The sequence below is a fragment of the Homo sapiens genome, chromosome 15 (assembly GCF_000001405.40).
Source record: "Homo sapiens chromosome 15, GRCh38.p14 Primary Assembly".
NCBI lineage: Eukaryota > Metazoa > Chordata > Mammalia > Primates > Hominidae > Homo > Homo sapiens.
This window is the reverse complement of record NC_000015.10, coordinates 69947624-70225445: the sequence shown is the minus strand read 5'-3', so window position 1 is coordinate 70225445 and position 277822 is coordinate 69947624. Positions and strand designations below refer to the sequence as shown.

The window sequence follows — 277822 nt, the reverse complement described above, 5'->3', positions numbered from 1 at the left end:
TTTAAAAGAATTACTGACTGAGGCAGGAAGGCAGGAATTATTTGTTTAAAAGGAAGAGGGGTGGACAAGAGATACCGGGGATAAAAATGAGAGGTTTAAGATCCAAAGCAGAACCATAGTAGGTGTCAGGGGAAGACAAGTTCAAAGTGGAGTTTAACAGGAGGCGAGGAAAAGGCAGGAACCAGAGAGCTGCATTTCATGCCTGAAAAGGAGGCATCACACCATTGCAGACCCTCGGGTGTGAGAGGGGCTGCGGGGCACTTGACTGTGGAATGGCTCAAAGTGTGGTCCCTAGAACAGTAGCACCAGGTGTTACCTGGGCTTTGCACTCCCTCCAGCTGCTGAGTCAGAATTCCAAGAGTGGGACCTGGCAATCTGTTCAATCAGCTCTCTGGGTGACCCTGCTGCTCACTAACATTTTGAATCACTGGTTTTGTGTCTCTACCACTGCAGGTTCCTGTCCTCTTGAGAGGATCCTGCAAGTGGCCATGGAATCCACCCTTGAACACCTTCAGTGTTGGGAAGCTCTCTCCTTTCCCTTTCCAAAGCATCCTTTCCTCCTGCTGAGTGATGTCTCAGAAGAAAGAGCTGAAACTGGGGGGCGAGGGGCAGGGAGAGAAGATGTCAGGGTGGGAAGCAGTTTAGCAGGATGGAAAGGACTTTCCTCAACAAGATTCTCTGTGGCTAGATTTGCTTGAATACAGGAAGACTAATACTCCAGTAAGAGAATTACTTATTTGAAATTAACTCTTGATTATAAACTAAAATTACAGAAGGTCTTAATTACCCTTGAAATAAGTTAGTACTGGGGATATCTCACTATTGGTGGTGGGTAGAATGGGGAGGTAAGGGGTATCTCTAAACATCAGAGTAGGACTAAACACTGCCTGTTTAGGCTCTAATTTATTTTTATATTCTCAGCTCTTGAAAATGACCTACATGTTTACTGAATACCCACAGTAGGCCAGACACTGTTCTATATATTAACTATACAAGGTTTTGAACAGGATAGAAACATTTTCTGCCCTCATAGAGCTTACTTGCTGGGAGAGAAGACAGACAATAAACCAGGGAACCAAGCTGTGATATAATTTCACATTGTCATATATGCAGTGGTTTAAAAAAGTAAATGTTAAAGCACTTTTCCAACAAGGTTTACCCTAACCACCCTATTTAAAATCACAACCCCGTCCAGCACCCGTGATCACCCCTCAGCTGCTGTAGTTTTTCCCATAGCACATGCCACTTTCTAGAATAGCATAATTTAGGTATTTATTATATTTATTGTCTGTCTCCTCCCACCAGAATGTACTCCAAGAAGGCCAGGAAAAGAAAGTGTGGGGTGCTAATAGTGGGGTCTGTCTTAGTCACTGAAGCATCCCAGGTTTGTAAAGAGTGCTGAATCTGTATTATTTGGTGGCTTCCAACCAGGGGCAATTTTGCCCCCCAGGGACATTTTGCAATGTCTGGAGTCATTTTTAATTGTCACAAGTAGGAGGAGGATGCTCCTAGCATCTAGTGAGTAGAGGCCAGGGATGCTGCTGAACATGCTACAATGCACAGGAGAGCCTCCCCATCCCCCCGACACAGAAGGATCCATCCAAAAAGTCACGTGTTGAGGTTGAGAAAGCCTGTAGTAGAGAGTCAATAAATATGTGTTGGGCGGGTGGATTTAATGAGAAGAGAACGCCTATGGAAGGGTCCTATTTCACAGAGGGTAGTCACAGATGCCTCTCTGAGAAAAGGGCATTGCTTGGAGAACTGAACAATATCATGGAGCAAGCCACGTGGAGGGCCAAAGAAAGAACTTTCCAGGCAGAGAGACCAGCAAAGGTGAAGGCCTAGCATCAGAAGCAAGCTCCAGAGCTTCAACATGCTGCGAGAAGGATGGTGTGACTGGGATGAAGGGGAGAGGTGCTGAGGCCTGAGGGGAGGCAGGAGGGGCAGGGGTCAGACTTCAGAAGCTCTGCAGACCAAGGGACACAGCCTGGGTGTTATTTTAAGCAAGGTTCAAAGTCATGTAGGGAAGTAATGCGAACTGATTTATCCTCCGGTCTCTGCTTGGGGGATAGAGTTTAGCGGGGAGCAAAGTGAAAGTAGCAAAACCAATTAAGATAGAACTGCAGTGGTTCTAGGAAGAAACGTGGGGCCTGCCTTAGGGTGGGAGCAGAAGAGGAGGGGTGAGAAATGGGCAGCTTGGAGGGTGTATTTGGAAGGTAGAGTCACAGAACTTGGTGATGGGTCAAGTGTGGAAAAGGGATGACTCTTAGGTTTGGAGATGAAAGAAAGAAAGGAGGAAGGAAGGGGGGGTAGGGTAGAGGGGGGGAAATTAATGATCCCAGGTTGTACAGTTAGGGACAACACAGACTAAATTCTAGATATCGTGGTTCAGCCTGATGTCATTTATGCATCAGCACATGATTCTTATGGACTAGCTATTTCCTTCCATCTCCCAAACATCAATATTGAGAACATTCTGTGTAGAGCCTCTAAAGGATACAGAGAAAATCTAACCCATCTCCAGGAACTTACATCCCAGAGAAGGAGACAGACACATAAACAGCTTGGACAAGAGACGACTGGTGAATGTTAGAACAGAGATTCAAACAATGTAAGGAAGCAGGAGCTGGAATCCTACTGGGAAACTATTCAGTAGTTTGACTTTGACGAATGGGTGGCATTTAAGGATATTAAATGGCCAAAAATTCCTGAACCAGGAATCACCTAACCCTGGAAATAGAGAAATTTCAAATTCTTGATGACCCTGGCAACATCTGAATGGGCTGTGTGGCAATGAATCAAATATCAAAAAAATCAAATATCTATACATTCCATATTTCTCACAGGATATCTGTAGTACCAGGGGAGAAAAAACCTAGCGCAGAGCAGGGACCCAGCAGATTATGTCTATAGCAATGACAAACATATTGATGTTTATGTTATCTATTTAATTGAAATGTCTATTATTTACTTTGTCTGGATGGGGATATCGATGATGGTGAACTGAGGGTGATAAAATTTGTGAGGATGCGGTTGAAGATATTGATCATACTGTAGACACAATATTGGTGATTCCCCATGGATGGTGAGATTAGTGATGGCCCTAATGATCCTGCTTTTTATAACATTGATTATGATGTTGGTGTGGACAGGTTGGTGGCAGTGACCATAATATTGCTATTGCTAGTGACAATGGTGGTATGAATAGTGATGTTGGTATTAGCCATGACTCTAAAGACAATGCTTTTGATGATATTGATGACATTGGTATGGGATATATTGATGACAGTAGCAATTACAATATTGCTAATGATTAATGATGGTATTTATATTGAAACAATATCAGTAATAGTGATATTGGTGATAAGGATTCTGATATTGGCAATGTCAACATTAGCAATGATATTGATTCTGGTGATGACATTGGGAGTGGTTTAAAAGCTGCTGCTGTGTGATTTGGCAACACCGATGGAGATGATAATGGTTATGCTGACACTGATGATAGCATTTGTGATAATGATACATAGCATGATGATTGAGAGCTTGTTTTGGCACCAAAGAGACTTGAGTTCAAATCCAAAGTCTGACATTTACTACTGTGTGACCTCAAAAATGCCAGCCACTTTGTACCTCCATTACTTCATCTATTAAATGAGGATATTATAATGGTGCCTATTTTCTAGGACTGATGTGAGGATTAAATCACATCCTGCATGTAAAGCCTGGAATACATAAAACAGTGAAATTAACATGATGATGATGGTGATGATGGTGAGATGCCCCTGGAGATAATGGCACTGATGACTTTTTTGATGATGCAGTTAAGATCATTTATTGGTGATATTATGTCAGCGATTGTGATAAAGCTATTGATAGTGAAGAGACCGATAATTTTGATTACAATTATGATCGATGGAATTGGCATGATGGAGTGTTAAAAGCACTCATCTTGGCATCAAACAGCAAGGGTTCAGTTTCCAACCATGCCTCTTCCATTCTGTGTAACCTTGGCCACATCACAGCTTGTGAAGGCTAGAAGGCCACTTGGAGCTCATCTCATCCACCCTCTTGTTTGACAAATGAGGCAATTCAGGTCCAGAGAGATGAGGTGACTTGCCCTGGTCCCTTCAGCTGATTAGCTCGGCAGGGCTGGAATGGGGCTCAGTCCCTTTCCCTCTTCAGCATATTTAGTCTCTCTGATTAGACTCCTTTGCTCTGTGTGTGTGTGTGTGTGTGTGTGTATGTGTTCATGCACACATGTGCATGTGTGTGTTCTTCTTAGCATCTGCTAGCAGAGCAACCAGTCCAATTTGCAAAGAACCATTTTGTGAGAAGTCAGGTCCTGGGTGTCCTCTTTTTTCCTCTCCCCAGATAAGCAGAGACCAAGGATTGCTACGGATTGGCTGTGGCTGACAAGGAGTTGAAATGGGTAATATTTGCCTAGTTTTTAATGTCTGGTGTCTATAGCTTGCACTTCCATCATTCTATTATATTGATGACAGGCAGGCCCAAGCCACAGAGAAGAAACAAATTACCTAATAAATCAAGGCCCCAGCATCTAAAGTGGACAGTGTTATTAGACTAGGGGAGAGAGGGATGCTAAGTGATAGGTAGGGCTGCCTGGGAAAATGGTCCAAGCAGGGACTCATCTGTCTATTTCTCCATAAATAATTACACACAACTGATATGCATCTGAGACAAAACATGATATGTTATTATTAACTAAACAGTGGGAGGGGGACCATGGCAGGAGGCAGGAGGGAGAGAGCACTGGGAAAACACACAGCAGCATTCATGATATCCCCCGCTATAGAATAGGCATGACCATAATAGCACTTACCTCATCGTGTTGTTGTGAGAATTAAATGAGTTAATGCTTGGAAAGCACTTAGAAGAGTGCCTGCTACAGGGCGAACACTACGCTGAGTGTGTATTAAATAGATGATCGTCTCCACTTTATGAATGGAGAGGCTGAGGCACAGAAGGAAAGCAATGAGTGCAAGGCAATAAAGAGCAAAAGTGAAACTGATGTTTGAATCCGTATCCAGTCAACTCTGAAATTCAAATTCTTTCCCCTTCCTAGGGGTAGGCAAACTTTGTCTTTAAAGAGCCAGACAGTAAATATTTTAGGTTTTAGGCTTCGTAGGCCACAGAACCTCTTGCAACTACAGTTGACCCTTGAACAACATGGATTTGAATTGTGCAGGTCCAAACGTGGGCCAAATATACAGTGTATGCAGAATGCAAAACCCTAGCGTAAGGGGGGCTGCCTTTTCATATATGCAGGTTCTGCAGGGCCCATGCAGAGCTTGAGTATTCACAGATTTTGGCCTCCACTGGGCTCCTGAAAACAATCCCTTGTGGACACGGTGTTGTAGCTTGAAAGCCACCATAGACCACCTGTAAAGGAATGGGCACAGCGGTACCCAACAACACTTTATTTATAAAAACCGGCAGCAGGCAGATTTGGCTATAGTTTGCTGACTAACCCCTGGCCTTCACTACTTGAACAACTCACCTAAGTGATCCCTCTTCAACAAGACCTCTTAAAATATCTGCACTCTGTACCATGGGGTGGGCATTTTTCTCTCCCTGCTCATTCCACACCCCTTGCAGACACCCTTCACAAAGGGCTTTGCCTTTGTTGGTCCCTGTGAGCGTCCTGTGGCTTGGGAGGGCAGGGGCGCCCCAGCCCACAGGGTGGAGCCTGGAGGAGGTGGTGCTCTTGGAGAGCAGTGTGCAAAGCCGGGAAGCAGCCACTGCACTGCCAAACCTCTGTGGGCTTTGCCTAGAAGCCCCATGATAATCCTTTGTGGGCTGTCAATAAGCAAGTTGAACCCCGTAATCACCCACCGCTTAGCTTCCTGGCTTTAATTTCTGTGGAGGCTGGAGAAAACAGTGGCTAAGGATTTTGCTTCCAGACAATAGCAGCAAACATTTTCCCCAAAGACATCTCAAAGCGGGGCTGGCACTACCTCATCTGGTTAAGCCTTTCAGCTCTCACACACACAGGCCGAGGGGCCAAGCTGAGCAAGAGTTGCACACACTGCCCCAGAAAGCTGCCTGCACGCTCCAAGACCAGGAACAAAAGCAGCCCTTGAGTGCTTCCAGAGCCTTCTCAGGAAGCCTTCTCAGTAAAAGGCTGGAGGCTCCCCCAGCTTCCTCCCACCCATAACCCACCCCTGACCTTTCTGACCCTCCATTCGGGGACAACACATAGGCCCCCTTGTGACTTCATCCTTTCTCTCGCACCGTGGCCCTCCTCCAGGACAATAATGAGGACCTATTAGGTTTCATTATTTGAGCTGATAATTGCCAGGCAGATAATTTAGTAGATACTTCAGCATAGCAAAATTGCCTTTGGTTTAGTCTCAGTGGCTCAGTGGGTTCCTGTTCTGTTAGGAAATCCCACTCTGATCTTTTTGCAGTAGAGAACTACTCTTGGGGGAGATCTACAAATTCTTTTCAATGCTTTAATAAAACAAAAAACAAAAACGCCAGCCAGCAATGAGGTATTGAACAATTGGTTTGGAATCAGAAAGCATAGGTATGAGCTTGAGCCTCACAACCTGCTAGCTGTGAGCCTTGGGCAAATAACTGGTTCTGTCTGAGTCTCTGTCCTTCATCTGTAGTGTGGTTGGAGTCTCAGCTCTGTCACAAGCTGTGTGGCCTTCAACAAGTCACTCTGCTTTTCTGGTCTTCTCATCCTTAAAGTGGGCTGACAATCCCTGCCTACCTACATACCTGCCTGCCATGATCCTGTAAGGATCGAAGTGAGAGATGGAGTGAGATGGCACTTGGAAACTTACAGGACAATGTGTCAGAACGGTGACTTATTATAGGGTGTGCAGATTTGGAGACTGGTCAGGAGTAGGGTCAAATATGGCTGTCTCACAAGTTCTATTGCTGTGAACACAATGGCCAAGTGTAGGCTTCCAAGATGGTAGGGTTGAGGTTGGAGAAAGATGTCTTGTCCCTTCTCTAGTGGCTCAGAACTACATGCATCTGAGCCTGCAAATGGGCCTTCAATCATGCCATAGAAGTCAGGGGCAAGTAAATGGTTTGCCAGGTCCCAGAGCCAGGAGTACTGGACAGGGAGTGAGGAAACTGGCATTCCCAAGCGATCTCTTTTGTGTCTTTAATACTCATTTATTCCTTCATCTCACAATACTTCCTGAGCATCCACAATTGGGGAAGGTCCTTGACCGAGTGCTTGGGAGACAGAGAAATAGCCCTGCTCTCTGCCCTCAGGTAGTCAAGTAGCCAATTATAACAAGTGTTGTTTGTACCATGAAAAAGTGTGCTCCAGGGGCAGTGGGGTCCAGGAGAGAGAGGAATTGTGTGGTGGGGATGGAGAGATGCCACAGGATCAATGGTACTTGGTCTCAGTGGCTGTGGGCACATCACTCCTGCTCCCCAGGCACCTGCCTCAGCATGCATCAGAAAGCAGGATTGCCCGTGTCAGCCCAGCCCACTTCCCCAGGGAGCTATGAGCAGCAATTGAAATAAAGTGGAGGTGGCCCAGGAAGTTAATGTGATAGACAGATGTAAGAAGTGGCATTATAAGCATGGCAACTACTAGGCTAATTGGACAAGTAGACCTACGTGTGGCTTCCAGATCTCCTGCCACCTGGGCACCATCCACACCCTTGTGCCAACCTGGGTCACTGAACACTCCAAAGCCCTGCCAGGCAGGGCCCATGCTCTGGGCATCTCCTCCCACCACGGTGTTCAGATTCTACAAATCTGGAACTTCAGCATTCAAACTAATTCTAGAATGGGATAAAAAACATTTAGGTCCCCTTGTTTTGTGGTTGGGGTAAGTGGCATCCCAGGAGGATAAAGGACTTGTCCAAGCTCATTCAACCAATCAGCGTCGGGGTGGACTTTCAAATCTAGATTTCCTTTCTCCTCCACTCGCTGCTCCCAGGGTCCCCTTCATCCTAAGCCATGCCTTCTGCCTCCTGCCTGTGATAAATTGAATTGTGTGTAATTGATAAATTATGCAAAAGGGCGCCTGGCAGTTTTCTGAAATGTTGTGTAGCTTCAAGGCAGCCCCTGGGGAGACAGCCTAATTTTATGGAAACCTCACACTCTGTCTGGCCTGTTTTGTGTAAGTCAGATTGATATAACAAGACTTTGGGGAGTTGACTTGATTTCTAATTTTATTCTCTAGGTGAGCTGAATGAGATATAACTGTAATGAGTGTGTTGTCTGGGGCGGACAGTATAACAGCAGTGGAGAAAAATGTCTTTTCATCTGCCTAATGGATTGTTTCCCCAGCTGGACTTCCCTGCTTCAGGATCCAGCCTTCCCCCTTTTTGGGGGAGGAGGCCATGTAGCAAGTGAAGGGAAGCACAGGGAGTGGAGGGGAAAAATCCAAGCCTTGCAGGAAGGAGGGACAGCAGGACTGAGCGACTCTGTCCTTTCTGCTAAGGCCACCCAGCCCAGCCCTGGCATAGCCCTTGGCAACTTGTTTTTCCCGAAGTCAAAGAGCACCACACTTTCTCCCTCAATTCTCTTTGACTAAGCTAAGTATTAGACCAAAACATTCATGAGTATTAATACTTAAAACTTTCCTGAGTATGAAGGCCCCACTGAAGATCGTGCCTCCATGGTTATCAGCCTACCTGGCACGCCATGGCATGAAGGGCAGGTTCCATTACCTTATAGAACCAGCGGGGCCTCTTCCAGCTCACAAGAGGACACGTGAGCCATGTGCAAAAGGGACCCATTCTGTTGGGCACTGACTATGTGCCAGATGTTGTAACCCTGACAACAACCCTAAGAGGTAGATTCGAATGTCCCCACTTCACAGGCGAGGAAACTGAGGCCCAGAAGGGTGAGATGACACAGGCTCACTTGCCTAAGCTTACAGAGCTCCTCGGTGACCCAGGCTAAGACTCGAACTTGAGTCTCTGTGACACTGAAGCATACTCTGTCTTCTGTTCCACACTGGCTCCCTTAGGAAGAGGGGCAGAGGGGCTGCTCACTGCAAAATGTCAATACTCAGCCTCTTCCTCAACCCGGCCCACTTGGCTTTCAGCTTAGCCATGGCCCTTCATTTTAGCCACGCCCCTCACACGTTCATTCTTAAAGATTTACTGAAACATCTTAATTCAATATAACCATAGATTCTAAAACGGCAGCCCCCCCCATTCTTCCCTCTCTCTCCATCCCCATGCCCTCTCCCTCTCTCCTATTCCCGACACTCCCACCACACACTCACACCCTGACCCCCTACCCTGACATCCTCCAGCCAGACACAGCCCAGACAGGCTGTGGCAGCCCTGGAGCCAGGAGCCCCAGACTGTGACCTGGGGGCTGCCACTGATTTTCACGGGCCCTCTCTGGGCCTGTTTCTTCAACTGGCAAACATGGACAAAGAAATGTCCTCCCACCTACTCCCTGGGGCTGTCTGAAAGCCTTGAGGTGATGAGTATGAAAACGCTGTAAAAGCCGGTAGTCTAATTACAATAGCAAGAATAATAATAGTGGCTCCCATGTATTAGATGCTAACTGTGGGCCTGACCTGGGCTGCACTGGATGCTCCTAGGCTTGTAATCTTGCCTCTTGGTGAGACTGTATCACCACTGCCCAAGTCCATTGTCACTCACACAACTTTCTGAGGCCTGAGTGTTTTGTTCCACACCCCCTACCACTCTGTGCCAATTGGAAGGTCAAGGAGGCCAACAAATAATACCCCTCTCTCCTTCCAAGTCTAGAACCTAGTTAAGAGAGAGTCCAGGAGGCAGACAATGGAGATGAAAATGTCAGCCTTATGTCCAAAGCTGGATCTGAGGTCCTGGCTTAGAGCAGGGGGGGATCAGTGGGTTTCCTGATTCTTCCTCCTGAATGAGCCTTAAGAAATTTCAGCCCCTTTCCCCACTGCCCAGGTAGTTCTGGCCCAGTTAACAGGATCTGATCACAAGGCCCACAAGAGGCCAGAAGGCCCCTCCTTGCAGGCAGGCAGGCAGGGCTGGAGGCCAGAGCCAGAAGGGGCAGGCTAGATGTGCGCATTTCCCCCCAAACTCTCCAGCTCCCCTAACCAGTCAGTGATTCGTCTCCAAGGAAACAATGGCCAGGCAATGGTGGCCTTAGGGTGACCAACCATCCCAGTTTGTCTGGAACTGTTTTCATTTTAGCAAGAAAAGTCCCACATTCCAGGAGATTCCTCAGTCCTGACCAAACCGGGAGAGCTGGTCACCCTAGGAGGTCCCTTAACATTTTGCAGATCCCTGTCCCCCTACCCCGGTGCCTGCCCCGCCCTTGCCCTGAACTGGATCTCATCAGGTTTTCTTGCCCAGAGGTTCCTGGCCTCTCCAAGTGGTCTAGGTAGCTGCTGGGACAGGCCACCCCTGGGCTTGGGCCTAGCTCTCCAGTGCTCCGTGCGGTGGCATCAGACAGGTCCCCAGAAACCTGGGCAATGCAGACCCTGCTCAGATCCCCAGGCCCTAGTCCTTCCCTGGGTACTACCCAGAAAACCCCTGGCCTGCAGGCTGGCCTGCTCACTGTGCCCCTGGAGCTCACAACATTCCTGCCCAGGAGCCTGTCTTCCTGCAACGGTGGGGGCAATAATTCTAATCCTCTTTGCCTGCACAGCACCCCTAGGGTGACACACCTCATCTCTTATGTGTCTCCTGACCACCCTGTGGCAGGACCAGGTTGGGAAGGGATCATCCTTCCCTCTGATCAGAGAGCAAATGTGGCCTGGCTATCATCCTCGGGGTCACAGCTAGTCAGGGCCTCAGCGAATCCTGTCCTCGTGACTTAAGGACAAAAAATGAGAGGCGAGAAAGGCAGCTTGGGAGACTGACATTTAGCGGGAGAAGCAGCCCTGACTTCTTATCTAAGCAAAGACATGAGTGGATGGCGCTGGCATGAGCCTCACTTCCCCTAGCAGTGAAACAGAGCCCTGTGCTACCTAAAGAGGCCTCCAGGTGTGCTGAAATTCTTTGCCCAGGACCTTGGCTTCACTTAGCAATGACCCTGGGTCCCTACTGGCTGTCCCTTGGGCTCTCCCAGCTCATGTGGCCTGACTTAGACCCCACATATGGGACCCACCATTCCAGGTCCTGGCTCAGCCCTTGGCTGGAAGCCAAGTTCCCGGTGTGTGAGGTCTCTGCTGTGTGAACTTTACAAGTCATGTACCGTATTAAGACATCTGAGGGCTCTAGAAGAATAAACCCACACCTTCTCTGGAAAAGGGATGATAAACCTAGAGGGTGTCAGTAACCTAGGAACTGCAGAGACAGGATTAGGGGAGCAACCGACATTTAGGAGCTGCTACCTGTTGGCCCTGAAATCAATTCCCGCTGCAGCCAGCCTGGGGCCAAGCTCTGGAGAAAGGGAGTCGGGAGGGGCCTAGAGTGGGGCCTTCAGCCAAAGTCATCCAACCACACCCATGACACACAGACTGTGTGTTAGGCCTCCATGGAGCAGGGAGGTTAACACAAGACACAGGGGACCTGGCCTCTATCCTCAGGAGATGTCTGGGAAGGATGGAAGGGCCCTGGGGCTGGAGCTTGCTATGGAAGCCCCTGTGTCCACAGCCTCTAAAGGGAGACTGAAGAAGCGGCAATCTCAGCTGACTCACGGCTGTCAGAGCTGAGGGGCAGTTCGTACCTGCTTCAGCCCGCCCAGTAGCCAACTCCAAGGAGGGAGGTGGGGACCTGGATGTGCAGTGGGGGATGCACAGGGACCTTCAACCCCACCCGGAAAGGGGAGGAAAAAAGCCGAGACAGGCTGGAGCAGATAAGGCTGAATGTGAATGCTCAGGGAATCTGGGTGGTAGGGTGGGGCTGCCAGTGATGTTCCTGGTTGTATTCTATTTACTTTCTCTGGATTTTACCATTTAAAACAGAATCTAGTTCAATGAGCAACAGGGGAACCAAGATGGGATGTGGCCGGGGGCTTTGGTCACACAGGGGCAAGCTGGTGCTTCATTCCAGACCTCTCTGACCCCAAGCCACGCACACCCCAGCACTTTGGCCTCTTCTTCTCTACAGCAGGGACCGTCACCCACCCTACAGACTCCAAGTCATTATGATGGTCTTTAAGGTGATGCCCACAGAATCACACCTTATGGACTGTCTCCTACCCTCTGTGTCAGCAAGAAAGCTTGCTTGAGCAAATATAAGATAGTGGGGCTTACGAAAACAGCAAGAATGAACAGCAGGTGCCTCACAGCTGAGAAACACCAGCCGGCCAGGGAGCCTGGTCTCCAGCAAGGGTCCTGCTCGTGTGTCAGCGCCTCCCGCACCTTGCCTGCAGGACCGACCCGGAGATGGATGCCTTTAGAAATCCTTTCTCCCGGGCCCCTCCCACCTCTTCTTTTACATTCGTTTGCATATTTGGCTCTTTGCACCTAGAATCCTCTGTTATCTCCAAAGTCAGAGAGCATCCATTGTCCTCGCCAAGGGAAATCCCCAGATCCACCTCCTCTCCCTCCCCTGGCTCAGGGCCCTTTCCTGTCACCCCTGTAATCTTCAGAATCCAAACTGTCTTTGCATATTTTGTGTCTTCCTCTCCAAATCTGACTGCTCCTGCCATCTAAGTCTAGCTCCCACCCCTGCAGCGCCATCCCTGAGCTCTCTGACATGCGGGTCTCCTGCCCATCCTCAACCTCAGTGGCCGTGGCTGAATCCTCCTGTAATCTCCCCTTAATCTGACCTTCATGGTACAGGCTCATCAGAGGAAACACGGCCCATCACACCAAGCAGGCATGACTAGGCCACTTCTTCAGATCCCTGGAGGACTCTGGAGGTGGGCAAGCTAATGGCTGCGTTTGCTGCCTCGTCCTCCTGACCCTCGGGAGTCAAGGTCAGGCCCAGCTGCCCTCAGAGCCCCTCTTGGCTTCCATGTCTGTGAAGAGCGGGGAGTGTTCTGGCACAGGAGGCCGGCTCGCACAGGCCTGGATGGAAAGGAAGCCCCTATGAGTCAAGGGGAAGTCCAGAGACCCACTTGAGTCAGGCGTCTGCTTGAAGAGTGCCCTAAGTGAGCGTCAAGTGGGGAAGCGTGTCCTCTGAACATCCGGACTGTTCCGTTCTGAGAGTGGGAAGGCTCTCGGCTGGGCTGGAAACGGATCATTAGGAGTCTGAGAGGAAGAAGTGGAAAGGCAGCATTTTTGGTGCTTTTCCCAGGAGCGTGGAGTGTCTGGCTTGGGCAGAGCCCAGGAAGATGTCAGGACCCACCCAGCCCACGTGCTGAATGTGGGGACTGGTCCCACTTCTCCATTTATGATGTGATATCCAAGAGAGACACAAAGAAAGCCTTCTCATAAAGCAACCCCTGAACACTTGGTGAGATCCAAGGTCATTTGGCACTTGATCAAGGGGTCATTTAAGCTTCAGCCTCCTCCTTCCTTTTCATGGCCACACAGGGTGCATGGGACAGTAAGTCACCCACCTGCAGCAGGGAGCGCAGGACTGGGACCGGGCTGGAGGGTGGCTCTGACCCAGGATTCCAGCAACCTCACCAGGTGAGATTGGCAACCCTCCCTCCTTCTCCCAGCCTCAGCATCCCTTGTATCAGTAAAAGACAAGGATTGGACTAGGAGGCTTCTAAAGGCTCTTGCAGTTCAGGAAGTGCAGAATTGGGCCCTGTACTTGCACAGGTTTGAAAATAAGTGCCTCACTTCTCTCACCTTAATCCTGGCCAGCGGTCCTATCTTTATTTGAAATTTTGATATTTTATTCATCACGGATTCCTTTTTGCTTTAATTTTGATTTTTTTTTAATTAATAGACAATTCTTTTAGAGCAGTTTCAAATTTACAGAAAAATTAAATGGGAAATACAGAGTTCCCATGCATCCAATTGAATGCATCCAATTCATGAATGTATTGTAATGTATGCATTGACACATTAGAATTGATATTGATTAATATCAATAGTATTGACTAGTATTGATACCTTAGTAGTAACCGAAGTTCACGGTTTACATTAGGGTTCATTCTTAGTGTTGTATATTCTGTGGGTTTGGTAAATTTATAATGATGCGCCTCTACCATGATAGCATCATGCAGAATAGTTCCTCTGCCCTCAAAATCCCCTGATCTCACTTATTCATCTCTTTCCCCTCTCCCCTGTTCCCAACCCCTGGCAACCACTGATCTTTTCACTGTCTCCACAGTTTTGCCTTTTCCAGAATGTCTTATCGTTGGAATCATACAGTCTGTAGACTTTTTGGATTGGCTTCTCTCACTTAGCAATGTGTATTTCAGGTTCCTCCAGGTCTTTCTGTGGCTTGGGAGCTCATTTTTTATGGCTGAATTATATTCCATTGTCTGGATGTACCACAGTTTATTCATCCTTCCACCTACTGAAGGACATCTTGGTTTCTTCTGATCCCTGTCTTTATTTGAAATTTTGATATTTTGTTTGCATTAATTGTGATGTTTTTAAAATTTTTCACTTAAATTTTATTTTTCTTGATCACTAAATTTTTCTGGTTCCTTGTAAGTTTTGTGCATGAGGCATGCTCTAATCCTGGCCCTGGTCTTACCTCTGTTTGCTCAATATTCAGAAGCGAGGGAAAGGCAGGTGATACCAAGCATGGAGCAGAATCCAAAAGACACAGCCCAGTACAGGTCTGGGCACCAGGGGGCTCTGAAGCACCTTTAGGGGAGTCCTTGGAAATACTGATGGGCCCCTTCTTCCCCATTACCTCTGCTGTCCCCTACATCCCTCACTGCTTCTAAGCTCCTCCCCTGTCCTCTCGGCTGGATATCCAATCTTGGATAGCAATGCCAAGCCCTGTCTTCCCAAGCAGCTGCTTCTGCCACGTCTCCCTCCTTAAGAATCCACACAGCCCCTCAGTGCCTTCTGCATCTGGTCCAAACTCCTTGGCATTGGAGGCCCGTGCTCAGCCTGCCATCCCCATAATTGGGTTTTCCACAGGCTTCGGCCACACCGGGAAGCTTTACTCGCTCTCCCCTGCCTCCCCTTCAGGCTTTTGTTCGTGCCATGTCCTCACCTTGGGACACCCTCTTCAAGAAATGACAAGGCATCATGGAGGGCTCAATCCTTTCTGAACCAGAGATCTTTCTTCAAATAAAACAGTTCTTGAAAACCTTACATATAAAACAAGTCCAAACAGATCTGTTCTGCCTGGAGCAGGTGGACTCCCTCTTCTTCCCTGAGGCACCACCCCCAGAGCATGGGTGAGTCTGAGAAGCGCTGATAGAGAAGGCCCAGTCTTCAGTGACAAATTGCCTGAGCCGGAGCCCTGGGCTTCCCCCACATGCCCTTTGTGGCACTCCAGCCACAAGATCAGGAGTCCTGCTGCACTGAAAGCCCTGGGTCTGGTGCATCTGTTCTCCTATTAGACCCAGAAACTTGTCTCATTGTCCCTCCTTCATCAGTCTATTTATTTACGCAACCAGCATTTACTGAGCACCTACTGATTCTGCTACCATTTATGGAGTGCCTACTATGAGCCAGGTACTATTCCAGGCACTGGGGATGCAGGAGTGAATGAAATAGACAAATCTCTGCCCTCCTTGAGCCGACAATGGAGTGAGGGGAGACAGGTAAGAAACAAAACAAATAAATACAGTACATGGAATAATTAGAAGATGGTGAGTGCTGTGGAGAAAAATAAAGCAGGGATGAGGCATCCCAATTTCAAGGCAGAGGTCAGGGAAGGCTCCCTGGGAAGATGACATTAGAACCAAGAGTTGAAAGCTGTAAGCACAAGCTGGGAAAGAGAACTCCAGGCTGCGGGTAGAGCGAGGATCCAGGAGCATGTCTGGCTCACTGGGGAAAAGCGAGGAGGCCCGCATGGTGGGGGCTGTATGAGCAAGAGGGATTCGGGGAGGAGGGGAAAGGAGGACACCACTCTGCCATGTAGGGCCTAGTAGGCATAGTAAGGTCCTTGGCTTTTTCCAAGTAATAATTAGAAGGTTTTAAGAAGAGAAATAGCAAGATACAACTTGGGTTTTTAAAAGAAGGTCCCGATCGAAAATTTCCCACTGCTCATCAGATCCTTTCTACCTTGCTCAGAGCCCCAGGAGACTGATGGATCTGAGACAATTACATCCCAGAGCAGATCCAGATTTTGGGAGGCTTAAAGTTTAGACAATTTGTGTGGCCTTGTTTTAAAGAAGAAAAAAAGAGGTTGGGTGTGGTGGCTCACACTTGTAATCCCAGCACTTTTGGAGGCTGAGGCAGGTGGATCGCTTGAGGCCGGGAGTTCAAGATCAGCCTGGGCAACATGGTGAAACCCTGTCTCTACAAAACAGACAAACAAACAAACAAACAAACAAACTAGCTGGGCATGGTGGCACATGCCTGTAGTCCCAGGTACCTGGATGGCTGAGGTGGGAGGATCGCTTGAGCCCAGGAAGTGGAGGTTGCAGTAAGCCAAGATCACGCCTCTGCACTCCAGGCTGGGCAATAGAGTGACACCCCATCTCCAAAAAAGAAAGAAAAAGAAAAAGAAAGAAAAAAGAAACAAAGAATACAAAATTACAAGTAAAAGACCTGCAAGTGGGCTGGGCATGGTGGCTCATGCCTGTAATCCCAGCACTTTGGGGGGCCGAGGCAGGTGGATCACCTGAGGTTGGGAGGTGGAGGTTGCAGTGAGCTGAGATTGTGCCATTGCACTCCAGCCTGGGCAACAAGAGTGAAACTCCAGCTCAAAAAAAGATAAAAAATAAAAAATTAAAAAATTAAAGCAAAACAAAACGAACAAACAAAAACCTGCAAGTGAGAGGCCTGCGGCTTAAGCTTCCTTAACGTCTTATTAAATTTGCTTTGACAATACTATTCAAGCTTCTTTGCCCTCTGGCTTCCAGCTGGGTTCAGCCAGGGGCAGCTGTGGCAGGAGATGGGAGGGCATGGGGAGGGAACAGTTGGGGTGCTTATTGTCTTGGTGGTGGCAGTGTCTCTCAACTGAAGGCACAGCTGCTGTGGGTGGCCCCTCTGACAGCTCCAGCTCTTGCTGGGTCCCAGTTGCCCCAGGAGCTTGACCATCCCTGGCTGGTTTCTTGGCTAATGGAGTCTTCTTTGAAACGCTCCTCTTCTGAGTGTTCCAGGACCCAACTTGTACACTTACTCTGGCTGCTCTGTTAAGATTGGGCAGCTGAGGTAGATCCAGGAGGCCACTGCAAGAACCCAGGGCAGAGAGCTGATGGTGCTGGCTTGCCTCAAGGTGGTAGCAACAGGAAAAGGATGATGCTAAGACTTTTGATCTGGATGCCTTCTCCTGCACCCTATACACCAGCGTAGAGTATCATGGAAACCCCATAAACTCATTGACCAGGACCCCACTGTTTCCTAACTCTCTGACTCAACCTTTCTAAGCCTCAGCTTCCCCATGGGTGAGTTGGAGATTGAAGAATACTTCCCTTGAAGAGCTCCTGAAAGCAGCCAACCCATCACAGGTACTCAATGGATGTTTTCCTTCAAGATCCTCCCAGTCAGTCTCTGCTTTCTCCAGAAGCTTCCCCTGATCGATCCAGCCACACAGAATGAGCAACTGCTTCCAAAGCTTCTGTTGCATCCACAATGAGAATCAAAACATTTCTGACTTGATGCTTTCTACCATTTTCTGTGATGTCAGCGTTTGGTCTCTCCAGTTTGATTTTAGACTTTGGCAGGCTGCAAACTCTGTCCTCTCCTGAACATCCCCTGGAGCGCAGGTACAGTGACATCGACCACAGCAGCAGCATTTACTGAGCCCATCACATGCCCGGAACTGTCCAACTTTATATACATTATATTTTTTAATGTTTTATCTTATTTTTAATTGACAAGTAGTAATTGTATATATTTATAAGGTACAATGTGATATTTGGATACATGTATATATTATGAAAGGATCAAATCAGGCTAATTAGCATATCCATCACCTCAAATTTTTATCATTACTTTGTGGTGGAAGAATTAAAATCCTTTCCTGTAGCTACATTGTAATGCAAGCCCATTATCTTGTCTAATCCTGACAACAATCCCAGAAAGTAGGCAGTAATAGCATCCTCACATAAACAAGAAAACTGAGGTGCACAGTGGTTAAGCAACCTGCCCAAGGTTACACCTCACAAGTGTGGATCAAGGATTCAAACCCAGATCCATCTGACTTCATAGCCAGCCCTTTTAATTACTGCACAATGCTTCCTTTTTATCCACATAAGCACTCAAGAAATATTTACTTATTGATTAATTGGTAGACTCTGCACATTAATACTTCCAAGACTGTCTCTTTGTATGTCAGTCTGTTTTCCCCAAATGCCAACTCTACTGAAAAATGTATTGATCATTCCCTATAATAATTTGTCATCTGGTGATTGGGGTTTACAAACTGCCAATTGCCCAGAAGGAGAATGGGAATTTGGGCTGTTCAAATAGCCTTTTTTTTTAGGAGTGGGAGTTTGTCAACCGCCTTTGTAGCACACGTCTGTTCCCCTGCTGCAGGGCATGCTGGGGGAAGGGACTATCCTGCCTGATGATGGGGGGTGATCTGGGGGCCGTGGGACCCTGGGCCTGGCTGCTGGACTCTTCCCCTCGCCTACTCCAGCCCCAGAGCCAGCTGGCTGAGACAGACATTGAGTGATATCTCAGGATAGATGCCTGTCAAGTGCTTCTCATGTTGTGACAGTAGGCAATTATGATTTATTTCACAAGAAATCAACAATAAACTTCAGCAAAGGAAAAAAAAAGATCAGAGAATTTAGGATGACAAAAGCGCTTGAAGGAATTTTGTTGATGGATTTTTAACTGGAAGATAGAGAAGGAAATATTTTAAAGGAAGAAATATACACATACATGGAGAATCCCTAAATCTGCACTATCCACCTCTCCCCATCTCTGACAGCCAAGGAATTTCTCTTCTTCTAAAGCCCTGATAAAAAATCTGACGTCCTTCAGGAAGTCCTCCAGATTTCTCAGCTGGATATGATGACTTGGTCCTCTGAGCCTTCTCTCTCCCTTTATCTACCCCTGTCTAAAGGCACATCCCTTCCCACCTTAGCTGGGAGCTTTTTGTGAGCTCATCCAGCCTATCTGCTCTTTCAGAGATGAGGCAATGAAATGGCCTATGTGTGGTGAGCACATGTCTATGTGCTGTTTTGTGCATGGTACAGTTCAATAAATAAAATATGTGTTCATGCACATGTGTGTCAGTATTGGTGTCCAGCATCCTCAGGGTAAAGCAGAGGTCAATCACCCACCTTACAGTAGGAATGAATTTGTCAACATGATTCCAGTGGGAGAAGAAGAAACAAATAACTCCCAGAGGCCTCTCTCTGTCCAGTTCTGCATCATTGGTTGAGAAACCTCACCCAGCAGGCTAGTCCCTCGCCCTGTCTACACCCCAACCTTCCCCATCCTTCCTCTCTGAAAATAATTACAAACAATTTCAAATTCTGCATGAAAAGTGTTTGTTTCTACCTAGATGTTTGACCTGACTATAAATAGAGTATAATTTTGTTTTAGACATTGAAATTAGAGAACCAAAAGCATTCTATTATGTTAGTAACCATAAGCAAGAAAGCCAGGGGGAGAAAGAGCTGTTGATAAGCGTGGGTTTGAGTCAAAGAGGCTGGGTTTCAAATTCCAGCCTTGCTATTTCTGAGCTGTATGAATGCAGGCAAGCCACTAGGTTTCCTGTTCTATAAATTGGGGATAGTGTCACCTGCCTCTGAGAACTGTTAGAGATTAAAGAGATGTTGCTTGTAAAGCCCTAGGCACAGTGTCTGCTTCATGGTAAGCCCTCAGCACAGAGAATCACACTCGTTGGGGCAGAAAGCTGGGGTCCATCCGAGGTCGCATTCCACATCTGACTTTGGGCCAGTCATTCCCTTCCTCTGGTCCTTGGTTTCTCTACTGATCAAACAGTTGGGAGGGATGGCTCTGTGTCTTTTCTGTGTCTAAATGTCTATGAGGAAATGTTTCTCTCACTTATTTAGACCCGGGAAATATGCAGCAGAGAGAGCAAGTGCATTGCGCAGAGGCAGGCGGCCCATGTTCAAGTCCTGACTTCATCGCTTCTAGCAGCGTGGTCTTGAGGAAATCACTTAACTTTTCTTAGCATTCGTTGCCTCATCTATAAATAAAGACAATCACAACTATGTAACCTTTATAAATTCAGGGCCCCATGTGGTCCAGTCCAATTCTGCAGCCAAAAATAATTGAGAAGGAATTCCATTTTTACTAGAAACTCTCAAATTATACACAATAACTTTCCCCCGCAAAATCGCTTTCTTCACTCCCCAATCCTCTTGCCATCTCCCCAGTTGCTCTGAAACATCTCACACAGTGTGATCATGAAGTGCTCCCCGCAGTGCCATGTGCACAGGACTCTTCTCCTCCCCTTCCCTACCCCTCCCTCCACTTTAGGAGAAGGTTGGAGGAGGTAAGCTCAGAGGGTATATTCAGAATTCTCTATTGGAAGAAGGTAGAGCAGCTTACTATGTGAATATTCCCAAGTAAATGAGGAAATCAGTTTCATCCTGTCACTCCTAAGCATCTGCAGGGAGGGTGAAATTAGATTATTTATATTAAGCAGTCAGCCCAGTGTCTGACACATAGGAAGTGCTTGAGATACAAGAGTCATCATTAATAGTTGTTGTGAACCTGCTAGTTCACTCAGACCCATTCCACACCGCCACCCTTCCCACCATCACTTCCCCCATCTGTCTATCTCTCTCTGTGCTAGCAGGTTCTCCAGAGAAACAGAACCAGTAGGATGTATAGAGATATACAAAATGAGATTTATGATGAGGGATCAGCTCATGTGACTAGGGAGGCTGAGTCCCTCAGTCTGCTGTCAGCAAGCTGGAGGCCAAGAAAAGCCAGTGAAGTAATTCAATCTCAGTCCAAAGGCCTAAGAAGGGAACCAGTGGGGTAAGTCCCAGTTTGAGTCCTAAGCCTGAGAATTGTGGGGCTGATGCTGTTGGTCCTAGACTGAGTCTGAGGGCCTGAGGACCCGGAGCACCGTTGTATGAGGGCAGGAGGAAAGGAATGTCCCAGAGAGCAAATTCGCCCCTCCTCTGCTTCTTGTTGTAAACAGGTTCTCAGAGGCCCTCATGATGCCCACTTGCATTGGTGAGGGCAATCATGTTTACTCAGTCTATGGATTCCAGTGCTAATCTCTTCCAGACACCCTCATAGACACACCCAGCAATCATGTTTTACCAGCTATCTGGGCATCTCTTGGTCTGGTCAAGTTGATACATAAAATCGACTGTGGCAACCTCCTTCCTGTCACTGAGCTCCATCCCGCTCACAAGTCATATCCCATGCTGTGCCTGGAATGTCCTCCAGCAGTTCCAACTCCTCCACCAGCCCTTCCTGTCTCCCAGGAAGGGAAGTGTTTCTGGTCCTGGCACACACATCCTTGGGTGTCTGAACATGTCCTTCTAGTAATGCCAAGCTGCCTCTCCCCTTCACAAAAGGCCCTCCCACTACTGTGGGCACATAAACAAACACGCTGGTTGGCTCATCAGTGTCGCAGGGGGCCCCGAGGTAGCTGCTGGTGATTCGGAGTGGATGAGTCCCCCCATCTCGGAGTGCAGCCCATAGGAAGACCAGGGCTGAGTCTCCATGGATCATCTGGTCCTAGTCGAGGAATGTGTGAGAAAGGAGCACCAGGCCTGGAGTGGGGCTCAGAGAGGAACACAAGAGAAGCCAAGGACCTTAGCATGCTGTGAGGAAGGCAGAGCCTCTGAGAAGCGGTGGCATTGTACAATGGGCACTGAAAAGCATAAGATTCACTGAGTATTGAGAGAACCATCTCAACCTCATTTAAGGCAAAAGAGTGAAGTTGAACTTTGTGCTTTCCATTTTGTCTATTTTCCCACCCCAGCTCAAGACCAGGCCTTCCTAGCGGCTCTCTTTCACCTTCTATCAAACTTTGACCTTAAAAACCTTCATGTCCCCACACGTGGCATAAATGACCAAGAATAGAGCATGATGTAAACCCACCTCCCATTCAAGGGCACATGAGTATCCTAACCAGGCCCAAAGCCTTACAAAATCAATGATGTGCTAATGGGGAAACGCCAAGCTTCACCTGCAGACAAGAGAAGTATTGGGGGTTGGGGCATGGAGAGGCCTTCTCAGACCCAGAAATTCCTCTTTGTAGGGAAGCCAACCAGTTCATGCTGCATAAAGCCAGGTCTTGTTGAGGATGTTAACATTGATGGCAAGTGGTTGAAAATAATGTTTAACAGGAGGAAATACTTTTAATCCCTTCTGGCAGGAAAATAAAACCCCAAAAATGCACTTTTTCAGCTGGGTCCATGGTCACTGTTGATGTCCACATGGGAAATTAGTGGTATGTGTGAAAATAACTAGCAGGCTTGGGGGACCTGACAACCCACATGTCACCAGTGAGATGAGGACATCCAGACCCCAAATGAGGCCATAGAAACAGCATCCATGGTGAGAGAGCAGAGAGCCCACTAAACTCTGGGATGCTCAGGGCCCACAGTGAAATGCCATCATGAGGAAGAACAGGGAGCCTGGCCAAGAAGTTCCAAATTCCTGTTACAGAAGGATTCATGGAAGGGCTCCAAGGAATCTGTCCAGGAGAAGAAAAGACTTGTGGCCTTTGATGAGCGATGAAGCTTGAGGAAGGAGGATAGAGAGTTCTGTTAAGGAGTTGACAGAGGTATGAGGTTTGAGTATTTGCAAAGCCCTCAAGCAGACTGACAGCTGGAAGTCACAGGGACACGTGTTTCAGTGAGGACACAGGTTTCCACAGGAAGAACTCTCTAACAGCCAGAGCTGCCCAGAACAGGAAGACTTACTGGATATCTACTTGGAGAGGGCAGACTAGCAGGAAGGGGAGCTCTGGGCATTGGACAGTTGGGTGAATGTATAGATGGGTAGGTGGAAGGATGGATGTACAGATGAACGGATGTATGAATGGATAGATAGACAAGCAGATGTATGTATGTATATATGGACAGTTGAACAAATGTATGGACACATGGATGAACAAGTATCAGTGAACGGGTGGATGGAGGGACACACAGGTAGATGTATGTAAGGATGGATGGATGATGAGCGGATGCCCTCAGAGCTGCCCTCCTATTCTGAGAATCCACAAATATCTCATAACTGGGGCAAGGAATACCCATTCTTTGGGATTTCACAGATCAGTAAAATATAGGGGACTGGCATAAAGTTACCAGCTTTTAACTCTGTCAAGTTAAGAACATCAGTGTAACAACCAGCATCTATTGAAAAAGATGAAACAGACTAGAATGGAATAAAGAGCAGTCTTTCCCAAGCAAGAATCATTGAAACCTCCCTTCTCTCTCTCCCTGTCTCTCTCTCCATTCACACCCACACACACATATATATACACACACACACGTATATATCTGTGACATTAATTTTACGTTAATATTATATATTATATTGTCTTCATTTTTCTTATTTAATAAACCCAGATTTGAGTGCATAATAATATATGCATTAGTGATTTATGCATACATTATTTGTGATTTTCAAATACATTTCCTGAGCCACAGACCATCATGTGTAAAAAGGGATGAATTTATACCAGTGGTCAAAAATGTCATGGCCTTGGAGACCAGGCAGACAACATAAGTAAAGCAGGTGGAGCATGGGGATTGTGGGGCAGTGAGGAGCAGTGGAAGCCACATTCACCTGACATCTTCAGTTCCACTCACTGTCACCACGCAGGACAGCAAACTGCACGTTGCTGGCTAGATTTTCAGATCTATCAGGAGAAGCTGGAAATATACATTTTATGGGGAATGTCTTGATTTCAAAATGTCTTCATTAATTTTTTTAAATTGCCCTGTGTGCAGGCCAACATTGTTTAGCCGAGCAAAACGCACACACACACACACACACACACACACCTGTGGGTCGGGTTTGGGCCGTGTGCCATGGCTTTGCATAGAGTTTGCAAACTCATAGCACCTGGGCCAAACCCAACCCGCAGGTGTGTGTGTGTGTGTTTGGAGTTGGGATGGGAAGGAGGATGGAGTTGGGATGGGAAGTCATGGGAAAAGGTACTAAAAAGAACAAGCAAAGAGCTTCTCTGGTTACTACTGGGGTGAGTGGGCACCAAAGAGGGCCACCAGATTCCTCCTGCTACTAATGGTTTCTCTGCAGTCTATTTCCAGAAGAGCTGTAATCGGGTTCCCAACAACCTATGATTTACATCCCGGCCGGTGTAAAAGATATTGTGCGGAGTCTTCCGAGTGTGCTCTGTGTGTTTGTATAAATCTCCCTACTCAAAATATCTCCCACAGTTGACTGACAGCCCATGTAATTTAGCAGAAGGCTAAAAATTAAAATCTTCGAGCCTGCTGAGGGAGTGAAAGAATACAGTAACACTACGGTGCCGCCCCCTCGCCCAGGCCCAGGCTCGGCAGATGCCAGGGCTGTTCATTTTGGAGACGGAACAAAATATTTGTATTTAGATTTATTAAGTCATTATTCCACCATTTGTTCCAATGCGCTTTATTAAAACCAGATCTCATCTCTGTTTTGAAAGTATTACCTGATTTACATAAGCCGATCCCAGCCCTAATTATGGCTTCCTTTGGTGTCTTTTCATTCCGGGGGAGGCTTGCTCTCCCCCTCCTGTTTTTTGTCGCCTGCCTTTATGGCCCATATGTCTGCCTTGAGATAGCAAGCATCTTCAGCCTATAAATAGACAGTTCAGAACAGCCCTGCTGCCAGTTATCTGTCCACACATCAACATTACCATAATTGCAACAGTGAATGTGTAATCTCTCTAATCACACGTTCCAGTCGGAAAACTGGATTGGGTTTCATAAATTGTATAATTTGAGGCTTTCCTGAGCTAACCACTGGGCGGGCAGCCTGCTGTGGGCTTGTCTGTGCCCCTCAGCCTGGCCAGGCCTGCCCAGGGCGGTGTGGTGGCACACAGCTGAGGCGGGCGCTTGGCTGTGGATAACGGCAGTGCCACCCTCTCTCCTAGGCGAGGCTGCCTGGGGAATATGAGAAGAACAACTTTTTGAGGACTATTGTGAGCCAGGCAGTTTGTACATGCTCTCCTCTTTTAATTTTCATTCTGTTAGCCTTTTGTGGAAAATGCCATAAATATTTCCATTATACAGAGGAAGACATGAAGGCTCAGAGAGGTTAAGTGAGGTTCCAAGGGTCACACAGCAAGTAGCTGCGACCCAAACTCAGGTCTGAGATGCCACATGCCACGCCCTTAACCACAGCTTTCATCTACAACATGGCACCGTTGAAGGCTTCAGTAGATTTAATTTTTTCGTTTCTCCAAAATAATTGCATTTCTGTCATTTTAGCCAATTCTCAAAACCAACCAAGAGGATGTCTTTGTAGATAACAAAATTGAGACTCAGAGAGGTCAAGTATGCTGTCCAGGGTCACACAGCTCATGAAAGTAGAACTTGGATTCAATCCAGGGCCGACTGCCACGCCTGTGTCTGCCCTTCCTGACGCCTCCACAGCCCGGGGGCTCTCTGGGGGTCCTTCTCTTGGTTTCAGAGCCTTCGTTTTCTTTGTCAGCCTCTCAGAAGGCTGCCGTAATTGCACTAGTGTCAGCGGGCAGAGCCCTGGGGGAAAGTGGGGAGGGGAGAGGGGCCGGCCTCTGCCAGCTTCAGCAGAACCCCTGAGACAGCTCTCCCTTAGCCCGGTAGGGACTCCAGAAAACCACCTCTGAGGACCATCGGGGAGCTGCTGGGGAAAGAGCTGCTGTTGTTTTGCATTACAAACTTCCTCGGGGCAATGTTATTCATGCTGAAGGTCCCCTGAGTGGCTGATGACACCCTCATAGATGGGCTGGTCCCCACAGACGAAGCTTCTGCTTCAGCTCTGCCCGGTAATTGCCAAGGCTTGCAAAATTTGAGAGTCTGTTAGCTGTTTTAAATTGAGTGCTAATCAGATGATGACGTTGTTACCAGGACAGTCTCTCAGGTCTCTCTTTCTCAGAAGGAACCATCTAATCCAACTCCCTTATTTTTTCCAGAGGAGGAAAATGACCCTGAGAAAAAGGAAGAGACTTGCCCAGGGTTGTAACTAACCCTGAGTTCTTTTTTGCAAGGGGTATTGGGCTGCACGTGTGCATGTACATACACACCTCTTCCCACTCTCATCTCTATATGAATTGACTGGGCCTCCTGGCTCCTTCCTCCCGGTTTTGAAGCACTCCCTGCCAGTGTTCTGGATGGGAGACTGGGGACCAGAGCTCCTCTCCTCTGCCCCATTCCCAGAGTGCCAGAAAACTTCATTCTCACATGGTTGTCACTGCTCCTGATCCACGAAGTGACCTGGGGCTTTACCGGGTATCACAGCCTGGTCTGGGCCATGGAGAAGGGGACAATCAGGGTACCCTTTCATTTCTCCCACACAAGGCCTCTGAGCCCCAAAGACAGTCCCAGAAACAACTGGGCTAAGTGGGGTGAGACCTCCCAACAGGAACTGCCCAGGGGATCCCATGGGAGCAAACTAGACCGGTGCTACTAAAAGTGTGGTCCACAGACCAATCAGCTGCATCGGCATCACCTGGGAACTAGTTTGAAATGCAAACTCACAGGCCCTACACCCAACCAACTGAATCATAATCCCTGGGGGAATATGGGGGAGACTCTGTTTCAATGGACCCCTTGGGGTTTTGGATGCACGCCTGGGTTTGAGAATGACAGTCTGGATCCAGCCCACCCCTGAATATCCTCCCCAGATGTGGAAGTCTTGAGGCTATGGATCCCAAAAGTGTGATGGCTTGGCCTAAAACAGAGGATGTCGGGAAAATAGAAAGCTCTGGTACCCTCCCTCTCAGCTGCACAGCCTCACCTCCCACACTCCTCACCGCAGTTTCCAGCTCCATGCACACAAGACCCCTCCCTGTTCCGCCATGCTCTGAGCCTAACCTGTTCCCACTGCCAGAAATGCCTGCCCCACCCCACCTCCTCCCCACCCTGATGGTTCAGCCCCAACTCATGTCTCATTTGCATCTAACCAGAGCTGCTCCTGGCCTTTTCCAACCAGAATTCCTTTCTCCCTCCTGAGAGCTTCAGTAGCACTTTAAAAATAATACTCCTCGAGCAAAACTCTATTGCCTGTGTTCTCTGAGCAGTGCATGGGTCTTCTCTGTACTCTTGAGTTCCTAGAGGCTCCACCACTTCTAACAATGCCTGGCCACAGTAGGTACGCAATGCGTGCATGTGTGTGTGTGTGTGTGCGTGTGTGTATTGAACTCCAATTGCACTGACCGCAGGGTCCCCAAGGATCAGGGTCTGTGGCAAACTATGTGTTTGTTCCAGACCCACAGCAGATGTCATCATTTCACAACCAGCAAGGGCGCCAGGCTCCCTTCACCTTTCCTCCCCGGGGCCCTTACAGGTTGACCTCAGGGTTATCTCTCAGGTCACGTCAGGGAGCCCTGGCTCACCTTTCCTCCGCTGGTTTCCCCTAACACACACCCATGCCAGCCTCTGGCCAACCCCACCCTGTTGAGACACGTCAGGCTGGGCCCAGTGCCTGAGGCACACCTGGGGGCAGCTGTGCTCAGTCCAGGAAGACGCCTGTGGTGTGACCTCCTGCATCACTCCTGACCCAGATCCGTAGAGCTTGTCCAGGGTGCTCACACAGCTCTCCTCTGGGCCCCACACAAAGTCTGCCCCTTCCAGGAAGCCTTCCTTGGTGCTCTGACCTAGGAAGCAGGAGATGTGGGTTCTCTCACACGCCCCTTTCCCACATCCCAGCAGGCTCATGCCCAGATCCTCCGTGCCTCAGGACTACAGAAGCTTCCTTAGTCACAAGCAGGGAGACTCACCTGCCTGAAGGCAGCAAGTTGGCCCCATGGGCTGCTAGCTCCACATCCAGAAACAAACTTTATGAAGTCGGATCTTATTCCGACTCCCACCTACCCCCACTGACCCCCACTTCTCTGAGTCCTGCTCACTGGCGGGAGTGGGGTGCTCACCTCATTTGCTCCCTGCTGCCTCAGGGAGCTTGCACGTGCTCTTCCCTCTGCCAGCAATCCCCTTTCCCTAAGCATTTCAAACACAGTACTGGGAACTAGTGGCGAGTGCAGCAGATGCAGGGACTTGGCTGGGAGTGGGATGGAGAAGGAGGACAATTGTGCGATGAAATGGCAGGACATGGGAAAATACAAAATAATAAACATCAAAAGTGCTGTCACTAATCTGCTGGGTGACTTTGAGTGAGTCCTTTTCCCATCCTGGGCCTGAGAGATAAAAGGCTTGAATTCCGTATTGCCACAGCATCATGCTCCAATCATGAGAAATAACTCAGTGATGCGTGTGTGGAGGGGGAGGGCCCGTGCATATGTGATAGAGAGAGAGAGGTGGGGGGGATTCCTCCAAGCACACATGGGCCCATTTAACCAGATTCTGCTTCACCTTCTTTTCTTTAATCCCCAGAGATGTGGCTTGCTCAGTGAACTGCCACTAAGTGCTCCCTAGGCACCCACTGGTGTCAGGTCCTCTGCTGGGGCCTACAGACGGGTCCCTTCCTTGAAGGGCTCATGCCTGACGATCATTAGCAAAGCCTTCCTGTGTCTAAAGGATCGCTTACTCCCTGTTTGCTCAGAGCTCAGGAGGCACAGCCTCACTAGAAGGTTTGGAAAGCACCCTGCGGTGGAAGGTACGTCACTGGCATGCAAATTGGGAGGCTTAGATGGCAGATAAAAGATTGGTTTGTGTCACAGGCAACGCCAGCCAGAGTGGTGTCTTGTTACGGTGTCTCTGGGCTGGACTCGGTGCCCCTGGAATGTGAACGAGATGCGCGGGGAGGTTTCCTGTTGATTCTTGTCCTGGCAGAGTGGTCCACTGGCTTAGCTGCTTCTCAAGTTGCACAACACCTGGGCCTCCCAGCGGGTGCTGCTGGTGCTGGAGGGGAGAGAAGCCTCCGCCTGCAGGGCCAGTGCCCTCCTCTGCCCACTGCCCGAGGTGAAAGGTGGATTCCAGGCCAGGCCCGGGTCGGGAGGTGACCCCAGCTCCTCCCCAGGAACTCTCCCTGGGAGGGGCCTGGTTGCTCTGAAGGGCACACGGCAGGGATGACACTGGCTAAGGGGGGAACAGTGGCAGGCCAGGGGAGGAGGGGGCCGGGCTGCTGTCCCTTCCTCAGGGGAAGGCTTGGAGCAGAGCCATTAGCCTGCCTGAATCCTATTATATGCAGGGCAACCTGTGAAGACCTTTCCCGTATTCCCTGTTGGCCTCACCATGTAACTGAGAGGAAAGGTGAGGACATGGGAGATGAAGTGACTTGCCCTGGGATTGTTTTTTTCCAAAGTTCAGGGATCTGACCTCTAATCCAATGTCCTGTCTGAAGGGCTGTTTGCCTGGTTGGAGCTCCCCAGAAGCCGGCAAGAGGCAAATATGCATCAGTTCAGCAGGGCGAGGGGCAGCCCGGGCTACCATGGCCCATTTAGAGGGCTCAGCTAACTTCAGGGTGTCCTGAGGCCACCAGCCTGGCTGGGAATACTCTCCTGCCTTCCTTCCAGCCTTCAGTGGGAGCTGCGTCCAGCTGGGCAGTGACTCAGCAGCCCTCATTCCCACGTGTGTGGGAGAGCAGGCCTCTCTCCCGGCTGTCGGCTTGGCTCCGTTGGCCTGTCTGGGGGTGCCCCAGCAGTCAGCCTGCCATCAGCAAGGCCCTGGGGCTCAGGCCAGGCTTCCCACAGCTCAATCACAGAGTTTGCTTTCTTTCCAGCCCTCCAGCCTTTCCCCCTGAGACTGGAGGGCCACTTCTAAGTTCCTCTGGCCACCTCAACCGTCCACTCAGCCAGGGAGCCAGGCTGTGGGTGACTTCCTCAGCACTGTCCCAGAAACCCTGTGCTGTCCTCAGAAGCAGCCCACCTCCCAGAGCAAATAGCTTGTTTGCCAGGCTCACGGGCCTCCCCGCCTGCTCAGAGTGCGTCCTGTGGTGCATGAAGAGAAGGAACTAGGCAAAACCCAGGCAAGAAAACGAGGGAGGGAAGTGGATCTTGGCTGGACCTTTAACAGGATGTATGGGAGGGTGAGCTACGGTGAGACTGTGCAGGTAGGGCACTAGCCCATCTGCTCACGACCAAGAAAAACATCACCCCACATGCCCTGGCTCCAACCCCAGGGATGGCGGGCTGGCGGCATTGGCATAGCTGTGGAAGCTTGAGCAAGGCTCGTAAATTCTCAGATCCCGTTTCACCATCTGTAAAATGGGCATGCTAATGCCTGTCAGCCAGGTTTGCTCTACACAACACATACAACCCTTTTTCTAAAGGGCTTGGTGGAAGGCCTGCTCCAACATGTTTCAGACATGGATATTGCTTTCCATCCTATGTGTGAGTCCAACAAGATTTGTGCAATCTTTTATTGGTCTCATTTCACGCTCATCATCCTGGGACCCTGTGGGAAAGGACCCATGAGGGACCTTGCAAATGCTGCCAGGCACTGCAAGTGCTGGCCACTGCTGCTGGTCCTCCCAGCAGCTCTCAGGGAAGCAGGGCAAGTGAGGAGCCTGGGTTGGAAACAAGAAATACTTTGCTGGCAGTCATTCCATAAGTTAAGACAACTACAGAAACTTTTATGGAGTACCAAGTATGTGTCAGTCACTGAGAGAGACACTTAGGGACACTGAGGTGCCTAAGACATGGTCCCTGCCAAAAACAGGCCTATGTGGCAGAGGAAGGAAGGAAAGAGGAGGGAACATGCAAACAACCTCCATCCCAGATAGGCGAAAAGTAGGCTGCGCATGAGGTATAGACACCTCGCCTGGGAAATCCCAATGCAGCGAGAAATCAGGGCTGCTCCAGGGGAACAGAAAAGGCTGCACGGAGAAGGAGCAGGAGTTTGCAGGGTGGAGAAGGGAGAGACAGGCCCCAGGGGCTCCAGTAGGGAGCACGTGCCTGGACTGACCAGGGGACGGGGTCTCTCCTAGAAGACCCAGATGTGCTGAGGCTCCTCCATGCCAGCACATTTGGCTCCACAGGTATTGCAAGACCCCCATGGGGTGTCGAGACACATCCTATGACCTAGATCTCTGCCTTCCAGGAACTGGTTGGGTGAGATGAGACTCATCCTGGGCATACGTAGAGAGCAATTTTTACCAGCATGTCTCCAACTGCAGGTGTGGCCTATGACATCTGATGTCACTTCCCTCCTCAGGTGGCCCTGCCAGCCCCTCTGCAAAAGGGGGCATAGGCACACAATTTTGCACATCGTTTCCAGGGGCTCAAGGATGTCCCTCACCAGCCCATCTCCTTTGAGGAACCCTCAATGTGATTCAACTCCGGGGTTTTGCAGATGAGGAAACTGAGGCAGAGAAAGAATGTGCCTTGCCGAAGGTGTGTGGTGAGTCAGGACGGAATAGGCCTAGACTTTTGGCTTCTGACCCAGAGTTCTCCCATTGGTGCCTGCTGCGGCCACCTCCTCAATCTGTGCCTCTGCCCAGCTGCAGTTTTCGGCATCCTGCCTCATGACAGAGGGGACAGCATGCACTTTCTATCCATCTCAGCCATAGCCTCTTCCCAACCTGTAGCTCCCCTCTTGGTGAAACTGCCTTTGCGCTTTCTTCCCACGTGCACGGTCCGGCTGGTTCTCTGCATCCTGGTGTCCCATCTCTGGGAAAGACTCCACCGTGCCCACACTCACTCAAGTTGCACAGGGACGTCTTTCTCCCCTTCTCCCCCTGCTCCCCCTCTATAGCCAACTCCTAGCTGGACTGGCCTCTCGCTCAAACCCAGTCCTTACTGTTTATCAACAGGAATCCAGGCCCTCTTCACCTCTTGCTGTGGCCATTATCACAGCCAGAAAAATATTTCTAAAGCACATGAACACGTCACTGTTCAGCTTAAAATCTTGCAGAGGTGCCCTGTGGCCTTGAAAATTAAGTTCAAGCCCTCGGTGTTGTCTACAAAGCCCCCCATGGCCAGCACAACCCTTCCTTCCCATGTGCCTGCATCCATTCTTGGCACCAGCTTGGCAAATGCTCCATGCCCCCAACCCCCTGAAGCCCATTTGCTCTGCTGCTCTTCCCATCCAGAGCAATAAGATGTGCATAGACCAGCTTCATACGTTTTAACCTTGAGGTTTGCTTGCATGCTTGTTTTTAAAATTCAGTTCCCTCTCGACGGCGATACTCTTAAAGGGGCCCATCCACTTTTCTACTTATGGGATTTTAAAAATCTATATGGAACACTTCATGAGTTTTGTCATCCTTGCACAGGGGCCATGCTAATCTTCTCTGTATTGTTCCAGTTTTTTAGTCTGTGTGCTGCTGATGCGAGCACTTTATGGTTTTAGAAGATAATCTTAGAAGCTTATGCACAAGATAATCATTTGTAAACACTCCCACAGTAGTTTTCTTACGTGGACTGACACAATTTTTTACATATAAGTACTTCTAGGGTCTGAAATTGAAGTCAGGACAAAGCGTAAATACAAGTGTCTATGACTAGCAACGTGTGCTGGCTCATTTGCTGATGAATAAATCGCTGAACCCAGAAGCTCAACCTAAACATTTAACAGGAACAAGGGCTGATCTTCAAAGTCCCAAACAGTTCAAAGTTGGAAGAGTAATTAAGAGCCATGGAGATGTGCTGTCAAACGGGCAGATGAGAGCCTGGGATGCCCCTTCCTCCCTGCCTGGGCTTGGCTTGATGGCAGAAGTCACAAATGCAGCCCAAAACGAACCGCATCCCCCTGGCTCTTAGAATTGGATCTTCAGCTTTCTAGAACAGCCCTTCCTGTGTTATGTCTGCAATGTGTAGAATCTGATAGGAAATTTGTTCCAAAGTTCAAAAACAACCGGACTTTGTAAATAGTTCCAAATAGAAGCCCTATTCATGCTGGGGAGGGAGTATGTGTGGGAGATGAGAAGGACCTTTACTCAGACAACCAGAGCGTTCCCGCTCCCAGCACCATGTCGGTGGACATGGGCCACTTCACTTCTCTGTCCCTGGTCTCCCTACCTGCATGATGCGGATTATAACAGTACTTACCTCCTTGGGCGGGAGAATGATAATTCGAGTAAAACACGGAGCATACAGTATGTGCTCAGTAAATATTAGTTGTGGAAGTTGCCAATAAGACCAACAGTGTGAGCAGAACAGCCATATATTTAATCAATATACATTAAAAATAATTTTTGGCAGAATGAGAATATCTGAGCTGTGCAAGCAAATGGTATGGGCCAGCATCTAGAACTGCAGCTCAGGAAGGAGAACTCAAGCAGAGCTGAAAAGCCTATGAGGAAGACAGATGGCAAGAGGAGTCGGCTGAATAGCGGCACCCAAAGACAGCAGGTCCTAATCCTGGAGCTGTAAATGTGACCTCATTTGGAGAAAAAAAAAAAAAAGTCTTTGCAGATGTGATTAAGTTAGAGAATCTGAGATGGGGAGATTATCCTGGATGATCAGGGTGTGTCCTAAATGCAATCACAAGTGTCCTTACAAGAGACGGGCAGAGGGAAATTTGACACACAGAAGAGAGACAGTGATGGGAATTGAGAAAGATCTGAAGATGCTGATATTGAAGATCGGAGTGATGAGGCCACAAGCCAAAGGATGCTAGCAGCTCCCAGAATCTGGAAGAAGTGAGAATAAATTTTCCTCTAAAGCCTCCAGAGGAAGCACAGCCCTGCCGGCTCCTTGATTTTAGCCCAGTGATGCTGATTTTTGACTTCTGTCCTCCAGAACTGTGAAATAAACCTCTGTTGTTTTAAGCCACCAAGTTTGGGGTGATTTGTTACAGCAGCCACAGGAAAACCAGCCAGTATAGTGGCTCGTGAGGCCCATTTTACTTTTGAGGAAATACAGACCCAGAGAGCAGCAGTGATTTGCACAGAGCCACACAGCACATTAGCCCCTTTGGCCGAGGCCAGACCAGGTTAACAGACCCTGAACCACTGCGCTCCTGCTTCCATCTGCCCCGCCTCCTCCTGGCCATGCTGGGACTGCTGGGAGGTCTTAGACCTGAGATGCCTCTAGTTTCCACAGTGGTGTGTAGTTGCCCCCAGGCGAATCTTGCTGGTGCCAAGCCCCAACCTGTGGCCACCATTGCCCTCAACCAGGATGCGCTCCCATTGCCTATGTCACAGGCTGGTTCTGTGGGAGTGAACTCTGGGAGGGAGTTTGGGGTCCCAGGGGTTTATTAAAGATCTGCACCAGTGAAAGAAAAGGAGAGAAGTTGGATTAAGCCAAAGGAGATTGAAGGCAAACTGCAATGCGGGTTTGACCAAGCCCCAGTCACCTAGCAGGGGGTCATCCTGTGTCTAGCTGAAGTAGCCAGGACTTTCCACTCGCATCCTGCTCAGTCGCCAGATGCAGGCTACCCCAGGGAGGGCATGACTTCAAAGGAGGTGGGTGTCTGCAGCTGAGGTAGACACCCTGAAGGAGCTGACAGCTGGGGCTGCCTGCCTGCTACACTCCCTGCAGATGGGCAGCAGGGCCTTCTCGGGAAGGAGCTCCGAGTGTGTGGACCTACAGCTACCACTGTGCTCTGCAAACAAGGCAGGCATCTTCCATCAGCAGTTCCTAAATGGCTGGCCTCCCAGTGCAGGCCCCACACTGCAGAGTGATCTCACACTCTCCGTAATTAAAGTGGGTTCTATGCTCACCTGGGAACTTGTTAGACATGCAGAATGGATATTGGGCCTTACGTTCCATTTTGAGAACGAAGCTCTAGACCCAGACATCAAGGCCAGCAGTGGTCTGTTTTGGTTGGGAATGATTTTTGTACCTTTTACAAAGAATATGTGACAGAAAGTGTACGGCCCACAAGGCCTAAAATATTTACCAGGTGACCCTTTACAGATAAACTTTGTTAACCCTACTCTAGAAACTGGGAGTTATCTATGCATCTCTGTCTCAGTTTCTTCCTGTCTCCCTCCTGGCCATTCCAAATGGAAATAAAAAAGCATCCCAAGGCAATGGTAGGCAGCCCAGGCTGCTGTTTGGAGCCATCGAGGGCATTGCAGGGACCTTCAGACCTTCTGCCCCCGTCCCGCCATCTCCACAGCTGTGCCACCGAATGCCCGGCAGCACGCCTGCACCGCCGCTCCTCCTTGGCTCTGTCGGGGCTTCTTGTCCCCAGCGTTCCCTTCTCCAATAGGCCTTTGCAGCTTTTTTTCCCCCAACATCCCTGACTCTCTTGTGAAATGCAAATTAGTTAGTATCTAATTACTCACTCGGTGCTGCATGTAGAGCCTTCTCTTGTTAGGGTCCGTCCAACATCTCTCTCATCAGCTGAGAACTCAGCCCATTAGGAAAAATTCCTGTTTGGGGGAAGCAGGCAGTTCCTCGCCCTCTCTCCCTCCCGGACTTGTCAACAACCACCTCAGCCATGGATTCCAGAAACACACCTGCCTGGGTGGGGTAGTTCCACCCACCACTCACTCCAATTACCAGAATCGCTTCTGGGAAGGAATTGTGCCAGGGCTGCACTGGGCTCGGGAATGAGACCCAGCCCCTGCCCTCCAGGGGGCTGCGTGTGTAACCAGGCATGAGCCAGCAGGACTGTGGCTGATGAAATGAGGAACACGGCCTAGGGCATGGTGCAAGCTTTCAACAGCGATGGGCTGAGTTTCAACCTAGGAGGTAGATGGCGGAGAGCTGGAGTCCATGCTAAGCCTTAGCATGCAACCTTTAAGTCATGGAGATGCAGCATGGTACAGGAGGAAGACTGCAGGGCTTCAATCTACCACCTCTCTGCAAGACTCTGGGCCTTGACCCCCCCTAAGCCTCAGTTTCCTTATCTGGGATCTGAAGATAATAGAGCCAGCATGAGGAAAATGGGCCTCTGAAGGTGAAGTGTCAGGCATGGGCTTGGCACCATATAGGTGCTGAGCACGTGTTAATCCCATTTCCTTGGCCTTTGTGTGGCCAGGGGTGGTCCATGACAGATGGAGGTGGAGTTGAATTTCTGTCCAGGGAGTAGCCCCCACCTTGGCTCCTGCCCCACCCTCCCATCTCCTCATAGCCCACAGTTGTTCTCATCAGCTCCATCCTATGCCAGCCAATCCTGGCAAAAGTTGAAAGGCCATTTGTCCACCTGCTACCTGGAAGAAGATCATGCTCCACATGCCTGAGCTCAGGAGGCTTAGCCATGAGAGCTGGACTCCTGCAATCTAGCATTCCAGGGCTCTCCCCACAGAAGCATGCCTCAAGCCCTAGCTTCACCGTGCCCTGGAGACCCTCTGGCCTCAGCAGTTGACCCATGTCTAGCCCGTCCCAGTCCCAATCCAGCCCTGCTACTCTCAACTCAGCTGGCTACAGGCAGCCTAGCCTCTCCACTGCTCTGGTTACTCCCATCCAGACTGAACCCTGCTTTCTGAAACCCCCATCTCTCTAGTGCTTATGGTTCATACGGAACCACCACGCTCTGAATTATCCATGGGCCATTTCTTGGAGAAATGTCATTTATCCATTTCTTGGGACAATGACATTGAAATTGGCTTTCCCAGGCCTACAACAAAGCCAGGTAATGGAGAAATGTCATTTATCCATTTCTTAGTCTGTGTAAGTATGAATGTGGTCTTGTCTCTCCAGCAGACTCTAAGTGCCTTGAAGGAAAAGACCACACCAGACACCCCAAGAAAGCAAGCACAGCACAGTGTTGGGACTGTGGCATGCTGAGCGGACACCTTGGCAGGTGGAATGGAAGACCTGACATTCACCATCGTATGGCTCACTGGTGCCAGATCAGCAAATGTATTTGGTGGAAACTGGAGAGGGTAGGAGGAGAGAAAGAATGAGGACTTATTGAGCACCTATGATGTGCTAAGCTCAGATGCTACTAAACCATTTCAAGCATGTGCTATCATTTAATGCTCACAACAGCCTTGTGAGGTAGAAATTGTTCTCCCCCATTTTACGGTGGGAACCTGGACCCAGAGGTATTTGGATGACTAACCCAAAGTCCTGTCACTACTGAGTGATAGAGCGCAGCTCGAACCCAGACCTCCAGTGTCATGCTCATTCTGATTGGCCAGGTTGCCCAGTGCTCTCTTCCCTCTCACCCCAGCCTGGGTTGGCAAACACAGGCCATTGGTTCCACCTGTTGCTCTGCTCTTGACCTCCAGTAACCTTTGCTCCCTCTTTCCTGGCCAGCATCTTGCTCCTGGCACTGAAAATCTGCACCCCTGGGGAGGCCCAGCCATCCTGCATCTGGAACACTGCTCAGACAACCCTGCCTGGGGTAACCAGTGACCATCCCTTGGGCTCTCGTCAACCAGCTGCTGCTGTGGTAGGCGTCTATGTTCAGTGATGTCAGAGCTAGAAGGCCCTTCGAGGCCCCCCAGGCCCAACCTCACCATTCTACTGATGGGGAAACTGAAGGTCAGAGAGGAAAGTGGCTTGCTCAGGCCTTCAACCAAGCCAGGTCCAGGAGCTAGGTGTCCTGACTCCCGGTCCAGCCCTCATCCTACCACCCCAGCTCAGTTTCACAAATGTGCAGAGAAGACAGAAGAGCCGGCTGTTCTTGGGGCCACACAGAGAGAATGCTTGCTCTCTGTTTCCTTCTGCTTGGTCTCCCCGAGACAGCTATGCAGCTAGAGTAGACCAGTATACTGGCACTGACAGGGCGAGAGTGTGGCAGGAGGAGGTTGGCAAGTCCCATAAATCTTCCTGGAAGAAAGGCCTTGAAGGTGAGTGAGACCTGGCTCAATGCATGAAGGAAGAGGCTTTCTGGGCTGAGGCAAGAGACAGGCTGAGGGGCAGGAGGCAAAGGCCTTGATGGACAGACAGAGGACCCCATGGATGGTATGAACATTCTGGCACAGAGTAGGGATCATGGCTTAGCTGCCCCTTGTTCTTTGCTCTGGGGAATGCCCCTAGTACACCCCGGGCCGTGAAGAACTAAGCCAGTGTTTCCCAAGATGGCTGTTGAGGCACAGCCCCACACCGGCAGGACAGCCCTGGGGGAGGGCAATATTCCCATATCTGGCTCAGCTCCTGCCCCAAGGGAGCTGCCCACACACGTGTCCTCCCCCACCATGTGAGTGGGACCCTGCTAGGAGGCAGCGTGCTGCTTGCCCGTGGCCCCTGGCTCTCCTCCTCCTCCTCTGACCGGGCCTTCTCTGTCTTCTGATGGAAAGACCTCCCTGCCCAGCAGTGTCTGGAGCTCTAGAAGTGTTCAACAAGCCTTAGCTCCGACGCCCAGGCTCTGCCCTAAAGGTTCCCCAGTGTTTAGTCCCTGATCACTCTTCCCTGCCAGCTCCCACAGAAAGCCCAGCCCCAGCAGCAGCTCTCACTCACTCACTCACTCATTCAGTAAGGTGGGGGCCCTCCTGCACTCCTTCCGAGTGCCGGCTGTGGAATCTGGGCAAGCATGCTGGTGGTGAATAGGATGGCCCTGCCCGTGAGGAGCTTGCAGTTGGTGGAACAGAGGAAACATGGATGTAATTTGCTGCAATACAGGCTAGAAAGTGAGGGCTATTGCAAAGTGCTTAAAGGATGGGGGAGATTGTTTTATCTGTGAGACCCGGGGGGCTTCTTAAAGAGGTGGCATCTGAGGACTAGTTAAGCTCCGCTTTACACGACGCTGCTCAGAGCTGCAAAAAAAGCATGATGCATTCGGACGACTTGGTTTGCTAGACTGCTGAGATCCTTGAGAAGCTGGAGATGAAATACGCGGGAACTTGCGGTGAAGGACCTTGGGGGCCAGGAGGGAGTCAGAGAAGGGTTCGAAGCAGGAAATGGTATGACCAGATTTTGGAAATAACCCTCTATGGCTACAGTGTCAAGAACTGGGGGGAGGAGGGTGCAAGGGCAGCTGCTGAAAGACCAGTGAGAAGGTGACCACATGGCCCAGCAGTGAGCAGATGGCCCAGGACAGGGAAGGTTGGATGCAGCTGAGATTTAGCAGGAGGAATCCACAAAATCAACATTTGGATGATGGGGTGGGGGCCAGAGGGGCATCTGTGATGGAAAGTCTGGGTTGAGGCCTGCACTCTGGATGGCTAAAAGTGCCATGACCCTACAGGGAGGCAATGGGCGCAGCTTGGCGAGTTCAGGACAGAGTCAGGACTGAAGACAGTGATTGAGTCATGAGGTGGGAGGGGAAGCAGATGGAGAAGAGGAGTGGCCAGAAAGCCCCTGGGGAGAGACAGCCGCAGGGGTGGAGCCAGGCTTCCCACCCAGCCTGCTCTCCCCTTCTCCCCACAGCCCAGGCCGCTGCCTCAGCCCTGGTTCCCCAGGCAACACCTTGCCCCTTCAGCCCCACTGGGGGTGGCATCCACTCCCCAGGGGAGCTCACAGACCAGTGCCACACCACTGAAGCCATGGCAGCCAGAGGCCTGGAGACCCTCATCCCCCACCTCGCCCCATTGCACTGGCCTCATCTGCCAGCACGCCCTCCCTGGGCACCAAACAGTCCATTCTCTCAGTCCACCCCTACTCCATAGCCACACTTAGCCATCCCTCTGCACTCAATCCACCAAGACTTTTCAAGAACAAGAAGTGCACCTCCATTATTGTATGAAGCTGCTGAGCTGCCAGGGCTTATTTGTGACTGCGCCATAGCCTGGCCTCTCCTGCCTAATGGAATCCCTGTGCAGAGCTGGCACCTCGCACCTTTGCCCATTCCAAGCTCTTCCCTTGTTCTCCACTTCCTCCTAACCTTCCAGGCCACTGCCACCCCTCCTGAGCCCATCCCTTCCAGCCACTCTCAAATTCCTGAACCCATCTCCACTCACTCGGACAATCACTTAAAATCAAGCCTAATACCCCTTTGTGTCTCTCAAAGCACCAGACACCCTGCTGGATGCAAGGGGACCGAACCAAGAGGCACTCCAGGTGACTAAGCCCCATGAAACCCCCACTCCGCTCACTGGGCCTTCCTCCCTGCTTCCTTCCTTCAGTCCATTTGGCCTCCAGGATCTAATCTGGGGGAGTAGGAGAAAGCCGTGAGGGAGAGACAGAAACTATTCCTGGTATTGTTCTAAGGCCACAGCCTGTGGTTGTGGAGGGAAGCGAGGGGGGCTGGGAGATGGGGAGGAGAGGTTAACAAGATTTAAAAAGCCATAATGAGACCGCAGCACAAACCCTGCAATTATGCTCCCAAATTTAATCAAAACAGCTTCCCGCACTGGGCCTGTAACATCTCTAACAGGCCCCATCAAGTTCTGCCTCCCAGCCCATCCCTTGAGAGAGCACAAGGCCCTGAGGTCTTTCTGCAGCACAGGGGCAGGGCCAGCCCCCAGCACAACCCACCCAGCCACCCCAGCTGACAGCAGGCTTATGGGACTTAACTTGGCTTAGATGCACCAGGTCTCCAGGAAGCTCTTCCTCCTCCCTCCTCCTCTCCTTCCCACCACCTTCCCCTCTGCTTCTCACCTCTGCAGCCCACTCCCCTTCATCCAGCCCTGCTCCACTGCCACCTCTCCAACTGAGACCCCTCCACAGCCCTGGCCATCATCTGTGTGCAGGCCCCAGACTCCTTCAGGGCTTCCCCAGGGTGGGGCCCTTTCTTAGACACCAAAAACATACCTGGCCTTGCCCAGATGCAGTGACCTTCTTGACAGCAGAGGGTATTTTTTCCTCTGCATGGTTTGGTTTTGGTCTCCCCTGGCATATGGTAGGTCAATACCTGTAGCAAGGACTGTTCATGCTCACTGTGTGACCACATGCTACCTTTCCCAGACTCTTGTGTGAAAGGGTTGAGACCACGTTGCTAGTTCAGGCCGATGGTCTGTAGCTTCCAGATTGAAGCTAGGAGCCAGCATGTCTTCTTCCTCTCTCTGGCCCTCTGTCCTGGTCATGTATTTCAATGAATGTACCTACAGAAGAAGAAAGCTACTGTGATGGTTAATTTTATGTGTCAACCTGAATGGATCACAGGATGCCCAGATATCAGGTGAAACATGATTTCTGGATGTGACTGTGAGGGTGTTTCTAGAAGAGATTCGCATATGAATTTGTCGACTGAGTGAAGTGCATCTGCCCTGCCTGATGTAGGTGGGTATCATCCAACCCACTGAAGGCCCGAATGGAACAAAGAGGTAGAGGAAAGGAGGACTCGCTCCGCTCTGCCTGACTGCTGAGCTGGGACACTGATCTCCTGCCCTTGACACTCCTAGTTCTCAGGCTTTCAAATGCAGACCGGAATCTATACTATCAGCTCTCTGGCTCTCAGGCCATTGAACTACACCACAGCTTTCCTGGGTCTCCAGCTTGTAGACAACAGATCAAGGGACTGCTCAGCCTCCATAATCATGTGAGCCAGTACCTGATAATAAATCTCTTTATAGATCCTATTTATATGTGTGTGTGTGCCACACACGCGTTTATACTATATATAATAGACAGATCCTATTGATTCTGTTTACCTGGTGTTCCCTAATACAGCTACCCAACCCACATTGGACCATCCATGAATGAGAAATCATCATTATAGGCCGATCGTGGTGGCTCACCCCTATAATTCCAGCACTTTGGGAGGCCAAGTCAGGTGGATAACTTGAGGTCAGGAGTTTGAGACCAGCCTGGCCAACATGGTGATGCCCCCGTCTCTACTAAAATACAAAGATTAGCCGGGTGTGGTGGCGGGCACCTGTAATCCCAGCTCCTTGAGAGGCTGAGGTAGGAGAATCGCTTGAACCCGGGAGGCAGAGGCTGCAGTGAGCCAAGATTATGCCACTGCATTGCAGCCTGGTGACAGAGAGAGACTCTATGAAAGAAAGAAAGAGAGAGAGAGAGAGACAGAAAGAAAGAAAGAAAGAAAGAAAGAAAGAAAGAAAGAAAGAAAGAAAGAAAGAAAGAAAGAGGAAGGAAGGAAGGAAGGAAGGAAGGAAGGAAGGAAGGAAGGAAGGAAGGAAGGAAGGAAGAAAGAAAGAAAGAAAGAAAAACATAATCATCATTATAGTGCTAAGCCACTGAGATGCCAGGGCTTATTATTCCTGCACCATAGCCCAACCTATCCTGACTAACACAAACCTGTCATTGAGAGACTAATGAAAATATTTTCAAGTCACTCCCCAGTCAAATGGAAGAGAGTAGAATGGCACATCTGGCCCTGAGTCAGGAAATTTGAGCTCTAGTTCTATTAATATCTCTGTCAACCGATTGCTGTGTAAATTGGGCAAGCCTCTTAGCCTCTCTGGACCTCAGTTTCCTCATCATCTGTCATGTGGTTGAGTCACATGAAATGATATTATTCATTAAGACAAGAAATACAGGAAGAGGTTCAGGTTTGTGGGGAAAGACCTGGGTTCCATTTGGTACCTGTTGAGTGTTTCATAGGCATACAGTAGGTTCTGGGGCAAAGAATAAAAACGGGGCTGGAGATATGGATTTGAGGTCATAGAGAAAGATGGTGGCTAAAGATGTTATGAATGAGGTAGCTGGCAGGGAGGACAATCAGGAAAATAAGGAAAGAGGGCTCTTTGAAAAGAAAAAAACGAAGAAGCTGAAGTCCAGAGACATGAAGTAACTGGCCCGAGATTACACGGTAGGCTGGTACCAGAGGTGGCGCCAGATCTGGAGCTTTAGCCCCAGACTCCAGGGCTCCATCCCTTGTCAGCACAGAGAAGCTGGGAGCCTGGGGATGGTAAGGCATATCCCAGTGAATGCTGGGATGCTGATCAACTGTGCGTCTTGGGTCACTTCTATGGGAATCGGCTTCCCTGTCTGTATAATAAGAATTTGGTTTTGATATAGTATGGGGCTTTGTGATTTATAAACTACCTGCATAATCATTATCTCATCTGGCTCTTAAAATTGCCCTTTGAGGAAGTCAGGGTACACAGGTAGATCAAGGCTCAGAGAGATAAAGTGTGCCCAGATCTCTTGACTATAGGTCAGGTCCCCTCACACTGAACTCCCTTTTCAAGGACCACGAACAGGGTCCCCCTCTGCCCAGACATTGCAGACAAAGGCCAATCCCTGCAAGAAGCACCATCCACCCACCCACCCCTTTCTCTCCCTTGTTTCGATTCACTCTCCCCAAGACCCTTTATTTCTATAAGTCACAAGTCATGGGTATCCCTTGCTCACTGGAAGTAACCACATTTCCTAGGATTTTGCTGATGGTTCTGGGACGATGGGAAGATGATTGGGGGCCACCTGGAGGGATAAGATGACCATGGAGTTTCTCAGCCTTGCTGGCAGGGGAAGGGGATGGCTCAAGGATGTTGGTTCATCATGAAGCAAAGCTTGAGAAAGGGTGGTCTGACCCCAGACAGGGATTTTAGAGTCTGCAATTTCTGGGTTCTAGAGGGGAAGATGGGTAACTGTTCTCTGAGGCAACATGAAGGATTTAAGGCATTTTGTCAACCAAAGGCCAAGCTTTTCTATAAGAGCCTATTCTGGGAACAACTCAAAGAAGATTCCAGTCCATTCCAACTCATCCCATCCACTCATCCAACAAATATTGATTGAAGGTATTTCCGCCTCTGCCCTCGAGGGCTGCCAGTAGAGCAGGGAGGAGACAAGAGGGAGAGCAGAATGCAGAATTTCCACCTAGAAGACCCAAAGTCAAAGCCTGATCAACCAGTTCCAGCTGTGTGGCCTTGGGCTAATTACTTGGCTTCTCTCAACCTCATCTGCAAAATAGAGCTAATAATACCACCCAACTCCCTATGTCCCAGGGTGGCTTTGAAAATCAAGAGATCTTCTTTGACAGAGTGATTTGTAGGGTGTTACGAAGAGGATAAATCAAGCACTTATTTCCTAAGGATAAAGGTAGGCAGCCACAAGTGCTGCTGGAGAGGCCCAGATAAGGGGTTATGAAGGCCCAGAGCAAGTGGACGAGGGGAAGGAGTTGGGACAAGGGAAGGACTGAAGAAAAGAGGTAAGCTATTGAAATTAAAGGATGGGCACAGTCTCAAAAGGCAGGAATGGCAGACAAAGGATATTTCAGCAGAGAACAGAGCAAGCCAAGATATAGAGGCCAGAAAGAAGAGAGCAGGTTCCAGAGACAGCACAAAAAAGCCATCAATATCTGCAGGGGGCCTGCGGGAGATAACATTGCAACTGTATTTAGAGGAGATGACAGAGTGGCTTGAACACTAGGCGGAGACATTTGGACTTTATTTGGCAGGTTGTGTGTGTGTGTGTGTGTGTGTGTGTGTGTGTGTGTGTGTGTGTGTGTGTGCGCAGCACGGTGGTTTTCACTGTGGACCCTGGACAACCAGCAGCATACCACTTAGGCACTTGGTAAAAATGCAGACTCCGGGCCCCGCCCCAGTCCTCCTGAAGCCGACACTCTGAGTGTGGGGCCCAGAAATCTGTGCTTATCAGGCCGTCCAAGAGATGCAAATGCCCTCCATGTGCGAGGCCCACCCTTGTAGCAGAGTCTGTCGGTGCCCTGCCCTGGCCCTTTGTCTTGCCAGCTTCCGTCTGCCACCGTCAGAATCCCTTCAGCTGGAACCTAACTGTGGCCACTGGAGTCTGCGCTCCCCAGGCATGAAAAGACTGGTAGTGCCAGGAATTAACAACCCTGGGGAGCAGCCCTCACCCAGTGATTGGCAAGAGCTCGTGAGTCATAGCCCAGCCCCCTGGCCCTCAAATGGCACGGCTCTGAGATCGAAGTTCTAGACTCTTTCCTGGGATTTCCCAGGAGGGTTGAGCCCTGGCACCCACAGTGGCCACTGGCTTGAGAATACCCCCGTCTGTACTGGGCACCCTCCCTCTCACTCTCACTTCTCTTCTCCCCACTGGTGTTTTCTGGGACATCTCTCAAACGAACTACTTGCCCTTGAGTCCTTGACTCCGCTTTTGGAAGAACCCAAACCAAGATCATTTGTATGTGGATGCACGTGTGTGCACGTGGAGAGGGTCAGCGTCAGGACGGGTAGAGGCGGGGAGTTGCTGACTTCCTGGCTGGGGAATGGCACTGGTAGACGAAGATTCTGGTCGCGGAGGCAGAGTGGTTTGGAGATCAAAGACAGGAGGAAAGAGCACTGTTGAGACGTTGGCAAGAACAAGGCAGGTACCTGAGGACTTGGCGAGGGAGGGCAGTGAGGAGAGGACCTCCTCCTAAAGCTAAACTGCCAAGCCTGGGCTATGACCCACTATAGGGTGTGAAAAAGCAAAGGGGGCCAAACCTCACACCAGCTCCTTATTATTATCCCATTTCTTGGACAAGGAAACTGAGGCTTGAGGATGAGGTGACTTGCCCTGGGCCAGGCCTCGGAGCTAGTCCAAGATCTGAGATCAGAACCGAAGCCTGCCTGGCCAGAGCCTGGTGTTTTCTTGCTGCCTTTGGTAATACAGGCTCCAGGCCAGTCAGTTCCCTGGAGCCACACTGCTCCTTACTGCTGCTTTGATTTTTGTACCTCTGAAGATTCGGGTGTTAACTCTGGACAGAAAGGGGCCAATTGTCATCCAGCAAGGGTCTCTCACACACCCACAAGCGTTTCCTCAGAACTCTAGCCCATCCCTCACGAGAAAAACCAAGTAGCGTCTGCAGCCAGGTGGCCCAGGTTTGCAATCTAGCTCTTCTGTGCCATGGCTGTAAATCCGGGCAATTTACTTAGCATCTTGGTGCCTTGATTTTCTCATCTTTAAAGCCAGGATAAAGATGTGTCTCCTGAAACTCTTAGGCAAGTCCGATTGTTGGTGTTGCTGTTGTTGGTCTTGCTCAGGTTGTTCATTATGCTGCCAAGTTTGGAAAACAAAGGGTCAAACAAAACTCCTGATTCTGTCACTTGTTTTTTATCACTCAACTCATAAAGTGGCAGAGCTGGGATTTCATCCTAGGATTGGCTGACACCACAGCCCCAGTGCTGAACTCAGCCCCCAGATGCTATGAGAGGGTAACATAATTAAATGCCAAAAACAATGGAAGAGTGTGGTTTGGCTCATTGCTTTTCTTTCAACATCTACCTGTTGGCACAGTCCCAGAGGGTGCAAGTTGAGGAATGCATTTCTATAAGTGCAGCCATTTTAGGGCCAGAGAAACAATGCCTTTGAGTAGAAATTAGGTCAAGGAATTTAGGTTCTGGTGCTGGCTCTACTGCTTACTCACCTCTGTGACCTTAGGCAGGTCCTTTTCTCCTTAGGGCCTCAGTTTCATCTTCTGTAAAATGGGTACACAAATCCCTTCCTTTTTCACAAGGTTGTGGGGAGACTTGATCAAGAAGCATTTCTTATTTGGCTCATGCCAGATGCTAGTGGGGAGAAAGATGTGTGGGAAATGGCCCCTGGCCGGGAAGCTTGTGGTTCTCCCATGGAGAAAGAGGTGTCAGAGGAGAGGGAAAAAAAGGAAAAGGAAAAAGGGGGAAAAGAGGAACAATGTTTATTGAGCACTTACTATGTGTTGGGTGCTGAGCTGAGGGCTTTACCCACATGTGATTTCCACAACTGCCTTGTGAGGTTGAGATATTATTCCTATTTTACAGAAGAGGAAAATGAGTCTGGGGAGGAGAAAGATAAGTTGTTGGTATTGGTGGAGCTGAGAATTAGATTCCAGTTGGTCTCCAAAACATGGGCCCTTTCTCCCATGCCACACTCCTTCTCCACTCAGTTCAACAGATGGGGGTGAACCCTTCTCGGAGGCCTAGGACCCTGGGGGAGGATGAAACCACTGCAAAATGGTGTGACAGGTATAAAAATATAAGCATTAGATGCCATGGTAACTTACAGAATCTCTCCAATGAGGCACAAAGTCTGCATAGGGGAAGAGATACTTGACCTGGGTTTTGAAGGATGAGTAGAAGTTTTTCAGACAAAGAAAATATGGTCCTTCAGAACAAGGGAAATTGTATGTCTAAGGCAAGCAGATGTTGAACTGTTTGCTCCTTGAAGAACTGCAAATGGCTCTCAATTACTGAGAGATGGCAAAGAGAAGTGGAGAAGACATATCTCACCAGCAATTCAGCAGCGGTGTGACTTTGAGCAAGTCACTTAACCTTTCTGAGCCTCAGTTTTCTATTTTATTAAACGAAGCTGGCAATGCCTAATTCATAAGGTCATTAGGTTTGGATGAGATAAATGTAGAAATACTTTACACATATTGCTCTTATTGAATTCTTATAACCCTAGGAGCTGAGCTGGATGCCAGTACTATCCCATTTTTTGTGGAGAATCAGAGAGGGAAAGAACTTGCCCAAGGGCACACAGCCAGAGATGGCAAGTCCAGGATTCAAACCCAGGCAGCCTCATTCCAGATCTTGCCTTCTTAACAATCTGTTATATTGACACAAAAATCCAAAGTAAAATACTAGCAAAGCAAAAGCAGCTTTAAATGAAAACATGAATAGGCCATGATCAGGTAATTTTTATTCCTGGAATGTGGACATGATTTAATATTAGAAAACCTGCTAATATAAGACATCATATCAATAAGTTAAATGAGAAACACCATACAATTATTTTTAAAAGAATAGAAAAGAGGCTGGACACGGTGGCTCATGCCTGTAATCCCAGGACTTTTAGAGGCCAAGGCGGGCATATCACTTGAGGCCAGGAGTTCAAAGCCAGCCTGGGCAACATGGTGAAACCCCATCTCTACTAAAAAATACAAAAGTTAGCCAGGTATGGTGGCGCACCCCTGTAGTCCCAGTTACTCAGGAGGCTGAGGCATGAGAATCATTTGAACCACGGAGGTGGAGGTTGCAGTGAGACAAGATAGCACCACTGCACTCCAGCCTGGGTGACAGACCAAGACTCTTTCTCAAAAAAAAAAACAAACAAAAAAAAACATAGAAAAGAAGATTCAATAAAATGTTACATAAAGAACTCATTTAAAAAACCTGTAAGTAAACTAGAAATAAGACACTTTCCTACCTTGATTAAAACAAAAACAGAAACCTTTCTCAAATCAGCCAACATACTACCTAGTGAGAAACCAGAAGTATTCCATCAAAATGTAAAAAAAATCAATAATATATATTAACTTAATAGGGATTATTACTCCCATTATTACTTAAATACTCCCATTATGTAACACTATTCTGTGGGCCTCAGCAAATATAATACAATTAGACATGAGAAGATATGAGGGATAGCAAACAGAAGGGAGGAGATACAATTGTCAGATAGCATACTTTTGCCTACCTAAAAAATTTCTCAAAACACAAACCCAAAAAACCTATTAGAATAATAATACTCAAATTCTACTAATACTAAATGCAAAATAAATATATATGTACAGTATACTTTTTAAAATTACTTTTTCCATGTACCAACAAGAACAAGTAAGAGCATAACATTTGGAAAAGAAGATACCATTGACAGTAGCCACAAATATTGTAAATGTGAATTACCTTAATAGTAAATGAGCAGGACAACATGGACAAATAATAAAACATTTCAGAGATATAAAGAAGACTTAAATAAATGGGTGATGCAACATATTCTCAGAGGAGAAGGCCTATTATAAGTCTTCTTTTTTTTTTTTTTTTTTTTTTGAGACACAGTCTCACTCTGTCGCCCAGGCTGAAGTGCAGTGGTGCGATCTTGGCTCATTGCAACCTCTGCCTCCCAGGTTCAAGCAATTCTCCTGCTTCAGCCTCCCAAGTAGCTGGGATTACAGGTGTGCGCCACCACACTTGGCTAATTTTTGTATTTTTAGTAGAGACGGGGTTTCATCATGTTGGCCAGGCTGGTCTTGAACTCCTGACCTCAGGTGATCCACCTGCCTCAGCCTCCCAAAATGCTGGGATTACAGACATGAGCCACCACACCCGGCCCATAAGTCTTCTTATAATAATTATTATAAGACTTCTAACTATTATAAGACATATTATAATATTATAATGATGTTCATTCTTCCCCAGATTAATGTATAAATGTAATGCAATTTTTTTAAACTATGGAAATCTAGGCCTTGATCAAGTTATTCTAAATTTCTAAATTATTCTAATTTTCATCTGGAAAAAATGAAGAGATGAAGGTAGCCAAGAAGATTTTGAGAATTAAGTGAAATGAGAGGAGACTGTCCCTGCAAAAAAATATTATAATACAAGGTTATAATCCTTATAGAAACCAGTATGGCTGCAGCGCAAAAATTATTAGATAAGTCAATGAAAGAGGAAAAAGAAAATTAGCCTAACAGCAGAGCTTAGGACATAAACATGCTAGGTACATATGTAGAGTCAGCAGATAATAAAATGGCAGCTCCTAGCAGCAAGGAAAGAAAAAAATTATGGATTAACTGGTAATAAGGCAATTGGTTAACAATTTAGAAAATGAAATAAGTTTAGATCTTCACGTCATACTTGATTCCAAAATAAATTACAGAGGATTAAAGAGCTAAACATAAAAAGCAAAGCCATAAAAATCTAGAAGAAAGCAAAGATAAATATTGGCTCTTAAAATGCAGTGAAACAAGCTCTAGAAGGATAAAAGACATGAAAGTAAGAAAGATAAAGAAAAATTAATACCTTTGACCAAAGAAAAATTGAAATATTTCAAATTCTCATAAACATAATAAAGTAAACTAAAAAGCCTCATTACAAACTTGAAAACATTTGTAATAAAAAGAAAGATTGATCTGAATATATAGAGTCAGTCAAATTGATAAGAAAACAACTAGAATGCCAATGGAAAAATCAACAAAATATACATGGAAAATTCACAAGATAAATGCAAATTAATGACCACAAAAACACAAACAAATAAAAATGTGCCATAAATAATTTTTAAGTCATTTTTAAACTATTAAGTTAGCAAAAACTTCAAAAAAGTAATATTACTCTATGTGGACACAGGTATAAACTAACAGCACCTTACATTAGAAAGCAATTTGGTGCTACATTTTAAGAACCCTGCCCCCAAAAAATCTTTTGACACAGTAAGTCTCCTTCTAGGAATCTAATCCAAGGAAATTGTCAGAATTGGGGGCAAAGATATATATATGTCACACAATGCTTGTCACAGATTTATAATAGCAAAATTTCAAAAACCACATAAATGTCCATTAACATGACACTGCAGGAGAATGGTTTAATTAATTATGATATAGTCACACATGGAATATTATATAGTCTTTTACAATAATGCTTGTGAAGAATATTTAAAGACATATAAAGAGGAAAGGCTGGCTGGGCACGGTGGTTCACGCCTGTAATCCCAGCACTTTAGGAGGCCGAGGCAGGTGGACCACTTGAGGTCAGGAGTTCGAGACCAGCCTAGCCAATATGGTGAAACCCCATCTCTACTAAAAATACAAAATTAGCAGGGCACGGTGGTGCCTGCCTGTAATTCCAGCTACTCAGGAGGCTGAGGCAGGAGAATCACTTGAACCTGGGAGGCAGAGGCTGCACTGAGCAGAGATCATGACACTGCACTCCAGCCTGGGTGACGGAGTGAGACACTGTCTCAAAAAAAAAAAAAGGAAAGGAAACAATAAAATATTTGGTGAAAAAATAAATTTTATAACAATAGCAATAAAATTTTCTAATATTTTGACAAAACAAATACTTCAAGGATCATGAAATTTTAAAATTATTGTTCTTATGTCTGTTTGTATTTTTTTAGATTTTTAACAATAAACACAGTCATTTATTTATTTAAAGCATTTAAGATTACAGCCGGGCATGGTGGCTCACACCTGTAACCCCAGCACTTTGGGAGGCCAAGGTGGAAGGATCACCCGAGGTCAGGAGTTTGAGACCAGCCTGGCCTACATGGCGAAACCCCATCTCTACTAAAAATACCAAAATTAGCCAGGCATGGTGGCAGGTGCTACTCGGGAGGCTGAGGCAGGAGAATCACTTGAACCGGGGAGGCGGAGGTTGCAGTGAGCCAAGATTGCGCCACTGCACTCCAGCCTGAGCGAGACTCTGTCTCCAAAAAAAAAAAAAAAAAAAAAGATTACACCAGGCCTGAAATGAAATCATGTGATAAGGGATAAGAAGGCACTTTGACAAGTCCAGAGTTCTCTACGGCTTGTGTTATTTTTACTAGAAACCCCCTGGTGACTTAACAAGTGTCTAGGAGAGACCCTCCTGAGTTGTCACTCACACACAGGCAATTCTGGCTTCAGGAGCACGCCACAGCACATGGATCGGAAACCACCTTGGCTGCTGAGAGGACAGCTGGCTTGACTTGGCTGTTCCTCAATGTCTTCCCTCTGCGTCTGCTCCAGGCTTGTTTGCTCTCTCTGTAGAGGCAACATCACTGCTGGTATCATTATCTTTTCAGGATGAAACAGAGTTCTCACACACACACGTACACACCCCTTCAGTGACCAGGCAGCTTCAGCCAGACTCCTGTATCTTTCATAAGACAGATAAACCTGGAGGTTCAAAGTCTTTCATTCGTTCCCCCTTGCTACCATCTAGTCAAGCTTTTGTCCTGCTCTGAATCTATGTGTCTCTACCTGGCTACATCCTTTGTTACCTGGTTGCTGCCTCTAATTTTCTAAGCTTGGGGAGGAGGAAAGAGGAGGAGGTAGACCAAGGTTGTAGTCAGGGTCTGCTACCAATTGAATGTATGGGTGACTGGGGGCAAGTTATTTCCCCTCTTGGATGCTCACAGTCCTCATCTGGAAAATTGACCAGTTGGATGAAACCATCTCTGAGGACCTCTCCAATACCCATGTGTTCACAGGTAAATTTCTCAGGGGAGGTAGAGATTTGGCTCTCCCTTGTAGGGAACAAGAGGTACATAAAGGTCCATGTCCAGGAGGTGGATTGCGGTGATGTTTGTGATATGGGGATGTGTAGGTGGCCTAGATGTTCCTCATGCAGAAAAGTTAAGGAGAATATGGTAAGTGCATATTCCAGAAGACTCTAGCAACTGGAAGCCAACACTAGATGTACATTGAAAAGATGAATAGCACTCCAGGACACAGCATTTCATGGAAAAGTAAGAAGCAATAAGATCAGTAGCCCCTATGCCAATGCATCTGACTGTGCTGGTGTGGAGAAAGAAAGCAGGGGCTTTGCCAATACACTTGGCATGGAAAGGGAGAGACCCTAGACTCACTGTGAACTCTTGTCTTACGAAATCCCTCCTTTGGCTCTCAGAAACAAGTTTGTTTATTTGTTCGCAAGCTCTTCTCCCAAAGACACAAATCTGATCAGAAGCTGTGCTCCATTCAACAGGAGAATCTGGGGTGACAATATAATACTGGCTAGAAATATTTTGAGTTGTTCTGTGAATCTCACATCGGGTACTTATTTCACTGGACTTCTCTGTTTCAGTTTGTCTTTGCTCCTAAAGGAGCTACTTGGAAAGGTGCTTCTTGTCCTTCCAGCTATACCTGCCTCCTACGCCCATCTTGATACTTACCCAGCATGCTCTCCCTTTCTCTCCCCAGAAATCCATCCTATTAGACCAATTCCCTAAGGAGGGAAAACATCTTGGGCCCTCCTGGGCGGAGGCCTTCAAGGTTCTCATCTGTTGAGACATGGACAAGATTTCTGAAGGGGAAAGGCAGAGAGGACTTAGAAGGAGATGGCAGGAGAGCACCAAAGGCAAACATGGCTGACTGCGCTGTAAGCCCAAGGGCAGCCCCAGGAACAGAAGGAAAAACCAGCCCTGCTGTCATGCCTGGCTTCCAAGACTCGGGGCTGCCATCTCATGTGTGTCTAATGTTAATGGGCTTAAAAGTGCCAGCCTTGCTCATGAGTTAATGTTCCCTTAAAAGCAGTTTGGACCAGGACAGCAAAAGCACTTCAAGAAGTCTCTGGGCAAGAAATCTCTGGGAGGGAAGAAAGAGGAAAAGGTTATTCAAATAATAGGTAGAGCCGTAGGGAGAAAAAATGATGACTTAAGAAAGGAGAGAACATTTGCATATTCCCAGAAGTAGAATGACTAGGTCAAAGGGGAGGAGAATCTGTAGAGTGCATCCTATCTATGGTGCAAGCGCTTTCTTAAAAGATGTAATAATTCCAAATGCTACCAGCAGGAGTTGGGTATACCAGTTTCACCACTACTATCTTGTCAGCTTTTGGTGGTGGTGTTCTCAATTTGTTTTTGCTCCTTTGGTAGACAAGCAGTCAGTCCTTCTTCCTCCATTTTTTCCATTCAGCAAGCTTTCACTGAACACCTACTAGGTCTTGAGTGCTTGATTTGTTATGGGAAGTACTGAGATGGCAAGACAGGGCCCCCTTTCTGAGCAAGTGCACACTTTGGCTAAGGAGGCCGAGGGAATGAATATGCCCAGGTAGGGGAGCAATGCACAGTCAGGACCAGAACAGGGAAGGGTGGAGCCCAGGCCCAGATATGGCCCAGGCCAGACTCTGCTCCCAGGCTCTCCTCCCTGGCTCAAGGGCTCCAAGGCTTGAGAGAGCTTGCAGGAGCACCTGCCACATCTGCAGGCTTGAGTTTCTTCAGGCTCCAGCTCACCCAGAGGCAGCCTGACAGTACCTTCTGCGAGAAAACCAGGGCCTCCCAAGTTCTGGAGACTCATTCCCAGCTGAAAGAGGGGGTGCAGAGAGCCATGGGCTGGGAGCCATGAAACTGAATTCTCCTCTTAGCTCTGCCACTGACAGTTGCTAGGTGGCCTTGGGCAAGCCTTCCTTCCCTTCTCTGAGCTTCAGTCTCTTACAGAGGGGGAAGGTGGAATGGGTAGAGAGGGTTATGCCTGCCTGCACACGTCTGGTTACTTGTGCCCTCCGCTTTGGGAAGAAAGCCTTCTCAAACACATCAGCCAGTAAACTACCATCCAGACAGTCCCAGATTCAAATGAATAGACTGTCTATCTCTTCACTGTAAACCAAGGGAGATTGTTTCCAGAGGAAAGATGTTCAAGGGGGCCTTTCTAAGAAGTATTGCCTGAGAAGAGCAAGCTGAAGACAGACAGACCTGTTTGTCGATGACTTACTACGTGCTAGTTGCTAGTTCCCTGTAGGGGACTCTTGCACGTGTTATCTTTAATCCCACCACAACCCTTGGAGAGAGCCATTCTTATCCACATCTTGCAGATAAGAAAACAGAGGCTCCGAGATTAAATAACTTGTCTGGGGCCCTGCAGGCAGAAAGTGGCAGATAAGATACACACACAGTTCATCTGACCCCAAAGCCGTGCTCTTTTCTAAGCCAAGAGACCAGGTCAGATGCTGAGCAGGCAGAATCCGGCCCACAAATGTGTGTTGTTTGGTCCAAGTGAGGCTTTAAAAATTGGAAATTTTTACAGGAATTCAGCTTCTGGATTAGAAAATTGGAAAATCTGGCAACACGGAGTTCTTGTTCCACATGGCAACAATAAGCTGGAGCTTCCGGAGGCTGAGACCTTTGGACAAGACTCTCTAGTCAGCCTCGGTCCACTCCAATTTTGCAACTGGCCCACCTCACTTTTTTCTTTTTTTTTCTTTTCTTTTTTTTTAGGGGGGGCTGGGGAGGACAGGGTCTCGCTCTGTCACCCAGGCTGAAGTGCAGTGGCACAATCATAGCTCACTGCAGCCTCTGCCTCCTGGGCCCAAGTGATTCTCCTGCCTCAGCCTCCTAAGTAGCTGGGACCACAAGTGTAGGTCACCATACTAGGGTCTCACTGTGGCTGGTCTCGAACTCCTGGGCTCAGACTCCGGGGCTCAAGTGATCCTCCAGCTTCAGACTCCCGAAGTGCTGGAATTACAGGTGGGAGCCACCACACAGACCCTCCCTTCCTCTTGTATATTACTACTTGCTGTACCCTCCAGGCAGTGCACCTGGAACCCCAGGCCTGAAGGAATAGTCTTGATCCTGCATCCAACCAAGGGGGTGGTGGTCAGCTGGAAAATGAAGCCCCTGAGGCCTCTGGCTCCAGCTCCCTGCACTTTCCTCTCCTTCTTCTCCTCGCCTCTCTCCCACTCCTCCCTCTTCTCTTCCTTCTCCTGCCCTCCCTTTTCTTCCTCTTTTCTCCCCTTCTCTCCATGCCTTTCCTCCTCCTCCCTAGCCTTTCTCCTAGCTCACAGACCATAGGTGCACTTTCTGTGCAGGTGCACACACACACACGCACACACACACAGTCATGCACATGCACCTCTTTCACTCCCTTTTACAGTGCGTGTCTGGTCTCTCCAGGGAGGCTGCAAACTCTCTGGCGGCAGGAGTATCTCTCACCTCTTGACACACACAGCCCCATCACAACAGGAACACACTGTCTCCCAGACGGTATGGAAAGCACTCATTGCCCCGGCCTCCAAACAGAAGCCCAGCTGGCTGGGGAGGGGACACAGGTGTTGGGAAGAGCTCAATTCTACCTGGCTGCCCTGAATCAACCCCCTCTCCATGCCAGAGCTCCCGGGGCACCCGCTTTGATGTATGAGGTGTCCAAGGGCCAGGCAGCACCCACCAAATGCCCCGGCTAGTCATCTTTTCCTGTTTACACCAAGAGGGCCTGGGATTTATTCACTGGGAAATCTCTGAGGAAACCATGAGCCAGGACCCTGTGTAAAAGTGCTGGGGCCCCTCAGCTGTGTACGTGCGAGCTGCAGCAGAGGCCAGGCACACTCGAACCTTCAATCCTTGGCAGATGATGATCTGAGACCATCAGGTCTAATATCAGGGAGGCCTGGGTTAGCAAAGCCATCTTCCTCACACACACAGGTCAGAGAGCACAGACCTCAGAATGGACCCACCTGTGATTCAGCCCAGAGCACTGCCATTTTGTCTGGGTGGCCTTGAGCCAGCCTCCAGTCTGTAAAATATTTTCTCCATCTGTAAAATGGGGTTTAGGAAGCTAATGGGTATGATTGTAAAGCACTATTTGGTGTAAAACCCCTACCACATTTCAGATCTTGGGGCCGGTGTGAGGGAATCTTGGGCTCTTCAAAGGGAAAAGGAAGGGGTTGGGTGGACATGGTGCCTCATGCCTGTAATCCCAGCAACTTGGGAGGCCGAGGCGGGAGGATCACTTGAGCCCAGGAGTTCCAGACCAGCCTGGATAACACAGGGAGATCCCATCTCTAATTAAAAAAAAAAAAAAGAAAAAGAAAGGAGTCAGGAGAGTTCTCAGGCCTGGGCATGCATTAGAATCACCTGTGGAGCTTTGCAGACACATAAATTCCCAGACCATATCCTTGGAGAGTTTGCCCATGAGGCCGCCTTAAAACAGGCCATGGGGATGGAAGGAATCATTTTTCCCTATTAAAATGTATGGAATGAGTTTTTCATTTAATAGATTTTCATTTAGCAGCAGTTTTCAAGAACAAATTCCAGTCATTAAGTGAAGAACTGGGTATAGACTTGCTGTGTGAGTCTGATCTCGGGGCAGAGTAGTAAACAAACCAGGATACACAATGATAAGGACCAGCCCTGAGTGGCCAGGAGCCTTATGCTGATTTTGCCATTTCAACCTTCTGAGGCACCAAAGAAACTCAGTGACTCACCCAAGGTTACCAGGTGGGCCAGTGTCAGAGCTAGGATTTGGACAGGACTCACTCTGGCTCCCAAACCACACACCTTTCCTCGTCCCTTCTGCCATTGCCTCCCTTCAGAGGGGCTCTTCCAACACTCGCATGTTGCCTGCCAGGGCCTGGCCTCTAAAAAGTATAGCCTGTGGGCTGTATTTTCAAGACTCATTCCTCTGGATTTGTTGGAAGAAGCCCTCGGAATTAATGACAACTGGGGACAAAATGAAAAGAAGTACGATTGTGTTATTTTCAACCAAAGAGTTGGCACATTCAAAGAGCACAGACCCAACCCGCAGATGAGCTGGTGAAGACCGCTCTGCTGGGTGAAGCCATTGGACTCTCTGGGCCTCAGTTTCTTTGGCCGTCCAGTGGGGATGGTAACATCCATCACACTCCAATAGAGTATGGACTATGAGATAATGTATGAGTAACTTCTGTATAAGCTGGAGAACAAACCATTGTGCAGGAAATCATTTTCCAGAAGATTCCAAAATGCCCAAAGATGACTTATCAAGTTACAAGTTTGTTTTCATATTTCAAATCTATGCCTTGATTGGCATTCAATTTGTGATTTGGTAGTAATGAAGTATATTGTCAATGACATAAACCTGTTTGGTTCGGCAAGTAAACTGGAACGATGGTCCTGAGCGGTGCTAGGTTTTGCTTGTTGGTGCTGCCTTTAGGGGCTTGCCTTTAGACATCAGAATCTTAAAGAGTGACTTCCAGGAAGAGGTGTAGCATCTACTTGGGTATATGGTTCTGATTTTTTTTTTTTTAAGACAAAGTTTTGCTCTTGTTGCCCAGACGGGAGTGCAATGGCGTGGTCTCAGCTCATTGCAACCTCTGCCTCCCAGGTTCAAGAGATTCTCTTGCCTCAGCCTCCCAAGTAGCTGGGATTACAAGCGCCCACCACCACACCTAGCTAATTTTTGTATTTTTAGGAGAGACGAGGTTTCACTATGTTGGCCAGGCTGGTCTCGAACTCCTGACCTCAGGTGATCCACCCACCTCGGCCTCCCAAAGTGTTGGGATTACAGGCATAAGCCACCGTGCCTGGCCTGGTTCTGATTTTAAATGTTAACTCGGTGTAGTGATATTAACTTTCCATGCGTTTCCTTTTCTCAAACATGTTTCCATAGTGTTCAAGGTGAAGGAGCACTAGCATGTATGAGGAGCAATAAAATATATTGCACATAAGACATCCTGATAGCAATCCATTATATCAACCTATTTTACCTAAATAATAAAAGTATTCTGAAAAAATTGGTTAATAGTAAATGGCTACATGGTGTTGTGTAACAAGTGTATTTTACATGAAATATTTAACATTATGAGGTGTATCAGATTTTAAGTAAGTTCGCCTAAGTGGTATTCCTTAGGACCTGTTACAAGGAATGCTTTTCTTTTATTTTTTTTTTATAGAGGAAATAAAACCCATTCATCAATCAACATGAAACAAACAATATTCTATAAGGACCTACACTGTGGATCAACTACAAACATAGGTTCAGGAGTGCTTGTATCCCATTCATTCTCCTAAATAGGTTAAATATTCCCCCTGCCCTAGACAGTCACTTAGTGAACCCTTCTCTCCCTGGCTGCCATGTGCAAATAGCCACTTTCCAAATGAGCCTCATAGACTAGACTATCTCATGGCCCCACTTCAAAGCTTCAAAAACAAAAAGCATTAATTACACATACCCTCTCCTGTATAAACCCTCTTCTGATGATCAACTAAAATATATATTCCAGGGAGGAAAGTGCCTTGGAATAAAATGCCCAATACAGGGGCCGTACATTGTCCATTTTCTAGCCTGTGCTCTGGGCATTGGTTTGTTCTTTGAAATCTCACTACTTTGGAAAAGTGCTTTTCCAGAGTCAGACTCACTAGATTCAGATGCTAACTCTGTCTCTCACTAGCTGTGTGACCTTGGACAAGTTGCTTAACTTCTCTGTGCCTCATTTCCTTCATTTGTAAAATATGAAAAATGGGCTGAGTTGATCCGAACTCCAATTTCATGGGCACTGGTGGGTCTAGGGCAGGGGTCAATAAACTTTTTCTGGAAAAGGCCAGATTATAAATTTTTCCAGCACCGATGGCCAGAGTTTGCCTTGAAGAGCACTGAAAGATGAGGCTGGGGGCAGGAGGGCTGTGCCCAGTCTGTGCTGTGCCCCTATTGCTGGCTCCTGTTAGGCTTTGGAGCCTTCTCCCCAGAGCGGAGCCACACAGCCCAGCTCCCCACTCGTGTGCCCCGGCCATGACCTCTTCCCCTCCGGTGAATTATATTCTACAGCTAGAATTGCCCCTGAGATCAGCTAGCGCATGCCCTTGTTTTTTAAGTGAGGAAACTATGGCCCAGAGAAGAGTAGAGATTTCCCCAAGGCCTCCCAGCCCATGGCCTGCCAGTGTCCCTGCCTGTGGCGCTAGGGAAGCCCCACCCTGGCCCTCTGTGGAATGCAAACTACAGAACTGTGGGCCCAGGCAGGACCATGGCTGGCCCAAACAAGGCCATTGTGAGAATTATAAAAAAGACCCCTTCCTCTGGAGATGTAAACGCCACGAGTGCCCACGGCATGCCAGCAGATTGTAGGGATTCAGCCCCCTTTTGGCTCCACAATAGTGTGCAACCTGCACGGCCGTACATGGAGGCCCTGGGCCCATGCCTTGTAGCAGGGATCGTTGCTAACCTTGGCAAACCTGAGACCACAGACCCATCTGGAGATGTCGGGAAATACTCAGCTTCAGGCTCTCATTGCCAGATAGGAGTACACTCCCCATGTACCAGAAATCTAGATTTTCAAGTGAAATTTGCAGTTTGTAAATGTTGGCAAGGGATTCCATTTTCTATTGTTTTATTTAAAAAAAAAAAAAAAAACCCATGCTAGTGGATCCTGTGCAGAGCACAAGGGGCGAGTCTGTGGGCTGACAGACTTGCCATCTGACTTACTCCAAACCTCTTGCAATACAGATGTGAGATGACAGGGAAGTGACTTGTCCAAGGTGACACCTGGAACCAGTGACAGCCTGTCCTCCAGCCTTCCCTAGTGCCTGTGACCCACACAGCACCTCTGTTTCACAAGTCAGCATGAATTGCATACACACCTCCCGGCCTGGCCCAGTCCCCAGCTGATATTTTTACCAAATGTCACAGCAGTTTGCAGGAAGGCCCAGGGTCTGGCTTGAGCCAGTAAATTATGATCGCTTGCCAGAGAGCTGTAAACAGGATTCTGATTAATGAATTCCTTAATGGCTGGGCCTGAGTGCAGACCTTGTCTGAGTGTCACCCCAGGCAGATACACGAGGAGGAATTGGCTGGGCAGTGGGAAGATTTGTGTCATGTCTTTGCCTCGGAAAGGGTGCTCCAAACCTGCTGGCCCTGAGCGCCTGAGTAACTACTCCTCCCTCTCTCCTAATTGTGGGCCTGCCGCATCTGAGTTCACGCCAGCCCGTGTGTGCAGAAGACCAGGGAAAGAGATGATTGAGCCTCGAGTGAAAATAGAATTGGCTGGCCTCCACTGTGATCTCAAGAAACTTGAAAATGCCCTGTCTGAATCCAAACAAAGAGCCGAGAAGCCTTTTTCCCCATGCTGGTGCTTTAAGGACCCCCTGCCTGAGGCCTGAGCCAGAGCAGAAAGCCCTGGAATCTCTACCTTTCTTAGTTGGGAATTGGAAACTCAGGCCACAGGAGCCAGACACACACTTGTCCAGACTCCCCAGGGATCTGGGAAGAATGGAAACATGGGAAAGTCACTGACCAGGAAACATCCTGCTGTGTGACCATGAGGCCAATCTCCTGACCAGTCCGGACCTTGCGTCCTCTTCTGTGACATGAAAGGCCTGGAGCACGTTGTTCACCCAGCACCTAGTACAGCCACAGGGGTGAGGTCAGAGCTAAGACCAGAGCAGGAATGGCAAGCAAACTGCGTGTGTGCCCCCGCCCCGCGACTGCACCCAGGGCAAACATCACCGATCGATCCTGGCCCTCCTTCCCACTGAGCTGGGGCCAGACCTCACAGCTTTTCTCACTGCAGAACTCAGGGCAGCACCACCAATCAATCACAGCCAGCAAGGGTGAGAAAATCGATCTGCCATCCCCAGACTGGAAGATTTGTCTTTTGTGCTCAGTCTAAGAGTGGCAGCTTGTGTGGCAGAAAGAACACTGGACGGGGAGTCGGGAGACCTAGCTAATTGTCAGGCTCTGCTGTCAGCTGGCCAGGGCACCAGGCCTCTCTGAATTCCTCAAAGTCCTTTTCTGCCCTGAGGTCATGGACGAGTAAGAGCAGGGTCTATTAATATAATCACAATGGGCGCTTATGTCTCAGGTACTGGGCAAAGCACTTCATGCCCTTTTCTCACTTAGTCGTCATAAAACTTGACAAGGGGGATTAGGATTGTCCCCATTTTGCAGAGAAGGAGATTGAGGTTCAGACAGGTTAAGTGAAAAGCTCAAGTTTACAACTAGCAAGTGTCCAAACTGAGAGTTAAACCCAGGCATCTTGTGGCAAATTAAATATGTCCACAATGTCTTTGAGGTTCCTTCCATCAAGAGGTGGGATCTGTTTCCCTCGTCCAGTCAATCTGGACTCACCATGACTAACAGGATGTGATGGAAAGGTACCAGCAAGTTCAGCAGCCTGGGCCCCAAAGGCCTGACAGCTTCTGCTCTTGCCCTTGGGATGCTGCCCCAAGGCTGCTTGTCTATCTTATTGGAGGGTGAGAGGACACTTGGAGGAGAACTGAGGCACTCCAGCATCAAACATGTGCATCAAGCCACGGTGGATTCCCCAGTCCAGCAGCCCTTCCAGCCCACCCTCCTGCTGAATGCAGCTGAGCGAATGAGCCCAGCAGAAAGCAGCAGAGGCACTGCCCAGACAACCTATAGAATTGTGAAAAATAAACCACTTAGTTTTTAGACTTACTTGTTATACAGCAATAGCTAACTGATACACAGTCCCACTCCAGAGCCACATACTGAATATTATGTGTGTGCTTCACAAGAGGCAATACCATGTAGTGGGCAAGAGAGTGTGGTCTTTGGAGCCAGGCAGCCTGGGTTAAAAGTGACTAAAATAGTGGCTGGCACTATGCTCACTAATGTTCTCCCTAAAGAATGGAAATTTCCAGGCTTACTGGGAGTCAGTGTTATTTACCCAGTGAGGGCTCCTGGGACCACAGCAAAGGTCCTGGCCATCTGCTGCCTCTTATGTCTTCACCTCAGGGAGAGAGACAGAGAGAGAGAGCGCGCGAGTGCAAGAGCGCACCGGAAGCCCCCAGGAGCCCCAAAAGGAACATCTGGGTGACCAACTCCTTTGGAGTTAGATCATGTGCAGACTTGCATGGTAGTCCAAGCAGATAGATACTGTTGGTTCCATGTTTCCCAGATGGGGAATCCAAGACCCAGAAAAATAACTAGCCCTGAGCCAGCCTCCTAATTCTTGGTCCAGAGCTTGTCCCTTTGTCTTAGTGCTGATGTAGTAACAGGGATCCCACCTGTCTGAGCCCATTCCTCAGCCTCAAGAGCATGGCAGAAGCAGACTCTGGGATTTCAGTTATCCACAACCAGCCTTCCTTGGTGTGTGGGTGGGGAAGATGGGGGCAGGATCAGCCCCTCTAAGGTCTCCTGCAACCAGAAACCCATAGTAACGAGGGTGGGCCAGACCCCAGTAGGATAGTAGAGCCCCTAGCTCGTCATCAGAAGGGGCCCCTTTGCCATCTCTTGGGTGTGCATTTTTCTCTCTCCTGGGTCCCTAGCTCTTGGTCGCCCAGCACCCACTCTCCTTCAATCTCTGTGAGGATAAGCCTCTCTTTTTCCTTTTTCAGTGAGGCTAAGAACCAGGCAGGGGAAACAAAACCTAAGACTTGCTGAACCCTCAGTGTGGGCCTGGTACAATGTAAACACTCTGCTTTAATTGACACAACAATGCCACCAGGGATGCCTTGTCACAAATGAGAAAACCAGGGCTCCAAGAGGCTAGGTGACTTGCCCAAGAAGATACATTTAGTAGGTGTCAGGGCTGCGATTTGAATCCAGAGCCACAGCCATTTCTCCCACACTGCCTGTTATCTCCCAGAGGAAGCAGAGAACCTGGCATGAAAACTCCAGTGTGGAAACAGCCAGTGGAAACTGCATTAATGAAAGGAGAGATTGAGCCAGGCCTGACCTCCGGGGCTGGTTCCTCAGCAACCTGAGCCCCGAGAGGAGCTGAGGAGAGACTTTCCCAGCATCCTCAGCAGCTGATTACCAGCTTCACTTTTTCCTTTTCCTCCTTAGATGTTTCCAGTGCTCCCATCAAGTGCTCCGAATCCAGCATATAGAGGAGTGCTGTACCTCAGAGCTGGCAGGACTGGGGTGGTGGGGGTGCTGAGAATGAACCTGCATGGTTCACTCACAGCCTATTGTCCTCCGGGCAGCTGCCTGGAAGCCCACTCCAGGAAGAGAAGGACCCCTGTCAGCTCCACATGTGGCTGAGGCTATGGTCCTCAATAGAATTAATAAATTGAGCACTACCGGGTGCTAGGCGCTGTGCCCTGATGTTCACATTCATGTCTCATATTGTCCCCGCAATAATCGCATGATACCTATCACTGATAATCCTCATGACATGTCCCCACTGTGCTAAATGCCGTCCATGTGTAGCCTCACTTCCCATGGTTCACATCAACCCCGTGAGAGAGTTCTCAGGAGTCCCCCACCCTCATAGTGTTGACCAAACCTCAGAAGGTGCAATGATGCCCCAAGGGGCTAAGTGATTTTCCCCCAGTTAGTAGGTGGCTACACAAGGTTTTAAATCCGGATCCATTTGACCCCCAAGCCAGTGCTCTTAAGCACCCTGCTCTGTGGGGTGTAGAGAAAACTAAAGCTTGGGGGGCAAGTGTGAGATCCCACTCTCCAGAGAGAAGGCCTGACCCATCCAGAGCTGCGTTGCTTCTGGTTGTGGCTTTCAGCCCAACCCAACCCCAGCAGGGCTGATCCATCTCTCAACCCACCCTCCCCAAAGGCATCTGAAACCAATCAGGGCCTGGGTCTCGGTCATTCTTCCAGCCTACTTGGTCTTTCATCCTCCCTCTTCTCTTATTCACGCCCTCTCTCCCACCATCACCACCACCACACACACACACACACACACACACACACACACTCTCACACACTCACACTCTCTCTCTCTCTCTCTCTCTGTCCCTCTCTCTCTTTCTCTCTCTCTCACACACACACACACACACTCTCTCTCTCTTTCTCAACATTCCTCTTCCTCACCCAGAAATAAAACAGGTATAGCATTGGGGTCAGGAGACTCAGGGCTCAATATTTTAGCTCCCCACTACTGTCTGTGTGACCCTGAGCAAGTCACTTGGTGCCCAGAGCTTTGGTTCCTAATCCTCAAAATGAAGCTAATGAGCCCTGTAGCCAGGCAGGGTAGGCCAGGAGAGGGGCTAGCTAGTCTTTGGGACAAGCCCGCATGGAGCCTGGTGCTCCACAGGGATCACTCTGCCTATTTTTCCTCCTTGCAGCCTCCCACATGGGAATTACTGGAGGCAGGGGTGCAGAGGGGTTCATTCAGAAGTGGAGACCTGGACTATGCCCGTCTTTTAAATGAAGAAGATGAGACTCGGAGAGGGGAAGTCACTTTCCTAAAAGCCCCAAGGCCAGTAAGAATTTGGACACACATTAGAATGAGCTCTGTGCAGGCACGAAGCCTGCTTTCATCCATTCATTCAGTTTGTGTTCCCTGAACACCTACTGTGTGCCAGACACCTTGCCCGGCAGAGGATTAGCAAGACGTTTCAAGGCACAGTCCCCCTGTCCCAGGTGACTGGGGAGGTGTCAAGGCCAGGTAAGATCATGGATAGGAAAGCACTTGCGAATGCCCAAGGACAGCGCGTGGCCACCTCTCCGCCCCCCACCTGCCTCGCTGCGTCGCTCAGGAGGGCTTTTCCTTGGCTGGATGGCCATGCCAGGAAGGAGGAGCCTGCAGGCTCAGAGGTTGCTGGCAGGCCCTATGGACCACCCTGCCACCAAGGAGCCTCTTCCTTCAAGCCCCCGTGATACCAGGTGTGAGATTCAGATTGCATTAGCAGGGGACCCTTGGGCTTGGTCCAGTTCGTCCTCAGCCTATACCCTCCCTCCTCCGAGAAGCACTGCCCCCTTTTCCCAGGTCTCTGGTTCTGCTGGAGCTGCTCTACAGAAACCCCACGCAGAGCCATAAACAGAACCGGGCCAGGGCAGGGGCACTGCCAAGAGGAAGCCCTGAGCAAGCGCCAGTGCTGTCAGCAAGAGGGGAGGTTATTTTTAGAGGCAGCCTGATGGGGTAGCCGTCTGTCCCACTGCACAGTGACACAGAGATGCCCTCGTGAGAAGGAGCTTTGCAGTCCAGCACTCTGCCTCCCCTGGCCTCCTCAGAGCCAAGGCAGAGTCTCCTCCAGGGAGTCTTCCCGGTACAACGTGCCAATGGCCCCTTATTCTCAATTTTGTGAGCAGAGAAGCAGAGAAGGGCAAGGAAGTGCACACAAACCCTCATATAATCTTCCCAGGAATCCTGAGAGGTGGGCATTATCCACCCTCATTTTACAGAGGGGAAAACTGACACTCAGAGAAGCTAAGTAACTTGCCCGAGATCACACAGCTTGTGAATGGCAAAGCTACAACTTGAACCCAGGTCAGTCTGAGGACAAACCTTGCCCTCTTTCGACTTCATGGTGGCTCTTAGAAATACACCCTCTTCCCAGTGTCTGGATGAGGACCTCATGGGGCTCTGGACTGGCTGCATCTCCTCCTTTATTCACCCCATGACCTTCAGGCCTGACCTTCCACTGAGTCATGCAGACTTCTGAGTGAGTCAGCCCTGGCACATGACTCTCACTGTAGGCAATGGGCATTTATTAAGCATCTTCTGTATACCAGGCACTAGGTTCTGTTAATCTCCCACAGACAAGTCATGAGGTGATGAGCAGGACAGCCCCCTTACCCTGGGGGCACTTAATATACTCCAACCTCTGGGCTCTGAGCTTTCCCTCTATTCTTCTACTTAGTCCTCAAGACGGCCCTGGTGGTAAATATTTATTATCTCTATTTTGCAGATAAGGAAAACAAGGGTTGGAGAGATTAACTCTCCTTTGCCCAGAGCTTTGAGATTATTTGGTTTAGGGCCCCTATTATATTTGCTTTAGCTATTTACACTTTTTCTTCCTTCATTCACTAGCTTGTTCTTATCAAATGCCTCCTAGTTGCAGTAATGCTGAGGGTCCTCAGGGGATCTTAGAGACCCCCACTCTGGTTCAATATCTTTGCCTTTATCTTACAGATTGTGGTAGACCCTGAGCAGGTAATTCATTTAACCTCTGTCCATTTTGCAGATGAGAAAGTCGAAGTCCAGAGAGGGACTGGAACTTCCTGTGTGTTGCACGGTGACAAAGACAGAATGAAGAGACTGCATCCTCCCTGATCCCCATCTGCTCCCAGTTTTACATAGAAGCCCTTGGCCCTGAGCCAGGGCAGTCCAGGACACAGTCACAGGGCACAGGGTGTCCCCTGAGCACCTGTGTACTTGACCTCACAGGAAGCCAGAGACTCTGGGCCAGCTTAGAGCCCAAGGAGAGGTTAAGAAACTCATGCATAGGAAAGAGAAATGCCTTCTGGAATGCACAGAAATCAAGCATTTCATGAGGAGCCACGGTCAGTGGGAGGCCCTGTGGGGGCCGGGGTAGGACGTGCGGTGTAGCAGGAGGAAGTGGGACTTCTTGGTGCCATAAGCAGGGTCCTGTCCCTCAGACTCTCTGTGGGGCCTTGGCTGAGGGGGCTGGGGCCCTTCATCTCTCTGGGCCCCATTTCCATCTGAGGCATGAGACAGGGGTGGTCAGGGGGTCCCTCAAGCTTCCACTTAGCTCCGTAAGGTGGTAGATAAGGGACACCAATGACAAAGCAGCCTGCATTGGAACCACAGGAAAAATGGTCAGAGGTCTGCAGCATCTGCAGGTGGGGGGCTGGGGGGGAGTGGAGAGGCTGCTTCAGCAAGGGGGGCGCTGCCTGGAGGAAGGCACTCTCACCCAAGCTCCCCTAGAAGGCTGCTGGGTGGGGGGAACAGGAGCCCTGACCCTGAGAGGCCAACAACCCTTCAGCTCAGCTGGCGAAGATGGCGGCTGCCGTGGAGAGGGTGCAGAGGGAAGCAGCTGCTGGAGGCAGATGCATCAGCTTCCTATAGCCACTTTAACAGGTTCCACAAACTGGGTGCCTTAAAACAACAGAAATTTATAGTTCATAAGTCTGGAGGCCAGAAGTCCAAACTCAAGGTGCTGACAGGACCACATTCCCTCCAGGGACTCTAGGGGAGAATCCATTTCCATGACTCTTCCAGCTTCTAGAGGCTCTGGGCATCCCTTGACTTGGGGCTGCATCGCTCCAATCTCTGCCTCCACAGTCCCACTGCCTCCTCTCCCATCTCTCTCAAATCTCCCTCTGTGTGTCCCTTATAAGGATACTTGTCACTGGATTTAGGGCCCACCTGGATAATCCAGGATGATCTCTTCAAGATCCTTAACTTAATCACATCTGCAAAGACTATTTTTCCAAGTAAGATAATATTCCCGTGCTGGGAATTAGGACATGGGCATATGTTTTTGGGGCCCGCCATTCAACACCCTAGAGCAGAATCTTGGGGAGCCCAGGGCCAGGGCTCCACACTCAGTGGCTCTTGGAGTCAGAGTCTTCTGGCAGCTCAGCTCAGCTGGGTGGGAAGTCCCAAGTGAGGGTCAGCCTGCTTCTCACTTGCTCGGCCCAGTCCGAGAGCAGAGACACTCTGGGAGGGAGTGGGGAGGGAGGGAGCCTTTCTGCAGAGGCGCCTCCAGCTCTGGGGAGGCACCAGCAGCCATCATCCAGCTCAGAGACAAATTAGCCAGCTAATTCAACTCCATCGACTGGAATGACCAAGCCTGGAGGGGACTTGGGGCAATCAAACTACTCCCTCTCACACCAAAGGACACGGAGGGGTCCCAGCACGGTGAACAGGGTGGGCGCCTAAGAGTTGGATTCCAGGCACAGTAGAAGGACATATGGTGGAACTTCCTAGTACAACTCAAACACACTCTGGTGGGTACCACCTTTTCTTCCCAGCCCAAGCACAGGCCCCCAGAGCCCAGGTTCAGCACATCTGTCCCAGTTTGGAGCACTTTATATCATTATCAGAGCCCTTGGCAAGCATGCCTTCAGATCTGGGGTCTTGAAAACATGCCAGTGAACACATAGGGCCCTCCTGCTCCAGACGACTGGAGGATGAGCTCTGGGCTGAGCAGCTAATTTACTGAGCACCATGGCCTGGCTCTAAAAGGGAGAGCATGGAGGGAAGAAAGGCAGGGGTCATTGTCTCCGCAGTCAGGGAGCAGCCGACTAGACAGAAATTGTGCACACAAAGAGATGTAACAGAGCACAGCCTGGAGGGCAGGGGGCACAGGACAGTGGTGTGGTAAGGAAGCATTCTGGGTATTTGGGGGACACCTGGAAGGAGGTTTGTGTAGAGAAATTAGCTTTGGATTGAGGCTGGAAGCTGGTGGTGTAGGGGCCCAGAAACCACCCACCTAGGCTTACAGCTTGTGAGTGACAATACTGGGCTGGATTTCAGGAAGATCAATACAGGGGCCACGTGTCAGATAGAATGGGGAGCAGGAGAGAACAGGGCAGAGAGGCTAGTTGGGAGGCTGTTGACCAGATCTCGAGAAAGATAATGGGAGCTTAAACAAGGGTGGTGGCTCTGGGGCTAGAGAGAAAAGGATGTAAGAGGAAGAGAAGGAAAAAGGACTTAGTGAATATCCACTCTGTGCCAGACACTCGGCATGATACCTCTCATCCAATCTTCTCAACCACCATTAAAATGGGACGACTGGCTTCCTAAGAAACATCATGTTAAAAAAAAATCACACAAAAAAACATTTGCAATAGAAAAAGGAGAGATTCTAGAATGAAAAAAAAAATGGACTCACAGTAAATTTATTTTCTCTATAGTAATCCAACAATTAAAATGCCTTATAGCCAAACTTGCATTTTGTGGCTGCAAGCTAAAAATAATCGAACAGCATGTTCCCCACATACAGGGTGCATGTGTCATCACCCACTGTGACTGTCATCACCAATAGCAGTCCAGTCATATGTCTCATGTTCTCTAATTAATCAGCCCTATCATTTCCAATTCAAGGTATGGAAGCACCCGTGTTTATGATCCTCGCTTTACAGCTGGGTAAACAGGCTCATGGATAGGAACGCTCTCAGGGTCACCAAGCTCAGGAGAGGCTGGGCAGAGACTTGGAAGCAGCCTTTCGGATGGGGGCTCTTTCCACTCCGCGCCCCGGGAAGAGGAATGGCTGAGACTTGGTGACTGATGCCCACAGACGGCTCGGGAGGAAGGGCCAGCGCAGGCAGGGCTCCGGGCCAGGGACTGAGGCCAGCCCGAGCCTCCCACACAGGCAGCCAAGGAAGGCAATCCCTCTCCGGCTTGGCTCGGCTGTCCTTCTTGCCACTGGGAGCCCTGATTGAGTGCGGCACTTTCAGAGCAGTGAAGGATGAAAATGGAAAAGGAGGAGAATGAGCAGACAGGGGAGGAGGGGGCATCTCGCCCAGAGGGAAGACAGCACCCTATTTAGGCCAGACCAAGGGCAGCTCTGCCCAGCTATCTCTGCACTACCTTTTAGCACTTTAATCAAATGCCTTACGAATGGGTTTGCCCGGATGTCAAAAATCCAATCGGATACATTTATTGGCCTGACAACCAATTTTCTGCTATGTATCATCAGGGACTGATGGTCCATTCTCAGCAGCAGGGCAGTTGGCGATAATGGAGCTGGGAGAGCCATTGTGTGCCCTCAATATTGTTTCAGGCTGTCAGTAGGGAAGGAAAGGAGCCTGGGCCCACAGGGCGGGCAGACAGACAGACAGAGGGACAGAGGGTGCCTTGAGCCTTTAATCCCTGCACAGTGGGACAAGTGCTGGAAGGAGGGGAGAGATCAGGGAAGCTGGCAGGCCATCCACAGTCCACACAACTTGGGGCACTGCCCTTTCCTAACCTGGGCTTCCTTGGGGTCCTCACCAGCCATGTCTGAAGAATGGGGGAGCAAGAACCCATCAGTACTGACGTGAAGACCACATGGATTCAGGCAGCATCTACTTAGCCTCCTCAGCCTGCAGGGCACCGAGCTAGACAGCTGATGAGGTGACTCCAGGCCTTGGGGAGCTTCCAGGAGAGTAAGAGAGATCAAATTAGAGGGCTGGAGGAAACTGCAACCCCTCTCCCCTTGCCTGCCTTTCCAACTGGCCCTGAGGAGCCCTAGGAGTCTCCAGGAGCACTGCCCCCTCAGAGTTGCCCAAAACCCGAAGACTCCGTCCCCAGCCTCCACTTCAACCACCGCAGCATCACTTACATCTTTTATGCTTTTTCTATGTTGGGCTTCTGGGTAAGATCGCCTTCGATAGAAGAGCTATCAAAGATAGAGGACAAAGGATTGTCCTCTAAAAAGAAAAGTATAAAAAGCACTGACAGAGTCCAATCCTCTCATTTTATCAACAGGGAAACTGAGCCCCAGGGCAGCGATGGGACTCCAAGGCAGCCTGGGGGAGGACACACCCAGTGAGCCTTGAAGGACAACCAGTATCTCCCCCACTTCAAGAGACAATGAGAGGGGGGTGGAAACACGACATTGCCCATGCCTGTCCCACCTGGCGGCCTTTGCTCAGGGTCCTGTCACCTGGAGGGTCCCGGCCACCTGTTCCCTGGGCCTCATTTGCTCACTTTCTCCTGCTTTGACAGGCTCATGCCTCCTCCTCCACAAAGCCACCCCATTCAGAATGAATGGTCTGCCCCCCTTGTTCTTGAAACAGATTATTTGTGGGGCAGTTTAGCTCTTCTATCATTTTGCCCAGCTCTGTGGCCATATTGGTGGTGCCAGTGCCTTCCAGCCCAAGCTGCCAGAAACACATCTATATTTGAACAAAGGCGGGTGTATTACCCATTGCAACAGGGAGAACACGCGCCACAGGGAATGGCGAGGCAGCTCAGTGAGAGAGTGCTGGAAATGAGTTACAGGATCTGGGCTAGTGTGAGGTGCTCCAGGGAGCAGAGCTTGGTTCTGGAGGGAGTGCTATCAGGAAGAAAGTGGTGGGGAGTAATTCTGTGTCTGGGGATCTTATCTAGAAGGAGGGAAGCAGAGAGCACAGCTGAAGCTGTAATTGGTAAAGAAGCAGTAGTCCCTGATGTTCGCCAGGACAGGGGGGTGTTTGGTGATCTTTGTGGTTTGGACAGTGTTCTTGTTTTTGTCTGTGTTCAGACACAATTACGGAGTGGTCTTGTTTTCGTCTTGCTTGTGGCCTTGTCTGATGTTTATATTCTGGGAAATTGTTTATGTTCAATAAGAGATTACCGCAGCCAGGCTGGGAATGCCAGGGCAGCTCCGGCTCTCAGGGGCTGTCTGTCCTCCAGGGCAGGGGCTGAGCCCAGAGCCCAGAGCCCGGCACAGAGCAGGCGCTTTAGCAGTTGTGTTCCACATAGTCCAAGAGGCTGGGGTGTGCAGGGCGGGTTTGAGGAATCAGTATGGCTGAACCAAGGGCATGGCAGTGAGGCGTGCAGCTGGAGGTCAGGAGCAGGCCTCGAATGCCAACTAACACACGCTATAACCGAGGTGACTGCACTCTGGAAGGTATAAAGTACGGGTGGATGGTGAGGATTAGTCTTATCTCCAGCTCCTTCCTCCCTGGACATTGGCCGGGAGGCTCACAAGCTGTTCAGCAATCTTGCCAGCCTCAAGAGACAGGAAGAGAGAGAAAGCAGAGCTCAGCAGAAGCCGGAGAAGCCCAGCCTGGGTGGGCGGGCCAGCGAGGAATGCTATTTATCCCGAGGATGCCCCTGACCTTTCCCCGCACAACAGGGACAGACGCGCGGAGCCTGGCTGCATCCTTCTCCTTTAAAACAAGAAATGGAAGCATTACTCACCAAGCCCGGACATTTATCATGGTCTGGGGACATTAATTTGACAGTGTGTCATTTTCCATTTGGTTTGGGCCCGGTGGAGGCTGCCCTCGAAACACCTTCAATTAAATGCAGCTAATAACACAGAGCTATTTTGAGCAAGGAGGGCCCTCTGCCTCCCCCCCGAGCTCTGATGTGCGTGTGTTGTTGGGGGAGGGGGCTGCTGCAGGGAGGTTGCCGTTCATCATGATCCCAGCGCCGGGATCCTTTCCCACAAATCTAGGCCTTGCCCCAGTCATAGGCAGGTGAATCGCACACAGGACGGAGAGGATGGGGAGAGTGGCCACCGCATCCCCTGGGATGAGAAGATTTCAGTCAGCGGCCTGGCTGTGTTGCAGCCCTTCCCCTAAGAGGAAGGAAGCCACGGTTCTTGCCTAGCAGAGAGAAAGCACAGATTTTGGAGTCCAGCAGACTTGGAGGTGGATCTCAGCTATTCTGCTTCCTGCTGTGTGGCTTCAGGCAAGTCCCATAGCCTTCCTGAGCCTCAGCTTCTCACCTGTAAAATGGAAGCAAGAGTTCCTCTTTCATGGAGTGGTATGAGGAGTCACAACATTTTATGAGCTCAAATAAAATAATACATGCATGAAGCTTGTTAATTCATTAGTGGTAATTCAAAATCCTCTTTTATATTTTCCAAATTCAAAATTTGGGGAAAGACTATTAAGTGCCCAACACTGGAACTCAGAAAGTGACAGAGTGCTTCAGGAAAGCACACAGCCTCCAGAGTTAGAAACATCTGGATTTCAATCACAGCCCAGCTGTCAACTAGCCGTGTGATTTGGGGCAATTTATTTAACCTCCATGTGCCTCGGTTTCCTCATCTATAAGATGGTGTTAACCATGCCAACCCTCCCTGGAACTGTTGAGAAGATGAAACAATATGGCATGTATAGTACCAGCAGATAGTAGACGCTCAGTTCCTGTTAGCTCACTTGTTGTTTTTTGCCCAAGTCCTGAGTCTAGAAAATAAGCACAGACGGTGGTGGTTCCTACATTTCACATGTGTGCTAAGCATTGGATATGAATGTTCCTAGTTTAATCTTAAAAATGCCATAAGGTAGGTGCTAGTAGTAGATTGAGCCATATGAACTGTGTTGCTGTTGTAGGTCAAAAATGGTTGACTACTAGCAATTTCATATGTTCCATCTAACATCTTCCATTTTACTGATGAGGCACCTGGGGCTGGGGATGTTGATGTGCTCACATCGGGTACTTGGACCAGTAGTGGAGCTGAGATGGCTCCTGGCAGTAGACACTGGAGCCTCTTGGCTTCAGGCTTGATGTGGAGGGACAGCAGGCCCACGAGAAGCCCCCAGACCGTAGGGAATAAAGGACAACCACCACGGGTCCTGCTTTCACAGGTTGGTCCCCTGTTCCCCTGAATAGATTCAAACCTGTTGGCACCAGAAACACTTGGTCAGACTCAGTTAAAAGTCTGGAAGGACTAAATGTAAGGGTCAAAGTGAAGTGTTTTTTTTGTTGTTGTTGTTTTTTTTTGGTGGTTGGTTGGTTGGTTGGTTGGTTTATTTATTTATTTATTTAGAGACTGAATCTCACTCTGTTGCCCAGGCTGGAGTGCAGTGGCTGTATTATAGCTCACTGAAGCCTCATCTTCCTCCTGCCTTAGCCTCCCAAGTAGCTGGGACTACAGGCACATGCAACCACACCTGGCTAATTTTTTAAATTTTTTTGTAGAGATGGGAGTCTCCTTGTGTTGCCCAGGCTGGTCTCTATCTCCTGGGCCCAAGTGATCCTCCCGCCTCAGCCTCCCAAAATGCTGGGACTATAGGTGTGAGACACTGCAGCTGACCCAAAGTGAGATTTTGTAAGTGGAGGAGCCCAGTGGACAGTTAGGGCTGTGCACAGCAACCTCAGAGAGCTACCAGTCTCTCTGGGGGCCCTGAGACCTACCCTTTGAGCTGTAAAGCCTAGCCGGCCTCACAGGAGCCTGCCTTCCACACAGGAAGGCCACCCTCCCCACAGGAAAGGCTCTGACAGCCACAAACGCCAAGAACCACAATTCACTGCATGACCAGCTGCCAACAGACTCCCTGCAAAGTGTGATATTGATTCAGCTGCTACTGCTGCAGTTCCTCCAGAGCACTGTGCTGGGGAAAGGCCCACAGTGCACCTTGTGCCACCACTGAGATCGTGTTTATCATGAACAAGATGCTGACAAATGCCAGGCATGATTCAGGCAGGCCTGATTCAGAGGGAAGTATCTTAGTCTGTGTAGCACCAAGAGCTTTGGGCTCTCTTTAAGGCCTTGCCACTGGCTTGCTCTGTGGCTGTGGACTGAGTCTCTCTAGGCTCCGTCTCCTCATCTGTAAAATGGGGCCCTGAATGAATGACCTCACCAGGTTTTCCAGCACTGAAGGTCTACGAATCTTACAAGCTGATTTCAGAAGGCGACTATCTCAGTCCGTTCTGTGCTGCTACGACAGAGTACTCGGTAATTTACAATCAACAGAAATGTATTTGGCTCACAGTGCTGGAGGCTAGAAGTCCAAGATTAAGGGACTGCATCTGGTGAGGGTCTTCTTGCTGCATCATAACATGATGGAGGGCATCACATGGTGACAGCATGCACTAGAGAAGGCCAGACTTAATGTTATAACAAACTCCCACGATAATGACACTTTATACTCCCACAATAATGACACTATCTATTCATGAGGGCATAGTCCTTATGACCTAATCACCTCTTAAAGGTCTTAGCTCTCAGTACTGTTGCACTGGGGATGAAGTTTTCAACACACAAACTTTGGGGAACACATTCAAATCATAACAGTGACGTTACTGGTATATTCAGACACCTTTGTTCCTGAAGTGAGGAGGCGAAGTAGTAAAATTATCCTGTTTACAGTTACTGACCTTCCAGACTGGTTTCACCTCATGCTTTTTCAAATAACTTTTAAAAAATTATTTCTCTTTTCCCTGCACTTCCCCTACCACCCACAGAAGTAAGACTAAGAAAGAGAAAAAAGGAATTCACATTTCTTTCTTCCCTCATCCACATTGTTTTTTTTAAGCTGGTCAAGATAAGAATGTGGGCATTTCTCAGCAGGAATGGATGCCATTATCAACTTACACAGATTCACCAGAACTTGGTGCTGGGGCAAACTGCAGGAGACCTGAAGCTAAACAAGATATATACAGCCACAGAAGACCAGGCCAGGCAGTTACAACAGTCTACTCCTTTCTCTTGCCTACGGGTAAAATGGGTACACACATTCTAGAAAGCAGTTTGGCAACATTTATCAAAATATGTTTAAAAGGTTCACAACCTTTGGATACGGGAATATATCCCAAGAAAACAATACCAAATACAGAAAGAGCCATATGCATAAAGGTGTTCATTATGTGAAAAATTAAAGCAAATTAAATGTCTATCAATAAGGGATTGGGTAAGTAAACCATCCCACATCTTCTTAATGGATTGTAAAATACTATACAGCAATTTAAAAAGAAATCCGTAAAACTTCCATAATATGGATATGGACATATATATGAACTTTCAGCCTCCAGTACTGTGAGCCAAGTAAATTTCTGTTGATTACAAATTATCAAGTCTCAGGTATTCTGTTACAGCAGCACAAAACAGACTGAGAAATCACCCTCTGAAATCTGCTTGTAAGATTCATATATATGAATATATAAATATATGTAATTATATTATATTATTATATATTATAAATATGTAATTATATTATATATTATAAGTATATAATTATATATTACATATTTATAATATATTATAAATAATACATAAATATACAACATATATTAATATATAAATATTGTATATTATATATATGAGGGAAAAATAAGAATTTCAATCCAGTTAAATATGATGGATTAAATATACCTTGACCTTCTCTCACTGGCAACATTTTATTAAATTGACAGTAAATGGGGAGACATATATGAAATGCCAAGTCCAAAGTGGTTTGTGACATCAGGAGATAAGAGATTTCAACAAATACCTGGGCTCTGGGAAGCAGAGGGATGAGTGGTAATGACTCAGCACAGTGGAGAAAGTTACAAACTTCAGCACTTGCGGAAGGCAGACCAGTGAGAAGCACATTGATTTATCTTAAAGGATTCCTGAGAGATTCAGAGCTTGAATGCTCCAAGTCTGCAAAAATCCATGGCGATGTGCAGAGTGGAAGGCACTGCAGTTAATTTAAAGTCTACATTCAGAGGAGTTAGGGACCCAGGGTACCCTCCCCATGTCCACCACATCCACATGGTGTCAGACTTCAACTAGAACTTGAGAAATAGAAGACAATGGAAACATGAATGCAGAGAGGAACCCTATTTTGAACACAGAGCCTGATCATAAATCAAGTATGATGGTGGAATAAGTATATTTCAAACACGCAAAAAAATTGACCTCCCTTGCACCTTTCCTTAGGAAATTACCATAGGATGTGCTTCAGCCAAACAAGAAAAGAAACCAATAAATAGGAATACATGGGATACAGGAAAATGGGGATCTCACCCAAGAAACTGGCTGGATTTTAGAGATAACCAGAGAGCAGCCGGTCCAAATAAGGGGTGAAGTGGGAAGGCATGGAGGTGAAATTTGTATATTATCCAGCATGTTGTTTCAAACTTTTGGAAAACAATATTGATAGGCATTTGATACTTCTTTTGGAGGACAGAGAATTGAGCAAACAAAAAAGCAAAGTGATGTACAAATGGAGGAATGTACCTGACTTGGGTCATGGGGGAATAATATTTTCACAGCCATAATAATGTAAACACAGCCCCAAACTATGATATAACATAGTAAGATAATCAAAGGAGAAATGGAGGAGAGAGCTTATAAAGTAGCTAAATCCTCAATTACCAGAACATGAAGTCAATAGATAATGGGGGGAAAAGCAGCATAGCAAATTATTTAGAAGTATATGAAGATAAATAATAGAAGCAATGCCTAAGGGAGTTGAAATTGTTTCCTCTCAGGAGTGGTGAGAGAATGAGAAGCCCTGGGGTGGGAGACAGCCGCTTTGCACCGGAAGCCTCTTTTGTGTTTTTTGATTTCTTAGAACTATGTCCATGTATCACTTTGGAAAAAGTAAAAATTAATTTTTCAAAATTGTTTCCCCATTTTAATCACAACTGTCAGCTCCATGCCTGGGTCTTAAAGCCAAATTAACCCAGTCCCATATCATGTTCCAGTGCAGCTACTAAAAGCAAGCAGCAAGACTTGCTACCTCGGTAATTTCAAGCAGTTTCTGAAGCTATGGCTCCCTATTGCTCCCAACCTGATTCTCTCACTTTTCTATCCGTTGCCCTGACCCCTAACTCCATACAGGACGCTGAGTTTCTGCCTCTCACTTTCTGTGGTTCCAAAAATGCTCCTGGTTTGCTGGACTCTGCACTTGAATTAAAGTTTTCCCTCCATTTTCTCCCTTGGTTCCCATTGCCCTGGATGAGGCCTTCCTACCCCAACCCCAGGCTCCCGACAGCCATATTTCCACCAGGTGACCCCGCCCACTGGCCACAGCTGATTGGAGCAAGGATGAAAACCTGACCCAGGCAGAGCCAATCCAGTTGTCCCTTTGGGAGATTCCTAATTGAGGCCGAGAGACAGCCAGACAGCTGGACTGCTTTTTTAGCTAGGGAAAAATGTAAATGCAGGAGCTGTGGGCTGGAAGATTTCCAACTTTCTGGGCATGAAGGGCAGACAGTCAGTCTGGAGAGAGAGAAGGGCTCAGACAAGTGCAGGGGGAGGGGGAAGGAGCAGATTTAGAGACCATGTATTTTTAAATAGAGAAGCCAGAGAGAAGCTTGGTCCTCAAATGGCCCTTCCTAAGGCCTGAGTTCTTTTTTTTTTTTTTTGAGATGGAGTCTGGCTGCGTCGCCCAGGCTGGAGTGCAGTGGCATGATCTCCGCTCAATGCAACCTCCTCCTACTGGGTTCAGGCGATTCTCCTGCCTCAGCCTCCTGAGTAGCTGGGATCACAGGCAACAGCCACCACACCCGGCTAATTTTTGTATTTTAGTAGAGACGGGTTTCACAGTGTTGGCCAGGCTGGTCTCGAACTCCTGACCTCAGGTGATCTGCCCCCCTTGGCCTCCCAAAGTGCTGGGATTACAGGCGAGAGCCACTGCGCCTGGCCGAGGCTTGAGTTCTTCAAGCTCCTCTGATTCCTTAAGAGAAAGCCCCCTTTTCTGATTATGCTTGCTTGAGTTGGTTTCTGTCACTTGCAACCAGAAGAATCTCAAGTAAAAACCAACCCTGCCCATCTCCTTAGACTCTGAATGGGGAGGGTGTGAGAAGTAGAGATTTGACTTTTTTGAGACCGCAGAGACTTTTCCCCTCCCCCGGCAGCCCCCAGTTTCCTTTGTGTAGAGTGCTCCCCTCACAGCATGCAGTCTCAATTTATAGAAAGCAAACGTCTGTGTTTCACTGGGAAGGATGGAGGGGGGCCCAAAGGCTCCTTTTGCTGGAACCTTCCACCCACTGCCCTTCTTCAGCCAGGGGGTACACACATAACCAATGACACATTCTCTTGGGACCCTGAATCTTGAGCAGAAGCAAGGGAGAAGGTAGGGCTGGCGTTCGTTCGGTTCCCCAGGAATGACCAGCTAGGGAGATGGACAGAGTTTCTGCTCCTGAGAGACTCTTGAGCCACCGCTTCCTGTCAGTTTACAGCTCGGTTTTTATCCTTCTCTCCATCTTGTGACCTCCCCCAAATTCTCCCACCAAGTTCCCTTTTATGTTGGTTGCGCTTGCCCATTTTGCTTTCTGTTGCTCACAGCCCCCAAACCCTAACCAGCCCGGGGAGGAGGGACCAAGAAGAGATCAGGCAGCTATGTGTGGAGCTCCTACAGCTCCAGCAGTTTCCAAGATCTCAGAGGCCACGCCTCATGTTTGGGAACAACTGGAGATGGTGCTCTCATGTTCAGCAGCAGGGTGCAAGGGAGACTTGTTTGGGTTGGCAGGCAATGGAGGCTTTGGAAGTAGAGGAACAAAATGACTAGCAGTGCCTGATCACTGGATGAGCAGACTCCCAGAGTGGTGGACTGAATTTTTAAAACAGGGCTGGAGACAGGCACAGTGGCTCACTCCTGTAATCCCAGCACTTTGGGAGGCCAAGGTGAGCAGATTGCTTGAGCCCAGGAGTTCAAGACAAGCCCGGGCAACATGGCAAAACTTCATCTCTACAAAACATACGAAAGAATTAGCCAGGTGTGGCGGTGTGCACCTGTAGTCCTAGCTACTTGGGAGGCTGAGGTAGGAGAATTACTTGATCCCTGGTGGTTGAGGTTGCAGTGAACCGATATCACACCACTGCACTCTAGCCTGGGCAATAGAGTGAGACCCCATCTCAAAAAAAGGGCAGGGCTGGAGATCTGGTAGGGCCTGGAGTTAGATGTAGATGTTTACTGTACTGTGTGGTTGTGACCCTGTTTTTACCACCAAACTGCTCTGCATGGGAAGCACCGATTATATAGCTAGGGAGTTGGCTGGAGGAAGATTATATAGTGAAAAAAGACTGGTGGGAAATAAGTAGTCTTTGTTTTCCTCCTTTTTGTTCTGAGAATTCCCTCTCCTCTTTTCCTGTCCCATGTTATTAAGTGACACCCCACCCCATACCCTCTATACCTGCTCAGGTAACACATGTTAACAGCTTATTATGTGTCTTTCCATGTTTATATGCAGATTTGTATAATCCTGTACAGACCTGTGTCAACATACATGTATATGCATACAAACGCAAAGGCAGGTCATTTCTGTTATTGTTTTATAAAAAGTGAATCATGTTACACACCTTTTTCTGCATCTATCTTTTCCCTTTCAACATATCTCCTCATATGGTTTGTGTCCCCTCCAAATCTCATGTTGAAATGTGGCTCCCAGTGTTGTAAGGGGGCCTAGTGGGAGGTGTCTGGGTCATGGAGGCAGATTCCTCATGAATGGCTTGGTGCTGTCCTCATGGTGATGAGTGAGTTCTCACTCTATGAGTTCACATGAGATCTGGTTGCTTAAAGGAGCCTGGCACCTCCTCCTCTCTCTCTTGCTCCCTCTTTTACCATGTGATGTGCCTTTCACCTTCCACCATTAGTATAAGCTTCTTTGTGTGAAGGTCCTTGCATGAAGCAGATGCCAGCTCTATGCTTCCTGAACAGTCTGCAGAACTGTGAGCCAAGGTAAACCTCTTTTCTTTGTAAATTAACCAGTCTCAGGTACTCCTTTATAGCAACACAAAATAGACTAATGTACCTCCCTACCCCCAGTCAAATAGTATAGTGCTAATTCATTCTTTTTAATGGCTATATAATAGTCCATGTTTTATGTACCCTCATTTATTCAGCCTTTCTCTGGGATGGGCATTCACTGTGTTCCCTGTGTGTGTGCACATGCATGAACGCCACTCAAATAACGCTGCAATAAACATCTTTGTACTTACATTTTTACCTAACGGAGCTTTTATTTCTGTGGGCTAGATTCCCAGGAGTTAGACTGCTGAGTTGAAGAGTATATACTTTTTTTATTTTAATAGATGTTGCCAGATTGCTTCCAGTAAAAGTTATACCACTTTGCATTTCCCCCAAAATATAAGAAGGCACACTTTCCCCACATCCCTCAAGACTGGCAGGGAATATTTCAACATATTAACAGCGGTAGTATTTGGATACTGGGACAATGGATGTTTTTCTCCCCTTCGTTTTATTCTAATTTCATTTCCCAATGTTTTCCCCTTTAAAAGGAGGAAAGGTGCAATCGTTTGTTTTAACCAGTCCCACCCCTACACATGCTGATCCTCAGACAAAGGATTCTCTAAGCTGCAGGCCCTGGGGCTCACTGTGCAGCCCCTCCCTGGGCACCAGCTGCCCCTGGCCCCCTTGTGGACCTGTCATCTCATCCCAGCAAGGAGGGGACCCCAGAGGCCTTCACACAATGTCTGCGTATCATATGTTTTCTAAAGCTGATTCACCGAGGTTACTTGCATGGAAGTGCTGCTCTGGTAGAAAAACTTCTAGACCCAGAAACAGACTAATCTGAGGTTGAAGCTTCGACTTTGCCAAGTCACTTAATGTCTCTGAACCTCAGCTTCTTTTTCTGTAAAATGGGGATAACAAAGCAACTACATCAAAAGATTAAGAGCAAAGTGGTTAATAGTTACAAACGCTTGGGGAAGAGGGAAGTATCTGGTAGGTAGTATAGGATCTATGCTGTTTTCTTGTTACATAAATAATGTCTGCCTCATTATGTCACTGTGAGGTCACGTGCACCGAGGTGCTTTCCTCAGCACCCGCTGAGAAGCTGCAAATGTGTAGTATCGCCATCGAGTCAAGTGCTTGTTGGGCTTAGTGCTCTCCTCTGAGCTCCCTTAGCCCTGCGCCTACAGCTGTCCCCGTTCTCAGAGGACACTGCAGTTGTGTCTGGTTTTGTGCTCTTCTCTCTGCTCTTCTGATGACTGGACTGGCTTCGGGAGCTGCTCTCAGAAAGACCCTGCACTTGGTTTCATGCTCTGCTGTCACCATCTTGAAATTCTTGAACATACGCCCCAAATATGATATCATGTAGCTATTCCCACCTCGCGCAATGCCCGACATGAAGTGAGCCCCCAGTAAATGTGTTAAAATGAAGCCATGCAAATAGTAAAGAAAACTTTGCTTCTGCCTTCTACGTGCTCACAGGATAGTTGGGAAGATAGCTATAGAAACTCTGAAGTGCACTAAAACCTCCACACAGTACATGGTGCAGCATTGCAAGCCCTGGCTTGGAATCAGACAAAGCTGGACGTAGAGTCCAGCATGTAATGCTGAACAAATTACTTGACTTCTAGGTACCTCAGTTTCCTCAGGTGCAATCTAGAGCTAAGACTACCAACTTGGTCAATCTGGAAGGTCAGTTCTGAGGTTTCCACTGCAGGCTTTGGGGTGGAGTATGGGGAGGCCCCATCCTGCTGAGCTGGGTTTGGAGCTGGGTTTGGGCAATGGCAGTTCCTGCGTCTAAGGTTCATAAAAGGCCCCCTTTTCCAGATCTCTTGGATCTTCCAATCTATTCCTCATTTAGCCTTACTAGGGGTGCTTACCTGCGGACTCTGATGTGGGTTCCTGCCCACTGAAATGGGTTTTCCTTGGCTACAAAGGTATAGCCTTTTCTGCACACAAGAGTCTAATATAGGGAGGTCACTTGATGTCACAGACAGGGCCTTAGAGTGAAGAGAGGGCAGCATTAGCAAATCCACAGCTCCAGGAAGTCCCCTGATATGACACCTCTCCTAGTCTTCCCCCTCCTTATGTTCTGGGACCACACCCCTCCCCAGCTTCCCAGGCCAGGCCTTTCCCACTACTTCACTCCCCTTCCTGCTGACCTCTCTCCATCATGGCTCCCGAGGCATGGGCACCGGCGGGAGGGGTGGAGGTGACAGCACAGGATCAACAGCTGCCAGCCTAAGTTGAGTCCAGCAGAAAGCAGAGGGGTCCCCAAGTGGTTTCCAACATGTCAAACATCCTACTGAGAACCCCCCATAGATTAGACTTAGCTCTCACCGCAGGCTTACGGAACTCCACGGTCTGAGCTGTCGGCAAAACCTAATTCATTTGGCAGACTCAGTCTTTCACATTAGGGGGTTTATGGTGGTTAAAGATAATGAAGGGACTCATGGCAATAAATAGTTTGGAGTAGGGTGGCCTGAACAACCTTGCTAAGAAATAAGGATTCAGGCCGGGCGCGGTGGCTCATGCTTGTGATCCCAGCACTTTGGGAGGCCAAGGTGGGCGGATCACGAGATCAGGAGATTGAGACCATCCTGGCTAACACGGTGAAACCTCGTCTCTACTAGAAACACAAAAAATTAGCCGGGCGTAGTGGCAGGCGCCTGTAATCCCAGCTACTCGGAGACGCTGAGGCAGGAGAATGGCGTGAACCCTGGAGGCAGAGCTTGCAGTGAGCCGAGATCGCGTCACTGCACTCCAGCCTGGGAGACAGAGAGAGACTCCATCTCAAAAAAAAAAAAAAAGAAATAAGGATTCAGTTGTGACTTCTGTCTTGGGTCCCTCCAATCTCCATTCCCACCCCCACAATTATCACCTTCCTGCCTTCCTTTGGTGACCTCTTCCCCCTTGAATCACGCCCTAGGCAGGCACTCATCTGTTCTCAGGGCCATCTTCATAGGCTCTTCCCTGCAGGAGAGAAAGCATTTTGTGCAAGCTCCACCTAAAAGTTATGCGGGCTTTCCAGCCTGTTCCTCCCACCTCCTTCCTGCCCCTGAATCTTCCCGCAGGGTCACCCTGAGGACAAGCAGTTTACTAACTCGAGGGAGAGCAGGGAACTCACATTCTGGGTATCAATGAAATTTATGAGTCATGGATATCACAGGACCCTGTTTTCGTTTGACTTCATTCGCCGCTTCCTTTCTTCGTATTAATTTCTCCCAACAGCCCACTTATCTTCCCTCTTGGAGCCCTGCCCGCCATCGCTTTCCCTGATACATGGTATCTCTAACAGGCTAAAGCACTCAGCGATGCCATTGCTTGAGAGTCGGCTTGCTCAAGCACTCACAAGTTACACTCTGTGGCTAATCAAATGTCAAAACAATCTCCCCCGCGATTTGGAGGAGCTTGGTGACAGGAAGACATTGGCCACTGAGCCATCAGAACAGGCCACGTTTGCTTGGTGGCAGGCAGTGAGACCGGTTTCTGCCGCGTTACATTCCGGGTGGCCGCTTTCCCTGAGAAGCAGCTGCTCTGCAGTTAGTGGGGTTTGGGGTTTGGAATTTGTTTCTTCTTTTCTTTTGAAGGCAGAGAGATACTCCATGCCAAGGGTCAGCAGGGTGGGGGGTGGCGGCGGGGAGGTGGTTGAATTTTTTTCTATGACAAAATGTTGTCAGGTCTCTGAATCATAGCAGCCACAGCGGTGGTTAAAGAGAAGAGATCGCATCTAGGAGCTGGTCTCAGTTCTGCCACAGAGAACACTGGACGAGTCACAGCCACTCTGAACTTCTGTTTCCTCTTCTGGAATATGAGGAAATTGGGTTAAATGGTCCCTGTGGTTCAAGAACCAGAAGATGATTCAACTTGACACCATACCTTACAATTTAAACACTTCTGTGCTTGTTATTTCATTTGATGTTCACAGTAAGCCCATAAGTGAACAGGAGAGGGATTATTATCTCTATTTTATAGCAGTGAAATGACTTGTGGTGGTTATACATCCTGCCCATGACAGAGCTTAGCCTGGGTCATGGGCTGGTGTCCTTCTCCTAGCCCAGGCTTGTCTCAACTCCTCATGCTCACAGGGTAGATTCCTTGAGCCGAACCACCTCCACCTTCAGCGCCACGCGGGAGCTTTTGTTCAAGCCAGAATTCAGGGATCATCCTGTCCACTTCATTTTCTGCTGAAAAAATTGAGCTCCATAGAGGGAAGCAAAAGGGCCTCCCCCGGCTCACACCGCAAAGCGTCCCATTCTCCTGATGTGGAACCACTCCACTCTTCTCGTGGGTCCCATGGGAGTGAAAATGCCTGCATCTTGGGCCTGGGCTAAGGATGGATCTGTCAAAAACAGTGACACTGATAAGTTTTGGGTGCATTTGAGACACCACCACTGTGTCATCATTACCCACACTGCTGTCATGAGGTCTTGAGAAATTGTCACCGGGGTCCTCTTGGGGTCTGATGTGCTAAGAGAGGTCAGGACAGGCTAATCTGTGTCTGCTCCATGCCCCCTCCACATCTACCTGAGCCTTTGAGAGTGCCTAGCTCATTCTCCCTGCTCCTTAAAATCCTCCAAGTTCCACAGCCCCACCTAGACCTCAGAGTGAGTGGTTCACTTTGCGGCACTCAGGCCCACTCAGTGACCACAACAAACACAGCTTGCAGGGTCTGGCTGGCCACAGGTGCTGTCCCTTCTGCCCACCTGGCAAATGCTATCTCTTCTCTCCAGATTTAGCTTGCTGGCCCCCTCTTCCATAGGGCCCCTGAAGAGGCAAGTGCTTCCTTTTCCCACTCCCACGACTGTGCAGAAAGCCTCTGACAAAGCACTTTCACTTTCACATGGTGGCCACTGGTCTCCGAGGCTGTTCTCCTTTTAACTGGCAGCTCAGTGAAGACAGGGGTTGTACTTTGTTTCTCTCAGTATCTTCAGCGCCTAGACCCTGATGGGGCTCAGTGACCTTAGAGGGAGAGGGGATGAGCTTTACATGCTGATCAGGAGCACAGGCCTTGGCAGCAGGCTGGCCTGCACTGAAATCCAGTTCTGCCATTAACCTACATGTCATCCAAACCTCTCTGAGCCTCAGTTTTCAAATCTACAAAATGGGAAGATTGGTACTGCCGGCCTCATCAGGATGAATGGGAAAAACCATGGAAAGAGCTTAGCATATCACAGGCAGTAACCGGGAACTATTGTCATTATCATTGGGGAATTCCCCAAAAGGTTCCTCTGTGAGCTCACAAGAAAGCCCCTGGGTCTCCACGCCGTCTGCAGGAAGCACCCCGGGGATTGGCAGCCCTTCCCTGCCCTGCCTTCTTCTCCAGCTGCAGTCGGAAAACCCCTTTCTCAGGATGCCCCAGACAGGGCCAAGCTGCTTTCCTTCCCCTTGTTGACACAGGGAAGACCTGGCTGCCTGGAGCCTTGACTGGGCCTCCCACTCTTTGAAGTGCAAACACCGAGCTGTGTATTTTGGGCCCCTCTGAAGGGCCGTTTCTGGTGAAATACCAGGTTTTGAAATACTTCACTCCTTGTTTGCATTCGGAAGCCCATACATGCTCAGGTCTCTCAAGGCCTGTATTCAGAGAGGCTGGAGGTAATGTGGGCGAAAGAATCAGACTCTAGTGGGGGAACACAGTGGCCCTCTGCTCTTGGGCTGGGCCTACAGGAGCCACTGGAGGTGGAAGAGGGAGCTCCCTCTCACAGAGTCCACCTCTGGCTGGGAAGAGCAGACGAAGGCATGCAGAGGTATGTCCAGGTGAGCCCAGGGCACAGAGAGCTGGGACCAAAGGCTGGTGTGAAGAGTCATCTCCTGAAGACCTAGCTACAGAAATACTGGAACTCAGTGCTTCTTCCAGCCCCTCCTCTGCTCTGGCACCCACCCCCACCTCTCCACCCAGGGAGTATGTAAACTTCTCGTCCTGCCAAGAGCTGGGCAGGGAGGAATGACATTTATTTGAGCCTCACTGATCTCATAGGAGCTGTCTTAGCCCAACAGCAGAGGTAGAGGAAGTCAGAAGGGGAGGCAGGGTTGACTTGATAGAGATCTCCGTGGGTTTCTAGGAGGGTTTGGTCTGGTCTCTAGGAGGATGAGCCTCCACGTCCTGGGTGATCATTTGGGCCAGGTATTTTACACACCCTCTTTACTTTAAGCCTCATGAGGTGGGTGGTCCCATCCCCATTTCACAGATGAAGAAATCGATGCTATAATGGAACAGACTGGACTCCTTACCCAAAGGCCAGGACTGTGGTAGAAGCTCTTTGAGGAAAGGGTCCTGGTAAGGCTTGTCTTTCCCTCTCAGAGCTTGGTCCACTGACCTTCCTTGTCTACAAAAGCTCTTAAGAAGTGTTTGCTGAAAGGAAGCAGGGCAGGGCTTACAGAGGAGGGAGCATGGGGGAAGCTGACACAAAAGCATCAAGGTGAGGATGTTCGGGACCAGTTCAGAGGCTCCTGAGAAGCCGCATTTGGCCAGAGAGGGAAGAGATGGGGGAGGTAAGGACAGAGCAGCAGCAGGAGCTGACTTTAGAGGGGACTGCATCCTCCTTATACATCATGGGGTGACCAACCAGGGGCGATCTCCAAAATAGACAGCCAGCAAATAATGATGAAGCTCCGTCAGCGTGCCCGGTGCCTCAGGATCCCTCAAGGAGCATACAAAAGGCTGAGAAGTGAGCTGATTTATTTACACAGCCATCTCGTGGGTCCTATGCAGTGAAGACAAATTGCCAAAGATGATGCACTAGGCTCACATGCATTTCTCACAGAAAGGGCCATCTTTCAGGCCTTTACTTGGAGCCTATTTACTCTTAGTTTGCACATAGTCCCAGCAAGATGAGTGACCCAGATTCCCAGTGCCAGGCAGATTCAAATCAGAGGTAGAGGAGCAGCAGGCGGAGGTGGGGTTGACTTAGAGAGTTCCTCATGGGTTTGGAGGAGGATTTGATCTGGGAGGACAAGCCACCACCTCCAGGGTGATCACTTGGGCTAGGTGTTTTACATGCCCTGTTTAAGCCTTGCGCAGTGGGTGGTGCCATCCCCATTTCACAGATGAAGAAATTGATGCTAGAACAGGCTGGGCAGATGCCAGAATGGCATGGCAGGGTTAGAGAAAGGTATGTAGGCAACAAGGGGAAGGTGCTGCTGGAAGCCAACTGTGAAGAAGGGAACAGGAAAACCAAAGCAAGTTGGAGAAGAATGCTCCAAACAGAGAGCCAGCTAGGGCTGTCCTACCTAGGAGGACATTGGGATGAAACGGGCTGGACACCGTGACTCTGCTGCTGTCTAGCTAAGTGAAGTGGGCAAGTTCCTGCCACTCTGAAGCTCAGCTTTCCCATCTGAAAAGCAGGGTTAAAACCACCAGATAGTGGCAGGAATTGAAGATGAGGCAGGTGGGCCACCAGCCGAGGATCTGACTCAGGAGCAGTCACTTGCACGATGGTTGCTGAGACGATGTTACTTTTTATTACTGGGGGAAACTCAATGCACCCTAGAGCAGCAGTTCTCAGATATGTCTACATATTGGAATCATCTGGGAAGCTTTCATAAATACCTATACCTGGTTCTGCCTTCTGGAGATTCTAAACGAAATGACCTAAGGTTGGCAGGGGCATCCGGACTTTTTTTTTAAAGTTCTTCAAAAGATTTGAACACGCAGCTAAGGTGGGCTGAGAACCACCACCCTAGAAGAAACTGTGACCCATCCAACCCAGAAGCAGATGTTGAGGGTCCCATCATAGTTGCTGGGAAGGGGCCAAACCTCTTCTGGGTACCCAGGGTCTGAAAGCAGAGGAACATACTTTAGAAAGCCTTCTGTCAAACTGGTTAATTTCTTTTAAGCTTTGGCTCTTAAGGGACTGAAGTTCAATTATCTGGAAAACTCACTTATGTGGAACTCCTCACTCCCTAATGGCACTGGCTAAATGAGGTGTTACGATTCTATAGATTCTCAAATTACAGTCTTTGTGATTCTTCACCCAGAAAAGAAATTATCCAGAGGCTCACACCCTGCCTGCCCTGCCTCCTTAGGCAGCTGGGCCATGGTTAAAGCTTGTCTTCGGGAAGGGCTCCCCGGCACTGTGGGAAGATTTTGGCTTCATGCTCCAGCCAGCCTAAGTGACATGCCCGCTCCCATATTGGCTGAGCTCTGCAGGGCTATTAGTCCATTTCCACATGAAACAGCGAGCCCATAACAACATGCTGACACTGGGACAGTCACCCTCATCACCCATCCTGCAGAGCACAGCCCCACGTGAGTAGTTTGAGTGTTTTTTTTTTTTTTTTTAAATAAAGAATAAAAAGAAGCCAGGTGTGGTGGCTTACACCTGTATTCCCAACACTTTGGGAGGCTGAGGCGAGCAGATCACTTGAGGTCAGGAGTTTGAGACCAGCCTGGCCAACATGGTGAAACCCCGTCTCTACTAAAAATACAAAAAATTAGCTGAGCATGGTGGGTGGTGCCTGTAATCCCAACTACTGGGGAGGCCGAGGCAGGAGAATCACTTCAACTCAGAAGGTAGAGGTTGCAGTGAGCCAAGATCGCACCACTGTACTCCAGCCTGGGTGACAGAGCAAGACCCTGTCTCAAAAAGAAAAAAAAAATTTGTTTCATTTGTTTTGTTAGCCATTTTTTTTAACCACGGGAGTGGGAAGAAGAAAACAAAAGGCACTTTGATTATTAAAAATTTCTATTTTGTCTGGGCACAGTGGCTCAGGCCTATAATCCCAGCACTTTGGGAGGCTGAAGCAGGAAGATCACTTGAAGCCAGGAGTTTGAGATCAGCCTAGGCAACATAGTGAGACCCCATCTCTACAAAATAAACAAAAATTAAAATTAGCCAAGCATAGTGGCATGTGTCTGTAGTCCCAGCTACTCTGGAGGCTGAGGTAGGAGCATTGCTTAAGCCTGGGAGATAGAGGCTGCTGTGAGTCATGATCGCACCACTGCACTCCAGCCTGTGTGACAGAGCAAAACCCTGTCTCAAAAAAAAAAAAAAAAAAAAAGTATCTCATTTTGTTCTTAAGGACCCCACACAAGCAAAACTCAGAGATGGAACATTTATCAATGAGTTTTCATGGCCCAAATAAGAGAAAGAGAAGAGAAAGAAGGGGCCATGTCCCAGGAGCCCTTGCAACTGTCATCATTAGCTCTGTCCTTGTTTGTGTTTTTATTGCCTGTCTTCCCCCTGTAAAAGAAGCCATAGGACAGAAGAGGCCTTGGCCCTTTTGTTTACTGCTCTGCCTCCCAGGCCCACAACATTGCCTTGCCAATAGTAAGGATGCAATAAACATTTGTAGAGTAAAAATGATTTTGAACTCAGTTTTGAATCAAAGTTCTAGGACATACTATTTACCTGCTGTCTGAATCTGCTAGGGTTGCCATAATAAAGTACCACAAACTGAGTTGCTTCAATAACAGAAATGTATTCTCTCGAAGTTCTGGAGGCCAGAAGTCTTCACATGGTGGCCACTGGTCTCAGAGGCTGTTTTCCTTTTAACCAGCAGCTCAGTGAAGACAGGAGCTGTATTTTGCTTCTCTCAGTATCTTTAGTGCCTGGACCCTGGTGGGGCTCAGTGACCTTGGAGGGAGAGGGGACGAGCTTTACGTGCTGATCAGGAGCACAGGCCTTGGCACCAGGCTGGCCTGCACTGAAATCCAGCTCTACCATTTACTAACGTCATCCAAACCTCTCTGAGCCTCAGTTTTCAAATATACAAAATGGGGACATTGGTACCACAGACTTCATCAGAGGTCTGAGATCAAGATGTCAGCAGGGTTGGTTCCTTCTGAAGCTGAGAAGGAGAACCTGTTTCTTGCCTCTGCCCTCACTTCTGGGGGTTTGCGGGCAATCTTTGGCATTTGTTGCCTTGTAGAAGCATCACCTCAATCTCTGCCATTGTCTTCACATGATGTTCTCCCTCTGTGTCTAGGTCCACCTTTCTCCTTTTTTATAAGGGCACCAGCACATACATTTAGGATTCACTCTAAGGACCTCATTTTAACTTGATTACCTCTGAAAAGACACTGTATCTGAAAAAGGTCACATGTTAAGATACTGAGGGTTAGGGCTCCAACGCTTGAATGTTTAGAGGACAAAGCTCAACCCATCATACCTGCTGATTAGTTTATTCATTAGGCTGGGCACAGTGGCTCACACCTATAATCCCAGCACTTTGGGAGGCCGAGGTGGGAGGATCACTTGAGCCTGGGTGGTCGAAGCTGCAGTGAGCTATGATCACACCACTGCACTCCAGCCTGGGTGGCAGAGTGAGACCCTGTCTCAAAAAAAAAAAAAAAAGACATAAACAATTATTAATTAATTAAATTTAAATCTACTCTTATCACAACATGTAGCAGGCATCCCTTATCTGCTAACTGATCAATTAAACACTGGGAGATTATAAAGATGATCAAAAAAGGTCCCTACCTCCACAGAGCATAGAGAAGAGAGGCAGAAACAGAACTAGAGGGCTGACTGAGATCATCCAAAGAGGACTGGCCCATAATAGACCGTGCACAACAGGAGCAAGGCTCCAGCATGGGCGTAATTAATTCTGTGGATGGGGTCAAGGAGTCTTCACGGAAGAGATATGATATGGTTTGGCTATGTCTCCACCCACATCTCATCTTGAATTGTAGCTCCCATAATTCCCATGTGTTGCAGGAGGACCTGGTGGAAGATAATTGAATCATGGGGCAGTTTCCCCCATACTGTTCTCATGATAGTGAATAAGTCCACAAGAGTTCTGATGGTTTTATAAGGGGAAACCCCTTTCACTTGGCTCTTATTCTCTCTCTTGTCTGCTGCCGTGTAAGATGTGCCTTTCGCCTTCCACCATGATTGTGAAGCCTCCCCAGCCACGTGGAACTGTGAGTCCATTAAGCCTCTTTTTTCTTTATAAATCACCCAGCCTCGGTATGTCTTTATCAGCAGCTTGAAAACAGACTAATACAAGCTGCCACTTGAGCTGGGCATTTGCAGGATAAAGAGGGTGTCCATGGGTGGAGAAGGGAGAAAGGCCAGTGGACAGTGGGAACAAAGGGGATAGGCAGGATGGTGCCGGGCCTTGTAAGGGAGCACTGAGCAGTTCAGTGAGGCTGGGATGTGATCAACATGAAGCCAGGAGGCAAGAGAGACACTGTGGAGTCCCACATGTGTATTCCCTGCAGGCCAAGGGAAGCCAAGGCATGTGGTTGTGGGGAGGAGTGATTTAGTAAGGTCGCTAGTAGTGCAGGGAGCTGGAGTCCAGAAGATGACTTCCAAAAAGCCCAGGCTAGAGCTGCTGGGGTAGCTGGAGTAGGAATGGAAAGAGCCATGAACTCCAGACTTCTCCAGGGGTAAGCCAGGGCAAGTGGTGAGAAAGGAAGAGGTACAAGGAATGGACAAGAGGCTGAGTTAGGTGGTGAATGTGTTGAGTTGAGGCGTCTGGGGTGTCCCAGGTGGATATGGCAAGGCAGGAAGAATTCAGGCGAGAGAACAGGGCTGGACATGGAGATTTGAAAAGACAAATCTCTAGGACATTACACATTATGGGAGATGAGGACATTATCGGAGACATTATAGGAGGACATTAAGGGAGATGAGGCCACCTGGGGAGAATGGCGAGCGCTTAGGAAAGGGCTGAGGACAGGGCCCGGGGCCTCAGAGATAGTGAGCCTCAATGGTGGCTACACATGGCTTCATCTGGAGAGCTCTGAAGTCATACAGTGAACCAAGGACCATTCCTGGGGAATCTGATTTGTCTGGGATGGGAAGAAAGAACCAGCATTGGAATTTTTAAAATCAGCAGTTCTCATAGTTAGCTGCACATTGGAATTACCTGGAGAGCCTCAAAAACTTCTGCTGCCTGATGCCACACCCCGAGATCCTGATCTAACTGCTCTGAGGTAAGACCTGGGAGTCAGGAGTTTTATTTATTTATTTAGCAACAGAGTCTCACTCCGTTGCCCAGGCTGGAGTGCAGTGGCTTTATCTTAGTTCACTGCAGCCTCAAATGCCCAGGCTCATCACCACACCCAGCTTTTTAAAAATTTTTATAAAGACAAGGTCTTGGGACTCCAGTTGGTCTCCAGGCTTAAGCGATCCTCCCACCTTGGCCTCCCAAAGTACTGGAATTCCAGGCACGAGCCACCGCGTTTAGCCAATATGGGCAGCTTTAAATGCTCCCTATGGGAGCCAAACACATAGTCAGGACTGAGAATGCTGCTCTGCAGGGCAGGTGGTGGAGTGATTCATGGAGAAGCAAAGGGCAGATGGTGAGAAGGAGAACCAGGAGATCCTCGCAGCCTAAGAAGGCCAGGAAAGGGGATAAGTACTGTGAGGACATCAGAAGGGGGTGGCACTAAGAGGTCACCGGGCAGTGATGTGCTAGAGCCAGCTCCCACCTCTCCAAGAAAGCTGCTCCTCTGCATCTCTTCCCAACTCTGTGTTCAGTAGGTTCACTTGAGTAGCTTAGGATCAGCCATGATGAGATGATGAGTACCACAAAAAATTGGCAAATGCTACCAATCAGGATACAAGTCAGTCTTTTCTCCCAGAGAGCCCGTTGTTAAACATTTACCAGCACACCACTGTCTTTGGGCTTGAACGCCAGCTGGGCAGAGTTTGCAGGGCTGGGACAAGCTGTGTGGAAGCAAGCCAGGTTGTAGAGGCTTCCATTAGGAACTGAAAAGAGAGTCACAGGCTGGGGACGAGAAATTTCCATCTGAGGTCAGACTTTTAATCCATGTGTCTTCTATTCCGGGATGGGCTCCATCCCGAGGGTTCCAGATTTCCTGGCTGGAAATATGTCTTCCATACCCCCGAGCCTTTGCCCTCCCTCCATGTGAGCAGCTTTACAGCCTCCAGCCCCTGCTGCCCACAGCAAACGAGAGCTGCAAACACTGATTGGCCCTCACTCTGCACAGGCCCTGGAGGGACCCCAGAAGCTGTAAAACCTGGTCCCAGCCTTCAAAGCCTCCACTCACTGAACACTGAAGGCAAAAAGTTAAATGACCATGGAAGAGAGGAGTGAGAGGTTAAGTCAGAAATGAGAGACTGTCGCAGCCCAGAATTGTCAAATGGATGTGCCAACAACACATGCTGCAAACGTCGGCAGCCCTGAAGAAGAGGTGGTCTTCACTGAGGGGCAGTTAGCATTGGCAAGTGGGCAGAATGAAGGCAGTTAGCATTGGCAGGTGTCAGCTGCTGAGTTGTCTATGGCCATCTCATAAGGGGAGGACTGGGGTCTGCATTATTTTATTCCCACAAAGACAAAGACAAAGACATTTCTTTTTATGTTGAGACAGGGTCTCACTCCGTTGCCCAGGCTGGAGTGCAGTGACACAATCACAGCTCACTGCAACTTCAACCTCCTGGGCTCAAGTGATCCTTTTGCCTCAGCCTCCCAAGCAGCTGGGACTACAGGTGTGCACCACCACACCTGATTGATTGATTGATTGGTTGATTGAGATGGGGTCTCACTCCATGGCCCAGGCTGGTCTCAAACTCCTGGCTTCAAGCAATCCTCCAGCCTTGGCCTCCCAGAGTATTGGGATCACAGAGCTATTGCACCCAGCACTCCCAAAGCCGTTTCTATGTGGTTTATACTTATTGTCCAGGCCTTTTTTGCATTTCCCAAGAGCCCCTGCTCTAAGCACCTGCAAGATCCTCTGGGATGCGCTGGATGCTCTGGTTGTAGCAGAGAGCCAGCCTCCTTGGAGTCCCTGATGAACCCTGCCTAGTCCTTCCCAAGCCTCTCCTCCTCCCTACCTCCCACACACGTTCCGCTTTAATCAGCAATCCTCTCTCCTTTCAAACTCCTGGCTGGGCAATGGTAGATGAGCTCATCTGGTCAGTTCCAGCTGGCTTCCACACCAATACATTTGAAGTGCTAGCACAGGCGAAATGAAGATTGGTGCTATGTTTAGGGGAGGCATTAATAAACCAGGATGGGTCCAGGAGCCAGTGATCAAGCTATACCCCAAAAGCCAAGTCACAGGGGGAGGCCCAGGGACCAGGCATCATTTGGTCTGGTGAGAGTCTGACCCGAAGAGCTTACTTTGGAAGCTGGCAGAGCCACTACGTGGATGTGGAATTCATCTTTTGTATAGCCATGGAAGGCTGAATTTCACCAAAGAGAGGAGTATCCATAAAGCAGAAACAGCCCAGTTCCAGAGCTGTCCAGCCTGCTGCCTGCAGAGGCCTCTAAAGTTGGCAAAAAGCAAAGGCCAGCCTAATCCCCATCGGCTGGACACTAGTCAGAGAGGGCCACCTTTAAAATTACCACTGCTAACACACAGGGCAGTGCCCCCAAGACCCCAGGCCACTCCACCCTCAGCAACTAATAGGGGCCAAAGTTCCTAGGAGGGGCGTCAAAGGTAGCATTCTCTCTCTGTTTACATCCGCTAATGCTAGAACCTGATGCACTTCTTCCCCTCTCCTGGCCCTGAGACACAAGACGTCTCTGAAGCATGGTCCCAGAAAAGGCCATGCCAAAATGTAAATGATCAATAACAGTGAGATCAGCATCGAGGCTGGGAAGAAATATGACTCTGGACCAATGCCTTAAGCTACAGAGAAAAACTTCCTAGGTATAATACCAGGCAAGGCCAAGCTGCACATGGGGACTAGCCATTACGGAGCTCGATGCCAAGTCCTGTACTGAGGGCTGGACCTCTTCTATCTCATTGGATATTCCTTCTCAGAGGGCCACTGCATATTCCTCACAAACCTACCTGGAGGCAGGGGTCAGGCCGGCCATGGAGGTGGGAAAGCAAATCTTTTAAAAGATACCTTTCCGTACTCTCTCCTCCATGAAATAGCATTTTACATTATTAAATAGAATACCACACTGGAGCAGATCTTGCAGAAAGATAAAATAGAGAGTGGACTCAGCCCTATCACAGAAGGATCAAGGACTGCAGAAGGATCAGGGGCCCCTGTAGGTTCCATCTTCTCCGATGTTTGTTTTTCAGATTGTTAAATACTTAACAGAGGGAGAGACAAAAAGCCAGTGTTCCAAGCCATTGCTGATTAAGTATCAATCAGAAATTAAGACAGAACAAGTCTGAAATTGTAATGATCCTTTTTAAGGACAGGCCTTTGTACACCTGATATATATATTTGTAATATACATATATATGTATATATTTATAAATCTGCCTGGCAGGAAGCTAAGCAACTAAAGCATGTGCTTAAATAGAGGTCACCTGGCGACCCTGGCACTCAGATGGGTATCACACTTCTTGTCTTACAGGTGAGAAACTGGTGCTCTCAGAGAGCGTATGAGTGGCCCAATGTCACACTACCTCTGGGTGTGTGCATGTGGAGCCAGGATTTGATCCTGGGCAGATCAAACCCCAAGTGGTAAGTGCCACTCCTTCCCTCCTACTGTCACACCTCCCCAGTGCAGGCAGAGGAGTTACATGCAACATGCAAATGTCTTCCCTTCTCCTAGTTGGCAGGGACCTGGGCTTTCCTTGTCAGCGCGGTGGTGGGTTCTGGGTCAGACACTGCAACTCACACTTACTGAGCATTTCCTATGTTCAAAGTTCTAACTTCCATGTGTCATGTTATTTAATCATCACAGCCACCAGGTGCAGTCGATCACATGCTGACCCCCCACTTTACTGATGAGAAAACTGAGACCTAGAGAGGTTGAGTAACCTGTCCAAGACACCTGGATGATAAGCCGGACCCAGCCAACAAGCCCAGCCAGCTTGATGCCAGAATCCTCTTACCTGACCTCTGTGCCTGCCATCCCAGCTGCTAGAGTGGAGAGCCGGCCTTTCCTCGCTGCAGGATGGACCCTAGGCCTCTCTCTGGGTTTCCAGATCCTGCTCTGAAGAGCCGGCCTTTCCTCGCTGCAGGATGGACCCTAGGCGTCTCTCTGGGTTTCCAGATCCTGCTCTGGAGAGCCGGCCTTTCCTCGCTGCAGGATGGACCCTAGGCGTCTCTCTGGGTTTCCAGATCCTGCTCTGGAGAGCCGGCCTTTCCTCGCTGCAGGATGGACCCTAGGCGTCTCTCTGGGTTTCCAGATCCTGCTCTGGAGAGCCGGCCTTTCCTCGCTGCAGGATGGACCCTAGGCCTCTCTCTGGGTTTCCAGATCCTGCTCTGGAGAGCCGGCCTTTCCTCGCTGCAGGATGGACCCTAGGCGTCTCTCTGGGTTTCCAGATCCTGCTCTGAAGATGAGGAGATGACATTTAGCACCAGCCTTCTCTAACTGGCTCTAAGAGGAATCGGTGTTCCCTGGTGGTTCAGGAGTCAAAAGGGCCAACTGTAGCTTTATTCCTCTTTCAAAGGAAATAAAGCAGAGGTCCTATTTGGGGATAGGCCCTATGCCTGAGTTACTTTGGCACTTAATTGCTATTATTTAATTGCTGTATTGGGGAGCACAAAGTGATCTACTGCAAAGTTATTAGCAAATTCTAGTTTTAAGGAAATAATTACTGAATTCTCCCTCCCTGGGTTGAGTAATTCCTTCCAAGATGCTCAGCGACATTAAGCATTTTCACTAGGGCCACTAGCAGCTCTGTAATATGCAAATAAAGTAACTCTGTAATTACCAATAAAATGCTTACTGAAGTGACAAATTTTTACTCAGCAGCGAGTTGGGGGAAAAAATGGCATCATTTGTTTTTTAAGGATCCTTTAACCTTGTTAGTTGGCATTCATTTCCGTGCTGTTTTATGGTCATTTAAAAGGACAACGGAGCCAGTACGCCTGCCTTGATGGGGAGAAGCCCTCCTGGGAGCTCCCTCTTCCAACCAGCCTTGCCCATTGTGTGGAGGCTCGGATGGGCCGATCTGGGTGCTGGGGAATTGTAAGCACATGGCAGACCTGCCCTGAGGGTCTCTGTGTATGCTGGGAGTTTGGCTTTCAACTGGGTTCAGGGCTGATCTTTCCAGGTGGACAGATACAGAGTGACCTCTCAGCCAGAAGCAGCTGCCAGAGCGATCCTTCTGAAAGCCCAAGGATGGCTGTGTTGCCCCCTGTTTAAACTCTCCCTTGTGCTTTAGGGATAACAGCATCAAGTCCTGTCATTTCAGGCTCTCAAGGCCTTTCACAGCCAGCCAGCCAGTCAGGGCACTGGACACAATAAGGCACAATAAGGGCTCAAGCTACCTCTTCGCCAAGGTCATCCATGCCTCCCCATGCAAGCTTGATTTCTCTATCTGTAAAATTGTGTATCGGTCAGCATAGACTGGATTATGCAGCAGTAACAAGCAAGTCCAAAAAACTCAGTGGCATAAAACAATCAAAATGTATTTCTTGCTCATGCTACATGTTCATCATGGGTTAGTAGGAGTTTCTGCTCATCCTACTCACTTAGCAAAAAGAAGGCTGATGTAGCCATTATGGCAAACATTGCTGGCCTGTCACCATTCTGGAAGGAACATGAAACATTATCCAATCTGGAACGATGTGTTACTTCATTTCACAAGGCATTGGCCAGAACTATTCACATGGCTCCACCTCACCAACCACAAAGGGGTCAGGAAGTGAAATTCTACGTTGTACTCAGAAGAAAGAGAATCAGAAGTATAGGATGACAGCACTAATGACCACCATAAATGGGGATTTTTTTTTTTGAGACAGGATCTCACTCTGTCACTCAGGGCAGAGTGCAGTGGTATGATCACAGCTCACTGCAGCCTCTGTCTCTTGGACTCAAGCAATCCTCCTGCCTCAGCCTCCAGAGCAGCTGGGACTGCAGACACACATCACCATGCCCAGCTAATTTTTTTTTATTTTTTAGGAGAGATGGGGTCTCTTTATGTTGCCCAGGCTGTTCTCAAACTCCTGGGCTCAAGTGATCCTCCCACTTGTGTCTCTCAAAGTGCTGGGATTACAGGTGTGAATCACCACACCCAGCCCACAAATGGGGATTTTTAAAATTGTCTAAGAATGATCTTCTAAGGGTTGTTGTGAGAGCTGAGTGTGATCACACTTGTAGAGAGCTTAGCACGATGCCTGGCACATGGTAAGTGCTGAGCCAATACTACATAGTAATAGGTGCTCCATATCTTCTACATGCTTATTGGCTCTCTCTCTCTCTCTGGATCACTATAAATTGTGGTGATCAGAGAAAGCTTTCAAAGAAAAGTTAACATTGAACAAAGTCTGGATGACGCTGCAATATCAGGAGATGACTCTCTGAAAGGAGGAAGGGCGTGAGCAAAGGCAGTGAGGTCAGACAGTAGGATGCACAGGGACAGCTCTGGGAGATGAGCTTCACTGGCATAGAGTTTTTCAGAATAGTCCAGCATTCAATAGATAAATCTCAAAGAATGAGAAAAGTGGTCTTTATTCTGAAGCTTGAGTTGGCAGAAACAATTCACAAATCAGGAAAATTCCTTTGATGTGCCCTGCATTTAATTCTTGGCTCAGAAAAATGCCTCTGGAAAATAAGGTTGGCATTAGATCATCTTAACCCTTGATCTAAAACCCAGATCCCAGCTGAGAAGCTAGGCCTCCTGACTCCAAGTCCAGAGGCCACTCCACAGCCCTAGGAAAATCCCCGTGCAGTGGCTGACCTGGTTTTTTCTCCTTGTTGCCAAAGGCTCCATTTCTGGGTGACCACAGTTGCCCCTGGGGATAAGTCTTCTCTCCTATTTGCATTGGTAACTGCTCAAAGTCCCACCAAGACCTTGGCAACGTGCCACCCACATCGTCTCACACTGGCCCAATTGTTTGTGGCAAATGCCTCCCTTTTGAACTCTAGACCTTCTGGAGGAAACGGTTTCAATAGGAATAACTCCCAGCTCTCCCCAGTCTTGCCATCTGGACGTCTGGAATGGATCTTCCAGGATACATGGCTCTTTTGAAGGAAACGAATTCAATTGGTAATTGTGTTCCCATTTAATATGCCTAAGGAGTGGTCCTGTACTCTTGCTAGTACATTTTTTTTCATTCAACAAACACTTATTGATCTCCTACTGCAAATTAGACACTGGGCTGGGTGTGGGGGTGGGGAGGTGGAGAGAGTGGACGCTTTTTACAAAATGCCTTTGACCCAATAGAATAAGAAACACAATAGAGATAGGCACCAAAATCTATGGGAGCCCAGCAAAAGGGACAGTAAATTGTACCTGGCAAGTCCAGAAGGCTCAGAAAGGAGACTGGGCCACCAGGCACTGAAGAGAATGACCCTGCAGAAATTTAGGGGGGTCCTACACTTATTCCAAAGAGGAGGCTCACAGTAGTCCTGGACAAGTTTAGGATGCACACAATGAAACATGAATCCACTGAACAGACATTTTAATATGGGACCTGCTGCTTCTCAGGCACAGAGCTGGATGACTGAGGTCTCCCGAAAGGAATGAGGCATAGCCCCTGCCCTCAAATTGCTTACTGTTTGGTTATGCAGGTTAAGGTCTGAGCACTGATTATTCTACCTCACAGCCCAACCGCAGCATTCACATTGCCTTAGAAACCCTACTAAAGTTCTTCCAAGTGGATATAGCAAAATATTCTCAGGAACCAGGGGGGCCCAGGGCAGGCTTGCTGGAGGAGGTGGCAGAACCGGGCTCTGGAGAGATGGAGTGGTGGAGAGCAGGGAGGCAGGGGCAGTGGCACACACAGGCAGGTGACCACAGAGCCAAGTCACAGGCACAGCCACACACACACGTGTCCCAACAGGAAGGAAGGTCTGTCTGAAATAACGGGGGCAAAGCTGGGGTGGTGGGGTGAAGAGATATGGTATGGGCCTGAGGTCACCAATGTCATCACCACCTTTTGCTTGGCCTTTTGTTTGGTTCTTTCTCTGGATCCCACCTTTCAGCAGGCTTTTTCTTCCGAATAGACCACTTCTATTAAGCAATGATCTGTGTGTTTTCCCACAGAATAACCAGTGTTGGCTCAGTTATTATTATTCTAGCCAAAAAGAAAAAGAACACTTTCTGAACATTTCACTCTGGAGCTCCAGACTCTTCCATGGCTCCCCGTTACCCTCAGAATAAAGCCCAGCATGTGAGGCCGTTGACCACCTAGCCCCTCAGCTCTCTGCTAGGCCTTGCTGAAGTACTTGTGATTCTCCAGACCTGCATATGTGCCCCTCTCCACATGGAAGCTTCTCTTCCCAACCTCAGTATCTTCTCTTCTCTCTGGGCTCAAACCTTAATGCTTCCTCCAGGCAGTGTTGCTGACCCACGGATACAGTCTCATTGCTGAGCTCTGATCACTCTGTGTGGTCATGGTTCATTTGCTTGTCTGTCTCCCTCAGGGGGCTGTAAACACCCGGCAGGTGGGGACTCGCATCCAACCTCCAGTGGCCAGCACTGTGGGATATAGAAAAACTCAATAAAGTTTGAGTAGTGAGCAAGTGAGCACATGAGTGAATGTGAAGTGTCATTTCTGGTTGACCGTGGAGTCACATCACAGAAGAAGGTAGCAGGCATTCACCAAGCTTCAGAAAGGCGTGGAAAGAACCTATAGATTACACATGAAACCATCCTCACAGCTGCCAGACCACAGATGCCTGGCACAGGCACTGGGGAGACAGTGGGGATTTTGCACATGGGAGGGACAAGCCTTTTCCAGCCATATCTCGTTAGATAATTTGCCCAAATCACACTTGTTGTGAGAAGCGGGGTTGAGATGCCCCAAGTCTCTTGGGCTTGGGGGCTCCTGCTCTCTGCAGTGCCCCAAGAGATGCTGGCTGCTGAGGGAAGGAGGAATCTCCCCAGGCAGAGGTTACCTTGTGCCCCTCTGGAGTTTGCCCACCCTGGGGCTCTACCCTAGAATGCTCCCCTAGCACCCTCTCCCCATGCCATCCCTTAACCAGCTAGCTCCTCCCACCCTTCAGCAAATACACCCTGCCTCAGGGATCTGTTCATATCTGGTTAGCCCTTATGCACCCCCTGTCCCAGTCAAGAGGGCTGGGCAGATGGTGGAAGCACCAGCCAGGTGGTACTCACTTCTCTCATGGGTGCTTTTCCCATCCTCTCTCTCTCTCTCTCTCAATATTTCTACCTTCTGGGCACAGACAGGAGGCAGGATCAGTATTTCTGATTCCTCATGAGATGAGGTCCTTCTGATCCCTCCCACGTTCTAAACCCCCATCCCTTACATTGTCACCACCAACAGCAAGTATTAATTGTGCACCTATGGTGTGCCAGCCACTGGGGACCCAGACACACCCCAAACTCAGTCCCTGCTTTTGACGGGTTTGAAGAGACAACATGAAGGATGAAACTGTCATTAAATAACTTGCACAGGAGTCCCAAGTAGGATGGGGGGCAAAGGGGTCCCTGGTACTGAAATTTAGAGGGTACCAAAATGTAAAAAATGACATTTATTATTTATTTATTATTTTATTGATTTTGAGATGGAGTCTCACTCTGTCACCCAGACTGAAGTACAGTAGTGCAATCTCGGCTCACTGCAACCTCTGCCTTCCGAGTTCAAGAGATTCTCATGCCTCAGCCTCCCAAGCAGCTGGTAGCTGGGATTATAGGTGTGTGCCATGACACCCAGCTAATTTTTGTGGGTTTCTTTTTTTTTTTTTTTTTTTTTTTTGTAGAGACAGAGTTTCACCATGTTGGCCAGGCTGGTCTCAAACTCCAGGCTAGTCTCGAATTCCTGACTTCAAGTGATCCTCCCGTCTCGGCCTCCCAAATTGCTGGGACTACAGGTGTGAGCCACCACACCTGGCTAGGAATGACTTTTAAACATTGAACACATTTCTCAGCCCTCCTTTTTAACTCCCATGCCAGTCTATGGAGAGGACTGGGTAGGTGACCAGTTGGCTGGAGGCAACCTCCCTCCCATTCCATGTGGCCATGGACCCAAGGGTGCAACTCGTGCTTGGTGTCCCAGGCACCTACATTGTTGGCTTTGGCTACCACTGAGCTCAACAGTGAGCTGCTTGGTGTGCATATACAGCTCATCACAGAACCAAACTCGATCATCCTGAGAGGCAGGGAGGATCTCCCTGCTTTAGCTTGAGTGTTTGTCCAAGTGAGTGGAGCAGCAGAGATTTGTTTCCAGGTCTGAGAGACCCTGAAGCCAGGGCTGTGGCATCCACTGTCTAGTTTTGACCCTCACAGTGGTCCAGCTGGGGAGGCTGAGCAGATGGACATATTCTCACCTGGCAACTCATCGATGGGGTTCTCCACTGTTAAAAATAGACAATATCACCATTTTCAGGGGATGTCAAAGGCTTGCAAAGACAGACATCCATCCCTCGTTGACCAGCCATGCAACATCATGGATAGTGGTTGCTTTGTGGGCAAAACCCCTGGCCTTGGGGCTAAGGATAAGGAGGGGCAAAGGAAGAAGGAGAGTCCCTATTTTCCTCTCCGTCCCCATCTTGCCTCTCCATACTTCTAATCCTCCCCCACTCCAACCCACCACTAGCCACACTCATTCATTCATTCATCCATTCACTCCTAGTGAGCACCACTCTGTGCCAGATACTTACCTAGCTCAATCCTCAACATCAAGGAGCACTTTGTTATTACCTCCATTCCACAGAAAAGAAAACGGAGGCTTAGAGGTTAATTATCATCCAAGGTCGTGCAATTAGCAGGGGATGGGATTCCAACTTAGGGTCCAATTGTGAAGTTCTTTGAGCCATATTCCCACAGGAGGGCTCCCATCTGCTCCTGCCCTCAGTTATTCAGCCGTCCTAACAGGAAAGGAGCCTGGGAGCTAGGTGAGCTAGGTGTCCGTTAGGAGAAGTTTCCAGAATGCAGGGCTCCTCTTTTTCCTCCTCAGGCTTTTGCCAGCCCCACATCCCTGAGGCAAGTCCCTCGGCCTCCCTTGGGTTCCCCTTTCCTGGACCAAGAACACTTACTGGAGCATGCCAGAGAGGACTAATTAACAGTCTGCAGAGGGCTTGGAAGGTGAAAAGCAGCCTTCAAGTGGCAGCCTATTATCCCTAAGCTTCACATATGAAATAATGAAATTCCAGGTTCCAAATGGAGAGGAAAAAGTCCTTAACAAGGTGATAAAGGGAGGCAGCTAAGGGCCAGGTAGAGGGGAGGGTGGTGAGTTCATTCTCACCTTTCCCATGCAGGCCCCAATAGGCCCTGGGCTAAAAGTGTGGGGTCTGGGTCAGCCGCTGCTCCAGGCAACAACCTGCATCCTGGAGGAAGGAGAGCCAGCTTCCCACAGGATCCAGAGGCAGGTGGTAAAGTTGGAAGGGGCAGTTCTAGGAAGGAGGAGCCCTGGGTTCTAGTCCCCACACTGTCACTGACCTGATTCCTGACCCTGGAGGGCTCCTGCCCTCTCTGGACTCTGTTGACCCAAGAATTGACCCACGGAGTTCCAGCCCCACCCCCAAATATGGATGTCCCTTGAGGATGGGGGCTTGGCTTCGCTCCCACTGTGTTCCTGGCATGAAGTACCAAGCCCAGTACCAAGCAAGGGATCAGTAACTTTGCTGATGAGCAGCTGACTCTGGTGCTGATAGTCTGGAGTTCTAGGACTCTAAGTGTTCATTCTGTCCTAGAGTAACACAGCAGAGAAGGAACAGTCCTCCCTGTGTCCTCAGGGAGTTTCCTGACTGGCTGGGCAGCAGAGAATAACACACACACACACACACACACACACACACACACACACACGCACGCACCCCATTAATGGGTTCCCTGGGGGCAGGGATCAGTCCCACTCACTGCTGGGCCTCCAGGGCCTGCCAAAGGGGCAAAGTCACACTCAGACATAAACTCTTGGTTTTAGCAATCCAATAAACAGTCATGAAACTAAGTGAGGAAAGTTATTAGATTGAAGGGATTTGAGGGAAAGTCCCATCAAAAAGTAAAACTTGATCCCACCTCCACTTCTTGGATGAGTTACTTAATCTCTCTGGCCTCAGTTTTTTCACCTATAAAATAGAAACCATGAGAGGACCTACCTCACCAGGCTGTTCTAAAGTTAAATGAGTTAATTCCTGTACAAGCTGAGAACAGCATCTGATACAGTATCTAATAAAGTCAGTTATTATTACTTTTATTATTATTATGTACTTGGTTATCATTATTTTCATTCATCAATTATTATTCTCTTCACCTCTTTGCTGCCACCTGGAGTTCCTGGAACCCCTTCACGGCGTACAGCAGGGAGACAGGGAGGGCAGATGCCATTTGCACAGCCATTGGGACTAATAAGCCCCAGCACCCCAACACACATGGCTGGGGTCCACATCTCCCACCTGGCATCACATTTGATCCTTACAACAGGCTTGAAATCCAGAGAGGCGGGTACCGTTATACCCAGCTGCAGATGAGAATGCCGAGACACAGAGCAAGGCAGCTGTCTCCGGTGACCCAACTGGGCAGGGCAGAGCACAGATTTGCACATGGATGAGCAATCATTTGTGTAGCCAAGAAACGCCCCTTCAACAGCAATTGGCCAGGCCCCAAGGATGTAAGAGTGGGGAAGACAAACATGTTCCCTGGCCTTCTAAAGCCAACGTTCCAGTAAATAGACAAGCTAGAGAAAGATAAATGAATACATATCACAACTTGTGGTCAGGGCTGTGAAAGAAATTAACAAGGTTCTATGATCCCAAGTAAAGATGAAATTGTTCCAAGAAGACTTCTTTAAGGAGGTTTAAGCTGAGCCCTGAAAGATGAGAGGTGAAAGGAAGCTGTTGCTTCTGGCTGCCTCACCACTAATTCTCACTAAGCTGTAAATGACCAGCTGCAGGTCTGCGCCTGGAAGCAAGGTTTGTAAATGGGAGGGAAGAGGAATCTGAGGGCAGTGTGAAGGCCCTCAGGGAGGAAAAGAAAAATGGTGCTAGAGAAGGAGAGGGCTTGGAAAGGCAGAGGAGCCTTGCGGAGGTTGCAACTTCCAAGGACTTTGCTGAAAACAGAAAGCCAAGTTTAGAGGTCCAGGGAGATCCTCCCATTGCTGAAGAGGAAGGATAAGTGCCTGAGTCCTCCCAGAGACAGGCAGCGATTTGAAGCTATCAAGGCAGAAAATGAAAATCATCTGTTCCTGGGAGGAGGGATGCAGGAAGAAGACATCATTCTTAACTGGAGCAGACGGAGAGAGCGCTACACTGCAGGTCCCCCGAGAAGGGTGTCTACCGCTCCTTCCCTTCTCACAACTGTCATGCTTTAGCCTGCCCCATGCACCTCCCCACAGCCTTGCAGAGTCCCTGCTACGTGCCCCACACTCTACTCAGCTCTGAGGAGAGAGGAGAGACATAGGCCTGTAACAGCACGTGTAAGCAGGCCCGGGGGAGCAGAGAGGGCCTCTCTAAGGAAGCCCCACCTGAACTGAGGTATAGAAAGGGAGGGAAGTGGCCTGGTGTGGTGGCTCATGTCTGTAATCCCAGTACCCTGGGAGGCTGAGGCAGGAGGATTGCTTGAGGTCAGGAGTTTGAGACCAGCCTGGGTGACATAGCAAGACCCCACCTCTGGAAAAATATTGTAAAAATGAGCTGGGTGTGGTGGCATGCACGTGTGGTCCTAGCTATTTGGGAGGCTGAGGCAGGATTGCTTGAGCCCAGGTGATTGAGGCTTCAGTGAGCCATGATTGCATCACTGTGCTCTAGCCTGGGCAGCAGAGCGAGACCCTGTCTCTAAAAAAATAATAATAATTTTTTTAAGAGGGAAGGAAGTGTGTGTCTGGCAAAGGTCAGCATGCACAGTGACCTGCTGGTAAATTTCTAATAATTGGCTCTAGGGTGGGCGGTGGAGGGGTCAGCAGATTGGTAGCATTTGGCATTGTATGGTGTAAACACTCTCATGGTGGCATGATGTCACTGAACGCAGACAATCAAAGGTCAGTGGGAGCCGGCTCAAGCCCATTGCTGGGTGCTACTGGGGCAGCAGGCCTGGGGAGGGTTGGTGCAGCTCTGAAACTGGAGCCCAGCATGGGGCACCAGCGGAGGCTGCTGAAGTCACCTGGGACCCTGTGGGCCTTGGAGGGAGTGTGGGCTTTAGCCAACAAGGGGCATGTGTTGATTGTGACCACAGGTCTCTGTTTCATCACCCTGTTTCCCTCAGAGCTCTGCAAGGCTACACCCTGGGCCCAGAGTTCCTGCTGTTAATAACAAGGAGAGACTTAATCAATGAGGTCCTCTCAGGAGCAGTTGCTGGCTTTTCATCTGATGACAGGGCAGCAGGCTCAGTGTAGCCATGGATGGGGCCCCAGGGAGTGTCTCCACCTCCCTCTTAACGGCAGGCCACATGCAAGCTGTTTGTCCACCATCCCTTCCTGCCTGAGGGGGTCAACTGGGTGGCTGAGCTGGGGGCAGGGGAGTGGGCTTGGAATGGAAAAGTCCAGACCCAACTTGCACCTGCTCCAAGGCCTGGCCCTCAGCACTCTTAGACCATGAGGCCTCTCCCCATTCTCTCCTTAGAGAAGCCTGGAGCAAGGCCAAGGGCACCAGGCAATGAGAGATTGGGGCCCAGGAGGATCAGCCTGGAAGTGGGGTGGGGGGTTGGAGAGTGCAGGACGATTGTTGGGCCTGGGCCTGGAGTTCAGGGGACTTTTATTATCCCCCACTACACTTCCACCTGGGCCTGGCACTGCACACCTTGGCCATCCTGGTCCTCCCAGGTCCAACCCTCACAGGCCTCCTTGGGGGATGGGGAAGGGGTTTCCAACAAGGGGGAAGGCCACAGGAGAGACCTCTGCCCTGGGAGTTCAGAGGCTCAATCCAGCTGAACCACTCACAGCTGGGAGACTGGGGCACTGTCCCCTACACCCTAATTCTCATCAGAACTGCAAAGGGGCTAGGCAGCAATCTTTAAAGTCTTTACTTCAGACCCACTGAGATTCCAAGAAAGTCAGGCCCCACTGAAAAAGTCCTCCAACTGGGGCGGTTTCATGAGGGAATCTTCTATAAAAGTGAGGGTCACAGATTGGAGACTGAGAAAACAGGATCTCTAAGACCTTCCCCTCTCCAAGATTCTGAATCCATGAGCTTCATCTGTGCTTGGTCTCCTGGATATGTTTCTTTCTGTGTGTCAACTCTGAGCTAATTTTAAAAAATTGTTTTAATAGGCTTTATTTCTTAGAGCAGTTTTAGGTTCACAGCAAAATTGAATGGACAATACAGAGATTTCACATACACCCCTTGCCCCCACATTTATACAACCTCCTCATTAACAACATCCCTCACCAGAGAGTTCATTTGTTACAATCGATGAGCCTACATTGATGTGTCATTGTCACCCAAAGTCCATGGTTTACATTAAGGCTCACTGTTGTTGTACGTGCTGTGGGTTTTGGTAAATGTGTAATGACATGCATCCACCATCTCAGCATCAGAGTAGTTTCGCTGCCCTAAAAATCCTCTGTGCTCAGCCTGGGCAGCATAGCAAGACCTCATCTGTATAAAAAGTTTTTAAAAATTAACTAGGTGTGGTGGTGCACACCTGTTGTCCCAGCTATTTCAGAGCCTGAGGCAGGAGGATCACTTGAGCCCAGGAATTTGAGGCTGCAGTAAGCTATGATTGCATCATTGCACTCCAGCCTGGACAACAGAGCGAGACCTTTCTCTGAAATTAAATAAATCCTCTGTGCTCCACTTATTCACCCATCTTTCTCCCCTAATTTCTGGCAACCACTGATCTTTTTACCCTCTCTATAGTTTTGCCTTTTCCAAAATATCATATCACTGGAATCCTAGTCTGTAGCCTTTTCAGATTGGCTTCTTTCACTTAACAGAATGCATTAAGATTCTTCCTCACCTTCTCATGGCTTGATGTCTCATTTCTTTTTTTTTTTTTTTAATTTTTTTTTTTCTTTTTTTGTAGAGACAGGGTCTCACTGTGTTTCCCAGGCTGGTCTTGAACTCCTGGCCTCAAGTTATCTTCCTGCCTCGGCCTCCCAGAGTGCTAGGATTATAGGTGTGAGCCACTGCACCTGGCTTCTCATTTCTTTTTATCACTGAATGATGTTCCATTCCCTGGATATAACACAGTTTATTCATTCATCTACTGAAGGACATATTGGTTGCTTCCAAGTTTTGGCAATTAAGAAAAAAACACTGCTATAAACATCCATGTGCAGATTTTTTTGTGTGGACATACGTTTTCAACTCCTTTGGGTAAATACCAAGGAGTGAGACTGCTGGGTCATATGATAAGAGTACTTTTGGTTTTGTTTAAAACTGTCTTCCAAAGTGGCTGTCCCATTTTGCATTCCCACCATCAGTGCATGAGAGTGCACACATACTCCGCATCCTCCCCAGGATTTGGTGGTATCAGTGTTTTGGATTTTGGCCCTTCTAATAGGTGTGGGGTGGTATCTCATCACTGTTTTAGTTTGGAATCCTCTAATGACATATGATGTTGAGCATCATTTCACGTGCTTATTTGCCATCTATATACCTTCTTTGGTGAGGTCTCTGTTCAGATCTTTTGCCCATTTTGAAATCAGGTCGTTTGTTTTCCAATTGTTAAGTTTTAAGAGTTCTTTGTATATTTTGATTAACAGTCCTTTATCAGATATGTGTTTTGCAAATATTTTCTCTCAGTCTGTGGCTTGTCTTCTTATTCTTTTGATAAATTAAATTTTTTACTATCAAGACACTCACGATACATACATCATGTTGATAACACAGATCGCAATAAAAGAAAAATATTCTTGATTATATTCCTCCAAGGATGATGATAATAATGATGATAGTAATGACTGTTCTCATCTTTGAAACCCTCACTATGTTCTGGGCCCTTGGCAATTGTCTCATGTGACCCCACCACAGAACCTTGTGTGGTAGGTATTACTATCCTCATTTTGCAGATGCTACAAAGGAGGCTCAAATAAATTAAGTGGCGAGACCAAGATTTCATGCTAGTGAGCAGCGGGGCCAGTATTCAAACTGAGCACTGTCAGCCCCATGGTCCTTGCTCTGAATGCTACAGTTTCAGCCTGTGCCATTTTCGTCTTCCACCTCCCATAGTTGGAGACTTCAGTATACAGTTCATGTCTCTCCCGCCCCCAGAACTTCTTTGATTCTTACTATCTTATTTCAACTTCAGGATCTTCCTAGAAGATGGACATTCTTAAAGAAGAACTAATTGAGACTCTAAGAGGTTAAATGACTTACTTACAGTCACACAGCCAGCCAGCGGGTGACTTCAGCTAAGCTGCTTTCCCAAGCCACATCCCAAGCTCCTAGACCCCACAGTCCAACTTTTCCCACTACTTTGACCCAGAAAAATTGTCCCTGGATTGCTGCTGTCATTCCTGTCCTGCTTCCCCCCTCCCCCATACTCTCTCCCATCATTTTTCTGTGCCTACTGGAGGAAACATTCTAAACTGCCAAGCCAATCAGGGCTCTCCCTGGTGCCAGTCATCCTGCCTTCCATCAATCCTCAAGAGGAAACAGCAACTCCCTGGGATGGCACGCCAGGCCACAGCACCCTACCTAACTCTTTTGCCTCTGCAGCCACAGCCCCCACCCTCCACATGCCCTTCTTGGCTGAGCCAAACCCCCTGCATCTGCTCTTCCTTGAACCTCCAGGGCTCTGCCCACATTACTTCTCGGGCTGGCATGCTTTCTCCTCCTGCTCTCCACCTGAGCCAGCCTCCTCACCCACCATGGCATGAAAAGGAGCTCTCTTTCGCCAAGCACTGACTCTCATCACTGGCAGTGCCAAGTACTTTATTTGCATTTTATTTAAATCACATAATAATTTGGTGGCAGGCGTCATTAGCCCCATTTTACAGAGGAGTAAGCTGAGGTTTAAGAGGTGTTAAGTAACTTGGCTAAGGCTACATGGTGGATAAGTGGCAGAGGTGGAACTTGAAACTTTGTCTGTCTAACTTTACATACAAGGGTCTTGACTTCATTAGTGACCCCCATGCTCCCAAGCCCTCCCCACCCCCTACCCCAGATTGCTCCCATAACACCTATGCATTTCTCCGTGATTACACTTCATGACGCTCTTTTTTTTAAAGGACTTTAAAAAAAATCAGTTTTAGGTTTACAGAAAAATCAAGCAGAAAGTAGAATTCCCCAACACCCTTTCACTTCACCCCCAGTTTCCCCCGTTACTAACATCTTGCATTAGCATAGTACATTTACTATAATTGATGAACCCATAGTGATACATGATTAGGTGAAGTCCACAGTTTACATTAGGGTTCACTCTTGATATTGTACATTCTTTGGATTTTGACAAATGTATAAAGTGTCACACAAAGTAGTTGCTCTGTCCTGAAACTCTCCAGTGGTCCACCTATTCATCCCTCCCTTCCCTTTAACCCTTGACAGCCTCTGATCCTTTTCCTGTGTCCATAGTTTTGCCTTTCCCAGAATGTCATCTAGCTGGAATCATACAGCCTTTTCACACTGGCTTCTTTCACTTAGTAATATGCATTTAAAGTCTCTCCCTGTAATTTCATGACTTAATAGCTCATATCTTTCTTTTATCCCTGAATAACATTCCATTGTCTGGATGTACCACAGTTGGTTCATTCATTTACCCATTGAAGGGCATCTTGGTTGTTTTCAAGTTTGGGCAATTACAAAGCTGCTGTAAATGTCCCTGTGCAGGTTTTTGTGTGGATATAAGTTTTTAACTCATTTGGATAAATACCAAAGAGCACAACTGCTACAGCAGCAACATCCTCTCTTACACAACACCACCCATCCTCTCCGGACCCCAGCCAAAGAACTCTCGGAAGCAGAGAATGTGTCTTGTCCTTCTCCATCTCCAAGACTTACATATCATGGGTCCTCAATAAATATCTGCTGAAACGAAAAATGCAAACAGACAATCATATACCTCGGATTTTCCAGGACATTTTAAATTTCATATTATTTTATTCTTTGCAACAAAAATGATTTAATATAAGCATAACCAAATAAAAATGAAAAATGCCTATGTAAGGCTTTCTATATTAAAACATTTCACGAACAGTTTTTTTTTAATGCATCCTTTGCTAGATACTGACTCTTGCCTTGGGATTCCAAATATGCAGTTGCCAGAGGGATGGTGAGAGGGACCTAGGCTGGGCATCAGACCTCGGTCACGTCCCTTGCCCACATGGGGCCATCATGTCCTCCTATGACACAAACACAGGCTGTTCTAGGAATCCCTGTCAGATGAGCCTCCCCATCCCACCTACCACTCTCCAGGGAAGGCAGGGGATTAGAAGGGGAGAAGGCCAGGTCTCTGTTAGCTGAGGTCCCACTCACAGAATGGGGCCCCAGGCCCCAGCAACAGGAAGGAAGAGGTAGGAGTACCCTTAAGCCCTTTCACTGAGAATAACAGTCATGTTCATTTTAACACATTGATCATGAGAACATTCATGTTCTTGATGGATTGATTTAATTATTATACAGCTCATTGATTTAGGGACTGTTATCTACATCACTGATCTCCAAGACTTTTGGCACCAGGGACCAGTTTCATGGGAGATAATTTTTCCACGGACGGGATGGCGATGGTTTTGGAATGAAACTGTTCCACCTCGAATCATCAGGCATTAGATTCTCATAAGGAGCACACAACCTAGAGCCCTCGAATACACAGTTCACAATAGGATTCACACTTCTACGAGAATCTAATGCTGCCGCTGATCTGACGGAAGGCAGAGCTCAGGCAATAATGCTTGCTCATCTCCTGCTGGGTCTCCCTGTTCCTAACAGGCCCATGGCCAGATACTGGTCCACAGCCCGGGGGTTCGGGACCCCTGATCCACATTCATAGATTCAGTTCCACCCACAAATATTTATTGAGTGCATACCACAGGCAAAGGCTCTGTTTTAGGGCTGCAGCAGTGAACAAGACAGACAGAGTCTCTGGCTGCCTCATGGAGATGGCATTCCCCACTGCAGGAGACAGACAGTGAGCAATCACGGGTTGTTAAAAGGTGAAAGTGCTAACAAAGAAACAAAAAGTAGAGCAGGGAGTAGGGTGAGCAGTGGTGGAGGTGGAATGGGACTGACTCCAGTATGGTAGGCCATGTTCAAAAGGTGAGGTTCTTAGCAAGATGTGAAAGAAGAGGGAGAGAAAGTTAGCCAAGAAAACCTTGCAGGCAGAAGGATCAACCAGTGTGAAGGCCAGAGGCGGGGCTGGATCTGGCACAGAGGAGGGGGTGAGTGGAGTGAGCGAGGCAGAGGGGCAGAGGACAATGGGGACAGGTCCTCTCCATGATCTGTTTGTGGCCCACCAGGCCACTGAAGGACTTGGGCTTTTCTTGGCTAGAAATGGGAAGACAGGGCAGGGTTTGGAGCAGAGGACTGACATGATCATCCTGACTCCTCAGTTGAGCGCAGACTACACGGAGGGGTGGAAGGGTGAAAACACAGAGGCATGTTAGGGGCTGCAAGAGTCTGCCAGCAGAGGCAATACTGTGGCTGGGACCTGCTGGTAGCAGCAGAGTGGGTGACAAGAGGTGGGACTGGGGATCTGGTTGGACAGTAGAGCCGTCATGATTCCCTGATGAGACTGGTGTCCACTTTAAAGGTCTAGGGGGGAAGCCCTTACCTAAGCCCTGTACTTGGGCAGCCCTGCGCATGGCCCATGGGAAATGGGAGATTCCAGACCTGCTTCTTTGCCAGGTAGGCTGCTGATGCTGGGGCCACCCAGAGACGGAAAGCACCTGGTACAACTCCCCTTCTCCGGAGTGCATGGGCCCCAATCCCAGTTCCTCTTGGCCTTACTGTCAATGGCACAATGATGGTAGCTTCCTATTGCACTCCCCAGAAGCTGACCTCCCAGTCACCCGGCCCCAGCATTCCAGTTAAAGAGGAAGCAGACAGGGCCGGAAGTCGAACTCGTGCCCCAGCATCCTCATACCCAGCCAGGAGCTGGGGCCTCAGGAGGGTTGGTGGGGAGAGCAGGGGAAGGGGTTCCTCTCAGCACGATTGAAATAATGTGTGTCTAGCCATTGAGCTAGGTGGTGTTTGCATGTAAGGTCAGAATGCCAGCCTCTCCTGGAAACAGCACTGGCCTTTGACTCGAAGATCTACGCAATCGAGTCCTGTTCTGCAGTTATTAGCTACCTGATGATGAGTACATCAGGAAACCATTCGGGTCTCTATTGCATCATCCTTAAAATGGGGACAATGGTGGCCATCAGATAAATGCAAATCAAAACCACAATGAGATATCATCTCACACCAGTTAGAATGGCAATCATTAAAAAGTCAGGAAACAACAGGTGCTGGAGAGGATGTGGAGAAATAGGAACACTTTTACACTGTTGGTGGGACTGTAAACTAGTTCAACCATTGTGGGAGTCAGTGTGGCGATTCCTCAGGGATCTAGAACTAGAAATACCATTTGACCCAGCCATCCCATTACTGGGTATATACCCAAAGGACTATAAATCATGCTGCTATAAAGACACATGCACACGTATGTTTATTGCGGCACTATTCACAGTTGCAAAGACTTGGAACCAACCCAAATGTCCAACAATGATAGACTGGATTAAGAAAATGGCACATATACACCATGGAATACTATGCAGCCATAAAAAATGATGAGTTCATGTCCTTTGTAGGGACATGGATGAAATTGGAAATCATCATTCTCAGTAAACTATCGCAAGAACAAAAAACCAAACACCGCATATTCTCACTCATAGGTGGGAATTGAACAATGAGAACACATGGACACAGGAAGGGGAACATCACACTCTGGGGACTGTTGTGGGGTGGGGAGGGAGGGGGAGGGAGAGCATTGGGAGATATACCTAATGCTAGATGACGAGTTAGTGGGTGCAGCGCACCAGCATGTCACATGTATACATATGTAACTAACCTGCACATTGTGCACATGTACCCTAAAACTTAAAGTATAATAATAAAAAATAATAATAAATAAATAAATAAATAAATGGGGACAATGGTGTCTATCCAAGAGAGCTGTAAGGGAGCAGAGATGTGAAACCACTTCACAAACTGGAAAATGCTGCACGAAGGTCAGATGAATGCTCACAGCCTGGGGGAGAGACCACATGTGCCCAGCTAAACGTGGAGCAGGACAGCCTGGGATGGGGGCGTCAGACACAAGTAAAGATACCATGCTAGCCTAGAGAGGGAGGTGACTCATTCTGACTAAGGGGGTACAGACAGCAAAGGTTTCACAGAAGAAAAAAGGATCTTGAAGAATGGATGGGTTCAAATAGAGAAGAAACGATATTCCAGGTAGAGGGAGCAGCATGGGCAAAGGTCTGAGGTGTGAAAGTGCACAGTATATGTCCGCAGGGAGCGATGGAATGATTCTGAGCAGGGGAATGGCAGAACCCAATTTGCTTAGAGGTCACCCTGGTTCCTAGGGAGGGATGGAGTGGAATTGCTAGGGCTGGCTGAGCAATACTGAGGCTTCAGCCAGCTGCACTCTCCAGAGGAGAGGGGAGCCCGCCCAGGTTCCCCCCGCAGTCTGGATCTGCGTGGGGGAAAGGCAGATGGAAGTGGAAAGCTAGTGAGGGTGGGAGCCTGAGCCAGGCTGAGCCAGCTGGCTGCCCCCTCCCCCTCCCCCCAAGCCTCCCTCTGCCCCAGCCCACCCCCAGCCCCTGGGAGCCTGAAGACCTGTTTGTTTTCCTTGTAAAGAGGGGAGCCCTGCCCTTTGTGAGATTTCTGCTTGGGAAGGAGCGAAATGTCTGCTTGTGCTGCTGCCTGGATTTCCAGCTATTGACAGAGACTCTGACAATGAAAGCAAAGGCCAAGAGAGGCAGAGACAAGGCGGCTGATTAAAATGTTCTTCCAGGGGGTAGTTCAGCCCTGCCCAGGGAAGGCTGGCTGGAAAACCCGTACTGGAGTCCTTTCCTCCAGAGCTGTAGGCCCAGTTCATGGTGGGGCTGTGAAAATAGTTGAGGAGTTTCTGCACCCCACCCCAATCCAGCTGATCCAGCTCCCAAATCCACTGCTGTTGTTCCACTCCTCCCTTAATAACCAGGGTCACTCATAGGACCAGAATTTGAGGCTCAGTGTTCTGTTTCTAAAATGAGGGCAATGATAGTGCCCATTTGGTGGGGTTTGTTATAGGTCAGGTTCTCCAAAGCACAGACTGAGATGGAGCAGAGTTGCCGATGAAAATATAGGACACCCAGTACAATTTGAATTTCAGATAAACAACGAGTGATTTTTTTTTTTTAGTATAAGTATGTCCCATGCAATATTTGGGACATAGTTATACTAAAAAAAAATTCATTGTTTAAAGGAAATTCAAATGTAACTGGGTGTCCTGTATTTTTATTTGCTAAATCTGGCGACCATAAAGTGGAGAATATTCCCATGCAGGGGACTCACTGGGGAGTGTTTCATTGCCAGCGCCTCACCTGGAGGCAGGATGGGGCATAGGGAAAAGTAGATAGGGCTTGATGAAGTCACAACAATGTCCCCGCGACCCCACGGGGAGCTCTGGATCTCGGTTGGCCCTTCAGAGCTGCCTCAAAAGGGCTGGGGCACGAGGCCTCCCGGGACCCTCACATCCTAGCATCATTTGAGGCTGGCTTTCCTGGGGAGGCAGCTGGCTGTCTTCTGCTGAAGTGGTCTCAGCTCAGTGTTTTCCTTTCCCAATACTCTCTGCAGCTGGGGCATGGGGCTTCAGTGCTGAGGGGGTTCTGCGTGCAGCAATCATGACCCTGTTGTTACACAGTTTGATGAGACAATTGTGTAAATGGCTTAGCTCAAGGCTGACACCTACAAGTCAGTCATTTTAGTATCCCCTGAATAAAGGCCAGGTCACTTAGCCTGGCTCTCAACCCATGAGCCATCCAGGGCCAAGTTATCTGCTCTTCTGATCTCCCTCAGCCCCTTTTGGGAGCCCTTTCCAAAATCATGTATGTTAGAGTACCATCTGGGAAGGGGTCCATGTCCCCCATGGGTTGATGACCCCACGTGTGGATCCTCTCTATACCTCAATTCTGCGGACCCCAACCAATAGTATTACAGAGATCTTCTGAAGATCCATTCTGAAGCCCAGCCCTATAGACACAGTCGTGGGGGCTTTGTTCTTGTTCAGTCTGTGTCTGGCCTCATTCTTGTCTGAGTTAGAAGTTACAAGTCTGCAGTTAATTAGGCTGGAGAGGAGCTTCTCATCATTGGCTAAAAGAGGAACCCTGTGTGCCAACTGTGGAGGGCAGCCTGGTTCTGGCTCCCATTCTCTCTGGGTTTGGCCTCCATAGAGAGGGAGGCTGCAGGCAGGTGGGCTGGGGCTGCCTGCATGTTTGGCCCTTGCTGGCTTTGGAGGAGTGTCTCCCTACCTCTCACCCCCTACACACACATTCAGGTCTACTGAAAACCCACCCACCTCTGCATTCTCCTTTTTCGAGGACTCCAGGAACCCTTTGATGAACATTGACTTCTAACATTGAGGCCTCTGGCTCCCCAGCTTCCCATCTTTCTGTGTCTCCCATTAATGTGAGACATATTTAAATTCTGGGAGCAGAGAATCTGGCTCTAGGTAGAAAAGCGTCCAAGCTTGGATTTAGATAAAGAGGCTGAGGAGTCTGAACACATTGAGACCAAGCGGTTGATGTGTCCTCATTCATTCAGAATCACTCACAGTCATTGAAGGCTTGCTGCCAGCTGCGTTATCTTGCTTAATTCTCACAACAACCCTGTGAGCAAGGCTCTAGCATTATCCCAATTTTACAGATGAGGAAACTGAGGCTTAGCAAAAACAAGTGTCTTGCCTAAGGTCCTAAAGCAAAAAAGCTAGGGTGTCAGGATTCCAACTTGTATATCTGCAAGTAGCACTTAAGCTCTGAGTAGCAGGCTGTGCCTAGGTTGCGTGGAGTCACCTGTTCATGTATATGCTTAATGGCCTTGTGTCATCATTACATTCAATATCACTACTCTAATAAAACAGATAAACATCAAGGAAACATAAATGACCCCAAAAAGCCTCAGTCAGGCAGAGATTGGCACAGTAGGGAGGTCTGCTGGAAGAAGCAGGAGTGTATCAGTCAGAGGCCAGGTGCTGGGAACAAGAATCACCCCAGCTATTGAAACAGACATTTAATAGAAGCAATTAGTATCTTAAGCTAGAGGAGAGGCCTGGGGGCTTGGCCTGCAGGAACTAGAATTCCACAGAACTCACCTGCCAGAGTCGCTGCCTCCTTTTATTTATTTTTTTAAATCCTAGTAAAAAACACATAATATAAAATTTATCATCTTAATCATTTTTAAGTATAGAACTCAATAGTAACTATATTCCTGTTGTTGTGCAACAGATTTTTGGACTTTTCATCTTGCAAAACCTAAACTCTCTGCTAATTGAACAATAACGCCCCATACCTCTCTCCCACCCGCCCCTGACAACCATCATTCTAATTTCTGTTTCTATGAGTTTGATTACTTTAGATTCCTCAAATAAGTGAAATTATACAGTATTTGTCTTTTTGTGGCTTTCTTATTTCACTTAGTATCATGTTCTCAAGGTTCATACATGTTGTAGCATGTGACAGAATTTTCTTCCTTTTTAGAGCTGAAAAATATGTCATTGTGTGTCTATACACACACACACACACACACATCCACATCACATCACATTTTCTTTATTCACTTATCTGTCAGTGGACATTTAGGATGCTTCCACCTCTTGGCTATTGTGAACAATGCTACCATGAACATGGGTATGCAAATATCTCTTTAAGATTCTATTTTCAATTCCTTTGTATATATACTCGGAAGTGGGATTGCTGGGTCATATGTAATTCTATTTGTAATTTTTTGAGGAACCTGCATACTGTTTTCCATATAGGCTGTACCATTTTATATTCCCACCAACAATGCACCAAGGGTCGAATCTCTCCACACCCTTATCAACAATTCTTTTTTTAAATAGCAGCCATCCCAATGGGGGTGAGGTGATATTGCATTGTGGTTTTGATTTGCATTCCCCTAATAATTAGTAATGTTGAGCACCTTTTCATATGTTTGTTGGCCATTTGTATATCTTCTTTGGAAAAATGTCTTTCCTTTGCCCATTTTTTGACTGAGTTATTTGGTTTTTTATTATTCAGTTGTAGGAGTTCTTTATATATTCTAGATATTAACTCCTTATAGATATGTGATTTGCAAATATTTCTCCCATTCCATTCTGTAGGTTGCTTTTTCCCTCTTTTTTTTTTTTTTTTTTTTTTTTTTTTTTTTGAGATAGGGTCTCACTCCAGTTGCCTAGGGTGAAGTTCAACAGCGAGATCATGGCTCACTGCAGCCTCAACCTCCTGGGATCAGATGATTCTCTCACCTTAGCCTCCTGAGTAGCTGGAACTACAGGTGTGCACGACCATGCCCGGCTACTTTGTGTGTGTGCCTGTGTGTATGTATGTGTATTTTTGTAGAGATGGGGTTTCTCCATGTTGCCCAGGCTGGTCTTGAACTCCTGGGCTCAAGCAATCCTACCACCTCAGCCTCCCAAAGTGCTGGGAATACAGGTGTGAACCACCACACCCGGCCCCCTTTTCCCCTCTTTTAATCTATTCCTTTCATGCAAAGAAGTTTTTAAGTTCTAGTCCCATTTGTCTATTTTTGCTTTTGTTGCCTGTGATTTTGGCATTACTGCCAACACATCATTGCCAACTCCAATGTCGCAAAGATTTCCCCTATGTTTTCTTCTAGGGGTTTTATAGGGTCAGAGGGCTGCCTCTTCCAGTATAGTCAGAAAGATAGGGAAATAGATGGTGGCCTCGAGAACTTCTGACTTCAGGAAGGTCTGTCATCAAAATTCAGAGCTGAGAGAGTTGCACCCTCCACCCACACAACTTAACGCTTGACGTTTTTGAAGGTAGTGGCTGGATACTGGAACATAGGTGCAGAAAAACTCACCATCTCCGCAAACACATCACCAGCCAGAAAGAACAGGTAGCCAGAGATGGTCTCTGTCTTACTGCTGCTCTCCCATCTTGCTTGGGTGGATCTAATGGGAGAGTCATGTTTACTTCAGAACCCTTCCAGTGAGTGAGTCTAGAAGCATAATTTTCAGCTGTCAGTCTCTGCAGTGTAGAACATATCCAGTGAGGAGGTTCAAATGGAAGACAAGTGCCAGGAGGCCAAGGTAATAAATTAGGTGATGTATTAGGAAGTGCCAGGCCCCTACTTAGTAGAGAGCAGAGCATTATTTCACTGGGACCTACCTGGCATGAAGGAAAGGCGGGTTAGTGAGGCAGGATAGTATTGGGTAGGGTAATGCAATGGTGATGGGCACAACCTCTGCAGCTCAACAGGGCTTACACGGAATCCCAGGCCCACCACGCATGAGCGGTATGACTTGGCTAGGTTATTCCATCTCTCTGGGTCTTCCTTTCCTTCTCTGTAAAAGGGTGGGAGGCTGCCCCCAGAATAATCTGTAGCCTTTCCCTTCTGAGCTGTTCAGCCCTTCCACACAGCAAGGCCTGAATTTGAGTCTACTTTCCCTACCAACGAGCTCTGGGGGTATGAATGGGGCCTCTAAGAGTCTCCCTTTTCTAGTAGGCCATTTCACAGGAGCAAATGAGATGTGAAATTAGAGCTAAAAGACTCCCAAAGCACGAGGAAACACAAGATCCTCGGAATGAGGCATCACCAGGACACCTAAACTATAAAACAGATAAAAATTAAGGCTGTTCTGATTGAGGTGGAGGAAGCGATCCCTGTGACCACTCTCTTTACTTCCTCATCTTCTCAGCACTCCCATCAACTTCTGAGGATCCCAGGACCTCCTTAGGGCACAATTTGAAAGCTTGACTGGTTTACAGAAAGAATCAATGCCAATGCCAGAAGGCCTAAGTCTGGTCAGAATTCGCCATCGTCAACTTGTGTGGTGGTGGACAAACTACCTAACCTTCCTTGGCCCTCAGCTTCTTCATCTGCCATGGAGATAATTTTCCCTGCTCTACATGTTGCGTCTTAACTAGAAACCCACAGACACGACAATGCTTTAAGCAGAAAACACAAGACAAAAGTAAGATGGCGTTGGTTTTGTTTGTACCTTGCTTCATACTATAGATTTTTTGTGGTAGGTTAGTGGTCAAATAATAAGTTGGACCTCCAGGCCCTCAAAATTGAGTCTTTTTTTTTTTCAGTTCCACTCCAACATCAAAATCTATAGTCATCTATGTGCCTTTCTTACAAGTGAAGCCCCTTTGCCCCTTTTCTTGCCCCCATTTCTCTCTACTTCCAGAACTCCCAGGTCCACCTGCAGCCTGGACCTTCAGAGTCCCCATCAGTCTCTTGTGTTTGCCCCCCAACCTTGTTCCAACCCACCCCTCTCTGGTTGCCCCATCTCCCTCTTGCAGAACCTCAACTTCAGGAAGGGCACTCCCCAAAAAGGCAAAAAATACCCCATCACCAGTCCACTCCTCCCTGCCAAACTCCATACAACCTAACTGCATTTAGCCTTCCACCCTGACATCTTTCAGGGATGTGCCAACAGCAACTTTTGTGACTATTTTCCAATGTTACGCAGGCACCTAATGGCCCTGGGCTGTAGTCCCCACTTGGAGGAGCTGCCAGAGGATCCCAGGACTTCTCTAGCATTAGCTCTTCATAAAGAGACTTTATCTGAATGACTAGATAATTGCTAACTTGTAGAGCAATCTTTAAAATGGCTCAAATACTGCACAAGGCAGGAACCTAGAGCTGGGGGTATTTGAATTACTTTCTAGTAGAGAGGGCACTGAGAGTAGAGGACAGAGGATAGGCTTTGGAGACAGAGGGGCCTGGGCTCACCAATCAGCTTCTTCCCTTCCTGAACATGTGACACTTTCCTTCCTGTATCTCAGTTTACTCATCTGCAAAATAGGGACATAGAGAATGGCACTATCTTTTTTTTATTATTATTATACTTTAAGTTTTAGGGTCCATGTGCATAACATGCAGGTTTGTTACATATGTATACATGTGCCATGTTGGTGTGCTGCACCTATTAACTCGTCATTTAACATTAGGTATTTCTCCTAATGCTATCCCTCCCCCCTCCCCCCACCCCACAACAGGCCCCAGGGTGTGATGTTCCCCTTCCTGTGTCCATGTGTTCTCATTGTTCAATTCCCACCTATGAGTGAGAACACGTGATGTTTGGTTTTTTGTCCTTGTGATAGTTTGCTGAGAATGATGGTTTCCAGCTGACAATGACACTATTTATTAAGATTACATGAGATAGTATATGTCAGGATCTCTCAACTTCAGGACTATTGGCATTTGGGGCTGGATAATTCTTAGTTGAGGAGGGTGTTCTGTGCATTGCAGGATGTTTAGAGGCATCTCTGTTCTGTACCCAAAGGCACTGCTACCCTGAGTTGTGAAAACCAAAAATATCTCCAGATATTGCCCAAATTCCCCTTGGAAGCAAAATCACCCTGAGTTAAGAGCCACTGGTGTAAGAGAACACGCTTGATACAAAATCAGGCTCTCACTATTGCTGGATGTATGTGACAAACTCACGTTTATAAATTCATTTATTAAAAAGATACAAAGCTGATAACAGATCTGAGAGTGAAAATCAAATCTGTCAGGCAAATACCCTCTCATCTCTCGTTCCCTCCCCATTCCCCATCCCAACTCAGAACCTCCATCAAAGACCAGGTATGCCGGGCACGAATTCTACCTAAATGATCCATACTGACCCCAGAACTCCCCTCCACTGGCGTGGATAATTCTTACAGCGTGGGCCTCCACCCTTGTGAAGTTGAATGCATTAATACCAGCAAAATATTTCTTAATCTCCTAAGCCTCAGCTTTGAATCCTTAAAAAGGAACGAAAGAAACAGCACAAATCTCTTAATTAGAATGCCCAATCACTTCGATAAATATTTACCCGGTTCGGGCATGAGGCATGGAAACCCTGTGCCATTAGTCAATAGAGGTCAGCAAAGTGCACCTTGGGAACAGTGGGATGCAATTCAGCTCAACTTTGGAGCGGGTGTAGGGGAGAATGTTTCCAGGCTTATGCTTCTGCTAAAGACAGGTGAACAAACACATTCCATGCCTACCCTGCACACCTGCCCCCCCACAAAGTCTCAGGTGGGCATGAGGGCCTCATTGTAAATCATCGCCTGGTAGTCTGGCTTCCAAAGCTTTCTGGAGAGAGGCAGTGGCTTCCTCTGCTAGTTGGGCCATGGAGCAAACCAAACCATTCCCCAGTGAGTGTTCTCTGTAGTGCCCTGGCTGGGTACCTTTGCTCCTATCTGGAGCTCTCTTCCTTCCTCCCCTCTGAGCCACAGCAAGGGCCACCCTCTATAGGCAGCTTCCCTAATTGTCCCAGTCCCTCCCCACCCCCACCCTTCTACCCAATACCATTTCCCTGCACAGGCTCTATTTAACTCTGAGGGCCTAGATACAGCCTGGAATACAACCTGGAACTGGGGACAGTCTGGCCTTGTGTATGTTTTCGAAGGCAAGGGCTTTCCTTAGATTTTGGAGGTAAGCTTTCTGCAGATTCTTGCCAGGTAAGAAATTAGGTGCCATTATTCTCATTTTACAGAGGTAAAAATGGAGACCCCAGGAGTTTCGGGGTCTTGCCCAAGATCTTGCAGATCTTCCAGACTCCTGAAGCCCAGGTTGGTGCTGCCACACAGTCCGGATGAGTGGATCCCTCTCTCCTGGCTGTAGTAACCTTCAGAGGCATCCTCACTGGAGCCTGAAATGGGAGTCGGGATAGGGGCAGGGTCTTAGAGAAGCAAGCTCTTAGCTCCGTTCCCCAGGGAATAAAAACAGCTTGTCAGGTGGCAAAACTAAGAAAAGACCAAGGAAGCAGAAACCACCCAGGTGCGGGGTGAGGGGGAAGGGAAGGGTTTCGATAGAAGTATTTGTTCATCCTGTCCCCTCTGCCCACCACAACTTCTGTCCATCCTTTTGAGCTGAGCTCAAGCTCCAGCCTTCCAGGAAGCCCTTCCAGAACCACCCTTCTCACAACTGTTCTCCCCCACTTCATACTTTATAGGCTTACTTTTTGTGGCTTGTCTTCTCAGAAATGCTATGAATATTGCACTGTGGTGGCAGACAGATTTCCCTCTGCCTCTATCCACTCCCACCTCACCCCAGCTTTAGCTTTGAATTGCCCCTCCCCATTCCTTCCTTCCCCTCTCCTGCACACTCCAAGGGTCCTTGGGCTTCAGGGATGCCCAAGGTCATCTGAGGACCATGATAAAGAATGGGATTCCCAGAGAGGGAGAGGAAGGCCCAGTGACCTCGGGAGGGCCTTCCTGAGAGTCCAGAGGAGAGGAGCTGGGTGTTCCCACCTGGGCTTGGCTGTGTCTATGCAGAATAAGGTTGGGGCTGCTGCCTGGCTTGCTCCCCCCAGGGCTGGGATAGAAGACCTTCCTAGCCTCTCCAGGCACGCAGAAAATGTTGGAGGAGTTGAATCACCCAGATAGTTGTACATTATCATCATGGCCACCACAGCTAACTGTTATCGATCACTTAATGTGCCAGGTTCTGTACTAAGTACACTACATGCATTATCTCCATCGATTCTCGGGACAATCCTCCTCAGGTACTGGATTGTTATCTCCACTTTACAGATGAGGAAATGGAGGCTTAGCAAGATTAAATAAGTCCCCCAAGGTCACATAGCTTGAACCAGTCAGAGAATGGGAAGACGAGTTGGGAGACCCTGGGAAGTCCTCTCCTTCCACTAGCCTTGGTCCTCTTCCCTGAGATGAGGTAGCTGCAGGATGAGCTTTATAGGAGCTCCCTCTGGGGCCCTCCAGATTCCTGTGGTCCCTCTTGCAGCCCTGGCCTGCATTCTCAGGAAAGCCAAGCTTGTAGATACAGCAGGGCGTAGTAGGTAAGGGCAGGCACACTGGTGCCCAATTGCCTGGGTCCTGTCCCTGGGACACTGATGCCCAAATGCCTGTGTCCATCAGTCACTGATGTGACCTTGGGCACATCATTGTACCACTGTGTATCAATTTCCCCATCTGTAAAATGGGGCTGATACTCATGGCACCCACTTCATTTCTTGTGTGAGTATTAAATGTGTTCATATTTGTCAAGTGCTTAGAATAGCACTGCACACAGCTTGAGCACTATGTAAGAGTTTGTTAAATAAATAAAAATTTCCCTTTCTTTTGCTCTATGTCGAGGTGCTTGCTTGTGGAGGAAGGTCTGGGATGCCCGGTGAGTGGAGGGGTGGGGGTAGGGGGGACAGAATTACTCTAGTCATGAAGACAAAGCAATTGGGGGAGCCCTATAGAATCAACTGAGGGGGTGTGGCATGGTGAGGGAGATTTCTGTCCTCTCTGAGAAGTTCCAACAAGAGGCTTCCACAAATCAAAGCCAGTGGAGGCAGTAGAGGAAGGGATGACAGGGAGAGGTTTGCAACCCCACCCACGGCACTGTGATCCATTCCTCAAATAGGTGACCACAGCCTGGTGGCTGGCCTGAGCCATACCCTTTAATTCCTAAGGGGGTAAAGCATATACTAACTCAGCTAAAGTGCTTGAAGAATATTTTAAAAGACTCAGAGAAGTGGCTCCTCGGACTGGCAGACAGTTGCTCACCAGCCACCTTGCACCCCAAATAAGGGGCTGGGGGCTGGGGAGCCGCTGCTCTGTAAATCCAGGCCGGGCTTTCTGTCTCACCCGGGTGACTTTTTTTTTTTTTTTTTTTTTTAATGTGCCAGGAATTCCTCTCCCACGTGGGGTGGACTCCGAGGTACTCAATTAAGCAGCCAATGAAAAGTCAGCTCTCCGGTAGCAAATGACCCTGACACTTCTTGTAACATAAACAGTTGAAACGTTTCCAATTAGAACTGGAGACAGAGACGTTTGAACTCTTTCTCTCGACTCCCCTCCTTCTTTAAAATAATTGTCAAGCCTTTGGACGGGGTGTTGTATACATGTTTTTTATTTTCTTTTCTCTTTCTCCAGCATAAAAGACATGTATTTTTCTCCTTGTTTTTCCTAATTTGTGGGGTGGCATGTTGGGGCGGGGTGGGGGGGTGCGGGGAGATAGCGGTGGTAAGCTTAAAGGGATGTTGGCCTGGTTCCTTACCTCCCTGCCCCCTTCCTGCTCAGGGTTCAGGCAGCCGGTGAGAGCGGGGAGTGACGCTGGGTGAGGAGTGAGTGGGAGCTACAGGCAGGAGAGGCCTGTTCTCCCAAAGCCAGGCTCTCAGAAAGGGCTGGGCATGAATGAATGAATGAATGCCTTTTCTTCAGCAAAAACTTGCACGTATCCAGCTTGCGTAAGCAAAGGGGTCGCTGAGGTTGGCCATTAAACTGGCTGCCCTGGATTCGAATCCTGACCCTCTGCCCAGCTTGGGGCAAATGATTGAGCTTTCTCAGCCTCTCTTTTTTGCTCTATAAAATGGGGTCCCCAGCCAAACTGCTTCCCTCGGGAGTGAGGTAAGGGAGAGGAGAGCGCTGCCTGGGTAGCAGTGCCCTGCCTTGTACCTAGTGAGCGCTCAAGCGCTGTTCTTCCTGACTGCGTAGCGTGGTTCTACCGCCCGGCTCTGCGGAGGAGGCGGCGCTCTGCAAAACCGCGTCGGGGACACGCAGCCGCGAACTCCTCCAGCGTGCCGGGCTCGGCCCTGGCGCTGGGGCTCACAGGTGAACTCGACGTGGGTCTGCCCTGCTGGAGCGCTCTGGCTCGTGTGGTCACCGGGGGGCGTGGACGTCGGGGCAGGAGGGACACCCGGGCGAGAGACAGAGCTGCTGTCCTTTTCTGTACACAATCTTCGGAAGACCCGACCTGGGGGCCCCGCGGCTTCTCGGCCGCCTGCTGGCGGGCGCCGTCGGAGCCAGTCCAGAGGGAGACTGAGAGGGAGGCCCGGCGAGGCGCCGCGTCCCTGGCATCTTGAAGGCATTGTGTTTAATAAATCCGAGCGAGACGCACACCCGCTCTCATCCCCCTCTCCTCTCAGCTCCCAAATCGAGACCTGCTGTAGGACCCCCAGTTTACGGGGTCTTAAAACCCCCTCTACTTTGAGTAGCAGCTTCAAAGAGCTCCCTTTAAAGTTCGCCCCCTCCCCCGCCCCCACGTCCCCTTTCACAGGCCACCCCTCCTCCACCACTCCTTCTAGACTTCTGGAGGACGACGACAACAAAACACTAAATGCAAGTTTAAAGGGGGGAGGGGAAAGTCTTCAGGCTTCCTCCAGAACGTGGGCTGTGGAAGTGACCTGTTTCAGGCGTGCGCAGGAGTCGCCACACCGTAGAGTTTGGGTTTTCTTTTTCTTTCTTTTTTTTCCTCTTTTCTTTTCCTTCTTCTTTTTTTTTTTTTTTTTTTTTGTTTGTGTGTGTGTTTTTACCTTTTATTATTTAAATTGATACGTTTCATTACTAGGGAGAAAAATAAAATATTCCTTTGATACACAAAATCAAATTGATATTTAGCCTCTGCTTACTTTTTTATGCATGGCTCCTTTATACCACATGGTAGTGACAGATTGTTTGAGCTGGAAGGAAAAGCCATTCAAAGCTAATTAAGCAGCCATTCCAAGCACTATTTGCAAGCGGGAGGCTCAGAAGCCTCGGCATTTGTCAGCGCTCCCCCACCCCGCGTGGTTTTGACTGACAGCTCTGGCCGCGGACTGACAGGGCCCAGCAGCTCCGCCAATCAGCAACGAAGAGCCCCTTCGGCGGTCCGTGATTGGTGACTCGCACCTTGCTCGGAGGCGTGGTCGGCGTCCCCCACGTGGGGCTGGAGCGAGAAATGGGCGGGGCGAGTAAGAAGCGGGTGCGCCCACCCGTGACGTAAGGGGGAGGGCAGAGAAGGGGGAGGGGGAAAGGAAGCGCCAAAGAGGAGCCATTTTGTTTCTAATGAATGCTGCGGCCAGATGCTCGCATCTGTCGAGCCGGGCTTCTCCCTCCCCCGTCTTCGGTGCGCGCCGAAACACGATTTATGTTTTTATTTAGGAGAATAAATAAATGAAGAGGGGAGCGCGGTTCGGGGCTGGCGGCCGGAGCGGGCGCGGGGAGGTTCAGTTCTGAGGCGGGTGCTCACGTGTAACTCCCCGCGCTCCGGCCTCCGAGCGCCCGCTAGCTCTCAGCTCCTCATTAAGATGCAAAAGCGAACCTCCGGCTCCTAATGAGGGGAAAATATAGATCCGGGGACGCGCGGCCGGCTCGCGCGCGGGCTCGCGGACTTGCCGGGGAGGGCCCCGGGGGTCCCGCCTTGGCCGTCCACCGGGCGGTGCGCGCTTTGAGGTCCACTCCCTGCTTGCTCGTCTGCCCCGCCGTAACCCCGAGCGCGGGAGGGCGAGGCCATCGGTTTGCGGGCAAGCTGGCCCCGGAGTCGAGTGGCCTGTGCGACCAAGCGGGGGGTCCGGGGGGCCCGGGGCCGGGGCGAGCGAGCGGGGGAGCGTCCGCGTCCCTCGGAGTGTCCAGGCTAGCGACCGAGACACCTACAGGCTTCCGCCAACGCCGTGGCACTGCCGGGAGCAGGCTGAGCAAACCAGGTGGGAACTCGGAGTTCCCGGGCCTCGGCCGAGCAGGGTCCCGACCCCATCCCCAACCCCCTCAGCCTGGGGATGCAGTGAGGAGCCCGCGCGGCGAGGCTGCGTCGAGGGTGAAGTTGTGCCCACGGGGAAGGCGCCCCGAATGGGGCCAGCCGTGGCTGAGCCTGTTGTCCACGGGCAGCCGGGCCCTTCCATCTGCGCTGCCCGCCTAGCCAGAGTCCCTCAGACTTCTCCTCGCAGGCAGCCGCCGCACATCAAAGGAGCTGTTTATTTGGCTTTCTGAAAAGAAGGGCGAGTGAACAAAGGAGAGCTGGGGGCTAATGTGGGGGAGGCGGGCAGAAGAAGGGGTGAAGAAAAGGGGACATCCTGAGTTCCGAGCAAATTTTTAAAGGTCGGAGGCAACTTTAGGAGCCACCGTTTTATCAGTCCTAAATCTTTTGAAGTGAAAACATTAAAGTGACAAAGTGATTGTTTGTTTTATAGTATCTAATTGGGCTGCTTTGCAGACCTAATGAGATTAGAGGGAGGAATCGTTCGCCGCCGCTGCAGAATAAACTGATACATTACTACCAGCCACAGGTTTTGAAGATTGTACAGCTTGTCTTATTTTCTTTTGTTGTTATTCCTCTGTCTTCCCTCTTTCCTCCTCCCGCTAAATAATTATTTGCTAGTAGACCGTGGGAAAAAAAAGGAGGAAAAAAACTCGAGCAGCCCAGGACTATAATATATATCTATTTATTATATGTCTTTCGGTTAATTCCTGATCTGAGGAGCGCTGTTTTTCACTCCCATGCGAAAGTCACCAGCGGGTAGGGCCTGATTGCTACTTTTCATGCATAGTTTTAGACACAAGAGGGCATTGTGACGTCGCGCCCAGCGGCACCCAGTCGTAGGCCGAGTCCCGCAGCCCCACGTGGGGGCCCCGCGCTCCCATTGGCCAGCGCCGGACGAAGCTGCCACATTATTTTGTTACTTTTCAGTCCCTATTTGGAACTGCTCTCGCGGCAGTTCAGACCTCGTGCTCGTCCCCTTCGCCTGTCTGTGTGTGGTATCCGTAGGTCCGGGGCACTTTTTTTTTTGGTGTGTGTGTGTGTGCGTGCGCGCGTGTGTGTGTGTTGGGTGTGTGTGTTTTGGGGGTTTGCCGGGGCGCGGAGAGGAGAGCCGGGCCGAGGGGAAGGAAGGAAGCCGTAGAGCTCCCCGGTCTCGGGCTGCGTCTCCCCTCCAGCGCTCTCCTGCCTGTGCGCTCCGACGCGGCAGCGGCGGTGGCGCTGAGCGCTCCTCGGTGGGGACGCGGTGCTCAAGCTGGGAGCAGCGAGAACCCTTTGCGGAGGCTTCCCGTGCCCGCTGGACTTAGGATGCCAGGGCGTTTGATTTGCACCTACTGAGCCCGGAGTTCCTCCCCGGCCCTGGGAAGGGCTTGCAGCGGCGGCGGCGGCGGCGGCAGCGGCAGTAGCAGACGGAACAGCAGGCTCTCCTCTCCGAGGGGGGGCGTCGAAGCGCCCGCGCCGGGCTCCCGCCCTCACCCTCCGGCGCTCCTGCGGCCCCAAGCCACCACCTCGTAGCCCGCCTCCTTCCTCTTCTCGCCGCGAGCCCCAGGCCCGGACGCCTCTAGGATCGGACCCGCGCGCCCCGGATGCTTGGGGCTGCCCCGGCGCGCCCCCCTACAGGCGCGACCCGCTGAGTGACCCGGAGGGGGCCCGAGCTCGCCCCAGGAGGGGCCCCCGGCCTCGGGACCCCGCGCCGGACCTGCTGGGGAGCCGACGATGTCCGCGCAGTCCCAGGCATTGACGCGCTCGACGCAGCCCAGGGAAGGCGGCCGGCCGCTGCCCGCCGAGCCCTAGGCGCACAAAGCCCGCGCCCGCCGCCCGGCCCCGGCGCCCGCCGACGACTTTGCCGCCTGCTCCGCGGCTCTTTGTCTCCACTTGGGGCGGGCGCCCGACTCTGGGATTTCGCTGCGAGAACGAGCTGGGGGGGCCGGGGGCGAGCTCTCGGTTTCCCGGCCGCCCCCCGCTCGGGCTCGGCTCCCCCCTCCCCCGCACCTCCCCGGCCCGGGCTCTCGGCGCTTCCACGCTCTCGGAATCACGACCCCTCCCTGCCATGTATCCGCAGGGCAGACATCCGGTGAGTAATTGCAACTCGGTTTATTTAAGCATCTATCATGGCAGGGTAAACGAGGCAGTTTATCTGGCACCTCCATTTTGCTTGTTGCTACCTTTATGGTGTGTGTGTTTGTGTGTGTGCTCTCACACAAAGGGGGATGCGGCCGGGGGGCGCCGTTGAGAGAGGAGGTTAATTCCGCGCGAGTGGCGCGGGGGGCTGCTTGTGTTCCAGGGGGAGCTGTTCACGCGGTCCCCGGCCCCGCTCTGAAGTCTCCCAACTCACCCGGCTTGTCTCCCGCCCCCGCCTTACTGGGGAGAGGGAGGCCCTTGGTGAAAGGCATGGGAGCCCCGCTGCCGACGGGGAGAGATGGGGCGCCCCCCCTCCGCCCCGTCGGAGAGCTGAGAAACTTGCTGGGAAGGTTCTGGGCTGAGGGTGGCCTCTTTTGGTTGGGCGCCGTTGGGGAGGGGCCGGGGCCGCTCTGAGCGCGGTCTCATGCCCCCGCCCCCTCCCCTGTCTTGTCTTCGCGGGCTCCAGGCTCCCCATCAACCCGGGCAGCCGGGATTTAAATTCACGGTGGCTGAGTCTTGTGACAGGATCAAAGACGAATTCCAGTTCCTGCAAGCTCAGTATCACAGGTAAGGCCGGTGGGGGCCGCCCCGGGGCTGGCGGGGAGGGGTGGGTCCCCTGCGCGGCTCCTGCCATCCCCCGCGGGGACGGAGGGGGCTCCCGACCTAGGGGCGGCGGGGCAGCCCGGGCCTCCGCCTTTTGTTTCCCCTTTCCGAGCGCGCCGCCTTAACCCTTTACTGCCCGCAGCAGCCCGGCTCCCAGCGCCGCCCGTGGGGTCCCCGAATGAGGGTCTAGGTCGCGGCGAGCGGGTTCACTCCGGGTTCTGGGTGTCGGGAGCCAGCGTCAGGGTCCTACTCCCCTGCTGCCGTGATAAGTCCTTTGGCTCGCGGGAAGTTTCGAATTGTTTCACATCCCCCTCCCCACGGCGGGGACCCAAATCCCCCCGCGTCCCCAGGCTGTGGGATAATGGGGGCGCCCCCGGGGGGGTGTCAGGAAAGTGGAAAAGTGGCTCTAGAGGCCCTTGGGTCGGGGCCTCAGAGGAGGCTGTCCAGGCGCCACGCCTGAGCCGGCTCCTCCTGCCCTCGCAGCCTCAAAGTGGAGTACGACAAGCTGGCAAACGAGAAGACGGAGATGCAGCGCCATTATGTGATGGTGAGATGCGGCCGCGGGCCTGGGGGGCGGTTGGGGCGCCGACCCCGGCCGGGGGCGCGGCGTGGATCTGGGGAGATGAGCGCCAGGTCCCCACCACCGCCCAGCCGCAGGGCGGCCCTGAGAGAGGGCATAATCTGGTCTTGCCCTCCCCTTCCCCAGCTTCCATTGCCGGGGCCACTTGGAGGAGGGTGAGTGAGGGGAGGGGCAGAAAGAGAAACCCCGATTCCAGGCCGGAGACTTCTGTACTATCTTTATGTGCCTTTAATTTGTGTTTTGAAAGTTTCCCAGGGGCTGATTGCCATTGCCCTATCTTGGCTAGTAAGATAGGATTGGACCAGCCCATGTGAAATTAGGGTTGGTAAAAATCTCTCTTAGTGACCTCCTGGGAGTGTTTGGAAACTTTTCTGCTTTGCAGCTGGGATCTAGCCAGAGTAGGACAGAAGCCCTCCTTCCCCAGGGTGTTGTGAGGAGTGGAGAGGCCTTGTAAAGCTCTCTCTGCCTCCACTCCCCTCCTCAGGGATCCCCCAGCTGGGTATCTTCTCCACGCTGGGGCAGTAGGCAGACTGTCTTCCTTTTGCCCAGCAAGTTTTAATCTTCATTTGTGAGAGGGCACGGCTCCCTGCACTGCTTTCCACATAAGAGGCCTTCGACACAGTGCTAAATAACTCTCAGAGGACAAGAGGGTCCCAGTGTACACACGATTCCCTGTTGAACCTGAACCTTGTATAAACAGGATATAGGGCACATGTGGTGCTTGTGGGAGGGAAGGCCCAGCTCCCCTTACTACCACATAATATAACGTTCTGTTGAGATGAGAGGAACGCTCGCCCTTGTCAGCTCTTAAACCGCTCTGTAAGCTGGCTTTGGGGTTTGATTTAAACTTCTTTAGCAAATGTATCGTAAAAGTATGATTTGGCCAAAACCTTTCCAAGAAAAAACTGATTTTGAAAAATGACCAGATTTCTGTGTTGTCTGTTAATAGCCATTCTTTTTACTTTTAGTACTATGAGATGTCCTATGGCTTGAACATTGAAATGCACAAGCAGGTAAGTGCTTTTCTCTTTTAAAAATATATTTCATTTTTTAAAAACTTATATATGTGGACTTCTTATGTTCTCTCTTGTTTGAAAGTGAGCCTGCTTCTTCGATTCCTCCCCCTTCTCCTTGAAGAGTGAATGGATCCAGTCCTTGAAATGCAAGGTCTGAGGCTTTGCTGATTTTTTTTTAGACATGTTGAGCTTTTAGCATTTGAGCTTGTGAAATTAGTCCTGGTCTTGGATCTCGGTGGAGGATAAAGGACCAAAGGGAAAGTTGTACCTCCAGGATCTGCTTTACAAACTCCTGAAAGCCCAGAGGTGGCTGGCTGCTTTTATCTGTTTTAATGTAAAATTCTCAAGAGGAAATGCAGGAGGATTTTTTTTTTCTTTCTCCTTTTTTTTTTCTTTTTGCAGAAATGTGATGTTCTGCCTTGATAAGATTAAACTTCAAGAACCTTAAAAGCCAGGCTGAGCTGTCGAAATTTAAGGGAACGAAGCCACTAACTGCTTAAAAATATGAAGCCAGAATGAAATACAACTTCAGTGCCTTGCATTGACAAGGTGGCTTTCTCATCCCTGTCTTGATTTGAAGGCAGCCGAGTTCCCATTTTACAGAGAAGGAAGCTGAAGCTCCTGGGTGAAGTAACTTGCCCAGGGGCAGCCTAGCCAGGACTTTCGAGATGGCTGGGGGTTGAGCTCAGCTTTGAAATCCTGAAGTCAAACCAGTTTAGCTAGTGTGGTGTCGTTTGATGGATATGTAAACTACCTGGTATTGTCACTCTTCTAATAACAGTATACCTCAAACCGAGCAAATACAAACACCCTTTATCTCAGTGCATATCAGTAACTAGTCCCAGTGCTAGGCTGGGCTGTGGGAGAGGCCTGTTTGTGTATTTGTGTTCTGAGGAAAGGCTGCCTATAATTTGGCTTGGCCAACGTTTAGAGTTGACTTGGCACGTATAAATGGAGCAGGCAGGCCGGTTGTTCTTTTTAACAATTGGTGTTCATGAAATCTCAGAAGGCTGTTGACTCATTCTAGCCTTTGGTGACCGTGACTTGAATGGATTTTCTGCTCTAAATTAACAGTCGTTTACAAGGTTTCAATTTTGCTCTTTAAGGAGGCAGGACCCAGGGCAGGTGAGAAGGGCAGGTGACCCTGGAAAGTGGGCAGATTCCTACCCACTCGGGTGGCTTCCTATAGAGCCTTTGGGATCTGTAGTTTCCTTTCCCCTCCTGGAGGGAGCCCCCAGTGTTGGGTGAAGGGAAGCCAGAAAGGGGCCTGAGTTTATTGAGCAATGTGTGGGAAGCCAGCTTGTGGCTTCCTGAGGGATTAGTTAGTCCCTTAGGAAGGCACATGAAGGCTACCATGTTTTTACTTCTTGACACACAGAAATAATAGACAGGGCTTTATACGTAAAGATATTTCTCCTTGGAAAAATAGAATAGAGACAGGTTCTGCAACTGGAAGGGGCCAGGTCCCGGAAGAATGCTTGAAATGGAACTGGGGGCCCAGGTGTTTCAAGGACCTTGGGGTGTATGCAGGGTGCCACTTCCTCCCTTTGTCTGCCCTGTCTTAATTTTTTTTTTCTCAAATAGTATCTTGGGTGTGTTTAAAGAGGGTAATTGCACCCAGGTTTAAAATTTATAGCAGCAGTTATTGGAAGAGCTTGGTAATTAAGGTGTAATGTCTCGTTGCATGTTGAGGTCTGCATGGGTGGTGTTCCGCATGTCTGTGAATGAATGGTGCTTTGGCACTAAGAATCCACCTTGGCTCGCAGCAGATCTGTTCTGTGAGTCCTGGGGATGCTGTGAACGCAGGAAGAGTTAAATATCTTAACGCATTTGGTGGTGGGGTTTATATAAAGAGCAGCTGTGTACATCTGGGATTTCTGGCCATTCCCCAAACAAGGTTCTTAAGGGGAGAATGCCTGGGGTTTGGCTACGTTGTCTCATTTAATCCTCTCAGCTGCCAGTGGTGGATAGAGGCATTCTTTGCCCCCTGTTTATAGGTGAGGAAACTGAGGCTTCAGGGAGGCCAGGAGGGCAGAGCTGGGATTCAAATCCAGCCCTCTGGCTTCCCCACTGGGCACTTTACCTTGCTTGCCACTCACCTTTGCCCTCTAGCCTGAGTTCCCAGCCTGAACATGTGTGCTCTGAATGCAGTGGCTTTGCAAGCTTATGGCAGTCTCTGAGTTGGGTGAAATCACCCTGTGGCTGTGGAGGAACAAAGAGGCAAGGAGGTGAAGAAACCTGTGCCGTGAAATGCAACCCTGATCTAATGGAGCTGGCCACTCCCTAGGTTTGCAAGGGTTCTGTAGAAGAAAGCCCTGCCACTAATTGTAGTGTGGGTCTTGGGTGCATTTGGCGAATGGTGGTTAGGCCTGAGCAAACAAGTTTATCAGCTGACCTGTTTAGCGGTTGACTGGTGTTTTATCGGCACACACAATCAAGTGACTGGAGTGCTTGAATTATTCATGCAGTGTCCTGCCCTCTAGACTTGACTGTTCGTGTGATTACATCTGCCTGGAACAAACAGGCTGGATTCTTCATCTTTAAGCTGGGGTGGGGGTGGGGACTGTCTGTACTTTTATATAATAGATGATCTATAGAGCTAGCACCTTGGGAAGTGTGGCAGTCCTCAGCCTGCGCGCATACACGCACACGCACTCCACCATCACCACCACATATTTTTTTTAAAAGCTCTCCTTTGCTGGCTCTATGGGAAATGCCAATTAGCTGGGAACCTCGAGTCCTGCCAGATGGGCCCGGGTATTGACAGAGGGCAGCTGATGAGGTGCGTCCAGCCCATTTTTATTTTACTGAGAGGTTAAACTCACTGTGGCTGGCTCCTTCTCTGGCTGTTTCTCTGTCTCTCTCTTTTTCCAAGCTGTCAAAATCCCAGAGAAGTAATAAATGGTTTCTCCTCCTGCTCTTCTGCCTCCCTCCCTAATTATGGTAAAGCAAAGATTACAGAATCACAGGCCTGGCCCGGGACTTCAAGAGGTCACCCACCTCCACCAAGCCCCCTGCTTCCAGGCAGAATGTCAAGGGTGGTTCAGAGAGTCTGGGAAGGCAGTGATGACTGACCGGCTCATCACTTGCCATCTTGTTTGTGCAGAGGCTTTCCAGTGTCAGCCACAAATAACAAAGCCAGCTTAAAACCAGGGGCCCCAGAGCAATTGCCATGCATTGGATTTGAGGCACTGGCTCTCTGAGAAGCTGGGTCAGGCAGCCTTTTCACCCACTGTTGGTGAGCACTGACATTTTTGAAAGTGGACTTGAGCCATTTTGATTTTGGGGCAGTGTCGTGCCGACACAATACAGTCACCTTTTTCTGTGAACTGAACAACCTTTCCTGTAAGTTTCTCTTTGAATCTTGGAACTGGAAGAGCCCTTTGGCTTCTCATGCAAACTTTTCAAGTTACAGATGAGGAAACGGTGGCCCAGAGAAGGGAAGCTTATGTACTCAGTCATACAGTCCCACGTTAGTGGTAAAGCTGCTACTGCTGCTTCCCTTCCAACCCAGGACTCTTTTCTGTAAGACTCAAGAAATGAAGAGTGCTCCTTTTCTAGTGTATTCTGTGTCTTTAATTACTATTGCTTCTTTCTGTGTTATTATCCAAACAGGCTAAGGCTACAAAACTGGCCCCACCAAAGTCCAAAGTGCCCCATTTCGGGTTGTATAATCATATCACTGAACCCTTATTGTCCACAGTCCTGTTTTGAATTGCCAGCTATTTGCACAACTAATGATTTGATGTGTGTAATAATAATACATAATGCATAACTAGCAATCCCAGAGGAAAGATTCACAGACCGGGAAAGGTGGTATATATAACCTGTGAACTTTTTACCCTAGCCATGGGGTGCCATAAACACAGGGCTGAGGTAGGAAATGGAAAATCCCCATTTGTCACTCCCCTCCCCTCCCCGCTCTGGATCTTCTCATCTAAATGATAAGGGGCTCACCTGGAAGATCTTGAGGCACACAGAAGTTTTGTGACCACGGTGAAGGTGCAAGGTACAGGTGGCCAGAGGGAGCTACCAGGCAATGAGGTTACAAAGGACTCTGCCAAGGAGTTGAGCCTATCTTGATAGGAGAATGTGGGACCACTTGCAAAGTAGAAGGGGTCAAAGGTCCTTAGACTAGGGAAGTGCCTATTTGTGTGGCATCTGAGTTGAGCTGTGAAATTTTTTTTTTCTTTTTTGCCAGAGTGCTAGCATCCAAGAACCCTCCCACCCGGCCCCATGCCCTGGTATCTGTCTTGACTTTTCCTGCTATATTGATCTTCCCTGGAACAGACTGTAATCACGAGTCCTCTCACTGAGTGGGTGCCTGCCTCGCTCAGCTTTGGGGTCTGCTGGGCTCCAAGCTCCCTGCATGCTGTCTAGCTAGAGGGAGGTTGCCCCACCCCTCAAGACTGCCTTTGGACCCCTTTTCTCTAGTTGCCAGTGGGAGTGGTAGAGTGGGGGTTTCAGTGCTTTTGGGGTCTTTTCCTTCTTGTGCATTTGTCATTGAAATGACCCTGGGAGATGAGCAAATGGCCCCTTGTCCTTACTTTACAGATCAACGGGTGGGAACCTGGCTCCTAATTCGGGACTCATTCTCTGAACTCTCTTGGACCAGGAGCCCGTGGCAGACACGGAGTTCTTCCTTTCCTTGAACTCCTCCTTCCCACCTAGGCTGTTTGTTTCCATTTTGTTGAAGGAGTGAGTCAGTCAAGGAATAAATCTCCTTTTGCTTTCTACGTGGGAGAATGTCATTCTGTCTCATTGTTTGTACAAAATACTGGGACACCAGGGGCAAAAACGTGACAAAGACCTAAGCTTGGCAGTGTTTTCCCCTGTGATCTGGCACTCATTCCTCGTCTCATTTTTGTAGGTATGAAGGAAGCCCCTCTGCTGAGGTCTCTATAGCACTTAGTATGTAATAGGTGCTCAGTAAACATCTTGGTTTTTCTTCAAAATTTACTCAGGTTATCTGAGAGTAGAGTTCCGATTCCCTGAGCCCTGTGAGTAGGAAGTGGGGATTTTAGTTGTGGGCTGGCCGCCCGCTCTGCAGGCTTCCTCCTATGGCCCAGCATCCAGTTTCTTCATCAGTGAAATGAGGGGGTTGGATTCATTCCCAAAGCAGTTATTAGGGGACTGGGATGTGCTGGGTGTGGGCTGGGGTTGGTTACACAGCCGAATAAGACACCATTCCCTCTGCGGGGGAGTCGGATGTCTAAAGAAGTAATTGCAATGCAGTGAGGTAAGTGCTAATGTGGCCCAAGTGTCATAGGAGGAGCACCCAGCACAGAACAGCTTATTCTTCTTGGGTGAGAGCAGACTTCACTGAGGGCTTTGCTTGGCGCGAGTCTGAAAGGGAGGGTAGGGTTTATGAGGCAGAAGTCGGCAGCCGAGGCCCCTCCAGGGTGGCAACAGCTCGCGGCAAGGCAGTGAGATATGTTCTAGAAGCCACACGTCTTCGGAATGATGTGGGGCGGGGACTGCACTTGGGAAGTGAGGCGAGGTGGTGACATTTTGCAGCAGAGCGATCTCCAAGGCCCCTCTGCCCTTGCAGTCGCGGCTCCCCACCCGGTGGCTCCCTGCATCCCTGCATGGCTGGCTCTCCAGGGCTGGCCTGAGTCCATCTGCCGCGGGGTGGGGGTGGGGGCGGGGGCGGGGGCCCGCTCTGGGCCGTTTGTGGCCTGCTCTGCCTGCTTTCCTACCGTAATATGCTGCTTTGAACTTTATTCCCCAAAGTGGCATTGTCTCCTTTCTCATATTGGTAATTCTGTAATGACTGGTTATGACCCGCCCCCTCCCCCATATTTAATTCTCATCAGCCCAGCTCTCCACTTTGCTATTAATGATAGCAGCCAGCAAAATAGCTTTCAACATGCCATTGACAGTCTGGTTTAAGAGAGCACTTGAAGTAGTGCTAGACAGCTGAAAGCACCCATAATTGTGTACCAGAGTGAGAACTGCGTGCTCAAGGGCCTTGTTTTTATATGCTTAAAGGGACAATATCTTGTTTTCAACAAATGCTCTCTGAGACTCACAGCCAAGATGCTTTCTTCCTTTTTCCTTTTCCTTTCTTCTTTTGGCTTTCTCTTCTCCTTCAAAATACATATTTAAAAAAAATTCTTTATAAAATAATTGTTCCCTTCAAGTTGGGGTTAAGGAGAAACTTAAGGAAGGGGGAAACGTCCTGCCGCCATGTAAGCGGGGAATATTTGGTGGGTTTGTTGTTTTGAAGCATCGTCCTTTGCAGGCAGCAAGCTGTGGGTCAGCCTTGCCCTACTGAGGGTCCTTAGGACCTTGCGTTTCTCAAGGAGGTAATGGGAGAGTCTGAATTCGCATCAGCATTGATTTTGAATTCTTTTCTTTGCTAAGGATGTTGCACAATCAGTGGGCTGCAGAGCTGTCACTGTGAATGTTTAGGCAGAGGCCACCTTTTGGGGGAGGGCTGGAGGAGAGGGGTCACCGTGTTGGAGAGTCAGGCCATGACCGCTAAGGAATCAGATTCTAGGAGGCTGTTTGCTGCAGAGTTGATGGCCCAAGAGGCCCGTCTGGAAATCAACAGGGTGGGTGGGGCAAGGACTTGTATTCTTAAGTACAGGTTCACACCAGGCTTGGAGGGTTAACCAGGGGGCCCGGCTAGTCCACCCGGCAGATTTTATCTGAGAACAAATACTTTTCTCCCCTTCACACCAGCCGACTTCATTATTGCTTTGAAAATGCAGTCCTTTGGAAGAGGTTTCCTTTGCCTCTCTGTCACCAAAGCCTCCCATTGCCAATGTGTCCTGTGAAGGGAGAAGAGAGAAGCAACTTCCCATCTGTGGGGCCTGAGAGGCCAGGGAAACCCTGTTGGGGCCTGAAGTCTATGTTGTCCTGTTCTCTCCCAGGCTGGCTGCTCTTGGTAAAGGGTAGGAGCATGGATGGGCTTGGCTCGTGTGTCTTAGGTGGTTCCTTCCATCACCCACTGTGTGAAGGATAGGATCCAGTGTTCTGGCTGCTGCCACCACCAAATAATCCCAGGGGAAGTACTTTCCAGAGGACAAACTGTTTGAAAAATTTGATCTTCCAGATATTATAGATTATAATGCTACGGCCTCTTAGAATTTCTGTAGCACTTGATTGCAAAGCAGATTCGACATTTTCATCTTAGCAGCTAAAATAATGGGTATTTGGGTCCAGGACAGACAGACACCAGGATAAAAGCATCAGAGCATACCCTGAAAGCTTGGGGTGTGAAGATGACCTGTGTACTAGAGGGCTGTGTTCTCAAATTGGGGTTGGGGAGGTGAGGCCTGTGCTGTGACAGGACTGTGAGTTCCGTGAGGGACAGGACCATTTTGTATTTGTTTTCACTAAGGGTCCTGAACCCTGAGCAGTGCCTGGCCCATACTGGATACACAGTGTGCATTTTGTGGGGACTCAAGGAAGGAAGGTAATATTCCAGCTCAGGGTTCTCTCTGACCCTGAATAGTGTTATGGACTCTTTGGGAAGGATAGAAGCTTTCTTAGTTTTCTGACAGAGGCCTGTAGGCTGCAAACGTTGTGTTTGTAGAAAGAGTTGTAAAGGTGTCATGAGCCTTTATTTAAAAGTGTCTTTAATGTATCTTAGGCATCTTTTTCTTTTCATCTAACACTATGGACAGTTTAAGTGCAAAAGGGGAAGAAGGCAGGGTGGGGGTGCGAAGAGATAACTGGGAGGAAGAGATGACAAAGCAGAGATGCGGAAGAGACAAGTGCTGAGTGGGTGAATTGGTAAACTCGGCTTGCCATGCCTTGGCTGTTTGGGCATGGAGTTCCAAGTGTTGTGGCCTTATCTCATGAGCCTTTTAAGTTTGACTATTGTTCACAGTTCTTCTACTGCTTTTTTTGTTTGTTAATTTTGAATGAAAACTACCGCAGGCCGATAGAAGTTTCTTTTTCGTTTGCGCTGGAAGGCTGACCCTTTCCTCAAGTGGAGACCCAAATGCAGAAGAGCTCTTCCCACTAGTGTTTTAGCACTGAATACCAAATGCAATTTGGGTACAGGAGAGGGCTCTCCCTTCCTGGTCAGCCATGAAGACTTGAGGTTTAGACTCCACCACCCTGCCAGCTATATGACCAAAAGGTTGGAGGAGGCGGCCTTTCACCCACTTCCCAAATCTTTCCCTTGGGCTAGCCCTCGACAGGTCTTTGCTGAGTTTGGATCTGAAACTGATTAATTCTGATAATACTGGCAGGGGCATGCTTTGGAACCGGTGATGCTTTGTGATTTCTGCTGGGGAAAATGAGAAGAGGAAGGCAGTTCAGTGCAGACTAGTGGACAAGGGATGGGAGTCCATTCTAGCTCTCTGGTGGGGGTGAGGTACAAGAACTTCTATTAACCTTCCTGGCCTCTGTCCAGGAAGAAGTAGGACACTCAGAGGGCTCAGAAGCAGCAGGTGATGCCAGATGGTCTGGAGTGAGGGTCTAACTGGTCGGGTGGGATAGAGGAAGGAGGAGCAGGGGAGACAGAGGAAGTGAGCCTGTTGGCACTGATTGGTCAATAGGTCTTCAGCTCATCCTTAAACCCTTACCTGCTTCTTTTCCTAGAAGGAGGCCCCTTCCTCTGATCTCTCTCTCCAGTGAAGAAAGCTGAAGTCCAGTTCTTATTTTGCTTTGCCTAACAACAGAAGTCCTGGGGAAAGACAGGAAGAATTGAGATTGATGGTACAATCCCTGTCTCCCATCCCTCAATCGCTGGGTTTTCATACTTTATCCCAGAGAAATGGGGGATCTCCATGAAGCCAGACTTGAAATGGGGGAGAAGCAGCCTGGTTTAGAGCTCGAAAGACATGCCCCTCTCCTGCAGGGTCCTGCTGCTGTTGGCCTGGTGTCGGTCTCCATGTCACCCAGTCCTTGTGTGTGGCAGGCACCCACAGGCCTGGTCTGCAGGAACTTGAGAAGTGTCTAGATACCCCTTTCTCTTAGCCTTTTGGGTTTTCTCACTATTCTTTTACCTGGTTTTTTACCTTACTTCTCAAGAGACCCCTACCCAGCTCTTCCTCACTATCCATTTGCCCAGGGATATTGGGCAAACTCCCTTTTTAAACTCCCAGGATGTTGAATGCCCATTGGGCCTACTGGATGATGGATGGGGTGGGTTCCCAGCAAGCCAGTTTTTCTTGGCCAGTGGATTCCCTTTCTCCCTCAGAAGATCACAAGTTCTTGCCGGGTGATCCTGGAGAGTTAGGTATAGAGCACCAGAAGCTGGGAGATTTGTCTTCATGGCTAAGAGGTTGGCTTTGGAGTCAGACAAATGTGGGTTTGAGTCCCAGATCAGTTCATGTTGGTGTGTGACTTTGAGCAGACTGTTTGACCTCTGTGATCTTCAGTTTGCAGTGGAGATAATAATAACACCTGCCTGTTGCGGCAGTGCTGTCCAGTAGAACTTTCTTCAGTGATGGAAATGCTGTATGTCTGCACTCTTCAGTAAGGCAGCCACCAGCCACGTGTGGCTCTTAAGCACTTGAAATATGGCTACTGCGACTGAGGAACTGAGTTTGAAATTTAATTTTAATTAAATTTAGCTAGCCACGGGTGGCTGGTGGCTTCATAAATTGTACAGTTACAGTTATAGGGAGTGCCATGAAGGATGCATATAGCCTGCTTAGCACAAAACCTTGCACATGGAAAGGCCGAAGCAAGGTATTCTCACAAGGGGACAGAGTCCCCAAATTGTCAAGGCCTCAGACATAGAGGACAAGATCCTTGGTGTTGCATATGTTGTAAGATTTCTCAGAGCCCTTTCCCATATGTGACTTGTTGGCTCTACGGTCCTGCAGTGTAGGCACCGTGGGCGCCACGCATCAGATAGCAGCACTGACGGTTAAAGAGGTTGAGTAACTTGCTCATTGTTGCACAGCAGACCAGTGGCCAATTCAGAACTGGAAACCAGGCCTGCTTCCCTCGTGGACCTCAGTGATCTTTATCCATAGGCTATATCAAGATGAGGTCTTCTGTGGTCTTCCCACATGTCTACCCCCAGACCACCATACTACAGGCATCAGTTCCAGTGCTGGGAAGAAACCAGATGAAACCTTTCAGAATTCAGTAAAACATGAGCATCAGCCACATGTGGATCAGGGATTGCCACCCTGGGCGCTGTTTACATTTGGGACTGGATAATTTTTTGTGGTGGGATTGTCCTCTGTGTTTAGGATGTTTAACAGCATTTCTAATCTCTACCCACTAGTTGTTGTTATCAGTGCCCAAGTTGTAACATCCAAAAATGTCTCTAGACATTGCCAGAATCCCTTGGGGGAAACAATTACTATTGGTTGAGAGGCCTTGTTATAGAGGAAGGAGTCTGGCTCTAACCTGGGAGATTTGCTTACCACCTGGTCTTCCTGTGTGGTCTTCCTGTGTGACAGCTTCTTGCCCTCTCTGGGCCTCATTTGACTCATCTGTAAAATGAGAGATCAAATGGTGTGGCTTGGGAGGAGGTCAGTTTGAGAAGGAGCATATCATATAAAATAAGTTTCTAAATGACCGATCTTGATTTTTATAGCCTAAGAAATGCCATCACTCCTGCCTTCCTTATTTGGAGAAAGAAGACCCTCTAACCCTTTTTATTTTAATTTACGGAACAGGTATGCTCTTTGGTTGTGAATAAGATGGTAGGTAGATAGAATGGGGCTCTGTCTCTGCCCCTCACCTTGTTCTTCCCTCATGCCACTTGGGTTTTCCAAAGAGTCCCTGCCCTTAAGAAGTCCTAGCCAGCATTTCATTTGTAGTGCTGACCTGATGGGGGGAGACCCCCAAAATTTAATGAGCTGTCTCTGCAAGGGTAATGTGACTTTTACAGCCTGTTGAGGGGCAAGGGGAGATTTGCATAATGTTCCAAGGGGGATTAGGTGGCTGGGGGTTGCCATGGCAACCCCACAGGGATGAATTGAGAATTTTTCCTCCTGGCAGGAGTTGGCCAATGGAGTCTGGGAAGGTGGGGGAGGGGGCAGGGGGTTATCTGAGGGGAGGGAGGAGGGGGAAGGAGAGAGGGAAGGGTGGGGGCGGTGTGCCTGGGATGAATGGGCAGTGTTGGGGGAAGGTATAATCTGAAAAAGCACTCCCTGTTCTGTCTGTACAAGCAAGCTCTTTGAGAGCCATCTCCCCCCACAAGTAGGGGTGGGAGGCAAGCAGAGTTTAGTGTGTTTGGGAACCAAGAAATTAAAGTGAACAAATATTTAAAGATTATTGGATCTTGTTAACAGGAAGCCCGGTAGATGGAAACTGAAAGTCTGAGGAATGAAACTCTTTAGAGTCCTAAAGCCAGGAGGGACTTGAGCTGTCATCTGGGCCCTGTGGTGTCTGCCTCCAAGTCTCTGTTGGGTCTCCATGGAATGCTCCCAAGGGCAGGGCACTCACACAGCACCTAATTCATTTTTGAGAGCTCCGATTATTACACTGGACTCAGATTGGACTTCTTTATTCGGAAACTGAGGCCCAAGTGCAGGATGGATCTGGGCTAGGAATGCAGGACTCTAGACTGTATGTTGCTACCTGTTTCTGGGGTTGGGTTGCCTGGATGCATGCTAGCTTGGCCTAACCATCCCCAGTTCCCTTACACTGTAGACCCCTGGAAGAAAAGAGGAGGTGGGATTCCTTTCAGGGAAGTGTGCAGAAGGGTCGTCCCAACCCCAGCAACCCCAGAGTCCCTTGCCGTTGATCGGTCCTAGCTGGGGAAGGGTGAGTGTGTTTCCTCCTCCCTGCCCTGGCTCCTCACTGTCATCCTCACCCGCCTGTGAAGGGTACAGGGGCTGGTGCCCAGAGTGTCCTCACAGGCCGGCTCAGGCCAGCATCCCCTTCCCTTCCGGAGGAGACAGATCCTCAGGGTCACGCTGAGGGGGGCTGGGCCTTTCTTGTACCAAGTCCTCCCAGCATAAAGAATTCAGCAGGCTTCCTCGGAGGGCATAAATATTTAATGGCGTTGTAGTTATATATAATTTGATCAATATGTCAGTGCTAAAAGGGCCTTTAAGAAGGCTCACCTGTCATTGAGTGATCTGTGATGTGAACCTTCACCAGCCCCTCCAGTAGCGGGAGGGGCTACATTTCCCAAGGCTGCTGCATAGATCATTTGTTGACCCTCCTCCCCTTCTTACATTGTAGCACTGCTTCCCCTCAGAGCCCATGGCGTGGATGGAGCAGGGCCTGAGAACCCCACCCCAGCTTTTGTTGGCTGTCCCCCGGCCCCCCCATGGATTTCTTCCTCTGTTGATAAAACACCCACTTGTTTTATTTCAGTGTTCTCTGAGCTCGGCCTAAGGAGAAACTACCTGGCAAGGACTATCCTCTTTTAGTCACATCATTGAGAGGCTATCCATTTAGTATTGCCTAGGAAATGCAATGGGATATTTTAAGTTAAAATTGCCCAGACGTGGTATTCTGAATCTGGGTGATTGGCGCCTGGCTGCTGGGAGGCTGCTGGGAAGGTTGGGGCCAGGGCCACCTCTTTCTGCACAGCCTCCCACCCCAGCCTTTCCCTGCAGCTCTGGGATTTAAATCAAGATGAAGCAGACTCTCTTCAAACTCCAAGGACTCAGTCAGAGAAGTAGGTAAAACCTGATTAAAATTTAAGAACCTCAGAGCTGACTGAGATGACACCCCCAAACACACACATTTTCTAGAGGAGTAACCTGAGACCCAGAGGCCTGCTGGGATGAAAATCGTCACTTCCCCATGGCTTTGCAATGTAATTCACCTTTCAAATGGGCAGGTCCCTTCCTCATCTCATCTTTCACACACATCCGCAAACTGGTCTCAGACTCACAGTACCATGCTCTTTGCATGACACTGCCCTGATTTTCCGAAGAAGAAATCCTCATTTCACAAATGTAACTAGAAGCCTAGTAGCATGGGATGGCCGCTTGCCTGTCTCACAGACGTGGAATTACTTCCCGCTGAATGCAACAACTTGGAGAACCCTGGCCTGGTTGTCTTAGCCTCACCAACCAGTCTTCCCTTTTGAATCACAGAAACTGCACAGTAGGGGCTTGACACTTAGAAGTATGATATCATTGTTCTTGCCTAGAGGCTCTTCCACAGTGAAGCGCAGTTTTGCTGATGGACAGATTTGAATGGCTCGTGCTCTGAAGACTGGTCCTTGGGACCCAGCCCAGGTCAGCCAGCTGCCCAGCAACCAGCCAGCATCCATCCACATCTCAAGGTGGCTTGGCTCTTCTCTGCTGGTCTTTTGTAAATTCATGTGATGCTCTGTTTTATGGAGGAAATGATAAGCTGCACGCCAATTCGGGAATATTTAGGGTTCTAAAACTCTAAATTAGGGCTCCTGGATCTTATACGTTATCTAGTTAATCCCTTCATTTTGCAGACAACGAAATTAATGCCTAGAGAAGGGAAGTGATTTGCCCAAAGCCACACAACTAAATGGAGGCAGAATTGGAGGTAGAAGCCAGCTCATCTCTGCGTGGCGTTGGAGCATAACACACTCTTTGAAGGGGCAGTTTTCTCTTCTCCTTGCCTTTATTTGGCTGAGGTTAAAAGGAATTGTGCATTCAGAGTCCACAGGTACACACGACAGGGCAGTTTAAAACTAACTAGCAGACAGACTCTCTGGTGGAAGTAGCTCTCGACGGTGTGTTGGACACAGTCACCTAAATTAAAAATAAGGGCAAGGACTGGCTGGGTGCTGCAAGCCCAGGAGCAGGAGGTTGCTGGGGGGTACAGATCAAGAGCAGGCTCCGTTTCCCTTAATTTAGTGTCTTGGGTCAAGGGCCAAGGATAGTCTGAAGTAGCAGCAAACGTGAATACTAGACTGTGGTTAGAGAAATAGACTTTTAGAATGCTCAAGTACCCTCGGTTTACAGCAAGATGTTCAGAGGTCCTGCTTTAATGAGGAGATGATCATGCAAATGGGAGCTACTAAGGCGCATGGAACAGATTGCTGTTTGGGAAATTACACTTGCCCCCCACTATCTTGTTTTCTGTCATTTATTTGCCTAACAATCTTGACAGAGATGCAGGGCAGATGTTACTCCCAGCGCCCAGTTGGTAGTGCAGATTCCGGATGTAGCAGGACCTCTGTCCCCATTTCTCTGAACTGCTTCTCTGTCTGTATCTAGTAGATTAGTTCCTTCTGAGGAACAATGTTTTTCCACCAACAAAGCGCCTGCTTTGAACCATACTTGAAAAGAAACTTTCAAAGGCGGCACCAGCCTCCCTGAACACCTTTTCCAAAGTGCTTTCCAAAGGGAGCCATCTTCCCACCTCCCACCACCTCTCAGATTCGCTTCTGAAGACCTGGCTCAAAAGCAGTGGCTTTGTGGGACCGAGATGGAGGGAAGGATGGAGGTCGGCCTCTGGAAACTACAGCCGCCTTATCGATAACGGATTGCGCCAAGTTGCCAAAAGGAGTTTTCCAACATACGATCGAGTTCCAGTTTGTGATTTGTGACCTGTCCCAATTGTTGAAGTCACACTTGATTTTTTTTTTTTTTTTTCCTTTTTTGGAACTGATGTTTAGAGCTTGTTTGAGTTGGATCCAATGCTGTTTTAACAGCTGTTCTAATCAGAAGTGCTGTCAATTATTAACCTTAATGGTGGTTTTTCTTTCAAAAATATTTCTCTAAGCTCTCTTGAAATGTCAAAATTTGGCTTCTTGGTAGGAAGTCATTTAGTGAAATCACTTAATGGCTGGGCATCAGTTTCCCCATCTGAAAAGTGGAGATGTTGACAAGCGCCTTCTCCGCGGGGTTATTGTGGATGCACACATGGCGAGTTGGGTGGGTGATATCAGCGGTCATTACTGTTGTTAGGAGGGCTTCTGTTAAGCCAGCTTTCCATTTCCAGGAACTTCCCCTCCCCCAAGCGCCACCCTCCAAAAAATAAACATTTCTTTAAAATGTTGAGCGAACAGCTTTCCTGTTCATGCTTTGACTCTGCAGAGTGCACGCAGCCCATTCTCAGGGTTGGGCAGCCTTTGTAGAGATGGGGGAGGCCCAATCCCTGCTTCCACTTTGTGGGGAGACCCCAAGAGGGTACTAGCAGATGATGGCACAGTGACAGCTGGGAGGGATGGGATGTGCTTGCTTCATGTCCCTTTCCCAGGGGAGGGGCTGGGTTTACGTTGGGAGAACTTTTACGGTGAACCAGGAGGTTCTCCCAACGTAAGCCCAGCCCCTCCCCTCTGCCTGCCTCAACCCTACACAGTCCTGTCTGGTGACGTGCCAAAGTCCTTCCTGCCTTGCAGAGAGGCCTCTCTTCGTCGAACATGGGCCTCAGGAAAGACAGCCTGAATGCCACTACCCCAGGCTTGTGGAAGGTTCTGCATCTGTGTGGCATTGTTGCGATAGCCCTCAGTTGATGCTTGTTTGTGGTGTTGGGAGGCAGGAACTACTTTAGGAGGGTGGAGGGGTGAGAATGAGAGAGGACTTGCCCTGAGCCACCCAGCTGTGGTCACCTGATGGCCCGGATGGCTACATAAATCCTGGGAGATCCGTTGTCCTCATAACCAGAGTGAGCTGGGCTCCAGACCAGCCCTATGGGAAGATCCTGTCTGTGGGAAGCCTTTGGCCACGTGTTTGCTGAAGGGTGTGGGGAAGGGCAAGGTCAGCTACGTTTCTTTTTTGTCAACTCCCGAGACCCTGACCCTTGGCCTGTTTACCAGTGGAAGGAGGCCATAGCCAGAACCCTTTTATAATCACCCTGCCTCCCTGCTCTCCCAGAGACTGTGAGAGTTAATAGTTGCTGAGGAGGCCAGAATGACTGGGGATGTTCTGACCTTGCCCCTGCCTTCCTGGCTGTGGGGAGGAGTAGTGGCCAGGGACCCATCTAGGTGGCTTGCGATTGGCCTGGCTTGGAGGTGCCACCCCACCCCGTTGGTGAAGGGCTTGGGCCACTGGCCACCAAGTGTATGTCAACACTCCATCCACCACGGCCCCTCCCACAGATGCTGCCCATGCTGGGGCAGGCCCAGATCCACAGCAAGGGGTCACTGCAATATGAAGTCTCAATAAATGCAGAGATGCCAGTGATACTATTCTTTGGGCCAAACATTTACGGAGCAGCTACTGTGTGCCAGACACTGCTCTATTGTTGTTTAAGATAACAGGCCTTGGACCTGTGAGCTTCCTAAACAGTAAGGTTGGTTTTTTTTGTTTATTTTTGTTTGCTTTTTGTTTTTTACATATCTTTCTATTCTTATTTGGTGCATGAACTCAAAGGTGAGAGAACTTGTTACTCTGCCGGTTTGGAGTGAGCTGCAGCCTATGCTTGTTTCTAGAACTCCTGCCCTATCCAACCCGGACTTTTTTGCTTCATTCCCCATTCCTACTATCAGTTGATTTAGGCGAGGAAAAAATAAGCAGAGTGAGGAAGGACCCTGTTTGGGAGAGCTCTTCCCACTTAACTAGATTAACAATTTATATAATGATTATTTAGTAATCCTCCTGGGTTCCTTAGAGTATGAATGACGGGTGTCTAGTGGGTGGAGAGGCCAGGGATGCTTTTAAAAGCCCTGCAGTGCACAGAACGGGCTCCACACAGCAGTGAATTATCTGACCTCAGATGTCAATAGCATGGTGTTTGAGAAACCCTGATGTATGGTGTCCTGGCTAGAGTGCCCCACACATGTGTCAATGTGGAGTCCCAGTGGGTCTGAGCTGGGCAGTTTGGAAGTGGGGGCCATTGTTGACACAGTTGGCCTGGGATATGAGCGACAGTCCTTTATAACAGGAATTGTCTCTCCCCAAATGCCAACAGTGGTGCTGGCTGGGAAACACTGACTCTGTTCCTGAGGAGCTAGAGTGTTCTAGGCAGAAAGCTGACAGCAGTGATTCCTGATCCTCTCCCTGCCAGGAACCCCCACTGTAGCGGACAGGCTCCGTAGGTTGGCGAGCCCTGCCACCGTGGCTGGCAGCCCAGGACACAGGCCTGCAAAAACCCATAAGGCTCTTTAGTTGATGGCCTGCCTTTCCACAAACCAGAGGCGTCCTCTTTAGTGGCCAAGGGTGGAGGGGGTGGAGGGTGTTAGCCCAAGGAATTCTCCCGAGGTCCAGGGTCTATTTATGCGCCTTCAGATTGTTTTTATTTTAAGTGCACAAGGATTTCTCATCCAGAATCATTTGACATGCAGATGATCACAGATTTTTAAAGGCTGTTGTCATGGTTTTGTCTCTGAAAGATTGCTATGTGCTGATGAAAGCTTTGAAGCCAGCTTTGGGACCTCAGTCCTGGCGGGCTCAGGATTCAGAATGAGATAAGAAAAGCAATTCTGAGAGTCGTCTGTCAGTGGTTCTAGGCCTTTCTATCTGGACTCAGTTAACCCGTATAGCACCACTCTTGATCTGAGATCTAAAGTTTACATAGGATACTGGTGGAAACTGTTGACTTTCTAAATGCAGTCTTTTCTAGGGTGTTGGGAGATGAGGCAGAGAATTGATCTACCTTTCTAAGATTGACTTCTGTGAGGGATTAGGGATCTAATGAATTACATCTCTGAGCAGCTTCTTAGACAAGGCAATGCTATATCCTAAAAAATGAAGTGTTGGCTGGGCATGGTGGCTCCTGTCTGTAGTCCCAGCCCTTTGGGAGGCCAAGGTGGGCAGATCACTTGAGCCCAGGAGTTTGAAACCAGCCTGGACAACGTGGCGAAACCCAGTCTCTACAAAAATACAAAAATTAGCTGGGAGTGGCAGTGCACCTATAGTCACAGATATTTGGGAGGCTGAGGCAGGAGAATCACCTGAGCCCAGGAAGTCGAGGCTGCAGTGAGCCAAAATCATACCACTGTACACCAGCCTGGGTGACAGTGAGACCCTGTCTTAATGGGAAAGAAAAAAAAAGAAAGAAGGCTTAATGGTAGGATTTTAGCCTGGTAGCATATATGTGGGGGAGGGATTGATCTTGGTGAGGGAGAGGCTAGTCCCAGGGAACCCTTTGCCACATAGGACCGCTTATCAGCTTAGTCCCATTTATCTGAGAGCTCATGTCCTATTGGCACTGGGCACCAGTGGGCAGAGCAATTCCTCTCTCACTAAACTGTGTTTCACTCTTACAGTGGGTTTTGCTGGGTTGTTGGGGGTGATTTTTATTTCGTTTTGCTTTAATTAGGGATTCCATCCAGAGGATGCAAACTATATTCTGAACCAGACATGTAGACTACCTCTGATGGAAATTGGAGCTCCCTAAAATGTAGGCAGCCTGGCTGCAAGGGAGTTGAAAGAGATTTCTTCATGCTGTGGATTTAGCTAGAGCCTCCTGGTAGGAGGCTGACTGAGGGCAGAAAGGATGGAGCCCCGTGGAGAGGGGCTGTGGTCTGGGGGGAGTTTGCATTTCCACTTGCCTATGACATTTCAGTGACTTGATTTATTTGCCTGAGCTTCATGTGGTCTCCTTGCCTTTGCAGACAGAGATTGCGAAGAGACTGAACACAATTTTAGCACAGATCATGCCTTTCCTGTCACAAGAGGTAAGACCTTCTTTTATTATTTCTTCCTTTTCTTTCCAAATCAGCCCAGTGGCTGGTGGGGTCTCACTGGAGCCTGAGCCCCAGCCCCAGCCCCAGCCTCAGCCCCTGTCCATTCATACTGACTGAGCTGACAACCTGGAGATTTCCAGAGCCTTCTCCGGCCAGTCTGGAGGCAGGGGGCCATATCAGAGGGACCATTTGCTCCTTCTTCTCATAGAATTGTTTCTCTGCCATCACCTGAGTCCAGAGATTGGAGTGCTGGCATGCGACCTAACCATCAGTGGGCAGTGGGTGCCTCTTTCCCATCCAAACTAGCATCCCCAGCCCAAAGTGGACCTCAGTTCCTGGTACAGAGTGCCCTTGCTGGGAGCATGACCCAGGTGGTCATGTCACTTTCTACGCCTACCTTCCAAGGGACCTCCATTTGGGACAGCGGCTGGACTAGTGGGTGATTTGAGATAAATGCCTGCAAAGAAGCCCCCTGGTGCCGACCAGACAGACGGGCCGACTTTAGTGGGCTCTGTTTCTGTCCTCTGATTTCACTCCAGCCAGGGCAGGCCCTGCCCTCTACTCCCACTCAGTGGCTGGGACCATGTCAGCTCCCTCAGGGACTCCTAATGGTGACCTGAGTAAATGATTGAATTAATATATAAGAATCAGATATGGCAATGCCCTCGGAGCTTGCAGCCCAGTAGGAGAGAAAGCTGTGTATGTGGCTGGTACTACCTCAAGGCCAAAGGGAATTAATGCAACCACTTTTTAAAATAGACTTTATTTTTTTAAGAGCAGTTTTAGGTTCACAGAGATTTCCCATATCCTCCCCACTATCAACATCCTCACCAGAGTGGTACATTTGTTGAAACTGATGAATCTACATTGACACATCATCACCCAAAGTCCGTAGTTTACATTAGGGTTCATTTTACCACTTTTTCTTTCTCTATCTGTTCATCTGGAAACATACTTTGTTTTCTCTCTATTTAGACAGGTATGGATAAGGTATATGTAGACATACTTTTTCCCCAAATCCTTTGACGGTAAATTGCAGATATCCTGACAATTCACCACTAACTACTATAACTGCATCTCCTAAAAACGGATACCATCCTTCATGATTACAGTATTGTTACCATGTTTAGAGAATTAATAATCATCCTGTAATATCATCTGATATCCAGCTCATACGCAAATTGCATGGAAAAATTTGTGTGTGTGTGGTTGACTAATAGCCATCTTTTGGCATGCTCTTTGTTTTAGAACTTAAAAGGAAGTTTCAATTACAAAACTAATACATGCTCATTGAAAAAGGTCTAAAAGAGAAAGTAAAATCGCCTGTCACCCTCCCCCCTACTTGTGCCCTGTGCCTGTTCAGTGGGACTCCTCTGTCTGCTCTGGGCCTCTCCGAGAGGCCCTGCCAGTGCTGCACAGCCTGTGACCTCCTCTGTCCAGGAAAGTGGCTGCATCTAACGCACACCCTCTTCCCTCCAGCACCAGCAGCAGGTGGCGCAGGCAGTGGAGCGCGCCAAGCAGGTCACCATGACGGAGCTGAACGCCATCATCGGGGTACGTGGACTCCCCAATCTGCCTCTTACCGTGTGTATAGCCCTTTTATTCCTCTCATTTATCATAACCAGAGATTGACCCTGACCTTAGCTGGCCTCAAAGAATGGCGGCCCCAGGGCTCCGGCTTCTACAAGCACCCCAAGGGCTTGGACCCATGTAGGGCTGTTTCCCCCTTGGCTCCCAGTTGCCTCCTAGTCCTCAAACTAAAGGGGAGCCAGACACGCCTCAAATCCACCTCTTCAGCCATCTGCCTCATCTTCCACTGGCTTTTGGTGTCCTTGCCATTGAGGAGGGTGGGGGCCTAGGGTCACCTTCAAGGCCAGGCCAGCTGGCCAGTACCTGGCCACCTCCTCACACTTACCCCGGGGCCTGTCTGCCTCCTCCCTGGCAGAAGTCTGCCCTTCTTTGGCCACCTGGGATCAGAACAGTCTCTGCTGTACTGTTGATGTGCATCGTGCTGTGGAATTTGGGTTTACGTCTTGCTGTCCCATGCGCGAAGCTGCCTGGCTGAGCATTCATCATGTACGCTTGTGAACTCCAGCTGGGGAGCTGAGACTGGTTTTCCTGACTTTCTAGAAGTCCCGTCTCCCCTTTACACAGGAAGACATACCCAAGAGTGCTCTGTGAGGCCCACTTCCGGACTGGCCCCTTAGTGGAAAAGGGAAGCTGGGTCTACCTGGCTTGTATCTTTAATGCATTTCTTAGGTTCAAGTGGCATCTTTCTCCTGCTTGCTGCTTTGGTGTGAGGCTAGTGACATTTAAGATAAGCACCTGAGGAAGAAGAGTCTTTTTAGTGTGACTTTGGGCAAGGCTCTTACCCTTGGGGTGTACCTGTCCACCTTTCATCTCTGAAATGAAGAGGGTGGACAGGATCACTGCTTCCCAGTCCACGGAGGAGCTTCTGGACGGTACAGATACAGGGGCACTTGCCCCAGAGGTCTTTTCCATAGGTCTGGGGATGGGACTGGAAATCTGTGTTCCTAACGATTTCTAGATCATTCTGAAGTGTAGTTAGGCTTGGGAAGCAGTAGACTGATTCAACTCTAACATTCTGGGAACCTGGTTGGTCTTCTTTCCTCTTTCTGTTCTCGTGGGAAGTCACTATTTCAAGGTGGAACTGAAGGCCCCACAATTTTCCTCTGCTTGGTAGGATACATGATGACTCTTGACTTTTCCGCCTGGGGCAGAGACCTGGAGGTCTGTGTTTTAGTCATGGTTCTCCCCCGATGTGACCTTTGGCAAGTCCCTTCTCTTCCTTGGGCCTCAGTTTCTGTATCTGTAAAGGGAGAACGTACACCGGCTCATCTCTTTGGGCACTCCTGACTCCTACCAGGAATGCTGGGAGGCTGGAATCACAGAATGACACTTATGGACACCGGCCCTTCCATCACACTGTCAGGACCCGTGATGGTTGCAGAGTCCTTTGATGAAGGCAGCACAGTGGGTTTGTCCTTCTGGGCTGAGCCCATAGGGACACTTCTCAGTGCTGCTTGGGCAGGTGGGGGATGCAAGCATTGGCCTGGTTTGAATCCTGGCCTACTGTGTGGAATGGGCAGAGAGGAGTCTTGAAACTGGAACGTGAAGAAGTGTTCAGTGCTGGAAGGCAGCACCCCAAGAGGGGAAATCATGATATTTTAATGTTTAAAGTATCATCAGAGATCATCTAGCCCGGGGATCGTCAACCTTGACACTGTTGAAATTTGGGGCCAGATCATTCTTTGCCATCCTGTGCATTGTGGGATGTTCAGCAGCATCCTTGGCCTGTAGCCACTAGATGTCAATAACACCCTGACACCCTGATATTCATAGGAGGCAAAATGGCCCTTGGTTAAGAACCTCTGATCTAGCTCAATGCCCTTGTTTTACAGAGAGGGGAAGTGATTATGATGTTTAGGAGGAAAGCCAGGCCAGAGGCCCAGGTGGCTGACTCGCAGCCCAGGGCTCTTCCCCTGGCCCTGGTGCAGCCCTGGAGGGTGGCCTGTGTCATCTGTCTCAGTGACCAGCTCTCAGCTTGGTGGTGGTTCTGCTAGTGGTAGCAGGGGGCTGCAGGGTTGGGACATACCTTGTGAATTCTGTTTTCCGACATTTCTCCTCTTCCAGCTCCTCACCCCATCCCCTTTCAACCATCTTCTTGAGGTTTCCAGGCCAACTCCTCCTACCCCTGCGGTGGCCACAGCAGGGTCCCCTCTCACCCTCTGCCCCCCTCTTTGGAATTAAAATCCTCTTATGAAAATAATTTTTTTTAAGTTTTAAGAAAGGAGTAAAACTGGGGGAGAAGCACTGCTTGGATTAGCTGTATTTCCCTTAAGTAGTATTCAGGAAGCTACAAGTTAGGTCGAGGCAGCTCGAGGCAGACATTGGAATTCAATTAAAGCCAACGAGTGGGGCCTGTGACCCCCATTTTCAAGGTAATTGCTTCTCCAGCTCCAAGTGAATGCAGCCATCGCCCTGTCATTAAGCAGGCAGCCGTCTAATCGCTGCGCCTGACAGAGCCTCACAAGGCAGGAATTACGGACAGCCGAGTCGTGCTCGCACTGGGGAGCCGTGCTTGACTGCACTCCCGCGAAGGAGTCCGCTAATCTAGTCAGGGCGTTCTTTATCTCCTCCTCGAGGAGAGCAGAGAGCGAGCCTGCAGCTGAGCTGCCTCTGGGAAGCAAGGTGAAGAAGGATAACGGGGTGCAGAGCCATGGGCTGAGCAAAAGGGCAGGCATCCTGGCCCCAGCAGGAAAGGGCAGGAGAGAGAGGGTCCCAAGAGGCTCTTGGCAGCTTTCAGTGGCTACCCCCACTGCACTGTTGGATTTGCTGCTCTGGAAGGAGACACAGCCTGGCATCCTGGTCTTGGACTTAGAGGAGGGCTTTGGGCAAGTCACTTTGTTCCTCCAGGCCTCAGTTTCTCCATCTGCCCTAATTGTTTAGTGGCTCTCTTGCTCATTGGATTTGAAAGATTCTGAGGTTGTGGCTCGGCTCAACTCAACTCAAAGAGAAATCAGATACCTCCGGCATGGGCAGGGAGGTAGCTGGTGGCATATTTATCATGAGGATTAGAGTATTCCTGGGGTCTTCCTTCCTGGTGAGAAAGGGCAGGATCCAAGGTCAGGGTGGCATGTGTGAAAAGGGGAAGGAAAGACAGACAGAGGGAACCAGGCTCTCAAGCCAAGCCTACCCACTCCCCTGCTGGACCACAGGGAACTCAAGTGTCTACCGAGGGAAGAGAAGTGGAAGATTGTCTCTCTTCTAGCTGGGGCCTGGCAAGACTTGGTTACAGTAGCCCTGTTTCTGTTACATGCTTCTTGGATCCAATTAACAGGAGGGGCTTTAGAAGGACAAGATTCCTGAGCACGAGGAGGGAAATTTGACACTTGGTCAGCAACCTGCAGAAGGCAGCATCTATATTTCCCAAGCAGATTTAAGACCCTTTGAGCCGATATATCACCCATTTCTGGAACCCTCTTGTTACATTGCTATATCATGGCCCAAGATCTTTGGACTGGAAAGTGGAGGAGGTCTCATCTGCTTACCTACTGACAATTTGGTCTTCATTCCCTTGGAAATTAACAGTAGGGGAGATGTCACAGAGCATTGACTTGATTTTTTTTTTAAGTGGGAGGGAGGAGAGGAAGAGGGACGTTGTAGCTTGTCACAAAATACACAGGATATTTTGAAGCCATACCTAAGGTATTCACTCCAGGATGTGGATGAGCTGCATTCAGTTGACTGAATTTTGTGTGAGGGGAAAGGATGGCCAAGAGAATGTGCCTTAGGATCCGTCTTTCAGCCAGGCAGCCATGGTGGAAGGAGGTAACGCTGAGTTTGAGTCTGGGCTCTGGTTGCTGATGGCTTCATGGAGCTGTTCAGCCTCCCGAGCCTGTTCACCATCTCTGAAGTGGGGATCACAAGGGTTGTTGTGAGCACTAAAAGCTATTACCAACCCCAGAAGCTCAATGCGTGTGGAGCTATGGTGCCCACTGAGTGATGTGAAAGAGAAGGAGCAGTCGGAGGCCTGGAGCTGTTCTCGCTGTCCTTGGAGGGCAGGAAGTGTTCATTTTACGCTGTCAGGACCCTGTCTGACTCCTCTGGTGGGAGCCCTTGGCGGGTCTTGGCTCTGGAAATGCTTAGACAACTTCACTACGTTCAACCCAAATCATGAACCTGAGAAACGCAGCATTAAATCACCTAGCGAAGGCCTAAGGCGTGATGTGCATAATCCAATTACACGTACTCTGCAAGCAAGATCTTCCCTTCAACCTCTCCTGGAAGTGACTGCACCTTCTGAGCCAGGCCATGGGTGCTTATCACTTGTGTGGAGTACATGTTCGTTGTCCTATTTGTGCTCTGGCAGGAAATGTTCAAGGAGGGAAAAGTGAACGCCCATGCATGGGCTTGGTTCCAGGCTCCTAGCGCCTCTTTGGGGTTAGGGATGCAAGAGGGAATTATTGACTTCCTTTCATATTGTGGATGGAGGAGTTCCCATATTGGAAGGAATGGTATAAGCTGGAGACAGGCGGTCTCTGATTGTGGAATTGATTCCATTTCTCTGCCATGGGGAAAGCTACCCAGTTGAAAACAGTATCAGCCTCCCACTCAGACATCACTGTGTTTGAGCACATTGTGCTCTGAAGCCAGCAGACGTGTTGCAGGGGATAGGAATACAGCCTGAGGATAGCTGTGCCCGCCTGCCTGCAGAGGTGCTGAGCTGTGATAGGGACGGGGGTCAGGTGGGGCTTTGCCCACTGGCCCCCACACCTGTCAGGGAAAAATCTTCGTTTCACTCTCTGTTGTACCCAAGATTGTTGTTAGCGGACCCTCCGTCTGACAAGCCCTGGCATCTGCTCTTGCACTGAGGAAGGAGCCTTGGAGGTTGGCTCTCCTGTCCCTGCTTCCCAGAGTCTGCTGGACCGGTCCTTGCTGTGCCTTCAAACCACCCCAAGGAGACCTCGAGGGAGTTTCTGGCTCTTTGCAGCAGGTTGCTCTTGCACTCAGAGATGAGGAACGCTTCAGTTTTGCATGGGAGATTCCTTTTCTCTTTTGCAAAGAGGACGCTCCTACCTGACAACACTAAGGCAGAAAACCAGCCTCTCAGCCTTGGAAGCTTAACAGCTTTGAAAGCCACTGTCTGCCAAACAGCCGCTGCTGCCTTTGTTCCAAGTTTCTGACGTCGGTTCACTGGTTCATGTTTTGGGCAAGCAGGACACCTCATGACCCCATTGATGCTTCCTGTCCCAACTAACTGTTCTAGCTGCGTCTAATTGGGCCTTGGAAGGAAGGCATGGAGCTGGGAGGCGGTTGGCACCTGTGGACACCATTTCTCAGCCTCTTCATATACCTTTTCCAAAATTTTCACTAATTTACCCACAAGACATGTACTGAGCAAACATGCCAGGCACTGTTAGAGGTGCTAGGATGGAGAAGACACAGTCTCTGTTTCTGGAACTCACAGGTTGCCAAGCAGTGCACAAAGGCAAAAGAAACAGTGTACACCTGGGATCTGTCTGTTTGCTAAGATTGAGCACCTGCTCCATTTTTACCTGTAGTCACACATGTGATCCTGGCACAACACAGAGAGGTCGGCTGACTTGTCCAAGGACTCATAGCTGATAAAGGATAGAGCTGGAAGTCTGCCTTATTCTGCCTGGCTCCATTGTCTGTGCCGTTAGAGCTCTTAGAACAGAGAAATCCATTCTGACCTGAAGTGGGAGGGCATTCAGAGGATATGGCCTTTGAACTGGGCAAAGCTGAGCCTAGAAGGTTGGGTAGGAGAAGAGACCTTTCCTGGTAAGATAAGAGTCAGGGTGCGTGGAGCTATTCAACTCCATCTTGCCTTGGGTACAAATGTTCAGTGCACATTTTCTCTAGAAACAGACTTGTTCATGAAAGGAGTTAGCTGTGTCTGCAGGCAGCAAAGCTACTTCTTTGAAGCCTTCTTTCCCCTCCTCTTCTTTGTCTCTTCCTCAAGGGATCTTATTGGCTCTGCACTATAAAATGTGGATTAAATACCTTGCTTTCAGTCCTTGCTTTCTGGGATTTTACTAAATAGTTATCACCAGCAGAATTAACGGGCCTACCAACAATTTGTCTAAACAAAGGGGCCCTACTGGAGACTCATTTTAAAACCAGGTATCCAGATAAAGTTGTATTGTCCGACCACACCAGGGAATACTAGGTAGCCATTAAAAAGGACAAGAAAATTTCTTCAGAACATTCCTAAATTAAAATCAAGCTGTATAGCAGTATGGTTCACAGGAGTCCATTTCTGTATAAATACATTTGAAATGTGTAGATTTTCATAAAGAAAAACCTAGGCAGATTTAACAGTAGAATCTTCCGAGGGTAGGATTGAAGGGTAATTTTAAAAACTTTTTAATGTCTACTTATTTTTAGTATTTTCTTAAAATGGGCATGTATTAGTTTTGTAATAAGATATTAAAAATTACATTTTCTTAAAAAAGAAAAAGTGGAGGAGCTCAGAGTAAGCGCCCATCCTAGAGGAGCTGGAGTTTCTTAGCTGGGAGGGGTTGGATCTCCGCATTGGACTCTGTGATGCTGGCTCCAGGGGCCCCCATAGCTTTGTGTCTGCCATAGTGTCTCAGTGCAGATGTGGGGTCAGACCACCCTGGGACAGTGCCCATGAACTGCCTAGCAACAGACGTCACAGAAGTGCTCTGACAGCTTTGAACAACGGCCGCAGTGCCAGCCTTTCACCCAGAACTGACAAAGGGAGCCCTCTGGGGCCAGGAGTGCCATGGCTTCTGTGGCTGCCGTTAACTTTGGGATGAGGCCAGGTGGGCAGTTTGCAGCTTAGCTGGGGGAGAGTAGGGCCCTTTATCCATAACCTGAAATGCTTACTGCCTCCTCCTGCCAGAGCCATGGGCCTTCACTGTGTTCTGTTATCTGTTCGCGGTTGCCAGAAAACCATCTCATATTGACAGGCGAGCTCCCTTAGTAAGGTGTGAGATCTGGAAGCTTCTCAGATCTATTCTCTATGGCACTTTCCACCAACCCCTCTTGCTTTGGGGATCTTCTTAGGAATGAGCATTCTTTGGATGAGGGGTGGTGGTTGACAGATTTACTAGTGGTGGGATTTGGCCAATTACTAGCTACCTACTCCAGCCCCCTAAGCATCTATTAAATGGCCACAACCCCTCCCTTGCCAGGTGGTTGGAAGGTGCCCAGGCATTCATTCAGGCATTCAGTAAATGTTAGTTTTCTTCTCTTGCACTAGTTGAGAAGAAAGATGTGTGCATAGGTGGATACCAGCATACCTAACTTCTCTTTCAGTAGTGGAGAAGAAGTTGGGTGGGGCGAAGGGAGAGGAAAGAGAAGCCCAAGCCCCTGAGGCTAGTGTTGAGTGGGGAAGTTGGGCCTCTGGAGCCAGGGCAGCGGAGTCCTTGACTGGGGAGGAGACAGGGAGAATTGCATTGTTGTTGATAATACTGACTTGCTGCATGGCAAGTTTTTAGAAGGGTTCAGCAATCCATTTTAAACTCTTTGTAAATGTTAGCTACTGCCATGAGGCTTAGTAGCTGTGCGCCATGAGCTGCTGCAAACATTATCTTACAATAATCCTCTGGGGTCTGCTGCTTTCCCCCTTTACAGATAAGGAAATTTGAGGCTCCAGGACTTGAAGTAACCTGCCCCAGGCCACACAGCTAGGAAGTGCCAGAGCTGGGATTTCAATCCTGTTCTGTCTAGTTCCAAAGCCTCCACTCTTCCAGTTACCCCGTTTTCCACCACTGATGTCCGGTGACGTTAGCTCTCATTCCACTGGCCCCCAGCTCATCTGGCTCTGGGGCCTTTGCTGTGATGACCTGCCCTGCCCCTGCTCTGTAAGGCAGGCTTGGAGTTCCTAAGAAATAAGGAGCCTTCCCCAGGGTCCAGCCTCAGGGTGGAAGATGCTGGCAGCTAATGCTGAAGGCATGTATGCATGAGCAAACACTGCCAGGGCTGTGAGCTTAAAAATGGATCCCTCTCTACTCAGAGGGAACCCCATGACTCTGCGGTTTTTTAAATGCATGCATTCTTTATCTCAGGCTTGGAAACAAACATTGAGAAATTATTTGTGAAACGGGGGTGCAGGGAGTTGGGGGGTGCTTGAAGACATAAATCTTTACATTACAGTCTATTAACAGACTTCCTTCAGCGAGACATTCATGTGAACTGAGCTGGGGGCAAAGGTTTTGGGGGTGCTTCCCCCTGCCACCCACCCAGTGAAGGAGCAAGAGGAATGGGAAGAGCCACTCCCTCCCTCCCTCCTGAGGTGGCCACGCCTCCCCTGCCCTCCCCAACTCAGCTGTACTCACCACCGACTTCATTGCAGCAGCAGCAGCTCCAGGCGCAGCACCTCTCCCATGCCACACACGGCCCCCCGGTCCAGTTGCCACCCCACCCGTCAGGTCTCCAGCCTCCAGGAATCCCCCCAGTGACAGGGAGCAGCTCCGGGCTGCTGGCACTGGGCGCCCTGGGCAGCCAGGCCCATCTGACGGTGAAGGATGAGAAGAACCACCATGAACTCGATCACAGAGGTGCGGCTGGGCTGGGGCAGAGGGTGGGGCGGGGCAGGGGTGGGCATGGGCGCTCATAGGCCTCACAGTGAGTGGACCCAGCAAGTGCTGTCGTCCTAAGACCAGGAGTTACCAAGGATTTGGAGTCATCTGTTGATACCTGGTGCAGGGAAGCCAATGCCATCCGCATCCCATGCACCTTTTCCTACTCCTTGGTGTGGACCTGGTATTCTCTGTCCTGAAGACCCTGTCTGTTCATCTGGAGCTCGCTCCCATCTTCCTACAACACCCTTGCCTGTCCTTCAGGGGCCAGCCCCAGTCCAACCCTTCAGGATGCCTTCCTGGTCAGACTAGGGGCTTTTTCAAGTTCCTGTAAGAGTTTAAGAGTTGGGATGCCAAAGTTGAGTCCTTGTTACTGTCGTCTTACATCCTACCCCTGGAAAATGTCTTGTGCTCACCACGATCATTAGTTCCCTAGGACAGGTGCCAAGTTCTTGGGTGTTTTCCTTACATCTATGTCTCACCAATGCAGAAACCTGGGAAAGGTGCACAGTCAGTGCTCAGGTAAAGGTTTGTTAGCTGACTGCCTGTAAGTGGGGGTAGTGCACACCCCAGCAAGAGATCACATAGACTTGGAGTCAGAACTTGTTCTCTGACCCTCTCTGCAGCCCCTACCATGAGGACCCATGAAGCTGCACCGAGCTTGGCCTCAGGAGTGGTTCATTGGATCAGAAAAGAGAAAAGCCTGGCTCCCTGGGAGGCCCTTTTCAAAAATTGGTGCCAAATGCACTCTGCCCTTAGATACGGTATTTACTGGGGCACGTAGCCAACACCTTCTGAGCACTAGGGACCTGGAATGTCACCATCCTGCCTTGGCCCAGGCCACAGGGTGGTAGCCGGTCCAGGGAACTGGAGGCTACATTTTTTTGTCTTACAGTAGGATGGTCCTTTTGGCAGAGGAAGAGGGGCCTCTCCATAGCAGACAGGAGAACTGGGGAGCTAGTGCTTAGCTGGGCACAGTTTCAGAGGCTTCAGCTTTTAGGGGCATCCTGACAAAGAATCACAGAATGGTGTTAATTTCAAAAACAAAATTAAACCACTGTTAAATTCCTTTTTTTTTTTTTTTTTTTAACAATAAAGTTCTTAACTCCCAGGTCCTACTGGTATTTTATATGGCATGATCCTTCTCAAGCTTGTGATCTTAAGACCCCTAGCCTGCTAAAGAGTAAACTTGGTGCCCTCTGGCATGACAGGGAGAACTGGGTCAAAGGCCTACCCTCCCCACCCTGGGGACTGGGCCTCCCTTGCCCACCCTGGGGACTAGAGGGGTGGGGGCAGCATTGGAATTTGGGTGGCAAATTTCCAAACCGAGAAACGCCACCTAATGGCCCTGCCTTGGCTGATCCACGGAGACAGCAATCCAGGCCTTCTGCTCATTTTAAAACCAGTGCACTAGCAAATCACAAAAGCCAGCTGGACTTAGACTGACCTTTTTCCTTTCTTTTTTGTCTTTTTGTTTTGGGGTGCCTGACCTTCCTCCTGTCCTGGCCTTCTTTCCCCAAAGAGAGAGAATCCAGTGCGGTAAGTGTTGGCACTCTGGAACCCGGAGGGGTGTTTGGGTGCTGGGAGGAGGTGGGACTCGGGGCTCCCAGAATCGCGGGCCTGAGACCAGTCAGTCGGTATCCAAAGCTGGCTTCTGGGTTCCCGCTTCTGCTCTGTGGGTTGTAACTAGGGATTTTGTTGTTTGTTTACTCTTGCTGAGCTGGGAGCTTCAGTGCTGATGTCTTAGTCCAGAGCCAGTGGCAGGGTGAGGGGTAGCTACTGTCATAAAATGGGAGCTGCTGTCGTCACCTGTTGAGAGTGACCTTCAGTTGTGGAAGCCCTTCCTCTCTCCAGGCTTTAGGTCTGCCATTTGTCAAATGAAGAGCTTGGGCTAAATGAGCTCTAACTCCGTTTCATATGAGAGGTGATACTCTGAGAGGTCAGCTGACCAGCCCTGGATCTTCCATTGCGAGGGGCTTTGTGGAGTCTCTGGGCTAAACCCAGGGCTAAGGACCCAGGTGTCCCATGTTCAGGGCCAAGGTTTTTACCACCCCCCTGCTAGGATGCCTCCTGTATGATCTTGCATCCTCCTCATTCCCTTCAAACGCCTGCAGTTTCTCCCTGCTCTGGGCTTTCACTCGATTTAAGAAAGTGCTAGCAGGCGAGCATTAAGGCCAGGCCGCCTGCGTGTCTGCCAGCTCTGAGATTTGTTGTAAATCTTTCTGATCACACTGAGGCTCCGAGGTTCTGTTTCAAGTGAATAAGCCTTCTGAATAAGCGCAGTGGAGTCTGGATAAAAAAAATCCTCCAGCGATTAGCAAAGCTATTTTATTCCTCATCGCTGTCCTTGTATCTGGGGCCATCTAATCTGTTAGGATGGCTTTGGTTATTACCTCGTGTTAAGTAGGACTTGGAAGGTCAGGCAGTTAACTAACCATCTAGACAGCAGCTTCCTTGCGCAGCTCTCTCCAATCCAGCCCTCCTTCCCTTCCTGGCCCTCCCCCTACCCAGGCTGACTTTTTAAACCTCCCATTAGCAGTGAGGCTGGCGTCCGTGGCCTCTTGACCCGCCTACATGCTCAGAAATCCAGGACCACATTTGGGCTGAGGAATGGCTAGGTACCTAAGAGAGGAGTCATTGAAGCTGAAAATCCATGTTCACTGCCTCGGTACTGATCCTCTAACAGTGGCATTTTTTCGGAGAGGCAGTTTGCCTAGATAGGCGGAGGCCTGGATTGGACATTTTAAGGCTGAGGTCTGGTCCCAGCTTTATGAGGCCCTGTGTAGTTCTCTTGGCCTCTCTGAGCCTCAGTTTCCTTATCCATACCATGGGAATAATTCCTGCTTGACCAACCTCTCAGCTTTGTTTCGGAAGACCCTTTATAACCTGACTGAGGATCCAGATTACCTGGCTAGCAGGGACCCACTTCAGTGGAATTGGAGGGGGAGTGGGAAGCCCAGCACTCTCTAAAGAGCATGAGTCTTTACCTCATCCTCATCCCTATTGGCTTCTGGCTTTGTGCCCCATCTGTGAAAGTTTTCTGCTAAAAGACCCCCCCTGGGAACCCCCAAGAGCTGGGCTGTTTACCATGCTCGCTGAGGTCCATGCATGGCACACATGGGCCTCAGGAAACTCCAGTGGGAATGAATCAAGATGCTGGGCAGAGGCAGCAGTGGGCAGGGCCGAGGCTGTGCGCATGGCATGTGGCGTGGTGACGGTGTCAGCGGCGGTGTAGACTGAAATAATCAGGCTTTGGAAACCAGGTTGTCAACAGATGAGGCCTACGGCAGGAAGGACAGGGCTGTGTCAGAGTGGGAGGGGGGATGGGGGGACGGGCTGGAAGCTGTCCCAGAGGGGTTAGTCTGGAGTCCAATTAGTGGTAGCTTCATTCATATTTCCTTGCCTAGCCGAAGCAATAAAAAATACTTAGTTTTTTGGCCGCCTGCCAGCCAGAGGCGGGCTGGATCGATGCCGCTAAATGCCTGACATGACTCTCCGGTAGCGGCGAGGGTTTTCAGCCTGACTGCATGAGAAGAAAGAGCTCGCTGTTCTCCCGAGCCGAGCACCGGGTCGCGAGGAGAAACACGAGCAGCCGCACGCCCCCTCCCCTGCCCGCCCGCCTGCAAGGGGCAGCCAGTGCGAGGGGCTGGAAGCATTTCTGCTTAGCACAGGGTGGCCACCACCGTCAGAGGAAATGAAATGAAATGACGGTGATTTTTCTGCCGGCGATTGCAGCAGCTAATTGAATTGTGGCTGTGCGCGCATCGCCACCGCTCCTGCACGGCTGTGGGGAAGGTTGAGCTGCAGTTCCATTATAACCTCCATTTTTTCTTCAAGGCTTGATAACTCTGCCATTTTAATTTGCTTCGGGCAGAAACTTGGCCGGGTAGGGCTGCCCAGAACCCGGCTTAGGAAAGGAAATTAAGTTCTGAGGCTGGTTGCCGCACTATTCCCACCGAATACTGCCCAGCCCCGTTCCCTCCAAGTGGCCCTTGCCCCTGAGCCACGCTTGGCCTCTGGGAAAGTGGAGAAGAGAAGGGAAGCCTCATTCCACTTGCCTTCTGATGCTCTTCTCTTCTGAACAGATGTCCCTCTGGGTCTCCATATGACCTCCTGTGTTGCATGGGGACTGGGACCTGGGATGGCCTGTCCTTTTCTTCCAGCTCCATCATAGCTGGACCATGAGCTCCTGGAGGGCAGGGATTGTATCTCATTCATTCTGCCACTCCTGGCCTGCAGCACCAGGGCTGACCCAGGGCAGCTGCTCGGAAATTGGTGGGTGGGTGAAGGTAAAGTTTGGACTCTTAGAAAGGAGTAAACCTCACCAATATCATAGAGGGGCATTGGTCCTGATATTAGTCTCTGGGCACAGAGGTTTGCTGGCAGGTGCCCTTGCCAGTTGCACTTCCCTCCCTGCTCCCCAGCTCGGTGGTAACAGCCACATGGTGATTTCTGACCACTATCAACCCCTAGGACTACTCCGTCATCTTCCCTCTTCCCAGGCCTCCCATCCCAAAGGCTTCTCATCCTCATTTGCTTTATAGTTGAGGGAGAACTCACGAAATTTTGGGGTTCCCTTTGTGCCACCTTCTGCTAGGGGAGCTTGGGCACATTCACCAACCTCTTGGGGTCTCCACTTGGTGATGGCTACAGAGGCAGTGACTGTCCCTGCCCTTGCTCCTTTCCCTGTCTGTCAGAGGGAAAGGCTTCATGACGTGGCATTTTTGTTTTTTTTACAACCCTGGTGTTTCTCCAGAGTTGCTGACAGCCTCACCGTGGAGGCGGGGGTGTTCACACAGAACGCTTGGCTGCTCATCTCCACTGGGAAGTTGGTGGCTGCCTGACGCCCTCCTTCCCTATCAATCTCCCCATTCCTGTCGGGCTCAGCAAATGAAGTATTGCTCATGGCCCCTGCCTGTCAGCTCAGATCCATCTTACAAGACTCAGTGCAAATTCCACTTATCCCTCCTTTGAGCAAATGAGTGTGGCAAGCGCGAGATGGGTGGTGAATGAGACCCAGGTGACCCTCGCCCTCACAGAGCGTAGTCCCACAGGCCAGAAGGCAGACGGCTTACTGCAGGGTTAATTATTTAATAGCAGTGCAGAGCTGCAAAAGAGAATTGGGGATGCGCCCAGGGCATCTCCCCGGGGACTCAGTCTCAGGGGAGTGGGGAAGGCTTCCCTGGCAAGGCTCTGATGGAGCCACGATCTGCAGGGCAGAGAGGAGTTCAGCTTCTCTTCCCTCCCCTGACCTCCGTGTCACCTGCACTTAGCTGTGTGCGGATGTGTGAATTGTTACACGCAGCAGAAAGTTTTAACCCCGAACCCTCTTTTTCCTTCCAGAATAACTCTGTGTCACCCTCGGAAAGCCTCCGGGCCAGTGAGAAGCACCGGGGCTCTGCGGACTACAGCATGGAAGCCAAGAAGCGGAAGGCGGAGGAGAAGGACAGCTTGAGCCGATACGTACGTCCAAGGCGCCATGGCACCACTGGGGTTTCTGTTGGGTAGGGCAGGGGGTGTCTGCAGGGCCCAAGCTGTGGCCAGGGTCTTCTTGTGGTTGGCAGTGAGTCAGAGAAGCACAGGTTGGCGATAGGGGACCCTATTGAGGAGAGCAGGGTGGGAACAGGGCTAGGGTGAAGTTCACACACGCTATGAGCATGCGAGCCACTGTGGGGCGGAGGTGGATGGGGAGGTCGTCCTAGCCTCCATGGGGTCTCTTCCCACAGACAGGCCAACAACCCCATGCTGCTGTCATGGTGCTGCCGGAATCCCACTTGGCTCTAAGGGGCTGCTCCCAGTGACCCCCAAAATGTGGACCCTATAGTCCTCTCAGTTGGCCTGAGGCATGCACTCACTTGGCCACCCAGTCATGGCTTTTACTAGCCTTTTAATGGGATGCCCCCGGCACGTGAGACCCTAGTGGAAGCATGGCTGTTGTGTTTCCCCTGTGTCAGGCTGTGCAGGGCTGAGAGCTGGGACAGAGGGAAGGGGAGGATATGGTGCAGGGCCTCAGCGGTCTTGCACCCAGCCCTCTTCAGCCACATGGCTGCTGTGTGGCTTTGGACACATTGAGCACCCAAAGGACACTCAGCTGTGTTTCTGTGAGAGGAGGCAAGTTACTATCCCACACAGATGGGTGGGAATGACCAGGTGAGAGCAGCACACTGACTGTGAAGGATGGTGGATGTAAAACCAGCTGGGAAGAAGGTTCTGGCTTCAGAGAGAAGCAGAAGGGCAGGCTGTGGGGGCAGGGGCTTAGAACTGCTATGATGGAGCGGGTGTCAGTGCGGCTGCCCAGTGGGTACAGGAGTGGAGTAACCCGGGGCCTGGGCTAGGGGACAGCCTCACGGGGAGACCGTGTTGAGCTGGAGTGGAGCCTGTTGAAGGGCAGGGCTGGAGTAGAAAGCATGGACTTTGGGGTTTGGCCTGGCTTCAGGTCCTGGCCAGTAGAAGGACAGGGTGGTTTGGGCTCAGTCAGGGGTGGGGAAAGTGTGGCCTCTTACTGACCAGTTGGCTTCTCTCTTGGTTGCAGGACAGTGATGGAGACAAGAGTGATGATCTGGTGGTGGATGTTTCCAATGAGGTATGGGCAGGCCCGGTCGCAAGGGGGCTCTTGGTTTGGCATGGTTTGGAATTATTCCTCCCCAGGGTGGGATCTATTCTGTCTGTTCTAGTATTACTGGCAGCCTGAGCAGGGAGACAAGGCCTCCAGTCTTGGGGTCTCAGGGGGTCAAGAGGAGCAGGGCAGGGCTTTGCTGCATGGTGTCTGGGCATTTATGGGCCTGGAGGGCCTCCTGCAATGGGTCTCCAGAGAGACACCCCCAAAGATCCCAGGTAGGGGCCATCTTCTATTCCCCGTGATCCTCCGTCCCCCCAGGGTCTCAGCCTCAGGGGCCTGAGGAGGAGCTGGAGAGCATCTACATTTGGCCAAACCCAGCCATGCTGATTGAAGTCCTGAACTTGTGTTTGACATTGGGAAGACCATCCTTCCACCCTCCCTAGGCCTCAGTCAGACCAGATGGTTAAGAGCTAGTTTTTCCTCACTGTGGGGCCCCCAGTCTTTCAGCCAAGCTCGTCTTCCCATCGCCCATGCCCTCTCTCTTCCCACTCCCAGAGCAGGGAAGCCTCGAGGCTGGCTGTTGCTTTCAGTGCATCTCTGCATCACTTGTGTTTTCAGGACCCCGCAACGCCCCGGGTCAGCCCGGCACACTCCCCTCCTGAAAATGGGCTGGACAAGGCCCGTAGCCTGAAAAAAGATGCCCCCACCAGCCCTGCCTCGGTGGCCTCTTCCAGTAGCACACCTTCCTCCAAGACCAAAGACCTTGGTCATGTATGTGGGGTCTGGGTGGAAGGGAGTGGGAAGGGAGCGGCAGGGACTGGAGCTGGGGTGGTGCCGATTGGCAGGCAGAGGGGTGGAGTGGGAGAAGCTGGGTGGGTGATTGGCCCCGGTTTACCTTCTGTGCCTGCTGGGCCTGTGCTAATGAGTTAACGTTTCTGAGCCTCGGTTGCTACGTCTGTAAAATGGGAGTGATCACCCCAGTCCCTGCCAAACAAGGTTGGGCAAGGATTGAGAGGCTGTTCGGCAGAAGCTTCATAAGGGTCTGGCTCTGGGCTTCACGTTGGGACCGGCACCAGTTGTGCCCGGCTCCTAGGAGAATGGAAGCCTCATGGCCTCCCTTGTTCTGCATCTCCCCTCTTCAGAACGACAAATCCTCCACCCCTGGGCTCAAGTCCAACACACCAACCCCAAGGAACGACGCCCCAACTCCAGGCACCAGCACGACCCCAGGGCTCAGGTCGATGCCGGGTAAACCTCCGGGCATGGACCCGATAGGTATAATGGGTAGGCACCATGGGCTGGGTTAATCTGATTGGGGGGAGGGGGTCTGCTCTTGGCCAGGGCAGGGGTGACACACACGCATGGGATAGAGCACAGGCAGTGTCTCCCAGGGCCTGCCCCTGGGGACTTCACGGTCAGATTTGAGGAGGTGACACCAGGGTTTCTGGGACCCCTGCTGGGCCAGACATGAAAGCAGCATCAGACGGGTCAGGGCTCCCAAAATCTGTTCCCACCCCTGTCATTAGTCCAGTGAGGCTCTAAGCAAGCCCATTTGGGCCTCCATATCCTGCTCTGTAAAAAGAGGTGGGTGCATCTGCCAAGCTCTAAGCTTCTTTGGCTCTGAAGGCAGGGATCCCACTTGGGTGGGTTCAGTCTGAGAGGACTGCCTGGAGCAGGCAGCTTAAGAATGCAGGGAGGGTTATTGCTGGGTGAGGCGGCCATGGCCATGTCCCAATCCACCTAAGGCCCACCTCCCTGACGCCCACCCCTCGCAGCCTCGGCTCTGCGCACGCCCATCTCCATCACCAGCTCCTATGCGGCGCCCTTCGCCATGATGAGCCACCATGAGATGAACGGCTCCCTCACCAGTCCTGGCGCCTACGCCGGCCTCCACAACATCCCACCCCAGATGAGCGCCGCCGCCGCTGCTGCAGCCGCTGCCTATGGCCGATCGCCAATGGTGAGCTTTGGAGCTGTACGTAGACCTTTTGGCTCCTTTCTTGGGGACTGGGCGTGGTGTGGGGAGCCAGTGGTTGGACGGGTGCTCCCCACATGCTAAAGGGGCCCCTCAGGGTCTCAAGGCCAGGCAGCTGCCCCTGTGGGAAGGTGTATCGGAAACAATTGAGACTTGGCTGGAAGGGTACACTCTTTGGGGCCAGCAGACCTGAGTTCCATCCCCCACTGGCCTGTGAGCCGCCCTGTGACCTCATGCAAGGCAGCCTCCCTTTTAGTCTGCAAAACGGGGCTGACACCTGGCTTTCCCAGCTCTGGGGGGTAGGAATCCCAGGGCAAGTCAGGTGATGTCCATGGAGCAGGGGTCTCGTAGATGGGACTGGTTGTACAAGACTTTCTATTGTGGTGAATAAATAATAAGAGTTAGGGGTCGAGCGCAGTGGCTCACGCCTGTAATCCCAGCACTTTGGGAGGCCAAGGCGGGTGGATCACCTGGGGTCAGGAAATCGAGACCAGCCTGGCCAGCCAACGTGGTGAAACCTCATCTCTACTAAAAATACAAAAATTAGCCGGGCGTGGTGGCAGGCGCTATTCGGGAGGTGAAGGCAGGAGACTCACTTGAACCTGGGAGGCAGAGGTTGCAGTGAGCCAAGATTGCACCACCGCGCTCCAGCTTGGGCGGCAGAGCGAGACTCCATCTCAAAAAAATAAAAATAAAAAGAAGAGTTAGGGTTGGCGGGGAGAGGGGCCCTTTTTCAGGAGACAGTTTTCCTTTTTACCTCCTGGACCTGGGGTGGCCTCCTCTCCACTGGCAGGCCCACTAGGACCACAGGAGAGGAAAGAAGTAGGGCAGGGCCAGCTCTGCCTTGCAGAACAGGGAGGATGCTGGTTCACAGTGGGGTCTGCACTGTCACCCCTTCCCTGCCACGGGCTGTCCTGGGCCTGTGTCTCCTCTGAATCAATGGGCTCTGCTCTGCTCAGCTTGTCTCTTGGGTTACAAAGTGGCAGAGCCGTGCAGGTAGGACCCCGGGTGGGTGGTGGAGGAGGCAGGGGTGGGGGTGTGTGGCAGCACGGCTGATGGAGGGCTGTCTTGCCTTGCTTTACAGGTTGGTTTTGACCCTCACCCCCCGATGCGGGCCACAGGCCTCCCCTCAAGCCTGGCCTCCATTCCTGGAGGAAAACCGTAAGCTTTGGCTATACTTACTGCATGCTTTGTAGGGTGGGCAGGAGAGAGCACTCTACCCCCAATTCCAACAACGCCCCTCATCCCCTGACCAAGGGTTTGCCCTGGTGCACCTCCCTTTGGAAAGGTATCTGTCCCTCTAGAGGCACCGAGGGCTGGTTGCAACCCCAGGAAACTGTAGCCAAGCCACACTTCTGAGCACCCACAGAAGCTCCCTCCGACAGAGGAGCCATGGAGTTAGCTAAGTACATGGCCACTGGGCTGGGAGAGAAGGAACACTCCTCACCGAGTCACCTGGAGCTGTGGTGGGCCTTGCCGACTCCTTTGGGTTCGACCTGCTGGGAAGGCCCCAGTGCCGCTGGTCGCAGGCCCTTCCCTGTCAGCAGTGCTTCCCTCCCCTGGAGGGCACACTCTCCCCGGCCCTTCACTTCCTTGGGTTGCTAGGAAACTAAAAGATTGAGCCTACAGATAATGCCGAGACACTGCCTGACACAGTCCTCTAATTGTCAACGAGAATCTAGATGCTGATTGAGAGGGCACCCACCAGAGCCTGAAACAGCAGGCAGGCCAGGCTGGCTCACCACAGGCTCTGACATGGACTTTCCCATTTGCTATTGCAGGGGCAAGCAGATCCCTTCCCTAATACCACCGGCTCCTAAAGCAAGAGGTGGCATTTCAGCCAGGCCCTTTCCAGGGTTGGCATGTTGGGGGAATGTATGGATCGTGGGAAAGGGCATTCCAGGACACCTGTGGGTTTCTGGTCTGATTTGAAGCAAGGATATATAACTGGGTGTAAAAATCAAAGCTGGTCTGTTAATCATGTCTACCTCGATGGAGCCATCCCAGTACATGGGGTTACTGGGTTCGAATGGTTTCAGAGCAGAGGGGGCTAGAGGCAGGGCAGCCAGTCGGGGGCAGTGCAGATGACCTGGGCCAGGCCTATGGGAACTCTGAGGGGCCGGGGTGGATGGCAGCAGTGACGGTTTCTCACCTTTTCAGAGCGTACTCATTCCATGTGAGTGCTGATGGGCAGATGCAGCCCGTGCCCTTCCCCCACGACGCCCTGGCAGGCCCCGGCATCCCGAGGCACGCCCGGCAGATCAACACACTCAGCCACGGGGAGGTGGTGTGTGCCGTGACCATCAGCAACCCCACGAGGCACGTCTACACAGGTGGCAAGGGCTGCGTGAAGATCTGGGACATCAGCCAGCCAGGCAGCAAGAGCCCCATCTCCCAGCTGGACTGCCTGGTGAGAATCCCAGGGCTGCTGCGCCGCCTCCAGCTGGTGTAGGAGGATGGGGCAGCCTGGGCCACAGGGGAGAGCCCCAGGGCCTGGCTCAGCATCGTATTGGCTGAGCAACTTTAGGCAAGCTGACTAACCTCTCTGAGCCTCAGTTGTGCCTTCTGTGTGTGGGGCTGATTCTGACCTCCTGGTATTCATGAAAGATCAAAGGGTTGTGAATTTGAGGAATGGGGACAGCCTGGCAGCTGCTGGGTATAGGGGGAGGCTGTAAGCAGGACTGGTGAGGGTGCTCGGTGTTGCTGGACAGGACTCTCCTGGTGCCCAGGAGGGGAAGTAGGCAGCACTCAGCCCTGCCCCTTCTCCCTCCAGAACAGGGACAATTACATCCGCTCCTGCAAGCTGCTCCCTGATGGGCGCACGCTCATCGTGGGCGGCGAGGCCAGCACGCTCACCATCTGGGACCTGGCCTCGCCCACGCCCCGCATCAAGGCCGAGCTGACGTCCTCGGCTCCCGCCTGTTATGCCCTGGCCATTAGCCCTGACGCCAAAGTCTGCTTCTCCTGCTGCAGCGATGGGAACATTGCTGTCTGGGACCTGCACAACCAGACCCTGGTCAGGTGAGCCGGCAGGAGGGAGCATTAGTGCCTCGTCCTGGGGAAGTTTTTACCCATCCTGCCTGGTCTTGTTTGCTGTGACCTTGGCCCTGTCTGAGGCACTGTGGGGTGGCCAGAACCGTTGGGATGAGGGATGCACAGGTGAAAAGACAGCTCCGCCTGCCTTATGCGAGGGACAGAGGAGGGAGGGCCATTGGGCCCAGGAGTTGGAGAGGGCTCTGGGAAGAAAGTGGAGCTGGAGCATGTCTGGGGAAGTGGAGGTCAGATTAGTGGAGCAAGCAGAGAGTCTGGGAGCAGAGCCCCAGAGACCAGATTAGGGAGACCCGACTGGGAAGCCACATCACGTGGTAGCTAAACAAGCCTCAGGACAAAACTGCTGGCTTTGAATCCTGCCTCCACTATGACCTAGTGCAAGTCGCTGAACCCCTGCGGCTCAGTTTCTTCCTGTGTAAAACAGTGACAGTGGAGCATCTTCCTCTGACTGTGCCGCAGCGCAAAGGCAGACGGGTGCCTGGCCCAGCTGACTCTTGTATACATGGGCTGTGTGTGTTATTCAGCGTGTTCATGGATGGCCTCAGCCCCATAGTTCATGCAGGATGAAGAGATAGATTAAGAGGGCAAATTGAGGGCGTGTGGAGTGCGAGTTAAGGAGCTGTGTCCTAAAGGCAGTGGGGCCCTGCATTCTCTTTATCAGTCATCTCACACGTAGCTTCCCCAGGGCCTTCCTGCCTTCCTCACCTTCCTGAGCCTCCAGCTCCACCTCCTCCAGAGGCCCACCCTGGAGGGACTCAGTCTCAGAAGGCTAGTGCAAGGTCCCTTTTTCACCTCCCCCCCCCATTTCCCAGGGGACTTGTCCCTGGGCAAACCCTTCCGTGGAACTGGAAAGAGGCCTGGAACTGGAAAGAGGCCGGGGCTAGCTTTGCTGCAAGCTCGCTAAGGGACCATGCGCATAGTGCACTCTTCTGGGCCTCAGTTTTCTCTTCTGCTCAGACTGCCCCTGGGATGGCCGCCACCTGGCAGTCTGTGGTTCCCGGGACTCACCCTCCTCCCTGCTTGGCTTTCGTAGGCAGTTCCAGGGCCACACAGATGGGGCCAGCTGCATAGACATCTCCCATGATGGCACCAAACTGTGGACAGGGGGCCTGGACAACACGGTGCGCTCCTGGGACCTGCGGGAGGGCCGACAGCTACAGCAGCATGACTTCACTTCCCAGGTGTGCGGCCCAAGACTCCTCCCTTCCCAAAGAGCAGTGTGTTCCCTCCCTCCGGGGCCCCAGTGGCTGGGTCAGGGACAAAGGGACCCTCACAGAGTGGCCACGGCCAAGAGACTTGGGACCAACCTGAGCCATCTGGGAAGGCTTCCTGGAGGAAGCAGCAGTGAAACAGATGGAGATGACCTTGGGGTTGGACACATTTGGCCCAACTGTGGAAATTCGATTCATTCTCTGCTGCTATTGAGCACTTTGTCCTCGGCGTCCTCATTCACAAGATGGAAATAATAGTAGCACCCTCCTAGGTCTGATGTGGGCACCTGAAATGATCCCTCTAAAAGGCGTAGCCATAAACCCGACTCACAGAAAGCATTCAGTAAATGCCAGGGATTATTATTTCTTATTTGCATTCCTCACTTTAATATTTTAATCTTAAATTTTTAATATTTTAGTTTTTTTTTTTTAACTCACTTTTTTCTTAAGGAAAGATGAAAGTCTCAGAGACAGAGTAACTGAATGCAAAATGTCTGTGCTTTCTCACCTATAAAATGGGGATGGAAAATGACCTCCCATACTCCTGGGTTATTGGGTGGGTGGGGAGGGACCCTGAGCCTCAGAGGACCTGAGCAGCACCTTTGGGAGCCGCCCTCCTCTTGAGGGCAGAGAATGCTGAGCTCAGTCCATCTGCCCTCCCACCACCTGCAGATCTTCTCGCTGGGCTACTGCCCCACTGGGGAGTGGCTGGCTGTGGGCATGGAGAGCAGCAACGTGGAGGTGCTGCACCACACCAAGCCTGACAAGTACCAGCTGCACCTGCACGAGAGCTGCGTGCTCTCCCTCAAGTTCGCCTACTGCGGTGAGCCTTGGATGGGCCCAGGCCTGATGGAGTGGGGTGGGGAACCCAGGGCAGCCTGGCCCAACAGGACAGAAGAGGGGCCCAAAGCTTATAGAATAAGCTAGGCCCTGGAACCAGGCCTCCTGACCCCTGAGCTGGTGCCCCTTCAACACCCTTAAGTGATCTTGTTCCACATCCTTGTTTCTCGGATGCAGATGTCACCATGAGTTATTGAACTCTCAGGACACTAGGCCAGAGCCAGTTCTTGCAGGCTTGGGGCAAAGGAACAGGACAGTAGCAGTGCAGGCAGTTCCTCTCCATGGTTACAACCACTTGCTTTGGCATCTGAGAGCCTTGGATGGGAATGTCTGCTCCTCCACTGACAAGCTGTGCAGTCTTGAACATCTCACCCTCTCTGAACTCTAGTGGATTTTTCTCTCTGGTCGGGAATAGCATGGTGCTCATGGCTTTCAGGGAGCATAAGGGCTTTAACACTTGTAGAGCCCTGGCCGAGTTCCTGCTTGGAGGAAGGTCGCCCACTGACTGCTGTCTTCAGCCAGGTCTCCAGACTCCCAGGGCTTGGATATTTTCAGTATTTCCTGTTGCCTTCCAGTAGTAGAATTTAGAAAGGCCAGTCAACCTTAGTGGCTTTAACAAGAATCTTTTGAGGCAGCGTTATCACTGCAATGAACTTCAAATCCTACCTTTTCCCATCCTAGCCCCGCCCAGCCCTCCCCCTGGATTTCAGAGAAAGGCCTTCTCCAGGTGTCCGCATGTCCCATTTGCAAAATGCCTCTCGAAATTGGAGAGTTATACTAGTTAGCAGTTCTCACTGCTTTTCTATGGCAGCTGGCCATGTCTAGGGCAGGTCTTGCTTTAGAGGGCAGTGAGCTACAACCTGATCATGCCTTTGCCTCCCACCTGCAGGCAAGTGGTTCGTGAGCACTGGGAAAGATAACCTTCTCAACGCCTGGAGGACGCCTTATGGAGCCAGCATATTCCAGGTACTGCCCACCGTCTGAGTCCTCCTCTGGGTTCTACCCAGAGTTGAAACTTGGTGATGGTGATGGGAGTGAGGATAGCAGCAGGAAGAACAGGAGGAGCCTGGAGCCAGGATCAGACCTGCCCTGGTCCCCTCCCCACCCCTACCTGATAGGGGAGCAAGATTGGGTTCTCCCAAGGACCTGGGGACTTCAGCAGGACACACAATCTGCTACTGATGGCTTCTGACCCCCGAGGGCAAGGGCTTCTAAGCCGGGGCGCTTGTCGGATTTGGAGAGTGAGGAATAGCATAAGTGTTTTTGCTCTGGGCTGGATGCTGAGCACCTGCGGGAGGTGCGCTGGGCACCTGGGCACCCGGCAGCCTTGCCCAGAGCAGTGTTGCCTCCTCAAGTGAGTGAGTGTTTCCACCTGCATTCAGCACCAGCAGGGACATGGACAGGAAAGAGAGGAGGAAAGGAAGAGGCTTTTTATAATCTACCAGGATCTGGGGCCTGCCATACTGCACTGATTGGCACACACACGTGTGCACACACACACGTGCACTCTTTCCCATACACGATCAAACTCACACTCATTTACTCACGCACACTTGGTCTCCCCCACACACTTTCTTCCTCTCTCTCTCTTGCGCTTCCACACACACACTTGCATTCTCTCTCACTCCCTCAGCCAACATGCCGCTTTCTGGACCCAGGCTGAAATGTCTGGTGTGCAGCGTGTCAAACCTCATTGTTAGGGTCTCTAGTTACAGCACATGCTTCAAACATCAGGTGGCAATCCTTTTCCTAACTCATCAGGCTGTGGGCCTGAGCTGCTGACGCCAGCTCCTAGCTTGGAAATGCTTCTTCCTATTTGTAAACTCGGAGGAGAAGCTCTTGCTAAAGCGTCCTGTTCTGATCATTATGACTTACTGTAAAGATCACGTGGGAGACTGTTACTGAGCTTTTCCTTATGGAAAAGCAGGTGGGAGGGGAGCTCTACCTGAAAATGCTTCATGGGTGCTTTAAAGCCTCCCCCACCTCCTCTTCACCGCACTGTGCTCCAGGTCGGAGCATCAGAGAGGGGCAGAGGAGGGCAATTGTTGCCGAGAGAACCGAGATGGTGTTGAGCACTGGAAAATGAATTCCTGTCTTTTTTCTCCCTGCACCCCACGCCTTCCTGCTGCTTCTCCTCGTCTTCCTCCTCCAGTCTAAAGAATCCTCGTCTGTCTTGAGTTGTGACATTTCAGCGGATGACAAATACATTGTAACAGGCTCTGGTGACAAGAAGGCCACAGTTTATGAGGTCATCTACTAAACAAGAACTCCAGCAGGGCTGTCAAACTCTGGGAGAAACCGACTCGGCTCTGACAGGGAGACCCCCAGGCGAGGGGCCCCGAGGATGGCGGAGGATGGGCCGCAGGCAGCCGAGCGTTCAGGGCTGCGCTCCGGCCGGCTGAGAGGGCACGTGCCCCGTCACAGTCTGGACTCCTGGGCCTGGATTGATGTGTCTCACAGACTCGGAAGGGTTCTGCTCCTCCTCCTCCCCCTGAACAATGCTGGCAGTTGCTACAAATAGATTTATTGGAGGCTTATGGCTCCGGTTCCCCCACAGACCCGCTCATGAGTCTCTGTTTGTTCTTCCCTTTTCTTTTGCCCTGTCCCTCACCTTGGGTCGGGGGTGCTGGAGTGGACCACAATGTTGTGCTGGGGGATGGGGGGGTCTCTCTTTGCCGATTGTGCAGTGCACAAGATTTGTGAAAAATGTAAATAACAGACTCCTATTGCGGACTGATCAGTGGGAGAGGAGGCCCCTTCCCACCGGAAACTCTGAGTGTGTATTTCGCCTGCTGTATTTGTAATCCACTCGTGGTGGTGGCTTTTTTTTTTTTTTTTTTTTAAATAAACAGATGCTCTCACCTGGGAAGAGGAGACAGGGAGGGGAACCAATTGAAGAAAGAGGAGAAAAGTCTTAGAGTGTGGAAAAGGCAACCAGGTTGGCCGTAAGGTGCCTGCTGGAATGCGTGTGCCTCCACACGGGTCTGGGCATCCGGACTGATAACCAGCCGGCCAGACTGAGGGATGGAAGGCACTGAGATGGGGGCCCGTCCAGGCGGACACCCGCAGAAATGGAGCTTTCTGTGGTCTCTTGCACTCTGGCTGCCTCTTGCCCTCTCTGTGTCTCTCTTTCTTGGTCTCTCCCTCTCTCCTCCTCAGCCTGGTCTTTCTCTTTGGTGCACACTTAGTTATTGTTGTGAGCAATGGAAGTTCAAAGGAACTCCCTCTCCAGCTCTTCTGAATCTTGGGACACAGCCTAAAAAGGACAAAAAGTTAGAAGACAGCATAGCAACTCAGCTCAGGGAGCTACCAGAGAAAAATAGCAACTGATGTGGGTGCTTTTTTTTTTTTTTTAATTTGAATAAAAAGAATTAGAAGTGATGTCCTTTTATAAAATGCCTTCTCCCCCTTCCCGCCTACAGTCTCTTCCTCTCCCCTTAGAGGGGGGAAAGTGTATAAACCTACAGGGTTGTGAGTCTGAAAAGAGGATCCCCCTCACCCCCACCCTGGGCAGAGCAGTGGGGGTTGGGGGGTGGGAGAGGGGGACACAGATCCTGGCACACTGTGGATATTTCTTGCAGATTGCAGTCTCTTGTGGCCCAAACAGGTTAGGTAGACTATCGCCTCTGGCAGGTGCCACCTTTTGGTACCAACATGTTCTGAGGTGTTAGGATTTGGGTTGGGTTTTTTTTGTTTGTTTTTTTTTTCCTTTTGGTCTTTTTTTTTTTCTCCTTTTAAAGAAAAGCTAAAGGCCGCTGTGAGTCCTGGTGGCAGGCTCTCCATGGATGTAGCATATCGAAGATAATTTTTATACTGCATTTTTATGGATTATTTTGTAATGTGTGATTCCGTCTGCTGAGGAGGTGGGAGGGGCTCCAGGGAAAGCCACCCACCTTCAGTGAGGTTGCTCCCCAGCTGAGCGCACCGGGCATGGGATGTGGAGGCTGGCGACACACCCTGTGCCTCTCCAAGGCTGGGCGCGTGGGGCGTCCAGAGTCTCTCTGGGTCTCAGATGTCCATCTGCCACCTCTTGTTAAGGCTCTAGCCAGAAGGGAGGGTGAGGGTAGAAGAAAGTTATTCCCGAAGAAAAAAAGAATGAAAAGTCATTGTACTGAACTGTTTTTATATTTTTAAAAGTTACTATTTAAAGGTTGGTTTGATTGTTGCGTCTTAATTGCCTCTCCCCCCAGTTTGCCAGTCCCGCCCCCCGCCCCCCGGGAAAACAGCCAGGCCACTGTTGCTGTCACATTCTGGAGCCTGGGCCAGGGCCATTTCCCATCGATGTGAGCTCTTCTCATCTCACAGCATTCCCTGCGCTGCTTCCACCCCCTTCTCCCCTTCCAGATACCCAGCATCGCAGCAGGGATTTCACAATCCCATACTGTGTCGCCTCCCATCCAAGCGCCAGGGAGGGTGGGGGGTAGGAGCTAAGACTTCCTCTGGACAGATGGGCAGGGCAGAGTTCACTGAGGTGAAGGAAGACCACAGGTTAACACCAAAGTATTGTACAGCTGTCAATGCAAAACTTTTTTGGAAAAAAATTAAACGTAATGAACTTGAAGCGAAACTGCAAAGTGTCTGTGAACATCTGGACCTTGGAAACCTGCACAATTTTATTTTAAGCTTAACACGTTTAGGTGGGACGAGGAGATCTTCAATCTCTAGGTCACAAAGGTGTGTTTTTGGATGATACAGAAGGAAGCATTTGCAGAAGAGGCAGACCCAGAAATGCAGGTCATTGTCCCCAGGGAGGGAGTCGGGGGGCTGGGCGGGAAGAGGAGAATGCTGGTGCCCATTCCCGGGGCGGTCCCCAGGCTCTTGGATTTCATGCACCCATTAGCAAAAGCTCTCAGGGCACTGGAGATTAACATGGTTTCCAACTCCTTATTTTGTCAAAGTCATTCTCAGCACAAACAATTGCCTGCTGTCATTTCATACAAGAAAGGGAATCTCACATTTAAAAAAAAAAAGAGGAACGACAGTCTCAGCATAAAGCACAGTCTTTATGACTAGAAGGGACAACTGGCCTCTCTCCACACAGAGGGGTCATTTAGCTGGAGAGGGAGGTCCTCTCAGGCTTATGGAGGAGACAATGCCAGCAGGTAGAAGGGACCAGACAGGCTGCAGTGGGCTACAGCTCTGCCTCAAATGGTTGCAGGGGTGTGAGTCAAACAGCTCTCCTTGGACCATACCTTTCTCGTGTGTCCATCTCTGGGCATTGCAACAGAGGGCTAGGGGGCTGGGAGCAGGCTCTGGCCAGAATAAGATTGTGTGTTTGTCCAGAGCATGAGGTTACCCATGGGAGCCAAGATCAGGGTGGAATTGGGGCTTGCAGGCCCCAGTTTGGCAGAAGAGGAAAATGTCCATCAGGGAATACTCACCCCCCCAGGCTTGTCCTATTGGAAAGCAAGGCCAATGTTACTCTTTGAGGAGAGACTGAACCTCTGCAAGTCTGTTCACTGAGATTTCCTGGGCACACTCAAGGATGGAGAGATGACCAAGAGTCAGTCCCTGCCACAGAAGCTCACAGTTCAAGGTCGGGGAGATGATACAGCCCCTTACTTCATTTGACCTGTGTTCCCACTGCTGCTGTCCTTAATGCCGGCACACTGGGCCTCCCCTGCACTGAGCCTCTCTGCACGTGCTTCCTCCTTCCTCCTGCTGCGTCTCCCCATCCACCACTCCACTGCTTTCCACCCAACCCTGGCTGGCGGCACGAACCACATCTGGGAGCGTGTTAGAAATCTAGAATGAGCCCCTCAGTCCTACCCAAGCAGAATCTGCATTTTAACATGCTGCCGCGATTCCTGTGCACATCAGTATTTGTGAAGCATTCCAGTCTGAAAGGAGGGGCCCACTCCATGGTAAACCTATTCCCATCCTTAATCCCCCCATGTTGCCCCCTTTTTACTTAACAGGGTGACAGGAGGCTTTGATGCCATTTTTCTGGCCTTTATCACCCTCCAAGTGTTCCTTTCCTCTTATGCAGAAATCCAGGCTTGTAGCAACCATAGCGTTTACAACATGTTCCTGCACCTATTTGCTTGTCTCTTCCCACCTAGACTAGTTTCCCTGGAGGGCAGTGCGCAGGACCTCATCAGCCCAGGGCAGTGCTAGTGAATGATGAGCTTTCACCAGTTTGAGATTATCCTAATTCACAGTGTCTGGCGTGATACCCAGGGCATCCGATACTCAGTAACCCGAGCCCAGAGAAGTGAAATGATGTCTGGAGTGTTTTCAATTCTATTGTGCTGTTTTTGCTCAAAGCAAGATCTGTTTTTTAAAAAATGGAGGGCCACAGTTGTCAGAGGCCAGGTTTAATGTTTTAGTTGCCATCAAATTATAAACAAATGGGCTGGGCATGGTGGCTCATTCCTGTAATCCCAGCACTTTGGGAGGCCAAGGTGGGCAGATCACCTGAGGTCAGGAGTTTGAGACCAGCCTGGCCAACGTGGTGAAACCCCATCTCTACTAAAAATAAGAGAATTAGCTGGGCTTGGTGGTGGGCGCCTGTAATCCCAGCTACTTGGGAGGTTGAGGCAGGAGAATTGCTTGAACCCGGGAGATGGATGTTGCAGTGAGCCCAGATCATGCCATTGTACTCCAGTCTAGGCGACAGAGCGAGACCGTCTCAAAAAAAAAAAAACAAAAAAAAAAGAACAAATATTTGGGTCATCTTTGGCAATAGCTGACAAAGCCACCCTTTCTAGCTTCCCTCTGAGTCGCAGCCCCCAGGTGGCCCCAACCCCAGCATGGGCAGTAATTGTCTAACTTGTAGGGTCTCTGAGAAGGTATGGAGACAGAGATCTGGACGCTGGAGCCAGAAGGATCCTTAGCAAGACTGCTAAATGTTAGGTACTGGCCATCAAATGGCCCATAATGATGCAAGTGTAATTTTTTTTCCCAATAACTTATTCAGTGTTTACAAATGAGCATCATTTTTAATATAAAGCAAACAAATCTGAACTTTTAAAAAAATTGTATGATTAATGGAGCATTTTTAAACATTATACCAAAGTTGGACCTTTTATATTTGAAGAGACATCTATACTAAGCCCAATTTTATAGATGGGGCAATTAAGGCCCAGGGAGGGCAAGTGACTTAACATGACTCACAGAGTCCAAGCCAACATTATGATGAAACATCCCCCTCCCCTAAACCCTTAGCACACTCAGGATGGAAAGCTAGGAGGGAACTGCCCAGCCTACAGGACTTGATGTTGCTTGGAGGATTAATATCCAGGGAATGAGTCTTCCTGCTCCTCTACCAACAGTACTGGTAAGGAAATTACTCATGGAAAGGAGATGGCCCAGAACAGTCATGGAAACCAGCCTCCTGCCTCAAGAACTTCCTAGAACTCACCCACCCACCCATCTTGCCCATCCTTCTATCCATCTATCCACCCATCCATTACCCACCCACACATTTATCCGTATACCCCTTCATTCACTCTTCCATCCATCTATCTAGCCATCCTATTCACCCGTCCATCCTACCAACATTTATATAGTAAGAATCTAATATGTGCCTGGCATGGTTCTCGATGCTAAGATGCAAAGATAGTAAGATGCAGTGCCTGCCCTTAGAGCTCTCAGCCAACTGGGAGAAAACAGAAACTGACAATTCCCACTCCATGAGATATGTGAAAGTGCAAACCAGATGTCACCACACATAGCTGAGGCATTGACTTGAGTATGGAAGGGCAGAGCAAGAGGGTCCTGGAAGGACCAAGAGCTAAACAGAAGTGAAGAATACCATGGGCATGCCAATGAAAGGTATGAAGAAAAGTGTTCCAGGTGGAAGGAACAGCATGTGCTAAGGCCTGGGGTAAAAGAGAGCATGGTCCCAACAATGCATCCCTACCTAACCCATCTAGTTCTTGCTCCTCCCTCCAGCTCCATCCAGCCTTCTTACATCCCAGTTCTTGCTGCAACTTCCCGACCCCTCACCCCCACCAGTAGCCTCCAGGCCAGAAGCTGGGCTAGGATTCTGGCTGAGCAGGCTGGTGAAACCGGAGGAGGGAGCTGGACAGAGACCACAATTCCAGCCTGAACCAGGAGAGGCAGAGGAATGGGGAGAAGATGGAAGGAGGCTGCAATTCAGTGTCTGAGAATGCCCATGATAATGCCCCAGGGCTCTGAGTCCCCAACACAATTGGCATCAGAAGACCCGGGGATCTGTGATTGGATCATGGTGCATGATCAGTTCCTTACCTGGGTAATATACCTATTCTAAGCTCCCACCACATTCACACAGTTACTTTTATAAACTGCACATCTGGCCCCATCATTGCCCATCTTGGAGCCCCTCACTGGCCCTCTTCACAGCACAACTCACCCTTAACTCATCTAGGTGTGGGCCCTGTATCTCTAAAGTCATCCCTCCCCACTTATCTTGCTTCCCTTCACACACCAGCAGCACAGTACTTCCAATGCCCTGAAAAGCAATGCTCTCCCATTTTAGGTTTTGCATGTGCTTCTCTTTCAGCTTGAATGTGGTGCATCCTTCTTTGAATTTCTGCTCATTCTTCAGGAGTAGGCCTCAATGTCACTTCTTCCAGGAAGCCTTCCCTGACTGCCCACTTCCCTACTCCTTGGTACTCTGAGAGTGTTCTCTCCCAACTTTAGGTAGCACATACCAAGCACAATGTTAGTATGATTACAGATGGTTCTACTTAGGACTTTTGATTTTATGATGAGTTTATTGGGTATTAAATGCATTTTTTTTTTTGAGACGGAGTCTTGCTCTGTCACCCAGGCTAGAGTGCAGTGGCGTGATCTCAGCTCACTGCAAACTCCGCCTCCCGGGTTCAAGAGACTCTCCTGCCTCAGCCTCCGGAGTAGCTGGGATTACGCGTGCCCGCCACCATGCCGGGCTAATTTTTGTGTTTTTTAGTAGAGATGGGGTTACACCATCTTGGCCAGGCTTGTCTCAAACTCCTGACCTTATGATCCACCTGCCTCAGCCTCCCAAAGTCCTGGGATTGCAGGCATTAAATGCATTTTTGACTTAGAATTTTTCAACTTACGATGGGTTTATTGGGACATAACCCCATTGTAAGTCAAGGACCATCTGTATGGTTTAATGATATCCTGTCTCCTGATGCCCACCTGACCCTCCCACCACACAGTGGGCTCTCAGAGAACAGCGACTTTGTCTTATATCTCCAGTGCTTAGTGCATTGTAGGTACTCAGGAAAATGTTACTTGAATGAATCAGTGAGTGTGTGATTAAGATAATACACTAATATTTCTAGAGTGCTAGTGCATGTAAATCATGTCAGTCAGTGCTTCATAAATATTGTTTAATACTCATAACTGACCTATGAGGTCATTGCTATTATTATACTCATTTTATGGATGAAACAACTGAAGTTCAAGTTCCCCAAGGTCACACAGCTTGTAAGGTTTGTATGACACTGCTGCTGAATGGTTGGATGGATGGATGGATGAATGGATGGATGGATGGATGGATGAGTAGATGGATGCATGAAAGGATGGATGGATGGATGGATGGTTGGATGGATGGATGGATGGATGGATGGATGGATGGATGAATGGATGGATGGATAAATGGGTGGATGGATGGATGGATGGATGGGTAGATGGATGGATAGATGAATGGGGGAATGGATGGATAGACGAATGGATGGTTGAATGGATCGATGAATGGATAGGTGGATGGATGAGTGGATGAGAGGATTGGCGGGTGAGTGGAGGATAGGTGGTGGACTGCCTGCCTCATGAGGACTGGAGTAGAAGCTTGGAAAGAACTGATCCCACGTGTAGAGGAGATCAGTGATCTTAGGTGGAAGAGTATGGGAAGAAGAGCCAAGAGACAGAAGCTCCCCTGGCTAAATCAGACCTTTCTTACATCCATTTGAGTACCTCTGTGAATGCCCAGAAAACCCCACAGTGTGCTCAACCTGACCCGGACCCAGTTCCCCTCTCAGACAGGTCAGAAGTGGGCCCTAGGGAGCTCCTGACTGCTGAGGCAAGAGAGGGAGTTAGGATGGGGCTATGGCCTTGTCCCTACAGGGTATCACAGATGGAAGCTGCCCTGTGCAAATGTTTGGTGGCAACAGGTTAGAAGATGAAAAGATCGGGCCTAGAATTTCCAATTCAGGAAAATGAAACAGCAAGCTAATAAGGATTCACTTTGACCATGTGAACACAGACATATTGTATAAAATTAAAATAAAACAATTTTGCTAATCTACATGAAAGAAAGGGGAATCCTTTAATGTGGTAAATAAAAGACTTTAAAGGTAGAGTGGAGATCCCTAGCTCAGAACAATACCCAAAAACTACATAAAGCAAAAATGGACAGAATTACAAGGAGGAATGGGAAGTTTTATCATACCACTAAGAGGAACTAGTAGATCAAGCTGTGAGAAATTTATAAGGTTATAAAAGATATGAACAACATAATTAACAAGCTTGAGACATAGAACCCTACAAGCAACTATTGGAGCCCGCAAATTATTTTCTAGAACACCTGGAAGTCTTAGAAAGTTTTACCAGTAAAAAGAAGCAGATAGAGCATTTTACAAAATTCAACACCCATTCATGACTCCCTTAAAGTTACAAACCAGGAATCAAAGAAAACTTTAATCTGACAATGGATAGCTATATCAGACCTGCAGCCAAATAATAGATAACAGTAAAGTTTCAGAAGCATCATATTAAAGTCATAAAAAACAATCAATGAGCCAGGACAGCAGTGTGTACCTGTTGTCCTAGCTACTTGAGAGTCTGAGGCAGGAGGATCACCTGAGCCCAGGAGTTGGAGACTAGCCTGGGCAACATAGCAAGATCCCATCTCTAAAAAACTTTTTTTAAACACAAGAATATTCATTATTACTGTCTCTGTTCAACGTTGTGCTGGAGGGTCTAGCCAATGCAATAGGACAACATAAAAAATAAAAGGATAAATAAAAGTATCATGATTGAAGTGAAAGAAACAAAGTTGTAATTATTTGCAGATAATATGACTAGATATACACAGAATATAAAACTGTTTAATAAGGGAGTTTAGTCAAGTTGCTGGATCCAAGATCAAATTTCATTAATCAATAGCATTCCTATTCACAAGCAGCAACCAATTAGAAAATGTAAAGAAAAATGCATTTATAATAGTAAAAGCTACCTATGAGTCAATCCAAGTAAAGCTACGTAAGATCTTTAAGGATAAAAATACAAAATTTTATTGAAGATTTAAATGTAAAAAGACCTCTGTATATCACAAACTATGCCATAGTCATTTATGAGCTTTTTCATTTAAGAAGCTGTATTTTACAACTATTTATAAATACAATGTTAAACAAATCCAAATGGAATGTTTTCTGTGTAATTTGATAATCTGATACTGATATTTATATGAAGAGTAAGGGACCAAGAATAGCAAATACAATTTTGAAGAGAAATGAGGGAGGAGAACTTCGCCTGCCAGATATCAAGACTTACTGTAAAGCTACAGGAAGCAGGAAAGTGTGCTCTTGCTGCATGTGCAGACAAATAGACCAATGGAGCTGAATAGAGAGTCCATAAGTAGACTACTATATAGGTGAGAATGTGACTACCACATAGATGGCATTATGCATCAGTGGAGAAAAGCACTATTCAGCAATAAGTTCTGGAGCAACAGGCCATCTTCATGGTGGGAAAATGGATCCCTACCTCACACAGTACACAAAAATAAATTCTCAAAGGATTAAGGTTTTTAAGCTTATAGTACAGAATATTGGAGAACAACCTCAGGACTCAGAGGATGGGAAAAATTATTGAACAAGACAGTAAGCAAAAGCTATAATGAAATAAAGATCAATTTGATGATATTAAATTTTAAAATACCTGTACAACAAGAGATACTATAAAGTAACAAAACATGAAAAAACATAAACACAATGCCTACAACTGACCGAAAAAAGTGGTGTCTGGAATAGATAATGAATTATTCCAAATCAGTACATTGAAAGCCAACAACTCGAGAGGAAAATGGGTAGAGGACATAAATAGGTGATTCACAGGAGAGGAAGCAGAAATGCTCAACAAACACGTGAAAATACCTCATCTCACCAGCTATCAGGGAAATGCAAATTTACAAAACAAAATGAAATGGAACGACCCATTCCCATTAGACTGGCAAGTTTTCGAGTTTGATCATATGAAGCTTCCATGAGGGTGGTGAATGACTAGTATTGTCAAACACTGTGGGAGCATAAATTGGTTCAACCACTTTGTGGTTGCCAAACAACTATTACTATTACTAATAGGTTACTCTTGCCAGGCAGTTTGGCAATCATGAAGGAGGAAAAGCACAACCCTGTGACCCACTAAATCTACTTCCAGGTATGCACCCTGGAGAAACTCTTCAACAACTCCATGAAGAGATATGTACAGAATCTTCATTGCCTCCTTGTTTGAGCAAAAATAATTAGAAACAACCTGTCCATTAATGGATGAATGGATTTTAAAAGATCTATGCATTTTCCTATAATAAAATTGTACATAGGCATTAAAATGCATAAGCTATATCTTTCTGTAGCAGTTTGGATAAATCTCAAAAACAATGTTGTGTGAAAAGAGCAAGTTGTGGAAGGAAATACATGATATGATACTATTTATATAAAATAGAAATCCACAAAACAATTCTATATTTGAGCATATATATACATATATATATGAGTAGAAAGAACACCCTACACCACCAGGATAATGGTTATCTGTGGGGAGGGAAGAAACGGAAAGGTCAGCGGGAGTTCAGCTATACCTATCACATTTTATTACTTTTTAGAAACTCTGTAGAGAATGTTAAAATGTTCACATTTTAAAAATCTGCGTGGTGGCTTTAGAAGGGTCGTGTTATTTTCTGTACTTTGTGACATGTTTGAAATATTTCATAATTAAAGATTTTTTTTTAAAAAGGCAGAAAAGTAAAGACTTAAGAACTCGCCCCCGTTATAGTGTCTGGTGACTCAAAGGGGGCCTGGGGTGGGGGTGCCCATGCCCAGTGGCAGATAGCAAAGCCCCGGGCTCACCACATCACCTTAGTCACGTCACGGGATCTCTCCAGTCCTTGATCTTTTCATCCTTTATGTGATGCTTGAAGGCAGGTGAATAATCAATCCCTGGGTCCTCTCCAGCTTGGATGTTTTGTGGTTCTAATGATTTTGTGAGTGTGCAGGGGCAGTGCTCTCATGCAGAGACAGCATGGATTAGATTTGTTTAGCTTTTCATTATGAAAAATGCCAAACAGAGAAGTAGAGAGAACAGAATAATGAATCTCCATGTGCCCATCAACCAGCTTCAACAGTTATCAACTCAGGGCTAATCTTCTTTTATCTATACCCCACCCATCTCTACCAGTCACCACCACTGGAGTATTATGTAGCAAATTCCAGACATTTCATCATTAAATTAGCACATATTTTACTATTTCCAAAACGTAAGACCTGTTTTGAAAATGTAACCAAATACCACTAAACCTAAAATATAACTTCTTATATCATCAAATATCCAATCTGTATTCAAAGATCCCCAATTGTCTCATAAGTCTTTTTACAAAGTGTATTTATTTGAATTAGGATCCAAATAAGATCCACACAGAGCAAGCAAAATTGATATGTCTTTTAGATTCCTGCTTCATATCACATCCTCTCTCTCATACACATCCATACACACACATATTTATTTACTGGAAAAAAAACCAAATTTGTCCTTAGAGCTTCACATAGTCTGAATTTTGCTGATTGCTAAATTGTAGTTAGATCTTGGAGCTTGATTAGATCCAGGCTTGATTTTGGAGGGAGGCAGAATACTTCATAGATTCATTAGGAAACACATAGCAGCTAGATGCTTCTCCTTTTGTATGTTAGCAGTCACCGATGATCATTGTGTAGATTCATTAACTCATTAGGGGCTACATAAGGGTGATTCCAATTGCAACATTTGCTTGAATATTGTTATAAAAAGAAACTGCCCCACACCAACCATTTGGTTACCTTGAAGTACAGTTCATACAGGAAAGGCAAGATGAATGCTTGATTCATTTGCTTTATTTGCCAATTTTCAAAATAATAAGTTAATTCTTCAGTATCCTCAGCAATTGACCAATGAGGTATTCTTTTTTAAAACATTATGAATGTGTGAATTTAAACATATTTGATATGTTTGAGTCAAGTGGAGTTATCTTTATTGCTTCTGAAATCATCCTACTTGGGGATCCTCTTGAAGATGCCTCCTGAGTCTTTTTAATACGACCATACTAGTCTTTGAGAGCTTCCATGCTTTCTGGTAAAAGACAATGTCCCTGGCTCATCTTGTACATTTTCCATCCTGGATGTGGAGTTGGCCATTTTTTCCAATGAACCTTGGTTCTGTTTAGTGGAAAGTGGTATTTGGAGACCATAATCTGGGTGCTTGGGGTGCTTGATGCTAATGAAATGATCATTGTTTCTGGGCCTTTTCAGTAGCAGAGCTAAGAAATGTGTATGTGCATATTTATATATTTGTTAATATATAAATAGACCGTGAGGTCTACTGAGGCTTCTAATTCAAATTCAGGGTTACAGGGTTTTTTTATTTAACCTCATTGATCTTCTACCTGTATCTCCTTGCTAAGTAGATTAAATTCTGAGTGGTTTACACCTAAGTGAAGATGAATTTCAAATTCTTCCCTTGTTGCTATTCATTTGCTGCTTGCTTCATTTTTCCAACCAACCAACTGTGAATTTCTTGAGGGCAGAGATCAAGTTTGGTTCACTTCTCTATTCCCAGTTCCTAATGGAGTACCTGTCATCTGATAGGTGTTTGGTAAACAGTTACTAAATGCCCAAAAGAATGCTTTCAATGAAAAGTTTCCTTTCCTTAAAAGGAGAAGTAGAGTGAGTAGAATCTGAAAATTTGCTCAGGATTGTAAGCCAAGCATATCGGCCCACACACCCATGCATTAATTCAATAAATATAGACAGAACAGACCCAGTGTTGGAGGCTAGGGGCACGAAATATAGAGGTAAGTGATCTATACCCTCACAGAATGCACTTGTTAGTGGAAAAAACAAATTCTACTAATTAATAATTAGTGGCCTGGACAGCATATTGTGGGGGTCCTCATCGGGGGAAGAGGCAACTCTCAGAAGGGTCAAAAAGGGGAAGTATTCATGAAGGCTTCCCAGAGGAGATCACATTTGACTAGGTGTTTAAGAGTGCATCGGGGTTGTAGGTTTATAGAGGGAAAGGCATTTTAGACATGCCAGTCCCTGAACTGCTTGCCTCTCTGCAGTTCTGAGCTAGTTTGTCCTTGGATGGGCCTGAAGAGTTTGTAGATTCCTTGTGCTAGGGCTGGAGCTACTCCTTAGAGAACCTCTAGTGTCTCCCAGGAGGGTCAGCAGGTGGAGGGAGGGAGGAAGGGAGGAGGGAGGAAGCCCACAGTACTGAATCACTTTGCTGAATACTGCACAGAGAGGCCATCCCTCTGTGCAGGGCACTATTTGGAAACTGCTGCCAACTGCTGTGCATGCACTATGTAGATCAGCTTGTTTGTCAACGAAAGTAATTTGCATTCAAGCTTGTTTGGGGACACACTCCCTAGTCTCCAGGAAGCCCTAAGGACAGATGTTACCCAAGACTGCTACTTGACTCACCATCACCTTTCTATCAGTGTGAGGCACCCTCCTCTGGCCCTGCTGGCTCAGTTCCAGGAGGCGCAGGTGTTCAGGCCTCTAAGTCCTACCCACCAACATGGACAGAGCTACCTAGACCTACGCAATCAAAGAATCGCAGTCATCTAATGATATTTGCCCTGGTCTAGAACCCACCAGCCTATGATTTACCTCATAGGTTTAAAAAAATAAGTTTACTTTTTAAAGCCTAAATGTAAAGATTTTAAAAGGAAACTTTATATATTATCATAAATAAAATACCAATATTCCTTACCTTAAATTTAAAAGTCTGCATACTTGTAAATGCAATGAAAACAATTCTAAGTAGCTGTACCTCAAGTTCTCACTCCTTCCTTGTTAAAAAAGGGAGATGACCCAGTGTTTGAGAGCTGTGTTGGACATTCGCACCCAAATGAAACCTGCGCCTTGTCCAAATCAGAAATGATTGAATGAGAATTGGGAAGAGAATAATTTCCTGCTCTGCAGCCCATGGTTTTCAATGCCTCGTCATCTTTCTTACAAAACTCTCCTCTGTGCCACAGCTTGGGAAAGCCAGATCTAGTCCAATATCTTTGTTACAGATGGGGACACTGAGGCCCAGAGAACACAGTGACTTGGAATTGAAAGTTTCATGGAAGCAGGACCTCTGTCAAGCTCAGTCCCTCTGGTATCCCCAGTGCCTTGCACCGTGTGCAGAACGAAGGAATGGGTGACTTCACACAACCTCGAGTCGAGACTGAAACGAACACCCAGGCTTCTTGACTCTTGAGTGTTTCTGTGTTGCAGAGCTCCTCACCCCATCCCCAGCCTCCACCACCCCTCCTCAGCTTCCTCTTTCAGTTCTTCTTGGGGAATTCAGGGGATTGTGCATCTTGAGCAGGGCCATGTGGCCCTGCCTGGATCTCATTCTTTCTCTGCTATCTGCAGCTGGTTATGTCCTAGTCTCTAGGTGGCCTGACCTGCGATGTGCAGGGGGAGAGAGAGGGCAACTGCCTCCCTCTTCCCTCTTTCCTTCGGCCTCCAGTCAGCAGCTCTGAGGGTCCATTCTGAGCCATCAGCCCTGCCCTGCCACCTGGGGTGGGAGAGCTGGTGAGCACAGAGTGGGGTCGTATGGGCAGGAACTGAGGGGCTCCAAATGGATGTGGGGAGAGGCCCGAGCCGGCAGGAGAGTGGCTCCCGTCCCTTGAGCTTCCTGCCCTAGCTTTTCACTCTGAGGACACTGATCTCTGCCCCATCTGTGGGCTCTGTTCTGCACTCACCTGAGCCAGGCCTCGTGAGACAGTTATTGTGTCAGGTCCTGTCTGGCCATCCTGGCACACAGTCATTCAGCCTCTATCCAGTCAACAAACATTTCCAGAGACCCACTCGGTTTGGGCCCCAGACTTCAGAGATGAACAGGACCCAGCCTCTGCCCCCAAGCTGCTGCCAGGGTTGGGGGTGGGGAACGGCCCCATCCCCAGATGACCCTAATATTCCATGACCAGTGCTCCTAGGGCACTAACTGGCACAGGGGCATGGAAGTCCAAAGGACAGGCACCCACGGGCCCCCAGGGCCAGGATGGCTTCCTGGAAGAGGTAAGGTCTGAGCTGCGCTCTGAAGGATGAGGGGGATGAGGAAGGCCATGGAGGAGGGGCAGTGTGGCATGTGCAGAGGCTCCTGAGGGAGGGTGAGGGTGACAGGAGAATGCTGAGGACTGAGATGGACTCTGGGGGAACCAAGGAGCCTCTGACAGTATAACAAGGAGACTCTGGGTGGAATTCGGCCATTGGGAAACAAGCTCTACTTGTGGTGTCAGGGCAAGGCAGAGAGGAGGACGCCAGGCAGCTGGCAGCGTGGGCACTAGCACGGTGACGGTAGCCTCAGAGCATGGCACAGCCAGAAGAATGTACCCAGTGCATAACCAGGGGAAGAGGGGCCTGAACCCATCTTTCACCTTCCATGTCCCACTGCTGCTCAACAGGACTCAGAGGGGAGACTCTCCCAGATGGGAGACCAGCTACATCTGCTGGTCCATTGAACAGGTGCCCTGTTTCCTGCGGCTGGCAAAGCTGGAAGCCTAGTGTTCTGGGATGGCCTGCGTCATTGCTACCCCTTGAAAGGCAGCTTACCCTCCCCAACCTTCTACCTTGTGGTAGCACAGATGTCAGCTGTGGGCTTCTGCCTCCAACCCTTCCCCCTGAGTTTCTCTTGGTCACTGTGGCCAGAGCCCACCTGACACAGGCCAGCCATCTCTCCCCCACCCGTGACATTCCCCCAGCAGCCCTGCCCTGTGCCTAGTGCTCCATGTATTGCCCTGTGGGCCCTCCTGCCACCATTCTTGATGCCTCTGGGCCTCCAGGGTCTCAGGCCTCACCCTGGCCAACTTCCCTCTCCCTGTAGTCCAGAGTGTCCTCAGCTCCCTGCCTCCCTCTCTGCACCATTCCCAGAGCAGGCCTAAGTTTTGGCTGTGCCCCAGGATTACTGGGTGTGATTCTTTGCGCATCTGTGCCTCAGTTTCCTCATCTGAAACAGCGGGGTGGAAACCAGACGTCAGAATCCCACCCTCTGCCATGGTGGGCCCAACCCAGAACAGTAGCACCCTGGCCTCCCCACAGCCCCATTCCAGATGCCGAGTTTCGGGGGGCGGCCAATTCTGCAGGGAGGGGTGGCGGCTGGCTTGTCTAGCCAGCGCTGCTGCTATCCCAGTCCCAGCCCGAGGCAGCCCATCTCCGCAGCTCTCTGCTCCACGGTCCACCATTAGCGCGCAGCGGCCCTCGCCCCTCGGGCGGCCCCCGCACTGAGCAGATGGCAGGGGAGGCGATCGGCCGCGTCAGCTGCTGTTATCTCTCGCTGATGACACGGAGTGTAAATTTTGTTGGCAACACTCCCTCCTGCCTCTGCATGCCACCAGCTTTAATCACTGTAATTGAGTTATAATGAATGATTGTGTGTTCGCATTGTCTGAGCCAGGCGCAGCCGGAGCGAGTGAGCGGGGCTGGGCCCGCCCGCCCGCTGGGGTAGGGGGTCCTCCCTGCCCCGGGGAGGGGGCATCGCCTTCCCCCGCGCCTGGGGCGCTGGGCCTGGGCTTTGCCACTGCCCTGGGCTCCCTTCCCCCAGCATGGAGGCGGCCACACACCACAGCAGGGCTTAGTGCTTGTTTTTCCCTTATTATCATTTTCAAGTGACACAATGCATTCAGGAACATTGTGGAATATTTGGGAAATTCAGATAAGCCAAAAGAAAAGGAAAAGAAGAAAAGGAATGAGAATCACCGAAATCCTGCCCCTCGGCGATAACCTCCCTGCCCCACTACTTTACATTTTGGTGAATATTCTTTCAGACGTTTTACCACGCCAATGGAATGACAGCCGCTGCCTCCCGCACCCATCCCTGTGCGTCTGTGCCCGGTGCCTTACTACAAGCCTAGCCTCACTTGACCTCCAGAGGCTGATCCAGGAAGTGGCTCCCAATTACTCCCATTTTACAGAGGAGGCAACTGAGGCCCAGGGAGCTCAATGGACCTCCCAAACACAAGCAACCAGCTAGTGGGCTGCCCTGCTTCAAACCCGGTGGGGGCTGAGTCTGTTGGCCCCCTCCTAAGTATGCAAATAAAGTAAATTTTGAACACCCTTCTCTGTGCTTTCTCCAGTCCCCTGGTGCCCAGGAGAAAAGCAAAATTGTCTCTCGAACTGTAATGTTCTTTTTCGTTACAACATGACAGTGTCCATCCAGGGAGAGGGAATGTTGGGACTAGGTTTGCCTATTTCAGGAGAGTAGCCACCAAGTCCCCTGTGGCATCTCTGGATAGGACTGTCCCTGGTTCCCATGGCCCTTTGGGCTGCTGCCCCTTATGAGTTCGGGGGCCCTAGGCAAGACACTGCCCCATCTGTAAGTGAAGGGTAAGGGGAGCCTTCTGGGGTGGTCTGCCATCTCTGGTGGTGTTGGGGTCCCAGGAGGGTGGGCCAGCAGCTAGTGTGGCTGTAGGGCTGAGTTGACACAGATTAACCTCCAGAGAGGCTCCCTGAGTAAGGGCAGAGGGAGGTGCTAGTGAGACCAACAGCAGTTGCCCTGGCCAGGAGACACCATCGGGTAGGGGTTGGGGGTGCTGATCCCTTTGCAGGCTGTGGTCCTGGGGCAGGGCTGGAGTATGGTGGACAGCAGACAGGGCTTCTCCCAGCTCCAGCCTGACAGTCTGCACCACCTTGGCTGGTCTCATCCTCCCAAATTTCTCCTCTGAGCACTGATTCTCTGGTCTAAAATAATAAATTTCAAGGTCGCCCAGTAGTTTCTCCCACTCTTCCAGATAGCAGCATTTATTTTTTATTAAGTGACAATAGTATTGTTATTATCAATACACATATTATGTATACTTATATAGAAATATTTATATGTCTATAAATAATAGTAATATTTTATAATGCACAAATAATTATGATTATACGTGACATTTATTGAGCACTTAGTATGTGTTAGGCTTAATGTTTCTGTGCTAAGTTTATTTTCTTTTGTGACACAGTACAGTCCTTTTCTACACCAATAAGGTAAAAGCCATTTGTAAATAGATGTTTCAGTGCCTTCAATCCTGCATTTTTAAAGCCAAGCTCTCCAGCAGGACTCAACTCAGTCCTCTGCCTCAGACCCACCTTCACCTCTCCACATCTAGATGGAAGGGGGCTTACGAGTCTCCTTGCTTGAGGCAGCTCTCCAAGGAAGTTGCAATGATTGTTCTTCTTGGAGTATTTCTTGGTAAGGTATTTCAAGGGCCCTTTAGAGAACTGCTTCTCAGAGAAAACAATGATGACTTTTGTGAAGTGTTCTCAGTAAACAGCATTCTCCAGGTTTCAGGTTTCCAGTGCCTTTGGCCTTCTCTTTTGATGATGGTTCTGGTTTCTAGGATCAAAAGTCCTTTCTTCCCCAGGAGGACCCCAGGTGCCAGGCTCCATGTTTCCTGATGCTCTGTAGGCACAAGGGACATTGGTAAGGAAAGCGTACTGCACCCTCTCACTGTCTCATCAAATCCTCCCCACAACCCCAGCACCAGCTCCATTTTACAGAAGAGGAATCTGAAGCAAGAGAGGGTAAGTAACTTGCCCAGGGTCACACAGTTAGGCGATGGTGCAGGCTAATGCTTCCCATGCACTGTGGTTGGCACTGGGGGATGAATGAGACACACACAGCCCCATTCCTTGACACACTTCAGGGCTTCCCCGGACAGCTGACCTATCCCCATGCATCACCCCTGCAGACACACCCCACACATGTGTGGGCATACCCATGACATCACTGATCTCTGCAACATAGTGGTTGCCCTCTCCACTGTGCACCGCCCGGTACTGGACTTGTCCATCTGGACTTCACTGGCAAGGCAAGGCCTTTGACCTGAAGGGGAGGGATTCTTCTTTCTTGCCTTAGGAAGATCACATGGATCCCGAAGCTGTGCAGCTCCTAGAGACTAAGACCCTCCTCTTACAGATGGACGCCACAGACAGACCCATAACACACGGAACTCATATAAGCCACTGCTCGCCCAGAAAATGTCAGGTCATAGTGCTTGGCCAGTCACCTCCTTCCATCCCCGGCATCAGGCCTGCCCTCCGGAGCTGCTGCTGCTTTCTCCAGGGCTGGGGCACAGGTCTACTCTGTGGAGGTCTTACCTGTCCTTCAGTCCCCATACCCTAGACACAGCATGCTGGCCCCCAGCCTCTGGTGCTTCTGCTGTAGGGTGTCAGGAATGCATAGGGTGTGGGGTGTAGGTTCTGCTATAGGGTGTTCAGCATAGGCCAGAGATACAGAAAGGAGGGAGGAGGAAGGAGGTGGCCATTCCCATGAGCCCAGGAGGACCCCTGATTGGGGTGAGGCTGGCAGTCTCCTATGTCCCTGTATCCTTTCTAGTGACTTGGCTGACTCCATTATGGGCTCTTCTTCTAGCCCTGCTGCCAGTGTGGTCCTGACAGCCTGGGGTAATCCACTGTCTTAGAAGGTGTTCATTCATTACTCTTCTCTTGGAAACTATCTGAGGTTTCCCTAAGGGAAAGACAGAGGGAGAAGGAGGTGGCTGGAGCTGGACCACTCACTGCATTTTTTATTTCTCTCGTTGGCACCCAGAACTTTCCCAGGGACGTAGGCCTCTAACTGGACCTGGAGAATCCTAACTACTTGTGGTGTAGACACATGGTTGCTGGCCTACGGCCTTTGGACTCCTTCAAGTTTTCCCCATAGGGGATGCAATGGCACTGGGATTGGGCAGCTGGACACAGCTTCTTCTTGGTAGGTCCAGGCAGTGAGCAATGCAGGGGGCAGAGCTGGATCCAAGCCCTGGATCTGCCGCTGGTACACTGTTGACATCAGGGGAGTCACTTTGTCTCGTCCTGAGTTTCTTCATCTGTGAAGTGGGCCTAAATAAAGCTATCTCCTAGAGTTACGAGGTTTGAGGAGTGCATAGGTCAAAAGGGGCTTTGTGAACAGTCAAGTACTGCCCATATGAAGTATGAAGTACTTTGCCAAGGTGTGTGGCCACCCCAAGCTGGCCCTCAGCCACCTTGGGAGTTGGTGAGGTTTGTCTTCCAGGCTGATCTCAGCCCCCCTTTGTGCCTTATCCTGACTTTCAGTCCTGTGCTTCTCTCCCACATAGGTGCCACTATTGCTGTGTTGCTGCCTTTCCTAAGACAGGACACATTTCTTTTCAAATGAGATGGCTAGACAGGACAATGCTTAACTCCAGGGCAGGCTCTGCAGTGGCACCCCGACTCCTGCACAGAGGTATTTTTGGATGAAGCTAGAGCTTCCTCTTGAAGAGTGCCACAAATGGCAATGGTCAGTGACCTCTTGTCTTTTGTTTTTTCAGGAAATGTGATGCCCACATTATGCAGCCTGACCACAGACTCCCTCCATGGTTTTCACAGAATCCTTAGCTGGTGGAGCTGAAAGAGACCTGCAAGAGTCCTTTCACCTTCTGCCAAGCAGTCAGGGTTTAATCTTTGCAGCTGCCCTGGAGGTGTTTACCATGTCCCCCATTTTCCAGAAGGCGAAGCTGGGACATGGATTAGGTCAGCTGTCCAAGGTCATGGAGCAGGATCCAAAGGAGGCCTGGAGAGTGCCATCTGTCTGGCCCCTTCTTTGTGCTGCCTCTAGAGGATACTGGGGAAGCCTCCTCTTGTCTGACTCTGCCAGGATACCCTTGGCCATCAAGTGCTCAGCTAAGCCACAGTGCCACTCTGGGTCAGGCCGACCTGGGCCCAGCTGTGCAGGATGAGGTACAGGAGGCAGCTGCCACAGCTGCTTCCATTCAACATGGCCTTTTTCCCAGTGGGCTTGGTGCCACCCAGGGCTTCGCTCAGGAGGGTGGGGAGTGATCAGGGCACCATGGTTCAGACTGATTATGTGACCTTAGGAGGAACTGATGGGTGAAGTGAAGCAGGGGTAGGGCAAGGGAAAAAGTGGCCCAGAAGCTTCAGAAGAGAAGGAGAGCCAGACCCTTGTCAGTGGACAAGGGCTCCTGATTTTAGGAAAGCTGAGTGCAAAACCAGACCAAGAAAAGAGAGCTCAGATTCTGTCTATGGGCACAAACCTCGGAAAGGGTCCAGAACTCCCCAAATGAACTATGGATGGCTCCATAGTCAGAGATTCACAACCCAGGGGTCTAGCAGGAGCTCATATCTGACCGGAAGGCTGGGAGGACTGGTAAGCTCCATGACAGGGCAGGCCCAGGTAAGCAAGACAGGTGGGAGAAACCCCGAAAGGCTTCTAGCCTGTTTAGAGGAAGAGAAGCCCAGGAAGAATGGACTCACTGCCTTGGCAGGTAGAGAACTAGAGGCTTGGAGTTCTGCTTGGAATCCCTAACCTGGAAAAGTATCTCAGATAGGGCAGGGCAGGTATCACAGCACAATGGCTAAGCTCAGGCACAGGTGGTCTACAGACCTGGCTTTGACCCGCGGCTCTTCTCTTTGCTAACTTTCCACATTCATAGGCAGTGGAGTGGAGTGGCTGTGAACACAGATTCTATAGAGCCAGACTTCCTGGGTTCAAATGGCAGCTTCGCCAGTGATCACCTGGGGAATCACCCAGGTGCTGTGATGGTTGATTTTATGTATCAGCTTGACTGGGCTAAGGAATGCTCAGATAGCTGATAAAACTATTTCTGCGTGTATCTGTGAGGGTGTTTCTGGAAGAGATCAGCATTTCAATCAATCAAGTGAGTGAGAAGACCACCCTCACCAGAGCAGGTGGGCACCATCCAGTCCACTGAGGGCCTGAATAGAATGAAAGGCAGGGGAAAGGGAGAATTTATTTTCTGTTTGAGCTAGGACATTCATCTTCTCCTGCCCGTGGACATTGGCACTCCTGGTTCTCAGGCCTTGGGCCTCGGAAAAGTACTTAGGCCCCCATCCCCACCCCACCCACCCACTCTTAGGCCTTGGGACTTGGACTCAGACTGAATTATGCCGCCAGTCTTCTGGTTCTCTAGCTTACAGATGACAGATCGTGGGACTTCTTAGCTTCTGTAATTGCGTGAGCCAGTTCCTATAATCAATCAATCTATCTATTTATCAAACAATTTATCTATCCTATTGGTTCTGTTTCTCTGGAAAACTCTGACTAATAAAGATGCTTAGCCCCTCTGTGCCTCAGTTTCTTCCTTTGTTAAATTGAGGTAATAATAGTGTCCACCCCATGGAGTTGTTGTGAGGATGAAGTTAGTTAAAGTATATAAAGTATTCTGAGCAGTTCTTGGCACCTACAAATTAATCAATGAATATTAAGGATTATTATGCTAGCAGCTTAACTTCTCAAGTATAAAATAGAGCAAAAGGCATGTTAGGAAGATTCCCAACACTGACACTTTGTGGAGACCTGTGCTATACATGTCATCCCTGTTAGAGAAGCCATTACCACGGTGGGTGAGAGTGCAGCCCCTGGACCTGGCTGCTGTGTCTAGTGTGGTTCCAGCATCTAATAGCTGTGTGACCTTGAGCCAGTTACTTCACCTCTCTGAGCTCCATCTTCCTCACCTGTCCAATAGAGATAGATACACAATAACACCTATCCCATGGAATTATTGGGAGAATTAGATGAATTCATATGTGTAAAGCACTTGGCACACTGGCACATAACTGCTCAGTAAATAATTAAGAGGAGAAAACATGGAGGCAGGTGCTTTGTCTGAGGCTCATCCACAGGGTCCTGAAGGACCTCCTGGTTATGAGAAAAGAACCTCGAATCCTTCAGGGATTGGGAACACCAGCCTCCCTCTGTCATCCTTCCCTCCCCCATGATGCAGTCCTCTTCTGTCTCCAGCCACCAGGGCCCAGACACTTGGTTTTCAGAGAGAGACACTGACCTTCTTGAAGGCAGAGATGGGGTCTTGTTCATCTTGTACCTTCAGTGCCCAGTGCAGGGTCTGGGGACACCGGCTGGGCAGGGAAGGGAAGGTGAGGACTGCTGATCTCTGGCTGGGGATTTGGCCTCTCAGTGTATGGACTTTGCTCAGTGGGGGCTTATGCCCACCTCAGGGGTGGGGCCCAGGCAGATTCACCGTTTTGTGCTGCCTTGCCTTCCCTGAACCTTGCCGCTCCTCTGAGCGGCCAGTACTTCCAGGAAAGGCTGGTGGAGTTGTGGTGAGTGGAGAAGCCCAGCTGGAGCTCAGGTGGGCCAGAGTGAAAGCAGGAGACTGAAAGGTATCAGGTTGGGCGCCCAGAGCCTGGCAGGCCCCTGCCTCACTCCCCAGCACTCTTTAGAAGCCGATTCCTGCTCATGTGCCCAGCCACAAGTCCCCAGGTGTGACTGTCCCTACACTCTTGCTCACTCTCCAGCCAAGTCTTGTCTTTTTGAGGGGTAATGAATTTTAGGTCTGCAGAATTCCTTGATTGTCTGTATTAGTTATTCCCTCAGCATCCCCTCATGTTTTCTTATATTTTACCCATTTACCATTGATACACATCCTTAGGATCTAAAAATGAGGGGATTTAGCAGCATCAATTTTAAGGATCATCGACTTTTTAAAAAAGTAATTAAGGAATGCAAAGAGGAAGCCTGACCCAAAGCTGCAATCAGGCTGTGGGCTACTGGGGGACATGGGAGGAAGCCTGGTGGCCTCATCCTCCCATTTCTGAATCCTGGCCATAGGCTGGGCCTGGGCTCCTCAGGGCTCTTCCAGCTGCCACTCAGAGAGCACAGCTGGTTTGCTCTTCGGGCTGTGGCTCTGGGTCTGGAAGGAGCAAGAAACCCATGCCTGGGCAGAAATCTCAGGTGAGAAACTGGATACCAGAAGGGCTGTGCAGGGCCGCTAAGTTGGCCTCAGCGTTTAGTTGAAGCCACTTAGTTGTAGAGCAGGGAGAATGGGGGGTGGGGTAGGGGAGGGAGGCATGGGTCCCTCATCAGAGAAGCCTTCTGCTTTCCCTACACAGCAGCCAGCATCCTGTCTGAGCCTGCAGGGGAGAAACAATTTTAAAGTAAAAACTTCCAGATAAGCAGGATTCTCCCATTTTACAATGACTTCTGCTGCTCATTTGACCCTTGTGCTTCTGTGGTGGAGCATCTCTATTTGACAGTGATGGAACCTGAGACTCAGAGAGGGCAAGTGAGTGACTCAAGGCCACACAGCTGGGCAAGGGAAGCCATACGCAGGACTCCATCCACAGCTTGCTTTTGCCCCTCTACCCAGCTGGGTTCTGAGGCCAGGTCCTTGTCACAGTCCTCAAGCCTGGCTGGCACACAGCAGGGAAGGAAGAGTTTTCCAGCAGTTTCTGCATGTCCCTTCCCTAATGGGGACTAAGAAGGAGGGCTTAGTCCCTAAGCCAGGGAACTGAAAGTTCTGGCCACGGAAACCTCTAGATTGAAGAGCACCAGCAGCTGAAGAGTGGGCCAGAGGTTTTGCAAGCTGCTGCCAGGCTGCCTGCTTTCTGGTGCTTAGAGAGGAAGGCTGACCTCGAAAGCCCTCACCGCATCCATGAAGCCTTACAAGACCTGGCCTCCGGCTACTTCTCCAGGCTCACTACCCCCACTCCACTCTCCCCTCCACTCTCTCAGCACTGCCACATCGACTTCCTAAAGCCCGCCCAGCCTGCCCAGCCTTGAAGCTTCGTCAGCTCTGATCGGCTGGCTTGGAATTGCCCTTCCCAGACACCCTCTTGGCTCCCACTCACATCCTCCCTTTCCCCAGTCCCTTCGGTGCCTCCAGACCTCCTGCATGATGGGCCTGTTCCTTCACCACTTGCCGTCACCCTGTGGGGTGGGTGTTGAGTTTCTTCTTCATCACCTTGGTCAGTGCTGCATGTTACTGTGTAGCCCTTGGTTGCTTCTCTCCCCTACCAGTGCCCAGAGGGCATGAGCTCTCTTTTGTACTCTGTTATATCTCCAGTTCCTGGGGGTAGGCACCTGATAAAAATTTAGGGAATGCATACATAGCCTAGAGGCCAATTTCCCCTTTAGATGTTGACTGTCCCTTTTCTCCAAGTAGGGAGAGTGGTGACGGGGCGTGGAGAGGCAGAGGGGAGAGAAGGAGCAGTGTTACCAGCGAGTCTGTCTGGCAATGATATCTGCCTCAACCCCTTTTTGTCCCAGCGGTGTAGACGCAGGTCAGATGACTTTCCAACTCTATGCGGCTCTTGCCTGTCCCTCCATCCCTGCTGCGGTGAACCTCTCATCTGAGCCTCCCCAACAGTTTGTGCAAAGACTCCACTTAACGTTGGTCTGTTGACTGTCACGGGCATCTGTGAGCCTCCTGTGCCTTCTTGTTTAACAACGATCTCAGCTTGTGGCGAGGGAGTGGTGATGGCACAGGGTAGAGCTGCCAGAGGGGTCAGCTTGGCCTGGGTTCGGGCTCAGGAGTGCCAGCTTCCTCGAGGAGTGGGAGGTCGGTCATGCAAGGGAGAGCGTTGAGCCCAGGCCCCAGGATAACTGAGACTGTTTGGAGGTGGTGTCCCCAACCCTCGCTTACGTGGGCGGGTCTCAGCGGGGCGAGGCTTAGCTTGCCTGCTGAGCCCTGCAAATGCAGGTGAGGCGGCTCAAGCGTTTCCACCTGGACTGGCGTGGCGCTCAGGCCTCTGCGTCTCTCTCTTCCCGTGTATGCAGAGTCAGCTGCCCTGCCCTCGTGGGTCTGTGTGTTTGTGAGCGTGTGTCTATTCGTGCCATGAGTGTGACACCTGTGGGTGTGTGCTTGTGTGAGCTGTGTCTGTGTACACCCTCACATGTGTCTCTTTGTGGGGCTTTCTTCCAGGCCTGTGATTCTAAAATCAACACAACCAAATCCACACTCGTCGCTGGCTTTCCCTGCCCTGCTGTGGAGCACATGAACCCGGGGACGCATTCGGCTTTCCTTTGGTAAGTGAAGGCAGGTCTTTCCTCTTTAAAGGTAAATTCCAGGAGGATGAACACTATAGAGGAATTGTCCCGGAGATAGCTGGCTGGTGGCCAATTCCTCTTGTAAAAAAGATCCCCCGTGTCTGTGGAGCCAAGATGAAACAATTCTTTGGAATTAACCAAGCTAATTTTGACGAGCAAACATTTTGCTACAATGAAAGTTTTTATTGTAACACATAAAAGTCAAAACAACACCCAGTCCCCTTGGGGGAGACAGGCGGGTGGTAAGAAGAAAAACAGCGCACACACAAGCTCTAACTAATCATTGTGAAATCAAAAGTGCTCCTGGCTGCCAAATTAAATGCGACTAAAAATAACCGTGGATAGGAGCCGCTGAGGGGCAGCCCCGGAAGCTGTTGATTCTTTGGCTTACTTGAGGAATCACAAACCCCGAGCCCTTCAAGCACAAGCCATTGTGTTCCAGGGAAGGGTAAGGCCCAGACAAAGGGCATTTTAGCTTCTGGAACATTCCACAGGCCTGGGCCAAGGCAGCGGTGCCTGGCTGGAGTAAGGAAGGAAGCTGTGAAGCTGCCATTTCTATGGTGCCTAGTGCTCTCTGAAGCCAACCCCAGCTGTCCCATAGATCCCCACATTTGGTTCCCACTGGGCTCCTCTCAGGGAATCATCACCCCTCCCAGCACCCCCCATCCCACCCCTCACTGCTCCCTCCACCTCTCACTCTTGCCTGGACCTCAGCCAAGACCAAGCTTCTCGGCTGTCTTTTGTGATGACTGGTGTCTTGGGTTCCCCGAGGTTTACATGACCACTGTGCTTCTCGGTGTGCCCCGTAACAAACACCCCACATTTTGGTGAAAGAAGCTCCCTTTGGTGGAAAAAGATTTGTATTGAGCCCTGGGGCTATGTGTGTGTGTGTGTCACAATAGAGGATGAACCCAACCTGGGAGGAGCTGTCTTTACAGAGTGTGTGGTTAGCACTGAATGATGTCACGTTAAACCAGAAAGCATTTCCTGCACTCCTGAAGTAGGGGGTGGGACTTGTCTCCAGAAGCAGGGCTCAGACACTGGACCAAATTGAGGACTAGCTAAGAGAGAGACCAGGCGGAAGCAGCTTTCATAAGACATGCCCACCAGTGTGTTATGTCAGTTTACCATTGCCATGGCAACACCCAGGAGTTACTACCCCTTCCCATGGCAATGACCTGATGACTCAGAAGTTCCCTTTGAAATTTCTGCATTGACCACCCCTTCATCTACATGCAATTAAAAGTAGGTATAAATATTACTGCAGAACTGCTCTGAGCTGCTAATCTCTGCCTATGTGAGCGTAACACTGCTGCTTCAAGAAAGCTGTTTTCTTCTATCCTACCACCCACTTGCCCTTGAATTCTTTCCTGGGTGAAGACAAGAACTCTCATGGGCTAAGCCCCAGTCTGGGGCTGGCCTGCGCTGCATCACTCCTACTTGATACTCAGAACTGTGCTGGCCCTAAGACACAGTCTGGGCTTCCAGGAGCTCACACTCAGTTATGAGAAGGGGTACATAGGCACATAAATAACTTTAAAAATCTGCCCATTGTAAGAAGTTTGCAAACATATGCCCTGGGAGCCCAGTTCTGTTTGGCACAGTCAGGGCAGACTTCTTGGAAGAAAGGTCACTTGAACTAGCCTTGAAGGATCCAGACAGGAGAGAGGGGGACAATGTGTATTTCCTGGTGTTTTTCACTGCTTCTTCCCAGGTGAGCGTCCTGGGTCCCTAAAGATAGCACAAGGCTTTGACAGGCAGGACTCATTTTATCCTACACAGACCCCATCCATTCATCTCTATTTTTTCTCAACTCCGAAACACATCATCTGTCTGACAGGACATTTTCCAAAATGCATGTTCACTGCATACTTGGAAATAGGGTCATTTAGAGACAGATCTAGGAGAGGAGGAGAAATCAGCTTTTTTATCTGATATACTTACAGCAGGAGCCAGCCCTCTCTGTGTGGTGGTTTGGCACACAGACCTGAGAGTCAGATGGAACGAGGTCTAAATCCCTTTTTCTCTACTTGCTAGGGAGGGGTGTATAAAGTGGGAAAGTTCAGTTGATGCAGAGCAGGTGAGACCCAAAATTGGGGCTTAGCCCAGGAGGGTTCTTGGCTTCACTCAGGAAAGAATTCAAAGGTGAGCTGGGGTGTTAGACAGCTTTTTAAAATCCATGTGGCAGTGGAGAGCAGCAGCAGAGGCACTGCTTCTTGCAGAGCAGGGCTACCCCATAGGCAGTGTGCCCAGAGTAGCCCTGCTCTGCAAGGCTCGCCTGCCCTGCATCACAGTGTCCTCTCCAAACCTTAGCTTTCTTTTATGTAAAACAGATATCAGAGTGTTGACTTCATAAGGTAGATCCCTTTATTACTATTATTATTATTATTATCATTATTATTATTATTATTTTTGAGACAGAGTCTTGCTCTGTCACCCAGGCTGGAGTGCAGTGGTGCAATTTTGGCTCACTGCAACCTCCACCTCCTGGATTTAAGTGATTCTTCTGCCTCAGCCTCCCAAGTAGCTGAGATTACAGGTGCCCACCACCATGCCCAGCTAATTTTTGTGTTTTTAGTAGAGACAGGGTTTCGGTATGTTTTCCAGGCTGGACAGGGTTTCAGTATATTTTCCAGGCTGGTCTTGAACTCCTGACTTCAGGTGATACACCCCTCTTTGGCCTCCCAAAGTGCTGGGATTACAGGTGTGGGCCACCATGCCCAGTTCCTTTATTATCCCTTTTATTGATTAGGATATGCTGGCTTCAAGTAACATAATACCAAACAGATAATGGCATAACCAGTACATATATATATGTGATCTTAGTTGACAAGGCAGGTGGTTCCAAGGCTGGTGCAGCAACTCAACAATGTCAGTGAGGGCCCAGGCTCTCTCTATCCTCCTGCTGTGACATCCTCAGCAGGTGTTGCCCCATGGTCACAAGGCAGTCACCCTGGTTCCAGGCATTATATCCTTCCCAAAAGCATCACCAGCAGGAAGGAAGGGAGAGTGGGAGAGGGCCCAGGGCTCTTTTCTCTTACGTGTCTTCATTCGGGAGGAAAATCTTTCCTGGAGGTTCCCATTTACTTCCTTCCCATCTTGTTGGTTGGAACTGTGTCATTCGGCAACTCACAAGCCTATCACTGGCAAAGAGGAAACGGATTACCATGATGGATTTAGACCCATCACACTTCATCACTTGAGGCTGGGCATGCTGATATCACTTTGATACAGAAATCTGAATGAATATTGAGTAGACAACCAGCAGTGCGAGCCACTCCATGGGCCACCAAGTCTGTAGCTGGCACTGGGATGGGCACAACAGGAATGCAGCCATACTTGACACAAAGCTCCACATTGGGCTGGGTCTCAGGGAGAGGAGGAGAAATTATTGCCCACATCTAATCAGAATCTAGATCACAAGCCATCAAGGGTCATACCTAGATGCTTTTAGAGACACACAGAGGTCTCAGAAACACTACCCTCTCTCCAGCATCAAATGCCCCCAGCCCCACCAAGTACATGTAACACAAGGCTTTGCAGCAAAGAGCCTGCAGGAGGAGGCTGGACTCCCAGCTCAGCCTGAGACTTGCTATGTGGTCCTGGGCAGATTACTTGGCTTCTTTGGGTCTCGATGCCCTCCTCTGAAGGGAACCATACTCGCTCTGTGGATGCCATGTGTCTGGTGAAGGCCTTCAGATGCAGAGAATCATCTGGGAAGTTACGATGCAGGTCAGGGTGAAAAGGAGATTTGATTTGTAACACAACTTAGGAGTGGGGCTCTCGGGCTCCTCAGCAGTCAACAGCAGGTTGGACCTGGTGTGCTTTTAAGGTATCTTCCAACTTGGATGTGCTGGGATCCTGTGCCCAGTAAAGTAGTGAAGTAGTCGCCACTTGGATTCAGATTCATGCTCTGCCACATACAAGCTGTGTGACCTTTGGCCACGTTGCTTAACCTCTCTGAGCCTTAGTTTTCTCATCTATAGAAGTAGGGACATCTACAGAAGTAGGGACATCTACAGAAGTAGGGATACTTAAAAGATTGTAATGGTTGAAATAATGTGTGTGACGCCCTTAAGGGTGCCTGGCACACTGGTAAGTGTAGGGGAAACGTGGACTATTATTGCTGATATATTATTTTATATCATTCTTACAGCAACCTCATGGTTTAGCGATTATCGTCCCATCTATTGCCCTTATATGTGAGGCTCTGGGTGACAATGAGGACCTGTCTACAGTTCTTCATCCAGTACAAAGGCAGAATTTGAATCCAGGTCTTCTGACTCCTGACTCTTCTCCTTTCTACTGCACTCTGTTTCAGTCTGGAGAGAGATAGTACAGCAAAGATGGGGTGAACACTCAGAAGGGGGGGCAGAACACACACACACACACACACACACACACACACACACACACACAGTCTGCCCGTGCTAAGGTCTCAGCGAAATTGTAAAGAATAATAACAGCTAGTCTGCTTTTGTGTATATGAAAGCCTCCCAAAAGGAATTGTTCTTATCTCCATTTTATAAATGACAAAATGATGTTTAGAGAGGTTCAGAAATATGCCACACAGTTGTGCAGAGTCCTTGATCTGTCAGGTTCCAGGTCCCAAATCCTTGATGCTGGGCCAGGCTGCAGTAAGTCAAGCTGGTATGGCCTTTCTGGGTCCCCTCTGGCTTTCCAAGCCTCTTTTCCTCACCAGTCACTCCCAGGTCCCAGGGCACTTAAGCCAGCACCTCACCCTCTCTGTCCAGGAAGCCTCAGAGCAACCAGCGGCCCTCTCCCTTGGCCTTTCCTGGAAAGGCCCTCTGGGTCCGTCCCTGCAGGAGCCTCCTCCCTCCTAGCTTGTGCCACCTCCTGATGTTGAGCTGCTTACAAGTCACACTAGCATCATGAATGGTGCGAAGTGTGTCATCACCCCTGCCTCTGCTTCCGTCAGAAACCTTAGTTGTAAATCAGCAGAATCTTCTGAATATCCTTAATCCAGAGGCTAGATCTAAGGATAAGAATGGCAGGGATCAGCAGGCAGTTGAGGAAGATATCTGGGCTGGAGAGTGGCTGGGGCAGTCTTCAGGTCATGCCTGGAAATAACCTCTTGCACAAGTGGATCCTGCCTAATTTGCTGAGTGCTTTCACCTGCATTCCCCTGCTTGCGCCTCCAGCTCCCCTGTTCAGGAGGCTGGGCAGGTGTTGCAGGCCCATCTACCAGATGCAGAAACCAGGGCTTACCAGTGCCTAAGATCACAGAGCTGGTAAGAGGAAGGTTCTTCAGCCCCAACCCTGAGCATTTTCAGTTCCCCAGGGGCTTTGTCTAGGTAGCATTGGGGCAAGCACTCCGTCCAAAAACCTTCAGCCCCAAGATGTTGGAGTGTCACTTGGACGGTTTGCTCCCTGGTGAGGGGTCTGGACTTGGCTCTTTCTCATGCTGGCATAGCCTGTATGCATGAAATATCTGTGGGGGAGAAAGCAGGGTTTACTGGTTGGGGAGCAGCTTCAGGGAGCTGGTGGTTCTCAGAGAGGTTTGCCCAGCCCTCTCACACCAGCACATCTGGCTGAACTGTCCTGAGCCCAGCATTCTGCAGCAGGTAAAAAAGCAAAGCAAAAGTTCATGTCAGCCAAACGCGGTGGTTCATGCCTGTAATCCCAACACTTTGGGAGGTCAAGGCAGGTGGATCACTGGAGGTCAGGAGTTTGAGACTATCCTGGCCAACCGTCTCTGGTGAAACCCTGTCTCTACTAAAAATGCAAAAATTAGCAGGGCATGGTGGTGGAGGCCTGTAAACCCAGCTACTCAGGAGGCTGAGGCAGGAGAATTGTTTGAACGTGGGAGGCGGAGGTTGCAGTGAGCTGAGATTGCACCACTGCCCTCCAGCCTGGGCAACAGAGTGAGACTCCATCTCAAAAACAAACAAACAAAACATTCATGTCAGCCAGCAAAACCTGGAGCCATACACCAGCTCTGATTTTCCTTTCTGCCTCCTATCTTAGACCCTTGGGTTGTGGATATTGGTGCTGTGGAGGCCTAGGGTCCAGGCTTGGTCATTTACCCTCTCTGGGCTCTATCTATAAAAACAGGGTACTTGTGTCTCCAGAAAGCCCTTCTTCACCTCTACAGCCCCTCCTATCCCCTCTGCCCTGCCCTCCAGGTCTCTCTGTCACACACACAGACTCACACTCTCAGGTGCATTCACAGAAAAACACACAGACAACATATGCAGACTCACACACAAACATAACACACACAGGCACATTTACATACACAAGCAGGGACACACTTATACACACACCCACAGACACACAGACATATGAAGACAACATTTCTTGTGCCACATCTGCTCTCAGTCACAGGCTGGAATTTTGTAGAACTGACCTCAGTGTCCCGGTTCAGTGATCCTCAAACATGACTCCACATTAGAATCCTCTGGGAGCTTTTAGACCACACCCCAGACCCATCACATCACAATCTCTACAGGCTGCTTCCAGACATCAATATTTTTTAAAGCCCCTAGGTGACTTCAATGTGCAGCCACGGTTGAGAACCAGTGACCCCCAATTTATTTCCTCACCTGGGAAGGAGCCCCCTAGAGTGAATTACAGAGAGGCACCCCAGCACCAGATGCAGAACTCACATTTCCAGGCCCCATCAGTCTCCCTCCAGCTTGCCTAATCAACCCTTGACCCTAATTGCCCACAGCAAGGGGCAGAGTTCCATCACCACCAGCCAAACCTCTACTGCCACTTTAGGGAGAGAACTGAGCAAGAATCACTTTCTTTCATCCACGTGTTGGGGAGGGATGTTTCTCAGATTGGAGGAGACCACCTGCATGAGAATTCTTGAGAGCTTACTAAAATGCAGATTCACAGGCCCCAGCACACACCAGCTGAGTTGCAGTCTCTAAAAGCTGTGCTTGAAGCCTGCTGGTGACACACGGTAGGCTAGTCTGAGAGTCAGAAGACCAGGGGTTGAGTCCTAGCTCTGTCCCTGACTTGCTAGGTCACTGTTGGTGGGTCTGGCCTCTTATCTGTAACCTCTTGGGGAGTCTCATGAAAAGCAACAAAGTCTGTCTGAAGGAAGACTTTGCAGGCACAAGAGCGCTGTATAAGTCGGTTACTTTATTGTTATTGTTGGTTTTGTGCTTGTCATTTACACTCTCTGGGTCCTGCTATGACCTGACGCCTCAGTGAATGAATGCGGGTGGAGAGCTGGAGGGCTGATAAGCCCTGGAGATGCTGTAAAAATAGCCACATGCTGGTCATGCACAAGGTGTGGGGTGAGAGTGGTGTATCTATCAATGTCTCTGTGCCCTGCAAAGCAGGGATGATGAGCAAGGCCCTGTAATTATTATAGGGATGTTCTATTGCTCCAGCGAAGCCTGGACTTGAATGAAGTCTTGGAGAGAGGGAAGAGGAAGGCAGAGGAAATGGAACATTTTTGAGCACTAGCTACATACTAAGTAATCCATGAGGCACTTTCACGTATCAGTGCATCAAGTTCTCATGCTCAGTTTTACCCCCATGAGGTGAGAAAATGGAAACCCCAGAAGAGAAAACAGAAACTCAGAGTTACGACCTGTCCCGAGTCACTCAGGCAGCAATGGCAGGGCTGGGGTTAGAACCCAGGAAGGTCTGTTTCCTGAAGCCCCGGGTGTTCCCATGTACCACATGGCCCTCCACTGTATGAGAGCTTGCAGGCTTCACAAACAGCCTCTCAGCCTGCTGGAGGTGTCCAGCCTGAAGCCCAGAGCCCTTGAAGGATCTTTGCCCATGTGATGTTGGGGGATCACCCAGCCAGACCCCTGCCCTGCGTTCCCTCAGCTTTCTGGGGAGGATGAGAACATCTGAAGTCAATCGCATTCTAACAACACAGGGTTTCAAAGATAAAGATCAAAGGCAGAGGAGGTCAAAGAAACCAATGTCAGATTCCCCCCAGATTAAAGCAAAAGGAGCCGCACTCCCTGCAGGCTGAAGTCTCCAGGACGCCTGCCTGGAACCCGAAAAACTTCTCCAGCCTAGACTCTCAGCATCTGTCAGCTAGTGCTGTGGTAACAGAGGGCAGGTCACAGATGGACAGAGTCACACAGAACGGGTCAGGGAGTCCTGAGAGGGAGAGAGAGAGAGAGGGACAGAGATGGAGAGAGACACACAGGGAAAGCAAGACACAGCGAGCCAGACAGAGATGTTCAGAACGAGGCAGAGAAGAGAGACAGAGAGAGAGAGAGAGAGAGAGAGAGAGAGAGAGAAAGCAAAACAGAGAGCCACAGATGCAAAGTGAGGTATCGAGGCATAAAAATAGTGTCGGAGTAAAGCAGAGGCCAAGCCAGGCTGGGAGAAATCCTGAGCGCAGGACAAGGCTGGCCCCGGAGGCATCAGTGTGCTGTTGTGCAGGCAGAACTTTCCACTGATCACACCCCCTGCCCGTCAGCCCATCCTTGATCTGCCGTCCTTTGCCTCCACGTGGAGGCTGGCCTGATGTCTAGATGGAAGGCCGAGGCTCCCAGGCAGAGGCTGGCAAACAACCCACCAAACAGGCTGGAGGGGCCCCCTGGGGGTCAGGAGGGCTGCGGGGACCTGGGTCCTCAGGCCCCTTAGAGACTGGAAGCCTCCCACCCCCTACTCTGCTCATGGCCTGGCCAGACCTGCAGGGCCCCCATGGTCCCAAGCCCTCCCGCTGTGGCCTGTGCCTTACTTTCTCCCCTCTCCCTGTGTGCACCAAACTTGTGAAGCCCAAACCAGCCTTCCCCTCCTCCAAGAAACCCACTGGGATTTCTCCAGGCTTCTTTTGTCTGCATTGCAGCCTCATGGTTCAGTGATGCAGTGTTTGTGTTCTAAATGCCGTGCACAGAAGTTCTGTGTTCCCTCTTTCCATCTCGATGTCAAATCCTCTTCCCTTTCCTCTTCCCTCCCCTCCCCACCCAGGCCTCATGGCATGTGCACTAAAAGGCTTCCATGAGGTTCTGAAATGTGCTCTTTTCATTCAGAGAGTGCTCATTCCTTGACTGCCTTCAGCTGATCCTCAGTTCGGAGGGTAGGAAGCAGAGGACAGCGTCGTGCCCAGCCGACCGGGGAAGGAGGCCCAGGCAGGAAGCTTGTGGAGCTAGCAGAGCAGGTCTGAGGCAGGCTCAGCTCTCAGCCTTTTGTTATGGACTGCCCCCTGCCTCCAGCCTCTCTTCCTGAACCTCACTCAGGGCAAGAGTTGAGCATCTGCATTAGGCGGAGGCGGGGTTATTCCACCTTGCTGGCCTGGCTCAGACCTAAGAGCCTCATCCCCACGGGCCCAGCCTGCAACCTGGCCTGAACCTGCTCTCTCACTTCCCTTTCTCAGTGGTCAGCACCTGCTGAGCTCCCCACACCCTTGTTCCCACCCCTGCCAGGCACACCCTCTTCCTTTCCCCAGAGGCCTCCTTCTGGGCTGGTCCTGCTTGGCCAAAGCCAGAGGCAGGGCTACTCAAAGTCCAGTGGGGGGAGAAATGTGAACCCACAACCCACCCAGAAGGAGTGAGAGCCAGGCCATCGGGGACCCCCACATTCGCAGCAGTAGTTTCCCCACCAGACTGAAGTGTGTCTAGGGCTGGGGCCATGCCTGCTGGTCTCTGTATCTCCCAAGCCTAGCCCAGGACTTGGCACTTAGTGGATGCTTGGACAATTGCTGAGCAGGTGAAGAGGGTCCAGGCAAAAGACTGAAGCCCTGACAGCTTCGAGCTTCCCTGCCTTCCTTCCTGCCATCATGATGCCAATGACAAAGTGATGCAAAATAAAAATATCACTGAGCAAAGCACGAACAGCGTCACAGCTGATACCCACAACAACTCTGGTGCCCAAGGCACAGGAGGCTTGGTGACTTTCTCAAGGTTCCCCAAGCCAGTGAGTGGGGAGGGCACAGTTGGACTCTGAGTGTAAGCTCTTGGGCACACTGCTGGACCCCAGGAGAGGCGGGTTCTCACAGCTCCCCTGTGACCTGAGGTGAGTTCCATTTCCCCTCCGAGCTTCAGGCTCCTCGTGTGTGAAATGAGGTCTGAACTCCTTGGGTTCTTCATTCCCTTTTCTCGGTTAACATTTCCTAATAATTTAAGGGAATGAGATCACCTCCACCTCCCTTGATTAAGATTCATGCAATAGTTCGAGGCAAGACTCCTACCTTCAAAGATCTTACAGTATAGTGGGGGTGAGACATAGTCTATCTAATATTCAGACAGTGGGGCTGTGGAAGCCTCAGGGAGGGGAACTGGAGGCCTTCCTGGAGGAGGACGGGATGGGGTGGGCCCGCAGGGAGGAAGCATTTGCCCTGTGGATTTGTCAGGAGGGGAGGGGTGGGTGTGAATGGGAGTGTAGTTGAGAGGAAGAGTGCAGGAGGAGGACACCGGCCAGCTGGAATGGAGAAAGCCATGAGTTTCTAGCAATTTCCTTTTCCAAGCCCCTCTTGCAAGTGAGCATCTTTAATTTATTAAGGGACTGATTTGAAATCATCCTCCCTCTCTCCCTGCCCACACTCCACCCTCCACTGCCTATATTTCCCCTGACCATAAATTTCTTTTTAATGACAGTTTAGAAAATGAGCAAATCTCTAGTGACACTTTTATCACCCCCAGGATACTTTTAATAAGAGGTTTCGGTAGATTGCATTCTGGGAGTGGGGGGAGGGGGAAGGCAAGACGGTAGCTTCACCAACCTGCGCAGAGCTGTTCTCCCCGGTCCCAGCCCTGCAGCCCCCAAAACCACCCCTCTCCACCCCACCCCTACCTGGAGGCACCCCCTGACCTAGGACTGCAAATCCCTGGGTTCTAGCCCCCATGCTGACAATCCACTCACCTCGTAGCCTTGGGCACATCCCTTTACTCCTCCTCTCCCTCCCTCTCTCATCTGTAAAATCTTGCCTATGTGCAAGAGATAATTAGTGCAGACCTATTAATAATGGTTAAAAGCAATTAGCTGCCGACACTTGGTGCCACACCTAGTTACTCAGACTGGCAAATCGGGCCCCAGAATATTTCTCAAACTACAAACAGGGCCAGCTCAACTGGATTTGAAAGCATGGCTCTAACCACTCCACTGGTCACTGGGAAGTGTGTGTTGCAGGCCTCTTTTTGTGCTCACTCTATGTTAGATGTGAATGTACTGGAAAATCCATGCGGCACCTAAAATGTGATGTCTCCTTCAAGAGTTTTCAAATGAGCTGGGCAAGCAAGAAAAGCTGCCCAGAATAAGGTTGTGTCGGAAAGATAGCCTGACAGGGCTAGGAACAGGGTGGGGCAGCACAGGGGCGGCCCATGATGGATCCCTAGAAAGGGGAGATTTATGACATGGGATTGACTGGGAAGGGGAGGATCTAGAGGGAACTGTCACAGTTCAGGAGTAACAAAAATGCTGAACAGAAGCCATGAGCAAGGCCTGGGAAAGAGGGCCATTTAAGGAAAATCAACAGGATTTGGGGGCTGGCTGGATATGGGGCATGTGAGCCTTGAGGTTTGGAATAAAGGCAACGGGAGGTTCACAAAGAAAGGCAACCCTGGAAGATGGCAGTCCATCATTGAGTGACCTGTAAAATGATTCGGTCCATTTTAAAACACACAGAAAAAAAAATTGTTTTCTTTAAGAAACACACTGTTGAGGGCAATTTGAATTACAGTTAGTCTGGGAAAGGTGACTCAAGCCTGTAATCCCAGCATTTTGGGAGGTTGAGGTAGGAGAGAGTCACTTGAGCCTAGGAATTCGAGATCAGCCTGGGCAACATATTAGATATATATTAGAGACCCTGTATATATATATATAAGGCATATATATGCTTAAAAAACAAAGAGGGGTTAAAAGTTAACTGAGTAAAAAAGTAATTTGGGTGATCTGCGTGCTTAGGGATCTTGACATTTACTGAGCACCTACTATGTGCCATTCACTGTGCTTTGCACTTTGAGGAGCTGGTGCACTGGAAGAGTTTATTGCTGTGTACAACTTTCTAAATGAGAGCTATCCTGCTTCTTATCTTTGTTATTGAGCAGAAATCATTATGGCCATGGATAGGAAATGAACATTTAGGGCATAGAAAATAATGATAGTAGCTAATAGCTCTTGAGTACTTACAAGGTGCTAGACAGTGCTCTAAGTGTTTGCATGTGTTAATTTGTTTAATGTCACAAAAATCCTAGAAGGTAGGTGATATTATTATCAACCTCATTTTATAAATGAGAGGTTGAGTGCCTCTCCCAAGGCCACACAGTAACTGCCAAGTCAGGGTTTGAACCTGGTAGCCTGACTCCAGTGCTCACGAATTCAACTACACTCCAGACAGCAGCATCTTGTCTGTTTCTAACCCTGAAGAGGAGTCAGTAGCAGTGGGGGTGACTTTAGAGAAGGTTCCAAAGGGTCCCCTGAGAGCAGACTGTCTCTGAAGACAGGAAAGTCTTGAGGGGAACCGATGTGAAGTCTGGATTATCAGTTTCTCACCACACAAAGATGCAGGAGAAAAACCTGGGGGGCTTTAACTGCCTTTCTCAAAGGGCTGCAGGCAGGGGCCCGAGGGTATGCCTGGCTCATAAGGTGTTCCTGGCCTGGAAGCAGAGCTGGCACCAGGAAACAGAAGTCTGGAGAGGGAAGATTAAATTCCATTTAACCTTGAATTGGAGACACATACACTGAAAGAGAGGTGGCTCTCGTTCCGTTTTTTCTTTACATTTGCTCTAAGTGTATTTGAAAAGGCCTGAACACAGGACAGAGGATGACACAGGAGTGAGAAGCTATAGTTTTGCTACCCAGTGTCTGCAGGGTGCTGGGCACACCACTGGCCTTGCTGAACCCCGGTCTCCTGGCCTGCGAAATGCAGCAAAGCATCTTTATCTCAGAAAGCGGGGAGCCTGCAACGTGTTTAGCTCCTGGCCCAGATTTGGCCTTCCGTATTCTGTAATTGGTAGCTATTATTATTATTATGGCTATAACTATAGATCATTAATTTACAGTTTAAAAATGCTTCACCTATTTCATTTTACACTATTATTTTACTGAAGAATTAAATTTTTATGAGAAATTCTCCTAATTGGCTGGATTCAATGTCATCCCTGCTTCTTGCAGCACAGACTGGCATTACCAGCCATGACATCTCTCTGCCCACCGGGCCCCTCTTCTTCATCTCGTACCATCTACGGAGGGTCAACTCTGTGCCAGCACCGTCCTGGGTGCTTTGCAGATGTTCTCTTCAATTCTGAAGACAGCTCTGCAGACAGGACTTTTTCCCTACCTTGCAGATAAGGAAGTGGAGCCTCTGAGAGTTTGGATGGCTTGCCTGAGGTCACACAATTAGGAAACACTGAGCTGGGATTCAGGACCAAGCATGTCTGTCACTAAAGCCCAGGCCTCCCAGCTGGCAGATCCAGGGCTTAGGGGATTCTCTAGAATGGAGCTGGCTTTGCACAGTGGAGACAGTGACCAGCTAACGGCCCTCCCAAGGACAATATAAGCTCTCCAGAGATGTTTCCCTTTGGGCTGAGCAGCTCCAAGAAACCCCAAAGAAGCATTAACCAGGGGGATGCCACCTCCACTCACCAAGTGTCCCCCAAATGGCAAGGGGAGCCAATTCCTTCTCTGGAATCCCCATGTCCTTGTCTCCCTGGCTCCCATCCTGGGCTTAGTTGCCCATGTTCAAGGGACCAGATGTGATGCAGGGAATGGAGCCATAATAATCCCTTATACTTGCCTGGCCCTTGTAATTTGCAAGAAGCCATTTCACATACCCCATGGCCTCTGAGCTAACAGGGAGGTGGTCACCCTGTGAATAAGAACACGGGTCCTTGGGGCACACTAACTCAGGTTCAAGTCTCTCTTCCACCCCTTCCTTGCTGTGGAGCCATGGGAGAATCGCTTCACCTCCCTAAGCCTTGCTCTCTTTACCTGAGGAATGGGGAAAATACCCGCTACATAGAATCTTTACGAGGGTCCACTGAGGCTATGCATCTATACATATGCATTATGTTTATTTACATAAAATCTCTCTATTTACATAAGTCTCTTAGTAGCCCACAAATAAATAATAAATACTGATACATGGTAATGCTTTAATACATTCATGTTAACTAAGCATAGCCACACTCAAAGGAGGATGATAAGAACTATTTTTTAAGCCAAGACCTCATATTTTGTTTTATTTTCCACTTTGATCATCAACTCACCTACGAGACTGTAAGGCCTGTGAGGCCAGGGCCATGTCTGTCTGCTCAGGACTCCCCTGAAAGCACTTAGCTGAGCCAGGGGCTCAGCTAATCCTTGTTTGAACTAACTACCTTGTTTAATCCTCACAACAGCCCTTTGAAGTAACAGGTATTATCATCCCCATTTTATAGATGAAGAAATGAAGTTTCAGAGAGATAAACAGGGTCGCAAAGCTAGAAACGGTGGGATTAAAGTTCAGACTCAGGTTCCTGACTCATGAATCTGTGCCATGAGCCACATCATCCTGCCTGGGAGTGATCTTTCTCTTGACAGACGGAAGACTAGAACCCCACTTCCCAGGGCTTCACGCCCTGAGTGCCCCCCATCACATGAGAGAATGTGGGTGGGGTGGCCCCAAGGCCCAGCCGCTCAGCTTTCTGGGGAGCACCAATTGGTCAGTTGCCTGAGAGGTCCCGCGATAAAAGCTTGCGGATGAGGAAAATGACAGTGCCCATCACATCCATGTCTCCACATGGCAAGACTTAAAGCAGTCCGGGGACACCACACACTTCTGTTTCCCCAGGGAGCCCTTCCTCATGGAGCTATTTCCTCCATAGAAGGGAGCCCGGCCATGCCGGGGGTGCTCATCTGTTCAGGAGGGAGGGCAGTGGGCTGCCGTGAACTGCGGGAGCCACAGGAGCTGCAGCCCTGGTCTAGGCCAGCCAGCCTCGCTCTCCCTGGAGTCTGGAGGGAAGCTGTCCTTGGGAACCCATCAGGCCTTATGTTAACTATCAAGTACTTGATAGTAACTGTTACTTTGCTGGCCTCAGGGAGCTGGAATCACTGGTTGAAGACCATTTGCCCCATGAGAAAAGAAGCAGGCATTGAAATCCAGACCTATCTGACTCCAAGTCTAGTGTTCTGGGGCCTTCCCTAGCCTCAATCTGTGTATTTATGATCAAGTGCAACCCAAGAGGGCTCTACTGCACAGGGACATCCCCTTGAAGCTACTGCCCCCTTGCTCAGAAGGAGGGTGCTGAGGGCCTCAGGAGAGGAGGGGGTGTCACTCAGGGGGAAGAAGAGGCAGAAGGAGGCTGAGTGCTGTGAATGTCATGCTCTCCTTCCCAGCACCTCAGTCTGGCCAAACATGTTTTTCTGGCTTCTGGTAGTGCTGGGGAGGTGGAGGCTGAGAGGTTGTGTGTGTGTGTGTGTGTGTGTGTGTGTAATAGCACACTAGATTGGGAGCCTAGGAACATGGCTCTATTCCCAGGCCCTGGTGCAAAGAAGGCAGGGGACCTGGAGAGTCACACTTCCTCATCACACTCTGTCGCATCAGGAAGGCTAGCTAGGTGCCGTCTGAGGTCCTGCCAGCAGCCCCACCATCTTCCTGAATTGCTAACCTGAACAAAGACACAGATGCTGAAGCCTGACTGCCTGGGTCCAATCTCAGCTCTGCTACTGAGCAACTGTGTGATTATAGGCAAGTGAATTAACCTCTCTAGGCCCTCAGCCTCTGCTACGAAACAGGGATAATGACAGCCCCTGCTCTCGTGGAGTTGCTGTGAGGATTCAGTGAGTAAATGCATGTAAATCAGTAAATGCTCAGCAAATAGTCACTACCATTATCATTACTAGCCAGAGCCTTTATCCACAATCCTGAAATCCCAAACACTCTGAACACAGAAAGCTTTTTGAAAATTCATTTGGCAACTATTTTAAGTCTTTATTTATCCCATGGACTGTGAATATTCATTAGTTTCCCTGCAGAAGTGTTAGTGAGTTTGATTACAGGACACTGTCCCAGATCATGCTGGGGTGACAAAATTGTGGCATATCCACCATATTCCATTTCTGAAATCCAAAAAGTATTCTAAATCTTGAAACACTCCCGGCCTCAAGGAGTTTGAATAAGGTATTATTGCCCTGAGCTCTCTCTTTCAATTCTTTCAATAATCCTGAAAAGTAAATGCCCTTTATTCTCATTGTACAGACAGAGAAACTTAGGCTTGGAGAAGTTAAAGAACATGTCCTGGATGCCATGGCAGGTACACAGCAGGGCCCAGACTCAAGTCCTGACCTCTGACTGCAGACCTGATGGTGTTCCCCTCTGCAGGCCTCCTAGGTGGTCAGATTCCCAAGGCTCCCGAGAGCCTGTGTCTGGTTCAGTGCTGTCCCTCAGAGAGCTGAACACACCCCCTTGCCCAGTGAAGGTCCATCGAATGAACAACAGCATCCATGAGCAAAAGACATGGAATCCTCTTGGATGGGCAATCAGCTCCCCAAGGAGACTTGGAGAAAAAAAGGTGAACTCAATGAGAACTGTTCCCCTAGGAGCCTCCTAAGGTGCCCTGCCATCTGTGCCCAAGATGGAGTCAAGCTTAGTTGGGTCCGTTTCTGGCTCTGCCCAAGCTCACTTGCAACCGGACCCTAAGCCAGTCCCTGACCTGCTTGAGCCTGCATTTCATCATCCCTGTGGATGAGGGTAATAACAATTCTACCTCATATAGCCACTGTACTTGGCAGGGTCTTGGGGGCAGATTTGGTGAGGGGACCCGGGGCCTGTAGCACTCAAGGACAGCTGGAGCTGAATTGACCAGCTTCTTTTCCCCGGGGACTTCCTGCCACCTTCTCCCAAACCCTGGGAAAATGTGCTCCTCCAGCCACCTATGAGGAAATTCCCAGTGCCCAGAACAGGATCTTGCAAGCTACAGTTGAGCCTCCTCTCTGCAAGGCCTTGGAGTCATAGCTTCCTCCTAGGCTCCAGGGAGAGCGAGACGAAAGAGACCATGGCCACAGCACCCGTGCCCCTTGTCCACCCAGCTCACTGCAGCCCACAGCTGCCCTTCCTTCTGCCATGCACCTCCAGCAGGTGCTCCCTTCTGCAGAGTAAAGAGCCCCATAAGGGGCTTCCCTGGAGACACAGAAAGTGTGTGCTGGCCCCAATCTGCTTTAGCTCTTGCCTTCTGGAGACATGGTCTCAGTGGGCACAAGGTAACTTTGGACAGGTTTCCAGTTTAATAAAAGAAAGCTGTTTCTGTTGTCAGTTGAGCCTGCAATTCCTGCTTCAAACAGCCCCTTGAACCTGTTTTTCCTACATGTTGGGGTCCCCCAGGGGCCTTCCCCACTTGCCCACATGCCAGAACCTGGCTCCTCCTGACCATGCTTACCCAGCATTCGCTGCAAGGCCCTGCCTGCCTTCCCTCCCAATTCCACTGTTGAAATACAACATCCATCATGTTTCATTTGCCTAATAAGCCTCAGTCCCCATTCTGCTGGGTGATTAACCAGTCAGAATACCATGAGATCCCATCCGGCGCTTGGCAATCGCCACGGGAGGGGCAACCTTCCTCCTTTTGCTACCACCACCCCTCCCCGCATCTTTCTTTTCAAATGACCATGTGATTCCATTAAGTTCCGTGTGCAATAGCAATCATTCTGGAAAAACTGATTGTGACTCTCTTAATGACTGCTTGGTCGGATGTTAATGTAACGGGGGAAAATTTACACTGTCCTGCTTGCTGCAGCCAGAGCTGAAAAGGATTCCAGGCCAGTGCAGGTGGGGCATGGATGCAGGGAGGTGGGGCATGGATGCAGGGAGGTGGGGCATGGATGCAGGGAGGTGGGGCATGGACGCAGGGAGGTGGGGCATGGACGCAGGGAGGTGGGGCATGGACGCAGGGAGGTGGGGCATGGATGCTGGGAGGGTGGGGCATGGATGCAGGGAGGGTGGGGCATGGATGCAGGGAGGGTGGGGCATGGATGCAGGGAGGGTGGGGCATAAATGCAAGGAGGGTGGGGCATAAATGCAAGGAGGGTGGGGCATAAATGCAAGGAGGGTGTGGCATGCACCTATGGCTGATTGGCAGAATTTTATTAACAAAGTAATGTCTGTGTTTCTTAGAAAGGATTTCTCCACCTGTCAGGGGTGTCTGGGAGGAGCATGGTCATTCCCCACCCTGCTTTGGGGGCCCTACCCCTGGTGGCAGGGCTGGGGCCTTGCTTCCTTGCCCTGGCTGTGTGCCCTAGGACATATTACCAGAAGGACATATTAGGATAGAGCAGGAGATCCAGTCAGAGGTCAAGAGCTGACCCTGCTCTGCTGTAGCTGTGTGACCTTGGGCTAGACACCCACCCTCTTGGCAGCTTCCCACCGGAAATTAGTACAAGCCTGTGCCCTACCTCCCGGAGGCACTTTTGAGGCCAGAGGCAGACATTGCCAATCCAAGTAGCCATCCCCTCTGCTCCCTTCTTGCTAGCAGAACCCAGGCTGGGGTGCCAGGTCCTGCAGGACAGTGCAGGACTCCTCTCCAGCCTAGAGAGTAAAAGGTGCTCAGTCCAAGCCAGCCAGTGGTGGGTCAGGAGAGGCTACAGGATGCCATTCTGGCCAGAAGGCAGAGAGCCTACTGGGGCTTCTGGAAAAGTGCCTCTTGCTTCTAAAAAGTTACATCAAGAAGGGACATCTTGCTTCCTGCTTCTGGACACTGCTATGTGACAGTGTGATGCTGGGAGCTGCGGTGGTGTCTCACAAGCTTCTCACAAGCACGAAGGGATGTACCTGAGGACCAATGCCAACGTGCAGGGGATGGCAGGGAGAAAGAACCGAGAGTGCCTGGGTCCTCGATGGCATTGTGGAGATGCTGAATTAACTACAGCTGGAGCTGCTCACCTCATCCCCAACCTCTTCTGAAGGAGGAGAATACATTTGCATGACTGTTCAGCCAATCTGAGTCAGGTTTTCTGTTATATGCGGCCAACAGTATCTCTGTAGAACCTACGCAGGTAGGAGTCTTCTTTAAATGGTAAAGTTCTGAGCAAATGTAAGTGCTGGTGTTATTCTTTTAAGGGCTGTAATTAGAACCTAAATTGTGTCAACCATGAGGGTCAGGATGTGGCAATGATGAGCAGGCGAAGCAGACATGAAATGCATGTGCAGGGCGGGCAGAAGTACCTCCTGGGAGAATCTTGTGCAAGGGTCCTCACCCAGTAAATACCCAAGTGTTAGCTTTTGTAAGGAAATGGGCATTCCAAATGTTCTAGAACCTGTCACTTGGTTTCCCTCTTAGCCCCATTCCCAGGGACTCATGGCTGGCCCCATTGGGGTAAACGGCAAGGCCCACGATAAGTAAATCCAGATCAACCCTGGTGCCTAGCAGTTCTGCTTCAGAGCCCTCTGGAAGTGGAGCCCTCATTTCCCTCCACACACAAACAGCCCAACAGAGCTGCTCCAGGGCCCAGGGCCAGGGCAGGGAGAAAGAAGAGTCCTTACCAAAACCTGGACCAGGGGTTTGCTGTGGGTCCCAACAGGGCTTGTTCATGAGTACCTGTGAGATTCCTTTTGGAGATGCTCAGAAACACTTGGGGACCTCTTTGAGGGCTGGGGTCATGCCTTAGCGGGTGGGAGTGAGAATGGTGAGTTGGGCTGATACTGTGTTATCATTCTTCATGGGACCAGAGGAGGTGGGCCTGGAGGCTGGCCCAGAAGGGAGCTTGCACCCTCTCAGGCCCCAGCTCCTTTCTCCTATCCTCGGTGTTCTCTGAGTACAATGGCTATAGGGGGAGACGGGGCAGTTCTGAAGCCCAGGGACCTGACCACTCCGGAGCTTTCAGGTGGAGTGATTTGTACGGCAGGGATTAGAAACTGTTGTAATATTTTTCTTAATTGATTCTTCTAATTGCAAATCAGTAGAACTAATTTGCACCCTGGTTGGGTTTGTTTTGTTGTGAGGTGATGGGGGTCCCAAAGGACTCACTGTGTGAAGGGAAACTTAGGTGAGGTGAAATCAAACATACTTCAAACCATCACTCATGGATGGCCAGAGGAGCAGGGGCCAGGCACAGAGGGGCAGCTGGTTGCTCTCCTTTTCCACAACCCCGAGCTCACTACTACTGGGTGTGTAGGAGGAAAAAAAAAAAAGCCCAAAACATAAAATAGCAGGTGGGAAGGGCTGGCTGCCAAGCTGCCCCCTCCAGCCCAGAGGGTTGTCTCCTGACCCAGAGTAGAAGCAGCCTTTTTCTCCAGATTTCTCTCTGCAGCACTAAAGTAGTCTGGGAATTCATTCGCCTAGGCAATATGTCTCAAATGTTTCTTGGACATTTACTATGTGCCAGGCTCCAGATAGTGACTGGGGGTGCAATGGTGGACAAGAGAGCTGTGGCCTCTGCCCTCATGGAGACACTGTCATTAAATGACTGAGTCAGGAAGGATGCAGCTGCTAAGAACTGAATCCACTTTGGTTATGTATGCAGAAAGGGGTTCATCACAGAGTATTCAATGGCTTTCAGAGTTACAGGGAAGTCTGGAGAAAAGAGCATTAGTCTGAGCTTCTGGGAGTGACTCTTAAGAGGCAAGCCACTGAGAATGTTCCTGTCTTAGTCTGTTTTTGTTTGTTTGTTTGTTTGTTTGTTTGTTTTTGAGACAGTCTTACTCTGTCACCCAGGCTGGAGTGCAGAGGCGCGATCTTGGCTCACTGCAACCTCTGCCTCCCATGTTCAAGTGATTCTCCTGCCTCAGCCTCCCGAGTAGCTGGGACTACAGGCACCTGCCAGCACACCAAGCTAATTTTTGTATTTTTAGCAGAGACATGGTTTGGCCATGTTGGCCAGGCTGGTCTTGAACTCCTGACCTCAAGTGATCTGCCTGCCTCGGCCTCCCAAAGTGTCTTAGTTTGTTTTGTGCTGCTATAACAGAATACCTGAGACTGTGTGATTTATAAAGAACAGAAATTTATTTCTTACAGTTCTGGAGGCTGGGAGGTCCAAGGTTGAGGGGCCTGCATTTGGCAAGGGCCTTCTTGCTGCATCATCCTATTTCAGAAGGCAGAAGGGCAAGAGAGCACGAGAGCGAGCAAGAAGGAGCCCAACTTGCTTTTATAACAAGACCACTCTGGTGATGACTAGCTCACTCCCACCATAACAACATCTATCCATTCATATGAAACTTGCATTCAGACTGAATCACCTCTTTTTAGGCCCCACCTCCCAATGCTGTTACTTCCACAGCTGCATGTTCTAGAATCTTATTCCTCTGCAACAAGGTGGAAGCTTCATGCTGCCTCTCTTCCCTTTTGGCTCAGTTCTGAATTTCAGTTTCATGTGAGTCCATCTATTGGCAGAACCCAAATCAATGTGGAACCCTAGCTGCAAGGGAGTCTGTGCGCAGGTTGTAGCTCTCCAGGAAGAGCTGCTCAGAGGAAGAGGTGGGAATATGTAGTGGGTGAGCAAATTGACACTTTCCCACATAGCCACTGATTATTTAATTCAATTAAATGCCCTTGTGATGGTGCCTCCCAGGGAAATTGATAAAACGAATTGTCAAAAGGAACTTTACTAAACTCTTGCAAGAACCAAGAGGGAACTGAGAGTAGAAGTGGTTGGTGGGTCCACGCGTGGGCCCTCTAAAAACAACAACCTCAGGCCCAAAGGCATGACCACCATGTCCGCTGAAACTTGGCTCTGCTCCCTCCCCTTCCCAGTCCCCAGGCCTGTATCCCTGTGCTCCTGACGCATCTGTGTGACATCTTGATGGTCTCAATCTCTCCTCACACCACAAGCCCCTATCCCCTGTTCAAATGGTGTCCTGGGGCCTGCCCTTTGCCCTGAGCTCCCTGGACAGGCAGTGGTCTGGGCACAGTGAATGACCCACACTCTCCATGCAGACCACCAGCCCTGCCTGCCCCCAGAGGGCTCCACACTGACCCTTTCTGTGTGAATTCACCTCTCACCATCAGAGGAGTGACCTGGCCCATTATAGAGGACATATTATCCTCACACCTTATCCCAGTGGTTCTTGAAGTTTGATCCATGGGCCAATCAACATTAGATTTTTAATCGATAAAAATTCAGTTTCCCAGGCCCTCCCTCAGACATGCTGAATTGGGATCTCCAGGGGGAAGAAGCAGGAAATATGCATTTCTGCAGACTCCCCGGGTGGCTCTGATGTGCCTACCACCAAGAGCCACTTCTCTAAGGGCACAGGTTACAGGGAGGCAGTGTGGGACATGGGAGGCAGTGGGACTTTGCATCATAGCCCAGGTTTACCTCTTATTCTTGTTTAACCGTCTGATTCTAGTTGTCCTGCTCTGAAGCTCAGTTTCCTGACCTGAAAAATGGGAGTAAAGATACCCTCTGCTTCACTGTTTGCTGTGGCTGTGAAGTGATTATGCAAAGCCTTTGGTCAATAGGAAGGCGCTGTTTAAATACCTAGGTAGCTGTTATGAGCCTCAGTGAGTGTGACACGTAAGAGGCAGAGTTACACAATCCCAAGTAATTTTTTTAAAAACGTATGTTTTACTTAAAATTTTTCAAAGGATGTTAAAAGGGATTCAAATACACAGTCCACAGCTACAAGTATTAACCCCCTTCCCTCAAATCCCCTAAACCTCCCTCTTCCCCCAAGCCAGGTGGCCTTCTTTCCTCTTCTTCCTCTTCCCTCTCTCTCAGCCTTATATTATGTACAGATTAGTTCTCTCCCTCTCCCAGCGGGAAAAAGGGATAACTGAATGGAGATGAAGAAATTTTCCCTGGGAGATTGGGTGGGGGTGGGGGAGGTTGGTGAACATGATCACCTTCATACATTTTTGTTCTGTTGAATTAATTTGTATGAACACAGCAGTACCAGAAGAAGTAATCATTTTCAGTGTTCATATGTGATCAGTGTTAAGGGTGGGAAGTATCCATTCTCTTGTGGGAAAATGAAAGCCCATCTTCCCTCTTTCTCCCTCCCTTCTTTCCTCACTCCCTTCTTGCCTTCCTCCCTTCCTCTTCCTCCCTCCCTCTCTCTCTTTCTTCCCTCCCTTCCTTCTTTCCTCTATCTCTTGCTCTCTTCCTGTCTGTCTGTCTCTCTTTCTTCTGCTTATAAAACTGGGTTATTCTTTTTTTTCTTTCTTGAGACAGGGTCTCACTCTGTCACCCAGGCTGGAGTGCAGTGGTGTGATCTCTGTTCAGTGCAACCTCTGCCTCCTGAGCTCAAGCCATCCTCCCACCTCAGTCTCCTGAATAGCTTGGACTACAGACATCTGCTGCCATGCCTGGCTAATTTTTTGTGTTTTTTCTAGAGATAGGGTTTTGCTATGTTGTCCAGGCTTGTCCCAAACTCCTGACCTCAAACGATCTGCCCACCTCAGCCTCCCAAAGTGCTGGGATTACAGGTTTGAGCCACTGTGCCCAGCCAAAAAACTGGGTTATTCTTTTATCCAAGAATCATTTATTGGATCTGTAATATTTAACTAGTTTTCCTTCTGATTTCAAAAGTAAATCAATGCTTGTGTGGCAATGTTCAGATAGGGCAGATGAGCACATGGTCCAGAAGCCAGAGTCCCTCTAAGTGTCAGTTGCTCTGCCCATCAAATGGGGGAGACTTACACCCAGGAAGGGCTGAGACTGTGAGGCTCCTGTTGTCTTGCCTGGGCCTGGGCGACTGGCACCCTGAGCACTTCTCATGCTACTAAAGGAGTGGGAGCCCCCGGAGAGGGAGGCAAGAGCCGATGCTTGGTGGGGTGTGTTATGGGCATGTTTGCACCTGTGAAAATAAGTCTGGAGATGCTACAGTGGGTCCAGCCCTTGCCTTGGCCTTGTGGTGATGAGTCCTCTGTTCCCAGCCTTTGATCTGCAGCATTGCCCCCACCCCCTAGCCTGGCTCTTCTTGCTTCTTCTCTCTTCCCAGTACTGGGTGGCTCAGAGCACCCAGATGGAGCCCCACTGAGGCCTGCTGTCTCAGGGCAGGCAGAGCTGAACAGGCATCAGGGCTCTCAGCAGGAGGGAGAGGGGAGGATGGAAGAGGAGGGGAAATGAGAGGGGGAAGCTGATTCTGGGAGGCCTGGCTGGGGCTGGGGCAAAATACTTCAGGCTGGAAGGGGATCCTCTAAGCCACCTGAACGCCATGCAGAGTGGGGCTTGAAGAACTCAAGCTAGTTCCACCTTCTACAGGTGTCCCTGTCCTGCATAGGATTAATTTATTCATTCAATCAATCATTTGTTTATTCAACACATTTTTATTGATCCCCTTCCATATACCTGGCACTGTTCTAGGTACTGGGACAGAGCAGTAGATGGAAGAAAGGAAATACCTCTCCATATGGAGTTCCATTCTAGTGCAGGAGACAGACCATAAATAAGAGAAAGTAGAATGGATTATATGCTAGGGTGGATGAGTGCTGTGGAGAGAATAAAGCAGAGAAGAGAAATATGAGTGTCCGGGGTTGACATTTTCAAAAGAGTTGCCAGGGCGGGTGAAATGAGGATGGATGTGTGCGTCACCTAAAAGCCACATGTTGAAGCCCTAACCCCCAGTGTGATCGTGTCTGGAGGTGGGAACTTTGGGACGAAGCTAATTAGATTTAGATGAGGCCACGTGTGTGCCCCTCCCCACCACGATGGGATTAGTGTCCCTGTAAGGAGAGCAAGAGAGACCAGAGCTCTCTCTCTCTTCACCATGTGAGGACACGGCAAGAAGGTGGCCATCTGCAAGCCAGGTGCCTTGACCTTGGCCTTCTCAGCTTCCAGAACTAGGGAAAATACACGTCTGTGGTTTAAGCCACCCAGTCTGTGGTGTGTCATTACAGCAGCCTGAGCTAAGACGGAGCCTCTTTGAAATGACGACTTTGAGGAGAGACCTGGAGAAAGTGAAGAGGGGAGCAAGTGAACGTGTGGAGGAAGAACATTCTAGACAAAGGGGCAAAGGCCAAGGCCCTGAGGTGGGTGGGTGTCTGGCGTGTTGGAGGAGGAGCGAGGAGCAGTGTGGCTGGTCAGGGTGAGGGAGGCGGGAGCCATAGGAGGTGGGGTGAGCAGCAATAGGCCCCGTCAGACAGGGCCTCGTTGGTTGTATACAGTAGAGATTTGGGCTTTACCTCTGAGAAAATGGCAACCATTTTCAGAGTTGCAGAGATGTAGCACAATCACACTGAAGCTTTAGCAGAATCCGGTAGCCACTGGGTGGAGCCTAGGCTGTAGGGTCAAGTGTAGAATATGGAGGCGAGGTGGGAGGCTCCTGGGAGCATGTAGGTGAGAGGTGCTGGTGGCTGGTGCCAGGCTGGGAGTAGTGGGAGGTGGTCAGATTCTGGATATGGATGGAAAGTGGATCCAGCTGTGTTTGCCGGCAGACAGGCCGAGGTTTTCTCAGGTGGTGGTGCTGCCCATGGCCAGGTGGGCCGCAGGCCTGTGGTTCCAGCAGTCAGTCCACTCAGGAGTCCTCGACTGCCTATGGAGAGCGCTGGCAGGAGCTGGCAAGTGTGAGGCCCAGGCTGTCAGAGCTGGACTCACTCCTGGCCTTGCTGTGTGAGCTGGCGAGGCAGCCCCGTGGAAAGGTGGCTGAATGAAGTTTGGGGAGCACACAGTGGGGCTGGGGAGTGGCAGGAAGTTGGGGGTGATGAGAGCAGAGTCCAGAGTTGGACCTGCCTCAGCAGGGCCCTTTGCCCCGTGGGCTGGTGGGACCAAGACACGCTCCCCTGGCCCTGGCCTGGCCGTGAGTGCTGTGCTGAGGTAGGGCTGGCAAAACACAGGGGCTGTGTTTCTAAACTGTACCTCCTGCCTCTCACTCTCAAAGCCCCCTCTCCTCCGGCTGGCCCGCACTGAGGAGAGCCCATCATGGGGCCCAAGGGGAGCCACTGCAAGAGGCTCGGGAAGCAACTTCTCTGGGGCCCTTGCTTTAGAGCAATGGTCAGCAAACAGAGACAATACTCCCATTCCATGGAGGCATTAGCTGATGTCTGGAGACATTTTTGTGTGTCCCCACTGGGGCAGTGCTACTGACAGCTAGTAGAGGCCAGAGGTGCTGCTAAACCTGCATTACACAGGACAGTCCCCCAAAGCAGGAATCCCCTGAATCATCCGTCCCAACATGTCGGCAGTGCCAAGACTGAGAAGACCTGCTTTAGAGACACCTTAATTCACCAACCTTCCCAAGTGTGGCAGCTTGCAAAAAAATGGGCACAAATTCCCCCCAATACCGGTATGTACACCCTTTATCCCAGTAAGAGGTGAAGTGGATTTCTCTGCCTCTTGCGACTTGCACTGACCAATTGAATGCAGAGGAAGTTATGTCATGGAGCTTCTGAGCCCAGACCTCAAGAGGTCCTGCAGCTTCCACTGTTGTTCCCTTGGAGCCCCTGGCAGCAATGAGGAGCAGCCATGGGCGAGCTGCCAGATGAGTGTAGCTGCATGAGTGACTCCAGACAAGACCAGCAGAAGACCCGCCCAGAAGAGCCCAGCCCAAACTACTGGCCCACAGAAGAATGAGGAAATAGAATGGTGGTTGTTTGAAGCTACTAAATGTTGGGGCTGTTTGTTTTGCACTGACTACACTGACAGCAGGTGCATTTTAAAGGGGATGTCTGAGGACCTGTGGAGGCTGAAGTGACTCCATCTTGGATGCTAATGTGCCATGCTGACTTCTGATTAACCCCAGCTCCAGGAAAGCCTCTAAGATCTCTACTTTCATGTAGTTGCTGTAAATCCTGCCCTTAGATCAAAACAACCTTGATGTTACCATAAACACATACTTACTATAAATCCTGCCCTTAGGCAAATTCCCTATGGCATACGAGCCCTGGGTCTGGGGGTAGCAGTGCAGGCGTCCACCATTGCGCCTTGCAGCCACCCAAGACATGGGTTGTTCGTGAGTCCCTATTAAATGTTTCTTTCTGAGAACCTGGGTTTCTTGGCCTCTTTCTTTGGCCTCTCAGCTTCCTTAGGCTTTGGGGCTAGGTTTGCATAGAACTACTCACCATAGAACAGGATCATATGTTTTAACCCAGAGGATTAGTGGGCTCACCTCAGTCAAAGGAAGGCCGTTGAAGTGGATTTTGCCTCAGCAGCAGAATCCTTCCTGTTGATGAAATCACTCTAGGTGAGTAACTGCCAGTGCAGTCTGGATCCCGTGTGCGTACAGAACAGGCAATGATCCCGGCCTATTGGCCACAGGTGGGGTGAGAGGAGCAGCTGGGATAATGGAGAGCAGATTGGTGGCCAGCCGCTGGGCAGAGGGCGGGGCTCCGAAGTGAGATAGCATGGGCAGGACTGCCAGCTCCACCGCCCGCAGCCACCTAACCTTGAGCAGGTCGCTCTTCCTCTCCAGACCTCTGCTTCTCCTCTGGAAAGGGATGATAATACCTCTCTCAGGTTTATTGGGAGGATTAGATCAGATTAGATGAGACTATGTATATGAAGGACTTAGCACCGGGCCTGGCACTGAGAAGGTACAATAATGGCTTGTTGACTGATTAAACAGACACACTGTTTGGACTAGGGTTTGGCTGACAGTAAAGGGTATAAAAGGATCTTTCAGGCTGTGTGTCCTCTTAAGTGCAGGAGGGTCTTTCAAAAGAGAAAAAAAAAAAAAAAGAGAAGAGAAAAGAAAAAAAAAAAAAGGATTGGGAGCTGTAGGAACTAGGTTATTGCTAGATACTTCCAGAATGGATGTCCCTAGATGGAAAGGAAACGCGGGTTTAAATCAGTTTGGCATTGATAGCAGGAGGCAGGAAAACAGTTGGTCTTAATATTATTCCTGTGTGAGCCAGCATGTGGTGTGGGTTTTAATTTAAAGCAGGCATTTAGTGAGTTGATAAACAGGAGTGTGCACCTCCTGCCCTCCCACGCCCTGAGCCCCAGAAGAACAATTATCCTGGAGAGAAGATGAAAGGAACATATGGAAATGAATTCTAATAATATGGAGCAGGCAGGCAGCACCTGCTTTCTCACGCGGGCTTTGAGGGGGCTCGAGTCGAGACTGTGTACACACCAGCAGGTAGCAGAGGTCAGTCGAGGCCACCCTGACTGGTTCACTCCACTGGAGCAGTTCTGTGCTGTGGGATGGAGACGGGGCTGAGAACTTTTGGGGCCTCTGTTAATGGCGTGGTCTGAGGCATGCCTCCACTGGCGCCGTCTCTGCGGTGTTGTGCGTATTCAGATAAGCCAGGCTGATTGTTTTGTTTCATTGTTTGTTTGTTTTTTACCTTCCCCCAAATGCTGACACAGAATGGGCACATAAGAGGCCAGCCTCTGTCTAAGGTTACCAGACTCAATTTGGAGATAGTAGTTTGGATTCTCAGTTACAATTCTGGCATCCACTTCAAACCAATCAGGCAAAAGGGGAGATTGACTGAGCTGTGGGATTCACCTACAGAAAGAGCAGGGGCAATGGGCTCCATCAGCTGCTGTCACCAGCGTGGCTCTCAGGGTCTTTCACCCATGTCAGTGTCACTCTCTGAGACCGAGCACCGGACTGCTCATAATTCCCAGCCATAGATTTCCAGTTTTGCCAACAAGGGGAAAAGACTCTCTTTCCTTAGTTCCCAATTGAAAAGTCCCTAGGAAGGGCTCTGCAGGCCCTGCTTGAGTCACATCTCCCACCCCTGTGCCGTGGCCAGTGATGGGTGCACTGGTTCACTGTCTCCTCTGCAGCCTCACCAGTGGGTGGATGAAGGGAAGGGACAGCTCCCAAAAGAAGTGAGAGTGCTGTTGCCACAAAAGCGAAAAGTAGTGGGCAGTGTTGTCTGTGGGGCCACGGAAGTCATAATGGGGATTTCTTGAGTCATTTCTACTCTTCCTTAAAGCCCAACATAAACTCAAAACTCCATCCACGAGTCGGTTATCCATGCCAACTGAAATGTAGCTCACTATGCTGGCCCAGTCATATCCTCACCTCCTTCTGCTGCCCCGAAGTCCATCTCGGTAGTTTTACGTCTTTAATGATTCAACTTGGGGGAAAAATTAATCTTTACAGAATGAATGAGGTTGATTTTTATTTCGCAGTTGTTAAAGACAAATATTCTATTTCTGAGGACAAACTTGGGGCAGACTATTTTCCTCTAAGGGCCTCTTTACATAGAGAACACATGCTTACCTGACATGAGGAACAAAGAACGATCTGTATTATTGTATCACTTAGCACCAGGTTCAGCTGCATATAACATTGAATAATAATGGCTTCAATGCACTGGGGTTGTGTCTTACTCAGAAGTTTGGAAGCATATGCTGGGGGACAATGCTCCATAAGTCTCCCACGTTTTCATTTGTCTTATAAGCAGAGCCATGGGTGGCTTTTGTTCCAGATCATCTTTGCAAAGATGTTTTATAGGCTCAGAACATACAGATAGTGTCATTCTCTGTGTCAAAGGGTGGATTTGCTTGCTGTCCAGTATGATAAAGATAACGTCTTGCTCAGGGCAAGGGTGGGGAAGGTTTATTACCAGCCCTGTTGTAAAGGATTGGGACTTCCCAAGCTTGGGTTCCTCAGCTGTGACCTAAACCTCCTGCATTTGCAGCATCTACCTGGACTGCTTTGCATTGCCCCAAGGGACCTGGGGACAAGAGGAACTAATGCAAACTGACATGAACATGAACTTCATGCCACTTGCTGTAACATGAGTGATAAAGTCCATTGTCTCTGACCAGGATTCTCATGTCTTCTGCTAGTTTGCATGACACTCTGGCAGGTTAACTTGTTAACTTGCAAGTAGGGTAAAATTTCAGACCTTTCACAGTACTTGACACTATACAGTAAAGGGCTGAAATGGTGACTCCACAAAGTAATCTAGGCCAGGCTTCTTTTGCTTTACCAGTCTCAAGATTAGCTCATGGTGCAAGATGGCTGCTGGAGCTCCAGTCAGCACATCTGCATTCCCAGCAGCAGAAAAGAGGAAAGAGGAAGGACAAAGGCAACATCTCCCAGACCTCCTGGATTTCCACACAATACTCCATATGCATCTCACTGGCCATCACTTTATTTGGCTTTGCCTAGCTGCAAGGAAGGCTTGGAAATGTAGGCTTTTTATTTTTATTTTTATTTTTGAAGTCTCACTCTGTTGCCCAGGCTGGAGTGCAGTGGAGTTATCTTGGCTCACTGCAACCTCCATTTCCCAGGTTCAAGCTATTCTCCTGCCTCAGCCTCTGGAATGCTGGGATTACAGGCATGCGCCACCACACCCAGCTAATTTTTTTGTATTTTTGGTAGAGACAGGGTTTCACCATGTTGCCCGGGATTGTCTTGAAGGCTTGACCTGAAGTAATCCACCCGCCTCGGCCTCCCAGACTGCTAGGATTACAGATGTGAGCCACCACGCACAGCCAGGAAAATGTAGTCTTTAGGCACAACGCAATGCTGTCCCAGGCAGGGCTTTGTTACTACTGAAGAAGAGAGAATGAACTTGATGGGTGGCAACTAGCAATCTCTGTCCCAGTCCCCACCTCCTGCTGTTGTTCCTAGTCTGGTGGTAGAGACAGGAAAGAGTTCCTCATCTGAGCATAGCGCCTGCTGAGGAGGAAGAAGGAGAGGGGAGGCCCCATGGTAAACAAGTTTAGGGAAGGGTGCACTAGTTGCCTTACCCACTCTCAGCCAAATAAAACACCCTCTACTCCACCCCAGGAGCTCAAAATCTAGATGGAGGGATGGGCATGTGGATCATGAATCACAGAGCATGGGGAAAAGTAGTGATCAGAGCTGGGTTGAGGTCAGCCAGCCTAGCGAGTTGAAGGAGCACTGACAAGGGATGGCTACATTAACTGGAGATTAGGGAAGGCTTCCTGGAGGAGGCGATGCTTGACTTGAGTGTGGAAGGATGAGTACAAGTTCACCGACTCATGGGCTTGGGGTAGGGCTGCTAGATAAAATACAGGATGCTCAGTTAAATTTCTTTCTTTCTTTCCTTTCTTTCTTTCTTTCTTTCTTTCTTTCTCTTTCTTTCTCTTTCTTTCCTTCTTTCTTTCTTCCTTCCTTCCTTCCTTCCTTCCTTCCTTCCTTCCTTCCTTCCTTCCTTTCTTTCTTTCTCTCTCTTTCTCTCTTTCTCTCTCTCTCTGTCTCTTTCTTTCTTTCTTTCTTTTTCTTTCTTTCTTTCTTCTTTCTTTCCTTCCTTCCTTCCTTCCTTCCTTCCTTCCTTCCTTCCTTCCTTCCTTCCTTTCTTTCTCTCTCTTTCTCTCTCTCTCTCTCTGTCTCTTTCTTTCTTTTCTTTCTTTCTTTCTTTCTTTCTTTCTTTCTTTCTTTCTTTCTTTCTTTCTTTCTTTCTTTCTTTCTTTCTTTTTTGATGGAACCTCCCTCTCAGGCTGGAGTGCAGTGGTGCAATCTTAGCTCACTGCAACCTCTGCCTCCCGGGTTCAAGCGATGCTCCTGCCCCAGCCTCCTGAGTAGCTGGGACTACAGGCGCACACCACCATGCCTGGCTAATATTTGTATTTTTGGTAGAAACGGGGTTTCACCGTGTTGCCCAGGCTGGTCTCGAACTCCTGACCTCAGGTGATCCACCCGCCTTGGCCTCCCAAAGTGTTGGGATTATAGGTGTGAGCCACCGCACCCGGTCTAAATTTCAATTTTAGATAAACTACATATAATTTTAGTATAAGTATAGCTCATGTAGTATTTGGAGCATACTTATACTAAGAAATTATTTGTGGTTTATCCGAAATACAAATTCACCTAGCCTCCTATATTTTTATTTGCTAAATCTGGTAACTTTATGTGGGGGTGAGGGCATACCAGGTATGAGGAACTCACTAGAGAAGGCCAGGGGAGGGGGAGCTGAATGCAGGTTGGCAGGCTGGAGTGAGTGAGGAGGGGTGTTCAGAAGGGGTGTGGGGGTGAGGCTGGGAAAGGAGGCAGGGCAAGGCATTGTCCGCTTAATACTGATAAGGAGTATCTATTATCCAACAGTTATTGGAGCAATTACCATGTGCCGGGAACTCTGTCAAGCACTTTGGTATTGACTCACTTAATTCTCACGTCATCACTAGGAGGGAGGTGCTTGTATTATTTCCATTTCACTGATGAGGAAATCTAAAAGTTAAGAAATGGCCAGGCAGTGGTGGAGTCGGATGCAAACCCTGGTGTAGGCCAGGCTATTCCTCATTGGAATTTTTCATGGGGCTTCCTGGGCCTTATCTCATTCTCTCGGTCTTCCTGTGATGCCGGTGACGGTAGGCAGGGCCAGCAACCATGGAGCTGCCCTGAACAGAGGAGAGAGTGGGTGGGAGGCCCAGGCAGGTTCCTTAAAGGCAGGGATCCCCCACTCAGAGAACAGCTAGTCCAGAGGTGCCCACACCCTGCACCCAGGTGCCCTTATGGGAGCTGAGGTGCCCCTCTTTGAGGGAACCTTGCAAGCGGAGACTGAAAATGCGCAGGATTCCGGCTGGAGCACCTCTGCTTTTATGCACAGTCTGTACTGGGCATCTGTGAGACGCTGCACTTGAATAAACCGCTCAGCGCCTCTCAAAATAAGCATCTTGCTGGTGGCCCAACTCCCTCCTTTTCCAGAAGAGAAAGCTGAGCTCCAGGAGGGGTTGAGTAGGGGTGATGTGCTTGCTAGGGCAGCCGGGTCTCCAGCTCTCAGTTCTGTGAAGCCTGAGGACCACTTCCACATTCTCTGCTCCCTGGGACTCCATGGCACCTGCATCTAAGGAAGCAGTGGGCTGGCCTGACGTCTCCATCAGACAAAGGCACTTGGCTCAACACTGCTGAGAAGCATCAAGGGCTCCCCAAGTGCTTGCCCAGCACACCCGGCAGGGAGAGCAGGCCCTGAGCCTCAGCCTGCCTGAAAGGCCCTGGGGAGCCAGGTGCTCAGAGCTCCACACTGCGGACTTGTTCCGCTGGGCTGCCTGGACCCTTCCGGGCAATGGTGTTAGGGGTCTGGATTTTGGGCGGGGCTATGATTGGCGGGTCCCGAGGGTTTACAGAGCAGTTTACAGCGCTTGGCTGGAGTGGTCATGCCAGGGGCCTGGGGGCCAAGAGAGCCCCCATGGATACCTGCCCCAGGCCATGCCCCCAGTCCACGCCTTCCCCCCACCCCCCACCCGCTGCTGCCTGGGGTGGTGGCTTGGCTGGGCAGCCTATTGTTGCCCACGAAATGTTTAGGAATCAGCCATTTAATGAGAACAAAAGGAATTAATTGGTGGTTTAGGCCTAATGAGACCGCTGTGCAAATTAACAGTCCTCATCAGCAGAAACAAACAGAGCCCTTAAATGAATTGCCGAACAGCATTAAACTGAATAAGCTTTTGCCGGGATGATAAATAGCAGGTCAGGGGAGACCATCTGGCCCCTTCCCCGCAGCTTCCTTCCAGAGAGGAGGGAGAGAGGGAGGGAGAGAGGGAGGGAGGGGCCCAGCTGGGGCCAGTCGAGCGCACACTCACACTCACTCTGTCACACACTCACGCTCGCACACTCACACACATTCACACAGTCCATCTGCACACGCACAGCCACATGTATCCATTCACACACTCGTCAACACATTCACACACATTTATTCACACATAGCCACCCACAAACACACATTCCCACTCACATGTTTATATTTGCACGCATATTCACACACATACACCCACATGCACACACACACTAGCTGACAGCCCATGTAGGCAGAAGGCGCAGCGGCCAAGTGCTGCATTGGTTTCTAAGGCCGGGGTGTTGTGCCAGGTGTTTTCTGCCCAATCCCCTCCTCCCCCCAGCCCCCTACCCTGGCCTCCTGTGCTCCCGCCTCCCCTGCCCTGTGTGGGCAGGGTGCAGCAGCAACTCAGAGGAGGTCACAAGGCCGTCCGGGTGACTCTCAACATAACTGACATCCCCTCCTGCAGGAGCAGCTCCTTGAATGAGGCGCATTGGGTGGCCACAGTCTCCCGCCCTGGCCATCCCAGCTCCTCATGCACAGGCAGTAGAAGGCACCTGGCTAACACACGGTGCAGATTCTGGGACAGAAACCTTCAACGGCCCCTCAGTGCCTATGCAGTATAGAGTGAGCACGTGATATCTTTTAAATAAGATAATTAATTTATTCATCAACTCATGTATTCATTTAACAAGTATTTCGGAGTGTCTGGCCCTGTGCTAGGTGTTATGTAACACAGTAATGATTTAAATTGGCCAAGGTTCTCAAGGGACTTACATGGGTTGAGAGATGAGACAAGAAAACTTAACGTTAAGTGCCATGAAGAAATTGGTCAGTTTCAGTGATAAAAGAGACAGTGGAAGGACCTACTGTAGGAAGGTGGTCAGGGAAGTCCTCCCTGTGCAGGTGATGTCTAAATGACTCCTGAAGGATGAGGAATCTGCCATGCAAACACGGGGTGGAAGGACATTCCTGGAGCAGAGGACAGCACGTGCCAGGGCCCAGAGGTTCATGTGTGGCCTTTGCAAGGAGGAGGAGGGAGAGTGGGGCAAGTTGAGCTTGGCAAGTTTAGCAGGACCCAAGCATGCAGCCAATGGGGAGTTGGAATGAACCAATGAACGGCAATTGTTAGAGTTGAAAGCATAGGCAAAAACAGAAAACCACAAGGAATCTCAACTCCAAATTTAGAGATTTTCAACCAACTAATGGTTACTGAGTAGCTCCTGGGTGTAGCTCTGAGCCAAATGCCATGGGAAAGAGAATGATGTGTGTGTGGCCCCTGGCCTCACACTGGTGACAGCCTGCTTTGGCATGGATGGCCTCTCCACACCCAGCACCTAGTGGGTGTGACCTGGATCTAGCCTAGCAGGGAACTGCAGAGATAAGCTGAGGCTCCTGGGGTCTCCTTACCACTGAACCCCAGACATTCAGGAGGAGGTAACAGGACGTTTGGCACGGTCAGGAAACTTCCCAGGGAGGAGGGAACATTGAATTGGGCAAATGGGTAACAATTTTGGGTACTAGTGCTTTTCTGCCAGGCACTGTACATACCCCCAGCCTTCTCTACCTGCCTGTAAGGTTCAGAGCACTAGCCCATTTCATAGAGGAGGAAACTGAGGTGTAGACAGGGAATTAGACCCAATGCATAATGGAAGTGGGATTTGGCCCTAGCGCTGCCTGGCTTTTTCTATTCTTACTGAGAGACCTTGATACTGAGTGCCTGGGTCATGGGCTCTGGGCCTTTTGCCTTCATGGGCCCCTTCCTCCATATATGTATATCTGCATTGGTATAAAGATGAACCTAATGCAAGCTAGATTATATTCATTATCTTCTGATTTTAAAAGCAATTAAAACATTTTCACGGACCCCTGAATGCATGGTGGCCCTGGGCACTGTGCTGACTGTGCCTAAAGAATAAATTGGCCCTGCTGGGGAGCATTCCCTGCTGCCCCTCCAGAAGTACCTTGTCACTCCTCCAGATCCTGCAATGACCTCCCCAAATTCCAGGAGCTCATCCTCCCTCACCAAACTCCCAGACTGAGCCTGGCACCGGGAGACATGCCACCGGGGAGGCTTTAGCTCACCTAGCTCTAAAGTTGAGCCTCTGAGGGCAGCTGGACAAATAAATTGGCTGCCTGGGAATGTATGTCAGTGCTGATGCAGGGACAAGAGATTGCTTGTCTTTTTTCCTGGAACCAGAGCTTAAATTCATCGGCATGATAAATGGTTTGGCCTCCACTATTAAGGCTACCTCCATAACTCAGAGCTCCAAAGAGGCCCCAGAAACATCAGTCTCATTTTTGTTGTTTTTCTTGAGGCAGGCGAGGGCCACACTTAAAAGATGGAGAAAAAACCGGCCCAGCCCTCCTGCTGTGCCCTGGGGGGCGAGGCTGGGAATGCTGGAATTCCATGTTTGCGTGCCGCAGTGGCCAACCCCTAACCATTACCAGCATAAGGCCCCACTTCCCACTGCTTCCAAAGCGCTCCAGAGACCACAGTTCTTTTGGGGTGCCTCCCTGGCTCAAAGACCTTTGGTGGCACCTCTTTGCCTGCAGAAGGAAAGCCACATGCCTCAGCTTCGTTATCCAGGTCTTTCCAGGATCAGGGCTCAGTTTACTTTTTTATGACATTTTCCCACGAAACTTTTTTCCCACCCTTAAAAACCTGTTCAGTATCTCCAGGTCCTTGTTGGTCCTGGCTGTTTTCCCCTCCTGGAATGTACGTTCTCCTCTAGGGAGCCCTCTGAGAAGTTCCATTTATTAGAATTACTTTTCCCTTCTTTTTATCGTCACGGACTGTGTTTGGATTGCTCATAGTTGCCTATGTGTGCCTCTGTCTCCTCCTACTGTGAGAACACTTCAAAGATGGGGACCTGATTTGATTCAACCTTGTTGCTCATACAGGCTTAACGTGGTGCTCTGCACATATAGGAAATGCCTCCTAAGTGTGCGTGAAGTGATTTGAATTTTCAATGGGGAATCACCTTGGTCCAGTTAGATAGTCTGAGGGGTACACAGTTCTATTTTAATCAGAGACCTTTGCTTAGAGGCAGACCTGGTTTCCCCATTTTTTAACCAGAAGAAGCCTTGACCTTGACTCATATGCCCCTTTGGCCTGGGAGAAACTCAGGACACCAGGTTTGGCAAATGCATTGGTCCAGGAATCCATAAATATTGACTCATTGTTTGCAGAGTAATTTAAATGTCAGTTATAAGCCCAGGGCAGTTAAAGATCTGTATCAACAATAAAACTGGATACAAGCCACCAAGCCCTGGGGAAGGAGCTTTGGGTTAAGATGGAAATGGAATATGCAGGCCTTGGGGAGAGAGGGCATTAGAGGGGGAGACAGATCAATGGCTCTGGGAGACTTGGCTGCCAGAGGTACTTGGGCTGGGAGATGCTCGCTCATTACCATGTCTGTCATTTGTGGATGGAGGCTGTCCCCCATTCATCCATCATCCATCCATCCATCCGTCCACCCACTGTGGAATTCCATTCCTCAGCTATTCAGAGAGCAACAGACAGATCCACATTCACACTCGGAGACATGCACACCAGAGTAAAGATAAGCACTTCCATAGACACAGAGAAACAGCGATAAAGAGACATAGGGAGAGACAGAGATGGAGATGCTGATGCCCTCAGAGAAGGAAATATATAGACAAAGAGAGGCAGGTGAAGGGAAAATAGGTAAACCCCACAGCAGGAGAGCACTGCCAGGGCTTGGGCACAATTGTGCATCGAAGGGCAGTGGGCCAGGCTCTGATCTGGAACAGGGACCCTAGTTCTATCTCCAAGGGGTAGTGTTGCTCAGTGGTTAAGATTCAGAGCTTAGAAATTAGGTGGAGTTCAAGTCACAGCCTCCCACATTTTAGAGGTTTGCGATATTGGACTACTAACTCAGTTTCTTCATCTTTAAAATGCATATCTCGTGTAAGAGATGAGGATCCTTACCTCATCGTTTTGGAAAGGTTATGTGAAGTGATGAATAGCAAATGCTTAGCGCACTATCAGCCCTCTATAAATGCTAGGTCTTATCACTGTAGGTTGCAGACTTTCCCTAACCCACTGTGTGAACTTGAGGAAATGGACTCCTCTCTCTGTGCCTTGGTTTCCCCATCTGTGAAATGAGGAGGGATAGCTTTGAGAATTCCCGGGTCCCAATCTTCCTTCACTGCCCTCCCACCTCCATGCCACCTCTTGTCTATGGTTCTTTGTGGCTGCCCTGAGTAAAAGGCTTCCTTTCTTGGCAGAAGGTGCCCTCTCTGTCTTTGATTTCATTTAGCCGCAGTCAGACCCAACAAATGAATTGCTTCCCTCCTCTCAGCTGACACCAGGAAGCAGCCAGCCTGACAGCTCTCCAGGAGGGATCGATTGGAGGATGTCTGATTTCAAAATGAACCACAGCACAGCTTTGAGATGTTGAACCAGACCTGCCATTGTTCTGGGTCAGGGCTGCTGGGCAGGAGCTGCTGTCTCACCCTGTGATCCTACTGGGGCTGTCAGGGATGGCAGAGCGCAGGCTGATCCGTGTGCTGCGTGGGCTCCCCGCCGTCCACGGGAGGCCCCTGGGGTCCATGAGTCCAGTCTCTCATCCAGGAAGTACCCACCACCCTCCTTTTCCTAGGCTTCGTGATAAATATCTGCTGACCTCAGAGGCTCAGCCTGAACACCCCTGTGCCTGGGAACTCACTAGCTCTCCACTTTTGAATGCTTCTTAGTGTTAGAGAGCTGTTTAGCCTGTTGACACGGAGACACTGTGACAATGATGAGAATGAGAATCATCCCTTACTTTTGTATGAGATGTGTTAAGAAGGCGATGCAGCTGAAAAGAAGATCTTAAGTTCTCTGTTGTTAAGAGGCAGGTAAGTAGAAGGAAAAAAATCCCCAGGAGTACCATCACCGCCTCTGTGGAGCTTTCTTTGCTCAGTGCCATTGCCACATGCCGTCCCTGCCCTGTCAGAGCACTCGTGTGTGCTACAGGGACATGGTCACTTAGTAGGCCTGTTTTCCCAACTAGGTGGTGAGCTGTGGAGGTGGGAAAGGTGTCCTGCTCTACTGTTTCTGCAGGTGGCTAATAAATATTTGCCTCATGAATATATACTACATTCTGTAATTTTAGCACATGTGAACCACAATTGATTTTTACAATTTAAGATTTTATCAGAGTTTATATATATATATATATATATATATATATATATATATAATATACCCTGTTTATCTATATATGCGCATATTGTCTACAAAGCTTATTGATATTACAATACTTCCAGGGGAAGAAGGCAGTTCCCTGCCATCCTCTTCCCCAGCCTCCAGTCCTACTTCCTTTAGGCAATCATTTTCACTACTTTTTTTTCTGTATTTTTCAGCTCCATATATATATATATTTTTATTTTACTTTAAGTTCTGGGATACATGTGCGGAACATGCATATCCATATTTTGATTAATATAATTTTACCTCTGTTTTCTGACTTTTTTCAATTTTATATATCATCTATTGGCTTCACATATTAGAATTTAGCTTACACACACATGCGCACACACTCTTCTCCCCTACCTTCTCAATATAGTTCTATCACAAGCTTTGGTAACATCAATATTTGGTGTTTATGCCATTATGACAAGTTGAAGATGGTTTGCAGCTGAATCACGCAATGTATTATAATTACATTTCCTTTCTTTTACAATTTCAATTTTTCCTGCAGCTAATAATTGCCTTTTATCAGGAATTTCTCTCCACATTCTTCAGAGGAATTGTCAAGCTCTTCTAAATATGACTAAAGGCCAGGTGCGGTGGCTCACGCCTGTAATCCCAGCACTTTGGGAGGCCGAGGCGGGTGGATCACGAGGTCAGGAGATCGAGACCATCTTGGCTAACACAGTGAAAACCCGTCTCTACTAAAAATACAAAAAATTAGCCGGGTGTGGAGGCACGTGCCTGTAGTCCCAGCTACTTGAGAGGCAGAGGCAGGAGAATTGCTTGAACCCTGGAGGTGGAGGTTGCAGTGAGCTGAGATTGCGCCACTGCACTCCAGCCTGGGTGACAGAGCAAGACTCTGTCTCAAAAAAAAAAAATATATATATATATATATATGCACACATATATATAAAGACATTAGAGAGTGGGCCAGTCTTGTTTTTTTCTATGGAGACATCCCTTATAGAGCTCTTGATCTTCTGCTCCAATCTGGACTGGTGCTCTTCGAGTCCACTGTATGCACAGCTATCACCGTAGGTCTCCCTCCAGCATCATCCTGGCAGTTTTTGTTTGTTTATTTTGAGGGCCTCTCTCCTGCGTTTGAGTTCCCATTTCTTGGATGCCATCTTTCCTCTCTCTTGGTTTACTCTGTTACTGTGGTTGAACACACTTTCCCACCAAATCTACATTTTCCGCTTCTCCCAGCACCACTGCCTTCAGGAGTGCCTGGTGTTTCCAACTCCGGAGACTTTCTAGAATTTTGATGCGTAAATTGGCTTGCTTCTTCTAGTTTAGCCCTTACTGGTACTTGTAGAGAGACAAAGCTGAAATGGAAGTCATTCATCTGTTGTCCCTCTGTTTCTTATTTCCCAAAATTTTCTTAAAACCTCATTTGCCATCTTCTCTTTTATTCTCCCAATCTCTTTTTGGAGTTTATCTTTCTTTAAACTTCCTGACTATAATTTAAGTAAAAGTTTTGAGAGAAAGCAGAGATGAGCTGGAAGTCCAATTGATTTATTTTAAAAATGTTTAATAAGTGTAATAATTGATTCTTTAGGTCATATATTTTCTCTGAATGGGGAAAATGTATCTTAGCCTTAATTTAAAATTCAGAAGCCAACAAATAGCTTTTTCTCTCCAAGTACTTTTTGGCTACATTTTCTTAGAAATTTATACTTGGGATGGAAGACAGTCAGGGACACAACTACTCACGGTCAACTATCAGATGAAAATAAGTGGACTAACCGTATGTTACCTATTGCCACCATAACACTGCATTCCAAACAACCACACAACCTCAAAGGCACATAATAACTGTCTATGGCTTGCATGTGCGGGCTCAGCTGCAGGTAGACCAGCAGCTTTGCTCCTCTAGGCTGGGTTCTTGAACATGCCTGGGGTTGGCTGGCTTTTGGCCGAGCTAGTGTGGCTCCACCTGGGCAGCAGGGTGATGGATTCTGCTCCTCATCCTCAGCAGCCTACCTTGGGCAGCTTCTCATGCCGGTTATAGAGGAAAAAGTCCCTGAGGCTCGCGCTGGAAAATGACTCACTGTCATGTCATTTCTGCAACATTCTATTGGCCTAATCCAGACTTAAGGGTGGGGAAGTAGTCTCCCCCTCTTTAGTGAGAGGAACTGCAAAGTCCTGGGGCAATGGCTGTGGATATGGGGTGGATGTGTGCAAACTGTCTGGGCCATTCAAGCAGTCAACCTACTATACTAAGATCAAGACTTCTTCAAATGCAGCCTGCCATAGCAGAGGAAAAGGTTGCCCTTAAAATCTGGCTTCTTTATTAACTTTTGCCTGTATTGGGGCACTGCTGAAATAGTACAATACACGGTAAAAGCCTGTGGGGACCGTGTAAACTGACAGCTCTAACCTTCACCCTGTCTGCTGATCCTAAGCTCATAAAGGGCATTCCTTGGGATGTTAAAAAAGCTAGATGGTTGACTGGCTTACAAGAAAACCTGCCAGGTCCTCTCTGTTGGGAAGCCTCTCCAGGTTTTTCTTGAAGTCTCTACTCTGTGGAGCCAGACCCTGCCTTTTGTTCCTGGACCTAAACTGGGGGTCCCAGAGCTCTGCTAGGCAAGGGCAGGCAGCTTGTCTGGTCATCACTTTCCTGGTAAGCAACTAGAAGAGCTTGCTTTCCCTCTCCTGTTTACCTCCTTCAATTATCCTTGGGTCACTTTAACCCAAAGGAGTGACTCTAGGGGTAAGCATTTCAGGTTGGGCTTGTGCAGCCGTTCCTGGTCCCCAAACCCCATCTCCTGTCCCACTCTCAACCAAACACTTGGGCAGCTTTTCGTTATTTCAGACTTAGTATTTGTCTTTCCCAAGTGGAGCTGAGTGGTATTTGAAATGGAACCAGTGTCTTGCCTTGACTGCAACGGTGGAGTGGGGATGATATGAGAGTCTCCCTCCTAGGGGTGCTCCAAGGTTTAGAGGAGCTGGTGCTCACTGTAAGCTCTTGAGAAATCCGACTTCTACTGTATTCCTATAGCTGTCAACTGACCTGTCTCCCTGCTTCCTCGCTTTCAAAGGAGGCTGGCTCACATAAATTCGTCTTTTGTCCCTGGTGTTTGGCTCAGGCTGTCCCACCCTGCCTCTGCTCCTCAGAGTTGACTCCAGCCTGACACACCTCTCCAGAGTCTTAGCTGCCTCCAGCCCTCTCCCTCCCATCTGTGGGGTCACCCCAACACCTAGGAGGGGAAGTGCCCTGCTCATTCCCAGAGGGGCTCCTGTGAGCATAGCCCTGAGCAGGCTTTGACCCCTCCATGGAAAGGAAGGGGCTGACTACCTGCTGGGAATTCTATTTCAGGCTCGACCCCAGGGCTGGTCCTCGGAAAGTTTGCTCTCCTTGAAGTCTCTTCCCAATTCAGGGAAGGAAGACTTGGAAGTTATGCTTCTCTCAGACAAGTACATTTGTTAAGAAAGATATGGATGAGGAAAGGGTCATTGTTCTTTGAAAACAGGAATAAGTGAGGCAGGCTCTCAGCAGCCACATCTGTGCCAGACCTAGAGGGGGGAAATGCCACTCTGGAAAATGCAGAGCCCTGCTGGTCTGAGTGCCGTGGCTCTGGGGTAGCGAGGACTCCTCCCTGGCAAGCACCTCCTCCCTGGGGAGCACCTCCTCCCTGGTGAGCACCCCCTCCCTGGTGAGCAACCCCTCCCTGGTTAGCACCTCCTCCCTGGGGAGCACCTCCTCCATGGTGAGCACCCCCTCCCTGGTGAGCACCCTCTCCCTGGTGATCACCTCCTCCCTGGGGAGCACCTCCTCCCTGGAGAGCACCTCCTCCCTTGCAAACACCTCCTTCCCTCCAGGCCAGGTTCCTTCCCCATAAAATGAGAGCTAGCACCAGATCATTGCTTCTTAACCCAAAGAAGACTGCAGACCCCTAAAATGCCTGTGATCTTTACTGGAGACACAGGGTAAAGGAAAAGGAGAGGGTTTCTGGCAGGCCTGGGTTCAGGGAGCAGCCAGGAGCAACCATTTTGGGGCCAGAATGTGAGGGAGGCACAGCAGGGCAAAGGGGCCTGTGGGCAGGTGGGCAGGATGGGCCAGTGGCCCAGACACCTGCAGAGGCCATCCAGTTCTAGATTTTATGACTTTATCTTTCAATCCATTTAATGTTTGCTTTTATTATTATCAATAACACGAATAAGAGCTATGATATATTAAACACTTAATAGGTGCCAAGCAGAATGTTAAGCACATTGTACCCGCTGCCTCATTTTACTATCATGCCTTCTCCATGAAGGCATGATTCATATTTCTATTTTATAGCTGAGTAGATAGGTTAGGTAATTTACCCAGCATCAACCCTGACTAGTAGTCCCAACAAAGCTGGGAATCAAACCCAGGACTTACCTAGGGCCAAAGTATTTTACCTGGTGGGATTTCTATGAGCCAGGCCTGGGCTGGGCAGCCTGGAACACAGAGAAAAGGGAACACTCCCCTACAGCTGTGGAGGCTGAAACTCAAGACCTGTTCTAAATGTCACAATGAGGTAGCAATAGAGGACTATGGGAGTTTCAAGGGCTTGGGGACAATTCAGAGGCTTCCTGGAGGAGAGGGCATTTAAGCTGGGCCCTAAGGGAGAAGAATTTCAAGGGTGGAGGGAAATTCTAGGCAAAGGCACAGCTTTTGTGGAAAGCTAGTAGGTGTGAAGGTTGCAGAGCATGGGCATGGTTTGACCACATGTGGTTTACTCTTTTTTTATTTTTATTTTTTAATAGAGACTGGGTCTCGCCCTGTTGCCCAGGCTGGTCTTGAACTTCATATATGTGGCTCATGGCATATTTTGGTTGGAACATCGTGTGCAGAGGATACCAATGGGAAACAGCCTGGAAAGTTAGACTGAGGCCATAGCGATGGCAGCCTTGAATGCCAGGATAAGGAGCTAGGCAAAAGACAATGGGAAGGGGACAGGAGACTAGAGAATTTACTACTCAATTCTGTGCTGTAGAAGAAGTGAAAAAACAGATACCGACAGCCCTAAACCTCAGGGAGTACAAACACAGCTGAGAAAACTTTAGAGAAAACCTAAACATATCGTGAAGTTGCTTGTGTGTGTGTATGTGTGTGTGTGAATGACTCCATCTGAGAGATTTGAGCAAAGTCCATGAGATGGCTGGGAAGGTAAATGACCAATTCCTTTCTAACTTCAGATTTCCTGTTTGCAAAACCTCACCAACATATCTAGAAAACCTAGAAAACATTAGGCTTCTCAGCCTGCACAGAGCAGCTTACAATGTTTATTCATGAATGAAGAGTTGGGTGCCCTGTTGTTCCTGGGTGGAGGGGAGACAGTTCATCTCCAAATGGCTCAGCCTTGGGCTCCACTGACTACACATTCTCTTTGTTTGTAGTAACAGCCATGCACTCTGTGCATATGCATGGTATCACCTGCAGATGTCCCAGTTCCTGACGTCACCCTGGCTGCAGAGCCAGCCTCAGGCCGAGCTGTGCAACCAGGGCAGAGGGAGGAAGGGGCGCTGCTGACCTGGACAGGGCTGAGTTCCAGTCCGCTTCCGTCACCACACTCCCACTGTTGGCCTTGGACAAGCCCCCATCTCTCTGCAGCAGCCCCTTCATTCCTACCTCCTTGAGGGGCCTAAACTGGATCATCACTTCTGGAAATAGCCATTCTTGTCCCACCTTTGAAGGTGTCATTTCTCAGCACCCCAGACTATTAGTCAGGGAATGTTTTCTTTGAATTGACTCACTTTTAAAATACACCATTTATGTCAACTTACCATTTCTGTACATGATGCACCATTTGCTATAAAGGGACATTGAAGTTAAAACCCATGAAAATAGTAAATGTTCACTCTTGTACCACCTAAAGTCAGGGTACATGCCTGCCATTGCATGAGTGCACACCCCCAGGGGAAACCTGCGTCCTGGAGCCAGGCGGCTTCTCAAGTATGACTGTGCGCCGGAAACACCTGGAGACCTTGCAAAAATGCAAATTCAAATTCAGTAGGTCTGGGTGGGGTCTGAGATTCTCTGTTTCTGACAAGGTCCCAGGAGATGCCGATGCTGCTGGTCCACAGACCCTACTTGGTGTAACAAGGTCACATGGGTTGTCCAGCTCCCTATCGTGGGGGCAGGGCAAGAATGTCAACAGAAACACAGCACCAAGTCCTTCTGAGAACACGGGACGTGAAACACAAAGACCATGTCTAAAGATTCAAGCAAAGGCTTCATATCAGAGGAAAACTCAGAGAGCTATTTCACCTTTTCTCCCAAATATACATTTACTTTATATTTACTTTATGCACTTAGAACTTTCGGCATCTCTGTTTACTGCTTCACATACCTCCCCACCTCTTCCCTAATGCAAAGACCTGAATCTGGAAAGCCACATCTGTTGGGAGCTTCGTCAGAAATCATGCTGGCCATGCTTGCAGGCTGGGTCCAGCTCTTGCTGGGAGGTGGAGGCCAGGGCTCTGCATAATGGCATCTTCGGGGCTTTCCCTTCTCTGACCTCCTGCCATGCTCAGACAGAACGACACGCCATCTGCTGACTCACCGTGGCTTCATGCATTCATGTCCTGTTTTCCCAGGTGGTCACAGCTCTAGGAGGAGACAGTAAGGGGTGACTGGAAGGGGAGGGGAGTGAGATTGCCCCTCTGGGACCCACACACACTGAGGACATGATGGGCTCTTGATAAAATGTCACATGAGCCCAGGACAGTTAGAGAGGTTGGCTTTATAAGTGGTACATTATTTATGATGGCTTGAATGGGTCACCCTTATGCCCATTTTCTGGAGGGAAAAACTGGCTCCAGATAATGCAAAGTCATGCCCCTATGGCGTCAGTTGCAGGGCTCAGAAGTCCTCTCTTCCAACCCAGTTGCTGGCAGGTCATGACCACAGGCCACCCAGCCATTCCTAGCCTCCCTGGTAGAATTCAAGGCTGCCTGTATTGTGCATCTGCTGTGTCCATGGCACTCAGGGAGGATAGTAAAGGCAGGGCCAGAGGGGAATGAGGGGGACTTGCTGGGGAGCATGATGGTCACGTGCTAAGCAGAGGCCTGACCTGAGACCTCAGGGTGGCATTCCTTTGGGTACTACAAGGGCTGGAAAAGGCCTCTCCCCTGCTTCAAGCCCAGCCCAGCAGGTAGGTGGCCGAGCCAGGCCCACATGCTGATCTCTGCTCTCTGACTGGTGCAGTTTCCTTTGTGTTAGATCATCAATTCCTCAGCCTTCTGTGGCTTCTGTGATTTCCAAAGAGCTTGCCCTGATGCTGAAGCCGGCCTGGACTGGGCATCAAGAGGGTTTCAGCCTGATAGCCAATGGCCGGCCGCATGACAGCGAGAAATTGGCTTCTCTCTCTGGGCCGTGGTGATCTTCAAAGTTTCTTACAGCACTAGAATTCTGCTCTTTCTTTGCATTACAAATGGAATACATACTTGTGAACATTTTCAACAATATAGAAATGTAGAAAGTAAATATAAACAAACAAAAAATGAAGTCATCATCTTCTTATTGCTGCTAGAGGAAGCCATTGTGAATAGTTTGATGTGTTTCCTTCCAAATGATTTTTTCTCTACGTATAAACATAAATAAGCATATGTAGGTTTATTGATCATCTTAAAATTTATTTTTTTCACTTAAAATACTTTCCTGTGATCTTCCTGTGCCATCATATATAAATCTACTTTATTATTTTGAAGTAATATATCTTGGACATTTTTGCATCAGTAGATCCTTTTCAATGATAAATAGCATTTTGTATCATGGATATGCATAATTTCTTTGGGCCTTTATATTATTTCCATTTTTTTTGCTATTATAAACAATGCTGAAATAAACATCTTTTTACATGCATTCTTACTCACATGTGAATATGTTTCTTTAACATGAATTCCTGGAAGTAGAACTGCCAGATAAAAGAACACACACATCCAAAATTTTGAAAGATGCTGTCAAAATCACCCTCCCAAAATACCAGTTGTCTTTCCTCTCTACAGCTCGGGGAGCAACATGTTTGCATTCACCTTGATTGAGCCTGGATTAGGTGCATGTAATGTTCCTATTGCATATGAGACAACAGAAGCTTAGAGAGAACAAGGGAGTGTCTCGAGGTGCTACAGAAGTGGGGGCAGAGCTAGAATCAAAGCTCTGTGCCCCATACCCAAGTCTAGATGCTCTGCAGCTCTGACATGATGAGGTATAGTGGAAAGAGCTCTGACTTTGAGGTCCAAATGCTTGAGTTTGAAATCTTGCCATGCAACTTGCCATCTCTGTGACTTTGACCAAGATACTTAATCTCCCCAACCTCAGCTCCTTTCTCCATAAAACAGAGACAACAAACACTGTCAAAAAGGGATGTTGTGAGTGTTAAAGGAGAATTTATGTAAGGTTCTGGCTCCTAGGAGATGCTCTCTAAAATATTCTCTTTTCTGAGGAGTTGGGGACCTGGGAATTCTACTGTACTCTGGAGCTCTTCTGCCTTCACCCAGGAAGGTAACTAGGGGTTTATTGCCCAGCCGTGCACAACTCAAAAAATTATTACTGAAGATTGTCAAAAAGGCTTACAATTCAGGAGGGTTTTTGTTCATTTAGAAGCAAAAAAATTAGTTTTGTGGTTCAGCAAGATCTCGAATTGTGCCTCTGAATGTTGTGAAGGAGGGTTCGAAGAGACTTTCAACTGCTCCTGATACAATTATGAAAGTGGTTTTGGCAGAAGCCAAGTGGACTCTTAGTTTAAAACAGCTCTAGGGGTAAAGTCATTTCTCTGCAGGTTCAACAGAGGGTCATCCCATTATTTGCAGTGTTATAGTGCTTTGGGGATGCAGGAGATTTGGAGAAGTGGTAAATTGTTATAAAAAATGGCTACAATCATTCTCCTACCTGTGCCCAGTGCCTCCAACACTGGCTCTAGGCTTATCCATGCAATTTCCTTTGGACAACAGAACATTAGAAAATGTGATGTAGACTTATCAGAAGAACCTGAGTATTGGAGCTTGCCTTCTATTGCAGGCTTGGAACCCTGTGTCCACCATTCAAATTAGCTTGAGCTAATGTGATGGAAAGACTGCATAAAGGATAACTGAGGTGCCCCAATCAACAGATTATCAATTACCAGACATATGAGTGAGGCCATCCTAGATCACCCAGCCCCAGCCAAACCACCAGCTGACTACAGATCAGAAGGATTTGCCCAGACCAAAATGGTCCAGGTGACCCATATAATTATAAGAATTGATAATTTTAAAAAACTTTAAGCCACTATGTTTTGGGGTGGTTTGTTATATAGGCAAAGCTAAATTGTAAAGATATTTATTGAATGAATGCCTCGATGAACCAACGAGTACCTCACATCAGGAGAATTAGCCTTGCCCCAGCTCATAAAGAACGGTTCAGAACCATGGACAGAGGCACAGGATGCGACAGTATTTGAGTCAAGCTACGGATATGACAGGCCCTGGGGTAAGAATGAAAACAGTAGCTCGGGGTACAGGATAAGACAGATGTGTAAAGGAAGATGCCCCTGATATGGTGCTAGTGAGTCTTGCCAGGCACCTATTAACTCAGGAAGCCCTCAGTCCCAGACAGACAGGACGGCTGGCCACCCTATGAGGAAGACGAAATGCTACACTCCTGTTCCAGAGCCTGATCCCTAGCTGTTTCTCCTACATACTATGTGATGACAGGCATTGTGAAGGAGCATGCAGAGGGGTGGTTCCATGCCCACCAGACAAACCAGGACGGTTGGCTGGTCACCTGATTCCCCAAGTTTATGCAACTAGAGGGAAGTAGGTAGAGGGCATGGGGAGGCAGGGGGCTCAGTTGCTGGCTGCCTGGCCAAGATTCACTGGGAAATGATTTTGGCTCAGTTTTCTAACTACCTCTCCTCCAATTCCTGCACACAACCTGGCTTTCCCTTATTTCCCTGGAGAAAGTCAGGCTTTGTGTCAAGGGAATCTGGAGCTCATAATTTCATAACAATAATGTCTTGGTTTTAGACAGTATTTAGACTGTGATAGGTCCTTTTATGCCTACATAGTATATAACTGGGCTTGATCTTCATAACCCTTTTTGAGAAAAGCAGAGAATCCAGGTGCATTCTCACTGTCCAGGGTACCCACTAGCATCTTCTTCCTTTTTGTCTTCTAAGATAGGGGAAGGCAGCCCAAACAGCACCCAGACCAAGAGCCTGGATCAGGGATCCTGCTGCCTGAGACTTTCTAACTAGGTAAGTTCTCTTATGGTTCAACATTCGGGAACATGAAATGGACTCTCTCACCCTTATGTTCAAACGAGACAACTGGACTCCAGTCGCTGAACCCCTATAAGCTCTGAATTTCCAGGAGTCTCTGAAGGCTGGGGAGACCTGGGTCTTTTTTTGTTATATGGAGCCTATTCAAGGGGCCTCTTGGACCACTGCCTGCTTTCCTGGTATTTGTGCTGGTGGGGCTCCTCAAAGTGAGTGGCAGGGGTGATCATCCCTATTTGCTATACATTAAGGACAGCCTGGGTATGCAGGAAGGCACTCAGAAGGGGCTGCCCAGATGATTCACAGGCTCATGTTATCCACCCATGGACAGGGCAGGGGCATCAGGGCCCCAGGGCTGACTGCATCCTAGGCCTTGGATGCCTCCAGGACTCTCTCCCCATCTCTCTTCTGCTTTTCTCTGCATGCCAACTTTGATCTCTCAGGCCACCTTTCTCCATGAGGCTGGAGTCACAGCTCCTCAGCTTCACTCCTAGAAAGGAAGGGGCTATTTCATTTTGAGAGAAATCTCAGGGAAGGCCTCTTATTGGCCTGGCTGGGGCCACATGCCTGCTCCTGTAGTCAGGCAGGTAGGGATGCTGTGGTGGGAAGCTTCATTCAGAGCCGCCTGGTTGGAGCTGGAGGAAGAACAGTTCCCAGAAGGTGGGGAGTCATTGTCAGAAGGTGAGATGGAGAGCAGATAAAGCAAGTGACACTCACTGCAAACTTATCATTCCCACCTTTTGGGGTGAGGAACAAATGCAGGGGCCTCAAGCCTTCACCACATGGTCTGAGGTTTGATGACCAGGAAGCTGGGATTTGAGCCTGGACAATTCAACTGTGAAGCCTGTGGTCTTTCCAATATCACTTCTTGATGATGTTCCATTCCCATACAGCAGCAATGGGGTGAACAACTGATTCCTTTGGGACCAGACATAGCCCTGGGCAGCTGTGGGATAAATATCTGGGTCTCAGGGCTATCTTTGTAAGGCAGTAGTATTCTCCTGGGAGAGTCCCGGGCTGGGGATCAGCAGACCTGGTGCATTTATCTTAATTCTCCACTGCTTTCCTGTGTGACCTTGAGAAAGTCACTTTCCTTCTCTGGGTTTTAGCATTTATCTGCCAAATGGCGATGATCATCCCTGAGTCCCTCCCATAGGCATTGAGTGGAACTAATGAGATAATTCCGTGAATGAGCTTTCGAAAGCTGAAAAGCCCACACAGATGTGAGGATTATTCTTATGATCCTGGGCCCCATAGGATTAGCTTAAATGTATGGCAACAGGAGGGATGGGGGCTAACAGAAACGTGCAGATGTCTAGCAGCCTTGCTCAAATAATGCAATACAACCTGCTTTGCAGGGTGGCCTCCTGATTTATTTATTTATGTCAGACAGCTCATGCTGGGCTTCCTGAATCTTCTTTGGACAGCCTTTCACCTCTGTCCCTGCTGCCCTGGGTCGGGGGGTCATGGGTTCCTTTTCTGATAGCGTGTAAAGCTGGCCACATGGTTCTGGTTTTCTCTTCTTTTCTTTCTCCTGCAGGCCAAGAAATGAGGACACTGAACTACTTCTTCTTGAGATGACGGAATCTTGCAAGTTTATTTATTGTTTCCTGGGGGAGGAGACACAGTCTGTTGGAACTGGAAGTGATGAGAGATTGCCATCCAATTCCATAGGAGGCCAATGAGAGGTTACATGAAGGGAGGACTCTACTGGTAGACAGTCCTAGAAACCCCAGGCTAAAGTGAAACTCAGTAATTTTGTTTTTAAACTGCAGGTCCTCTCAGCGCATTCAATATTTTGCTTGTTATCAATAAGGGGATGTAGCAGCCACATTTCCCAATTTTTTTGGCCATTTTTTTCCTCTGACAGCATTTTTAGGACCCGTGTCCCCCTGAACACATGGAGGGATGGAGCAATTGAATGTCATGCCCTGATTTCACAGATGGGGGCAGGGAGGCTCAGCAAGGAAAGTCAGGTGGAGCAGAGACCCATTCCCTGCCCCTGCCTTGGGGCTCTTTTCGAAACTCTGCCCTGCTCACATCTGCCCCAAGACACTCTGCCTCCATGAAAGTGCAGGTTATTTTACAGTTTGGAGGTGACACTGGACCCCTTGGAAATCAGAGAATGTGCACTTTCTTGGCAAAATATCCAAGGTAAGGGAGAGTATAAATGTGAATGAGAATGCTGAGTGTCGGAAGACATTTGTTTTTTGTTTACATCTAGGACCAGACCAGAGGGAGTGAGGTCTATCTATCCCACGAAGAAACTGAGATGCAGCTTATGAAATAGAGGCTGACAATGGCTCACCCACCTCCTTTGTAAGAGCCTGGTGTGTGCTACAGGAGCATGGCCCATATACGTGTCAGGTTGAAGGACAACTCAGGAGCTGTCCAAGGTATGTGTTCTGAGTCCCAGATGAGTCATACCTGGTGGCGAGGGTGCTGTGGTTTGCAGGAGGAAGGGTGAATATAATTCGAGTTATCATTATGAAATACCTGCTGGTCCTCAGGGACTGTTCTAGCAGCTTTGCACATATTCACTCATCTAGTTCTCACATCAGCTCTGTAATATAGGTGCTGTTGCTGTCACTGCAATATTACAGAGGAGGGCAACAAGCCCTCTTTAACCAACAAAAAAAGGTTAAAGAGCTTGTCCAAGGCCATAGGACCCATAAACAGTAGAGCCAGGCTGGATTTCACCCCAGCAGGCTGACTGTGGAACCCACACTTTTAAGCCACAATGCTGTACCACTGCTAGGTAGTATTAGAGAGGTTTGGAAAATGCTGCTTTGATTTGCTCTGACATCCATAGAGATGCTCGTAAGAGCAGAATATTAGAGCTGGAAAAAGCTTCATCAGTCATTCAGTCTACTCCATTATAACTCATGTAGGAGAGGCCAGGTAGGGCAACAGACTGGCCAAGGTCAACAACTTTCAGTCACACTAGACTCAATGAAATTGAACTTCCTGACAACGATGGGAATAGCAAGTGTCTCCCTGCCCTGAGTCAAACTCCAACTATGTTGTCTCACTCCCTCCTTCACCTCCAGGCTCAACTTGGCCCCACTTGCCCCATCTGGCAGCCTGGACCGAGCATTGTTCATTGAGTCCCACACCCACATGGCCCCAGAGTCAAACCGCCTTTCATGCTGAAGAATGGAACTGACACTCCCAGCAACATCTCCCCCAACCATGCCCATCTGTTAATCCAACTTAAAAAGAAGGAAAAAAAAATGACAATGGAAATGGAAATACTTTAAAACATTGTGTGTGTTTTGTGTGTGTGTGTGTGTGATCAAATCTCTTTCCCTGAAATATGACAAAGCATTGCCATCCCTTCTCCAATATCCTCTATCCATTAATGGTCTTTCTGATTCAATAAACAGGATTTCAGGCTCTGCCCCCTCCCTCTTTTCCACCCCTACTCCAGGAGAACATGGGCTGCTTCCAGTATAGCTCATATTAAGCTGTGCAGTTGATGGATCTTTAATCTTGCTGAACACATGTTGAGGAGAATAAAACCAATTTTGTTTAGGAAACCAAGTGCCACACTCAGCTGGAAATTAGCTCTTTGGGTAATCTTACCCCCTGTTTTGACCAAGCAGGCCAGGCAGGATTTCTCAGGTGGCTCTGGAAAGCCTCAGACTCCTTGGATCCAAGGAAGGAGAGAGAGCGAGTCCTCATTGAGGATCCCTGCCCCAAATCCTTTTGATTCTCCCCTTTAGTACAGAAAGCAGCTCCAATCCAGGCTGCTTATGGATCAAGGCTAATCTGGATGTAATTCCCTGCCCAGCTCGCTGCATCCTTAGCAACACATAAATACAGATTAAAGGGTTATATAAATGCAATTTTCTAATTAATCAGTGCAAATCCAGCTACTGTGGGGGACATAGATTTCAGTTTTTAAGTGAGAGGTTTTCTTCTTTGAGTTCACTTCACAAATGCAAGTTCTGTTCCTGTGATTCCTAGTGCTAATGGTCACTGGGTGATCAAGAGGTTTGACAATTCCCAAAAATGTGCCTGTCATGGCCCCAAGTCCTTGAGTTCTCAGCAGGAGATTTTGAGCCATGGACAATGGAAAGAATCTGAGCTTAGGGGCAGTCAGTTCAGCTTTGATCCTGGATGTGTGGCCTAGGACATGTTACCTAACCTCTCTGGGCCCCAATTTCCTCATTCTTAATAAGATGATGAGACCTGTGTCCTGGGGTTACTGTGAAGATTAAATGCCATGTTTGAAAGTGCATAGCGTGGCATCTGGTGCATTGGTGGCTGTTATTGTTGTTTGCAATTGAGGACAAAGATTCTTGAGGGTTCAGTGCAGGAAGAGATAGTCAATAATCTCAGGCCTGAGTCTCCTCCTTTCTTCTGACTTGTGTATTAGTATTTGCCTTGTATAGAGAACAAGGTTCACGAATCCAGGAGGGGTGTGGTCTCCTTGGATTTTTCAGCCCTCCTTTCCTCATCCCACCAACCTACACATACGCACACTCACTCTCTTACATTGGATATATTATCACAAAAGTGCACATTCTGTGATTTCCAAGGGTCCCAGTGGAACCTCCAAGCTGTAAAACATGGAGTTTGGAGTCATGGAGGCAGAGGGAGTTTCTTGGTGCAGATGTGAGCAGGGTGGTGCCTTGAAAAGAACCCTGGGGCAGGGACAAGGGAACGGGTCTGAATGAGGATAACTCAAGTGTTGGCCATGCAAAGGGTCAGGGAGAAAACACGTTTTATAACAACATCCATAAGGATGACAATAATAACAATAATTGTGGTGATAGGAATGGGGATGAGGATGGGCCAGGCATGCTGTGGACTTTGTCTCACTGTATTCTTAATGACAAACCTATGATGTGGATATACCAATTCTATCCCCATTTTTAAAATGAGGAAACTAAGAATTGAAACATTGAATGGCCTGCCTTACACTGCAGAGCTTCCCTTAGATTGACTGCCTTTTTCCTCCCTCTCTTCATTCCTCTAATGCTCTTCCCCCTGGTGTGTGTGTGTGTGTGTGTGTGTGTGTGTACCTCCTACTCAAGTCCCCATGCATGCAAACACACACATCCCCCAAGCATTCATGCCGCCACATGCATACTGGCAGGAATATCACACGTGTGCTTTGGTCCATCAATGCCCAGCATGCCCAGCCAGTGCCTGCTCATAGTGGAAAACCTTCCTGAGGATAAGCCGCAGAAAGGAGAAGGCTAACAGAGAAGAGAGAAAAAAGGCTAAGTTTGAGAATGTTTTCCAAGCTGGATGATTTTAGTTATTTCAAGCCCAGATCTTGTTACCACCAATGAAGTCAAGCAGGGCCGCAGGTTGGTGGGCCCTGAAGACCTGCTTTATGGAGTGACTCGGCAAGCCCAGCATTTCTTGCAGACACAGGGACCCCTACACGAATCAGAAAGCTGCTTTTCTCTCAATCGTTCTCCAACTTTTCTAAGCCTAGACTGCGACTGCTGACCTCATCTATGACCTCTTCATCTGTGCCCTTGGGCAATCCCCGGGCATCTCTGGTCCTCAATTTTCTTATCTGAAAAATGGGAAAAGAACTAAACCTTGCTTATCCATCTTGAAGGGTTATCATGAGGTTCCAAGGAGAACATACAAGAGAAATTGCTTTCAAACAGGTGGGATGGGTAGGGGTGGTGGGGAGGGGAAAGAGGAAAGGGCTTACAGAGAATGAGTGCTTTTGAAAACGAAGGTTAGGCAAATTCAAGTTCTCTGCCTTGTTTGTGACTCTCTGTCACATTAGAAATGCTAGGGCTGGGACTGCCCAAGCAGCCTGGGAAGCTCCGAGTGCTGTCACTTTAAAAGTAAAGTGAAGTGTTCATTAGCTGGGCTATTTTTTCAGGTGTGTTCTAATTGTACTAATTAACTCTAAGGTAGATTTTAGCACTCCAGCCTCCATCGCTGCCTTCAAATGCCAAAACAAATCTTGCCATAATTACCAGCAATCCTTTTCATTACCGGCTGCCTAATTATCCTATTAATAGCACATCCTAAGAGACAGTATTTGCTTGGCAGGCAAATATTTGTTTTTAAATGAGCAAACACAAAGACAAACTGCTCTGTTTGCAGAAGGATTCCAAAATGCAAAATGGTTTATATTTGTAGAAAAAATAATAATCCAAGTAAAACCAAATGCTTAATCTATTTGAAGCATTTGAACATTAAAATATGTGGTTTTTCCCCCTGGTTTCAGTCCTTCCTTGCCGGGAGGATTGGGTGCTGGAAGGGTTTTTAAGACTTTTCTGTCATATGGACTTGGATGTCTTATTGGGTTGGAGATAAAGTTGGTCAAAGAGGGAAAGATGAAGACAACTGACATGGAATAATGTTAGAGCCAGAAGGAAATGTGTGTAAACTTGAGGCCAGAGGTTTGATTCCCATACCTGGCTGATCATCAGAGTTACCCGGGAAGAGACTTGTCAAAATGCATCTTCCCAGGCCTGCTGGTTTCTTTCTTCCTTTCTTCCATATAGAAGTGTATTGTTCAAGAGAAAATAAATTTACCACCTCAGCTCACCCCCATCCATCCCCACTCCAGTCTTTTCCTGTTATTATTGCATAGATGCCTCTGAATATGCACAATTGCCTTTTCCTTTTTTGAAAACAAGAATGAGCCTGTAATCCCAGCTACTTGCGAGACTGAGGCAGGAGGACTGCTTGAGGCCAGGATTTCAAGACTAGCCTGGGCAACATAGCAAGACCCTGTCTCTAAAATATAAAAATTAAAAAATAAAACAAGAATGAAATCATACTATCTATTAGATTGAACAATTTGAAATTGCTGACATGCGAGTGCTTTATAACCTACCAAATGGCGATTTCACATGGTTCAATTTAAGATACTGTTCTGTTTTTGTTGACACATTAAAAAAAAAAATCTATAGAGTGTTATATTAGGTTGGTGAAAAGTAATTGCCATTACTTTTATGGCAAAAACCACAATTACGTTTGCCCCAACCTATATATGAAGGCGGCACCATAAGTGAACCACTCTCTACAGATGGCCCGTCCACTTCCGTCTCCTTTTCAGGTTTATGAACTGCAGAGCGCTGCTGCGACGCCGGCCTCTCTACCTCCCCACCTGGGTCTCCCTTCCAGTCTGAGTTCCTGTCCCATTTGCTCTGGGTGCCCTCCCCTGATTGTACCGACCTTTACTGATATCCTTGCATCTCTGAGCCTGTCATTCTCACCCCTGACAACGTTTTACCATTTAACTAGAGATTTTAAAATATTGTCAGTGTTGTCCACTATGTAACTACTCTGACTACCACTCCCACCTCAGAAACCCCCGTAGGCTCCTGAAAGCCTCCTGGGCACACAGTCCTCCCTGGGTGCTGAAAGCTCTCCACGCATGGCCCCTCTGGCATTCCAGCTTGGCTTCCTATTGTCTTGGTTGCTGCTGCTCTCTTCCCAGAATGCCTGTGACTGGCACACAGTCGGAGGTCAATTAGAGGCCCTTTTAGGAGCTGAGTGCACCCTCCGCTCATGTCAGCCTCTTTACAAAGATGGGACAAAGAATGTTGTCCCATGGTCCTTATAGGTCTCAGTTTCCTCATCTGTCAAATGCATTGACTTCGCAGCACTGCTATAAGGTTAAATAAAACCTCTATAGTACCTGTTGAACACCTGCCACTTAGTAGGGATTAAATGGTAGTTGTTATTACTATTAGAGCTGATTTTAATGGTGTTTTACAACTTGCAATTTGGCTGTTGGTTTGAGAGAGAGATTCTTTTTTTTTTTTTGAGACGGAGTCTCGCTCTGTCGCCAGGCTGGAGTGCAGTGGTGTGAAGGCTCACTGCAACCTCCGCCTCCCAGGTTCAAGCGATTATCCTGCCTCAGCCTCCCGAGTAGCTGGGACCACAGGCACGTGCCATCACGCCCGGCTAATTTTTGTATTTTTAGTAGAGACGGGCTTACACTATGTTGGCCAGGGTGGTCTCAATCTCTTGACCTTGTGATCTACCTGCCTCGGCCTCCCAAAATGCTGCGATTACAGATGTGAGCCACCACACCTGGCTGAGAGAGATATTCTTTACCATGTTAGAAATATATTTTTATACATTTTTTCTTAATTTTTTGAGATTTGAGTTCAGAATATGTTTAAATTCATTGAATAATTGTTATCAAACATAAGTTAATTAAAATATTTTAGGCCAGGGCGGGCAGATCACTTGAGCCCAGGAGTTTGAGACCAGCCTGGGCAATATAGTGAGACTTTATCTCTACAAAACATAAAAATAAAAATTGACATTGAAATGCCATATGACATCATTGGACTGCCTCAGAGTAAATGATTCCTATGTTCCTGAGGTCAACCCTAATAAACCAGCAGATTGTTCTCTTGGTAGATTGCTAAATGCAGTAGTTTGTATCATACCATGAATTTTTACATTTATATTTACTTTAAAAATCTGTTAATCTAATCAGAATTCAACAATCTAGTTTTTCTGTTATTTAAAAAAACATATATACCTTCTCTTTGAAGCATTTTTTCTTCCTTTTGCATTAATTTGATACTTGTATTTCAATATTTAATTGATTCTAATGTTTGTCCTTAGTAGTTTTGTACTGTTACATCTCCTTTCTTGAATCCTCATTTTTGATTCGTCTCTCTGATGACTGAAGCATGTCTTAAAATACTTTTTTTTGTAGGAGAGCTATGTGGCTCTGATATATTTTCTGAGACTTGTATATCTGAAACTGTCTTTATGTTGACCTATTAGGGGAAAAACAAATTTGTTGGGTATGGAATTTCTGGCCTTAACCTTTTCCCCATCAAGACTCCTTTAAAACACAGATCCATTTTCTTCTGGGGTATGCTGCTGTTGAGAAATTTAAGGTGAACCTTTTTTTTTTCAGCCTTAGTGCTCACAAGACATATTTTAGATCATGTAATTTCAAAAACTGTCCCTAGGATAAGTCATTGTTTAGTAGGTATTGCTGTAACACAATGAAAAACAAAAGATGTCTTCTATTTTGAGTTTAATTAGTGACTTTAATTCATTTGCTCAGTTTTCTTCTTCAGGGCACCCTTGGAAATACATTTTCCAAGAAACAGATAAAAATCTAGATCTGGAGGGATAAATTGACATGTATAGCCTCTGGCTCAGTCTTAAAATTTTTATTGAAGTATTAAAAATGTACTTATTTGCTTTTTAATTTACACACAGTAAAATTAACTGTTTGGTATAGAGTTCTGTGAATTTTGATAATGCTTGGTTATGTAATCAGCACCACAATCAAGATATAGAACATTTCTATCACCCCTTTCCCCCAAAATTCCCTCACGCTGACCCTTTGCAGTCGACTCCATCACCAACCCCTGGCAACCATTAATCTGTTTTCTATTATCCAGGTTACTTTTAAAGAAATATTGCTCATTTTATTTAAAAAATAATCATATACTAAACTTGCCTTTTTTTCTTTTGTTGTACATTTCTATGAATTTTAGCACACATATAGATTCTTGTAACTATGACCACAGTCAGTTCCATCACACTTCAAAAACCCCTTATGTAGTCACCCCCACCCCAACTCCTGGCAACCACTGATCTCTTCTCCATCCTGCAGTTTTGCTGTTTCCAGAATGTCATGTAAGTGGAATCATACAGTATATAGCCTTTCTAGACTAGCTTTTCTCACTTCATGTAATGTCTTGAGATTTGTCCAAGTTGTTTCATGTATCAATAATTTGGTCCTGACCGGGCGTTGTGGCTCACACCTGCAATCCCAGCACTTTGGGAGGCCGAGGCAGGCAGGTCACCTGAGGTCAGGAGTTCAAGACCAGCCTGGCCAACATGGTGAAACCCTGTTTCTATTGAAAATACAGAAATTAGCTGGGCATGGTGGTGGTGCCTGTAGTCCCAGCTACTTGGAAGACTGAGGCAGGAGAATTGCTTGAACCTGGGAGGCAGAGGTTGCAGTGAGAGGAGATAGTACCACTGTATTCCAGCCTGGGTGACAGAGTGAGACTCTGTCTCTAATAATTATAATAATAATATTTTGGTTCTTTTTACTGCTGAGTAGCATTACATTGTTTGGATGTACCATAGTTGGTTTACTAATTTACCCTGGCCCAGAATTTAGGGTCTCATGGGCATTTGTCAAGGGCTTCTCACAATATCACTTCATCTCTGATCTGCCCCTTCCCAATTTCCCCCTTCCCACTCAGGGCTAGTGGGGTGAGTCCTACTTTGCCTCCCCCAACCGTCCTCACATCCTCTTCATATCAGTCCTCTCCTGAAGCAATACCACGTCCTTCCACTCTAAGTGCAACTCTGTCCTGGGAGATGCATTTCTAGTTGCGGGAACAGGGATATGGGGGGACAGGGAGAGTTGGGGGTGCCAGGTACTCCCGTCTGTGTGGCCCCAGGGCCCTGAACTAGACGCCATGGTTGGGGGGAGCCAAATGCTTTTCTGACTTTCTTCGTGACTCTCTGATCTGTTGTGATTCAAAGGTGGAGTGGGAACAGCCCATGATTGTGTTTTTCATTTTAGTCCTGTTGACTCTGCAGTCAGGACCAACTCCCACACCTGAACATGCAGCCACTCCTTTTAGTGTCCAGGGTGAACTTTCTTTATCAGTTCGGACATTTTCATTGTGAGCTGAGAGGGGCCTATTGGGCCTTGCAAGCCTGTGATCAAGTTCATCTGTAGCTCTTCTGTCTTGCATTTTCAATCACTTTCTGCTGGCGCTTTCCTCAATGTCTAGGAACCAAGTCAAATCTCTCCTATCACTTAAAACACAAACAAAAACCAAAAGCTAAAATGATCATCTTACCCTGAGAACTGGGTTCCCCATTATGCCATCCAAAAGCTGGTTTTATTAAAAGAATTCTACACTCATTATCTTCACTTTCTCATGTATGTTCAATACTGGTTTTTTTCCTGGAGAGTAATTTTTACAGTTTAATTATTATTATTATTATTATTATTATTTTTGAGAGGGAGTTTCGCTCTGGAGTGCAATGGCATGATCTCCACTCACTGCAGCCTCCACCTCCTGGGTTCAAGCAATTCTCCAGCCTCAGCTTCCCAAGTAGCTGGGATTACAGGCATGCACCACCACACCAGGCTAATTTTTTTTTGTATTTTTAGTAGAGACAGGGTTTCACCATGTTGGACAGGCTGCTCTCGAACTCCTGACCTCAGGTGATCCACCCTCCTCAGCCTCTTATAAAGTGCTGGGATTGCAGGCATGAACCAACTGTGCCTGGCCTTAAATATTATTATTTTTATAATTATCATAGTAATATGTTCTCTTTGCATAAAACTTGTGAAGTTCAAGAAAGAATAAAGAAGGTAACCGCAACTCCCACAACCATATTGTTACCCAGAGGCAGCTATTAGTAACATTTGAGCACATTTATTTCACATTTTATTAAGGATGGTTTTCCTTTTCCTTTATGATATTGTACTCCATAAAATTTTTAGTATTGAACTCTTTTTTTCCTTAAAATTATATTATGAGCATTTTCCTGTAGTATTAAAGAAAACTCTTCAAAGACATACTTTTAATGGCCTCGTAGTATTTCAAAGTATGGATGCACCATATTGTACCATTATCTGAGAGCTGGACATTTAGATTCTTTTCAATGGTACGCTTTGTTCATTTTTAAATTTTTTTCTTAAGATAATTTCTAGGAGGAGAATTATTTCTTAAACAAATGTAAACATTTCCAAGACCTGTGATACATATTAAATTGCTTTTCTGCAATGTTGGAGCAACATTGCAGAATGTTGGACACTCTCTGCCCCTGGACACTGTCTACCCGGCAGTGATTTTGAGCACTGCTTTCCCAGGTGACTGTGGTTGAGCCTGATGTCATCATCAAATCAATTCCACTAGCAAGAAAGGAGTAGAGAGCATTTTGTTGTTTTATTTTGCATCTATAAATGCTGCATGATATTCCACGGTATGGACTTGCCTTATGTTATTTAACTATTTCCCTTTTACTAGTCATTTGTGTTGTTCCTAATTTCTCATTAGCAGAACTAATGTTGCACTAAATCATCTTTGTACATAAATTATTCACTTAATTGATTATGTTTTCTCTTTCCCCCATATACAGGCATATATGGAGATATCATGGGTGTGGTTCTAGACCATTGTAATCAAGCAAATATTGCAATAAAGTGAGTCACAGATTTTTTTGGTTTCCCAGTATATATAAAAGTTATATTTACAGTATACTGTAGCCTATTATATTTGCAATAGCATTATGCCTAAAATTATATACTTGAATTAAAAACACCTGATTGCTAAAAAGAAGCAAAAGGTCATCTGAGCCTTCACTGAGTTGTACTCTTTTTGGTGGTGGAGGGAAGGGCTTGCCTAGATGTTGATGGCTGTTTACTGATGAGGGTGGTGGTGGCTGAAGGTTATGGTGGCTGTGGCAATTTCATAAAAGAAGACAATAATGAAGTTTGCTGCATTGATTGCCTTCTTTTCATGAAAGTTGTCTGTGTAGCACACAATGCTGCTTGGTAGCATTTTACCCACAGTAGAACTTCTTTCAAAATTGAAGTCAATCATCTCCAACCCTGCCATTGTTTTATCAACTTAGTTTATGTAATATTCTAAATCCTTTGTTGTAATTTCAGTAATGTTCACAGCGTCTTCACTAGGAGTGGATTCCATCCCAAGAAATCGTTTTCTTTGCTCCTCCATAAGCAGCAACTCCTCATCTGTTAAGTTTGATCATGAGACTGTAGCAGTTTAGACCTATCTCCAGGCTCCACATCTAATTCTGGTTCTCTTGCTCTTTCCAGCATATCCGTAGTTACTTCCTCCACCAAAAACTTGAATCCCTCAAAGTCATCCATGAGGGTTGGAATCAACTTCTTCCAAACCCCTGTTCATGTTGATATTTTGACTTCTTCCCATGAATCACAAATGTTCTTAATGGCATCTAGAATGTGAATCATTTCCAGAAGGTTTTCAATGTACTTTGCCCAGTTCCATCAGGAATCACTATTTATGGCAGCTATAACCTTATGAAATGTATTTCTTAAGTAACAAGGCTTGAAAGTTGACATTACTCCTTAATCTATGGGCTGTAGAATGGATGTTGTGTTAGCAGGCATGAAAACAACATTCATCTTGTACATCTCTATCAAAGCCCTTGGGTGACTAGGTGCATTATCAATGAGTAGTAATATTTTAAAGGAAATATATATATTTTTCTGAACAGTTGCTATCAACAGTGGGCTTAAAATATTCAGTAAACCATGGTGTAAAGAGATGTGCTGTCATCCAAGCTTTGTTCATTGGTAGAGCACAGGCAGAGCAGATTTAGCATAATTATTAAGGACCCTAGGATTTTTGGAATGGTAGATGAGCATTGGCTTCAACTTAAATTTAACAGTTGCATTAGCCCCTAACAAGAGAGTCGGCTGGTGATTTGAAGCATGGAAGTCAGGCATTGACTCCTCCTCTGTAACTGTGAAAGTCCTAGATGGCATCTTCTTCCAACAGAAGGCTGTTTCATCTACATTACAAATCTATTGTTTAGTGTAGCAACCTTCATCAATGATCTTAGCTAGATCTTCTGGATAGCTTGGGGCAGCTTCTCCAACAGAACTTGTTGCTTCAGCTTGTACTTTCATGTCATGAAACTGGCTTCTTTTTTTAAATCTAATGCACCTACCTCTTCTAGCTTCCAATTTTTCTTCTACAGCTTCCTCACCTCTCAGCCTTCACAGAATTGACGAGTTAGGGCCTTGCTCTGGACTAAGCTGTGGCTTAAGGGAATGTCATGGCTAGTTTGATCTTCTATCCAGACCACTCAGACTATCCCTATATTAGCAATAAGGCTGTTTTGCTTTCTTACCACTCATGTGTTCACTAGAGTAGCACTTTTAACTTTCTTCAAGAACTTTTCCTTTGCATTCACAACTTGGCTAACTGTTCAGCACAAAAGGCCTAGCCTTCAGCCTATCTCAGCTTATGACATACCTTTCTCACTATGCTTAATCATTTCTAACTTTTAATTTAAAGTGAGAGATGTGTAGCTCTTCCTTTCACTTGAACACTTAGAGGGCATTGTAGGGTTATTAATTGGCCTAACTTACACATTTTTGTGTCTCAAAGAATAGGGAGGCCAAGGAGAGGGAGAGAGATGGGGGAAAGGCTGGTCGGTGGTGCAGTCAGAACACACACAACATATATTAACTTCACCACCTTACATAGGTGAGGTTTGTGGCACTCCAAATCAATTGCAATAGTAACATCAAAGATCACTGAATACAGACCACCATAACAGATATAACAGTACTGGAAAAGTTTGAAATATTATAAGAATTATTAAAATGTGACAGAGATACAGGAAACAAGCACATGCTGTTGGAAAAATGGCGTCAACAGACTTAGTGGACACAAGGTTGCTACAAACCTTCAATTTGCAAAAAGCATGCTATCTGTTAAGTGTGGCTTGGAAGGAAGTTTTCAGAACTAAGAATTTTGAGGCAGAAGGCAAAGTGCTCTGGGAATTCCGAAGGGTACCAGGAAGCACTCTCTCCCACAGAGCACCGTCCAGCACAGGCTTGCTGCCCTCCCTCCCTTCCCTCTTCTATTCATTGACTTTTGGACTGATTTTTTTTTTTTTCTAAGTATTTTTTTTATTATACTTTAAGTTTTAGGGTACATGTGCACAACGTGCAGGATAGTTACATATGTATACATGTGCCATGTTGGTGTGCTGAACCCAGTAACTCGTCATTTAACATTAGGTATATCTCCAAATGCTATCCCTCCCCACTCCCCCAACCCCACAACAGGCCCCGGTGTGTGATGTTCCCCTTCCTGTGTCCATGTGTTCTCATTGTTCAATTCCCACCTGAGTGAGAACATGCAGTGTTTTGTTTTTTGTCCTTGTGATAGTTTGCTGAGAATGATGGTTTCCAGCTTCATGCATGTCCCTACAAAGGACATGAACTCATCCTTTTTCATGGCTGCATAGTATTCCATGGTGTATATGTGCCACATTTTCTTAATCCAGTCTATCATTGTTGGACATTTGGGTTGGTTCCAAGTCTTTGCTATTGTGAATAGTGCCGCAATAAACATACGTGTGCATGTGCAGCATGATTTGTAATCCTTTGGGTATATACCCAGTAATGGGATGGCTGGGTCAAATGGTATTTCTAGTTCTAGATCCCTGAGGAATTGCCACACTGACTTCCACAATGGTTGAACTAGTTTATGGACTGATTTTAATTTTCATTATTTTTTTCTTTTGAGAAAGAGTCTCACTCTGTTGCCCAGGCTGGAGTGCAGTGGTACCATCTCGGCTCACTGCAATCTCCACCTCCTGGGTTCAAGCAATCCTTGTGCCTCAGCCTCCCAAGCAGCTGGGATTACAGGTGCGTGCCACCATCCCTGGCTAATTTTTGTATTTTTAGTGGAGATGGGGTTTCACTACATTGGCCAGGCTGGTCTCAAACTCTGTCCTCAAGTGATCTGCCCACCTCGGCCTCCCAAAGTGCTAGGATTACAGGCCAGAGCCACCACACCACACCTGACCTGGACTGATTTTTAAAATTGTGGCAAAATATACATAAGATTGATCATTTTAACTGTTTTAAGTGTATAGTTCAGCAGCATTAAATACATTCACATTGCTGTGATTCCATCACCACCATCCAGCTCCAGAAATTTTTAATCTTCCCAAATGGAAACTCTGCACCCATTAAGTATTAGGTTGAAAGTAACGGCACCAACCTAATACTAACTTCACAACCCTTCTCCCCAAAGCCCCTGGTAACCACTGTTCTACTTTCTGAATCTGTGAATTTGCCTATTCTAGACACTTCATGTAAGTGGAATTTATTGTATAATATTTGTCCTTTTGTGACTGGCTAATTCCATATAGCATAATGCCTTCAAGGTTTGTTTGTGTTCTCTCTTGTAGTATTTATTGTACACCTGTTCTATGCCAGGTCTACACCTGGGCTTAGGTACACCAAGGAGGTGAGATATGGGGCAGGTAGGTAAGCACCATCAGCTGAGACATCCATTACTGAGTTCATACTAACAGAGATTAGCCTATCACAGGCTTCCCAAGCTCATGATTAACAAAGAGGCAAAGAGACAAAAGGGAAGATTTGGTTGAATAGAGAGAGTGAAGAAAGCTGGAACACTGACTAGGGAGAGGAAGGCTTGGGTGGGATGGAATGGAGATTAATTTTGTTAATCAAGACGTCCTGAGTACCTTCAGGAATGATGGGTGGTTAGGGGATGGTGGTGTAAAATCTTGCTTAGGATCAAAAGATGTCGTGGTGGAAGGGGGCTTAGGAATAGGTGACTACAGTCTCATTATGCAAGATTCAAAGACGCAATGCACAATTCTTACTTCAACATCTACGAAACAAAACTAGTATCTTTTCTAGAGGTTTCCACTGCTGTCAGTTGGCATGGATCCTTTTCATTCTTTTTCTCTGCTTTTCCATATATGCATATGGACACATAGACATCTATATGTTTCTCTCTGTGTGTGGGTTTGTGCATGCTTAGACCTAAATGGAATCATACTGTGTGTGAGTTTTTTTTGCAACTTTACATTTTCACCCAATAGCGTATCTGGAGATCACATCATAGAGGTGCTTATAAAGCTACTTTGTTCTTTTTAAAGACTCCATGTTATGAACATTAGTTTGGATGTTGGTTTGGCTGCTTTTACAAAGACCAACTTACAGAAGCTTGCACAAGGTAGGAGGTGGTTTCCATGTAAGTGCTGGAGCAGGCAGTGATCAGATGGGTAGGCAGCTCTGATGACTCCACCACATCATCTCAGAGCCAGGCTCCTCCTCCCTTGTTGCTTTGTCATCTCTTAGGGTGTTGTCTCCATTTGCATGACAGAAACTAGCTCCCCACCCTCAGAAAGGGGAGCTTTTTCCAGGCCCTGGAAAAGAGGAAAGAGGAAATGGAGGGCAAGTGTTTTCCTTTCAAGATGTGACCCAGAAGATGCAGCCATCACTCTGCTTACAACTCATTGGCTACTCTTGTGGCTGCAAGGGAGGCTGGGAAATGTAGTTTCCAGCTGCACATCTACAGGCCCATCTCTTCCTAAAAGCCAGGGAAAATCAACATCAGGATCACGGCTCCTCCCACCGTGTGTATGCATCCTCATTTACTAAGCCATTTCCCTATTGGTGGATCTTTAGATTGTTTCTTACTTTTTGCTATGGCAAGCCTCACTGCAGTGACTATCCTCGTTTGTGCTGTTTTTTGGTACACAAGAGTTTCTGAGACATCTGAGGCCCAAGGAGGTGGAGTAACTTGTCCTGATTCACAGGCTGTTTAGGAAAAGTGTCGGGGGATAACTAGGACTTTTGATTCCCACACCCGGGATTTTAATATGACCATACTTTCTCTCTCTGGAGGAAGAGTGTTGTTTGCTCCTATATGGTACTCTAAAGAGCTATTTCTCAAACTTTAATTTGCACATGAATCACCTGGGGGTGGGGGGTCTCATGAACATGCAGACTGTGATTCAGCAGATCTAGGGTGGTGTCCCTGATTCTGTCTTCTTAAAGAGCTCCCAGGCAGTGCAGATGTTGCTGGACTGTAGACCACACTCTGAAGACCGGGGTTACTTCCCCTAATTCCTCTTCTCATCAGAGAAAGACAACACCTTTAGGCAGAAGTTTCTTAACCCACTGACATCAAAGAGTAGACCACAGGAGGAAATTCTCTGTCAAATGATGCATAGACCCCAAGGACTGGGTGATGTCACCTCAGGTGACCCGGCCTCCCAAAGTGCTGGGATTACAGGCGTGAGCCACCACACCTGGCCTCCTTGAGGATATTCTGATGGGTGACTGGCTGCCCCGTTGAGGCTACTGACCAGAGATGGGCCAGCCCTCAGGCCTGTTGGGCCCTGAGGCAGATCTCAAGGGACTCCAGGCACATTCTGGGAGCTGCTGAAGCCCTTGGAAAAAATTAGGTCAATTCACCAGTCTGGGCTTGTTTTGTCCACCACTGTCCCACCAACGTGTGTGTGTGTGTATGTGTGTGTGTGTGAAGAGAAAGCAGAGAACCCAGCAGGCCTACGGCTTTTTGCACACTTGTTTCTTTGTTTTCATCTGTTTGACTATTATTTTTAGCACCCAGATTACCTGAGAGGAAGGGAGGAATTGGAGGAGAGGGGAGAAGGTGGGAAGGAGAGAACTACCACGGATCTGTTATTCCACGCTCTGCCCACCTGTGCAGGGCCTTAGGCAGTGGCAGATTGTGGTCTGACCTGCTCAGGTTCTGGTATGGACTTCCGGGGACATGGAGTTGAGTTCTCAGTCCACAGGAGTAGACCAGAGTGATCTACATGGTAAGAAAGCCCTTCCAGCAGGGGTCAGGCCACTCAGAAGTAAGAGTCCCTGAGAAGGTGCCCCTGGAGCTGGTTGTGAGCTCCCTGGTGTGTGAAGCCTTCCCCAACCATTCCACCTCCCTGGAGATGCCTGTCTCCCCTGAGTGAGGTGAGGGCGATGCAGTTCTCAGCTGCACCACTTAGTAGCAGAGTCCTTGGTCAAGATACTTAATGTTTCTGGGCCTCAGTTTTTTAATGTGTAAAATGGGGATGTATCTATGCCATGTGTTTTTTGTCTTGTTTCGTTTGAGCATTAAATGAGATAATACATATTTAGAAAAACCAGAATAATGCCTGATCCACAGAAAACATTCAATACCTATGAATTATTATTATTATTATCATGCATGGGACATTCAGTGTGGGAGTGGGGCCTCTCCATGTATTGTAGGAGAAAGGGTGCTGATTGGGAAGATAAAAGACCTGCATTGCCTCATGGCATGGGCTGCTATGATCAAATCTATTCTCTAATCCAGTCCTCAATTCCCTCACCTGTGAAATGGGAATACTTACCTGGCCAGGTGAGTACTGAATGGTACCCAGAGGAATCAAATGCAACAGGGGAGGCATCATTTTGCATATAAAGGGCTCTGAACATGAAATAGAGGCTGAAGATGGTGACGACACACTCCTATCAGCAACTTCCTTTGTGGTTGGGAAAGGTGCCTTTTTCATCACTTCTCCTCCAATTCCAGCAGCAGCTTGAGGTCAGCAGGTTTTGCTGCCAAGCGTGCTGAAGCCCAGGTGTGTGAACTGAGGGCTGGCGTCTGTCTTGGAGCATTTGGACATGTGCTTGGCCACGTGGAGATGGGTCAAGGGAGGAGCGATGTATCAATAAGTCAGGAAAGGAAAGATGAGCAAAGCCATTCAGGTGACACCACCCTTGACAAGGACAGCAGGAGGGGCTGGCAGGGTGGGGTTAGGTCAGGAGGGTCAGTTTGAAGTGTGTCGTAAACCCTCACCATTTGGACACATACACACTCCACTAAAAGTGTTCAACCAAGTTTCTATCTCTGATGTCAGCCCAAAGGGCCCTGGTTGACCAAATGCTTTGCTTTATAAATGAGGAAACAAGCTTGGATAAGGTAATGACCTACCTGTGTCCATATATCGGGCTAGAGACAGAAGTCAGCTCTCCTGAGCCCCAATACAGTGTTGTTTTTTTTTTTCAAGCATTTTGTATTTCTTGGCTACACTTGATGCCCACAGTGTGCAAGGCAACCTACATAAAGGGATTTATTGGAGAGCAGAGCAATCCTTACGTGGCTGGGGCAAGAGGGGCCTTCAGCCATGTGGGGCCCCTGTGCCACTGTGGACTGATCATGCAGGCGACTCCCTGACATGCCACTGGGCACTGCTGCTTGCCCCCCAGTGTCCTGTGGCGCTGGTCTGAGCTCTGTGGTTGGCGCCACCTGTGAGGGTCAGGTCTTCTAGCCAGGTGACTGGCAACTGGCACAGTTAGTGTCTCATTCCTCAGCTTGTGTGAGAAGAGGACATGACTCTTACAGCAAGGCAGAATGTTTCCTCATTGCCCAGTAACTGACACAGCCACAGCCTGGAGAGCCTGGGATGCTTTGCAGCCCTCCAGCCTCCAAGAGCACGCTGCATGCCTGCCTGGGTTGAGTCCCGGCCTTGCCTGGTGGGCCACCACTATCCCGAGGCCTCAGCTCGTGACCCTTTTGTGCCAACAACATCACTTCTCCACTAGCCTGGTGCTGGGCTGAGGAACTTAAAACAAGTCCCAGTGGCAATGCGTCCAAAAGGGATGTGTGACAAATTGTACCATGGTATGTCATGTTGACATTGACTGACAAGGGCTGTGGGAGGTGACAGAACTCACAGCCACCGTGGAGCCTGGGCTCCTCACACAGAGCCATGTGCACATCATCCAACAAGGGCAGCAGTGCCCCCAACCGGGCCACGAACCACACTGTGGGGTCCCAGACTCCTCTTGCCCACAGTTTAGAGTCTGCCCAGCTCCAAGGTACCCAGTTGGCTGAGGGACGGGTGAGGGAGAAAACATGGGAAGGGGTGGGAGTAGGGAGAGGAGAAGGAAGACAATAGAGAATTAGCAGAGGAGGCCTAGGAAATCAAGCTACCTGAGCCCCCAGTGATTGAGGGGCAGATGTGGGGAGAAGTCAGTCAAAGAGATGGAGATAAATTACTATGGTGACCCAAAGAGGTCCAGACAGAGATGAGGAGACAGACAGAGACAGAGACAGAAGGAGAGAGATGGGGTGTGAGGAGGAGAGAGAGACCCAGCGAGACGGAGGTGGAGGAGGAAGAAAAAGGGGCAGAGAGGCCCAAAGGGAGGGAGACAGGTATTGTCCCAGAGGGTCAGAGTGGTTGGACACAGGGGCAGTCCTTTAACACTGCCCGAGAACAAAGCCTCTGGATGCAGCCAGCCTGGGACGGCCTTCGTCCCCTAGAGATGATCCACATCCTCCTGCCAGGTGCAGCCGCAGCCGATTTAATGAACCCAGAAGGAGGTCCCTGCTGCCTCAAGATTGATTCAGGTCATTTGTCAGTAATTGTTCTGCCCAGCCCAGCCCAGGAGCAGTTAAGTGATTTAAAACCAGAGAGAGAGAAAGAAGAGAGGGGGGAGAGAGAGAGAGAGGAACCCCATGAGGAGATGCCCCAGGGTGACCTACCCCCAACCTCTGTGACACTCTGAGAACCAGCTCAGTCCTTGCCCACCTTCTGCTGTTTGTGAAGACATCAGAGGCATTTGCGAATGATTCTTCAGGAATAAAAAGCCTCTTTATTCCCAGGCGTCTCTGGAGCATAAGAGTCCTCCTCAGACACTGCTGATGTGTTAAGGACCGAGAAGAGATTGTGACCTACCCTGTCTGGTCCTCATCACCACTGAACTGGCGGAAGGGGGCGAGACTACCTGGGATATCATCCCAATTCTGGCCCCGCCTCCGGAAGCAATGGAGCTGTCTCTCACTCCAAGCCTCAGTTTTCCCATCTGTACCAGGAGGAGCTCAGGCCAGGGATGAAGCCCTTGTGAGCTCTACTCTGAAGCTCTGCAGGGTCTGTGTGTGACAGGTGAGCCGGGGACCTCAGGGTTAACTGAAGGGCAGGTGAGTCCTGAGGTCTACAGGGCTGGGCCCCCCCCTCCAGAGGGCCTATCTCCCCTGGCACTCTGGCTCCCTTTCCTCGAATCTTCAGCTGAACTGAGTACCTTGCAGAGCCACAGAGCTGGAAGAGGTTGACTTCAGGGGTCACTAGCTAAATGGGTTACATGTTCTTAGCAGGTCAAGACTGACAGTGTGGCCTCTGAAATCAGACACCCTTGAATCTGAATCTCAGCTCTGCCATTTCCTATCTGTGTGACCCCAGGCAATTGATTTAACCTCTTACAGTCTCAGCTTTCTCATCTGTAAATGGGGATAATAACAGTGCTTAAATCATAAGGTGGTCATGAGGATTCAATGAGATAATGCAAGCAAAGAGCTTAACACAGCACTAGGCGCAGGGAAAGTTCTCAGTAAATGTTTTCTGTTACAATGGTTAATATATAGGTGTAAGTATCTGCACATATTCAGACAAATCAACATATATCCGTTTACATGGACATAGCATGTCGCAAAGTCTGAGCGATCATGGAGGGATCCAGCAAAAGCAAAAGTTTGCTTTTACCCTCTCTCATCCTATTCCTCTCTCCAGAAGTGCTGGCTGTTGAGCTGTATTCTTCTAGACTATGTTATAGGCATGTATATACACATCTGTTAGTATAGAAACCCACAGTTTGTGTCATGTTTACAAATAGTGTATGTATTGTTCTGTAATCTGATTTTTTTTGGCTTAACAATATGTCTTTGCAGATATCTTCATTTTTTTCATATAGATCTATATTCCATTAAAAGAAAACTTCTATGGAGTGCTCTACAATGTGGCTGTATCAATTTAACTTCCCTCTGTTGATGAACATTTGATTTGATTTTTCCTTCTTTTTTGTTATGGCGATATAGCAATGAACATCTTAGACATATTGCTTTGGGTGCGTGTGCAAGTATTTCTTTAGAGTGGCTACTCAAAAATTTGGGTTGAAGGGTATGGACATGTTTAAATATGACAGTTCATGCCTAATTGCCCTCCAACAATGACATTCCAATATACAGCTGTCAGCTACACTTAAGAAAACCATTTCTTCAATCCCTCTCCAACACCAAATACGTTCCTCCTCCCTCCCCCTAATTTTTGCCAATCCTATGGGTGATACACGGAATCCCATTTCTTCTTTAATTTTCATACTGTAGCTACTTTTGAGCATGCGCATCTTCCCACGGTTTATTGGCCCTTTCCTTTTCTGTGAATGTCCCTTCAACATTCTTTTCTCATTTTCCTACTGGATTGTTTGTGTATTTTCTCACTGATCTGAACTGGGATTTATATATGTGAGATATTATTTCTTTGTCTTGTATTCATATGGCAAACATTTTTTCCTAGTCTGTCTCTTGTCTTTATGTTGTCCTTTGTCATTTTTATGTGGTCAAACTTATAAGTGGCCAGTGAATCCTGAGTCTTTCAATATAGCTCCAAGGCTATATTTTCTTCTAATACTTTTTTTGTTATATTTATTATATTTGGGTATTTAACCCATTTGGAAATTTTTATGGGGCATGGTGTGAGGTAAGAAACCTAACTTTACTTTTTTACCCCAGGGGTTACTTTGTCTTTCCAGCACCACTTATTGAATGGTCTATACTTTTCTCACTGATATGGATTGACACATTTATCATAGAATCAAATGCCCTTTATAAATGGATCGTAAACTGGTAGCCCTCAGGCCGGAGCTAACGCGCATTTTTTTCATACTAATTGTGTTCAGTATTTTGAATAATAAAATTATGTGTTTCAAATGTTAAAAGGTGCAGAAAGAGTCCAGTAGAGACCCGATGGCTCTTCATCCAAATCTGCCCTCCTTTCTTCCTGGGTACCGCGCAGGCTTCCTTGTGACTGTGGTCATGTGACTGAGTTGAAGCCAATAGAAGGTGAGCAGAGATCTGTGCTCTTCTAGGCCTGGCCAGTCAAGAGCACCTCCACACTCCATGCTTCTTCAGCTCTGTGCCTTTCCCCGGGGGTTAGAACAGTGGTGAGGATGTTTCAAAGTCTTGTGTTAAAAATGGGACAGCCCCATCAGCTGGGGCCCCTGAATAATCCTGTTTATAGAAAATGCCGCCTCTGGATTATCTGATGATTCAGAAAACAACTTCTATGGAATTGAGCCAGGAGGTATGGGAGTCTACTTGTTACAGCAATTCAGTTTATTTTTACTAATGCACGCTCTGAGCAGAAGATTCCTCTCCTCTGTTTCTAGCCCTCTAGTGTTCCTTCCTAGAGGCAACTTGTGTTGTTAACCTCTTGTTTATACTTCCAGAGACATTCTAGGCATTCACAATTACATATACACATATGTACACATATGTGTTTTTTAAACTAATCATACGAATGGTAGCCCACTATACATATTATTCTATACCTTGTTTTTTTTCATTGACAGTATAGAAGACCTTTCCATATTAGCACATACACAGCTTCCTTGTTTAAAGGCTGCATGATATTCCAGTGCCCAGTACTCTATTGCATGAAGATGCTATCATTTATTTAATCAGCTGCCTACAGATGGATAATTGGGCTGTTTCCAGTCCTTTCTTACTATAAACAATGCTGTAGAGACCAACCTTGTGTAACCTGTTTTGCATCTGTTTGAGTGTATCTGAAGGATAAATTCCTAGAAGTGGGATTTCTGGGTCAAGGGATAGAAACATTTATGATTTCGATAGCATTATTCAACTACCTGCCCTAAGTTACACCCCCATGGCAATCTATGGGAGAGTCTGTTCTCTTGCACTCTCACCAACACAGTGAGGCATCAAAATGTTCACTCTTGCCAACCTAACAGAAGAAAACTGGTATCTCATTTGTAGTTTTAATTTGCATTTTTTTTGTATTATGAGTAAGGATGAACATCTTTTAGTGAATTTCTATTCATATTCTTTGCCAATTTTTCTCTTGTGTTGTGTTTTTCTGAAAGGGCTCTTTAGGTTATTAGCCCTTTGTCTATTATATGAAATACAAGTTTTTGTTTTCTTTTCTTTTTTTTACCAGATTGTCACTGATTTTTTTGTCTTTAATTATGGTGGCTTTTGCCATGAAGATAATTTTTTATTATCAAGTTGATCCTTTTTATGGCTTTTGATTTTCTTTTAATATTTAGAAAGTATTATTAAAATTAAATAATTTTAATTTTTAAAGCTGTAAAATTTAAAAAGCGTTCTCCAATGGTTTTTCTATTGTTTTACAGGTTTTGTTATTAACATTTAAAATTCTGATTCACTTATTCAACTCCCTTATAAAATATTTATCAACCACACACTATGTGCCAGACACAGTTCTAGGCACTGAGGATATAGCAGTGAACAAAAAGTCAAAACCCTCTGGCTTCATGGAGCTTATATTAGAGGTGTAAAGCAGGCCGTGGATGATATACACTAAATGAATAATAGATTATGAGTATATTCTTAGTATACTATGCTATATTATGCATGATAGGTTATTAGTATGATAATATGCTATTATTATATTATATATGCTAGATTATTAGTATAATAGTATACTATTATATAATATTAATATGTTATTAATATAACATAGTATAGTATACTATTATATATAGTATTTATATATTATTGATATAATATATACTGTTATATATAATATTAGTATATTATTAATATAACATATAGTATACCATTATATATAATATTAATATATTATTAATGTAACATATAGTATACTATTATATATAATATTGATATATTATTAATATACTATATTAGTAGATTATTAGTACATTAATTATTATATAGATCATTAGTATATAAGATTAGATGGATATTATTTTGTGTGAGGAGTAGGCATGGATCTAACTTTACTTTCTTCCTAGATATCTACCCATTTGTCCCATTTGATTTATTGAATAATTCACTCTCCCTTCTTGACTTTTGACCTTTACCACATCTTCCCTTATGTATTTGTGTCTGTTTCTAGACTTTCCTTTTGGCTGTGTCCATTTCTCTGTTTATTCATGTGCCAGCACCATGGTTTTAACTACTGGAGTTTTATACTATGTTTTACAATCTGATAAATCTAGTCTCCCAAGCCTTTTACTCTTTTTCAGAATTTTCCTATTATTGCTTGTCTATTTTTCCTGTATGCACTTTAGAGTCCCATATCTATTTCTTCCAAGCTGCTATTAAGTATTACTCTAAAATTATAGATTCACTCAGGGAGAATCAACATCCTTATGACATCACGTGTTCCTATCCAGGAACATAGTATGTCTTTCCGTTTGTTTAAATCTTCAGTTATGGCCTTCAGAAACATTTCAAGTTGCTTAATTTAGTTCTCACCCAGTTATAGCATTTAGACATTTTTTTCCCATTAGCTAACAACATTGAAAAACTGACAGAATTTTTTTTTTTTATATCTGGATTTTTTTCTCCTTGTGAAAAATGGGAAGATCTGCCAGCACTGAGCCCACATCCTGCCAGGCTACAGCTGATTGCCCACTTGATAGAGGCTCACCCTCCTAGCGAGCGTGTGCTCCCAGATCACTGCGTGTGCTCCCAGATCACTGCGTGTGCTCCCAGATCACTGCAGCTTCTGGTCGTATGCCTGGCTCACCCTTGGTGCCACTGCTTGGCCCTTACCCTTGTGTTGCCGCTTGGATTTGGGACTCTGATCTGGCAACTTCTACACTCTCATATGTGTTCCCATTGTAAACACGTTGATTTGAATTCCAGCAACAAATTTGACACATGTCATAATGTCTTTCTTTTCTTCCACAAATGTTTTACATAGTCATTTTTATGTTAGTTTCTATACAGTCATAGGAAAACCCACAAGAGAATTTGGGCTAGATCAGGGTTTCCCAAATACTTATACTGTGGACCTGTAAGCTATGTATATTTTCTTATAAAAAGAACTGTAATGAGGAAAAGGAGGAGGTGCGGGGGAATGGATGGTAGGGAGCCTTAGAGAGGAATTAAGCTGTAAAGGAAGAGAAAATGGATACATAAAAATGGCAAGAGACCACACAATCTTGTCTTTCCCATCTGCAGACTAAGGTTTGGAGGAAAAGTCAGAGCTGAATGATGGAGTAAGCTGCATTTGTAACTAGTGAGGGGCACTGCTCAATAAGCATCAATAAAAGACCATTGGGCTGAATGTAGTGGCTCATGCCTATAATCTCAGCACTTAGGAAGGCCAAAGTGAGCCCGAGAGTTTGAGACCAGCCTAGGCAACATGGCAAAACTCTGTCTCTACAAAAATATTTTAAAAAATTAGCCAAGTGTTGTGGCATTTACCTGTAGTCCTAGCCCAGGAGGTTGAGGCTGCAGTGAGCCAGGATCGCCCCACTGTACTCCAGCCTGGGCAACAGAGTGAGACCCTGTTTTAAAAATAAATAAATAAGCATCGTTGACCTGATGAGATCTCTACTGGTATGCCAGGACTCTTTCTTAAATGATGACCAGTTTATATTTCAGTGCTGACCAGTTTATATTTCAATCAATAAAGCTAATGAAAACAATTGCCTGCCAGTTTTCAGATGGCCTGAATTTGGGAAGGACAGTAAGTAGATTGGAGGAAAGATAGCACCCACACAAACCAAGACAGTCTATGATTAAAGGAGCAAATTGAATAAGATAAAATTTACTGAAGATAAGCATCAAGACCCATATTTGGGGCCCCAAACCAACTGTGCAATGCTGGGTACATGTTCAAAATGGAGGCAGGGGTTGGGGTGTAGACAGACAGCTGTTAGCTCAGTACCGGTACAGCTGACCGAGGGAGTGTAGTTGGGCAGCATTAAGAGAAGCACAACATCCAAACATGGAAGCAGGGAGGCATGTGTGGTCCGTGCTGTTCAGCTGACACCTGGAGGAGCCTGTCCCTGGGTCCTCCCGGGGGGGAAAGCAGGGCAGCAACTGAGGCCTGTTCCTGCAGCCGGCACAGCCTCGGAGGGAGGCAGTTTCCTCAGGTTCGAGGTCAGAATTCTGAAACCTTTCCACCTGGAGAGCTGGTTTTACAGGGTCGAATTAATTAACTAATTAATTATTTCAACAGATGCTAATTGAGCTGCACCCTGGGCTGTTCATGGGCTAAGTGTTGGGACAATGCAGTGAACAAGACAAACAAGCCAGGTCCCCATGGAGTTGTGGTCTGGTGTGGATGGCAGCTACGAAACAAGAGCTGCCAAGCGCCACAACTTTTACAAAGATGTGCCGGGTGCTCTGGGGCATATGACAGGGATCTAGGCCTGGGCTCAGGATCTAGGCCTGGGCTTCCCTGAGGTCATGATGAACGGGGTCTCCTGTAACCATCATGGTTGGCTGGAGGGTCACAGGTAACCACCTTGAAACACATTGTTTTTATGAGAAAATTATCCTGTATTCAAATGTACTTTTACACCCAGCCCTGTAAGGAAGCCGTTGGAGGCTGAAGGGCCATGCCTCTGGTGGTTGGCACGGATGGTGCTAGAAGCCAACAGTTCAAGGGCTTGGGTTAAACTTAGCTCTGCCACAAATATCTGTACAACCTCAGGCCAATTATTTCCCCTCTCTGGGCCTCAGTTTCCTCATCTGTAAAAAGAGGCCCCTTAGATCTGGTGCATTTCTATTCTGTGGTTTTGGCATTTCACGTTAACCACCCACAT

At 48.8% G+C, this 277822-nt stretch overlaps 1 protein-coding gene, 3 long non-coding RNA genes, 1 other non-coding gene and 1 pseudogene across 28 annotated transcripts, besides 48 other annotated features; 5 read left to right on the top strand and 1 right to left on the bottom strand.

Annotated features, from left to right (window-relative positions):
- Window positions 11461–12337: an enhancer, noted in NCBI's record as "H3K4me1 hESC enhancer chr15:70505448-70506324 (GRCh37/hg19 assembly coordinates)". NCBI's record gives its function as "activates a minimal SCP1, AML or CMV promoter by ChIP-STARR-seq in naive H9 embryonic stem cells {active_cell/tissue: H9 hESC(naive)}" and the evidence as "EXISTENCE:reporter gene assay evidence [ECO:0000049][PMID:30033119]".
- Window positions 28313–28372: an enhancer, noted in NCBI's record as "active region_9675". NCBI's record gives its function as "activates an Ori minimal core promoter by ATAC-STARR-seq in GM12878 lymphoblastoid cells {active_cell/tissue: GM12878}" and the evidence as "EXISTENCE:reporter gene assay evidence [ECO:0000049][PMID:35858748]".
- Window positions 28443–28722: an enhancer, noted in NCBI's record as "active region_9674". NCBI's record gives its function as "activates an Ori minimal core promoter by ATAC-STARR-seq in GM12878 lymphoblastoid cells {active_cell/tissue: GM12878}" and the evidence as "EXISTENCE:reporter gene assay evidence [ECO:0000049][PMID:35858748]".
- Window positions 28443–29302: a biological region, named in NCBI's record as "H3K27ac-H3K4me1 hESC enhancer GRCh37_chr15:70488483-70489266".
- Window positions 28519–29302: an enhancer, noted in NCBI's record as "H3K27ac-H3K4me1 hESC enhancer chr15:70488483-70489266 (GRCh37/hg19 assembly coordinates)". NCBI's record gives its function as "activates a minimal SCP1, AML or CMV promoter by ChIP-STARR-seq in naive and primed H9 embryonic stem cells {active_cell/tissue: H9 hESC(naive and primed)}" and the evidence as "EXISTENCE:reporter gene assay evidence [ECO:0000049][PMID:30033119]".
- Window positions 32105–32210, bottom strand: RNU6-745P (RNA, U6 small nuclear 745, pseudogene; annotated as a pseudogene).
- Window positions 34322–34824: an enhancer, noted in NCBI's record as "H3K4me1 hESC enhancer chr15:70482961-70483463 (GRCh37/hg19 assembly coordinates)". NCBI's record gives its function as "activates a minimal SCP1, AML or CMV promoter by ChIP-STARR-seq in primed H9 embryonic stem cells {active_cell/tissue: H9 hESC(primed)}" and the evidence as "EXISTENCE:reporter gene assay evidence [ECO:0000049][PMID:30033119]".
- Window positions 38029–38529: an enhancer, noted in NCBI's record as "H3K4me1 hESC enhancer chr15:70479256-70479756 (GRCh37/hg19 assembly coordinates)". NCBI's record gives its function as "activates a minimal SCP1, AML or CMV promoter by ChIP-STARR-seq in primed H9 embryonic stem cells {active_cell/tissue: H9 hESC(primed)}" and the evidence as "EXISTENCE:reporter gene assay evidence [ECO:0000049][PMID:30033119]".
- Window positions 43689–44272: an enhancer, noted in NCBI's record as "H3K4me1 hESC enhancer chr15:70473513-70474096 (GRCh37/hg19 assembly coordinates)". NCBI's record gives its function as "activates a minimal SCP1, AML or CMV promoter by ChIP-STARR-seq in naive H9 embryonic stem cells {active_cell/tissue: H9 hESC(naive)}" and the evidence as "EXISTENCE:reporter gene assay evidence [ECO:0000049][PMID:30033119]".
- Window positions 44273–44856: an enhancer, noted in NCBI's record as "H3K4me1 hESC enhancer chr15:70472929-70473512 (GRCh37/hg19 assembly coordinates)". NCBI's record gives its function as "activates a minimal SCP1, AML or CMV promoter by ChIP-STARR-seq in naive H9 embryonic stem cells {active_cell/tissue: H9 hESC(naive)}" and the evidence as "EXISTENCE:reporter gene assay evidence [ECO:0000049][PMID:30033119]".
- Window positions 84141–84644: an enhancer, noted in NCBI's record as "OCT4-NANOG-H3K27ac hESC enhancer chr15:70433141-70433644 (GRCh37/hg19 assembly coordinates)". NCBI's record gives its function as "activates a minimal SCP1, AML or CMV promoter by ChIP-STARR-seq in primed H9 embryonic stem cells {active_cell/tissue: H9 hESC(primed)}" and the evidence as "EXISTENCE:reporter gene assay evidence [ECO:0000049][PMID:30033119]".
- Window positions 84274–84373: an enhancer, noted in NCBI's record as "active region_9673". NCBI's record gives its function as "activates an Ori minimal core promoter by ATAC-STARR-seq in GM12878 lymphoblastoid cells {active_cell/tissue: GM12878}" and the evidence as "EXISTENCE:reporter gene assay evidence [ECO:0000049][PMID:35858748]".
- Window positions 85149–85654: an enhancer, noted in NCBI's record as "H3K27ac hESC enhancer chr15:70432131-70432636 (GRCh37/hg19 assembly coordinates)". NCBI's record gives its function as "activates a minimal SCP1, AML or CMV promoter by ChIP-STARR-seq in primed H9 embryonic stem cells {active_cell/tissue: H9 hESC(primed)}" and the evidence as "EXISTENCE:reporter gene assay evidence [ECO:0000049][PMID:30033119]".
- LOC107984734 (uncharacterized) lies at window positions 94561–95871 on the top strand. The gene is made up of 2 exons (XR_001751739.2): window positions 94561–94664; window positions 94888–95871. It is a non-coding gene; the product is annotated as an uncharacterized LOC107984734 (long non-coding RNA).
- Window positions 99602–99651: an enhancer, noted in NCBI's record as "active region_9672". NCBI's record gives its function as "activates an Ori minimal core promoter by ATAC-STARR-seq in GM12878 lymphoblastoid cells {active_cell/tissue: GM12878}" and the evidence as "EXISTENCE:reporter gene assay evidence [ECO:0000049][PMID:35858748]".
- Window positions 99662–99841: an enhancer, noted in NCBI's record as "active region_9671". NCBI's record gives its function as "activates an Ori minimal core promoter by ATAC-STARR-seq in GM12878 lymphoblastoid cells {active_cell/tissue: GM12878}" and the evidence as "EXISTENCE:reporter gene assay evidence [ECO:0000049][PMID:35858748]".
- Window positions 111842–112136: an enhancer, noted in NCBI's record as "tiled region #6929; HepG2 Activating non-DNase unmatched - State 21:Repr, and K562 Activating non-DNase unmatched - State 22:ReprW". NCBI's record gives its function as "activates a minimal TATA promoter and a strong SV40 promoter by Sharpr-MPRA in HepG2 and K562 cells {active_cell/tissue: HepG2 | K562}" and the evidence as "EXISTENCE:reporter gene assay evidence [ECO:0000049][PMID:27701403]".
- Window positions 113089–113598: an enhancer, noted in NCBI's record as "H3K4me1 hESC enhancer chr15:70404187-70404696 (GRCh37/hg19 assembly coordinates)". NCBI's record gives its function as "activates a minimal SCP1, AML or CMV promoter by ChIP-STARR-seq in primed H9 embryonic stem cells {active_cell/tissue: H9 hESC(primed)}" and the evidence as "EXISTENCE:reporter gene assay evidence [ECO:0000049][PMID:30033119]".
- Window positions 113599–114110: an enhancer, noted in NCBI's record as "NANOG-H3K4me1 hESC enhancer chr15:70403675-70404186 (GRCh37/hg19 assembly coordinates)". NCBI's record gives its function as "activates a minimal SCP1, AML or CMV promoter by ChIP-STARR-seq in primed H9 embryonic stem cells {active_cell/tissue: H9 hESC(primed)}" and the evidence as "EXISTENCE:reporter gene assay evidence [ECO:0000049][PMID:30033119]".
- Window positions 114623–115134: an enhancer, noted in NCBI's record as "H3K4me1 hESC enhancer chr15:70402651-70403162 (GRCh37/hg19 assembly coordinates)". NCBI's record gives its function as "activates a minimal SCP1, AML or CMV promoter by ChIP-STARR-seq in primed H9 embryonic stem cells {active_cell/tissue: H9 hESC(primed)}" and the evidence as "EXISTENCE:reporter gene assay evidence [ECO:0000049][PMID:30033119]".
- Window positions 124844–124943: a silencer, noted in NCBI's record as "silent region_6607". NCBI's record gives its function as "represses an Ori minimal core promoter by ATAC-STARR-seq in GM12878 lymphoblastoid cells {active_cell/tissue: GM12878}" and the evidence as "EXISTENCE:reporter gene assay evidence [ECO:0000049][PMID:35858748]".
- Window positions 125172–126209: an enhancer, noted in NCBI's record as "VISTA enhancer hs359". NCBI's record gives its function as "enhancer in: heart[4/9]" and the evidence as "EXISTENCE:transgenic organism evidence [ECO:0001131][PMID:17130149]".
- Window positions 126202–126351: a silencer, noted in NCBI's record as "silent region_6606". NCBI's record gives its function as "represses an Ori minimal core promoter by ATAC-STARR-seq in GM12878 lymphoblastoid cells {active_cell/tissue: GM12878}" and the evidence as "EXISTENCE:reporter gene assay evidence [ECO:0000049][PMID:35858748]".
- Window positions 126202–127271: a biological region, named in NCBI's record as "NANOG-H3K27ac hESC enhancer GRCh37_chr15:70390514-70391488".
- Window positions 126297–127271: an enhancer, noted in NCBI's record as "NANOG-H3K27ac hESC enhancer chr15:70390514-70391488 (GRCh37/hg19 assembly coordinates)". NCBI's record gives its function as "activates a minimal SCP1, AML or CMV promoter by ChIP-STARR-seq in naive H9 embryonic stem cells {active_cell/tissue: H9 hESC(naive)}" and the evidence as "EXISTENCE:reporter gene assay evidence [ECO:0000049][PMID:30033119]".
- Window positions 126422–126501: a silencer, noted in NCBI's record as "silent region_6605". NCBI's record gives its function as "represses an Ori minimal core promoter by ATAC-STARR-seq in GM12878 lymphoblastoid cells {active_cell/tissue: GM12878}" and the evidence as "EXISTENCE:reporter gene assay evidence [ECO:0000049][PMID:35858748]".
- Window positions 127529–177656, top strand: TLE3 (TLE family member 3, transcriptional corepressor). Of its 24 annotated transcripts, none has more exons than NM_001438837.1 (20): window positions 127529–128671; window positions 129185–129285; window positions 129805–129868; window positions 130870–130914; window positions 149288–149350; window positions 150839–150913; window positions 159231–159432; window positions 160976–160992; window positions 164797–164916; window positions 165986–166036; window positions 166631–166783; window positions 167155–167287; window positions 167788–167972; window positions 169072–169148; window positions 170148–170397; window positions 170761–171008; window positions 172072–172219; window positions 172922–173072; window positions 173979–174055; window positions 175242–177656. In NM_001438837.1, exons 1-20 carry the CDS (start codon window positions 128648–128650, stop codon window positions 175347–175349), a joined length of 2292 nt encoding a protein of 763 aa, NP_001425766.1. In that variant the 5' UTR covers window positions 127529–128647; the 3' UTR covers window positions 175350–177656. The 24 variants fall into 24 exon arrangements, with proteins under 24 accessions (NP_001425766.1, NP_001425765.1, XP_011520282.1 ...); NM_001438836.1 differs by having other exon boundaries at window positions 167155–167296; XM_011521980.4 differs by having other exon boundaries at window positions 167155–167296; window positions 167788–167987.
- Window positions 128091–128260: a silencer, noted in NCBI's record as "silent region_6604". NCBI's record gives its function as "represses an Ori minimal core promoter by ATAC-STARR-seq in GM12878 lymphoblastoid cells {active_cell/tissue: GM12878}" and the evidence as "EXISTENCE:reporter gene assay evidence [ECO:0000049][PMID:35858748]".
- Window positions 128271–128390: a silencer, noted in NCBI's record as "silent region_6603". NCBI's record gives its function as "represses an Ori minimal core promoter by ATAC-STARR-seq in GM12878 lymphoblastoid cells {active_cell/tissue: GM12878}" and the evidence as "EXISTENCE:reporter gene assay evidence [ECO:0000049][PMID:35858748]".
- Window positions 129111–129540: a silencer, noted in NCBI's record as "silent region_6602". NCBI's record gives its function as "represses an Ori minimal core promoter by ATAC-STARR-seq in GM12878 lymphoblastoid cells {active_cell/tissue: GM12878}" and the evidence as "EXISTENCE:reporter gene assay evidence [ECO:0000049][PMID:35858748]".
- Window positions 136217–136804: an enhancer, noted in NCBI's record as "H3K4me1 hESC enhancer chr15:70380981-70381568 (GRCh37/hg19 assembly coordinates)". NCBI's record gives its function as "activates a minimal SCP1, AML or CMV promoter by ChIP-STARR-seq in primed H9 embryonic stem cells {active_cell/tissue: H9 hESC(primed)}" and the evidence as "EXISTENCE:reporter gene assay evidence [ECO:0000049][PMID:30033119]".
- Window positions 142291–142839: an enhancer, noted in NCBI's record as "H3K27ac-H3K4me1 hESC enhancer chr15:70374946-70375494 (GRCh37/hg19 assembly coordinates)". NCBI's record gives its function as "activates a minimal SCP1, AML or CMV promoter by ChIP-STARR-seq in naive H9 embryonic stem cells {active_cell/tissue: H9 hESC(naive)}" and the evidence as "EXISTENCE:reporter gene assay evidence [ECO:0000049][PMID:30033119]".
- Window positions 145914–146520: an enhancer, noted in NCBI's record as "H3K27ac-H3K4me1 hESC enhancer chr15:70371265-70371871 (GRCh37/hg19 assembly coordinates)". NCBI's record gives its function as "activates a minimal SCP1, AML or CMV promoter by ChIP-STARR-seq in naive H9 embryonic stem cells {active_cell/tissue: H9 hESC(naive)}" and the evidence as "EXISTENCE:reporter gene assay evidence [ECO:0000049][PMID:30033119]".
- On the top strand, window positions 145978–146074 carry MIR629 (microRNA 629). The gene has a single exon (NR_030714.1). It is a non-coding gene; the product is annotated as a microRNA 629 (primary transcript).
- Window positions 146521–147127: an enhancer, noted in NCBI's record as "H3K27ac-H3K4me1 hESC enhancer chr15:70370658-70371264 (GRCh37/hg19 assembly coordinates)". NCBI's record gives its function as "activates a minimal SCP1, AML or CMV promoter by ChIP-STARR-seq in naive H9 embryonic stem cells {active_cell/tissue: H9 hESC(naive)}" and the evidence as "EXISTENCE:reporter gene assay evidence [ECO:0000049][PMID:30033119]".
- Window positions 153543–154043: an enhancer, noted in NCBI's record as "H3K4me1 hESC enhancer chr15:70363742-70364242 (GRCh37/hg19 assembly coordinates)". NCBI's record gives its function as "activates a minimal SCP1, AML or CMV promoter by ChIP-STARR-seq in primed H9 embryonic stem cells {active_cell/tissue: H9 hESC(primed)}" and the evidence as "EXISTENCE:reporter gene assay evidence [ECO:0000049][PMID:30033119]".
- Window positions 157108–157608: an enhancer, noted in NCBI's record as "H3K4me1 hESC enhancer chr15:70360177-70360677 (GRCh37/hg19 assembly coordinates)". NCBI's record gives its function as "activates a minimal SCP1, AML or CMV promoter by ChIP-STARR-seq in naive H9 embryonic stem cells {active_cell/tissue: H9 hESC(naive)}" and the evidence as "EXISTENCE:reporter gene assay evidence [ECO:0000049][PMID:30033119]".
- Window positions 157609–158109: an enhancer, noted in NCBI's record as "H3K4me1 hESC enhancer chr15:70359676-70360176 (GRCh37/hg19 assembly coordinates)". NCBI's record gives its function as "activates a minimal SCP1, AML or CMV promoter by ChIP-STARR-seq in naive H9 embryonic stem cells {active_cell/tissue: H9 hESC(naive)}" and the evidence as "EXISTENCE:reporter gene assay evidence [ECO:0000049][PMID:30033119]".
- Window positions 167588–168088: an enhancer, noted in NCBI's record as "H3K4me1 hESC enhancer chr15:70349697-70350197 (GRCh37/hg19 assembly coordinates)". NCBI's record gives its function as "activates a minimal SCP1, AML or CMV promoter by ChIP-STARR-seq in primed H9 embryonic stem cells {active_cell/tissue: H9 hESC(primed)}" and the evidence as "EXISTENCE:reporter gene assay evidence [ECO:0000049][PMID:30033119]".
- Window positions 188308–188417: an enhancer, noted in NCBI's record as "active region_9670". NCBI's record gives its function as "activates an Ori minimal core promoter by ATAC-STARR-seq in GM12878 lymphoblastoid cells {active_cell/tissue: GM12878}" and the evidence as "EXISTENCE:reporter gene assay evidence [ECO:0000049][PMID:35858748]".
- Window positions 189561–189690: an enhancer, noted in NCBI's record as "active region_9669". NCBI's record gives its function as "activates an Ori minimal core promoter by ATAC-STARR-seq in GM12878 lymphoblastoid cells {active_cell/tissue: GM12878}" and the evidence as "EXISTENCE:reporter gene assay evidence [ECO:0000049][PMID:35858748]".
- Window positions 189781–189880: an enhancer, noted in NCBI's record as "active region_9668". NCBI's record gives its function as "activates an Ori minimal core promoter by ATAC-STARR-seq in GM12878 lymphoblastoid cells {active_cell/tissue: GM12878}" and the evidence as "EXISTENCE:reporter gene assay evidence [ECO:0000049][PMID:35858748]".
- Window positions 191990–192600: an enhancer, noted in NCBI's record as "H3K27ac-H3K4me1 hESC enhancer chr15:70325185-70325795 (GRCh37/hg19 assembly coordinates)". NCBI's record gives its function as "activates a minimal SCP1, AML or CMV promoter by ChIP-STARR-seq in naive H9 embryonic stem cells {active_cell/tissue: H9 hESC(naive)}" and the evidence as "EXISTENCE:reporter gene assay evidence [ECO:0000049][PMID:30033119]".
- Window positions 192601–193213: an enhancer, noted in NCBI's record as "H3K4me1 hESC enhancer chr15:70324572-70325184 (GRCh37/hg19 assembly coordinates)". NCBI's record gives its function as "activates a minimal SCP1, AML or CMV promoter by ChIP-STARR-seq in naive H9 embryonic stem cells {active_cell/tissue: H9 hESC(naive)}" and the evidence as "EXISTENCE:reporter gene assay evidence [ECO:0000049][PMID:30033119]".
- Window positions 193184–197347, top strand: LOC124903518 (uncharacterized). The gene is made up of 2 exons (XR_007064697.1): window positions 193184–195490; window positions 195576–197347. It is a non-coding gene; the product is annotated as an uncharacterized LOC124903518 (long non-coding RNA).
- Window positions 197348–200748: 3401 nt separating this feature from the next.
- Window positions 200749–252969, top strand: LOC101929129 (uncharacterized). The gene is made up of 5 exons (XR_001751593.2): window positions 200749–200819; window positions 200946–201049; window positions 249619–249696; window positions 251258–252113; window positions 252768–252969. It is a non-coding gene; the product is annotated as an uncharacterized LOC101929129 (long non-coding RNA).
- Window positions 202174–202343: an enhancer, noted in NCBI's record as "experimental_40838 CRE fragment used in MPRA reporter constructs". NCBI's record gives its function as "activates a minimal promoter by MPRAs in K562 erythroleukemia cells, with activity observed for both the introgressed and non-introgressed 15:70315527 or rs12441546 variant alleles {active_cell/tissue: K562}" and the evidence as "EXISTENCE:reporter gene assay evidence [ECO:0000049][PMID:34662402]".
- Window position 202258: a transcriptional cis regulatory region, noted in NCBI's record as "Neanderthal adaptively introgressed variant 15:70315527 (GRCh37/hg19 assembly coordinates) or rs12441546 in the experimental_40838 CRE". NCBI's record gives its function as "modulates activity of the experimental_40838 enhancer by MPRAs in K562 erythroleukemia cells {active_cell/tissue: K562}" and the evidence as "EXISTENCE:reporter gene assay evidence [ECO:0000049][PMID:34662402]".
- Window positions 208585–208634: an enhancer, noted in NCBI's record as "active region_9667". NCBI's record gives its function as "activates an Ori minimal core promoter by ATAC-STARR-seq in GM12878 lymphoblastoid cells {active_cell/tissue: GM12878}" and the evidence as "EXISTENCE:reporter gene assay evidence [ECO:0000049][PMID:35858748]".
- Window positions 210041–210544: an enhancer, noted in NCBI's record as "H3K27ac-H3K4me1 hESC enhancer chr15:70307241-70307744 (GRCh37/hg19 assembly coordinates)". NCBI's record gives its function as "activates a minimal SCP1, AML or CMV promoter by ChIP-STARR-seq in naive and primed H9 embryonic stem cells {active_cell/tissue: H9 hESC(naive and primed)}" and the evidence as "EXISTENCE:reporter gene assay evidence [ECO:0000049][PMID:30033119]".
- Window positions 224757–225258: an enhancer, noted in NCBI's record as "H3K4me1 hESC enhancer chr15:70292527-70293028 (GRCh37/hg19 assembly coordinates)". NCBI's record gives its function as "activates a minimal SCP1, AML or CMV promoter by ChIP-STARR-seq in naive H9 embryonic stem cells {active_cell/tissue: H9 hESC(naive)}" and the evidence as "EXISTENCE:reporter gene assay evidence [ECO:0000049][PMID:30033119]".
- Window positions 233910–234798: an enhancer, noted in NCBI's record as "NANOG-H3K4me1 hESC enhancer chr15:70282987-70283875 (GRCh37/hg19 assembly coordinates)". NCBI's record gives its function as "activates a minimal SCP1, AML or CMV promoter by ChIP-STARR-seq in primed H9 embryonic stem cells {active_cell/tissue: H9 hESC(primed)}" and the evidence as "EXISTENCE:reporter gene assay evidence [ECO:0000049][PMID:30033119]".
- Window positions 245132–245191: an enhancer, noted in NCBI's record as "active region_9666". NCBI's record gives its function as "activates an Ori minimal core promoter by ATAC-STARR-seq in GM12878 lymphoblastoid cells {active_cell/tissue: GM12878}" and the evidence as "EXISTENCE:reporter gene assay evidence [ECO:0000049][PMID:35858748]".
- Window positions 246022–246081: an enhancer, noted in NCBI's record as "active region_9665". NCBI's record gives its function as "activates an Ori minimal core promoter by ATAC-STARR-seq in GM12878 lymphoblastoid cells {active_cell/tissue: GM12878}" and the evidence as "EXISTENCE:reporter gene assay evidence [ECO:0000049][PMID:35858748]".
- Window positions 252970–277822: the final 24853 nt, after the last annotated feature.

Coding starts and splice junctions, on each gene's coding strand:
- TLE3 (XM_011521976.4), top strand. CDS start 128,648: ATGTATCCGCAGGGCAGACATCCG. Junction 164,917..165,985: donor AGGACAGCTTGAGCCGATAC/GTACGTCCAAGG, acceptor TCTTGGTTGCAG/GACAGTGATGGAGACAAGAG. Junction 173,073..173,978: donor CCTCAAGTTCGCCTACTGCG/GTGAGCCTTGGA, acceptor TCCCACCTGCAG/GCAAGTGGTTCGTGAGCACT.